The following is a 288358-nucleotide window of genomic DNA, read 5'->3' as shown; positions in this document are numbered from 1 at the left end:
TCTGCACCAGGTTCCCTTCTTAAGAGACCCAGAACCAACACTTCCAGTGGCCAACTATAGACAGAGAAGGACCCAACTAGCCTTACTAGCAGCATATTTGAACAGAGAGCTCATCAGGCACCAAACCTAGCTGAGGCATGTTCCACCTTCTGTGGTCAAAAATGCACAGCAGCTCACATGCATTGGACAAGGTAGAACTTCACAGTGAGTCAGCCCAAGTCCCTGATACCCTGCCCCACTGGGCTAAGTTCCACAAAGGGAAGGGAGAGAGGCTTAGAGCACAGACATACAAAGTGTGAGTTTCTTAGAATCTATTCTTGGGACTGGTCAAGGGGCTTAGCCACCTTCTGAGGGGTCACAATCATCCCCAGTGGAATATTCTTTCAATCTTCCTCCCTGATACTGGAGATCCTCAGCTGAAAGAACTTTTGCAGAGGGGACTGTTGGCCCTACCCAACCTTAACCTCCTGTTCACTTCATATAAGAGAAATAGGATTGGAGTATCCAGCAAGTGGCTGAGAAATTAGGCTCTGGAGAAGGGGGTCACATTCCCTGTACTGAGCCCCTGATCAAGAGACCCACCAAGTAGGGGCCCTACTAATGTTGTCATCCTGACCTCAGTTGCCCTAGCCCACCAAGCTTGCAACCTGTGATGAAGTTAGTGAGGTGAGGTCAGTCTGAGCTCACTCTACAGTCTTTCTAAAGAAGACTTTGCAGGAAGACAAGGAGGTGGAGCAGCTAAAAAGTGGAGGCAAATATTAAGGGACTTAGGTCCTTTAAGGGAGCTGCTGTTAGCTCCAAGCAAGAGGAAGTTGATCCTTATACACAGGTTAGCCCCTCCTACACACACTCAGGCACAGATAACTCAGACACAAACAGTGAACAGAGTGGGAGCTCCAGACAGGTAGCCCATAGTGGGTTACACACTATGTGTGACATCAACCCATACCCAAAATCCACCCAAGAGGACCCAGAAACAACACAACCAGTACTGAGTGGCAGACTGCAGCAATGCTAGACTCAACTACCCATACAAGTGACACATCCAAACAAGGAGTCCAGCAGGTACTAGACCCTGCTGAGAATAACTACATCTCATAGGACAGACACTACACAGCATCTAATACACAAGGTCGACCCTTACAGCCAGCTAGCCTGAAGGGTTAACTTTACCCATGAAAGCACCAACAGCATTCAAGACTCACATACAACAGTAGGGTAAACATAACCCTCAAAAATCATTCATAGAGCAAGGAACTCAGGAGGCCTGGAGGTTAGATAATTAAGCTTGCCTTCCTCAAAAATGCCACAATGAATATAGGAGTCAGAGAAGAACTACCTAATACACAGACAAAATGGGAAGACAAAGAAATATGACCCAAATGAATCAACAAAAGAAATACCCTGAAAAAGAATTAAATAAAATTGAAGCAACCAAACTACTAGACACAGAGTTTAAAATAATGGTTGTTAGGATGCTCAAGGATCTTAGAGTAAGAATGGATGATCACAATGAGAACTTATACAAAGAGATAGTAAGCATTAAAAAGGACATCATGCCCTGGCCGGTTGGCTCAGAGGTAGAGCATTGGCCTGGTGTGCGGGGGACCCAGGTTCGATTCCCGGCCAGGGCACACAGGAGAAGCGCCCATTTGCTTCACCACCCCCACCCCCCCTCCTTCCTCTCTGTCTCTCTCTTCCCCTCTTGCAGCCAAGGCTCCATTGGAGCAAAGATGGCCCGGGCGCTGGGGATGGCTCCTTGGCCTCTGCCCCAGGCGCTAGAGTGGCTCTGGTCACCACAGAGCGATGCCCCGGAGGGGCAGAGCATCGCCCCCTGGTGGGCAGAGCGTCGCCCCTGGTGGGCGTGCCGGGTGGATCCCGGTCGGGCGCATGCGGGAGTCTGTCTGACTGTCTCTCCCCGTTTCCAGCTTCAGAAAGAAAGCAAAAAAAAAAAAAAAAAAAAAAAAAAGGACATTACAACCATAAAAAAGAACCAGTCAGAAATGATGAATACAATATCTGAAATTAAGACTTCACTAGAAGGAATCAACAGCTGGTTATATGAAGCAGAAGATCAAATCAGTGATTTAGAGGAGAAGATAAATAGCAGCAAAAGGAAAAGAGACTCAAAAAGGCTGAGGAAATTCTAAGAGACCTCTGTGACAACATCAAGCAAAACAATGTCTGCATCATAGTGATACCTAAAGGAGAAGAGAATAAACAAGGGGTCATAGTTGAAAATTTCCCTAATTTGATTAAGGAAAAAGTCACACAAGTTCAAGAAGAATAGAGAGACTCATTAAAGATGAACCTAAAGAGGGTATTTAGAGACAAGATGGCGATGGAGTAGGCAGATGTACCAACTTCCACCTCCCAGAACCAAAGTGGATTACAAACTAATTTTAAGAACCATCATCTGGAAAAACCAACTTTGGACTAAACTAAGAGAACTCTTCAACCAAGGAACACTGAAGAAGCCACACTAAGACTGGTAGAAAAAGCAAAAATGCAGAGAGGGCTGCCCAGCTCCCCAGATCAAACGGCAGCCGGGAGAGACTCGCGTGGCGGGAAGTGAGTTTAGCAGAGAAGGGGAGAACCCTGAATCCCAGGGACAAAGCCCCAGCCTGCAGCCCCAGAGCCTAGAAGAAAAGTATGGACAGTATTTAGCTGGAAACAAGTCAGGATACTGTTTGTGAGAAAGAGACTGATTTCTCAGACCTAGGATTCTTCCTAAAGGGACCACGCAGAACACCTCTCTCACAACCACTCACCCGGGGCTCCGGGGGATGGGGAGAGAGGAGAGGACTGGAGTAGCAGGAAGAGTGTAATCTAGGAGGCACAGGGAGAAACATTTTGAGAGACAGCCACCCTAACCTCTGGGATGAGTCACTCCTCAAATCTGAAGTGAATATTTCCCCTGGAAACAGCAATACCAGCAAAGGGAAGCAGGACACCAGCCAAACAAGCTCTCCTACGGCACTCAGAGCAGAGTCGCTTAGAAGGAGGGAGCTTTTGGGACTACAGTAGTGAGTGTTAGGGTCTGAGCTGCAGCGCCCCCACCCACACATCTGAGGGCTTGCCCGAGGGTGGGTGGCAGCGGGATGTGGAAGCGCAGTTCTGTCAGCAAGGGTGGAAGCCAGCTGGCCACCACTGGGCCCAGGTGTGAGCTCAGCCTTGCACGGCTGGGGAGGAGGGGGCATGCAAAAGTCATCAAGCCCAGCTGCGGGCCATCTGTAATCTAGCTTCCTGGGGAAGGGCAGAAGCCCTGGAAGGGGCGAAGACCTGCCCATGAGCAATGGTGCAAGAGCACAGCCTTGCCCCACGCATGGAACTGAGGCTTATGGCCTGATGCGGGATCTGGCTCCTCCCGCAGGGGTGGAGTCAAAAGCTCAGAACAGGCCCAGTCCCACTGCTGAGTGTGGGCACGCAGTCCTGCCCAGTCTGTGGAGCCAAGGCTTGCAGCTGTCCCACGAGTGGGTTCCTCCTACAGGGGTGAGGTGAAAGCCCGAATCAGGTGGAGACCCGCAGCTGAGCAAAGGTGCTCACCCCTGCCCTCAGGGCCGAGCATAATGCCACCCGTGGGGGTGGGGTGAAGGTCAAGGCCACTGAGGCTTGTACACCTGAGCACATTATTACAGCCACTCCCATGAAGGAGAGGCAGAAACCACAGCAACAGCCCCAGTGGGCAGGCATTGGCAATGCCCATACCGAATGCCCTAGGCAGCAGCAGCAGAGGGAGTGGTGGGCCTGCAGACAGACCACACCTAGGGAACACAAAGGCCACACCTAGTGGACTCCAGTGGTCAAAACCTTCTTTTACACAAACAGAATAAGAAGGCAGAGAAATGCAACACAAATGAATCAAGAGAAATCCCCAGAAAAGGACCTGAATGAGTCAGATATAACCAAATATATAAAGTAGACTTTGATGGACATAAGGGCAAGATCAACAGCAATACTATAATAGTAGGGGATTTCAATAACACACTAACATCACTAGATAGATCCTCAAGAAAGAAAATTAACAAAGAAACAGCAGACTCAAAGGACATGCTAGATCAACTGGATTTAATAGATATCTTCAGAACCTTTCACACTAAATCAGCAGAATATACATTCTTTTCAAGTGATCATGGTACATTCTCTAGGATAGACAACATGTTAGGGCACAAAAGTGGTCTCAACAAATTTAAAATGATTGAAATCATATCGAGCACTTTCTCTGATCACAGTGGCAGGAAACTAGAAATCCACCACAACAGAAAAACTAAAAAAATACTCAAACACTTGGAAACTAAATAGCATGTTATTTAATATCTAATGGGTTAACAATGAGATCAAAGAAGAAATTAAAAAATTCCTAGAAATGAATGATAATGAGCATACATCAACTCAAAATATATGGGACACAGCAAAAGCAGTCCTGAGAGGGAAGTTTATAGCATTACAGGCATACCTCAAGAAGCTAGAAAAAGGTTAAATAAACAACTTGACCCTGCATCTAAAAGAACTAGAAAAAGAACAGCAAGTAAAGCCCAGAGGTAGTAGAAGGAAGGAAATAATAAAGATCAGAGCAGAAATAAGTGACATAGAGGCTAAAGAAACAATACAGAGGATCAATAAAAACAGGAGCTGGTTCTTTGAAAAGATAAACAAGATCAATGAACCTTCAACCAGACTCACCAAGAAAGAAAGAGAGAGGACTCAAATAAATAAAATTAGAAATGAGAATGGAGAAATAACTGACACAACAGAAATAGAAAATATTGTAAGAAAATACTATGAAGAACTATACGCTAAAAAACAAGACAACCTAGATGAAATGGACAAATTCCTTGAAACATATAATCTTCCAAAAATTAATCTGGAAGAATCAGAAAACCTAAGCAGACCAATTACAAAAACTGAGATTGAAACAGTTATCAAAAAACTCCCAAAAAAGAAAAGGCCTGGGACTGATGGCTTCACAACTGAATTTTACCCAATATTCAAAGAAGAACTAACTCCTATCTTTTTCAAGCTATTTCAAAAAATTCAAGAGGAAGGAAGACTTCCAAGCTCCTTTTATGGTGCGAGTATAATTCTGATTCCAAAACCAGGCAAAGACAATACAGAGAAAGAAAATTATAGGCCAATATCCTTGATGAATATAGATGCTAAAATACTCAACAAAATATTAGTAAACTGGATCCAGCAATATGTGAAAAAAATCATAAATCATGATCAAGTGGGATTTATTCTTGGGAGGCAAGGGTGGTACAATATTTGCAAATCAATCAATGTGATTCATCACATAAACAAAAGGAAGGAGAAAAACCACATGATAATTTCAGTAGATGCAGAAAAAGCATTTGATAAAATCCCGCACCCATTCATGATCAAAACTCTCAGAAAAGTGGGAATACAGGGAACATACCTCAACATGATAAAGGCTATCTATGACAAACCCACAGCCAACATCATACTCAATAAGCAAAAATTAAAAGCAATCCCCTTAAGATTAGGAACAAGACAGGGGTGCCCTCTTTCACCACTCTTATTCAACATAGTTCTGGAAGTCCTAGCCACAGCAATCAGATAAGAAAAAGAAATAAAAGGCATCCAAATTGGAAAAGAAGAAGTAAAACTATCATTATTTGTAGATGATATGATATTGTATATAGAAAATCCTAAAGTCTCAGTCAAAAACTACTAGACCTGATAAATGAATTCAGCAAGGTGGCAGGATATAAAATTAATACTCAGAAACCAGAGGCATTTTAATACACTAACAATGAACTGTCAGAAAGAGAAATTAAGGAAGCAATCCCCTTCACTATTACAACCAAAAAAAATAAAGTACCTAGGAGTAAACTCAACCAAGGAGACTAGAGACTTGTACTCGGAAAATTAGAAAGCATTGATAAAAGAAATCAGGAAAGATACAAACAAGTGGAAGCATATACTGTGCTCATGGTTAGGAAGAATAAACATCATTAAAATGTCTATATTACCCAAAGCAATCTATAAATTCAATGCAATACCGGTTAAAATACCAATGACTTACTTCAAAGATATAGAACGCATATTCCAAAAATTTATATGGAACCAAAGTGAACACGAATAGCCTCAGCAATCTTGAAAAGGAAGAATAAAGTGGGAGGTATCACACTTCCAGATATCAAGTTATACTACCAGGCCATTGTACTCAAAACAGCCTGGTACTGGAATAAGAACAGGCATATAGATCAATGGAACAGAACTGAAAACCCAGAAATAAACCCACACTTTTATGCACAACTGATATTTGAGAAAGGAGATAAGAGCATACATTGGAGTAAAGACAGCCTCTTCAACAAATGGTGTTGGGAAAATTGAACAGCTACCTCCAAAAAAATGAAACTAGACCTCCAACTTACACCATTCACAAAAATAAACTCAAAATGGATAAAAGACTTAAATGTAAGCCGTAAAACCATAAGCATCTTAGAAGAAAACATAGGCAGTAAGCTCTCTGACGTCTCTCACAGCAATATGTTTGCCGATTTATCTCCATGGGCAAGTGAAATAAAAGACAGGATAAACAGATGGGACTATATCAAAATAAAAAGCTTCTGCACAGCTAAAGACAATAAGAACAGAATAAAAAGACAAACTACACAATGGGAAAACATATTTGACAATACATCTGATAAGGGGTTAATAAACAAAATTTATAAAGTACTTGTAAAACTCAACACCAGGAAGACAAACAATCCAATCATAAAATGGGAAAAAGAAATGTATAGACACCTCGCCAAAGAGGACATACAGATGGCCAATAGGCATATGAAAAAATGTTCAACATAACTAATCATTAGAGAAATGCAAATTAAAACCACAATGAGATATCACCTCACACCAGTCAGAATGGCGCATATCAACAAAACAACACAGAATAAAGTGCTGGCAAGGATGTGGAGAAAAGGAAACCCTCCTGCACTGCTGGAATGCAGACTGGTATAGCCATTGTAGAAAAGAATTTAGAGATTCCTCAAGAAATTAAAAATCAAACTGCCTTTTGACCCAGCTATCCCACTGTTAGGAATATACCCCAAGAACACTATAGCACTGTTTGAAAAGAAGATAATGTACCCCCATGTTTATGACAGCATTGTTCACAATAGCAAAGATCTGGAAACAGCCCAAGGGTCCGTCAGTGGACGAGTGGGTTAAAAACTTTGGTACATATATACTATGGAATACCTCTCAGCCATAAGAAATGATGACATCAGATCATTTACAACAACATGGATGAACCTTGATAACATTATACAGAGCGAAATAAGTAAATCAGAAAAAACTAAGAACTATATGATTCCATACATAGGTGGGACATAAAAATGAGACTCAGAAACATGGACAAGAGTGTGGGGATTATGGTAAGGGGGGTAGGAGAGGGAGGGGGTTGGGGGAGGGGAGGGGTACAAAGAAAACCAGTTAGAAGGTGACGGAAGACAATTGGACTTTGGGTGATGGGTATGCTGCATAATCAAATGTCAAAATTACCAAGAGATATTTTCTCTGAACATATGTAGCCTGATTTATCAATGCCACCCCATTAAAATTAATTTAACAAAAAGATGAACCTGAAGAAGCCCATACCAAGACATATCATAATTAAATGTCAAAGAGACCAAAAAAACAAACAAACAAAAAAAAACACCAAAAACAAAAACAACTAAAAACTGCAAGAGGAATGAATATATAGAATACATTGAAAAGGGAAATGCCAGAGTAATGGCAGCATAAGAGGCAGCATAAGAAATACCTGTGATCTCACTCCTTGAAATTTCAACAAATTGAACAGCTATGACTAGTGAAGAAACCTCAGTTGGGCTCTCAGGTTTGCTTGAATCATGCACCCAATTGACTAAAGATGATAAGGGTAAAAAATGGGCGGCAGAAGATAAAGAGCACTCACAGTTAGGCTCCAGAGAGGTGAGAGGCCCAGAGTGACTAGGTCTTCTTCTTCCTGGAGGAGCAGAGTAATTGTGGAGGAATTTGTTGTAATACTGAACCAAAGTAGCAGAGCGTGAGGTCACTGTTAGTTCTCACAGTCTGCCAGCAGCCAGCACTCAGAAAGAAATATAAAAATACAGTGAAGCCCCCCAACCTCCCAGATCCTGCCTTCCTTGCCTCATGGGTACAGAGAGTGGCAGAGACATACCCCACAGCTGAAGAACAGAGGTGTTCTATATCTGGTCCCCTACTCTGTTGGGACACAAGGAGGAGTACCCAGAGGCCTGAGATCACCTTTGTTAAAGCTGTAAAACCCTCACAAGTCCCATTCATCATTGCAACTTCAGTCCTGCCTCCACCTTTGGAACAGCAGCTTCTCAGTAGAGTTCAGCCTGGGATTTTAGAGAGCTAAAACTTGTAATCCAGCATCACCTACTGAAAAAAGATTAAAAAGAAATTCTTAAAATTGTTTTCTTCTCAATTTTTCTTTAGTTTTTTTTTTTTTTTTGGCGTTGTTTCATTTGTTTTTGATTATTGTTTTTTATGATTTTCATCTTAAATTTTTATATTGAATTTATTTATATTTTTTGTTGTTTTTGCTTGATTTCTTAACCGTACTACTTTCAATAACCTCAAGGCAGAAAAAAAGAAATACTATGACTACCCAGGAAAGGGACAAAGTTCAGAAATAAAATGAAATATCTCCAGAAAGCTCAATAACATGGAAGTCTCTGAATTAAATGATAGAAAATTCAAAATTGAAGTTCTGAGAACACTCAACAAGATGTGAGAAAACACTGATAGGCAACTTAATGAGCTCAGAAAACTAAAAAATACCTCACCAAGAAGATTGAAACTTTAAAAACAGAGATGAACTCAATACATGAATTGAAAAATGAGCTAGCAAGTTTAGTTAATAGAGGAGACCAGAGAGAGAAGAGAATCAGTGACATTGAAGACAGTCAACTGAGATGAAACATGGGGAAAAAGGGAGAAACTCAAGAATTTAATAAGTGAGAGAGCTCTATGAGAACTGTCTGACTCCTTCAGAAAAAGCAATATAAGAATAATGGGTATTTTAGAAGAAGAAGAGAGGGAGAAGGGAATGGAGACCCTATTCAAAAAAATAATTGATGAGAACTTTCCAAGCCTCTGGAAAAAGTTAGACCTTCGAATCCAAAAGGAAAATAGAATGCCTAGTTACCTCAACCCAAATAGGCTTTCTCTGAGGCACATTGTAAGAAAGCTGTCAAAAATCAATGACAAAGAAAGAATCCTCAAGGCAGCTAGGGAAAACAAGAACATAACATATAAAGGAAGGTCCATTGGGTTATCATTAGTCTTCTCAGCAGAAACTCTACAAGCCAGAAGAGAGTATACCCAACATTCAAAGTACTTAAAGAGAGGAATTACCAACCAAGAATATCATATCAATCAAAGTTGTCCTTCAAATATAAAGGAGAAATGAAAACTTTGGAGATGTAAAGACACTGAGAGAATTTATCACCAGAAAAACCCCACAGCAGAAAATACTCAATGGGGTTATTCAACTAGACAGAAAGAACAAAACAAATCAAAACTACAAGTAAAAACCCCAACAAGGTTATCTCATTGTGGTTTAAATTTGCATTTCTCTAATGATTAGTGATGTTTAACATTTTTCATCTATTGGCCATCTGTATGTCCTCTTTGGAGAAGTGTCTATTCATTTCTTTTGCCCACTTTTTGATTAGATTGTTTGTCTCCCAGGTGTTGAGTTTTACAAGTTCTTTATAAATTTTGGTTATTAACCCCTTATCAGACATACTGTCGAATATGTTCTCCCATTGTGTGGTTTGTCTTTTTATTCTGTTCATATTGTCTTTAGCTGTACAAGATACCACCTCATACCAGTCAGAATGGCACTTATTAACAAAACAACACACGATAGGTGCTGGCGAGGAGGTGGAGAAAGGGGAACCCTCCTGCACTGCTGGTGGGAATGCAGATTAGTGCAGCCATGGTGGAAAACAGTATGGAGATTCCTCCAAAAATTAAAAATCGAACTGCCTTTTGACCCAGCCATCTCACTTTTAGGAAGATTTCCCAAGAACACCATATCACTGATTCAAAAAAAGAAATGCACCCCGATGTTTATGGCAGCATTGTTCACAATAGTGAAGATCTGAAAACAGCCCAAGTCCATCAGTAAACGAGTGGATTAAAAAGCTGTGGTACAGGGGGACTTGAAGATGGCAGCAGAGTAGGCGGACACACAGATGCCCAGCTCTTACCACCAAACTGGAATACAAATCAATTTAGGAAAAATCAGCATGAAAACCAATTCTGGACTACAAGAACAGCTCTCAAAAACCAAGGAGCAAAGAAGAAGCCACAACAAACCTGGTAGAGAGTGCCTGAATCTCCCCTGCTTGCAGGAATGGAGGAGGGGGGGTGAGGCTGAGAGCCCAGAGGGGATCTCACTCCAGGGAAAAGAGCAGAAAATACTGCTCACAGCCATTTGCCTGGCGACCAGGGAGCGAGGTGTGTTGAAAAGACCAGCTTATCACCCAAGTGGAAAAAAGAGAGAGAGGGACAGATTGTGAAGGGCTAAGGAATGCAGGAGACGACCTAAAAAAGCTGACTCATCCATGCTGGAGGTGGCCATAGTTGGGGGAAAGACTGATCCTTCCACAAAACAGTAATGAATTGCTTCTGGATCAGAGATCTCCAGACATCTCTCCAGCTCCAATCAGCACAACAAGACACAGCTGAAAACAAGAAGTGGGGAAGAGAAGCAGTAACTCAGGTCTCCATGGAGATCTGAGATACACCTCCCCCTACTAAAGCTGAGAAAACACCCTGCCCCCAGAGAGATTAGTTGGTGGAAGAGGCCTTCAGAGTCTCAGGTTACAGCCATCGCATTCCTGGATACAGTTTCAAGGGAGCCCCCTGCTGAGATCAGTAAACAAGACCATCACCTGTTAAGAAAACAAACAAATCAAGACTTCAAAGCTGCCCAAATACGAAAATGGATTACAAATAATAGCTGATACCAACCCAAGAAGACCTAGAAATAACACAATTGAAAACTGGAGGCAGACAACACCAAGCCTAGACTCAACCAACTCTACAAACAAAACACCCAAACACAGATAATGAGAAGGCAAAAAAGTGCAATTCAAATGAAACCACAAGAGAAACCTTCAGGAGACAAACTGAGTGATATGGAAATAATCAAACTTCCAGATGTGGAGTTCAAAATGATTGTAAGGATGCTTAGGGAACTTAGAACAACAATGGATGGTCATTATGAACACCTAAATAAAAAAGTAGCAAGTATAAAAAAGGATATTGAAATATCAAAAAAGAATCAGTCAGAGATGACAAATACAATATCAGAAATAAAGACCAAAATGGAAGGAATTAAAAACAGGATGAATAGAGCTGAGGATCGAATCAGTGACTTGGAGGACAACTTGAATGAAGGCAAGAAAGCAGGGAAGAAAAAAAAAAAGAGACTCAAAAAGTCTGAGGAAACTCTTAGAGAGCTCTGTGACAACATGAAGAGAAATAACATCCACATCATAGGGGTTCCTGAAGAAGAAGAAAAAGAACAGGAGATAGAAACTTTGTTCAATCATATCATAGCTGAAAACTTCCCTAAATTAATGTAGGAGAAACTCTCACAACTTCAAGAAGCACAGAGGACTCCATTAAAGAGAAACCCAAAGAAACCTATACCAAGACACATCATAATTAAAATACCAAAGCAAAGTGATAAAGAGAAAATATTAAAAGCTGCAAGAGAAAAAAAAACTATCACCTACAAAGGAGCCCCCATAAGGATGACATCTGACTTCTCAACAGAAACACTTGAGGCCAGAAGGGAATGGCAAGAAATATTCAAAGTAATGCAGAACAAGAGTCTACAACCAAGACTACTTTGTCCAGCAAGGCTATCATTTAAAATTGAAGGAAAAATAAAAAGCTTCCCAGACAAAAAAAACTCAAGGAATTCATTACAACCAAACCAATACTGCAGGAAATGTTAAGAGACCTGTTGTAAACAGATCAAAGTGGGAAAAGAATATAGCAAAAAAGGAATACAGCTTTAAAGAATAAAATGGCAATAAACTACTATATATCAATAATAACTATAAATGTAAATGGATTAAATGATCCAATCAAAAGACATAGGGTAGCTGCGTGGATAAAAAAACAGGACCCGTACATATGCTGTCTACAAGAGACACATCTTAAAACAAAAGATGCACATAGATTGAAGGTAAAATGATGGAAAAGAACATTCAATGTAAACGGAAATGAAAAAAAAGCTGGGGTAGCAATACTTATATCAGACAAATTGGACTTTAAAATAAAGGATATAGTAAGAGATAAAGAAGGCCACTACATAATGATAAAAAAGTAATCCAACAGGAAGATATAACTATTATAAATATCTATGCACCTAATATAGGAGCACCTAAATATATATAGCAACCTTTGATGGATTTAAAGGACGAGAACAACAGCAATACTCTAATAGTAGGGGATTTCAATACCCCATTAACATCACTAGATAGATCCTCCAGAAAGAAAATTAATAAAGAAACAGCAGACTTATTGGACATACTAGATCAACTCGATTTAATAGATATCTTCAGAACCTTTCACACTAAAGCAGCAGAATATACATTCTTTTCAAGTGCTCATGGTACATTCTCTAGGATAGACCAGATGTTAGGGCACAAAAGTGGTCTCAACAAATTTAAGAAGATTGAAATCATATCAAGCACATTCTCCGATCACAACGGCATGAAACTAGAAATGAACCACAACAAAAAAGCTCAAAAATTCTCAAACACATGGAAACTAAATAGCAGTTGTTAAATAACGAATGGATTAAGAATGAGATCAAAGAAGAAATAAAAAAAATTCGTAGAAACAAATGACAATGAGCATACAACAACTCAAAATTTATGGGACACAGCAAAAGCAGTACTGAGAGAGAAGTTCATAGCAATACAGGCACATTTTAAGAAGCTAGAAAAAGCTCAAATAAACAACTTAACCCTGCATCTAAAAGAACTAGAAAAAGAACAGCAAGTAAAGCCCAAATGTAGTAGAAGAAAAGAAATAATAAAGATCAGAGCAGAAATAAATCACATAGAGGCTAAAGAAACAATACAGAGGATCAATGAAACTAGGAGCTTGTTCTTTGAAAAGGTAAACAAGATAGATGAACCTTTAATTAGACTCACCAAGAAAAAGAGAGAGAGGACTCAAATAAATAAAATTAGAAATGAGAATGGAGAAATAATAACTGATACAACAGGAATACAAAATATTGTAAGAAAATACTATGAGGAACTGTATGCCAAAAAACAAGACAACCTAGATGAAATGGACAAATTCTTTGAAACATACAATCTTCCAAAAATCAATCTGGAAGAATCAGAAAACCTAAACAGACCGATTACACCAAATGAGATTGAAACAGTTAACAAAAAACTCCCAACAAAGAAAAGTCCTGGGCCTGATGGCTTCACAAGTGAATTCTACCAAATATTCAAAGAAGAACTAACTCCTATCCTTCTCAAGCTATTTCAAAAAATTCAAGGGGAAGGAAGACTTCCAAGCTCCTTTTATGAGGCGATCATAATTCTGATTCCAAAACCAGGCAAAGACAACACAAAGAAAGAAAATTATAGGCCAATATCTCTGATGAATATAGATGTTAAAATCCTCAACAAAATATTAGCAAACCAGATCCAACAATATATGGAAAAAATCAAACACCATGATCAAGTGGGATTTATTTTGGGGAGGCAAGGCTGGTACAATATTCATAAATCAATCAATGTGATTCATCACATAAACAAAAAGAAGGTGAAAAACCACATGATAATTTCAATAGATGCAGAAAAAGCATTTGATAACATCCAGCACCCATTCATGATCAAAACTCTCAGCAAAGTGGGAATACAGGGAACATACCTCAACATGATAAAAGCCATATATGAGAAACCCACAGCCAACATCATACTCAATGGGCAAACATTAAAAGCAATCCCCTTAAGTTCAGGAACAAGGCAGGTGTGCCCCCTTTCACCACTCTTATTTAACATAGTCCTGGAAGTCCTGACCACAGCAATCGGACAAGAAGAAGAAATAAAAGGCATTCAAGTTGGAAAAGAAGAAGTAAAACTATCATTATTTGCAGATGATATGATATTGTATATAGAAAACCCTAAAGTCTCAGTCAAAAAACTACTGGACTTGATAAATGAATTCAGCAAGGTGGCAACATATAAAATCAATACTCAGAAATCAGAGGCATTTTTATACACCAACAATAAACAGTCAGAAAGAGAAATTAAGGAAACAATCCCCATTCACTATTACAACCAAAAAAAAAAAAAAGTACCTAGGAGTAAACTTAACCAAGGGGACTAGAGACTTGTACTCGGAAAATTAGAAAGCATTGATAAAAGAAATCAAGGAAGATACAAACAAGTGGAAGAATATACCGTGCTCATGGTTAGGAAGAATAAACATCATTAAAATGTCTATATTACCCAAAGCAATTTATAAATTCAATGCAATACCAATTAAAATACCAATGATATACTTCAAAGATATAGATCACATATTCCAAAAATTTATATAGAACCAAAAAAAAACACGAATAGCCTCAGTAATCTTAAAAAAGAAGAATAAAGTGGGAGATATCACACTCTCTGATATCAAGTTATACTACAAGGCCATTGTACCCAAAACAGCCTGGTACTGGCATAAGAACAGGCATATAGATCAATGGAACAGAACAGAGAACCCAGAAATAAACCCACAGCTCTATGGACAACTGATATTTGACAAAGGAGGTAAGGAAATACAATGGAGTAAATACAGCCTCTTTAACAAATGGTGTTAAGAAAACTGGACAGCTACCTGCAAAAAAAGGAAACTAGATCATCAGCTTACACCACTCACAAAAATAAACTCAAAATGGATAAAAGACTTAAAAGTAAGCCGTGAAACCATAAGCATCTTAGAAGAAAACATGGGCAGTAAACTCTCCGACATCTCTCGGAGCAATATATTTGCTGATTTATCTCCACGGGGAAGTGAAATAATAGACAGGATAAAGAAATGGGACTATATCAAACTAAAAAGCTTTTGCACAGCTAAAGACAATAAGAACAGAATAAAAAGACAAACTACAGAATGGAAGAACATATTTGACAATACGTCTGATAAGGGGTTAATAAATAAAATGTATAAAGAACTTGTAAATCTCAACACCAGGAAGACAAACAATCCAATCATAAAATGGGCTAAAGAAATGAATAGCCACTTCTCCAAAGAGGACATGCAGATGGCCAATAATCATATGAAAAAATGCTCAACATCACTAATCATTAGAGAAATGCAAATTAAAACCACAATGAGATATCACCTCACACCAGTCAGAATGGCGCTCATCAACAAAACAACACAGAATAAGTGCTGGTGAGGATGTGTAGAAAAGGGAATCCTCCTGCACTGCTGGTGGGAATGTAGACTGGTGCAGCCACTGTGGAAAACAGTATGGAGATTCCTCAAAAAATTAAAAATGGAACTGCCTTTTGACCCAGCTATCCCGCTTTTAGGAATATACCCCAAGAACACCATAGAATGGCTCCAAAAGGAGAAATGCACCCCCATGTTTGTGGCAGCATTGTTCACAATAGCAAAGATCTGGAAACAGCCCAAGTGTCCATCAGAGGACAAGTGGATTAAAAAGCTTTGGTACATATATACTATGGAATACTACTCAGCCATAAGAAATGATGACATTGGATCATTTACAATAACATGGATGGACCTTGATAACTTTATACGGAGTGAAATAAGTAAATCAGAAAAAAACTAAGAACTATATGAATCCATGCCTAGAAGGGACATAAAAATGAGACTCAGAGACATGAACAAGAATGTGATGGCAACGGGTTTGGGGGTGGGGGGTGGGGAGGATGGAGCGAGGAAAGAGATAGGGGGTGGGGGAGGGGAGGGGTACAAAGAAAACCAGATAGAAGGTGACAGAAGACAATTTGACTTTGGGTGAGGGGTATACAGCATAATAAAATGTCAAAATAATCTGGAGATGTTTTCTCTCAACATATGTACCCTGATTTATCAATGTCACTGCATTAAATTTAATATAAAAATGGAAAAATAAATTAAAAAAAAGAGCTGTGGTACATATATACAATGCAATACTATGGGGCCATGAAAAAAGCAGAAATATTACCTTTTGCAACAACATGGATGAACCTGGAAACTATTATGTTAAGTGAAATAAGACAGGCAGAGAAAGAAAAATATCATATGACCTCACTCATTTGAGAAATTCAAGGAACAATGTAAACTGAAGAACAGGATTAAACCTGAAGGGAAGGGGGGAGGGATCTGTTAGGAGGGGGGGAAGAGAGATGTTGAGGGGAATATAGGGGAGGGGGGAATGCATTCAGGGTGACACTAGAATCTATGTAAACACAATAAGTTATATTAAAAAAAAAACCCAACAAGCTTACAGTAAAAACAAGAATAATCTGTGACAACAATATCATAAAATGAGAGAGAATAAAGATCTGCAGAAGTAGGATAGAGTTCAGAAGCACTCATAACACAAAGGACTCTTGTACACATGAACATTTTTTTCTTAGTAACATAATGACAATCATCCATAAAAAAAACCAATACTGAAACATATAACTTAAAAAAGAAGAAATAGGGGAAAGATGTATGAAATACCACCAAACAAAAACAACTGACAGAAACACAAAAGAGAAAAACCAAAGGAGACAAATAGCTACCAGAAAATAAATCATAAAATGACTATAGAAAATTCTCAAGCATCAACAATTACCCTAAATGTAAATGGACTGAACTCACCAATAAAGATGCACAGAATAGCAGACTGTATCAAAAAGCAAAACCCAACCACATGCTGCCTTCAACTGACACATCTAACCTGCAAGGAAAAATGTGTATTGTGATTCTAAGTGAAAGGTTAGCCTGACCAGGTGGTGTACCAGTGGATAGAGCATAGAACTGGGACGCGTAGGATCCAGGTTCGAGACCCTGATGTTGCCAGTTTGAGCACGGGCTCATCTGGTTTGAGCAAGGCTCACAAGCTTGAGCTCAAGGTTGCTGGCTCAAGCAAGGGGTCATTCAGTCTGCTGTAGCCTCCCAGTCAAGGCACATATAAGAAAGCAATCAATGAACAATTAAGGTGCTGCAACAAAGAATTGATGTTTCTCATCTCTCTCTCTTCCTGTCTGTCTGTCCCTATCTCTCCTATCTGTCCCTCTCTCTGACTCCTCTGTCTTTGCCATACACACACACACAAAAGTGAAAGATTGGAAGATGATTCTCCAAGCAAATGATACCCCCAAAAAAGCAGGTGTAGCCATACTAATATCTAACAATGCTGACTTGAAGACAATAAAGGTAACAAAAGAAAAAGATGGACATTTCATAATGATAAAGGGAACACTGTATCAGGAAGACATAATACTTCTTAATATATATGTACCTAATCAGGGAGCACCAAAATATATGACTTCTACTAACAGATCTAAAAATAGACAAAAATGCAACCATACTTGGAGATTTTAACATACCACTGACAGATTTAGATAGATCACCCAAATAGAAAATCAATAAAGAAATATCAGCCTGAAATGACATACTAGACCAAATGGACATAGTAAACATGTACAAAGACATTTCACTCCAAAATATCAGATTTTACTTCATTTCCAGTATGAATGGAACATTCTCAAAGATCATATTTTGAGCCACAAAACTAATATCAACAAATTCAGGGAGATTGAAATTATACCAAGTATATTCCCTGACCATGAGGCTTTGAAATTAGAATTCAACTGCAAAAAAGAAGTATAGTAACTCAATAAGATGTAAAAATTAAATAACATACTTCTAAAAAATGACTGGGTCAAAGAAGAAAAAAAAGCTGAGATAAAAAATAATACATACACACACACACACACACAAACGAGAAGAATGATAATACAACATATCAAAACTTCTGGGATCCAGCAAAAGCAGTAATAAGATGGAAATTTATATCATTACAGGTATATATCAAGAAACAAGAGATCCCAAGTAAACAACCTAACATTACATATTAAAGAACAAGAAAAAAAACAAAGGCAACCCAAAGTCAGCAGAAGAAAGAAAACAGTAAAAATTAGAGATTTAAATGAAATAAAGAAAAAAAATTACAGAAGAATTAGAACAAAGAGCTAGTTCTTTGAAAAGATCAATGAAATTGACAAACCCCTAGCTAGACTCACTAAAGAAAAAGGAGAAATGAAAGAGGATAAATTACCACAGATATCATAGATACTGTATAAAAGAATCATACTAGAATACTATGAAAGATTATATGCCACCCAATTTAACAATATAGAAGAAATGAGTAAATTCCTAGAACTATACAATCTTCCTAGCCTGAGTCATGGAGAAGTGGAAAACCTAAATAGACAGTTGAGGAAGGAGGAAATAAAAACAACTATCAAAATCCTCCCCCAAAATAAAAGTTTAGGCTAGATGTCTACACTAGTGAATTCTACAAAACGGTCAAAGATTTGGTAACTATCCTGCTCAAAGTTTTCCAAAAAATAGAAGAAGCAATATTCCCTAACACATTTTATAAGGTCAACATAATGATGATACCAAAACCTTGCAAGGGCAATGACAGACCAGTATCTCTAAGGAATAAAGATTCAAAAATCCTAAACAAAATACTAGCAAATCAAATACAATAATACATTAAAAAAATACATCACAATCAAATGGATTCATTTCAGGAGCATAAGGATAGCATAACACACATAAACTGATCAATGTAAAATACCACATCAACAAAATAAAGAACAAAAATTATATGATACTTTCAATAGATGCAAAAAAGGCATGCAATAAGATACAACATCCATTTATGTTTAAAACGCTCAAAATTTGTATGGAAGGAAAGTACCTCAACATAATTAAGGCCATATATGACAAACCATCAGCTAATATCATACTATATGGTGAAAAAAATTAAGGCTTTTCCTCTAAAATCAGTAATAAGACAAGGCTTTCTACTCTCTCTAGTCTTTTCAACATAGTTCTGTAAGTTTTAGCCAGAGCAATCAGGCAAGAGAAGGAAATAAAAGGCATCCATATTGAGAAAGAAGAAATAAAGGTATCATTTTTTTGCAGATGATATTATCCTGATTACAGAAAACCCCAAAAATTCCATTGAAAAACTATTAGAAACAATAAACCAATACAGTAAAATGCAGGATACAAAATCAGTAACAAATGTCTATTGGTCTCCTATACCCCAACAATAAAGCTTCAGAAAATGAACTAAAAAAATCATTTCAAAATTGCAACAACAAAAATAAAATACCAAGAATGTGAAAAACCTATTTACTGAAAACTGAAAAGCATTATTGAAAGAACACACAAAGAATTGGAAAAATATTCCATGTTCATGGATTGGAAGAATCTATGCATAGTTAAAATGGCTATATTATCCAAAGCAATATTCAAATTTAATGCAATCCCCATTAAATTCCCCCAAATCCATCTTTAAAGAAACAGGACAAAAAATCACCAGGTTTTTATGGAACCATAAAAAACCCCAAACTACAAAGCAGGAAAATCAAAACAGAATGGTATCAGCAGAAAAATAGGCAGACAAATGAAACAGAATCAAGAGCCCAGAAATAAAACCACATGGACAGTCTTTGACAAAGGAGCCAAAAACACACAAAGGAGAATGAAACCCTCTTCAATAAATGGTGCTGGGAAAATTGGAAAGCCATATGACAAAGATTGAATCTTGACTGCAGTTTGTCCCCATGAACAAAAATTAATTCAAAATGGATGAAAGATCTAAATATAAGATCTGAAACAAGAAATTACATAGAAGAAAACATAGGTTCTAAACTCATGGACTTTGGTCATAGAGAAAAATTTATGAATTTGGCCCCGAAGGCAAAGAATGTAAAGGCAACATTAAATGAAAGGGACTATATCAAACTATAGGCCAATATATCTGATAAACATAGATGCTAAAATTCTTAACAAGATATTAGCAAACCAGATCCAGCAATATACAGTGGTACCTTGAGATACGAACAGACCAACATACAAAAAAAATTTTTTTTAAGATATGAGCTGCAACTCAGTCCATATTTTTGTTCGAGATCTGAGCGAAATTCAGAGATATGAGTCATGATTCAGGAGGCTGCCACTAGTTGGTGTGTTGGTGCACAGGTCCAGTATCGGCAGTTTGATGACTGACTTACGAGCTCAGTTACAGAATGAATTAAATTCATATCTCAAGGTACCACTGTATTAAAAAGATCATACTTCATGATCCAGTCAGATTTATTCAGTGAAGGCAAGGCTGGTACAATATTCACAAATCAAAAAATGTGATTCATCATTGTTGGTCAAATAAGTTTGTAAATATGATATATAGGTTTGCTCGCTTATAGTTTGCATTGGGTGTGGGGACAGGCTGTAAGCAGGCAGGATAGCCTAAGGTTTAGTTTTAAAACTAAGCTTTTCCTCACACCCTTGACTGTTGCATGTTGGGGTTGTACACTCTCATGAGGAATCCCATTATGCCTCAATAAGTGACTTTGTATCAAAGACATCTTTGTTTGTATATTGGATTAAAGGTTTTGATTTCTACACTATAAAGTGAGGCAGAGGAGCTGAGCCCATGTGGGAGGACAGCAGAGAAAGGCCACAGGGAGGAGAGGAGAAGTAGCCAAGATGACGGAGTGCTGAAGGAGAAGCCAGTTTGTACAGAGTTTGTGCAGAAAGGAGATGGGGAACAGAGGTGAATAAGGCTGGTGAGGTACAAACCTTTGATCCTAGGAAACTCGGATAAGTCAGTGGCTTTGTCAGCCCTGAATGAAAAAGAAAGTGTTTTCCCACTGTGTATTTCTTGCCCGCCAGGTGCAAGCTAGGATTAAAGCTAATGGCCCATCAGTTCTTGGCTCCATTGTTTCAATACTGTCTGCCTGAATCAAATGCGAACCTGCATGGGCCAGGCGGCTGTGACAGTGGCCACAGCTACTGACTTTACATTTGGTGTAGTCTCTGGCAGGATTCAGAGATCAGTATGAAGCCGCCACCCTTGAGGTGCAAGGTAGAGGACTGGCTGCTGTTATGGTTCCCCATGGCTGTTCTTTTGGGTACTGTAGGCTGGCTGACTTTTACAGCCATGCAAGAGGAAACTGAGAGCTCTGTGGAAGAGGCTGCCTGGAACTGCAAACCAAGCAGTGGAAGGAGCTGGAGCAAACGTGGGAGAAAGAGATGCTGATCCTGGAGCTGGAGCAAGCACCAGAGAAGGAGGCTGACCAGGTTCATGAGTTTCGCTCAGAAATAGAGTAGCCGCTGGAGAAGGAATCACAGGTTCGTGAGTTGGAGATTGCCCTGGATGTTGTGGAGAGCCAGCAGTGGCAGGAGGCTGGGGCTGAGGCCGGAGCTGGGGCTGCAAGGCCTGTGGGGTGGCAGGCGGCAGAGAGCCGGGGCTCAAGCCTGGCAGCAGGAGCTGGTGTTTCCAGTTCCTCTTTGGAGGATGAGGAGAATCGAGCTGGAGTCGCAATCTGCAGTCTCCAGAAGATGAAAGCCCAGCAGCAAGGAGTACCTACTATGCCCCTGGTAGGTCTGCGATTTTGGGACATAGGGGTGACTGCCATCATGCTTTTTGGAGCAGAGATGGAAATGCTAACTGCCATTGCCATGTGCTCCTTTTTGGGACAGTGTAAGACCTGCCAGGACAGCAGGGATGACGGGGTGGCTGAGGCCCCATGTGCATGGACTGATTCCTGGACTATGACTGGAGTGGGCACTGACTCCTATGTTGGATGGACTTATGGATTTTGTACAATGTAAAATACTCTGATGGAGGTGGGGGGCGGCTTTGCTGGAAGCACTCCCTTGCCCCGGGAAGCTTTTCAAAGGGCTAGAAAGAAAAATTAAGAAAACAATCCCCTTCACTATTACAACAACTATAAGAAAAATAAAGTATCTAGAGATAAATTTAATCAGGAAGGTAAAAGACTTATACTTGGATAATTATAAGACATTGAAAAAAGAAATCAAGAAAGATACAAATAAGTAGAAGCACAAACTGTTCATGGATAGTAAGAATTAAAATCATTAAAATGTCCATATTAGCCAAAGCAATCTATTGATTTAATGCAATTCCTATTAAAATACCAAGGGCATACTTTACAGATCTAAAGAAATATTTCAAAAATTTACATAGAACAACAAAAAAACAAAATAACCAATAGCCTCAGCAATCTTGAAAATGAAGAATGATGTGGGAAGTATCCCACTTCCTAATATCAAGCTCTATGACAAGGCCATTGTACTCAAAACATCCTGGTACTGGCATAAAAACAGGCATACAGATCAGTGGAAACAGAGAACCCAGAAATAAACACACGCGTTTATGGTTAGTTAATATTTAACAAAGGAGGCAGGACTATACAACGGAGTAAAGACAGTCTTTTTAATAAATGGTGCTGGGAATTTTGGACAGGTACATGATCAGAAATGAAACTAGACTACCAGCTTACACCATTTATAAAAATAAACTCAAAATGGGTAAAAGACTTAAATGTAAGTCGTGAAACCATAAACATCTTGGAAGAAAACATCGGCAGTAAACTCTCCAGTATCTCTCGTAACAACATTTTTGCCAATATATCTCTATGGGCAAGTGAAATAAAGGACAAAATAAACAAATGGGACAATATCAAACTAAAAAGCTTTTGTACAGTGAAAGAAATCATTAACAAAATAAAAAGACAGCCCACTCAATGAGAGATGTCTGATGAAGGGTTAATAACTAAAATTTATAAAGAACTTCCTAAAAGTCAACACCAGGAAGGTAAACAATCCAATTAAAAAATGGGCAAAGAACGTGAATAGACATTCTCCATGAGGACATACAAATGGCCAACAGGCATATGAAAAAATGCTCAACATCACTAATCATTAGAGAAATGCAAATTACAACCATAATACGATACCATCTCACACTTGCCAGAATGTCTCTCATTAACAAATCAACAAACAAGTGCTGGTAAGGGTGTGGAGAAAAGGGAACCCTCCTGCACTGCTGGTAGGAATGCAGACTGGTGCAGCCACTGTGGAAAACAGTATGGCATTTCTTCAAAATATTAAAAATGGAACTGCCTTATGACCCAACTATCCCACTTGTAGGAATTTATTCTAAGAATCCCAAAACACTAATTCAAAAGAAAATATGCACCCCCATGTTCACTGCAGCATTGTATACAAAAGCCAAGATCTGGAAATAGCCCAAGTGATCATCAGTGGTCAAATGGATAAAATAGCTGTGCTATATTTAAACAATGGAATACTACACAGTCATAAAAAGAAGAAAATCTTACTCTTTGCAGTACCATGGATGGGCCTGGAGCTTATTATGCTAAGTGTTATAAGCCAGGGAGAGAAAGACAAATATTATATGATCTCAGTTATATGTGGAATCTAATGAACACAGTGAACTGAGGAACAAAATATAAACAAAGGCAGGGTCACATGGACAGCTGTCAGAGGGAAAGTGGATGAGAGAATAGTATCAAAGAAGGTGAAGGAATTAGCCAAAATTATATATACATAACACACAGATATAGTCAACAGGGTAGCAGTAGCCAGAGGAAAAGGAGTGGGGTTAGAGGGAGGGAGCAAAGGGGATCTAATTGGGGTGGCAGGAGACTTTGCATGGGGCATGGGGGGCATGATGCAGTGTGTAGAGGATGTTATAATGAGGGGGACACTTGAAACCACATCAAGATAATGGTAAAAATAAAAATTTTAAATAAATAAAAAAAGATTTGTTAGACTAGATCTAGATCAACTGATTCATTTAAATGTTAAAAAAAATGGAATAGTAAAGACCAAGGCAGGATTCAAATGACTAAACTTGTAATTTGTACACAGTTTCTGAAAGGGAAAAAAGAATAAAAAATGCACTATAGAAAGACATTTATGAAACCTTTCCTTTAGGATAAACTGGATGAAAATTCAAAGTAGCAAAAACAATAAAGAATAAACTATAGGAGAGTTTAAAACTAGATTTATATAAGCTTTAAATGGAAGTATGGGGTAGATATAACAGCTGAAGTAAATCAAGTCTCTTTTTGGTATATAAACTAGGGGACTTAGAAAAATAAACAGGAATAGGATAATGACAGTTTAGACTATCTTCAGCATGTGGTTGAACTTTTTCAAAAGCCCTAAAAAGTAATGATATAAAAATAAAAACAAACTTCTAGTTCTCCACATAAACGATCTGATTCCTCAATTAAAAACAACAGTGAAAGGTCTTTAGTTTTCTATGCCTATGCTTAGAGCAAGTGCAAGTAGAATGGCCAGTGGGCAATGCAATGTATCATATTGATTAAGAAATAGGACAATTACCCAAAATCTGTCAAGTGATGCTACTTAAAGGAAAACATAATCACTTAATCAACAACTTTTGAATAGACCTATCTGTAATATAGATGAACAAAATGGTTTCTTGTTGAGACAGAGCCCACTGTCTTTTTTATTATTATTAATCCTACTACTGTAGAAAATCAGATTGCTCAGAGTACTAAAACCATTGAAGTAGTGGACATTTCTAACAATCCCAAGTCCTTTTCCATGTCCCAACCTATAACTATTATTTTGAGGCCATTGTCAGAAATACTCCTTTCTTCTCTATACCACTTTCCTATAAACTTCATCATTAGAAATCTACTTTGGAAAAAGAATCATCAGACAAAATGTACTGCAGACAAATTATTTTTAGGAGTCACAAAATATTTTATTGAACATTATTAAATTATAGCTATAAATATTAGTATATTTATTTAGAACATAATAAATAGTTAGCCAGAGTATCAGCATCCCTGACGGAAAAGGGCAGAGTAATTGGAGTAAAACCTGAGACTTCAGACTGACTTTGTTGACACTGTTTCTTAAAATCATCTCAATGCTAAAGTTAAGAAAGATTTAAACCAATTATAACAATATAATACAAAGTAATTTTCCTTGCATTAGTCCAGGAAATAGGTCTGTTTAACCAGCTTTTTTTTAAAAAAAGAAAAGAAAACACAGCTTGACCAGGTAGTGGCACAGTGGATAGAGCCTGGGACACAGAGGACCCAGGTTCGAAAATCCAAGGTCACAGGCTTGAACATGAGCTCATCTGGCTTGAGTGCAGAGTCACTGGCTTGAGTGTGGGATCATAGACAGATTGCTGGCTTGAGCCAAAAGGTAACTGACTTGAAGCCCAAGGTCACTGGCTTGAGCAAGGCGTCACTCTACTATAGCCCACAGTCAAGGCACATATGAGAAAGCAATCAATAAACAACTAAGGTGCTGCAGTTATGAGTTGATGCTTCTCATCTCTCTCCCTTCTTGTCTGTCCTTATCTGTCCCTTTCTCTGTATCTCACACACAAAAAAAAGAAAGAAAAGAAAAAAAAAATGAGATGGCAAACGGCATAGATTTATCTAGTATCTGTGAGCTATTAACAAAAGAATTAGATTCCATTTACTAGTACTACCTGTTTGTTCCTATCTCTATTTATTATACTTTTGTGTCCTAGCTGATGAAGATAGCCAAAACTTACTGTTTTCACTAGAGAAAAGTCAATAATTTACCTGGAAAGTTATGCTTCAGGGATTTACTGAAGATCCATCTTACTCCTCTCAAGTCAAACCAAGATCTTTTAAATTGTTTTATTAAATTTAGTGGGGTGACAATGATTAATAAGATTATATAGGTTGCAAGTGTACAATTCTATAATACATAATCTGTATACAGTGTATCTCTATGATGTCTGTGGTAATTTCTCCTCTTTCATTTTGGATTTTATCTGAGTCCTTCCTCTTTTTTCCTTAGTGAGTCTAGTCAGTGGTTTGTTAATTTTATCAATCTTTTCAAAGAATCACCTCTTTGTTGTATTAATTTTTTCTATCCTTTTTTTTGTTCTCTATTTCATTTAGTTCTGCTCTAATTTTTACTATCTCCTTTCTTCTGCTGACTTTGGGTTGTCATTGTTCTTCTTTTTCTAGTTCCTTAAGCTGTGATGTTAGGTTGTTTAATGATAGAAACTTCCTTTTAATTACTGCTTTTGCTGCATCCCAAAAGCTTTGATATTGTATTTTCATTTCCATTTGTCCATATATATGATTTGATCTCTGCTTTTATTCCTTCTTTGACTCAGTCATTTTTTAGAAGTATGTTGTTTAATTTCCACATTTTAGTGGATTACTTTACTTCTTTTTTATAGTCAAATTCTAATTTCAAAGCCTTACGGTCAGGCAATATGTTTGGCATAATTTCAGTCTTCCTGAATTTGTTGGTGTTAGTTTTGTGGCCCAACATACGTCTATCCTTGAGAATGTTCCATTAACATTGGAGAAGAATGTGTAATCTGACGTTTTGGGATGAAATGTCCTGTAAATGTCTATTATGTCCATTTGGTCCAGTTTGTCATTTAAGGCCAATATTTCCTAATTTATTTTCTGTTTGGATGCTCTATCTAAATATAGTTGAAATCTCCAACTATACTTGCATTTTTGTCTGTTTCTATTTTTAGATCTGTTAGTAAATGTCTTTTATATGTTGGAGCTCCCTGATTTGGTCATATATATTAAAAAATGTTATGTCTTCTTGATATAATATCCCCTCTATCATTATGAAATGTCCATCTTTGTCTCTGACTACCTTTGTTGTTTTGAAGTCAACATTGTCAGATATGAGTGTGGCTACACCTGCTTTCCTTTGAATATTATTTTCTTGGAGAATCATTTTCCAACCTTTCACTTTGAGTCTACTTTTGTCCTTGCAGCTTAGATGTGTCCCTTGAAGGCAGCATGTGGTTAAGTTTTGCCTTTTGATCCAATTTGCTACTCTGCCTCTTTATTGTTGAGTTGATTTCATTTACATTTTGGGTAATTATTGACACTTGAGAATTTTCTATAGCCATTGTATGTTTTGTTTTCTGGTAGTTCTGTGTCTTGTTTGGTTCTTCTATTTTTTGTTTCTGTCAGTTGATTTTGTTTGGTAGTATTCCATACTTCTTTCTCCCATTTCTTCTTTTTTTAAGCTGCGTATTTCAGTAGTGACTTTTTCGTGGATGGTTACCATTAGGTTATTAAGAGGAAATGCCCATGGGTACAAGAGTCCTTTGTCTTATGAGTGCTTCTGCAGTCCATCCTCCTTTGCCTCTCCAGATCTTTAGCATCTTCCCTTTTGTGTTATGGTTGTCACAGATTATCCTTGTTTTTATTATGACCTTGTTGGAGATTTTACTTGTAGTTTTGATTTGCTCTTTGTGTCTGGTTGAATAACCCCTTTGAGTACTTTCTGCTGTGGGGGTTTTCTGGTGATCAATCCCCTCAGTATCTTTATGTCTGCAAACGTTTTTATTACTCCTTTATATTTGAAGGACAACTTAGATGGATATAGTATTCTTGGCTGGTAATTCCTCTCTTTCAGTATTTTGGATGTTTGGATCCACTCTCTTCTGACTTGTAGAGTTTCTGCTGAGAAGCCTGATGATAACCTAATGGGCTTTCCTTTATATGTTAAGTTCTTCTTTTCTCTAACTGCCTTGAGGATTTTTCCTTTGTCATTGATTTTTGACAATTTAGTTACAATGTGTGTTGGAGTTGGTCTGTTGAAGTTACTCAGTGTTCTGTTTGCTTCTTGGATTTGAGGCTCTCTTTCCATAGGCTTGGGAAGTTCTCATCAATTGTTTGAACAGGCTCTGCATTCCTTCTCCCTCTCTTATTCTTCTGATGTACTCATTCTTTTTATATTGCTCTTTCTGATGGAATCAGACAATTCTTGAAGAGCTGAACTGTTTTTTTTTTAATTTATGAGTGTCTCTCTGTAGCATCTCCAGGTGCCTATCTTCAATATCACTGATTCTCTCCTTTATCCGACCTGTTTTATTAACTAAACTTCTACCTCATTTTTCAGTTCATATATCGAGTTCTTCATCTCTGTTTTTAAAGGTTTAATCTCCATGGTAAAATATTTGTTTTGTTTTCTGAGGTCATTAAATTGTTTATCAGTGTCTTCTCACATCTCATTGAGCATTTTCAGAACTTCAATTTTGAATTCTATATTGTTTAACTTCAATTTTCCATGTTATTGAGATTGCTTTCTGGAGATTTTTCATTTTCTTTTTGAACTGTGTCTCTTCCTTGTGTAGCTATGGTATTCCATTTTTTTCTGCTTTAAAGGCATTTGAGAGTGGTATTGTTAAGAAATAAAGCAAAACAGCAACAAAATATAAAGATAAAAAATTTAAAAATTAAATTAAAAATTGAACGTTAAAAATTATAGAGAAAAAGCACAAAAAACAATAAAGACAATAATCAAATCAAATAGGATAACAACAACAAAAACTTAAGAACAGAAAGTTAGGAGAAAAAATTTCCAAGAAGTTTTTCTCTTTTTTCTAGTAGGTGGAGCTGGATGACAAGTTTTAGCTTTGTAGAATCCCTGGCTGAACTCTGTTGAGGAGCTTTTGTTGTAAAGGTGATAGAAGGGCTGCCGTTGTAATGAAGGGTGGGACTTGTGATGGTTTTATGGCTTTAGCAATGGAGGTCTTAGGCCTCTTTGTGCTCCTCCCTGCATCCTAACAGAAAAGGGGACCAGACACAGAACACCTCTGTTCTTCAGCTGTGGGGTATGTTGCTGCTACTCTACATACCTATGAGAGGAGGGTGGTAGGGTCTGAGAGGCTGGGTGGCAGCTATTTCTATTTTTGTCTATCTGAGTGCAGGTTGCAAGCAGACCTTGGGAACACTGGTGGTGACTCAATTCTGCCACTTTGGTTCAGTATCACACCAAGTGCTCCCAATCTCTCCATTCCTCCCAACAGAAGGAAACCCAGTCACTCTAGGTTTCTCTCCTCTCCAGAGACCTGGCAGATGAAAGCCTAGATAGTCCAAGTTTCTTCCCTCTCTAGAGCCCCAGAAGATGAAAGCCCAGACAGTTCAGGCCTCTCCCCTCTCCAGATCCTGACTGCAAGTGCTTCTTATCTTCTGCCCCCCCCCTCCATTTTTTACCCTCCCCACCTTTAGTCAATTGGCTGTGTGAATCTTTCAGGAAAGCCTGCAAGTCCAGCTGGGATTCCTTCACTGTGTTATTGCTATACAATCTGTTAAAATTTCAAGAGGAGAGATCAAGGGTATCTCTCATGCTGCTATTACTCTGACATCCTACATCTTCCTGTTTATTTTCAAAGTCAAAGTCTCAAATTAGTGTATCTGATTGGTTAAACCTAGTTTACATGAATTCCACCTACACATATGATAAGCTAAAATTTTTGTTTTTTTCATTTAAATTGAGAAGGCAAGCTTGACTTTTATCAAATGCAAATCTGACATTTTATTTTACTTACTTTAAAAAATCCATAAAGATCTTCACCTCTAACTTGTTATTTATATTAATACATTGTTATAATCTCCTTTCAAGATGTTTTCCCAGATTATTTTACTACCTATATCACCTCCTTTCTTTTTCACCTTCCCTCCCTTATCCTTTTCTCTCTCTCTCTCTCTCTCTCTCTCACACACACACACACACACACACACACACATCTCCTCTGGCTCCAGGATACGATAATCTCTGAAATACACCTCCAACATTGCCCATGGTTTCCCTTAGTAATGAACTTTCCTGAGCTGAAATAATACCTTTGCATAAATTATTCTCTATCTAACTCAGGTAGAAGTAGTCACGCTTACCTCAAAATTAAACTGTACATAACATTTTATGTTTTTACCACATCTTTATTAGCCTATACATCTCCTTCTTCCAGAATCCTCAATCCATCAATCAGATTGAGTTAGGAATTTTCCTTTATACTCCTCAGCAACCTGAAATTAACTACATTTTAGCTCTTATCACAATGTATTGCAATTACTTGCTTTATATAATAGCATGTGAACTTCATCAAGGCTGTATGTGTTTATTCACCATTGTAGTAGATATGTACATTACCCAATATGTACTCAAAAAATATTTGTTGAGTAGTAAGAAGATAGAATCAAGAATAAACATGTTTCCTATTCTGCCTCATCTATAATTGTGAGGTACTCAAAATGCCCAGAAAAATGTAATGTACATGGTAGGCACACTGTAAAAGTTTATGACATGCTTGATTGAAAAGGAATTAAATGGCAATAGTAAGATTATAAGTTTGTCTTCAGAATTTCTAGTGACTGTAGAAAGCAGTAATTAGATTGGTTTTATTATTGGAAAAGCCTTCTGCCAATGCCATAATCCTGTTACCATACTGAAATGAAATTGTGTATATGCTTGACTATCTTGATCTAAAGCCTTTATCTCCAGGAGCAGCACATGACCTTATACAGGAGAAGAACTCAATGTAGGATTGTTGCACTGGGAAATGTCTTACCCAATATTGTACAAACCATTTGCCAGCATACAGAGTTGACAAGAAATTCCAATAGAAGTAGGCACCACCTGTTAAGCTTTCATTTGGCCTGACTTCCTTGATATTGGTTGTTCTTCTCAGGTTATAGTCATGCATGAGAAAAGGCACACCATCAAAACTGCAGACCAAGGGGGAAAAGAGGGAAAGGGATGGATAGGCTGAACTCAATCACCTTGGCAGAGTTCTCATAAAGCCCATCAAAGTATCAAGTTTTACAAGGGTTCCTTATTCCCTCCCAAATCTCTTCAAAGGCTTAATTACCAGTCATTTATACTTTGATGTCCACATTTTTTTGCCCTAGGGATCAATATTTTCTTATGTATCATAACAGTGGTGGTGAAGGAGTAGCTTCCATTTCTAGGTTTTTTTTCTGGCTTCAAGGACACAGTAGGTACAGTAGTGAGTGGGATGGTAATGAGTCAAGGCTCTGAGATCACAGAACTACACAATACAAGCAAGCATTCATGCAATACGCCTGTGTTTTGCTGACCCATCCCCAAGCTAGGTCCCTGCTTTGAGTATTTCTGGTCCTAGATTTTTCACATCACATAGCAGCATTGGAAAACTTCCTAGTTCTGTTATCTGCTATTTGCCTTTATGAAAATCTCATTTCCTGTCCCATTAAAATATCTATGAAGAGAGAACTCTGTGATGATCATGAAAGAATAAAAGGGTTGAGACTTAGCTTACTCACCATAAACAACTAGAAAACTGGACAAAATGAGGGAAATAACATTCTCAGCTAGTGGACAACAAGAAGCACAGAGTGATGTAGTTGAATACCGAACTGTGGCACAGGGAAGGAGAACCTAAAAAGGACCCAGCTACTGCGCTGAAATGAGGAGAAAGAGATCACATGAAGGAGAGGTTAAGTCAACTAGAATTTGTGGGCTAGAGTCCTATAAAGAATGGACTTATGACACACACACACACACACACACACAGGTCTTTACTGATCTAGGTAAGTACGCACAGAGGTCCTGGAGTATATAGCTAAATATTAATGCACAGATGTGCAGAGTAAAACTCTATAAAGTTTTCCAAGAACAACTTTCAAGAAAAAATATTACCAGAAAATTCTAAGACAAACAATTAGCAGAGCTCATACAGAGGTATAAATCACTCAAATTCCATCCAATGAGCATGGAGAGACATTAATACATGGTACTCTTTAGAGACTCCAGAGTATCATACCTTAGAAATGGCTATAATTTAGAAATAGAATGACTTTTGAACCACCCATCAAAGAACTTAAAAATAGACCAACAAAGAATCTTCATTTGACTTAATTGCTTACTAGGAAATGTCCAAAATTCTTCAGAGTATAAAAATATATAGCACCCAGCATGATAAATGACAATGTCCAACATGTAAATAAAAATTACCAGACATGTTAAAAAGCAGGAAAATGTAACCCTGACCAGGAAAAATTACTCAATATAGACAAATTTGGAAATATAAAAGATGTCAGAATTAATTTAAAAAAAGGGTATTAAGTCACATAAAACAAAAATATAGACAATATGTAATAAATATAAAAGAAAATATTATTATAATGAAGATATGGCTGTGAGATATAAAAAATAAAAATTCTATAGCTGGAAAAATATAGCTACTGAAATGAAAATTTCACTGGATAAAATTAACAGCAGATTAGATATCACAGATCATGTAAAGATCAGTGACCTTGAAGATGTAGCAACAAAATCTACCCAAAAAACCTGTGAGACTATATCAAGTAGTTATTATACATGTGTAAATGGAGACAGAAACAGAGAAAACAGAAAAAAACTGAGAAAATAAAAATTTTTAAATCTTCAAAATTTGATAAAAATTATACACCAGCAGATCCAAGAATCTTAATAAATATGATGAAGGATAAATATAAGAATACACTTATACATGCACACATCCTACATTGTACATTAAGATTATTATAACCAACTGGTGAAAAACTGATGAGGAAAACTGTAAAAGTAGTCAGAGGGTGGAAATACCCACATATTTAGACAGAGATAAAGATAAGCATAGAGCAGACTTCTCATCAAAAGTATGAAAGACAGAAACCAATAAAACAACATATTTTAAGTGATGAAGGAAAACTATCATCTTTAAATTCTTTATAATGGAGATAAGGGAGAATGCTGGGAAGCACCAATAATTGTTTCTTCATCCATTCTAAAATTCATACAGACTCTCAAGGGACCATGAATAGCCAAAACAATTAAAACAAAACAAAACTAGAGTACTCATATTTCCCAATTTCAAAACTTACTAAAAGCTCTAGTAGTCAAAACAGTATGACACAAGTATAAAAACAGAAAAATATACTAGAATAGAATAGATACCAGAAATAAACTATAGCATATATAGTCAAATGATTTTTGACAAGGGTGTGAAGATCATTAAACAGGGAAAAGACTATCTTTTTAACAAATGAAGCTGGGAATACTGAATATTCACATAAAAAGACTGAAGTTGAAACTTCACTTAAAACCAGATATAAAAGTAAACACAAAGTAGATTAAAGACCTAAATGTAAAAACTAAAACAATAAAACTCATAAAGAAAACAGGAAAAAATCTTCATGAACTTGGATGTGGCAGTAATTTCTTGGATATCACAACAAAGGCACAGGCAACAAAAGGAAAACAAAACAAACAAATTGGCCTTCATGAAAATTTTTAAATTTTTATTTGAGGCCCTGGCCAGTTGGCTCAGTGGTGGAGCGTCGGCCTGGCGTGTGGGAGTCCCGGGTTCAATTCCCGAACAGGGCACACAGAGGAGGCGCTCATCTGCTTCTCCACCCCCCCTCTCCTTCCTCTCTGTCTCTCTCTTCCCCTCCTGCAGCCAGGGCTCCATTGGAGCAAAGTTGGCCCGGGCACTGAGGATGGCTCTGTGGCCTCTGCCTCAGGTGCTAGAACAGCTCTGGTTGCAACAGAGCTACGCCCCAGATGGGTGGAGCATCGCCCCCTGGTGGGCATGCTGGGTGGATCCCGGTTGGACGCATGCGGGAGTCTGTCTGACTGCCTCCCGTTTCCAACTTCAGAAAAAAAAAATTTATTTGAAGAAATAACGACTGAAAACTTCCCTAATCTGGGGAAGAAAACAGACACGTAAGTCCCGGAAGTGCAGACAGTCCCAAATGAGATAAATTCAAAGAGGTCCACACTAAGACACGTCATAAACAGCCAAACGTTAAAGACAAAGAGAATCTAAAAGCAGCAAAAGAAAAGCAGTTTGTTACCTACAAGATAACTCCCATAAGACTGTCAGCTGATTCCTCAACAGAAACTTTGCAGGCTAGAAGGGATTGGAGTGAAATGAAAAGCAAGAATCTGCAGCAAAGATTATTCTACCCAGCAAGGCTACCAGTTAGAATTGAAGGCGAAACAAAGATCTTCCAGGGCATTTCATAGAGCAATAGTTTTCATATTGATAAGGTCCCGTTTATCATCCTTGCCTTTTATGGATAATGCTTTTGGTAGAAAGCCTAAGAACAGTCTGGCTAGCCCTAGACCCCAAACAATTTCTTCTATGTTTTGTTTTCTAAAGATTTTAGAATTTTGCATGTTACATTTAAATTTACAATCATTTTGAGGTTCTTTTCCCCTCCTAAACCATGAGGTTTAGGTTGAGTGTCTTTTTTGTTGTTGTTTCCGGATGTCCAATTGCTTCAGGACTATTTATTGAAAAGGCTATCCTTCTTTCATTGTCTAGCTTTTTTCTCAATTGTTTATTTACTGTGGTAAAATATGTAAAATATATAGAAAAATCTGCCATTTTAAAATCACTTTTAATTCAATAGCATTAATTATATACAGTGGCCCCTTGTCTATCACGGGGGTTAGGTTCCAGAAACCACCGCGATAGGCAAAAATCTGCGAAGTAGCAACCTTATATTTATTTTATTATTTATATATATTTTAAGGCTTTATAAACCCTCCTCAAATTCTTATAAACCTTTTCCACACTGTTACTAACCTTTCCCACACTTATTTTACAGCAAAAATAATTAAAATAATAAATATATAAAATGCCGCAAAATCCTGTGATATAGCAAAAAAATCCATGATACAAAATTAGATATATACAATTTAAAAATCCGCAATACAGTGAGACTGCAAAAAAGTGAACCATGATATGGTGAAGGACGACTGTATACAAATACTATATGATTCCACTTATACAAGATATATAGAAAAGAAAAATTCACAGAAACAGTAGAATGGTTTACCAGGGGCTAAAGGGAGAGAAAAAAGGGAAGGTGTTAAATAGGTATAGAGTTTCAGGTTTGCACGATGAAAAAGTTGTAGAGATCTGTTTCACCACAGTGTGAATATACTTAACACTACTGAGCTGTACACTGAAAATTGTTAAGATAGTAAATTTTATGTTATGTGTTTTTCAATACAATAAAAAAAGGAAGGAAAATTTGACATATGCTATAATAAAGATAAACCTTGATATTATGCTAGGTAAGATGAGCCACATAATAAAAGAAATATTGTATGTTTCCACTTATATGAGATAACTAGTATACTCAAATTCATAGACAGAAAATAGAGCAGCAGATGCCAGAATCTGACTGAGGAGAGGAGACCAAAGAGTTATTATTTATATATGTACAGAGTTTCAGTTTGAGAAGATGAAAAGTTCTAGACATGGATGGTGGTAATGGTAACAAAATAAGGTGAATGTATTTAATGCCATTGAATTGTATAATTAAAAATGGTTAAATTGATAAATTTATGTTAAGTATATTTTTGCCACAATAAAGAGATCACTAGACAACTTCTTTCAATAATTTCCTCCTCTCTCTGTAGTTGGAACAACAAAAGGGGTCTCCCTCTTATTTCAGGGCAGGAATGGAAGATAGGGATCCGCCTATAATTTCACGGCCCCAGGCAGTGAGAGGGTGGGTTTAGGGTCTCTCTACAACTCAAGTCAGAATATATGAGGAAAAAACAAAATATAACAAAAACAGGTAACTTGGTAGTACCTTGAGTCATATTAACCTTTCCAGTCCGCCTTCACTTCTCCACCTTACAGTCTTGTGTCAGTTACTCTGTGCATTTCCCCCAGTTTCTGATGAATTAATTAACTTATAACTCTTGGAAAGGATAGGGTAGAATGTGCTTACTCCATTTCCTCTAGAACATAAGTTACAGTAATTGCACTTGCTACTTTATACTCATGGGATAGTCTTTAATTTCTTTTAAGTAGTGAAGCACATGTAGCAATTAGTAAATCTTGATACTACATTTTTCCTGTTCAAGTTACTGGTGTGATATTCATGTCCTAACTGATATGCAATTTTTGATAACAATGAAGCTTAGGGTATAACTCTCAATGTAAATGGTGGAGTATGTAGAGATGATCACTGGAAATTAAGATGTCATCAAGTAGAGAAACTGAGGTGTTAGAAGGATCATCTAAATCACAGATTGAAGTCACAGACACAAGAGGAGAGACCATGTACCAGGAGCTCATTGGCTCAGCACCTTTACCACATAATGCCATGATCAACAAGCACTTCTACAAATGAACCTAGGAGCTCTGATAGAACATCCTATTTCAAAACCCTAATTCAAATGTTCTGCTTTGAACAATTGTCATTGTTGGGTAATATCAAGAACTCCAGACTAGGGTCAGGAAATATAGTTCTAATCTTGGCTTTATCATATACATTCCAGCCTTGTTTCCTAAGCAATACATTTCCTTTCATTGGATCCAGATTCAAACCATAGTTCCTTATCTCTGAATTAGAATGTTCATTGTTGTTGTTTTTTGTCTTACAGAAAGGCTGTAAACAGAATCGGTGCATACCACATTAACATCTTTCTACTTTCAGCTGCTCAGGTACATAAAGTTTGCAGCAAGATGGTCTTGTTGTCCTCACCTCTGTTCTGATCCAATCTTTCTCTCTTTTCCTTTGGACACCGCTACAGCCCACTACTCATTTCCCTGAGTAGTCTCCCTCACAGGTCACCAGATGAATCTTCCTAAATCTTATCTTTTCAAACAATAATGTGTTACAATCTATAATGGCTGCCTATTACACATTTAGGAATCTAGTAGCCAAGGTGAGCCTTGCAGCCATACCTCCTCCTCACATGGTCATCTCCAGTCCCCAAGCATATCAATTTGGTATCCATACAGCTTAGCTCAATGATCTACCAAGTTTTGGTTTTTCACTTAAATGCCTTTGAATAAGTTGCTATCTCTGCTTGGAATATATTCTATCACCATATCTTCTTGGTAAAATAATATATATTTTTCCTTCAAGACTCAACCCAAACACAATTCTGAGTAGATAGATGTTTTTCACGCAATAGGAAATGGCTTTTTCTTCTACTGAAGTTCCAACTGCTTTTGACTTAACCTTCTCTGGAAGGCACACCCCACAAATGGTCTTATACTGTGGATATTTGTAAATATGCCATGCCTCCTTCACTATCTGGGCACATCTTTTAAGGAGGTGTTCATCTTACTCATGTGATTCTCCGCAGCACTCAGAAGAAGGCCTGGAATATAGCAGCAAGTGTCCAGGACTGTTAGGTAAACATATTGCTAAGTAGTGCATGGGTTAACTTCTAAACATAGTTGGCAATAGGGACAAATTTGAATTATGTGTGGAGTATGTATAAAGTGTATATGATTTATGAGTTTATAAGTAAGAATATAGTGGTACAGATGTATGATTTGTAAGGAAGAAGTGGCGAGAGAGAGAGAGAGAGAGAGCGCGCGCGCTACGTGCACATGTGGCATATGATCACAGCATAAACTACCCAGGGCTTGTCCTCGCTATGACTTGGGCCAGGCAGCTCATCTTCCATGGCATTGACCTTATCTCCTACCTACCCCACCGCTGCTTTCCTACCTTAAGTATACATCAGACTCCAGCCCAAAGGCCTCGTTTTCAACAGCTTTCTCAAAGGACATTATGGTGTTCTCAGGCCCCAGCTGTGGAAGAAAAGGACATCAGACCTCCTAGCTCAGAGTTTCTCTACCCAACTTCCCTTTTACAGTAGAAGGGAAGCCCAAAAGGAAAAGCACTTTAAAAAGTAGCTTTTGGCTCTCTTGGTCTTTGTCCAAAGAGCCTGCATACATCCTCCTTCACACAGTATGAGTCTGAGACTCTACTCATCTGAAGCAATGTCAGTGGGCACAGTAGAAAAATTGACTGAGAGTTGACCTGGGTTCAAGTCCAACCTCTACAATTAACTCTTTATTCTTCTCATGTAAAGCCAACCCTTTTACCTCCCAAAGATTCCTGTGGTTCTGAAGATCTCTTTTCTCATCCATAAACCCATTCACACCTGTACTCACACATGCCCATTATGCTAACACCTACCATAGGTGCACCTCGGTGTCCAAAAATGACCGGCTTGGGTGCCAATTTATCCTTCTCCATAAGGCAGGGAGAATACATCCCAAACGGCATCACAAACAGACATATAAGGATGAGGAAAAAAGGCAATCCAATAGCCACTTGTACAGCTGAAAAGTGTGAAGAGTGGAGAGTGAGAAAAAAAGATAAAGAAGAGCAGAGACCCAACCGCAGCAAGTAACTATGCCAAAGCAGCAGGGAGTCAATACCCAGTGTGGACTGCCAGACTCACTCTCTATTTCTGTCACAGCCCTGTTTATTTTTACTGATTTGAAAGTGCAGGGCTATCCAAATGTACGCATTATTATTAAGGCAATAGTTTTCAACGAAAAATTTACAGGAAATGAATTGCACAGAGGTGGGAAGGAAAGGAAGGAGAGGGCATGTTAAGGAATAATTCTCAAGAGTAGGAGTAGAATGGCTGGTGCTGAGAAAGCCCTGAAGCCTGTGAGACCAGCCTAAAATGCCCCTATACATAAGAAGGCAGTGCAGTACAGTGAAGGGGCGCTGGCTGACAGAAATATGAGTCCAAAACCAGACTACCACCATCTAACTGTGGGTCTAAAAATACACTGCTTAACCTCTCTGGGTCTCCATTTTCTTCATCCTGAAAAATGGGGCTATCTGGCTGCTAACATCTATTAAAATCTACCTAATAGAGTTTTATGGCTGTGTTTACTCATTATAGATACTCAGTATGTATAAGGTATTTGCTTCTCTCTCTCTCTCTCTCTCTCTCTCTCTCTCTCTCACACACACACACACACACACACACACACACACACACACACACAGTTTGGCCACAATACCTCTTATCACTGGCCATCCCCAACACTTATGATTGTAGACCTCTGAGGATTTTACCCATTTGTACATTTTTAAGTTACCACCTATACTTCAGTCACTTTCAAATCTCTTTCTCTAGCTCTAACCTCTCAGCTTTGTGACTCTATCACATCTCCGGCTTCTCTTTCTCTTATGTTGTATAATCTTGTCTCTTCTGTATCTAGCTAAAATTTCAGAAATGAAAAAGAAAAGAGTTCATTATTGTCCCCTTTAAGCTCTTCTCCCAAAACATTTCCTACCAACCACCCTCCACATACACACATACACACAGGTACAAACACATGATGGCAACACTACCAATCCAGTAGTTTTGTATCTATCTGCACCCAAGTCAGGAAGCACACACTCCTTGTTTAACCAACAGTAAAAAGAGATACATAAGATCCTACTGGCATCTCAGGAAGAGTGGTGAGAGATAACTCCATTCTCAAAACAATTTAATGTACAGCTCTGATTCTCTTTTGTCTTCATAATATTAGGCCAAAGAATGGAAAGGAAGCCAGTGGCAGAGGGAGACATTTCTGCTTCTGCTCTAAGTACCGGGTATGATGGACCCCCAGGGGCCTTCTTCGTTTTGCTAGAATGCAACCAGGGACATATGGACCTAGTATAAGTTCACTAGTTAAACTAGTAATGTTTGAATACGATCTAAAAGAACTGTGACTAGCACCACCATTCTATCGAATAAAATTAAAATGTTCTCAAACCCTCCTCTCCACAAACCCGTTCCATTTTCAGACAGTCAGTGTGTAACAACATGGAGACAATTCTTACCTTCCTAGAAAGAGAACTGCTCTTTAGAAGAAGGCCTGTTTGGTCAGGAAAACGTTCTGACAGGCCACATGAGGTTATGAGTTTGACCTCAAGGAGAATGCCTCAGTAATCAGCTAAATGAATTTCAAAGGGTCATAATGGTAGCTATCTACCAAGTTCGTGTTTTGCTGAGTAGGTATGCAATGCTAAAGCCAGATCTGGAAAAAAATCAGGCTCCACCCAAATGACATACCTTCTAGTTCCAAACTGACCAAGTAGGAGGCCAAAGGCCAGGAAGGAAGAACCATCACAGTTATGCAGCTCAGGTGTATGTAGGGAGCAAAGACCTGGGAGAAAGCCAAAAGTCAGGCTGACCACACTAGACAAACAGTGCTAGAACTACAGGATGATGCTTACCCTCAGTGAGAGCCCGAATGTCAGCCACCTGTCATTCCAGTAAATGCATAAAACTGATAGAAAAAATATGCATGTTCCAATCACTAGCAGAGTCAGGATCTGGAGAACAAACAAACAAGTAAAATCCCCTGACTTCCAGGCACTAGGCTTGAATCAGAACTGACCTTGGGAATTGTGCGCGTGTCCCCACTAAGTCAGGGACCTCATTTCTTCATCCTTTTAATCTTATCATCCTACAAACCCCAATATTGGATGGATCTGATCATTTACCTTCTTTGCTCCCAAGTCTTTGTTGTATAGCATGGTCGCCAAAAAAAAACTACACAGCTTCGTGGGCTGATGCCTTTACTAATTGTCATTGCCAGCCTCAGCTGGGCCCTCAGCTTGGCCTAACATCTCTCACTCAGTTTCAACATGGACCATTACAAATATTCACTACTTTTTTTATTCAATACAATCACAAGTAAAGAATATTTTGGAATTACCTTTTCAATGTATATTTTTTCCAACAGATTGTAAGCTTCATGAGATCAAGGAAAATATTTATAATTACATCCTCACTGCCTGGCATAATGTAGGCACATAGTAAGCGATCAATACTTTTTGAGAAGATGAAAAGAATCTACTACCCCAGAACACTATAAATAGTACTTCATAAAGAACATTGACACTAAGGAGACATAACTTTAATTTCTTCCCCTTGAAATATGTAGTCTTTTTATATCTGTCCTACCTGTAGAGTGCTTAGTTTCTTCCTTTCCATAATCTGTATATCTATTAAAGTAACTGAAATAATAATTAAGCCTTCTGACAAAATAACTCCAAGCCTTGCTGGCATTAATGGTTAATATAACAAAATACAGAGGTTGAAAAAAGTAGGTTTACAGTTGTGGGATGCAAAACACAGTTAATACAGCTATTGTAATAATTATAACTTACTTTTATGTCCTTTTCCTTACAAACAACTGTAACTTACTTTGGTCCACCTCTGTATTTAAGAAATATTTTTAATCTTTAAAAAACTCTTCCAGAGAATAGAAAGATATAATTAGGATTATTGCATCAATGTACATAGATAGAATCATGTGTTTTTTATCCTTCCTTTGGTTTTTGTAGTGTATCATGTTTATTGATTTGCACTGTTATGCCAGCCTTGCATCTCAGGAATAAATCCCACTTGATCACAGAATATGATTTTTGTAACATATTGCTAGATCCAGTTTGCTAATATTTTCTTGAGAATTTTTAGCATCTATATTCATCAGGAATATTAGCTTATAATTTTCTTTCTTTGTAGTGTCTTTTTCTGGTTTTGAATTAGGACAATGCTGGCCTCATAGAGTAAGCTTGGTAGTCTTTCCTCCTTTTAAATTTTCTGGAATAACTTGAGGATAAATGTTAGTTCTTCTTTGAGTATTTGGTAAAATTCTCCATTGAAGCCATTTGATCAAGATTTGCTTTACATACTTAGATGTTCCTTTGTTAGGTACATGGATATTTACAAGAGTATATCCTCTTGTTGGACTACTCCCTTTATCATTATGTAGAGTCCTTCTTTTTCTCTTATTATAGCCTTTGTTTTAGTCTATTTTGTGAGATGTAGGTATCGCTACCCCAGCTTTCTTTCATTTCTGTTTGCATGAAATATCTTTGTCAATACCTTTATTTTTTTTTCCTGAATCAAGGATAGTTCTATTTTTAATTTTTTGAGAAAAAACCATACTTTCTTCCATAATGGTTGCAATAATTTACATTCTCAGTGGAAGTGAATCAGGGTTCTTATTTCTTATAGCCTCTCCAATACTTGTTATTACTTGTCTTGATAATAGCCAATCTAACAAGAGTAAGGTGATATCACATTGAAGTTGCATTTCACCAACAGCTAGTGAAAAAGAACACCTTTTCATGAATATTGTTGACCATTTGTATGTCCTCTTGGCAGACATGTCTGTTCAGGGGCTCTCTCTATTTTTTTTTAACATTTTTTAAAATTAATTTTAATGGGGTGATATTGATAAATCAGGGTAAATATGTTCAGAGAAAACATCTCCAGATTATTTTGACATTTGATTATGTTGCACACCCCTCACCCAAAGTCAAATTGTCTTCCAAAACCTTCTATCTGGCTTTATTTGTGCCTCTCCCCTCCCCCCACTTCATCCCTCTCCTTCCTTCCCCCTTCCCCCCACCATGGTTACCATCACACTCTTGTCCATGTCTCTAAGTCTCATTTTTATGTCCCATCTATGTATGGAATCATACAGTTCTTAGTTTTTTCTGATTTACTTATTTCACTCCATATAATGTTACCAAGGTCCATGCATGTTATTGTAAATGAAATGATGTCATCATTTCTTATGGCTGAATAGTATTCCATAGTATATATCAGGGGTCCCCAAACTACAGCCTGCGGGCCACATGCAGACACCTGAGGCCATTTATCCGATTCCCGCCCCAATTCTGGAAGGGGCACCTCTTTCATTGATCGTCAGTGAGAGGAGCATAGTTTCCATTGAAATACTGGTCAGTTTGTTGATTTAAATTTACTTGTTCTTTATTTTTAATATTGTATTTGTTCCCATTTTGTTTTTTTACTTTAAAATACGATATGTGCGGTTGGTTCAGTGGTAGAGTATTAGCCTGGCGTGTGGGAGTCCTGGGTTCGATTCCCGGCCAGGGCACACAGCAGAAGCACCCATCTGCTTTTCCACACCTCCCCCTCTCCTTCCTCTCTGTCTCTCTCTTCCCCTACCACAGCCAAGGCTCCATTGGAGCCAAGTTGGCCCGGGCGCTGGGGATGGCTCTGTGGCCTCTGACTCAGGGGCTAGAATGACACTGGTTGCAGGAGAGCGTCGCCCCAGATGGGCAGAGCATCGCCCCCTGGTGGGCATGCCAGGTGGATCCCGGTCGGGAGCATGCGAGAGTCTGTTTGATTGCCTCCCCATTTCTAACTTCAGAAAAATACAAAAAAATAAAATAAAATAAAATAAAATATGTGCAGTATGCATAGGGATTTGTTCATAGTTTTTTTTATAGTCTGGCCCTCCAATGGTCTGAGGGACAGTGAACTGGCCCCCTGTGTAAAAAGTTTGGGGACCCCTGGTATATATGTACCAAAGCTTTTTAATCCATTCATCCACTGACAAACACTTGGGCTATTTTCAGATCTTCTCTATTGTGAACAATGCTGCCATAAACATGGGGGTGCATTTCTTCTTTTGAAACAGTGCTATGGTGTTCTTGGGGTATATTCCTAAAAGTGGGATAGCTGGGTCAAAAGGCAGTTCGATTTTTAATTTTTTGAGGAATCTCCATGCTGTTTTCCACAGTAGCTGCACCAGTCTGCATTTCCACCAGCAGTGCAGGAGAGTTCCCTTTTCTTCATATCCTCGCCAGCACTTATTCTGTGTCGTTTTGTTGATGAGCACCATTCTGACTGGTGTGAGGTGATATCTCATTGTGGTTTTAATTTGCATTTCTCAAATGATTAGTAATGTTGAGCATTTTTTCATATGCCTATTGGCCATCTGTATGTCCTCTTTGGAGAAGTGTCTATTCATTTCTTTCGCCCATTTTAATTGGATTGTTTCTTTTCCTGGTGTTGAGTTTTACAAGTTCTTTATACATTCTGGTTATCAACCCCTTATCAAACGTATTGTCAAATATGTTCTCCCATTGCGTAGTTTGTCTTTTTATTCTGTTCTTATTGCCTTTAGCTGTGAAGAAGCTTTTTAGTTTGATATAGTCCCATTTGTTTATCCTGTCTTTTATTTCACTACCCAGTGGAGATAAATCAGCAAATATATTGCTGAGAGAGATGTTGGAGAGTTTACTGCCTATGTTTTCTTCTAAGATGCTTATGGTTTCTTGACTTAGATTTAAGTCTTTCACATCCATTTTGAGTTTATTTTTGTGAATGGTGTAAGTTGGTGGTCTAGTTTCATTTTTTTTGCAGGTAGATGTCCAATTTTCCCAACACCATTTATTAAAGAGGCTGTCTTTACTCCATTGTATGCTCTTACCTCCTTTGTCAAATATCAGTTGTCCATAAAGGTGTGGGTTTATTTGTGGGTTCTCTGTTCTGTGCCATTGATCTATATGCCTATTCTTATGCCAGTACCAGGCTGTTTTGAGTACAATGGCCTTGTAGTATAACTTGATATCAGGAAGTGTGATGCCTCCAGTTTTATTCTTCCTTTTCAAGATTGCTGAGACTATTTGTGTTCATTTTTGGTTCCATATAAATTTTTGACATATGTTTTCTATATCTTTGAAGTATGTCATTGGTATTTTAATTGGTATTGCACTGAATTTATAAATTGCTTTGGGTAATATAGACATTTTAATGATGTTTATTCTTCCTAACCATGAGCATGGTATATGCTTCCATTTGTTTGTATCTTCCTTGATTTCTTTTATCAATGTTTTATAATTTTCCAAGTACAAATCTTTAATCTCCTTATTAAATTTACTTCTAAGTACTTTATATTTTGGTTGCAATAGTGAAGGGGATTGTTCCCTTAATTTCTCTTTCAGACAGTTCATTATTGGTGTATAAAAATGCCTCTGATTTCTGAGTATTAATTTTATATCCTGCCACCTTGCTGAATTCATTTATCAGGTCCAGTAGTTTTTTTGAGACTTTAGGGTTTTCTATATACAATATCATATCATCTGCAAATAATGATAGTTTTACTTCTTCTTTTCCAATTTGAATGCCTTTTATTTCTTCTTCTTGTCTGATTGCTGTGGCTAGGACTTCCAGGACTATGTTGAATAAAAGTGGTGAAAGGGGGGCACCCCTGCTTTGTTCCTGATCTTAAAGGGATTGCTTTTAATTTTTGCCCATTGAGTATGATGTTGGCTGTGAATCTGTCATAGATGGCCTTTATCATGTTGAGGTATGTTCCTTGTATTCCCACTTTGCTGTGAGTTTTGATCATGAATGGGTGCTGGATTTTATCAAATGCTTTTTCCGCATCTATTGAAATTGTCATGTGCTTTATCTCCTTCTTTTTGTTTATGTGATGAATCACATTGATTGATTTGCAAATATTGTACCAGCCTTGCCTCCCCAGAATAAATCCCACTTGATCATGGTGTTTGATTTTTTTTCAAATATTGTTGGAATAGTTTGCTAATATTTTGTTGAGGATTTTAGCATCTATATTCATCAAGGGTATTGGCCTATAATTTTCTTTCTTTGTGTTGTCTTTGCCTGGTTTTGGAATCAGAATTATGCTCGCCTCATAAAAGGAGCTTGGAAGTCTTCCTTTCCCTTGAATTTTCTGAAATAGCTTGAGAAATATAGGAGTTAGTTCTTATTTGATATTTGGTAGAACTCACTTGGTAGAAGCCATCAGACCCAGGACTTTTCTTTGTTGGGAGTTTTTTGATAACTGTTTCGATCTCATTTGTTGTAATTGGTCTGTTTAGGTTTTCTGATTCTTCCAGATTGATTTTTGGAAGATTGTATGTTTCAAGGAATTTGTCCATTTCATCTAGGTTGTCTAGTTTTTTGGCATATAGTTCTTCGTAGTATTTTCTTACAATATTTTTTATTTCTTTTCTGTCAGTTGTTATTTCTCCACTCTCATTTCTAATTTTATTTATTTGAGTCCTCTCTCTTTTTTTCTTGGTGAGTCTAGTTAAAGGTTCATCTATCTTGTTTACCTTTTCAACAAACCAGCTCCTGGTTTCATTGATCCTCTGTTTTATTTCTTTAGCCTCTATGTGATTTATTTCTGCTCTGATCTTTATAATTTCTTTCCTTCTACTACATTTGGGCTTTACTTGCTGTTCTTTTTCTAGTTCTTTTAGATGCAGGGTTAAGTTGTTTATTTGAGCTTTTCTAGCTTCTTAAAGTGTGCCTATAGTGCTATAAACTTCCTTCTCAGTACTGCTTTTGCTGCATTCCATAAATTTTGAGTTGTTGTATGCTCATTATTATTTGTTTCTAGGATTTTTTAATTTTTTCTTTGATCTCCTTCTGAATCCATTCATTATTTAACAACCTGCTATTTAGTTTCCATGTGTTTGAGAATTTTTGAGTTTTTCTGTTGTTGTTGATTTCTAGTTTTATGCCATTGTGATCAGAGAAAGTGCTTGATATGATTTTAATCTTCTTAAAATTGTTGAGACCACTTTTGTGCCCTATCATGTGGTCTATCCTAGAGAATGTACCATGAGCATTTGAAAAGAATGTATATTCTGCTGCTTTAGGGTGAATAGTTCTGAAGATATCTATTAAATCCAGTTGATCTAGTGTGTCTTTTAAGTGTGCTGTTTCTTTGTTAATTTTCTTTCTTGAGGATCTATCTAATGATGTTAATGGGGTATTGAAATCCCCTACTATTATAGTATTGCTGTTGATCTCCCACTTTATATCCATCAAAGTCTGCTTTATATATTTAGGTGCTCCTATATTTGGTGCATAGATATTTATAATAGTTATATCTTCCTGTTGGATTGCTCCTTTTATCATTATGTAGTAACCTTCTTTATCTCTTACTATAGCCTTTGTTTTAAAGTCCATTTTTTCTGATATAAGTATTGTTACCCTAGCTTTTTTTTTCATTTCCATTTGCATGAAATATTTTTTTCATCCTTTTACCTTCAATCTATGTGCATCTTTTGTTTTAAGGTGTGCCTCTTGTAGACAGTATATGTACCAGTCCTGTTTTCTTATCCATGCAGCTACCCTATATCTTTTGATTGGATCATTTAATCCATTTACATTTAAGGCTATTATTGATATGTAGTTGTTTATTGTCATTTTATTCGTTAAAGCTGTATTCCTCTTTTGCTATGTTCTTTTCCCACTTTGATCTGTTTACAACAGGCCCCTTAACATTTCCTGTAGTATTGGTTTGGTTGTAATGAATTCCTTGAACTTTTTTTTGTCTGGGAAGCTGTTTATTTCTCCTTCAATTTTAAATGATAGCCTTGCTGGATAAAGTAGTCTTGGTTGTAGGTTCTTGTTCTGCATTACTTTGAATATTTCTTGCCATTCCCTTCTAGCCTCCAGTGTTTCTGTTGAAAAGTCAGATTTCTTCCTTATGTGGGCTCCTTTGTAGGTGATAGCCTTTTTTTCTCTAGCAGCTTTTAATATTTTCTCTTCATCACTTAGCTTTGGTATTTTAATTATGATGTGTCTTGGTGTAGATTTCTTTGGGTTTCTCTTTAATGGAGTTCTCTGTGCTTCTTGAACTTATGAGACTTTTTCCTGCATTAATTTAGGGAAGTTTTCAGCTATGATATGATTGAACAAAGTCTCTATCCCTTGTTCTTTCTCTCCTTCTTCAGGAACCCCTATGATGCAAATGTTATTTCTCTTCATGTTGTCACAGAGCTCTCTTAGAGGTTCCTCAGACTTTTGAGTCTCTTTTCTTTTTTCTGCTCTGCTTCCATGCCTTCATTCAACTTGTCCTCCAACTCACTGATTCTATCCTCAGCTTCATCCATCCTGTTTTTAATTTCTTCCATTGTGTCCTTCATTTCTGATATTGTATTTGTCATCTCCAACTGACTCTTTTTAAATATTTCAATGTCCTTTTTTATACTTGCTATTTCTTCATTTAGGTTTTCATAATGACCATTTATTGTTGTTCTAAGATCACTAAGCATCCTTACAATTATTATTTTAAACTCTGCAATAGGAAGTTTGGTTGTTTCCATATCACTCAGTTCATTTCCTGGAGGTTTCTCTTGTGGTTTCATTTGGATTGCACTTCTCTGTCTTCTCATTATGTCTGTGTGTTTGGGTTTATTGTGTGTAAAGCTAGTTGAGTCTAGGTTTGGTGTTGTCTGCCTCCAGTTTTCAGTTGTCCATACTTTATTTATTTATTTATTTATTTATTTATTTATTTATTTATTTATGATAGAGACTGGCAGACAGGAAGGAAGAGAGATGAAAAGCATCAATTCTTCATTGCAGCACCTTAGTTGTTCACTGATTGCTTTCTAATATGTGCCTTGACCCGGGGCTACAGCAGACCGAGTGACCCCTTGCTCAAGCCAGTGACCTTAGGCTCAGGTTGGTGAGCCTTGCTCAAACCTGATGAGCCTGCACTCAAGCTGGCGTCCTTGGGGTTTTGCACCTGGGTTCTCTGCTTCCCAGTCTGATGCTCTATCCACTGAGCCACTGCATGGTCAGGCCATGCCTTTACTTTTAGTTTGTATTTTTCATTCTGAGGTATATCTCCTGTAGACACTGTATATATAGGTTTTGCTTTCTTATTCATTCAGCTACCCTATGTCTTTTTATTGGAGCACTTAAACCACTTACATTTAAAGTAATAATTGGTAAGTATATACTTATTGCTATTTTATTCTTTTAACCCTCTTCCTCCTGCTCCTCTTCCTTCTCCCTCTCTTCCTCTTCTGCTTTTTAAAGTAGACCTGTTAACATTTCTTGTAATACTGGTATGGTGGTAACAACTCTTTAGCTTTTTCTTGTCTGGGATGCTTTTTATTTCTCCTTCAATTTTAAAAGATAGCCTTCCTGGTTTGAACAGCCTTGGTTGTAGGTCCTTGGTTTTCATCACTTTGAATTTTTCATGCCAATCCTATCTGGCCTGCAAAGTTTCTGTTGAGAAATCAGCTGATAGTCTTATGGCAGCTCCCTTGTAGGTAACTTTCTTTTGTGGCTTTTAAAATTCTCTCCTTCTCTTTAACCTTTGTCATTTTAATTATGCAGCTGATTTCTAAACATTTATTTTTTAATATGTGTCTTGGTGTAAACCTCTTTGGGTGCATCTTGTTTGGGACTCTCTGTACTTCCTGAACTTGTGTGTCTTTTTCCTTTATCAGGTTTTCAAAATTTTTAGTCATCTCTTCAAATAGGTACTCAATCCCTTGCTCTCTTTCTTCTCCTTCTGGAACCCCTATGACTCTAATGTTGGTATGGTTTTTGTGGTCCCAAATGTCCCTTAAACTAGTCTCCATTTTAAATAATTTTTTCTTTTTGCTGCTCTGATTGCATGTTCTTTTCTATCTTGTCTTCCAACACGCTGATTTACTCCTCTGCTTCATCGAATTACTATTTATTCCTTTCATTATATTCTTGATGTCAGATATTGTATTCTTCATTTTGAGCGGTCCTTTTTTTAAGGTTTCTATGTCATTTTTCATGCTGCTGTAGTTTTCACTAAGTTTCTTGAGCATCCTTATTACCCTTACTTTGAACTTGGTATCTGATAAATTGCTCACCACCATTTCATTTAGCTCTTTTCCTGGTGATTTCTTCTGTTCTTTCAATTGGGGCCTATTACTTTGTCTCCCTATTTTGACTGCCTATTTGTGTTTGTTTCTATGTATTAGATAGATCTGCTATGACTCCTAATTTTGTGGGGTGGTCTTATGTAGTAGGTGTCCTGTGGGATCCAGTGGCACAGGCTATTTAATCACCTGCCCTGGATGCTCCAGGAATGTCCCTTCTTGGGTTATGGGGGTTTTCCTGTTATAATTAAGTCTTGGTTGCTATTGGCCCATTCATGCATGGGATTGACCCTCAGGCTGGAATTTGCCTCAGCTGGATTTGGTGCCTGCTGAGCTCTACCTTTGGATATGCTGCTTGTTAAGTTTATTGATTCTTGCACTAATGCTGAATTTGACCACAGAGTGTATTGGTTCTGGGCCTCTTGGGAGAGACTCTGGTGCTGCCAAATGTCAGACACTGTCTGTGGCAGGCCCTGGGCAACCTGTTTGGAGCTACAAGTGATAAACATATTTTAAGGCTGCCTCTGGAGGGCTTGGTTATGTGTGGAAAGAACATAACTGCACACCAAGGCCCTCTTTTACTGGCATCCAGCTCAGGGGCAGGTCAGCAAAAGTCCCAAGGCACCCTGAGATCTGCCTCCAGCTGCCTCTGCCTGCTGGCTGTGTGTTAGGCTCAGTCACTGAAAAAGCCTCTGGTGGAGATGGAGGATGGGACTAATGGATTTCCCTTGAGGGGGAAGTGCCAGTCAGGCTTCAGAGAAGGTGGTGGGTATGGCCCTGCTCCAGAGCCACAGAACTGAGTCTGTACCAGGTTTTGCCTCAATCTTGGCAAGGCAGAGCCACTAGGAATTGGGCGGATGGTGCCTCCAGAGCCTGGAGCATGGGTCTTCCAGAATCCATGAAGGTAGTTCTATTGGATCTCCCATGAGGGAGAAGTACCATTCATGCTCATGGGAAAGTGGGGGGAGTGGCTCCCACCTCACAGCCAGACAACTCAGTCACCAATAACACTTGAGTCTAGCCAAACTTAAACCATGGACAAGGCAGCTGACTCCTCATCAGGGCCTAATCCTCTCAGGATGGGGTGAGAGGGAGTCCAGATGGTGAAGCAACTGCTTTTTTCCAGGCTGATGCCACAGGGGGGAGAGTGTTCAACCCAAAAAAAGATGGTGTCTGCTATACTGGAGAATGATTCAGCACAGGGATCCTGGTAGCTGTACCTCCAGCTCTCTCCCCAGAGTAACAAGCCCCAGATTCCTCTCACCACTCTAGTCTGCTCTGCCCTCCTTCACCAGAAACCAGGGGGAGTGCATGTGATAAAAATTTTGTGTTGGCCCTTTAAGATGTTTCCTTTGTCTCTGCAGATTTGCATCTCTTTCTGACTGACTGAAACACCACTGCTTTTCACAGCCATATGTTATCCAAGTGCCTTTTCCAGGCACTGGTCCTCTGGGCCGAGTAGCTCAGCTTGGGGTTTAGGTCCCACATTACTTAGGGGAAACCCCCTGCAGTCAAAATACACCTCTGAACCCTCAGCCACCACCCATAAAAACCAGGCCAGTCTTTTTCTTGTTTCTGCTCTTCCTATCAGTCTCAACATGGCATCTTCTGTGAATCCTTGATTAAAGACTAATTTTCAGTTAGTCTTCAATTGATTACTTATGATCACTATTCTTAAATTTAGTTGTAATTCCAGTTTAATCCTGGGAGGAGGAGAGTGTAGCTTCCACCTACTCTGCCACCATCTTAGATGCTACCACCCCCTTCTCCTGCCCCAGGTAAAACATCTTCTTTGAAGAAATCTATCCTGTCAAATTCAGATACTCATAAAAAGTCCTATTTTCTCCTCCACTAAAATACATTCTGGTCTTAGACTTAAAATGTGTGGTGTCTTTCGAGCATATCATGTGGAAACACTGCTTCACAGAAGAAGCTTTGTGGTTATAGAGCATCTGTACCTTATATTCCATTAATTATCCAACTCCAGCCTGCCACATCTCCCACTATACAAATATTTGAATTCCAGGTTGCTTTACAATAAACAACTCTGGCATAATAGGTTATATCCTGCTATATATTTTGTAGATAAGGACTCACATTATGTTTGGTTAATAAGCATCTTTATATGTGTTTCCCAGGAAGTTGGGTTATCAATATGTTTACAAGGAGTTTTGATTGAGATCATTCTTTCTTCTTTGAACATCCTTAGGTGAAAGGGGAATAGGTTACAGGCTTGGTGCTAACCTTCACCTTTCAGATTTACTCAGAGTAAACTAAAATTAAAATAAGCCATACAGAATCTTCCTTGCCAACAGAAGCAGTCTCTCAAGTAAAAGCTTAGCATTTTGTTGGTTCAAAATTTATTGATATGAGTAAATCTATTAGAGCTTTTGAATTCATTGACCAGAATCCAGGTATTTATTTATTTATTTATTTATTTATTTATTTATTTATTTAGTGTTTTGGTTTTCTTTTTTTTAATTTTTAAATTTTATTTAGAAAATTAACTTTAACACAATGACATTGATCAATCAGAGTACATAGGTTTCAGGTAAACATTTCTATAGCATTTGAACTGTTGATTATGTTGTATACCCATCACCCAAAGTCAAATTATTGTCCATCACCTTATATTTGTCTCTCTTTATACCCTCGTCCCCCACATCTCCTTCCCCCTGGTAACCACTGCACTTTTATCTACATCCATGAGTCTCAGTTTTATATCCCACCTGTGTGTAAAATCATACAGTTCTTAGCTTTTTCTGATTTACTTATTTCACTCAGTATAATGTTCAAAAGGTCCATCCATGTTGTCATATATGTCACTGTATCATCATTTCTTATGTCTGAGTAGTAGTCCATTGTATATATGTATTATATCTTCTTTATCCAATCCTCTATTGAGGGACACTTTGATTGTTTCCATGTCTTGGCCACTGTGAATAATGCGGTGATGAACATGGGGGTGCATGTGTCTTTACATACCAATGTTTTTGAGTTTTGGCGGTTGATACCCAGTAGAAGGATTGCTGGGTCATATTGTAATTCTATTCTTAATTTTTTGAGGAATCACCATACTTTATTTCATAATGGTTGTACTACTTTACATTTCTACCAGCGGCAAATGAGCATTCCTTTTTCTCCACAGCCTCTCCAATACTTGTTATTACCTGTCTTGATGATAATAGTAAATCTAATAGGTGTGAAGTTTTGATTTGCATTTCTCGATTAGCTGGTGAAGATGAGCATCTTTTTTTTTTCATTTCTTTTTTTTTATTAAATTTAATGCAGTGACATTGATAAATCAGAGTACATATGTTGAGAGAAAATATCTCTAGATTATTTTGACATTTGTTTGTGCTGCATACCCCTCCCCCAAAGTTAAATTGTCTTCTGTCACCTTCTATCTGGTTTTCTTTGTGCCCCTCCCCTCCCCTAACCCCTCTCTCCTTCTTCACCCCATCCCCACTCCCCCAACCCCCCGCCCCTGTTGCCATCACATTCTTGTTCATGTCTCTGAGTCTCATTTTTATGTCCCTTCTATGTATGGATTCATCTTAGTTTTTTTCCTGCTTTACTTATTTCACTCCGTATAATGTTGTCAAGGTCCATCCATGTTATTGTAAATGATCCGATGTCATCATTTCTTATGGCTGAGTAGTATTCCATAGTATATATGTACCAAAGCTTTTTAATCCACTCGTCCTCTGACGGACACTTGGGCTGTTTCCAGATCTTCGCTATTGTGAACAATGCTGCCACAAACATGCGGGTGCATTTCTCCTTTTCGAGCCGTTCTATGGTGTCCTTGGGGTATATTCCTAAAAGTGGGATAGCTGGGTCAAAAGGCAGTTCGATTTTCAGTTTTTTGAGGAATCTCCATACTGTTTTCCACAGTGGCTGCACCAGTCTGCATTCCCACCAGCAGTGCAGGAGGGTTCCCTTTTCTCCACATCCTCGCCAGCACTTATTCTGTGTTGTTTTGTTGATAAGCGCCATTCTGACTGGTGTGAGGTGATATCTCATTGTGGTTTTAATTTGCATTTCTCTAATGATTAGTGATGTTGAGCATTTTTTCATATGCCTATTGGCCATCTGTATGTCCTCTTTGGAGAAGTGTCTATTCATCTCTTTTGCCCATTTTTGGATTGGGTTGTTTGTCTTCCTGGTGTTGAGTTTTACAAGTTCTTTATAAATTTTGGTTATTAACCCCTTATCAGACATATTATCAAATATGTTCTCCCATTGTGTAGTTTGTCTTTTTATTCTGTTCCTGTTGTCTTTAGCTGTGCAAAAGCTTTTTAGTTTGATATAGTCCCATTTGTTTATCCTGTCTTTTATTTCACTTCCCTGTGGAGATAAATCAGCAAATATATTGCTCCGAGAGATGTCGGAGAGCTTACTGCCTATGTTTTCTTCTAAGATGCTTATGGTTTCATGGCCGACATTTAAGTCTTTTATCCATTTTGAGTTTATTTTTGTGAGTGGTGTAAGCTGGTGTTCTAGTTTCATTTTTTTGCAGGTAGCTGTCCAATTTTCCCAACACCATTTGTTAAAGAGGCTGTCTTTACTCCATTGTATTTCCTTACCTCCTTAGTCAAATATCAGTTGTCCATAGAAATGTGGGTTTATTTCTGGGTTCTCTGTTCTGTTCCATTGATCTATATGCCTGTTCTTATGCCAGTACCAGGCTGTTTTGAGTACAATGGCCTTGTAGTATAACTTGATATCAGGAAGTGTGATACCTCCCACTTTATTCTTCTTTTTTAAGATTGCTGAGGCTATTCGTGTCCTCTTGTTTCCATATAAATTTTTGGAATATGTGTTCTATATCTTTGAAGTATGTCATTGGTATTTTAATTGGTATTGCATTGAATTTATAGATTGCTTTGGGTAATATAGACATTTTAATGATGTTTATTCTTCCTAACCATGAGCATGGAATATGCTTCCACTTGTTTGTATCTTCCTTGATTTCTTTTATCAATGCTTTGTAATTTTCCGAGTACAAGTCTTTAGTTTCCTTGGTTAAGTTTATTCCTAGGTACTTTATTTTTTTGGTTGTAATTGTGAAGGGGATTGTTTCCTTAATTTCTCTGACTGTTCATTGTTGGTGTATAAAAATGCTTCTGATTTCTGAGTATTGATTTTATATCCTGCCACTTTGCTGAATTTATTTATCAGGTCCAGTAGTTTTTTGACTGAGACTTTAGGGTTTTCTATATACAGTATCATATCATCTGCAAATAATGATAGTTTTACTTCTTCTTTTCCAACTTGGATGCCTTTTATTTCTTCTTCTTGTCTGATTGTGGCTAGGACTTCCAGGACTATGTTAAATAAGAGTGGTGAAAGGGGGCACCCCTGCCTTGTTCCTGATCTTAAGGGGATTGCTTTTAATTTTTGCCCATTGAGTATGATGTTGGCTGTGGGTTTCTCATAGATGGCTTTTATCACATTGAGATATGTTCCCTGTATTCCCACTTTGCTGAGAGTTTTGATCATGAATGGGTGCTGGATTTTATCAAATGCTTTTTCTGCATCTATTGAAATTATCATATGGTTTTTCTCCTTCTTTTTGTTTATGTAATGAATCACATTGATTGATTTATGAATATTGTACCAGCCTTGCCTCCCCAGAATAAATCCCACTTGATCATGGTGTTTGATTTTTTCCATATATTGTTGGATCCGGTTTGCTAATATTTTGTTGAGGATTTTAGCATCTATATTCATCAAGGATATTGGCCTATAATTTTCTTTCTTTGTGTTGTCTTTGCCTGGTTTTGGAATCAGAATTATGCTCGCCTCATAAAAGGAGCTTGGAAGTCTTCCTTCCTCTTGAATTTTTTGAAATAGTTTGAGAAGGATAGGAGTTAGTTCTTCTTTGAATATTTGGTAGAATTCCGTTATGAAGCCATCGGGTCCCGGACTTTTCTTTGTTGGGAGTTTTTTGATAACTGTTTCGATCTCATTTGTTGTAATTGGTCTGTTTAGGTTTTCTGATTCTTCCAGATTGATTTTTGGAAGAATGTATGTTTCAAGGAATTTGTCCATTTCATCTAGGTTGTCTAGTTTTTTGGCATACAGTTCTTCATAGTATTTTCTTACAATATTTTGTATTTCTGTTGTGTCAGTTATTTCTCCTCTCTCATTTCTAATTTTATTTATTTGAGTCCTCTCTCTCTTTTTCTTGGTGAGTCTACTTAAAGGTCCATCAATCTTGTTTACCTTTTCAAAGAACCAGCTCCTAGTTTCATTGATCCTCTGTATTGTTTCTTTAGCCTCTATGTCATTTATTTCTGCTCTGATTTTTATTATTTCCTTCCTTCTACTACATTTGGGCTTTACTTGCTGTTCTTTTTCTAATTCTTTTAGATGCAGGATTAAGTTGTTTATTTGAGCTTTTTCTAGCTTCTGCAAGTGTTCTTGTAGTGCTATGAACTTCCCTCTCAGCACTGCTTTCACTGTGTCCCATAAATTTTGAGTTGTTGTATGCTCATTGTCATTTGTTTCTAGGAATTTTTTATTTCTTCTTTGATCTCATTCTTAATCCATTCATTATTTAACACTCTGCTATTTAGTTTCCATGTGTTTGAGAATTTTTGAGCTTTTCTGCTGTGATTCATTTCTAGTTTCATGCTGTTGTGGTAGGAGAAAGTGCTTGATATGATTTCCGTCTTCTTAAATTTGTTGAGACCACTTTTGTGCCCTAACATGTGGTCTATCCTAGAGAATGTACCATGAGCACTTGAAAAGAATGTATATTCTGCTGCTTTAGGGTGAAAGGTTCTGAAGATATCTATTAAATCGAGTTGATCTAGTGTTTCCAATAAGTCTGCTGTTTCTTTGTTAATTTTCTTTCTTGAGGATCTATCTAGTGATGTTAGTGGGGTATTGAAATCCCCTACTATTATAGTATTGCTATTGATCTCGCCCTTTAAATCCATCAAAGTCTGTTTTATATATTTGGGTGCTCCTATATTAGGTGCATAGATATTTATAATAGTTATATCTTCCTGTTGGATTACTCCCTTTATCATTATGTAGTGGCCTTCTTTATCTCTTACTATATCCTTTGTTTTTAAGTCCAATTTGTCTGATATAAGTATTGCTACCCCAGCTTTTTTTTCATTTCCGTTTGCATGAAATGTTTTTTTCCATCCTTTTACCTTCAATCTATGTGTGTCTTTTGTTCTAAGGTGTGTCTCTTGTAGACAGCATATGTATGGGTCCTGTTTTCTTATCCACACAGCTACCCTATGTCTTTTGATTGGATCATTTAATCCATTTACATTTAAGGTTATTATTGATATGTAGTTGTTTATTGCCATTTTCTTCTTTAAAGGTGTATTCCTTTTTTTGCTATATTCTTTTCCCACTTTGATCTGTTTACAACAGGCCCCTTAACATTTCCTGCAGCATTGGTTTGGTTGTAATGAATTCCTTGAGTTGTTTTTTGTCTGGGAAGCTTTTTATTTCTCCTTCGATTTTAAACGATAGCCTTGCTGGATAAAGTAGTCTTGGTTGTAGGTTATTGTTCTGCATTACTTTGAATATTTCTTGCCATTCCCTTCTGGCCTCAAGTGTTTCTGTTGAGAAGTCAGATGTCATCCTTATGGGGGCTCCTTTGTAGGTGATAACTTTTTTTTCTCCTGCAGCTTTTAATATTTTCTCTTTATCGCTTAGCTTTGGTATTTTAATTATGATGTGTCTTGGTGTAGGTTTCTTTGGGTTTCTCTTTAATGGAGTCCTCTGTGCTTCTTGGATTTGTGAGAGTTTCTCTTGCATTAATTTAGGGAAGTTTTCAGTTATGATATGATTGAACAAAGTCTCTATCCCTTGTTCTTTTTCTTCTTCTTCAGGAACCCCTATGATGCGGATGTTATTTCTCTTCATGTTGTCACAGAGCTCTCTAAGAGTTTCCTCTGACTTTTTGAGTCTTTTTTCTTTCTTCTCTGCTTTCATGCCTTCATTCCAGTTGTCCTCTAACTCGCTGATTCGGTCCTCTGCTCTATCTGTCCTGTTTTTAATTCCTTCCATTGTGGTCTTTATTTCTGATATTGTATTTGTCGTCTCCAATTGATTCTTTTTTATACTTGCTATTTCTTTATTAAGGTTTTCAAACTGCCCCTCCATTGTTGTTCTAAGATCCCTAAGCATCCTTACAATCATTATTTTGAACTCCGCATCTGGAAGTTTGATTATTTCCATATCACTCAGTTCATCTCTCGAAGGTGTCTCTTGTGGTTTCATTTGGATTGCACTCCTTTGTCTTCTCATCCTCTTTTTTATTTTTTTATTTGTAGAGTTGGTTGAGTCTAGGTTTGGTGTTGTCTGCCTCCAGTTTTTAGTTGTGTTATTTCTATGTCTTCTTGGATTGGTATCAGCTGTTATCTGTAATCCACTTTTGGATTTGGGCAGCTTTGAAGTCTTGATTTGTTTGTTTTCTTAACAGGTGATAGTCTTGTTAACTGATCTCAGCAGGGGGCTTCCTTGAAACTGTAACCAGGAATGCTGTGGGTGTAACCTGAGAAGCTGAAGGTCTCTTCCACCAACTAATCTCACTGGGGGCAGGGTTTTTTCTCAGCTTCAGTAGGGGGAGGTGTATCTCAGATCTCCATGGAGACCTGAGTTACTACCCCTCCTCCCCACTTCTTGTTTTCAGCTGTGTCTTGTTGCGCTGATTGGAGCTGGATAGATGTCCAGAGATCTCTGATCCGGAAGCACTTCAGCTCTGTTTTGTGAAAGGTTCAGTCCCTCCCCCAGCTATGGCCGCCTCCAGCATGAATGAGTCAGCTTTTTTATTCCGTTTCTTGCATACCTTAGCCCCTCACAGTCTGTCCCTCTCCCTGTCCTTTTCACTTGGGAGATAAGCTGGTCTTTTCAACCCACCTTGCTCCCTGGTCGCCAGGTAAGTGGCTGTGATCAGTAGTTTCTGCTCTTTTTCCTCTGTGAAATCCTCTCTGGGCTCTCAGCCTCACCCTCCCCCCCTTCCGTTCCTGTAAGCAAAGGAGATTCAGGCACTCCTTACCAGGATTATTGTGGCTTCCTCTTTGCTCCTTGGTTTTTGAGAGCTGTTCTTGCAGTTCAGTGTTGGTTTTTCATGCTGATTTTTCCTAAATTGATTTGTATTCCAGTTTAGTGTGGAGAGCTGGGCGTCTGTGCGTCCGCCTACTCCGCTGCCATCTTGGAACTCAGAATCCAGGTATTTCTGACATTGAAGTGGTTCTAACTGTTTCTTTGGTTTTCTAAACCTTGGCTCAGCAGTGGCCTATGCTTAATGAAATTGGTGTTATATAAAAGAAAGTATGCAAAAATTTACTGAGAAAAGTTTGCTGGATTGGCATCACCCATGATAAGCTCATCTGATTGAGATCACTCCCTATCATGTTCTATGGGAGGTCTCAGAGAACACCAAAAAATACACTGGTAAGGAAGTGTCCGAATCCATGAAAAGCATTGCAGTGGCTCTCCTCTATGCCTGAATAAAGGCGAGAGATGCTGCCATTGAAACTGGCTTCCTGAATTCAAAGGCATTGATGAAAACCTTCTGTGGCAGACAATATGTAGCAACAGAGGCAAGGTAAGCATGATTTCAATAACAGGTATGGGAATGTGCTATGAAAATATGCAGTTAGGATAACAATTAGAGACAGTGAGGCACCTGACAAAAGGCCTGAGCAGATGAGAGTCCAGGGGCCTCTCTGACCCTGTACTGGAGACAGTATGTGCTGGAAACAGCAAAACAGCAGGTAAGATTCAGCAATAAAAAATTTTAGGCTCTCAGAACACAGATTAGAAGTCCACATGTTCCTTGCTCTTTATTTCACCCCCTGAAAACTTCTTCTTTATGCTTCCTTGAGTTATTTCTACTTGTTAATAAATATCTGAGTAAGTCTGGGGATGGGGCTTCAGTCCTTCGATCTGTTGACTGGGACTTTTGTCTACCCTTCACCTCTTGGTGCACTTCCTCTGGTCTCTGAGTAGTTTTTCTCATTTGTGACAAATAGGTATGAGCCTAGAATGTCACCAGAATGGCTTATCCCATAGGGATTCTTTGTAGTGACAAACTGATCATGGTGTCTCAACTCAAAAGCAGATAGTGATCACAAGAATCCAATTTTCTTCACTTCTCAATCTACATTCTTTCCCTATAAGACCTTATGACTTTAATTTCATCTGTTCTAATAACTCTTAAATCTAGATTTCCAGTTTATATATCTCATTATTGACTTAAAGGAAATTTAAGGAGACCACTCAAAGAGTGTGGCATGTTCCTGGATTTCAGGAAACACAAGAAAAGGTATCAAACTCATGCCTGAAACAGTCTATAAAAAAGCAAGAGGCTGTTAGTGGAGCTGCTCAAGCACATGATAGAGAAAAATAAGGGAGATATATTAGAAATGACGTGCATATCAAAGGTCACAGATGGTGGGTCAAAACCAAATATGCCTGCTTTCTGGGGATCAAATACAAATTCTGTGAGAGAAGCCATGCTGGTGTAATTTTAAATTTATTTATTTATTTTTTTAGAGAAGAGACAGAGAGAGAGAAGGGGGGAGGAGTTGGAAGCATCAACTCCCATATGTACCTTGACCAGGCAAGCCCAGGGTTTTGAACCAGTGACCTCAGCATTTCCAGGTCGACGCTTTATCCACTGCACCACCACAGGTCAGGCGCTGGTGTCATTTTAAATAGCTCATATGTAGGGACCTCACCAGACAAATTTCAGGAGGTATAGGAAGACAAGCATTGACTCCACCAAGAGAGTCGTAGTCAAGGTTCTCAGCAGAAGGATCTTTGCAAATACACAAAGAAGAAGCCCCTGGGATAAAGAGCCAACAACTGTGCATTTACCTGGTCCTGATGGATCAACCCCAAATGACGCTCTTGCCCTTCCTTGTGGGACTGTGCTCTTTTATTCCATCTCCTATTCCCCTGAGCCATCTCTTCTTTGGTGAAAAATAGGTAATAGGATCATCATGTTCTCTCCACCAGTGCAGGCTTCCACCAATAGGGGAAGGGGAAAGTCTTATAAAGTTGGAGGTTGGGTTATTACAATGAACTGATTTTTTGTGTGTGTATTTTTCTGAAGTTAGAAGTGGGAAGGCAGTCAGATAGGCTCCTGCATGCACCTGACTGGGATCCACCTGTCATGCCCACTAGGGGGCGAAGCTCGGCTCATCTGGGGCATTGCTCCACTGCAGCTGGAGCCATTCTAGCACCTGAGGTGGAGGCCATGGAGCCATCCTCAGCGCCTGGGCCAACTTTGCTCCAATGGAGCCTTGGCTGTGGGAGAGGAAGAGAGAGAGAGAGGAAGGAGGTGGGGAAGGTTGGAGAATCAGATAAACACTTTTGCTGTGTGCCCTGGTCTGGAATCGAACTCAGGACTTCCACACACCGAGCCAACACTCTTCTGCTGAGCCAACCAGCCAGGGCCTGAACTGAATTCTTAAATGACTGAAATGAGAATGTTCTTGTGACTACATAGGACTGGGAAAGTAATGGAGCTTGCCTAAGATCTTATTAGGATGGAAGAATAGAATTATAGAGTAAGTTTAATAAGGAATGGTAAGAAAAAATAAAGTTTGGGTTCAGATCCTTCCATAAATCAGTTACTGAAATTTCATTTAGTAAATCTATTAGAAATGTAATGATTTCAGTTAAAACAGAGTAAGTAGATCTCTTCTTTTAAAGGGGAACTCTGAAAAAAGTGCACCTCTATTCTGAACAGTAAGTGCCAAAGAGGTACATTCAGTCTTGGTCTAAGGTCTCCTATTAAGACTCAGCTGTCCTACCTTATGACACCAGTGCAGGTATGGTTTATATTCTTCCTTAATCAACAACAATCCAAGTACCTGAATAAGAAAAGAAGAAAAAGGGCATGATTTTGAAATCACCATCTTGTGGCCCACAGCACTGTTGTGTATTCAAATAACTCTCTCTACATTCGCTTCTTGCTATACCTGCACTTTTCAACCTCTGGGGGCTTGCCATGCTGTTCCTCTGCCTGAGAAGTGCTCCCTCCTCATGCCACTGACCTTCCAAAGCCAGTTCATATGTCACCTCCTATTTGTAACTTTTACCGGCACCCCAAGGAAGTACTTATTATTTTCTCTGGGATTTCATAACCACCACACAGCTATCCTTCCTGAGTACCCACCAATTTCTTTACCCTGTGATGGAACTTGTTCCTGGTATTACTTAGACTCATTTGTGAGAGAATAGAGGTCAGGGACCAGCCCTTCCCAAGGTCATTTAAAGGTTCTTATTCTTGAGGAACCAGTGTCGTCATTACAACTATTAACCACTGCTGTTAACACTGATATTTAGTGTTAGATTTGAATTTAAATGTTAGTTAGATTTGAATTTAAATCTAGCTAGGCATCAAGTCTTTGTGGAAATGCAACATAAAAACTTGAGTCCCCAGATGCTTAATGTACTACTAAAGTTGGAATATATGTGACACGTTTTATCAAAATAACTATTTCTTCACCATGGCCTACATAATACCATTTTATTTAATATTATTTTCATTTTCAATTGAAAGAAAAGAAAAGGAGACTCATAAGAATCATATGATATGATCAAGTTACAAAATAACCTAAAGATAAAACTGTAAATAGAACTCAGGTCTGTTTGTTCACTGTTGTTATTATTGTGTATATCCAAAAAGAGCTAGTGTAGAGTAGGACGTCTGTTAAAATATATGCCTCATTGGACAGTAGAGCTCATTCCCACCTTAGACGCTAACTACAGCATTTCATGTTTATTGTATATGAAAGCAGTACAATTCTGTGGCCAGAGTTGGCCCACAGGACATCATTCATCGGCATTTTCCCATTATGAAGAAAAGCGTCTAACTGGTTTCTCTGCCTATAGTCACCCTCCACACCACAACTTCTAGGATGATTTTCCTAAAATAAAAATCTGATCTGACTTATGCTAAATTTTTTAGACTTACTTTTCAGGCCTTTCAAAAGCTGTTGCAAGCTTATCTTTTTAGCCATGTTCCCCACTATTCTTCATTATGCCCTTTAGGCTGCCAGCACTAACCTCTCCCTCTTATTTTGCCACAGCCCATATTTTCCTATCTTGCCAACTCTATCATGATGTTCCCTCAGGCTGGAATGTTCTTCTTCATCCCCATATACTCTATACTCACATCCAAATCCAATATCCCTTCAAGATCCCACTCCAATGCCGACTATTCCAAGAAGCCTTACTTAAGCCTCTTGGCAGAAGTCATCTCTTCCTCTCAGAATCCCTACAGAACTTTATTGAGGTCTCTCTAATGACAATTATAATGTTCTGCTTGTGTTAGTTTTTTAATTCTTCTATGATTATGGTGCCCTACTCAATTCCAAACTCGTTGAATTAAGGGACTATAGTATGCTTACATTTCAGACCTATCTCTTTGAAGAGCCCTGCATGAAATCAGAAACTGCTTATGTTTTGTTGACCTCTGTATACTCAATACTTATCATTCACATCATGATCAATAAATTTTATTGAGAGAAAAAAATGAATTCAAATGGCAATTAATTTGCAGGCAACTGATTTTGTATCAAATAGTAAATCAGTGGGGACAAGAAATCATGAAGTCAGGGAAAGATGTGTATGTCCTACGTACAAATGAGAACTGAAAAACTCCCATTTCCTAAAAATTGTGAAACAATACATCAATCAGATTGATAATCTTAGAAACAGATCTGCTTCCTTAAATCAGACTGGCAATTAATACAATCTTTGAGTTATTTTAAAGAGACAGTGCTGCACCTGTGCTGCCCATCTCTCAAGGTTGAGGAGTGTTTTAAGGACAGGGAGGACTGAAACTAGACACTAACAAAGATTTTGTGATTTACATGGAGACCAGATAAGACTGGACTGAAACCAGACACTAAGAAATTGGACACTAATTAACATTTCAAAAGTATATTACAGAAAAAAGCAGGAAGCTCCCGCCCCTCTGCAGGACCAGACGGAACTGGTGGACACTAGCTGAGACGAGTTGAGCTCATCTGAGTCTGCTCAAAGAACTCTTGAAACTTCCACCTTTCTTTTCCACAAAACTCTGCCAGATTGGAAATTCTTTGTTCTTTCCTTTACCTCTGTCATATCCCTTACCCTATATGCCTAAATCTCAAAATTATCCAATCACAGGCTTCCAAGAATGAACTATTAACCCGATCCTTTAAAACTTGTCTCAGGCCTTTCCTCCAGGACACTGATTTGAGGCTTGCCTCCGGTCTCCTTGTGCAACTGCCTTACCTCACAATAAATTCTCTCTCTCTGCAAAAGACCGCTGCTTCTGTGTGGTATGATGCATCCTCTAATAGCACAGGACCATTTTTCTCCATCTATCTCTTGTGCCTAAAATTCAAGCAGCTGTTGTAAACCCCAACTCTGCTAAGACAAAAGTGACCTTGGCTTCTGAATGCTTCACAGCACCACTGGGCACCAAACCATTGACCGGAGCACCTCAAGAGGCTACTCAGGAAGGGAGTGGGTGAAATGGGGAACATTACTCACCAATAGCAACAAACTGTAAAAAGTCAGGAGAGCAAATAAAATCAGCAAAAGACGGGCCCAGAAGAACCAGTGTCCTGTAAGTAGATAAACAACCCTGCAAAAACATGTTTTAATCCTTAAAATATAGCAGAAATTAGTAGCATCTGTGGCAAAGATGGGGACAAGATTAAACTAGATAAGGCATATGAAAACTGAGGGAGATATGAAGGGAAGTATTTGGGGAACAGATCTGTGAAGAGCTTTGGGTATATTCTGTTAGGAGTTTTCACTTTGTCCTATAGGCAATGGGGTACTTTAATAAGGGTCATATAAGTGGTATGGTTTTTAAATGTGATTCAGAATATATAATAAAAATGTATGTCCTCTTTAGAAGCTATATAATAATACAGGAATTCTGAAACACCAAAAGAGAAAAAGTTCTACATAATTTACCACCTCAATAAAATGAATCCTCTCCATTTTGGCAGGTCCCTTGTCCATGTGCCTTATGTTTTCTTACATAACTGTAGTCATGGCCACCACATCAATTGTCCTATTCTAAGAGATTGGGGCCATTAAAATAGTCCTGATGTGTTTTTTTTCCCAAAAGTAGTTTATGAGAGAAATATACTGATGATTTTCTAAGAGAAACAGTGTGATATTTGGCCTAGACATCATATGTCAAAAAAAAATTTAGATTCTTCATTTCAAGATAACATAAATTATCTCCTGTCCATATAAAACCCAGAGAAATTACGTTTTAATGATATAACATATAAACTAGTAAAGATACAATCACATCAAAAATAAAGAAGAAAATTCTTTTTGGTCAAGGGTATAAGACATACCACAAGAAAGAAACAGACAAGCAGCCATGATAGCAAGAGCTATCCCAGATCAAGACACTGGCAAGAGAGATTCCAAGATGGCAACAGCATAGGCAAACATTCCAGCTGTCATCTCCCAGGACCAAATTAGATTACAACTTAACTTAAGAACATTCATCTTGAAAAACCAACTTTGGACTAAATGAAGAAGAGTCTATAACCAAGGATCACAGAAGAAGCCACAATGGTAGGAAGGGTGGAGAGGTAGAAAGGACTGCCTCGCTCCCAGGAGCATGCAGATGCTGAGGGTCCGGAGGGACTCTCACTACTGGAAGGGTCTCCATGAGGGGTGTGGTTCTTCAGCTTTAGGCCCAGAGCCTCACCCTAGAGCCCCAGAACCTAGAAGAGGTGCCCACACAGCATTTGGAGGTGAAAAGAGCCGGGTTTTCTGTCTGCAAGAAATAGATGGAGCTCTTAGAGATGCAGGCTCCATCTGAAAGGGCCCATACAGAAAATCTTATTCACAGCCACTTACCCAGGGCTCCAGTGGAGAGAGGGCTGAGAGGACCAGAGTTGCATGAGGAGAGTGTAAAGTTGGAGGCCCAGGGAGAGACACTGTGGGGGAGGGCCACTGGAACCCCTGTGCTGAGTCATTCTCCAATACTGCAGTCACCATCTTTCTTGGGTGGAACAATCCCCTCTGAGTGGCATCAGCCTGGGGAAAAGCAACTGCTCTGCACTCAGGAGTCTCTCCAGCACTAGTCATAGTGACTGGGTTGTGCTGAGAAGACAGGAAGCAGGGGGTGCGTCAGTGACTCAGTTTTCTGGTAATGAGGCCAGAACTTTCCACCACACACTCCTGAGTCTAAGACTGATAATTCCACCTCATGGGAACTCAGTAGAAACTGTCCAGAGTGTGGGCAGACCACACCTCTGGGTCTCAGAGGCCACACCCACCAGACTCCTGGGGCCACACCCTACTGAGATCTATGAAAAAAGTCTGGACAGAATGACACCTGGGACTGAGGGACAGAACCACACCCACCACCCATCCTAATCCCTGTATTGGCCTAGGTCCTAGACTCTACCAGAGGTTTTTTTTAGTGGCAGAGCCCAGCAAGCAGTCAGCAGACAGAGGCTGCAGGAGGCAAGACTCAGGGAACCTTGGCCTTTTAAGATGACCTTCCCCCAGGCCCAGTGTGAGTAAAAGCCAGCCTAGGAGTGCAGCTTGGTATTTCTATGTGCACCTGGGTCCAGCAGAGGTAGCCACAAACTCTGTATTGCTTGTAGCTCCAAGAAGGTTTGCTGAGGGCCAGTCATGGGCAGTGTCTCCCACTGGTCTGTGCCAGGTTCCTGCCAGGGAGGCCCAGGGCTGGCACATCCAGGGGCCAGCTGCAGAGAGCATCAGTTCAGGACCTTACAACCCTTGCTAGAGTGGTATCCTAAGGAAAAGCTCCTCACACCTGGCCCAGCTGAGGTGAGTTCTGCTCTCTGTGATCAGCACTGGCACAGCAGCTCATGTGCATTAGATAGGGTGGAGCTTTACAATCAGCCGGCCTAGGTGCTGGATATCCTGCCTGCTGGGCTAGATTCCACAGGAGTAAGAGAGAAAGGCTTGGAGCATGGACATTTAAGGTGTGGGTCCCTTTGAGCCTATTGTTGGATCTGGTTGAGGGGCTTAGCCACTTTATGGAAGAACACAGTCAGCCCCAGGAGAGGACTCTCTCAGTCTTCCTCCCTGAGACCAAGGTCTCACAAGCTGTAAGAACTTCTGCAGAGGGGACTGTAGGCCCCACTCAATATGAGCCTGCTAGTCACCTTGTTGGGGAGAAATAAAATGTGAGTATCCAGGAGTGGATGAGGGATTATACTCTGGAGTAGGGGCCACATTCCCCATACTGAACTACTGATCAAGAGATCCCTGAAGGAGGGGGTCCCACTAATGTTGTATTCCCAACCTCAGCTGCCCTAACTCAATAAGCTTGCAACCTGCAGAGGAGTTAGGTAGGTGAGGCCAGTCAAGGCCCACACTATAGTCTTTCTACAGAAGACTCTGTGGCAAGACCAGGAAGCTGCAAGAGAAGGTAAAGAAGCTGAAAAGTGAAGGCAAATCTTACAAAGCTTAGGGCTTTTATGGAGCTGCTGTCATCTCTAAGAAGGAAGAAGCTGATCCTTATACACACGGCCCCTCCCACACTACCCAGGCACAGAAAAAGTAGACATAAATAGTGAAAAGAGTAGTAGTTGCAGACAAGTAGACCACAGTGGGTTACAAACAATGGCTGATGCCAACCAACAAATATCTACAACCAACACACACTGGTGGTGGGTGACAGACAGCACCAAACCTAGATTCAGCTAGCTACACAAGCAGCACCCCTAAAGGAGGAGTCTAGCAGGCATCAGACACTGTGGAGAATAAATAGGCCCAATAGGACAGACAATGCACATGATCAAGGTGGACCCTTAGTGCCAGCCAACCTGAAGGAATAATCATACCCACAAAAGGACCAACTGCATTCAATACTCACATACAACAGCAGAGAAATAATACCCTCAAGAAGCATTCCTAAAGCAAAAAAAAAAACAGGTGGCTTGAAGATCAGTACCACCAAGCCCACCTTCCCCATAAAGACACAACAAAAATTTCAAAGTCAGACAGCGCTATCTAATGCACAGAAAAATGGGCAAAGAAATATCCAAATGAATCAACAAAAGAAATCCCCAGAAAAAGAACTAAATGAAGTGACATCAGAGAAATGGTGCCATGAGGAGCGCGACTGACAAATCTCCCCAAAATTTCAACAAGTTCATCAACCAGAGACAGAAAAATCTATCCTTGGAGCATCCGGGAGTTCCACACACTGAAGGTGAAGGTAGGGTTGAGCGAAAAATTGACTAAATATATAATCAACCCTGAAGGAAATAAGTCGGACAAAGGAACACTCTGCCTTTCTCACTAACCTGAGCAAAGGCTGCTTTCACTTGGAACTGAGAGTCGGGGTGGCTAAGGGTGTGGAGGAGGCTAGGCTGCGGCACGGACATTCATTCAAGCCAAGGAAAGAGTGTGCCTGTGGTGAATCAGCCTACGTGAGCAAACACGCACGCCGCTTGCAGCGGCTGCCAGCGGTACGTGGGGAGTGCACCAAAGCGAACTTCTCTACACCCGAGCTTCTCTGGGCAGGTGGGGTGCCTCTCCCAGACAATCAAGTGTCGGAGGAGGGGTGCGCGGGCAGCTTGCAGTCCTTTCTGTAGCAGATTGGCGGATCCAATCGCTGAAATGAGCTTAACCCACAGTCTGCTCACCTCCCAACTGACCTATGCAGCTCTAATTGACAAGATCTCTCAAAGTTCAGCTATCAAAGACAAGAGGCCTGTAATTTTTTAGTGCCTCTTGCTAAAAGGGTGTGGGCAACTTCTGATTGACAGAACTTTCATACTCAGGGATATATGCTACAAAGAGGGACTTTGCAGATGTTAAGACCTCCTGTACTGCAGACAGCGACTAGTTCATCTTCTTCCCAGCCAAAACAGGTTACAAAGTGCAGAAAGCCTAGGGAGAGTGGTACCACAGAGTGCTAGGCGAGCTGAACAGGCCTGGAGGCTCATAGAAAGTCAGCTTGAGAGCAATTGGCTCCCAGCCGTGCCTGATTATGCTGGCGGCTCTGACTGCCAGAGCCTTGCCCAGAGCCCTGCGTTGAGTGGGGATAGAGTGGGGATTTGCCAGCTCTTTGAGCCTCTTACTCCCTAGGCAGAGGCAGCAGCAGCCTCATAGCTGGATCATCAGGCTGCTAACTCAGGAAGGAGAGACTAGGAGAGAGGCTCCAGGAAAATGGACTCTCTCATTGTCAGAGCCTGCAAACACTAACAAACCTTGACTACCAATGAGACTGAAGCCTAATATATGACATCGCCATAGAGTCTCATCAACTGCAAATCTCTACCTAAGTGTGCCACAGGGGCAGGGCCTGGGGTATAGAGTCACCAAGCAGGAAGAGGGAGAGGAAAGAAAAAGGAAGAAGTTAACCCTTCAAAATCAAGAAAAATCCAGACTTTATAACTTGTTCCACTATTTTTTGTTTCTTTCATCTTCTTGCCTTTATTATTATTATTTCTATTTCCTCCACCTTGGTCCTTTTATTCTCTGCCTGTCTTATTCTGTCCTCTTCTTGAACTACACTACCCATAAGTGTTACATTTTATTTCTTTTCTTCTTCCTTACTCTCCATGAAGGTTACGCTCCAAAACCCTTAACTCTTTCTCTCTCCCTCTTTTTGTTTTTTTCTTCTTTTCTTTTTCCCCTTTTTCTTATTTCTCCCTCTCTATTAGTTTCTCCTTTTCTCCTTTTACTTTTCCTCTCATTCAATCTTCAATCATGAACAAATTATTTAATTTGGGATTCAAGTTGATTTTTTTTTGTGGCATTTTGGGTGCTTTTTACCTCACTTTTTAACTCATTGCATTCCTCTCAAGCCAGGATCTCCATTCTATATAGTTTTTGCTCCACTTAATACAAGAGATTTTTTTTCCTTTTTCCTGTTTCCCTCTTATCCCTCTCATTATATCTCTTAGTTGACCATCACTTACAAGCAAATCATTTTATACTTGACCCAAATTTTTTCCTTTTTTGTATTTTCTGGGTCCCTACTTCCTTTTTTTGCCCCTTGAAAACTTCCACCCAACTCAGGCCCTTCATTATAGGCATGTTCCATTTAGCATAATATAATTCCCAGTTCATCACGATATTTTTCTAAGGAGGAGGGGAGAGGAGGGAAAGAGAAGAAAAAAAGGGGGGGATAATAAATTATTATTGGGGCTTTTTTGTGTTTTTTTTCCTCCAAAATTTTTTGCATTTTTTTACTTTTTATTCTTTATTAATTTCCATTAGTACTATTAACAAGACCACCCTCAGATGCCATTAAGAAAAAGGAAATCAAATATCATAAATACAAAAGATAGAGAAGTAGCACAGATAAATGTGGAAAAATCTATGGAGAAAAAATTTAATATATTGGAAACCTTGGAGCTAAATGACAGAGAATTTAAAATAGAAATCCTAAAAATACTCAGAGATATACAAGAAAACACAAAAAGGCAATTTAGGGAGCTCAGAAAACAACTCAATGAACACAAAGAATATATTACCAAGGAAATTGAAACTATAAAAACAAATCAAACAGAGATGAAAAACTCAATTAAAGAACTGAAAACCGAGGTAATAAGCTTAGCTGATAGAACAGGCCACATAGAAGGTAGGATTAGTGACATAGAAGACAAGCAACTTCAGGCACAACAGAGAAAAGAAGAGAGAGACTCAAAAATTTTTTAAAAAATAAGAAAACCCTACAGGAATTGTCTGACTCCATCAAAAAGAATAACATAAGAATAATAGGTATATCAGAGGGAGAAGAGAGAGAAAATGGAATATAGAATATATTCAAACAAATATTAGACAAGAACTTCCCAAGCCTGTGGAAAGAACTAAAGCCTCAAATTCAAGAAGCAAACAGAACACTGAGTTTTCTTAACCACAACAAACCTACTCCAAGGCACATAATAATGAAATTGGCACAAACCAATGGCAAAGAAAAAATTCTCAAGGCAGCCAGGGAAAATAAGAATACAACATATAGAGGAAAGCCTATTAGATTATCATCAGATGTCTCAGCAAAAACTCTACAAGCTAGAAGAGAGTGGACCCCAATATTTAAAGCCCTAAAAGAGAGGAACTTTCAGCCAAGAATACTATACCCATCAAAGTTATCCTTCAAATACAAAGGAGAAATAAAAACATTCACAAATACAGAAAAGATGAGGAAATTTATCATCAGAAAACCCCCACTCCAGGAAATACTAAAGGGGGTTTTCCAACAAGATTCAAAGAACAAAACAAAACAAAACCACAAGTAAAAGCTCCCCCAAGAACACAATAAAACCAAATTTAAACTGTGAAAAGAAAAGGAGAGAGGAGGGAGATTAACAGTAGCAAAGGACAATGAAGGGCAGAAACACTCCTAAGATAGGGTACTACCAATGAATATGGTAGGTACCCTTTTCATTACTTAATGGTAACCACCCTTGAAAAAACCACCATGGAAGCACATGACTTAAAAAAGGTAGCAACAGAGGAAAGAAGTATGGAATACAAACAAACAAAAACAAATGAGAGAAAAACAAAAGAGAATAATCAAACAAGATACAAAACTAACAGAAAGCAATTTATAAAATGACAATAGGGAACCCACAAGTGTGAATAATTACACTAAATGCAAATGGATTAAACTCACCAATCAAAAGACACAGAGTAGCAGAATGGATTAAAAAATAAAATCCAACTGTATGCTGCCTACAAGAAACACATCTAAGCAACAAGGATAAAAACAAATTCAAAGTGAAAGGCTAGAAAACAATACTCCAAGCAAATGACATCCAAAAAAAAAAAAACAGGTGTAGCAACACTCATATCTAATAATGCTGACTGCAAGACAGAAAAAGTACTCAGAGACCAAAATGGTCATTTCATAATGATTAAGGGGATACTGAATCAAGAAGACATAACAATCCTTAATATATATGCACCAAACCAAGGAGCACCAAAATATATAAGACAGCTACCTAAAAACAAAAACTGACAAAAATACAATCATAATTGAAGACCTCAATACACCACTGATGGCTCTAGATCGGTCATCCAAACAGAAAATCAATAAAGATATACTGGCCTTAAACAAAACACTAGAGCACCCGGATATGATAGACATCTACAGGACACTTCATCTCAAAGCGACAGAGTATACATTTTTCTTTAGTGTACATAGAACATTCTCAAGAATTGACCATATGTTGGGCCACAAAAATAACATCAGCAAATTCAGAAAAAATAAAATTGTACCAAGCATATTTTCTGATCATCAAGCCTTGAAACTAGAATTCAACTGCAAAAAAGAGGAAAAAAACCCACAAAAATGTGGAAACTAAACAACATACTTTTAAAAAATGAATGGGTCAAAGAAGAAATAAGTGCAGAGATCAAAAGATATATACAGACTAATGAAAATGACAATACCACATATCAGAATCTCTAGGATGCAGCAAAAGCAGTAATAAGAGGGAAGTTCATATCACTTCAGGCCTATATGAACAAACAAGAGAGAGCCCAAGTGAACCACTTAACTTCACACCTTAAGCAACTAGAAAAAGAAGAACAAAGACAACCCAAAACCAGCTGAAGAAAGGAAATAGTAAAGATCAGAGCAGAAATAAATAAAATAGAGAACAGAAAATCTATAGAAAAAATTAATAAAACAAGGAGCTGGTTCTTTGAAAAGATCAACAAAATTGACAAACCCTTGGCAAGACTCACCAAGGAAAAAAGAGAAAGAACTCATATAAACAAAATCCAAGGTGACGTCACGGAAATGGCGCCGTGAGAAGCGCGACCGACAGCTCTCCCCTAAATCACAACAAATTTATCAACTAGAAACAGAAAAATTTATCCTCGGAGCATTCCGGAGTTCCACACAAACTGAAAGCAAAAGGACTGTTATCACTTGAATCTGAGAGACGAGGGTGTGGAGGAAGCTACCGCAGCGACGCTCATTCAAGCCGCCAGGGAGTGCGCCTGCGGTGAGTCAGCCCATATACTTGGGAACCACAAGCCGCCGCGAGCGGCCGACCGCGAGCTGCCGCGAACCCCCGCGAACCGCCACCGCGAGCGGCCGCCACGAGCCCCCGCGCGCGCGCGCCCGGTCCGGTTGAGCACCGCTGACGTTCCCAGCGGCCCGCACACTGCAAGTGGGGGTCGCCGGCCACCAGTGCCCGGAGCGCGCCATTCGCGCGCGTGCCTTGGGCATTCCACCCGCCCAGGGTGCCCTACTGGCCCGCACACCCAGGGGGCTCCATTATCCTGCGCCTGGTGCGGTCCAGCCGCCAGCGGCGGGGCGAGCGGGAGAGGCTTGGGAGATTCTCTCTGTGGGCGGGGCACCTCACCCAGCCATTCAAGCTAACAATCAAGCGTTGGGGGAGGGGCGCGTGCAGGCAGCCTAAAATACCTTCGGAAACACAGCTGCGACCCAATCACTGAAATTAGCTTAACCCATAAAATCTGCGCACCCTCGGTTCTAATTGATAAGATCTCTCTCAGTTCAGCGATCCAAGACAAGAGGCGTGATATTTTTTAGTGCCTCTCGCTAAAGGGGCGGGGGCAACTTCTGATTGATAGAGCCTCCATATTCAGGGATAAACGCTAACAAGAAGGACTTGGCAGATAATAAGGTCTATACTACACTAGTCGTAAGCAGAGACTAGTGCCTCTTCTTCCCTGCAAAAACAGGCTACAAAGTGTGGAAAGCCTGGGTTGAGAGGTCCAACTAAATGATAGGCGCTGAACAGTCACCTTGACAACAATTGACTCCCACCCCTGCCTGATTACACTGGAGGCCCTGACTCTCAGAGCCTTTCCCAAAGCCTTGCACTGAGTGGGGATAGAGTGGGGATTTCCCAGCTCTTTGAGCCTCTTACTCCCCAGGCAGAAGCAGTTGCAGCCTTATAGCTGGATCACCAGGCTGCTAATTCAGAAAGGGGGGACTAGGAGAGAGAATCCAGGAAAGCAAACTCTCTCATCGTTGGACCCTGCAAACGCCAACAAGCCTTTACTTCCAGCAAGACTAAAGCCAATTATATGACATTGCCATAGAATCCCATCAACTGCAAATCCCTACCTAAGAGTGACACAGGGGCAGAGCCTGGGGTACAGAGTCACCGACTAGGAAGAGGGAGAGAAAAGAAAAAGGAAGAAGTTAACCTCTCAAAATCAAGAAAAACCCACAGACTTTACAACTTGATCCATTAATTTTTTTTTGTTGTTGTTGTTGTTTGTTTCTTCTATCTTTTTGCCTTTATTTCCTCCACCTCGGTCCTTCTATTCTCTGCCCATCTTATGCTTCCCCTTTCTTGAACTACACTACCCATGAGTATTGCATTTTATTTTTCTTCTTCATCCTCACCCTCCTTTAAGGTTATACTCCAAAACACTTAACTCTCACTCTCTCCTCTTTTGTTTTTTTTTGTCTTGCTTTATTTTGTTTTTTTCTCCTCCTATTTTATTTCTTCCTTCGTTTTTCTCTTTTTCTTATTTTTTCCTTTCTATTCGTTTTTTCTTTTCTCATTTTACTTTCCTCCCATATAATCCTCAATCACGAACAAATTAGTTAATTTGGGACTCAAGGCTTTTTTTTGGCTTTATTTCTCTTTTTTGCTTTTGTTTTTATTTTTTTTTCTCTTGTTTGTTTATTTTTGTGGCATTTTGGGTCCTCCCAACCCAAGGTCTCCATTGTATTTAGTTTTCGCTCCACTTAATACAACAGATTTTTACTTATTAATTTTATTTTTTCTTCTTTATTATTCTTTTTTGGTCCTTTTTTCTGATTCCCTCTTATCCCTCTCATTATATCTCTTAGTTGACCATCACTTACAAGCAAATCATCTTATGCTTGTCTAAGATTTTCTTTTTTTTTTTTTTTTTTTTTTTTTTTTTTTTGCATTTAGTAGATCCCTACTCCCTTTTTTTGCCCCTTGAACTCTTCACCCCAAATCAGGCCCTCCATTATAGGCACGATATTTCCCTGAGGAGGGGAGAGGAGGGAAAGAGAAGAGAGAAAAAAAGGGGGAAATAATTATTACTGTTTTTTTTTTGTGGGGTGTTTTACCCTTATTTTTTTTTTCTTTTTACTCTTTATTAACTCTAATTAGTGCTATCAATAAGACCAACCTCAGATGCCGATAAGAAAGAGGAAATCGAATATTATGGATACAAAAGAAAGAGAGGTAACACAAATAGATGTGGAAAAATCTATGGAGAAAAGACTTAACATATTGGAAGCCTTGGAGCTAAATGACAGAGAATTTAAAATAGAAATCTTAAAAATACTCAGAGATATACAAGAAAACACAGAAAGGCAATATAGGGAGATCAGAAAACAGCTCAATGAACACAAAGAATATATTACCAAGGAAATTGAAACTATAAAAACAAATCAAACAGAAATGAAAAACTCAATTCACGAGCTGAAAAATGAGATAACAAGCTTAGCTAACAGAACAGCCCAGATTGAAGATAGGATTAGTGAAATAGAAGACAAACAACTTGAGGCACAACAGAGAGAAGAAGAAAGAGACTCAAAAATAATAAAAAATGAGAAAGCCCTACAGGAATTGTCTGACTCCATCAGAAAGAATAACATAAGAATAATAGGTATATCAGAGGGAGAAGAGAAAGAAAATGGAATGGAGAATATACTCAAACAAATAATAGACGAGAACTTCCCAAGCCTGTGGAAGGAACTAAAGCCTCAAATTCAAGAAGCAAACAGAACACCAAGTTTTCTTAACCCCAACAAACCTACTCCAAGGCACATCATAATAAAGATGACACAAACCAATGACAAAGAAAAAATTCTCAAGGCAGCCAGGGAAAAGAAGAGTACAACATATAAAGGAAGGCCTATTAGATTATCATCAGATTTCTCAGCAGAAACTCTACAAGCTAGAAGAGAGTGGACCCCAATATTTAAAGCCCTGAAAGAGAGGAACTTTCAGCCAAGAATACTATACCCATCAAAGCTACCCTTCAAGTATGAAGGAGATATAAAAACATTCACAAATACAGAAAAGATGAGAGAATTTATCAACAGAAAGCCCCCACTCCAGGAAATACTAAGGGGGGTTTTCCAACCAGATTCAAAGAACAAAAGGAAACAACACCACAAGTAACAGCTCCACCAAGAACACAATAAAACCAAACTTAAACTGTGACAACAAAGGAAAAAAAGGGGGGAGAGGATGGAGATTAACAGTAGCAAAGGATGATGAAGTGCAGAAATACTTATAAGATAGGGTACTACAATGAATATGGTAGGTACCCTTTTCATTACTTAATGGTAACCACCCTTAAAAAAACCACCACAAAAACACTTGACTTAAAAAAGGTAGCAACAGAGGAAAGAAGTATGGAACACAAACAAACAAAAACAAATGATAGAAAAACAAAAGAGAAGAATCAAACTAGATACAAAACTAACAGAAAGCAATTTATAAAATGGCAGTAGGGAACCCACAAGTGTCAATAATTACACTAAATGTAAATGGATTAAACTTACCAATAAAAAGACACAGAGTAGCAGAATGGATTAAAAAAGAAAATCCAACTATATGCTGCCTACAAGAAACACATCTAAGCAACAAGGATAAAAACAAATTCAAAGTGAAAGGCTGGAAAACAATACTCCAAGCAAACAACACCCAAAAAAAAGCAGGCGTAGCAATACTCATATCTAATAATGCTGACTACAAGACAGAAAAAGTACTCAGAGACAAAAATGGTCATTTCATAATGATTTAGGGGAAGTTGAATCAAGAAGACATAACAATCCTTAATATATATGCACCAAACCAAGGAGCACCAAAATATATAAGACAGCTACTTATTGACCTTAAAACAAAAACTGACAAAAATACAATCATACTTGGAGACCTCAATACACCGCTGACGGCTCTAGATCGGTCATCCAAACAGAGAATCAATAAAGATATAGTGGCCTTAAACGAAATACTAGAACACCTGGATATGATAGACATCTACAGGACACTTCATCCCAAAGCGACAGAGTATACATTTTTCTCTAGTGTACATGGAACATTCTCAAGAATTGACCATATGTTGGGCCACAAAGACAATATCAGCAAATTTAGAAAAATTGAAATTGTACCAAGCATATTTTCTGATCATAAAGCCTTGAAACTAGAATTCAACTGCAAAAAAGAGGGGGAAAAACCCACAAAAATGTGGAAACTAAACAACATACTTCTAAAAAATGAATGGGTCAAAGAAGAAATAAGCGCAGAAATCAAAAGATATATACAGACAAATGAAAATGAAAATACGACATATCAGAATATCTGGGATGCAGAAAAAGCAGTAATAAGAGGAAAGTTCATATCACTTCAGGCCTATATGAACAAACAAGAGAGAGCCGAAGTAAACCACTTAACTTCACACCTTAAGGAACTAGAAAAAGAAGAACAAAGACAACCCAAAACCAGCCGAAGAAAGGAGATAATAAAAATCAGAGCAGAAATAAATGAAATAGAGAACAGAAAAACTATAGAAAAAATCAATAAAACAAGGAGCTGGTTCTTTGAAAAGATCAACAAAATTGACAAACCCTTGGCAAGACTCACCAAGGAAAAAAGACACAGGACTCAAATAAATAAAATCCAAAATGAAAGAGGAGAGATCACCACAGACATCATAGAAATACAAAGAATTATTGTAGAATACTATGAAAAATTATATGCCACCAAATACAACAATCTAGAAGAAATGGATAAATTCCTAGAACAATACAACCTTCCTAGACTGAGTCATGAAGAAGCAGAAAGCCTAAACAGACCAATCAGCAGGGAGGAAATAGAAAAAACTATTAAAAATCTCCCCAAAAATAAAAGTCCAGGCCCAGACGGTTATACTAGTGAATTCTATCAAACATTCAAAGAAGACTTGGTTCCTATTCTACTCAAAGTCTTCCAAAAAATTGAAGAAGAAGCAATACTTCCAAACACATTTTATGAGGCCAACATAACCCTCATACCAAAACCTGGCAAGGATGGCACAAAGAAAGAAAACTACAGACCAATATCTCTAATGAATACAGATGCTAAAATACTAAACAAAATCCTGGCAAACCGAATACAACAACATATTAAAAAAATAATACATCATGATCAAGTGGGATTCATCCCAGAATCTCAAGGATGGTTCAACATACGCAAAACGGTTAACGTAATACACCATATCAACAAAACAAAGAACAAAAACCACATGATCTTATCTATAGATGCAGAAAAGGCTTTTGATAAAATACAACACAATTTTATGTTTAAGACTCTCAACAAAATGGGTATAGAAGGAAAATATCTCAACATGATAAAGGCCATATATGATAAACCATCAGCCAACATCCTATTAAACGGCATAAAACTGAGGACTTTCTACCTTAAATCAGGAACAAGACAGGGTTGTCCACTCTCTCCACTCTTATTCAACGTGGTGCTAGAAGTTCTGGCCAGAGCAATCAGACAAGACAAAGAAATAAAAGGCATCCATATCGGAAAAGAAGAAGTAAAGCTATCACTTTTTGCTGATGATATGATCCTATACATCGAAAACCCGAAGGACTCCACAAAAAGATTATTAGAAACAATAAACCAATACAGTAAGGTCGCAGGATACAAAATTAACATACAAAAGTCCATAGCCTTTCTATATGCCAACAATGAAATATTAGAAAACGAACTCAAAAAAATAATCCCCTTCACGATTGCAACAAAAAAAATAAAATACCTAGGAATAAACATAACAAAGAACGTAAAGGACCTATATAATGAAAATTACAAAGCATTGTTAAGGGAAATCGAAAAAGATACAATGAGATGGAAAAATATTCCTTGTTCTTGGATAGGAAGAATAAATATAATCAAAATGGCCATATTACCCAAAGCAATATACAAATTTAATGCAATTCCCATCAAAATCCCTATGAGATTTTTTAAAGAAATGGAACAAAAAATCATCAGATTTATATGGAACTATAAAAAACCCCGAATAGCCAAAACAATCCTAAGGAAAAAGAATGAAGCTGGGGGCATTACAATACCTGACTTTAAACTATATTATAGGACCACGATAATCAAAACAGCATGGTATTGGCAGAAAAATAGACACTCAGACCAATGGAACAGAATAGAAAGCCCAGAAATAAAACCACATATATATGGTCAAATAATCTTTGATAAAGGGGCCAACAACACACAATGGAGAAAAGAAAGCCTCTTCAACAAATGGTGTTGGGAAAACTGGAAAGCCACATGCAAAAGAATGAAACTCGACTACAGCCTGTCCCCGTGTACTAAAATTAATTCAAAATGGATCAAAGACCTAAATATAAGACCTGAAACAATAAAGTACATAGAAGAAGACATAGGTACTAAAATCATGGACCTGGGTTTTAAAGAACATTTTATGAACTTGACTCCAATGGCAAGAGAAGTGAAGGCAAAGATAAATGAATGGGACTACATCAGAATTAAAAGTTTTTGCTCAGCAAGAGAAACTGATATCAAAATAAACAGACAGCCAACTATATGGGAACTGATATTTTCAAACGACAGCTCAGATAAGGGCCTAATATCCAAAATTTACAAAGAACTCATAAAACTCAACAACAAACAAACAAACAATCCAATAAAAAAATGGGAAGAGGACATGAACAGACACTTCTCCCAGGAAGAGATACAAATGGCCAACAGATATATGAAAAGATGCTCAGCTTCATTAGTTATTAGAGAAATGCAAATCAAAACTACAATGAGATACCACCTCACTCCTGTTAGATTAGCTATTATCAACAAGACGGGTAATAGCAAATGTTGGAGAGGCTGTGGAGAAAAAGGAACCCTCATTCACTGTTGGTGGGACTGTAAAGTAGTACAACCATTATGGAGGAAAGTATGGTGGTTCCTCAAAAAACTGCAAATAGAACTACCTTATGACCCAGCAATCCCTCTACTGGGTATATACCCCAAAACCTCAGAAACATTGATACGTGAAGACACATGTAGCCCCATGTTCATTGCAGCACCGTTCACAGTGGCCAAGACATGGAAACAACCAAAAAGCCCTTCAATAGAAGACTGGATAAAGAAGATGTGGCACATATACACTATGGAATACTACTCAGCCATAAGAAATGATGACATCAGATCATTTACAGCAAAATGGTGGGATCTTGATAACATTATAAGGAGTGAAATAAGCAAATCAGAAAAAAAACAAGAACTACATGATTCCATACATTGGTGGAACATAAAAATGAGACTAAGAGACATGGACAAGAGTGTGGTGGTTACCAAGGGTGGGGGGGAGGGAGGACATGGGAGGGAGGGAGGGAGAGAGTTAGGGTGAGGGTGAGGGGCACAGAGAACTAGATAGAGGGTGACGGAGGACAATCTGACTTTGGGCGAGGGGTTTGCAACATAATTTGATGACAAAATAACCTAGACATGTTTTCTTTGAATATATGTACCCTGATTTATTAATGTCATCCCATTACCATTAATAAAAATTTATTTAAAAAAAAAAAAAAAACAAAATCCAAAATGAAAAAGAAGAAATCACCACAGACATCATAGATATACAAAGAATTATTGTAGAATACTACAAAAAACTATATGCCACCAAATTCAACAATCTAGAAGAAATGGATAAATTCCTAGAACAATACAACCTTCCTAGACTGAGTCATGAAGAAGGAGAAAGCCTAAACAGACCAATTAGCAGGGAGGAAATAGAAAAAACTATTAAAAACCTCCCCAAAAATAAAAGTCCAGGCCCAGACGGTTATACTAGTGAATTCTATCAAACATCCAAAGAAGACTTGGTTCCAATTCTACTCAAAGTCTTCCAAATAATTAAAAAAGAAACAATACTTCCAAACACATTTTATGAGGCCAACATAACCCTCATACCGAAACCTGGCAAGGATGGCACAAAAAAAAGAAAACTACAGATCATTATCTCTAATGAATACAGATGCTAAAATACTAAACAAAATACTGTCAATTCGAATACAACAACATATTAAAAAAATAATACATCATGATCAAGTGGGATTTATCCCAGAATCTCAAGGATGGTTCAATATACGTAAAACGGTTAACATAATACAGTATATCAACAAAACAAAGAACAAAAACCACATGATCTTATCAATAGATGCAGAAAAAGCTTTCAATAAAATACAACACAACTTTATGTTTAAGACACTCAACAAAATGAGTATAGAAGGAAATTTCTCAACATGATAAAGGCCATATATGATAAACCATCAGCTAACATATTACATGGCATAAAACTGGCATTTAACATCATATTAAATGGCATAAAACTGAGGACTTTCCACCTTAAATCAGGAACAAGACAGGGTTGTCCTCTCTCTCCACTCTTATTTAACGTGGTGCTAGAAGTTCTGGCCTGAACAATCAGACAAGAGAAAGAAATAAAAGGCATCCATATCGAAAAAGAAGAAATAAAGATATCACTTTTTGCAGATGATATGATCCTATACATTGAAAACCCCAAAGACTCCCCAAAAAGATTACTAGAAACAATAAACCAATACAGTAAGGTCACGGGATACAAAATTAACATATAAAAGTCCATAGCCTTTCTATATACCAATAATAAAATATTAGAAAACGAGCACAAAAAATAATCCCCTTCATGATTGCAACAAAAAAATAAAATACCTAAGAATAAACATAACAAAGAATGTAAAGGACCTATATAACAAAAATTACAAAGCATTATTAAAGGAAATTGGAAAAGATACAATGAGATGGAAAAATATTCCTTGTTCTTGGATAGGAAGAATAAATATAATCAAAATGGCCATATTACCCAAAGCAATTTATAAATTTAATGCAATTCCCATCAAAATTCCTATGACATTCTTTAAAGAAATGGAGCAAAAAACCATCAGATTTATATGGAACTATAAAAAAACCCCGAATAGCCAAAGCAATCCTAAGGAAAAAGAATGAAGCTGGGGGCATTACAATACCTAACTTCAAACTATTCAATATATTATAGGGCCACGACAATCAAAACAGCATGGTATTGTCAGAAAAATAGACACTCAGACCAATGGGACAGAATAGAAAGCCCAGAAATAAAACCACATATATATGGTCAAATAATTTTTGATAAAGGGGCCAACAACACACAGTGAAGGAAAGAAAGCCTCTTCAACAAATGGTGCTGAGAAAACTGGAAAGCCACATGCAAAAGAATGAGACTCGACTACAGCTTGTCCCCTTGTACTAAAATTAATTCAAAATGGATCAAAGACCTAAATATAAGACCGGAAACAATAAAGTACATAGAAGAAGACATAGGTACTAAACTCAAGGACCTGGGTTTTAAAGAACATATTATGAATTTGACTCCAAAGGCAAGAAAGTGAAGGCAAAGATAAATGAATGGGACTACATCAGACTCAAAAGTTTTTGCTCAGCAAGAGAAACTGACAACAAAATAAACAGACAGCCAACTAAATGGAAAATGATATTTTCAAACAACAGCTCAGATAAGGGCCTAATATCCAAAATTTACAAAGAACTTATAAAACTCAACAACAAACAAACAATCAATCCAATAAAAAAATGGGAAGAGGACATGAACAGACACTTCTCCCAGGAAGAAATACAAATGGCCAACAGATATATGAAAAGATGCTCATCTTCATTAGTTATTAGAGAAATGCAAATCAAAACTACAATGAGAGGTCCTGGCCGGTTGGCTCAGAGGTAGATCGTCGGCCTGGCGTGCGGGGGACCCGGGTTCTATTCCCGGCCAGGGCACATAGGAGAAGCGCCCATTTGCTTCTCCACCCCCCCTCCTTCCTCTCTGTCTCTCTCTTCCCCTCCCGCAGCCAAGGCTCCATTGGAGCGAAGATGGTCCGGGCGCTGGGGATGGCTCCTTGGCCTCTGCCCCAGGCGCTAGAGTGGCTCTGGTCGCAGCAAAGCGATGTCCCGGAGGGGCAGAGCATCGCCCCCTGGTGGGCAGAGTGTTGCCCCTGGTGGGCGTTCGGGTGGATCCCGGTCGGGCGCATGCGGGAGTCTGTCTGACTGTCTCTCCCTGTTTCCAGCTTCAGAAAAATAAATTAAAAAAAAACTACAATGAGATACCACCTCACACCTGTTAGATTAGTAATAGCAAATGTTGGAGAGGCTGTGGAGAAAAAAGAACCCTCATTCACTGTTGGTGGGAATGTAAAGTAGTACAACCATTATGGAAGAAAGTATGGTGGTTCCTCAAAAAACTGAAAATAGAACTACTTTATGACCCAGCAATCCCTCTACTGGGTATATACCCCCAAAACTCAGAAACATTGATACGGAAAGACACATGCAGCCCCATGTTCATTGCAGCATTGTTCACAGTGGCCAGGACATGGAAACAACCAAAAACCCCGTCAATAGATGACTGGATAAAGAAGATGTGGCACATATACACTATGGAATACTACTCAGCTATAAGAAATGATGACCTCGAATCATTTACAGCAAAATTGTGGGATCTTAATAACATTATACGAAGTGAAATAAGTAAATCAGAAAAAAACAGGAACTGCATTATTCCATACGTAGGTGGGACATAAAAGTGAGACCAAGAGACATTGATAAGAGTGTTGTGGTTATGGGGGGAGGGGGGAGAGGGAGAGGGAAGGGGGGGAGGGGGAGGGGCACAAAGAGAACTAGATAGAAGGTGACAGAGGACAATCTGACTTTGGGTGATGGGTATGCAACATAATTGAATGACAAGATAAACTGGACATGTTATCTTTGAATATATGTATCCTGATTTACTGATGTCACCCCATTAAAAAATTTTTTTAAAAAAAGCTGTGGGATGTATACACAATGGAATACTACGCAGTCATGAAAAAGAAGGAAATCTTACCTTTTGTGATGGCATAGATGGACCTGGAGATTATTATGCTATTGTACAGTCATCAGCAATTGTGTGTTCCCAGTTTAAAGAAGGGATCATTGAAGATGACCCTTTTTCAATTCCCCCTGATTTAATTTACTTAACCAAACTCATTCTTTTTCTTCTCATTCCTTTTTGTTCCTCATCACTGCACCAAGAGTTAGTACAGATGAATGGGACAGGAAGAAGGAGATAGAGAAATCACAGTTCTTCCTTTGCCTGTAGTACACAGCAGATGGGTGAACACCTCATTTGATTTTGGTGAGCAAGTTTTTGAGCTGATCTATACTAATAGTATTTTTATGTAATTGAATATACAAAAGAAGACCTTTTAGATTGAAAGAGTGAAAAGAAAATTTAATGTGGCCAGGGAAATAATTAGAAAAGATAGAGGTACTATTAAATGGCAAACCTTACTTTCCTTTACCACTTGGAAAGCAAAGTCAATATAACTACTTGCTTAAACTATTTGGTTATTTTTGGGGCTGTATCTAGACTACTATTATGTTATCTTTCATGTTCTTTTTCAAGATATTTACTTTATTGTTTTGATAAGCACCATGGTAGTGCTAAAAGTTGTCTTTCCTTTATTCCTCTGAATACCTTAAATATTTTTATTCTGTAGTTCTTTTCTGATGGTTCTATTAATAATATTAAGTTGGGTGAAGTTGTTCTATATATTGACTTTATTCAGTTCATTTATTGACATCCTTTAGGTATTTTCTGATTCCTGGTTATAGACTCATCTTGTACAGAGTACTCTTGCCAGTGTCTTTTTTTCTGCCTTTATTTTAAATACTATATTTCCTTTTTTAAAATTTTTATTAATTTTAATTTATTGTTCTAACATGGATTCAAGTGTCCCACTAAATATAACACTCTCACCACCCACCCCCGTGTCCCTATTTATACTCCTTTGCCCCTCCCCCTAACTCCCTCACCTCTTCCTTCTGGGATTTGCTGTCCTATTATCTTTATCTATGTGTTATATATATATAATTTCACGAATCCCTTTGCCTTCTCTGATCCTGTCCCCTCATCCCCCTTCCCTCTGACAGCTTCCTGGTCTCTGTGACCCTGCCTCTGTATCAATTGTAGTGAAAATTCAACTACAACATATCCACATAAGGGACACTACTGGAGTACCCAGCTCAGGTAACTGGAGAGATTGTGCCACTGGGCCCCAGAGGACACATACTACATAAGGCCACCCTACCAGAACTAGCATATGTACCTCATACACAGAAACAAACACAGAGAGGCAGCCAAAATGAAGAGACAAAGAAATATTCCCAATATTCAGCCAATATACAGGCGTGTGCGTGCAAGCGCGCACGCACACACACACACACACCTCCAGAAAAAGAACTAAGTGAAATAAAGGCAAGCAATCTACCAGATATGGAGTTCAGAAACAATGGCCAAAAAGATGCTCAAAGAACTTAGTGAGAACTTTAATAGCATAAAAGAGGACATAAAACCATAAAGTAGAATGAGTCAGAAATGAAGAAAAACAATAACTAAAATAAAGATTATACCAGGAAGAATCAATTGCATATTAGATGAAGCAGAGAACTGAATAAGTAATTTAGAAGACAAAGTAGGAGACAACACCTAATCAGAACAGCAATCATAATAATAATAATATATTTGTTTTAAATGAGGATAGCTTAAGGAGACTCTGAACAATATCAAGCACAATATCCACATCATAGGGGTTCCAGAAGGAGAAAAAGGGGAGCAAGGGATGGAGAACCTATTTGAAGAAATGCCTGGAAACTTTCCTTAACTTGATGAAAGAATAAGACACATAAGCCCAGGAAGCACAAAGGGTCCCCCCAAAAATAAAAAGAGGCCCACACCAAGACATGTAATAATTAAAATGGCAAAGGTTAAAGACAAAGAAAGAATCTTAAAAGTAGCAAGAGAGATAGTTAGATACCCAAAATAAAGCTCCCATAAGAATGTTAGTTGATTTCTCAGTAGAAATTTTGCAGGCCAGAAGGGATTGGCACAAAATATTTAAAATGATGAAAAGCAAGGACCTACAACCAAGACTACTCTACCCAACAAGGCTATCATTTAAAATAGAAGGAGCTTCCCAAATAAAAAAAGAAAAAAAGAGCTAAGTTCATCACCACCAAAGGAGATGTTAAAGGGACTTTTCTTTAAGAAGCTGTAAAGGGATGAATCCAACAAAAGAGTATAACCCTTGTAAAAATTAATGTGCCCAAATAGGAGCACCTAAATAATTAAGCAAGTATTGATAAACATAAAGGGAGAAAAAGACAGTAATACAGTCATAGTAGTGGATTCAATACTCCATTGACATCAATGAAAAGATCTTCCAGATAAAAATTAACAAAGAAACAGCGGCCTCACATGACACATTAAACCAGGCAGATTTAATTGATATTTTTAGGGCATTTCACAGTAAGGCAGCAGGATATATATTCTTTTCTTTTCTAAAAATTTTTTAGATTTTATTTATTCATTTTTAGAGAGAGAGAGAGAGAAAGGGGGAGGAGCAGAAAGCATCAATTCCCATATTTGCCTTGACTAGGCAAGACTAGGGTTTTGAACCAGCGACCTCAGTGTTCCAGGTCAGCACTTTATCCACTGCGCCACCACAGATCAGGCATATACAGTCTTTTCAAGCACACACATTTTCTGGGATAGATTACATATTAGGCAACAAAACAAGTCTCCATAAATTTAAGAAAATGAGTGCTGGAAAGGATGTGGAAAAAAGGGAGCTGTTGTACACTATTGGTGGGAATGTAACATGGCACATCCACTATAAAAAACAGTATGGAAGTTCCTCAGAAATTGAAAATACAATTAAGATATTATCCAGCAATTCCATTTCTGGGTATATATCTGAAGGAAAGGAAATCACTCTGCTGCAGAGGTATATGTAGCTCCATGTTCACTGCAGCTCTATTTATAACAGTCAAGACATAAAAACAATTTAAGTGTTCATTGATGGATGAATGAATAAAAAACTGTAATACAGACACACACACACAGAAATATTTCAGCCATTTAAAGAAGGAAACCTTGCCATTTGCAACAACATATTGTAGTTGAATCTTGTGGGAAATATGCTAAATGAAAGGTCAGACTACATAATATCACTTATATCTATATCACTGATATCACTTCAAATATAAAAAAACAAACTCAGAAACATAAAACACATTAGTGGTTGCCAGAGGTAGGGGTAGGGTGTTGGGGAACTGGGTGAAGGTGGTCAAAAGGTACCAATTCCAGTTATAAAATAAATAAGTTCTAGGGATATAGCATACAGCATGATGGCTATAGTTAACAATACTGTATTGTATATATGAATGTTTCTAAGAAAGTAGAGCTGAAAAGTTATTACAAGAAAAAAATTTTGGAGCTATGTAAGGTGATAGATGTTAATTAAATTTATTGTGATCATTTTGTAACATATACATATATAAAACCATTATGCTATATATCTTAAATTTATATAATGTTATATGTCAATTACATTTCAATAAAACTGGAGATAAACCCTCAACTAGCTTACTCGATGGTGAAGAGATAATAGTTTTTCCTCTAAGACCATGAATAGGACAATTATGCCCACTCTTGCCACTTTTATTCAACATAGTATTAAAAGTTCTAGCCAGAGCAATTATTCATGAAAGAGAAGTGTAAAAGGCATCCAAATTGAAAAGGAAGAGCTAAAACTGTCACTATTTGCAGATGACATAATACTATATAAGAAAATCCTAATAATTCCATTAAAAAAAACCCTGTTAGAACTAATAAATGAATTCAGTAACATGTTAGAAACCCAGATTCTTGGCTCTCACTGCAGACTTGCTGAATCATAGATCCTAGGTGTGAGGTCAGCAGTTTATGCTGTACGAGCTGTCCAGGGAAGTCTAAGGCTTGTTCATATATGAGAACTACTGGCCTGGATTGAACTCCTGTCACTGACTATCTCTGGGGCCTTTCTGTGCCTCACTTTCTACATGTGTACAAAGGGGATAATAATGGTACACCTGCTTCAAAGGTTGGTTGTATGTTTTCAAAAGTTGAAAAGTGATGCATAGCCACTATTAATATATACTGCAGCTACCAGTCTTTGTTTTCTGACTTTCTCCTCTCATCTGCTGGCTGTGCCTACAGAGGCTGATGGAGGTAAGGAAGAAACGTTAAGGTTCACTGAAAGAGATCATGAAGGACAACTAGCATAGACATCAGTAATCCAGACAAAAAGACAAAGAAACGAGGTATCAGGGAGTCATCCAATAGGATTGTGGACTCTGGAAACACAGAGAAACTTCCCACTGAGCCAGATTTGGTCTAAATGTGAGATTAAGCACAGGTGGATGGGAAGTACACTAGGTGAGGGTGCCCAGCATCCTTACCCCAACCCATGGTCAGGTCTCTCCCATCATGTGTGGAAAGCTCTCTTTTGTCCACCTTCTCTTTTATGCCACTGGATCATTTCAACTTGAGGTAGGATCTAGCTGGCTATCAGACCAAAAAGCCCTTTAACAAATAAAATACAAAATGTGAAACTCACCAGTCAAAGCCAGCATATTCATTTGAGGATTCTATCCATACGAACAGCAAAACCATAGACATGCAAACTGAAGTCAACACAAATGAGCAAAATAATTTCTCTAGCTGGGAAGAGAAAAAAAAGTTGAGTTTAGCTCCATTTATCCATGCTACTTCAGCAAAATCCGTACACACTTGCCAAAGGTCTGTATAGTCACAGTGCCATGCATTACTTTCCCCAGTGAACACTGTATTCTTTTGACCCTTATGGAATTTTTTATAAACCTATTATAGCATTTAGTACACTGTAATAAAATTATGTGTTTATATGTTTGTATCTGTTGTGACAGTTTCTACTCTGAGGAAAAGAAACTTCTGTTACACATCTCTGTACTGTCAATATCTAATATAGCTCCTTAAATGCAGCTGGTTCTCAACAATTATCTGATGAATTCATCCACCTCTCCATTTACGAAATATACGACTACTCATTCATTGAGCACTTAATTCATTCCTTGTTCATCAGTTCATTTAATCATTTAATCTATTCATTTTTTTTTTCCTGAAGTTGGAAACGGGGAGGCAGATAGACTCCTGATGTGCCCGACTGGGATCTACCCGGCATGCCCACCAGGGGGCGATGCTTTGCCCCTCTGGGGCGTTGCTCTGTTGCAACCAGAGCCATTCTAGCACCTGAGGTAGAGGCTACAGAGCCATCCTCAGTGCCTGGGCCAACTTTGCTCCAATGGAGCCTCGCTGCGGGAGGGGAAGAGAGAGACAGAGAGGAAGGAGAGGGGGAGGGGTGGAGAAGCAGATGGGCGCTTCTCCTGTGTGCCCTGGCCAGGAATCAAACCCGGGACTCCTGCATGCCAGGCCGATGCTCTACCACTGAACCAACCGGCCAGGGCTAATCTATTCATATTTGGAGGGGGCATAAGCAGGTTAAGGAATAGACTTTTTTTTTAGTAGCCACTTTGTGCTAGTACAATGCTAGAGACTTCACAAACTACTTTCATTTTATTTATTTCTCAATATAGCCACTTATATTAGGTATTGTTAACCTTATTTTTCAGAAGAAAGAACTAAAGCTCAGCAAGGTAAAATAATTAAGTAGCAGAGATATTGACCAGATCTGTGAGCCTAAAGCTGGAATAAAGGATGTCACTGCAGAGGAAGATATCCAAACTGAGCCTTGAATGCAATTTTCTACACTAAATAAACACCATGTCACAAACCAGCCATGCTAGAGGTTGCCAAACGCTTCCTGAAAACATTAGGTTAGGGTTGCTGAGTTATTATCCTAACAGCTTCTCTATTGTAGAAATAAGAAATCTATCTCTTAGGGAGACTGCTTTTACTCTGTTAAAAAATGGATAGAATCCCTACCCTGCCTAAATCATGGGGTTATTGTGAAGAAGAATAAAGAAATACAATAAAAACCATAGAAAGGGTATTCCAAAAAGATGAGAGACATTATAGGAACTAAGGCACTAAACTACCACTTCTGAGTGTAGGAGGATGAAGAGCACAGGACTGAAATTTGGCTGGACTTTCAAAAACATCTATCAGACAATGTCCCTCACCTGCTCACAACCCTCCCAGAGCTTCCTATTTTACTAGAGTATCACCCAGTGCCTGCCGTAACCCACAAGGTTCCACATGATCAACACTAGCCCACCCTTGACCTCAACCCAATCTACACACTGAACTCCATTTCTGAACTCCAGCCACACTGACCTTCTTTCTGTTTCTAGAACATAGCCAAATTTGCTCCTACCACAAGAGCTTCATACTTCCTGGGTCTTCTGCTGGAAGACTTTTGCCCCCAGATGTATACATGGCTGGCTCAACCTCTTCATTTACGGAACAGTTCTCATGACCCTTGTTGAAAGGTCTTCTCTAACCACTCTCCCATCCCAGTTTCTAACACATTTTTCTCTTTATTACCTTCAAAGTTTTCACCACTCTCTGAAATAATTTATTCTTCATTTATTGTTTATTACCTAACTTAGCCCTCTAGAATGTAAGATACAATAGGGGCAGATGCCTTAGTTGTCTTATTCACTGTGGAACATAGTAAGTGGTCAATAAAATTGTTTTTGTTAAAGTAAGTCCTATTCCTTATTTTGCTTTTCATTATTACCACTCTTGTTCAAAAATCTTTAAAGGCTCCATTTACAGGATAAATCCAAATATTTTAGCTTGACATAAAGACGCTTTATAATTTGATCAAAATATTCTTTTCCAACGTTCTACCCCTTACATGTCACTAAATTCAACACTGAACATTTGATTTTCCCTAACTATACCACTGCGCTTTTTCTATCCCTGGACTTCTGATCACCTTATTTCCTCTACCCAGAAACTCCTGCACCACTATTTATTTATGTGGAAGATCACTGCCACAAGTTGACTCCAAAATCAGTCATAACTAATATTTATTGAGTGCTAATAGTGTGCTGGACCCAATTCTAAGTGCTTTCCACATATTACCTCTTCTATCCTCAAAACAAATCTTGTTGGTGAATACTTTTATTATTATCCCCATTATTCTAATGAGGAATCTGAAGCCCTGGGATGATAAGTAGCTTCTCCAAGGTCTCACAGTGGTAAAGTTCTAATTTGGTAATAGTAAGTATAGCCATAAATTGAATCCAGGCAGTCTTTTCCAGACCCAAGATTTTAGTTCTTATGTTATACGCCATACTCCTTCCCCTGAGCAGAAATGGGACCTTGAGAATTATCTATTTCAATTCCCTTGCTATAGAGAGGCTCAGAGATCACATAATCAGCCCAAAGGCAGAGTTGGAATTAGGACCCAAATATACTACCAATCTCTTCCAGGGATTTTTCAATTATATCACATTGTCTTGAATGTCATCATTCCCATGAAGCCTCCCTTTATCTTTTCCCTTTATATACTACTTTATAGCTTTCATGTGACTTACAACCTCATCCCTACATAATAAATAGCCATTGAATCAATTAATTCATCTTCATCTTAATTATCACTACTCTAATCAAGACCACTAATATCTTTTACCTTGAACTGTTATTGCTTCCTCTTTGAAGGCATAAATATCTCCTGGTATTAGCTTTGTCCCTTCCAATGAATCCTCCACATGATCAAATAATCATTTCAAAGTATAGCTCTGGCAGCATCACTAGCTTAAAATCTTTTGGCATGGCAGAGGTCAAATTCTAAAATCCACCCATCTGTCCCATCTCTCATTCTGCTTCCTTTCCCAACACTTCTGCATTCATATCCTCTACTCCACCTAAAATAAATCTCACACCAATGCCCTTTGACTCCTCTTACAATACCATTTCATGTTTCATTCCCTATTATTTACCTATATAAGCCTTAATCATCTTTCCCCTTCTAAATAAAGTTATTTTCAACCCTTCCCTTGACATATGGGTGCATGTGTGCATGTACAAACACAGAGAGAATTATAGCATATCTCTCATCATATTGACTTAGTGTATGTACCTCTCTTTCCATTCAATAGACTGTGAATTCCTTGAAAGTAAAAACCATGCCTGAGGCACTTCTGTTATTCTGAGGCTCTAGAATAGAAGCCAAATATCTGGGCAGGAAAGATACAGGGGACATAAGAACAGTCTTACCCAAACCGGGAGAAACTTTCCATTTCCACCCCTTTCCTTGTGCTCCACATCTCAGCCATTACAAGTTAGATATCCAACGGGTCAGAATCTCAGACAGTAGCTGGACCATGTTTGCAAGTGAAAGTCCATGAGATGGCCACCCCATTCTCGCTTCAGCATGCTCATCATTTCATCACTTATATTACATAGCCCACCAGAGGGTCCCAACATATGGCCTATGGCCCTCAATGAGGTTAGGCCACATGCCACCCCTCCGCCTTAGTTCTTCTTTAGGAAAAATCAGGCATTAGCCTGATCAATAATAAAGGAACACCTTGTTTCCCTGTGGCTCTTTTTTCCTCATAAGTATAGCTCCTTTGGGAAACTCACAATGAAGAGAAAATTAAATATTCAAGGAATTCTGTAGTCCCTAGATAAAAACATTTAATTGGCCCTGGCAAGATATCTCAGTCAGTTAAAGAATTATCTTGATACATAAAGGTTTGATCCCCAGTCAGGGCACATATAGAAACAAATTAATGTTTCTTTCTTTCATTCTCTCTCTCTCTCCAAAACCAATAAATTATAAAAAACAAACAAACAAAAACATTTAATTGTATTTAAACTTCACTTTTGTTCAAGGTTCACTCAGAATAAAAACAAAAGGGAGTGAATAAAAGCAAAAGGGAATGAATGAATGATGTAAAAGAGGTAGTAAGGAAAAGAAGTGAAGAATAAAAGTAAAAGCAAATGAAGAAAACAAGCACATGTTTCAGCAAGGTTAACTGTTTCTCCAGAATTGCAGCAGACCTTCTGTGAAAGATCTAGAGCCCTGGCATACCCAGTCCTGGAGACTCGTGAGCCCTCGTGGGTGCAGGGACCAGCCCATGTTCCCCATATCTCAGCAAGTATGGCCACATCCTCCCCATCTCTCTATACCAAAGAGCAGCAGCAGAAATGATGTCTAGGTTTTTTTTCTAGTTCGCCTTCCCACTTGCAGCTGTATATGCCAGTAATGTATGTGACATAGCATTCGTGGTTGCAGTTGTCTGCTATCCATGGACCACACATTCCACATTTTCTTGTTGTCCTCTTGTCCTCCTCTTGCATGGTTCACACTTTTGCTGGAATGACAAGTGAAATAATGAGGATCTAGTGACTTCTTTAAATGTTTCCTCCCCCAAAATTCTACAGAAAATTCCATGAAAAATAAATGAATTTGACAGAAAATGATTTGACTTTGGGTGATGGGCATACAACATAACAGTTCATATGCTAGAGAAACGTTTTTCTGAAACCTGTGTACTCTTACTGATCAGTGTCAAACTATTAAATTTAATTTTCTAAATAAAAATTTTAAAAACAAATTCTTTTAAAATTTGTAATCTAAGATAATAGACTGGAGCTTCATCCCACCTTTCCCACTAACTGGTTGAGTGTTTATTGCTATCATTGCACCACTTCATTTTCTCACCTCTAAAATGGGACCAACTCTGTACTAGCAACTAGTTGATGCTGAAAGCATCACATTAGATTGTGTGTGTGTGTCTGTGTATGCATGTGTGTGTTTTAAACTGTTACATGCCTTTAGAATAACTTAAGAACTTATAGGCATAGGTGAGGTGTATGAAAAATATAATCCTTGAGTAATACGGGACTCACACACATACATACGGTTTCCTGCTCCTTCCTTTTCTCTCTCCTCCCATACAGAGTCAGTGAGGGTTAGTCTCAATTAACATTGATGGAATATGTAAAATAGCAATGGCTGAAATAAGGCAGATGAATTGTTTCTTTTGTCAACAAAAATTTTCAGTGGTAGAAAGACCAAATTATGTGGTATGTGGCTTTACAATGTCATTAAGAACCAGACACTGTCCATCTTGCTGTTCCACTGCAGCATAGGGCTTACTTCTCAAGGTCCAAAATGGCCGCTCAAGTGTGTCCATTACTCCACATTCTAACTAGTAGAAAGGAAGGAGGAATGAAGAAGGGGGCTCCCCATTATTTGAAAGACATTTACAGAAACTGAACACAACATTTCACCGACAGAGACTTTCTTTTTTTTTTTTTTTTTCATTTTTCTGAAGCTGGAAACAGGGAGAGACAGTCAGACTCCCGCATGCGCCCGACCAGGATCCACCCGGCACGCCCACCATGGGGCAACGCTCTGCCCACCAGGGGGCGATGCTCTGCCCCTCTGGGGCGTCTCCATGTTGCGACCAGAGCCACTCTAGCGCCTGAGGCAGAGGCCACAGAGCCATCCCCAGCGCCCGGGCCATCTTTGCTCCAATGGAGCCTTAGCTGCGGGAGGGGAAGAGAGAGACAGAGAGGAAAGTGCGGCGGAGGAGTGGAGAAGCAAATGGGCGCTTCTCCTGTGTGCACTGGCCGGGAATCGTACCCGGGAGACTTTCTTACTAGTAAAAAAAGGAAAAACAGATATTGAAAAACAGTGCCAGCCATCTAGCTGGCACTACTGCATTTTCTCAACCCATTGTGATAGAATGTTGTTCTCATACATAGACTCTTTCAGGGAATGTGTGGAATTTGGGGGGGAGGAGAACAATTTATTTAAAAACAAACAAGGACAGTTTTAAAGGACCTAACTCCAAGTAATAGTTTCTGCTCCTGAAAACTTTCTGTTGTGCTTCATTTGCTTTTGGCGACGAATTAACAGTACATAGTCTGAATGTCCACTTCTGGCCAAAGAGAGTAACAGGGATTGCAGTGCCCTCCCACTTTAAGTGACTATAGATCTGGAGAAAATATGAAGCAATAGTTTCCAGGGAGTGACAACAGGCAGTGAAGGACAGCAATCCATCAAAGAGGGGAAACAAAGGAAGTCAGTACAGGCATGTCTTGGAGCTACTACAAGTTCGGTACCAGATCACCACACTAAAGTAAATATTGCAATACAGTGAGTCATGTTAATTTTTGGCTTTCCCAGTGCATATGGATATTATACTTACACTATACTGTAGTCTATTAAATATGCAAAAGCATTATGTTTAAAAATCAATGTCTATACCTTAATTAAAAATATTTTATTTCTAAAAAATTCTAACCGTTATTGAGACTTCAGCAAGTCATAATCTTTTTGCTGGTGAAGAGTCTTGCCTTGATGTCGATAGCTGCTGATTGATGAAGGTGGTGGTTAGGGAAGATTAAAGTGGCTGAGGCAATTTCATAAACTAAGACAACAATGAAGTTTGCCCCATTGATTGACTCTTCCCTTCACAAATAATTTCTTTGTAGCATGTGATGCTATTTGGTAATATTTTACCCACAGTAGAACTAAATTTACATAATTTATATAACTCAGTCTATATAATCTTCTAAATCCTGTGTTTCATTTCAACAATCTTCACAGCATCTTCACCAAGAGTAGAGTTCATCTCAAGATACCAATTTCATTGCTCATCCATAAGAAGCAACTCCTCATCCACTGAAGTTTTATGTTATTACAGCAACTCAGCCAAATCTTTAGACTCCACTTCTGATTCTAGTTTTCTATTTCCACCACATCTACAGTTACTCTTCCACTGAAGTCCTGAACCATTCAAAGTCATCCATGAACATTGGAAATAATTTCTTTCAAATTCCTATTAATGTTGATATTTCAATCTTTTCCCATTACTCATGAATGTTCTTAATGACATCTAGATTGGTAAATTCTTTACAGAATTTACTTTGCCCAGATCCAATAAAAAAATCACTATCTATGGCAGTTATGGCCTCGTGAAATGTATTTCTCAAATAATAAAACTTGAAAATCAAAATTACTCCCTGATCCACAGACTGACAAACAGATGTTTTGTTAGCAGGCATGAAAACAACATTAATTTACATTAGAGCTCTTGGGTGCTCAGGTACACTGCCAATGAGCAGTAATAGTTTCAAAGGCATATTTTTTATGTCTGAGAAGATATCAACATTAGGATTAAGATATTTAGTAAACCATTTACAAACAGATGTGCTGTCATCTAGGTTTTGTTGTTTAGTTTATAGAGCATAGATAGAGTAGATTTAGCATAATTCTTAAGGGTCCTAGGGTTTGGGGATGGTAAATGAGCGTTGGCTTCATCTTAAAGTCGATGGCTACCTTAGTCACTAACAAGAGTGTCACTCTGCCCTCTGAAGCTTTGAGACCAGGCATGGATTTTTCCTCCCCAGCTATAAAAGTCCTAGATGACATCTTCTTCCAATACGGTGCTGTTCATTTACATTTAAAATCTGTTGCTAGGTGTAGCCACCTTCATTAATGATCACAACTAGATCTTCTGGACAACTAGCTGCAGCATCCACATCAGCATTGGCTGCTTCACCTTGCACTTTTATGTTATGGAGACAGCTTTTATCCTTCAGCCTCATGGACCAACCTCTGCTAGCTTCAAACATTTCTTCTGCAGCTTCCTCACCTCTCTTAGCCCACATGAAATTGAAAAGAGGGCATAACCTGGATTAGGCTTAAATGGAATGTTGTGGCTGGTTTGACCTTTTATCCAAACCATTAAAACTCTCCCTACCTTTTTTCTTTTTTCTTTCTTTTTTTTTAGTGAGTAAGAGAGAGAGAGAAGGAAAGAGGGAAGGAGAGAGGAAGGGAGGAAAGGAGGGAGGAAGGGAGGGAGGGAGGGAAAAAGAGAAAGAGGGAAACAGAAAGGGAGAAAGGTGAGAAGCATCAACTTGTAGTTGCATCACTTCAGTCGTTCATTGATTGCTTCTCATATGTGCCTTGACTGGGGGAGGGGGCGGCTCCAGCCAAGACAGTGACCCCTTGCTCAACCTAGAAACCTTGGGCTTCAAGCCAGTTACCTTTAGGCTAAAGCCTGCAACCATGAAATCACAGCAATGATCCCAAGCTCAAGCCAGTGACCTTGGGTTTTTTTTTTTTTCTTTCTTTCTTTCTTTTTTTTTTTCATTTTTCTGAAGCTGGAAACAGGGAGAGACAGTCAGACAGACTCCCGCATGCGCCCAACCGGGATCCACCTGGCACGCCCACCATGGGGCGACGCTCTGCCCACCAGGGGGCGATGCTCTGCCCATCCTGGGCATCGCCATATTGCGACCAGAGCCACTCTAGCGCCTGAGGCAGAGGCCACAGAGCCATCCCCAGCGCCCGGGCCATCTTTGCTCCAATGGAGCCTCAGCTGCGGGAGGGGAAGAGAGAGACAGAGAGGAAAGCGCGGCGGAGGAGTGGAGAAGCAAATGGGCACTTCTCCTGTGTGCCCTGGCTGGGAATCGAACCCAGGTCCTCCGCACGCTAGGCCGACGCTCTACCGCTGAGCCAACCGGCCAAGGCCAACCTCGGGGTTTTGAACCTAGACCTTCAGCATCCCAGGTCAATACTCTATATGCTGCGCTACCACCAGTCAGGTGATAATAAGGCTGTTTTATGTTATTATCATTTGTTCACTGGAGTAGCACTTTTAATTTCCTCCAAGTACATTTCCTTTACATTCACAACTTGACTATTTTGTGCAATAGGCCTAGCTTTCAGCCTAATTTGACTCTCAACATATCTTCCTCACTAAGCCTAAATATTCCTAGCTTTTGAATTAAAGTGAGACATCTGACTCTGCCTTTCACTTGAACACTTAGAGGACATTGTTGGGTTATTAAATGGCCTAATTTCAATAGTGTTATATCTCAGGGAACAGGAAAGCCCAAGAAGGAGAGAGATAAAGAAAAGGCTGGTCAGAGGAGAAGTCAGAATACACACAACATTTATTGATTAAGATTGCCATGTTATATGGGTACAGTTCTTGGCACCCAAAATCAATTACAATAGTAACATCAAAGATCACAGATACCATAACATATACAATAAAAATGACAAAGTTTAAAACATTGTGAAAATTACCAAATTGTAAGCTAGAGACACAAAGTGACCAAATGCTGTTGATAAACTGATGCAGGATTGCCAAAATGAGAATTTGTAAAAAGAGAGATATGTAAAGTGCAATAAAGCAAAGAGCAATAAAACAAGGTATGCCATATTGTTAATGGCCTATTTACAATCTGGATAGAGTTTCTAGGAAGTAAGAAGGCAAGTAAATTCTGTCAGTATCCCTGAACTGAGCAGATAGAAATAAGAGTTTAGGGAGGCAAGTGTTCTCACTGTGTCTTCCTCTGAGTCTCCATATTGATCAGTATATGCTTGTGGGGAAGTTACCCGAGGCTAGAAAAACAACCACATTAAAAGAGGTGGTGAGAGGGGTGGACGTACCAACTGCCATCTCCCAGAACCAAAGTGGATTACAACTTAATTTTAAGAACCATCATCTGGAAAATCCAACTTTGGACTAAACTAAGAGGACTCTTTAACTAAGGAACACTGAAGAAGCCACACTGAGACTGGTAGGAAAAGCAGAAACACAGAGAGAGTTGCCCAGCTCCTGGGAGCAAATGGCAGCCCAGAGGGACTCATGTGGTGGGCAGTGAGTTTAGTGGAGAGGGGAGGGTCCTGGGCCCCAGGAACAAAGCCCTAGCCTGCAGCCCCAGAGCCTAGAAAAGACATATGGACAGTATTTCGCTGCAAAAAAAGTCAGGATACTGTTTGTGAGAAAGAGAGATATTTCTCAGACCCAGGATTCTTCTTAAAGAGACCACGCAGAAAACCTCTTCCACAACCACTAACCCGGGACTCTGGGAGACTGGGAGAGTTGAGAGGACCAGATAGCAGAAAGAGTGTGTAATCTAGGAGGCACAGGGAGAAATACTTTGAGGGACAGCCACCCTAACCCCTGAGCTGAGTCACACTCCAAATCTAAAGTGAATATTTCCCCTGGAACCAGCAATACCAGCAAAGAGAAGCAGGACACCAGCCACACAAGCTCTCCTGAAGCACTCAGAACAGAGTTGCTTAGAAAGAGGGAGCTATCAGGAATACAGTATTGAGTGCTGAGGCCTGAGCAGCAGCGCCCCCACCCACACTGCTGAGGGTGGGCGGCAGCAGGACACATAAGCGTGGTCCCATCAGTGGGGGCAGAAGCCGGGCTGGCCATGACTGAGGCCTGGCATGAGCTCAGTCTGCCCCCCAAGGGTGGAAAGGGCTCAGAAAGCGGTCCAACCTGGCTGTGGGCTGGGTGAGCAAGAACAGTCCTGCCTGCAATCCCACCCACAGGGGAAAGGCGAAAGCTGGGGCACTGCAGAGAACTGAAGCTGAGCGCGGGCATACAACCCTGCCTGGCCTGTGGAGCCCAGGCTTGCAGCCAAGGTGCAAGCACAGCTCTGCCCATGGGGGCAAGGTGAAAGCCAGGACACAGGCGTAGACCCGCAGCTGAGCATAGGTGTGCAGCCCCACCTGCGGTGCTGAGGATTGTAGCCCTGGTGCAGGGAGCAGCCCCACCTGCAGGGGCAGGGTGAAGGCCGAGGCCAGCTAGAGCTTGTAGATCCAGCATGTGAACACAGCCCCTCCCAGGAAGGAGATGTGAAAACTACAGCAACGGCCACAGCAGGCCCACGCCAGTAACATCCATACCCAAATGACTGAGGCAGTGGCAAAAGGGATGGTGGGCCTGCAGACAGACCACACCTAGGGTACACAGAGGCCACACCAATTGGGCTACAGTGGCCAAACCCTTTTTATACACAAATAAAATGGGAAGGCAGAGAAATGCAACCAAAATGAATCAAGAGAAATCCCCAGAAAAGGACTTGAATGAGTCAGATATAACCAAATTACCAGATGTAGAGTATAAAATAATGATTGTTAGAATGCTCAAAGATCTTAGAATAACAATAGGACATAACGAACAACTAAATACAGAGATAGCAAGTATAAAAAAGGACATTGAAATAATAAAAAAGAATCAGTCAGAAATGACAAATACAATATCGGAAATGAAGACCACAATGGAAGGTATTAAAAGCAGGATGGATGAAGCTGAGGATCAAGTCAGTGAGTTAGAGAACAAGACAAATGAAGGCATGGAGCAGAGCAGCAGAAAGAAAAGAGACTCAAAAAGTATAAGGAAACTCTAAAAGAGCTTTGTGACAACATGAAGAGAAATAACATCCACATCACAGGGGTTCCTGAAGAAGAAGAGAAAGAACAAGGGATAGAGACTTTGTTCAATCAAATAATATCTAAAAACTTCCCAACTTCTCAATAGAAAAACTTGAGTCCAGAAGGGAATGGCAAGAAATTTCAAGGTAATGCAGAACAAGAGCCTATAACCAAGACTACTTTATCCAGCAAGGCTATTGTTTAAAATTGAAGGAGAAATAAAAAGCTTCCCAGAAAAAAAAAAAAAAACCACCTCAAGGAATTCATTACAACCAAACCTATGCTGCAAGAAATGTTAAGGGCCTGTTGTAAACAGATCAAAGGGGGAAAGAATATAGCAAAAGAGGAATACAGCTTTAAAGACTAAAATGACAATAAATAACTACATATCAATAATAACCTTAAATGTAAATGGACTAAATGATCCAATCAAAAGACATAGGGTAGCTGTGTGGATAAGAAAACAGGACCCATACATATGCTGTCTACAAGAGACACACCTAAAAAGAAAAGATGCATATAGAAGATAAAAGGATCAAAAAAAAATATTTCATGCAAATGGAAATGTAAAAAAAGCTGAGGTAGCAAAATGGATATTTATATTAGACAAAATGGATATTTATATTAGACAAAATGGATGTTAAAACAAAAGCTATAGTAAGAGATAAAAAAGGTCACTACATAATGATAAAGGGAGCAATCCAACAGGAAGATATAACCATTATAAATACCTATGCACCTTAATATAGAAGCACCTAAATATATAAAGCAGATTATGACAGACATAAAGGGCGAGATCAACAGCAATACTATCATAGTAGGGGATTTCAATACCCATTAAAATCACTAGATTTTATTCATGAGGATTCAAGAATAAAATTAACAAAGAAACATCAGGCTTAAAAGACACACTAGATCAACTGAATTTAACAGATATCTTTAGAACCTTTCACCCTAAAGCAGCAGAATATACATTCTTTTTAAGTGCTAATGGTACATTCTCTAGGATAGACCACATGTTAGGGCACAAAAGTGGTCTCAACAAATTTAAGAAGATTGAAATCATATCAGGCATTTTCTCTGATCATAGTGGCATAAAACTAGAAATCAACCACAACAGAAAAACTGAAAAATACTCAAACACTTGGACTAAATAGCATGTTATTAAATAACAATTGGGTTAACAATGAGATCAAAAAAGAAAAAAAAATTCCTAGAAACGAATAATAATGAGCATACAACCCAAAATTTATGGGACACAGCAAAAGCAGAACTGAGAGGGAAGTTCATAGCATTACAGGCATACCTTCAGAACTTGGCTCAAATAAATAACTTAACCCTGAATCTAAGAGAACTAGAAACAGAACAGAAAGTAAAGCCTAGGGGTAGTAGAAGAAAAGAAATAATAAAGGTCAGAGCATAAATAAATGACATAGAGGCTAAAGAAACAATATAGAGGATCAATTAAACCAGGAAATTGTTCTTTGAAAAGGTAAATAAAATTCAAGGAACCTTTAACCAGACTCACAAAAAAAAAAAAAAAAAAGAGGACTCAAATAAATAAAATTAGAAATGAGAGTGGAGAAATAACAACTGACACAATGGAAATACAAAGGATTGTGAGAAAATACTATGAAGAATTGTATGCCAAAAAAATTAGACAACCTAGATGAAATGGACAAATATCTTGAAACATATAATCTTTTAAAAATCAATCTGGAAGAATCAGAAAACCTAAACAGACCAACAACAAAAAATGAGATCAAAGCAGTTATTAAAAATCTCCCAACAAACAAAAGCCCTGGGCCAGATGGCTTCACAAGTGAATTCTACCAAATATTCAAAGAACTAACTCCTATCCTTCTCAAGCTATTTCAAAAAATTTAAGGGGAAGGAAGACTTCCAAGTTCCTTTTATGAGGCGAACATTATTCTGATTCCAAAACCAGGCAAAGATAAAACAAAGAGAAAAAATGATAGGCCAATATCCCTGAGGAATTTAGATGCTAAAATTCTCAACAAAATATTAGCAAACCAGATTCAGCAATATATGAAAAAGATCAAACACCACGATCAAGTGAGATTTATTCTGGGGAGGCAAGGCTGGTACAATATTTGCAAATCAATCAATATGATTCATCACATAAACAAAAGGAAGGAGAAAAACCACATATAATTTCAATAGATGCAGAAAAAGCATTTGATAAAATCCAGCATCCATTCATGATCAAAACTCTCAGCAAGGTGGGAATACAGGGAACATACCTCAACATGATAAAGGCTATCTATGACAAACCCATAGCCAACATCATACTCAATGGGTAAAAATTAAAAGTAATCCCCTTAAGGTCAGGAACAAGGCAGGGGTGCCCCCTTTCACCACTCTTATTCAACATAGTTCTGGAAGTCCTAGCCACAGCAATCGGACAAGAAGAAGAAATAAAAGGCATCCAAATTGGAAAAGAAGAAGTAAAACTATCATTATTTGCAGATGATATGATATTGTATATAGAAAACCCTAAAGTCTCAGTCAAAAAACAACTGGACCTGATAAATGAATTCAGCAAGGTGGCAGGATATAAAATCAATACTCAGAAATCAGAGGCATTTTTATATACTAACAATAAACTGTCAGAAAGAGAAATTAAGGAAGCAATCCCCTTTACCATTGCAACCAAAAAAATAAAATACCTAGGAATAAATTTAACCAGGGAGATTAAAGACTTGTACTCGGAAAATTATAAAACATTGATAAAAGAAATCAGGGAAGATACAAACAAGTGGAAGCATATTCCATGCTCATGGTTAGGAAGAATAAACATCATTAAAATGTCTATATTACCCAAAGCAAATTATAAATTCAATGCAATACCAATTAAAATATCAATGACTTACTTCAAAGATATAGAACACATATTCCAAAAATTTATATGGAACCAAAAGAGAACACGAATAGCCTCAGCTATTGAAAAGGAAGAGTAAAGTGGGAGGTATCAAACTTCCAGATATCAAGTTATACTACAAGGTCACTGTACTCAAAACAGCCTGGTGCTAGCATAAGAACAGGCATATAGATCAATGGAAAAGTACAGAGAACCCAGATATAAACCCACACCTTTATGGACAACTGATATTTGACAAAGGAGGTAAGAGCATACAATGAAGTAAAGACAGCTTCTTCAACAAATGGTGTTGGGAAAATTGGACAGCTACCTGCATAAAATGAAACTAGACCAGCAACTTACACCATTCACAAAAGTAAACTCAAAATGGATAAAAGACTTAAATGTAAGCCATGAAACCATAAGCATCTTAGAAGAAAACATAGGCAGTAAGCTCTCTGACATCTCTCACAGCAATACATTTGCCGATTTATCTCCACGGGCAAGTGAAATAAAAGACAGGAAAAACTAATGGGACTACATCAAACTAAAAAGCTTTTGCACAGCTAAAGACAATAAGAACAGAATAAAAAGACAAACTACACAATGGGAGAACATATTTGACAATATGTCTGATAAGGGGTTAATAACCAAAATTTATAAAGAACTTGTAAAACTCAACACCAGGAAGAGAAACAATCCAATAGAAAAATGGGCTAAAGAAATGAATAGACACTTCTCCAAAGAGGACATACAGATGGTCAATAAACATATGAAAAAATGCTCAACATCACTAATCATTAGAGAAATGCAAATATCAGAATGGTGCTCATCAACAAAGCAACACAGAATAAGTGCTGGCGAGGATGTGGAGAAAAGGGAACCTTCCTGCACTGCTGGTGGGAATGCAGACTGGTGCAGCCACTGTGGAAAACAGTGTGGAGATTCCTCAAAAAATTAAAAATGGAACTCCTTTTGACCCAGCCATCCCACTTTTAGGAATATATCCCGAGGACACCATATACATGTTTCAAAAGGAGAAATGCACCCCCCATGTTTATGTCAGCATTGTTCACAATAGCAAAGATCTGGAAACAGCCCAAGTGTCCATCAGTGGGCAAGTGGATTCAAAAGCTTTGGTACATATATACAATGGAATACTATAGGGCCATGAAAAAGAAGAAAATCTTACGCGACAACATAGATGGACCTGGAAACTATTACATTAAGTGAAATAAGCCAGGCAGAAAAAGAAAATATCATATGACCTCACTCATTTGAGGAATCCAATGAACAATGTGAACTATGAACAAAATTGAGACAGAAGAGAGATCAAAGGACCAAAGGAAAAGAGGACAGAGGGAAAGGGGATGATAGGATGGGATAAGCCTGGGTGGGGGAGAGCGCTGTGTGGAAGGGAGTATGGGGGGGGGGATGCACATGGGGCAACACTGGAATCTATGTAAACACAATAAATTAAAATCAATATAAAAAAAGAAAATGACCAAAAAAAAGAAGCAATATGGAAATAACAATTTTGCTGGTTTTTTTCAGGTATTATTTAATATTTTTCACTAATATTTTAAATTTTTTTTAATTTTTTAAAATTTATTCATTTTAGAGAGGAGAGGGAGAAAGAGAGAGGAGAGACAGAGAGAAAGAAGGGGGGGAGGAGCTGGAAGCATCAACTCCCATATGTGCCTTGACCAGGCAAGCCTAGGGTTTCGAACCGGCGACCTCAGCATTTCCAGGTTGATGCTTTATCCACTGTGCCACCACAGGTCAGGCCTAAAATTCTTATAATCTAGTTTTGTATACCTCTTTTATTGTTTTTATTTAAGTATTAAATGCATGAAATAAGCTAAAAAATAAGAGGTAGTGAGATCATCTTCAAAGGTAATACATAGAGCACTAGGTAGCATATTCAGAATGTTATTGTCTCAGTAGTTGAAAAATAAATTAGACCTACAATATTGGCTCCTATGGCTGGTCTAACGAAGCTTTAAGGTGAGCATCAAAAGAGCCAAGATCTTTCCAAATCACAACAATCAAGAATATTTTCTTTAAGATGAGAAGGAGCAAACAAAGTGAAAAACACAATACTTCACATCCAATTAAATAAAAAAGTCATGTATTTCAAATACCAATAGATAAACTCCAAAAGATTTATATTTATGTGCTTGAACTTAAATGGCCTTGAACCTGTTTCATCTTTAACAACAGAAGTTTACCTGGGCAATACTGCCCATTCCGGTGTAACTAAAGTGACCTTAGTGCTTACCAGCTGCTGTTGAAGCTAATATTCTTATTCAGTTCTATAGGTAGAATTCTTTTTTTGTGATAAAGATATGAATGAAGTACACATGTGTATCAACCGTTGAAATCATTTTTGTGCCATTTTTGTAAATAGCATAGTTTTGTACAACCTATAAAAATAAAAATAAAGAAACCAATTTTAAGAAAAATAAATTACCAAACACATAAAAGAGCAAGAAAACGCAACACATATGTAGAGGGGAAAAAAATCAATCAGCAACAATTCAGAAATGTCTCAGATGATAGACTCAGTAGTCAAGAACATTAAAAGATATTTACAACTATATTCTATATGTTTAAAACACTAGGGAAAAACAAGCATGTTAAAGAGAGACATGGCAATATTTTAAAAGATGCAAGCTGGACTTCTAGAGATGAAAGATATGTCTGAGATGAAAAATATGCTGTTGGCATTAAGAGCCAATTAGAGACTAAAGAAGAAAAGATGAAAGGATCTGAGCATTTAAAAAAATAAAGAGAACAACTGTGAGCTGCTGAACAACTATAAGTAGTCTAATATAAACATGACTGGAATCTCTGAAAGAGAGGAGAAAGAAAAAAAAGGACAAAATCAATACTTGAAGAATGGCTGAAATTTTTTGAATTTAATAAAAACTATAAACCCACAGTTCTAAGAAGTACATCAACTCCCAAGAAAAAAGGCATATAAAGAAACTTACAAGACATATAGCCCTGGCCGGTTGGCTCAGCGGTAGAGAATCGGCCTAGTGTGCGGAGGACCCGGGTTCGATTCCCGGCCAGGACACACAGGAGAAGCGCCCATTTGCTTCTCAACCCCTCTGCCGCGCCTTCCTCTCTGTCTCTCTCTTCCCCTCCCGCAGCCAAGGCTCCATTGGAGCAAAGATGGCCCAGGCGCTGGGGATGGCTCCTTTGCCTCTGCCCCAGGCGCTAGAGTGGCTCTGGTCGCAACAGGGCGACACCCAGGATGGGCAGAGCATCGCCCCCTGGTGGGCAGAGCTTCGCCCCTGGTGGGCGTGCCAGGTGGATCCAGGTCGGGCGCATGCGGGAGTCTGTCTGACTGTCTCTCCCTGTTTCCAGCTTCAGAAAAATGTGAAAAAAAAAAAAAGACATATCAAAAGCAAAATGCTTAAAAACACTGGGAAAGAGAAAATTCTCAAAACCAACCCAAAAGAAAAGAGCTAGCAGAAGAACAATGACAAAAATGACTTCCTGATTATTATTTTTTTTAATTTTATTTTTTTAATGGGGTGACATCAATAAATCAGGATACATATATTCAAAAATAACAAGTCCAGGGTATCTTGTCGTTCAATTATGTTGCATACCCATCACCCAAAGTCAGATTGTCCTCCGTCACCTTCTATCTAGTTTTCTTTCTGCCCCTCCCCCTCCTCCTTTCCCTCTCCCTTTCCCCCCTCACCCCCTAACTACCACACTCTTATCAATGTCTCTTAGTTTCACTTTTATGTCCCATCTACGTATGGAATAATGCAGTTCCTGTTTTTTTCTGATTTACTTATTTCACTTCGTATAATGTTATCAAGATCCCACCATTTTGCTGTAAATGATCTGATGTCATCATTTCTTATGGCTGAGTAGTATTCCATAGTGTATATGTGCCACATCTTCTTTATCCAGTCATCTATTGACAGGCTTTTTGGTTGTTTCCATGTTCTGGCCACTGTGAACAATGCTGCAATGAACATGGGGCTGCATGTGTCTTTACGTATCAATGTTTCTGAGTTTTTGGGGTATATACCCAGTAGAGGGATTGCTGGGTCATTAGGTATTTCTATTTTCAGGTTTTTGAGGAACCACCATACTTTCTTCCATAATGGTTGTACTACTTTACATTCCCACCAACAGTGTATGAGGGTTCCTTTTTCTCCACAGCCTCTCCAACATTTGCTATTACCTGTCTTGTTAATAATAGCTAATCTAACAGGTGTGAGGTGGTATCTCATTGCAGTTTTGATTTGCATTTATCTAATAACTAACGAAGAGGAGCATCTTTTCATATATCTGTTGGCCATTTGTACTTCCTCCTGAGAGAAGTGTCTGTTCATGTCCTCTTCCCATTTTTTTATTGGATTGTTTGTTTGTTTGTTGTTGAGTTTTATGAGTTCTTTGTATATTTTGGATATTAGGCCCTTATCTGAGCTGTTGTTTGAAAATATCATTTCCCATTTAGTTGGCTTTCTGTTTATTTTGTTATCAGTTTCTCTTGCTGAGCAAAAACTTCTTAGTCTGATGTAGTCCCATTCATTAATTTTTGCCTTCACTTCTCTTGCCATTGGAGTCAAATTCATAAAATGCTCTTAAAAACCCAGGTCCATGAGTTGAGTACCTATGTCTTCTATGTACTTTATTGTTTCAGGTCTTATGTTTAGATCTTTGATCCATTTTGAGTTAATTTTAGTACAGGGGGACAAACTGTAGTCCAGTTTTATTCTTTTGCATGTGGCTTTCCAGTTTCCCCAGCACCATTTGTTGAAGAGGCTTTCTTTTCTCCATTGTATGTTCTTGGCCCCTTTATCAAAAATTATTTGACTATATATATGTGGTTTTATTTCTGGGTTTTCTATTCTGTTCCATTGGTCTGACTGTCTACTTTTCTGCCAATACCATGCTGTTTTGATTGTCGTGGCCCTATAATATAGTTTGAAGTCAGGTATTGTAATGCCCCCAGCTTCATTCTTTTCCTTTAGGATTGCTTTGGCTATTCGGGTTTTTTTTATAGTTCCATATAAATCTGATGATTTTTTGCTCTATTTCTTTAAAAAATCTCATTGGAATTTTGATGGGAATTGCATTAAATTTGTATATTGCTTTGCGTAATATGGCCATCTTGATTATATTTATTCTTCCTAACCAAGAACAAGAAATATTCTTCCATCTCATTATATCTTTTTTGATTTCTCTTAACAATGGTTTATAGTTTTCATTATATAAGTCCTTTACATTCTTTGTTATGTTTATTCCTAAGTATTTTATTGTTTTTGTTGCAATTGTGAAGGGGATTATTGTTTTGAGTTCCTTCTCAGTTGTTTCATTGTTGGCATATAGAAAGGCTATTGACTTCTGTATGTTAATTTTGTATCCTGTGACCTTACTGTATTGGCTTATTGTTTCTAGTAGTCTTTTTGTGGATTCTTTGGGGTTTTCGATGTATAGGATCACATCATCTGCAAAAAGTGATACCTTTACTTCTTCTTTTCCAATATGGATGCCTTTTATTTCTTTGTCTTGTCTGATTGCTCTGGCTAGAACCTCTAGTACCACATTAAATAAGAGTGGAGAGAGTGCACAACCCTGTCTTGTTCCTGATTTAAGAGGGAAAGCCTTCAGTTTAGTGCCATTTAATATGATGTTAGCTGATGGTTTATCATATATGGCCTTTATCATGTTGAGATATTTTCCTTCTATACCCATTTTGTTGAGAGTCTTAAACATAAAATTGTGTTGTATTTTATCAAAAGCCTTTTCTGCGTCTATTGATAAGATCATGTGGTTTTTGTTCTTTGTTTTGTTGATATGGTGTATTACGTTAACCGTTTTACGTATGTTGAACCATCCTTGAGTTTCTGGGATGAATCCCACTTGATCATGATGTATTATTTTTTTAATATATTGTTGTATTCGATTTGCTAGTATTTTGTTTAGTATTTTAGCATCTGTATTCATTAGAGATATTGGTCTGTAGTTTTCTTTTTTTGTGCCATCCTTGCCTGGTTTTGGTATGAGGGTTATGTTGGCCTCATGAAATGTGTTTGGAAGTATTGCTTCTTCTTCAATTTTTTGGAAGACTTTCAGTAGAATAGGAACCAAGTCTTCTTTGAATGTTTGATAAAATTCGCTGGTATAGCCGTCAGGGTCTGGACTTTTATTTTTGGTGAGGTTTTTAACGGTTTTTTCTATTTCTTCTCTACTAATAGGTCTGTTTAGGCTTTCTGCTTCTTCTTGACTCAGTCTAGGAAGGTGTATTGTTCTAGAAATTTATCCATTTCTTCTAGATTGTTGAATTTAGTGGCATAAAGTTTTTCATAGTATTCTACAATAATTCTTTGTATATCTATGGTGTTCGTGGTGATTTCTCCTCTTTCATTTTGGATTTGTTTATATGAGTTCTTTCTCTTTTTTCCTTGGTAAGTCTTGCCAAGGGTTTGTCAATTTTGTTGATCTTTTCAAAGAACCAGCTCCTTGTTCTATTAATTTTTTCTATAGCTTTTCTGTTCTCTATTTCATTTATTTCTGTTCTGATTTTTATTATCTCCTTTCTTCGGCTGGTTTTGGGTTGTCCTTGTTCTTCTTTTTCTAGTTGCTTAAGGTGTGAAGTTAAGTGGTTCACTTGAGCTCTCTCTTGTTTGTTCATATAGGCCTGAAGTGATATGAACTTCCCTCTTATCACTGCTTTTGCTGCATCCCATAGATTCTGCTATGTTGTACTGTCATTTTCATTAGTCTGTATATATCTTTTGATCTCTGCACTTATTTCTTCTTTGACCCATTCATTTTTTAAAAGTATGTTGTTTAGTTTCCCCATTTTTGTGGGATTTTTTTCCTCTTTTTTGCAGTTGAATTCTAGTTTCAAGGCTTTATGATCAGAAAATATGCTTAGTACAACTTCAATTTTTCTGAATTTGCTGATGTTGTTTTTGTGGCCCAACATATGGTCAATTCTTGAGAATGATCCATGTACTCTGGAGAAAAATGTATACTCAGTCACTTTGGAATGAAATGTCCTGTAGATATCTATCATATCCAGGTGCTCTAGTGTTTTGTTTAAGGCCACTATATCTTTATTGATTCTCTGTTTGGATGACCGATCTAGAGCCATCAGCGGTGTATTGAGGTCTCCAAGTATGTTTGTATTTTTGTCAGTTTTTGTCTTAAGGTCAATAAGTAGCTGTCTTATATATTTTGGTGCTCCTTGGTTTGGTGCATATATATTAAGAATTGTTATGTCTTCTTGATTCAGTGTCCCCTTAGCCATTATGAAATGGCCTTTTTTGTCTCTGAGTACTTTTGCTGTCTTGTAGTCAGCATTATCAGATATGAGTATTGCTACACCTGCTTTTTTTTTGGATGTTATTTGCTTGGAGTATTGTTTTCCAGCCTTTCACTTTGAATTTATTTTTATCCTTGTTACTTAGATGAGTTTCCTGTAGGCAGCATACAGTTGGATTTTCTTTTTTAATCCATTCTGCTACTCTGTGTCTTTTTATTGGTGAGTTTAATCCATTTACATTTAGTGTAATTATTGACACTTGTGAGTTCCCTATAGCCATTTTATATCTTGCTTTCTGTTAGTTTTGTGTCTTGTTTGATCCTTCTCTTTCGTTTTGCTATCTTTTGTTTTTATTTGGTTGTATTCCATACATCTTTCCTCTGTTGCTATCTTTTTTATCTCATGTGCTTCTGTGGTGGTTTTTTCAATGGTGGTTACCTTTAAGTAATGAAAAGGGTTCCTACCCTGTTCATTGTAGCGCACTATTTTGTGAGTACTTTTGCACTCCATTGTCCTTTGCTACTGTTAATCTCCATTCTCTCCCCCCTTTCTTTTTGTTGTTGTCACAGTTTAAATTTGGTTTTATTGTGTTCTTCTTGGGGCTTTTACTTGTGGCTTTATTTTTTTTGTTGTTCTTTGTATCTGATTGGAGAACCCCCTTTAGTAATTCCTGGAGTGGGGCTTTTCTGATGATAAATTCCCTCATCTTTTCTGTATCTGTGAATGTTTTTATTTCTCCTTCATATTTGAAGGATAGCTTTTATGGGTATAGTATTTGTGGCTGAAAGTTCCTCTCTTTCAGGATTTTAAATATTGGGGTCCACGCTCTTCTAGCTTGTAGAGTTTCTGCTGAGAAATCTGATGATAATCTAATGGGCCTTCCTTTATATGTTGTATTCTTCTTTTCTCTTGGTGCCTTGAGAATTTTTTCTTTGCCATTGGTTTGTGCCAATTTCATTATGATGTGCCTTGGAGTAGGTTTGTTGGGGTTAAGAAAACTCGGAGTTCTGTTTGCTTCATGAATTTGAGGCTTTAGTTCTTTCCACAGGCTTGGGAAGTTCTCATCTATTATTTGTTTGAGTATGTTCTCCATTCCATTTTCTCTCTCTTCTCCCTCTGATATACCTATTATTCTTATGTTATTCTTTCTGATGGAGTCAGATAATTCTTGTAGGGCTATCTCATTTTTTTTAATTTTTGAGTCTTTTTCTTCTTCTCTCTGTTGTGCCTCAAGTTGCTTGTCTTCTATTTCACTAATCCTCTCTTCTATCTGGCATGTTTTATTAGCTAAGCTAGTTACCTCGTTTTTCAGCTCGTGAATTGAGTTTTTAATCTGTTTGATTTGTTTTTATACTTTCAATTTCCTTGGAAATATATTCTTTGTGTTCATTGAGTTGTTTTCTGAGCTCCCTAAATTGCCTTTCTGTGTTTTCTTGTATATCTCTGAGTATTTTTAGGATTTCTATCTTGAATTCTCTGTGATTTAACTCCAAGGTTTCCAATATATTAAATTTTTTCTCCATAGATTTTTCCTCATCTATCTGTGTTACCTCTCTTTTGTATCCATGATACTCGATTTTCTCTTCCTTAATGGCATCTGAGGGTGGTTTTGTTGATAGTATTAATGAGATTTAATAAAGAATAAAAAGTTAAAAATATAAAAAATTGAAAGAAGTTGTTTTTTTAAATTAATAATGAAATAAAGAAAAATAAAATAATATAAAAATTTAAATAAAAATTAAAAAAAAAAGAAAATTATTACCTCCCTCCTTTTTTCCTCTCCTCTCCTCTCCCCTCTTTCTTGAGAAAATCTTGTGGTGAACTGTGAATTATATTGTATTTAATAGAACAAACAATGCCTGTAATGGAGGGCCTGAATTGGGGAAAAGTAATAAAGGGGCAAAAAATAAATAAATAAATAAAAATTTAAAAAAGGGGGGGTATGGACCCACAAAAAGCAAGTAATGAAAAAATTTGGCTCAAGAATAAAATGATTTGCGTTTAGGTGTTGGTTGACTAAGTGTTATGATGAGAGGAATAAGAGGAAAACAGGAAAATGGGGGGACAAATTAAAAAATTACTGTTGTATTTAGTGGAACAAGAGCTTGATAAAATGGAGAGCTAGGGATGGGAGCACTGCTCGTGAGGTAAAAAGGTGAAGTAAAAACCCCCCAAAATGCCACAAACATAAGTTTGAGTCCCAGATACGATAATTTGTTCGTTATTGAGGTTTCAATGAGAGGAGACGTAAAGGAGAAAGGAAGAAACTAGTATAGAGGGAGAAAAGAAAGAGAGAGAGAGAAAAAAAAAGAGGGAACCACTAAAAGAAGAAAAAAGAAAAAAGAGGAGAGAGAGAGAGAGTTAAGGGTTTTGCAGTACAACCCTCATAGAGAGAAAGGAAGAGGAAAGAAAAGATAATGGGAGATGTAACACTTATGGGTAGTGTAGTTCAAGGACAGGAGAGCATAAGACCGGTAGAGAGTTAAACGACCAAATTGGAGGAGGAAAAAAAAAATCAAGAATGAAGATAAGAGAAACAAACAAACAAATATAATAAAATGGGATAGGTTATAAAGTCTGCGTATTATTCTTGATTTTGAGAGGTTATCTTCTTGCCTTTTCTTTTCTCTCCCTCTTCTTGGTCGGTGACTCTGTACCCTGGGTTCTGCCCCTTTGGCACGCTCAGGTAGAGGTTTGCAGTTGATAAGTCTCTATGGCTATGTCATGTATTGTGCTTTAGTCTCGTTGGCAGTCGAGGCTCATTAGCATTTATAGGCTCTGACAGTGAGAGAGTCTGTGTTCCTGGAGCCTCACTCCTAGTCTTTCCTTCCTCAATCAGTAGCCTGATAATCCAGCTATGGGGTTGCTGCTGCCTCTGCCTGGATAGTAAGAGGCTCAAAGAGCTGGCCACTCCCCACTCTATCCCCACTCAGCACAGGGCTCTGGGTAAGGCTCAGTCAGTCAGAGCTGCTAGCATAATCAGCCAGGGCTTCTGCCCACTCAAAGACCTCTGGCTCTGCCACTCTGTCCGGTAACACAGGCAGGCACCCACTCCTGGGGCGCTTGGAGGAAACTCTTGTTCACTATCTGTGCGCGCAGACCAGGATGTCAGACCGGAAGTCTCGCCCTCTGAGTGAAACGCCCCGCCCGCACTGAAAAGTTCCCGCGTTGGAATTGGCTCTCGCTCCCTTCCCGTGCGCGGCTCCCTCAGGGCGCTGGGGCGGCCTGAGATTCCTCTTTTTGGTCCACACAAAGGCCCCTGACTCTGCCCCTCTGTGGGATAACACGGGCAGGCACTGCCAAGGCACTCAGAGGAGTCTCTCGCTCACTATCTGCACGCACCAACCAGGATATCAGACCAGCGGCCTCACCCTCTGTGTGAAACCCCCTCCCGCATGGAAAAGTTCCAGTGTTGAAATTAGTTCTCGCTCCCTCCCCATGTGTGGCTCCCCCAGGGCGCTGGGGCGGCCTGGAGATTCCACTTTCTGCCCACACAAAGGCCTCTGACTCTGCCTCTCTGTGGTACAACACGGGCGCACACTCCCGGGGCTTTGGAAGGAATCTCTCGCCCCCTATCTGCATGCGCTGACCAGGAGATCGGGTAAAATGGCTCCCCCGCTTGTCTTTCTTTGTCTGGGTTTGGTACGAGTGTTAGCTGTATTGCCCGGGTTGTCACAGGAAAAGTTTTTCCTCGGCTTGGATCTCCATGCCGCAGCCTGGTTCGGCCGTTTGTGCCGCAGCCTGGATCTATTCACCCCCTTTGCCCACCTTAGTTTCTATATTCTCAGTTTCCAGTGAAAGCCGCCCTGTTTAGGTTAGTGAGGAAGGCGGAGCATTTCTTACTCCCTATTTCCTTCAGGGTTTGGATATATATTTAGCCAATTTTTCGCTCAGTCATACCTTTGGGTGTATTGCGAAACATCTGAAGGCTCCAAGGATAGGTTTTTCTGTTTCTGGTTGAAGATCTTGTTGAGTTTTGGGGGAGATTTATCGGTATCACTTCCTACCCTGCCATTACTCTCGATTATTTCTTCAACAATAATAATTTCTTGTTGAAAACAATGCAAGGCAGAAAGTTAAGTGACATCAGAAGAATGGTGGCATCAGGGATCTCCTTGATTTCTCCCTTTGAAATTTTACCAATCTGAATAGCTATAACTCAGCAAAGGAACCCCAGTTTGACACACAGTGTGCCTGAAAAATCTGCAGGTGGAAGAAAAAAAAAAGGTGAGTAGACAGAAGTGTGTGAGTGTGTGGGGGGGCAGCACACTGCTGGAAGGAGAAGAGAGATTCAGCAGGCACGAACTACAGTAGCAGCAGAGTGGAGGGACTGGGGCAGAGGATACGGGTCTGGGAAACTGTGATTCTCACATGGTCTGCCCACAGTCTGCACTCTAGGCAGAGAAATGGAGATGTAAAGCCCCACAATTCTCCAGCCTCCGAGAGCTTGCCTCTTTGCCCTTGGTGTCAAGGTGCATAGTTTATCAGCACCATACCCAAGAACTGACACCCAAAAAATACACTGTTACTCCTAAGCAAAGGGTTTACTGGTAAGGGCACAGAGGAGAACATGTGGAGGCACAAGGTCACCATTGCTGGGAGGAAGAACAAAGATGGTAGCTAGGTTCTTCCAGCCCAGCCCATCCTCAGCATCACGGATATACAGACAATAGCCAGCATCAGGGTGGAGGTCAGCATGGGGTTTTCACAAAGCTAAAACTGGCAATTCAGTGACACCTACTGGAAAAAAATAAAAGAGCTCTTGGAAGTAATCTGAAAAAAAAAAAGTAAATAAATAAAGAGCCACTCACACTAATGCTTAAGACAGAGAAAGAGTCGATTGAACACCAAGAATAACCAAGAGGGAGACGCAGTTCAGAAAGAAAATGAAAAATATCCAGAAAGCAAACTTAAACACATGGAAACTTGGAATACAATTGACAGAGAATTCAAAATTGAAGTTCTGAAAATACTCAACAAGATGCAAGAAAACACAAATAGACAATTGAATGCATGCAGAAAAATTAATGAACAAACTGAGTATTTTTCCAAAGAGACTGAAACTTTAAAAAAATAACCAAAGAAATTCTGAAGATAAATAATTCAATAAATGAGATCAAGAATGAACTAACAAGCCTAACTATGGTAGCACAGTAGATAGAGCATTTACCTGGGATGCTAAGGTCCCAGGTTTGAAATCCCAAGGTCACCATATTGAGCATGGGATCATAGACATGATCTCATGGTCACTGGCTTAATCCCAAGGTTGCTGGCTTGAGCAAGGGGTCACTGGCTTGCTGGAACCCCTACCCCTCCACCCTATTCAAGTCACATATGAGAAGCAATCAATTAACAACTGAAGTGATGCAACTACTAGTTGATGCTTCTCATCTCTCTCCCTTCCTGTCTGTCTCTCCCTACCTCTTCCTCCCTCTCTCTTTTCATCTCTCCCTCTGTCTCTCTCTCTCCCTCTCTCTCTCTCTCACACACACAAACACACACACACACAAATTAAAAAATATATAAATACTAGCATGTATAATAAATAGAGCTGACCAAATGGAGGAAAGAATTGGTGATATCAAAGATATAACTCTAGAGTTGATGCAGAGAGAAGAAACTTAAGAATACAAAAAATGGCCTGACCAGGCAGTGGCTTTGTGGATAGAGCGTCAGACTGGGAGGCAGAGGACCCAGGTTCGAAACCCCGAGGTCACCAGCTTGAGCGCGGGCTCATCTGGTTTGAGAAAAAAGCTCACCAGCCTGGACCCAAGGTCGCTGGCTGGAACAAGGGGTTACTTAGTCTGCTGTAGCCCCACGGTCAAGGCACATATGAGAAAGCAATCAATGAACAACTAAGGTGTCGTAACGAAAAACTAATGATTGATGCTTCTCATCTGTCTCCATTCCTGTCTGTCTGTCCCTATCTATCCCTCTCTCTGACTCTCTCTCTCTGTAAAAAAAATTTTTTTTAAATGATACAACTCAATGAGAACTATCTGACTTCATCAGAAAGAGCAATATAAGAATAATAAACATACCAGATGAAGAAGAGAGAAAAGGAATGGAGAGCCTATTCAAGCAAATAATTGATGAGAATTTTCCAAACTCATTGAAATAGCTAAGTTCTTGAAACCAAGAAGCAAACAAAACATCTAGTTACCTGATACCAAAGAGGCCTTCTCCAAGGCACATTGTATTAAAACTGTCAAAAATTAATGACAAAGAATTGTCAAGGCAGCCAAGGGAAAGAAGAAAGTAATATATAAAGAAAAGCCCATTAGGTTATCATTGGACTTCTCATCAGAAACTTTACAGGCCAGAAGAGAGTGAAACAAAATACTCAAAGAAATAAAAGAGAGGAATTATCAGCCAAGAATAATATAGTCAAGAAAGTTAGCCTAAAGACTTTTCCAGGGAAAAGCTGAGAGAATTTATCACCAGAAAAAACCCCACTGTAGGAAATATTCAAGGGGGTTATTCTACCTGAAACAAAGAACTAAATATCACAAAACTACAAGTAAGATCACCAACAAACTTAAAGCATAAAGCATTATGTTTTTGTGACAACAAAAACATAAATGGGAGAGGATAAAGGTCTGAAGTAGAAAAGAGGATGAAGAGAAGAAAAGCATTCATAAGACAAAGGACTACTGTAGATATGAAACTTTCTTTTTCAATAACTTTTTTTTTTTTTCCCATTTTTCTGAAGCTGGAAACAGGGAGAGACAGACAGACTCCCGCATGCGCCCGACCGGGATCCACCCGGCACGCCCACCAGGAGCGATGCTCTGCCCACCAGGGGGCGATGCTCTGCCCATCCTGGGCGTCGCCATATTGCGACCAGAGCCACTCTAGCGCCTGAGGCAGAGGCCACAGAGCCATCCCCAGCGCCCGGGCCATCTTTGCTCCAATGGAGCCTTGGCTGCGGGAGGGGAAGAGAGAGACAGAGAGGAAAGCGCGGCGGAGGGGTGGAGAAGCAAATGGACGCTTCTCCTGTGTGCCCTGGCCGGAAATCGAACCCGGGTCCTCCGCACACTAGGCCGACGCTCTACCACTGAGCCAACCAGCCAGGGCCCTTTTTCAATAACTTAATGGTAACCATCCACAAAAAACTCCAAACTAAAATCAATAGCTTAGAAAAAACACAGAGGAAAGAAGTGTGTAATGCCACCAAACAAAAGCAACAGAAACATAAAAGAAAAGAACAAATGGAGTCACAGAGCTACCATAAAACAAAAGATAAAATGGCTATAGGAAATCTTCATGCATCAATAATTACCCTAAATATAAACTGACTGAATCACCAATAATGAGGCACAGAGTAGCAGACTGAATAAAAAACAAACAAACCCCAAAACCATATGCTGCCTTCAGGAGACACCTCTAAGCTGCAAAGATAAAGTTAGGCTCAAAGTGAAAGGATGGAAAATGATTGTCCAAGGCAATAATATCCAAAAAAATCAGGTGTAGTCATACTTATATCTGACAAAACAGATTTCAAGACAACAAAAATAACAAGTAACAAGAGAAATACATGGACATTTCATAATAATAAAGAGACTGCTACAGCAAGAAGACATAACACTTCTTAATATATATGCACCGAATCATGGAGCACAAAAATATATTTAAAAACTACTAATGTAACTACAAGGAGAAACAGACAAAACACAATCATAGTTGGAAATCTTAATACTCCATTGACAGCTCTAGACACATCACCCAAACAGAGAATCAGTAAAGAAATATCAGCCTTAAATGACATATTAAACTAAATGAACATAATTGACATTTACAGAATACTTCATCCGAGAGCATTAATTATACATTCTTCTTCAGTGCACCTGGAAAATTTTCAAGGGTAGACCATATTTTGAGTCACAAACTAGCCTAAACAAATTCAAGAGGATTGAAATTATACAAAGCATATTCTCTGATTATAATACTCTGAAATTAGAAATAAACATCAAAGAGGAAGTAAAAAAACTCCACAAAATGTGGAAATTAAACGACATACAACTAAAAAATGGCTGGGTCAAAGAAGAAATAAAAGTAGAGATCAAAAGATATATAGAGATAAATGAGAAAAATAACAAATCAAAACTTCTGTGATGCAGTGAAAGCAGTAATAAAAGGAAAGTTTATATTATTACAGGATTAACTCAATAAACACCAGCAATCCCAAGTAAACAATGTAACTTCACATCTAAAGAACTAGAAAAGGAAGAACAAAGGCAACCCAAGGAAGAACAAAGGCAATTCCAAAGAATAAAGGAAATAATAAAAATTACAGCAGAGGCCCTGGCTGGTTGGCTCAGTGGTAGAGCGTTGGCCTGGTGTGCAGAAGTCCCGGGTTCCATTCCCGGCCAGGGCACACAGGAGAAGCGCCCATCTGCTTCTCCACCCCTCCCCCTCTCCTTCCTCTCTGTCTCTCTCTTCCCCTCCCGCAGCAAGGCTCCATTGGAGCAAAGATGGCCCAGGCGCTGGGGATGGCTCCTTGGCCTCTGCCTCAGGCGCTAGAGTGGCTCCGGTCACAACAGAGTGACGCCCCGGAGGGGCAGAGCATCACCCCCTGGTGGGCAGAGCGTCGCCCCCTGGTGGGCGTGCCAGGTGGATCCTGGTCGGGCGCATGCAGGAGTCTGTCTGACTATCTCTTCCCGTTTCCAGCTTCAGAAAAAAAAAAAAATTACAGCAGAACTGAATGAAGTAGAAAACAGAATAACTATACAAAAAATACATATTCAAAGAGCTGGTTCTTTGAAAAGATTAATAAAATTGACAAACCCCTGGCTAGACTCACTAAGGAAAAAAGAGAAATGACTCATATAAACAAAATCAGAAATGAAAGAGTTACCACAAACATCACAGATATACAAAGGATAATACTAGAATACTATGGAAGACTATATGCCACCAAATTCAATAACCTAGAAGAAATGGATAACTTCCTAGAACTAGACAATCTTCTTAGACTGAATTATGAAAAAGTGGAAAGCCAATAAATAGTGAGGATATTGAAATAACTATCAAAAACCTCCCCCAAAATAAAAGCCCAGGAACAGTTGGCTTCACTAGTGAATTTTATCAAACACTCAAAAAAGATTTGGTACCTATACTTCTCAAACTCTTCCAAAAAATTGATGAAGAGGTACTACTCCCTAACACATTTTATGAGATCACTATCACCCTGATACCAAAACCTGGCAAGCACAACACAAAAAAAGAAAATTACAGACCAATATCTCTGATGAATACAGATGCAAAAATCCTGAACAAAATACTAGCAAATTGAATACAACTATATATATATATATATTACAGTCAAGAATAGTTTATTATAGGGGCACAAGGATGGTTCAATATACACAAATCAATTAATATAATATACCACTTTAACAAAACAAAGGACAAAAATCATATGATCCTATCAATAGATGCAGAAAAGGCATTTGAAAAGATACAGCATCCATTTATGATTAAAACATGCAATAAAATACCATGACCTGTGGTGGTGCAGTTGATAAAACACTGACCTGGGATGCTGAGGTCACCAGCTCAAAACTCCGGGCTTGCCCGGTCAAGGCACGAATGAGAAGCAACTACTACAAGGTGATGCTTCCTGCTCCTCTCCCACAGCCGCCACCCCCCTCAAGTCAATAAATAAAATCTTAAATGAACACATATCACCAAAAAAATAAAAAGACATACAATAAAACAGGCTTAGAAGGAAAGTACCTCAACATCATAAAGGCCTTATGGCAAACCATCAGCAAATACACTCAATAGTGAAAAACTGAAACCTCTCTTCTAAAATCAGGAACAAGACAAAGATGCCCACTGTCATCACTCTTATTCAATATAGTTCTGCAAGTCCTTACCAGGACAATCAGTCAAGAGAAGGAGCTAAAAGGCATCTAAATTGGGAAAGAGGAAGTAAAAGTGTCACCTTTTGCAGATGACATGATTCTGTAAATAAAAAACCCCAAAGGTTCCATCAAAAAGCTAATAGAAACAGTAAGCAAATACAGTAAAGTTGCAGGAGACAAAATTAACATACAAAAATCTACTGCTTTCCTATACACTAACAATGAAACTTTAGGAAAAGAAATGAAAAAAAAATTCCTTTTACAATTGCAGCAAAAATAAATAAAATACCTAGGAATAAACCTAACAAAGGATGTGAAGGACCTATATACTGAAAACTACAAAGCATTATTTTAAAAGATTTAAAATATGCAATGATGTGGAAAGATATTTTGTGTTTGTGGACTGGAAAAATCAACATAGTTAAAACAGCCACATTACCCAAAGCAATATAGAGATTTAATGCAATCCCATTAAAATCCCAATGTCATTTTTAAAAGAAATATAGCAAACAAAAAATCATCAGATTTGTATGGAACCACAAAAGATTCCAAATAGACAAAGCAATCCTGAGGAAAAACAGAACAAAGCTGGTGGTATCACACTAAAGGGCTTCAAATTATACTACAGGGCTATGATAATCAAAATAGCATGCATTGACAGAAAAACAGACTCACAGAACAGAATACAGGGCCCAGAAACAAAACCACATATATGTGGGCAAATAATTTTTGACAAAGGAGCCAAAATATATATATCAAAAACTCATAAAACTCAACACCAAATAAACAAATAATCCAATTTAAAAATGGGCAGATGGTCTGAACAGATACCTCTCCCATGAAGACATACAAACAACAAATAGATGTATGAAAAGATGCTCACCTTCACTAGCTGATGGGAAATGCAGATCAAAACTACAATGAGATACCACTTCACACCTGTTAAACTGGCTATCATCATCAGCAAGACAGGCAGTAAGTGTTGGAGGGGTTGTAGAGAAAAAGGAATCTTCATTCACAGCTGATGAGAATGTAAACTGGTACAGCCACTATAGAAAACAGTATAGGATTCCTCAAAAAATTAAGAATAGAGTTACCATATGACCCAGGGAAGCATCTCTACCTCTCCTGGGTATCTGCCTGAAATACTCAAAAGCATTTGTTCATAAAGACATATGCACCCCATGTTCATTGCAGCCATATTTATAGTGGCTACAACATAGACAACATGAAGACAACCATAGTGTACTTTGATAGAGAATTGGGTAAAGATGTGGTACATATACAAAATGGACTACTACTACTCAGACATAAGAAAGCGTGAAATACTGCCATTTGTGACAACATGGATGGACCTTGAGAATATTATGCCAAGTGAAATACTGTAAATCAGTCAGACAAAGCTAAGAGCTATATTATTTCATTCATATGTGGGATATAAAAATGAGACTCATGGTCATAGACAACAATATTGTGGTTACCAGAGGGAGGCCAAATATATGTGACAGAAGATGGTTTGACTTTGGGTGATGTACATACAATGTAATATACATATCATGTACCATAGAGATGTACACCTGAAACCTAGATGATTCTATTAACCAATGTCACCCCATTAAATTTAATTTTAAAATGAATAAATTTTAAAAAGATTGGCCAAGAGTTTGCTTAAAGGCTTTTTTTTTTTTTTTTTTTGTATTTTTCTGAAGCTGGAAACGGGGAGAGACAGTCAGACAGACTCCCGCATGCGCCCGACCGGGATCCACCCGGCACGCCCATCAGGGGCGATGCTCTGCCCACCAGGGGGCGACGCTCTGCCCACCAGGGGGCGATGCTCTGCCCCTCTGGGGCGTCGCTCTGCCGCTACCAGAGCCACTCTAGCGCCTGGGGCAGAGGCCAAGGAGCCATCCCCAGCGCCTGGGCCATCTTTGCTCCAATGGAGCCTTGGCTGCGGGAGGGGAAGAGAGAGACAGAGAGGAAGGAGGGGGGGGGGGTGGAGAAACAAATGGGTGCCTCTCCTATTTGCCCTGGCCGGGAATCGAACCCAGGTCCCCCGCACGCCAGGCCGACGCTCTACCGCTGAGCCAACCGGCCAGGGCCAAGGCTTTTAATCACTGTAAAAAAAAAAAAAAAAGGACTGGATGAAGAAGATGGGGCACATATACAACATGGTATACTATTCAGCTAGGAGAAATGATGACATCGGATCACTTGCAGCGGAATGGTGGAGTCTTGGTAGCAATGTGTGGGGTGAAATGGGCGAATCAGAAAAAAACAGGAACTGCAGGATTCCATACATTGGTGGGACATAGAAGTGAGACTAAGAGGCATGGACAGGATTGTGGTGGTTGCGGGGGTGGGGGGAGGGAAGGAGGGAGAGGGGGAGGGGGAGGGGGAGGGGTACAGAGAGAACTGGATGGAGGGGGGCAGAGGACGCTCTCTCTTCGGGTGATGGTTATACAACAGAACTAAATGACAAGATAACCTGGAAATGTTTTCTTTGAATGTATGTACCCTGATTTATTGATGTCACTCCATTAAAATAAAAATTTATTTTAAAAAAATTTAAAAAAGAAAACAAGGCAAGTCAGAAGACATTGGGACAATATCTTTAAAGAATCTAAGTTAACAAAACAAAACATGTTAACCTAGAATTCAGCGCTTTGCAAAAAACAAGGGCGTGCCTGCCGGGATGGAGGAACTAGAACAAGACTTAGCCTCCCACCATAAACAACCAGAAAACTGGACAGAATTCATTAAACAAGTTTTCAGATGTTGAACAACACCAAACGTTGGGCTGTGATGTGCAGACAGAAGAAACAAAGGAGTCAAGCCCTTCACACCTGCGGGGACTTCCGGTAAGCCCACCACAGGCCACCCTGGGTCTGCGGGGCTTGGTGACCTTGTCCCACGGGGACTGACCCGCACAGGTGCAAGCCCCTCGGTCTCGGCTTCCTCCTATGAGCCCTGCAGGGAATGGCAGCTCCAGGTTCAACCGACACGGTGAGCCGGCTGGATCCAAGGGCCTCGGGTTTGGCTGCCAACTTGATATTAAATATAGCTCCTATTTCAGGAGACGCTTAAGTGGGAAGCAGGAAGCTGGACACATTACTTACGGTGACTTCGCAGCCCAAGCCCAAGTCCGGATCCTGCACTGGCGCAGACCAGCGCCTGTCAAGATGGAAGCCGGTTGAACGACGCACCTGAGTGGGTGGGAGTGGGCGTGGCCTCGATGCTCCCTCAGGTTCTGGGAGAATGAATTTAAAGCCCACCGCACCCTTAGCTTGGAGCAGCACATTTGAAATGCTCCTTCCAGGGTATGCTCCCTAGAACATGACTACCCACCATGAATGAACTGATTTTCTCCCTGTATTTATTATTGTATCATTGAAAATGTCCTTCTTGAACCATCCTTGTGTCCTTGGAAAGAACCCTACTTGATTGTAATATATTATCTTTTTGATGGTTTATTTTATTTTATTTGTTAGTATTTTGTTTAGGATTTTTGTATCTGTAACCATCAGAGATATTGATCTGTAGGTCTTTTCTTTTGTGCTGTCCATGCTAGGTTTTCATATCAGGGTAATGTTGATGACATAAAATGTGTTAGGAAGTACCACCTCTTCTTCAAATTTTCAAAAGCATTTGAAAAAGATAGGTATTACATCACCTTTGATGATCATGGGGACTAAAATATTGTAATACTTGAGTTTAAAAGTTTGAATTGAACTTCCTGGAAGTCAAGGTAACAAGATAATTTATGTAATTTGCATTATCAGAAAAGAGAGATGGCATCTAGTTACTTGTGAGTCTAGACCAGCACTGTCCAATACACGCTCTGCAATAATGGATTCCATACCTACATTGCTTCTGCTTTAAAGCCAGGAGTGAGAAGATCAAGCCTGTATTTGCTCAGATATGGAACCAACCTCCACGGCTTATTTCTCTGTTAATAAGAGAAAAGGTCTCTAAAGAAGTCAAAATGGAGTTTCAGAAACTGTTCATTATCACAAAAAATTGCATAATCTTCTTATTGCTACTGTGGATGAAAAAAAATAATAAAAGACAGGGCCACAAACTGAACCTGACAAGCTCAGAGTAGGCCTGCATGGAGGCCTTGCAAACTCAGACATAAAGTAACCACACAGGATGGTCTAAAATTAAAACTTTCTAACTAAAAGCAGTTCGTGGTGGGTAGTCATGTTCTAGGGAGGTATTTTTCTCTAACAAAGGTCAATGCTTACATTAATCTAGCCTGTCTGCAGAGGCGGATTAAGGAAGAAAATATTGGGCCCCTTAAAAAAGAGAGACAGGGAAAATAAAAATACATGTTAACCATATTTTTAAATAAATAAAAAATATTATGTACTATTAATGTTAAAATTGCCCATATGAAACCAAACTCTGTCATTAGAAAAAAGTGTTGTTTGGGTTTTGCAGGGCCCTTCAGAAGTCAGGACCCAGGGTGCGCTTACATTAAATCCACCTCTACCTGTCTGTTGTCTTTTGCATTGACAATAATGTACCTGATAACATACAGGTAATCTCTTTTTCCTGCCCCCTCAAGGCAGCATTCCACCAGAGCAGGAACCAACAAACCCCTTCATTGTTATTGTCATCATACTAATTGCGGTTAACTATCTTATTCCCGCCTATGTAAAAGAAATTTCTTACTTTTTATCCAATCCCAGAGATTTCCCTGCTTTGCCTTCTTCTGCCTCCCTAATCTACTACCAATGGGTTTCCTGTAACCCCCTTACGTCTTCCCCATTGATTCTGATGTATAAAATAAGTGGCAAAATGGCCATTTTCCAGAGCACTTTCTCAATCCATTGAGACTTTGCTTCCTGGCAATTGTCGACAGTTTGGCTCAGATAAACTCATTAAAAATTCTCACAGGTTTGGGACTTTTTTACGTTGACACTACCTAATCTTTGTGAGTGCCAACCAGTTTAGTACTGCTACATCAAAGGTTAAAATAGGTCCAAGAATGGAAGCTAGGTGGGAAAGGGAATTCATCTCAAGGATCAGTCTACTTATCTTCCTCTACACTACCCACCATCCTAATTCGAGCCACCATTGTACCTTTGACATTTGTGTTAAATACTCCCAACTGGTTAGTGGGAGGTACTCTCTAGGGAATTCAGCAGGGTCAGAATTAAAACAACAACAAAATGCAGCCAACTGCCTTATTCAGTTTGAGGGTTGATGGGTCTTCAGCTTCTAACTAGTTATTTAACCAATTGTGCCAAGTATTATAGTAAGTACTGGGAGCAAGAGATCAGTTAGATATGCCCTCACCCTTAAATAGATTACAAGTAGATGGAGAAAGCATAAATTAAAACCTCAGCAAAACAAATGGGTAATTAAAATCGATGTGGCTAATATAGTAGTAAGAGGTTTATTTGAAGGGACATATAAAACAGGAGGAAGAAGTACTTAAACCAATGTGGAGGCGATGACCAAAACAAAGGCCTCCTATACTGCCCCTTACACCAACAAAAGGATTTAGCCAGGCAGATATTGGGGGTGGGAAGCAGCTAAGCCTGGCATTAGGGACATGAATAAAGATACATAAGGGTATAGGGAAGCAGTAAAACTGGTTTGGTTTTTCTGGAGTTACAATATTAACGGAGCTGAAGAAGAGTGGTGGGAAGATGAAGCCAGAGAGAAAGGCCAGATCCAATTTAAAGAGCTTAAACATTCACCTTAAACAATAATAAAATTCCAATTAAAAAAATGGGAAGAGGATCTAAACAGATACTTCTCCCATGAAGACATACAGATGGCCAACATATATATGAAAAGATGCTCAATTTCACTAGCTAAGAGGGAAATGCGAATCAAAACTACAATGAGATAAAAACCTCACACCTGTTAGAATGGCTATTATCAACAATGCATGTAATAACAAATGTTGGAGAGACTGTGGAGAAAAAGGGATCTTCATTAACTGCTGGTGGGAATGCAAACTGGTACAGCTGCTCTGGAAAACAGTATGAAGGTTCCTCAAAAAATTAAGGATAGAATTACCATATGACCCATCAAACCCTCTTCTGGATTGTTGGGCAGATAAAATATATTATGCTCACTTTGTTAAAGATGACGTTGCCCATGTGAGGCCATCGCCCAGGTGATATTAATGTGTGTTGAGAATCCTTGTAGCCTGGGGCTTGGTTTTGGGATTAAGCCTTTCCCACCCTTTTTGATGTAGGGTGGTACAATCCTATCATGCCTCAGAAAGTGACTTTGTATTAGAGACTTCCCTATTTTGTATATTGGATTAAGAGTTTGGATTTCTACACTATAAAATGGGGACGGAGCGAGAGCTTGTGCTCTTGGTTCCTGAGATTATCATTAGAAGAGAGAGCAGAGGAGAGCAGAGAAAGGCCACGTGGAGGAGGCCAGGAGAAGCAGCCAAGATGGTGGAGTGCTGAGTGAGATGCCAGTTTGTGTAGAGTTTGTATTTGGGATAAGGAAGGAGATGGGGAACAGAGGTGAATAAGTCTGGTGAGCTAGAAACTTTGATTCTAGGAAACTCAGATAAGTCAGTGGCTTTGTGAGCACTGAATGTGACTGGGTTTTGGAGCCCAGTGTGTATTTTTACTTGCCTGCTGGGTGCAAGCTAGAATTAAAGACTATGGCCCATCAGTTTTTGGCTCCGCTGTTTCTTTACCAACTGTCCGAATCCAATGCGAACCTGCATGGGCCAGAAGGCTGCTGTGATAGTGGCCCTGGCCCTGCCTACTGGCTCTACATTTGGCATAGTCTGTGGCAGGATTCGATACAGATCGGCAAGGAGCCTTTGAGTGGTGGAGCAGAGGACTGGCTAGTGTTAGGGTTCCCCATGGCTGTCCTTTGGGGATCGTAGGCTGGCTGACTTTTACAGCCATGCGTGAGGAAACCGAGAGCTCTGTGAAAGAGGCTGCCTGGGACCTGCAAACCGAGCAGCAGAAGGAGCTGGAGCAAATGCAGGAGAAACCGATGCTGACCCTGGAGCTGGAGGAAATGCTGGAGGAGGAGGCCAACCAGGTGTTCGAGATTCGCCTGGAAATGGAGCAAACGCTGGAGAAGGATTCACAGGTTCGTGAGTTGCAGATTGCCCTGGATGTTGTGGAGAGCCAGCAGCGGCAGAAAGCCGGGGCCGGGGCTGAGGTTGAAGCTGAGGCCGGGTCCGGAGCTGCAAGGTCTTCAGAGCAGAAGGCGGCGGCAGCCCGGGGCTTGAGCCTGGCAGAGGGAGCTGGTGTTTTCAGTTCCTCTTTGGAGGATGAGGAGAATCAGGCTGGAGTTGCAATCCGCAGTCTCCATAAAATGAGAGCCCAGCTAGAAGGAGCACCTACTACAGCCCTGGTAGGTCTGCAATTTGGGGTCATAGGGCTGGACGCCATGTGCCCCTCTTTGGGACAGTGTAAGACCTGCGAGGATGGCAGGGATGAGGGGGGTGCCTGACGCCCTATGTGCATGGACTGATTTCCTGGACTACGACAGGAGTGGGCATTGACTCCTTTGTTGGATAAATTTACGGATTATGGATTTTGGACAATGTGAAATACCCTGATGGGGGTGGGGGGTGGCTTTGCTGGAAGCACTCCCCTGCCCCGGGAAGTTTTTCCCGTGGCTAGAAAGAAGGCCGAGGACATTTTGCGCTAAATGCTGAGAGACTGGTGAAATGTACTTTTGTAATTGTTGAAACTGTATGATTTTTGCTGTTGTAATCTGTGTAATGTTCTAATTTCCTTGCACAGGAATGCTGGTGATGTAAATTGTGGGTAGTAAAGTGAGCATAGGGGTGGATTGTTGGGCAGATAAAATATATTATGCTCACTTTGTTAAAGATGACGTTGCCCATGTGAGGCCATCGCCCAGGTGATATTAATGTGTGTTGAGAATCCTTGTAGCCTGGGGCTTGGTTTTGGGATTAAGCCTTTCCCACCCTTTTTGATGTAGGGTGGTACAATCCTATCATGCCTCAGAAAGTGACTTTGTATTAGAGACTTCCCTATTTTGTATATTGGATTAGGAGTTTGGATTTCTACACTATAAAATGGGGATGGAGCGAGAGCTTGTGCTCTTGGTTCCTGAGATTATCATTAGAAGAGAGAGCAGAGGAGAGCAGAGAAAGGCCACATGGAGGAGGCCAGGAGAAGCAGCCAAGATGGTGGAGTGCTGAGTGAGATGCCAGTTTGTGTAGAGTTTGTATTTGGGATAAGGAAGGAGATGGGGAACAGAGGTGAATAAGTCTGGTGAGCTAGAAACCTTTGATTCTAGGAAACTCGAATAAGTCAGTGGCTTTGTGAGCACTGAATGTGACTGGGTTTTGGAGCCCAGTGTGTATTTTTACTTGCCTGCCGGGTGCAAGCTAGAATTAAAGACTATGGCCCATCAGTTTTTGGCTCTGCTGTTTCTTTACCGACTGTCCGAATCCAATGCGAACCTGCATGGGCCAGAAGGCTGCTGTGATAGTGGCCCTGGCCATGCCTCCTGGCTTTACATGGATATCTACCCAAATAATTTGAAAACATTTATTTCTAAAGATATGTATACTCTTGTGTTCATTGTAGAATTGATCACAGTGGCCAAGACATGGAAACAACTGAAGTGTTCTTTTGTTAGGCAGGATAGACAAATTACCAGGGCAGGAGAAAGGGAAAGGGGAATAAGGAGGATTAATCTCATCCACTGAACAAGAGTCAGAAGTCTTAAGATCTGCCAAAATAGAATTACCAAATGTTCTGATGGCCTTTGTTGGGTCTGAGTTTGGCAAGGCTGTGAGGTACTGGGAGCTAAAGAAGATGTGCAGAGCCATAGATGATGTAGGCAGATAGGACATGCTTTATTGGGCGGCAGCAGCAACAATAGCAACCATAGCAGTAGCAGCAGCCCCAGGTATCAGGCAGGCTGCTGACCCTGCACTTGGGCTTTTATGGCCAATTAGACAATAGTGGCACTTAGTCGCAACCGTGTCTACGGTTGGTTACATAAGATACTTACATTAAGGCAGTGCTCAAGGTCCTATGTCCTTGGTTACGTTAGGTGTTATGGCTACACAGCTGAAAAAGAAGCGAGCAAGCCTAACTAACCATTTTCCCAACAGCCTTGAAACTCTGTATGTTAGTCTTGATATCCGGGATGAGCAGCCTTGAAATTTACAGCTGAAAGTACATAACCCTTAAAACCCCAATGGCTGGGGCACTCAGCCTAGCTGAGTTGCCTACTTGTACTTTATGCCAAATGTATTCCTCTAATAAATTGCCTGCTTTGCTTAAACACTGCACCCTGTCTCTCACCTGAATTTTTTCTTGCAAGCATGACAAGAACTGAGGAAGGGAAGCCTCCTTGGAATTGGGTCATCTCCAGGGACACTTTGATAGATGATTGGATAAAGAAGATGTGGTACATATCGACAATGGAATACTACTCAGTCATAAGAAAATATAAAATACTTTTACTTGTGACAACTTGGATGGATCTTGAGAATATCGTGCTAAGTGAAATAAATCAAGTGGAAAAAGTCAAGAACAATATGATTTCACTCATATGTGAAATATAAAACTGAAAGCAATAAATGAACAAATGAGACAACCAAAAACTCATAGATACAGACAACAGTGTGGTGCTTACCAGAAGGAAAGAAGATGGGTAAGGTAGTGAAGGATAAAGAGGGGGACAAATGGTGACAGAAGATCTGACTTTGGGTGGAAATTACACGGAGCAGTGTACAGATGATGTATCATAGAATTGTACACTTAAAATCTATATAACTTTATTAACCAATATCATCCCAATAAATTTAATTAAAAATAAGAAAATGTGATCCTGGCAATTTATCTCAGTTGGTTGGAGTGTCACCCCCCACATGCCAAGGCTGCAAGTTCAATTCCTAGTCAGAGCACATGCAAAAATCCACCTATGATGGCATGAATAAGTGGAACAAGTTTCTCTTTCTGGGGCTATTTCTCGCCCTTTCTCTTTCTCTCATAAAAAAATATCAATAAAATAAAAATAAGAAAATGTTTCTTTTTGCAGATTTTCTTAAATGATTTGTTGAAAAAGGTGAGATATAAATATAAACAAATTAAAATCAGGACAGGTACTTTGTAATCTAAAAGGCTTTACAAACATGACTTACTAATATTCATGTCAGAATGACATTTCCCAGACCATTCATTAGGAAAGAGAAGCTTTGCCTGAGGAGCAATCAGAATGATTCATCCTGACCTGTTGTAACTAGAGATTACAGGCCTGAGGACATAAAGTAGAAAGACAAACTCACAACCTCACACATTTTGACTTTATCTCTATCTTTGGCCTGTAGGTCATTTGGCTTTCTGATAACATGAAAAATAAGGCTGACACTGCAAAATCCCATTTGCTGTACAGCCATCCAGATTTCAGCACAAATCATTGGCCTTATTTTTTTAAAAGATTCATTGGTTCAACTGAACTAATCTGAGCTTAACTCAATAAAATGCTCCAAACTTGAAAAAATAAACACTGACGTAATCCAGTTTTATATTTTATTTTGCTAAACTCTCCAAGTGTGCAGAATTCCTCTTCTGTTGTGAAAATGCAGCCAGGAAAAGATTCCAAACAAAACAACTGCAGGACTTCCTAGACTAATCCAAAGGCTCCAGATCCTAACCGCAGGATCCAGGCTTTCCCACACAGAATTCTGCAGCTCAGCACCACCTCTTCCAGGCCCTCGATGACACCTTCTTCCCATCATGGTGCATCACCAGGGCGCACACTGAAGCCTGCAGGGGGTCAGCCCACAGACATCCGCCCCATTGCCAACTCAAATCTCAGTCACCGTCACAGCCCACAGAGAACTCTACTTCCAGATCTCCTTAGAATCCTAAAGCTACCCCTCTGGAAATTCTGGATCCAAAAGTCTGGGTGAAACCCAGGTACCTGTAGTTTTTAAGAGCACCATGAGTGAGTCAGGTGTGCGCCCTGGGTTGAGAACAGCTGACGGGGATAATATGCTAGGAGCAGTGGTGGGATTAAATAATTTAACAACTAGTTCTCTGCCCTAATGACTGTTTTAAGTATAAAAAAATGATACAGGGGGTTCTTGGGTTACAGTCTCGACCATACAATGTTTCGAGTTTACGACACTCACTCCTATAAAAACTTAAAAGAATTGAGACGTGTTTCAGCTTACACTTTTAGCTTCGTATTTACAGACTATGTGGGCAAACTAGTTTGGTTGCGTGCAATGGAAGAATACACAGTAATGAGGAAGTTGGCATCCACCAGTATGCTTACCTATGCCATTTTGGACTGTTAAAAGTGAAAGTCCTTCATTTGTGTTAGGCTAGGGTCTGTTTCGACCTATGCCAAAATTTGGGTTACATCACTGTCCTAAGAATGGAACTTTGTCCTAAGAATGGAACTTTGTGGCACAGTGGATAGAGCATCGGACTGGGATGCGGAGGACCCAGGTTCGAGACATCAAGGTCACCAGCTTGAGAGTGGGCTCATCTAGTTTGAGCAAAAAGCTCACCAGCTTGGACCCAAGGTTGCTGGCTTGAGCAAGGGGTTACTCGGTCTGCTGAAGGCTCACGGTCAAGGCACATATGAGAAAGCAATCAATGAACAACTAATGTGTCACAACAAAAAACTGACGATTGATACTTCTCATCTCTCTCTGTTCCTGTCTGTCCCTATCTATCTGTCTCTCTCTTCTGTCTCTGTAAAAAAAAAATATATATATATATATATATGAATGAAACTTTGTCATAACCCAAGGACCCCTGTATATGAAAAGGAAGTTTATTATTTCATGCATTTAATACTTAAATAACAACAATAAAAGAGGTACACAAGACTAGATTACAAGCAAGAGTTTAAAAATATTAATGAAAACATTAAATAATACCAGACAAAAATAATAAAACTGTTATTTAAGATATTTCCATATTGCTTCTTGATTGGCATCCTCACTTGCAATTTTTTTCACCTATGGATGGAATGAACATTACTACAGGCACTTAGAATACACTGTTCTGCAGAAGAACATTATAAAAGAGTAAAGAATGTAAATCTGTTATTTCCACATTGGGTGGCTGCCCAGGCACCCACCTTAGAGAGAACCCTGATTACAAGTGCCATTTTAACAACCAGTTCGCTGAATTCAACAAAAAATTAGGTGTCCGTTCTGCCAAACGGTGTGAATCAACTGAATCCCACGTACTTTAGGGAGATTATTTCCACACTCATCCCTCCTATTTCTCAGCTGGGAGACCTTGCACAATTTACTTTTCTCTAATCATCAGACTCCCAGCTGAAAATGAGTTGTTGTAGGTATCAGATAAAACAAGAAATGACATTTTTAGTTAAAAATTAAAAAAATAAAAGAAAAAGGGAAAAGAAAGACCACTTCACATTTGTATGCTATTTTACCGCTTAGAAAATGCTTTTACACCCACAATGTTAAATGACAAAAGCCTATTTGAGTTATGGGTGAATGGATATTATGATTATCTCCACTTTACAGGATATGAGATTAAAATAAATAGGTAAGAAAAAATGTCACAGTTAGTAAATGTCAGAGGGAGGACTAAATCTAGGCTGTTCCTCTTTGAAGCTGATATAAATTCTCAAATGCTTTACGAAGGGCATACCACCTCTATGACCTATGTATCTTGCTAGGGCTAAGTTGAACACAAAGCAGTAGGCCAACAAATGCTTATTGGTTGAATGGCATTATCAACATGCACAAAATCAAGCTCATTAAAGCTCCAAACAAACAAACAAACAAAAAAAACCCCTCACTTTTCAAAAAAGTTTCATTTTGTTGTACACATGAATTACAGACACCTAGAATCTTAAACCTATGTGTTCAGGCATGTATGGAAAACCAACAACTCGGGGCTGAAAGAGAGGTTACTAGATCATCTCACAAGACCTTCTTGTAACTCTATGCTTTCTAACTCTGTGCTTTGAATTTACAGAGATGCAGCATTAATCTTGAGGTAAGAGATGTACTTTCAGACCAGATTTGGCCTAAGGTCACTCAGCAAGGACTTCCAGAAGAACCTCCTACAGCTTTTTCATGATCCAAGTACTTTACAATGGCCTGGATTCTTTTCATCTTCGTATAACTCGGTCCGACTTCATCTTACAATATAACATTTACTAATTACAGGATTGCAAAGGTATAAGAGTATATATGTCCACTGGATTGATTTTAATATTTTAGATGAAGTCTACAGAAAAGTAATTGACTCAAACCAGGCAGCCAACTTATGGGAGAACCAAGACTACAACCCAGATATCCAGACCCCCACCTCCCTACTCAGTACATAAGGTCATTCCCTCAGTTCCCAATGCTGTCTGAAGGCTGTGTTTCCATCTGCTATTTTAGGCAGGAATCTTCTTCTTCTTTTTTTTAAGAGTTTTGTTGATATTTAATTCACACATCACACAATTCACCCATATAGCATACAGTTTAGTGGCTTTTAGTATATTGAGAGAGCTGGGTGACTTCCCCACAATCAGTTTTAAAAGAATTTCATCAGCCACAAATGAAATCCAATATCTCTTAGCTATAACCCCTAAATCCCACTGTCTCCCTCACAGCCCTAGATAACCACTGGTCTACTTTTTGTCTATGGATTTGCCCATTCTGGATATTTCATATAAATGGAATCATACAGTATGTGGTCCCTTGTGAATGGCTTTGTTCACTAACAATGTTTTCAAGGTTCACCCATGTTGTAGCGTAAACCAGGATTTCATATCTTTTTGATACCAAATATTTTTTGTATAGATATACCACAATTATCCATTCATCAGATGATGAATATTTGGGTTGTTTCATTTTCTGACTGTTATGACTAATACTGCTATAACCATTAAAGTATAAGTTTTTGGTTGGATATATTTTCTTTTTTTAAGATTTTTATTTATTCATTTTTTAGAGAGGGGAGAGAGAGTGAGAAAGAGAGAGAAGGGGGGAGGAGCAGGAAGCATTAACTCCCATATGTGCCTTGACCAGGAAAGCCCATGGTTTCAAACTGGCGACCTCAGTGTTCCAGGTCAACACTTTATCCACTGTGCCACCACAGGCCAGGCTGGACATGTTTTCATTTATGGTTCATACGGTAAGTCTATGTTTAACCTTTTGAGGAACTGCAGACTTTTCCACCGCTGACTACACCATTTTACATTCCCACCATGAGTGTATGAGGGTTCCAATTTCTCCATATTTTTGTGAATACTTATTATCTGTATTTTTATTAAAGCCATCCTACTGGGTGTGAAGTGGTATCTCACTATAATTCTGGTTTTTATTTCCCTGAAGGCTGAGTTTGAACATCATTTATTGACCATTTGTATATATTATTCGGAGAGATGTCTATTTAGATTCTTTACCCAGTTTTTAAAAACATTTTTATTTATTGATTTAAGAGAGAGAGAGAGAAACATCAATTTGTCGTCCCACTTATTCAAACAATTCATTGGTTGATTCTTGTATGTACCCTGATTGGGGATCAAACCCACAATCTTGGTGTAGCAGGGCAATGGTCTAACCAACTGAACTACCTGGCCAAGGCCCTTGTGTCCATTTTTTAATTGGGTTTTCCTTTTATTGTTTAGTTATAACAGATTCTTATACTTTTTTGATATAAATCCCTTATCATATATGTAATTTGGGAAAATTTTCTCCAATTTTGTGGATTATTGTTTTACTTTCTTTTTTTTTATTTTAGTGAGAGTAGGGAAGGCAGAGACAGACTCTGGCATGCACTCTGACCAGGATCCACCCAGCAAGCCTACTAGGGGGCAATGCTCTGTCCATCTGGGACCATTGCTCCATTGGAACCTGAGCCATTTTTAGCGCCTAAGGCGGAGGCCATAGAGACATCCTTAACATCTCAGGCCAACTCAATCAAGCCATGGCTGTAGGAGGAGGAGAAGAGAGAGAAAGAAGGGGAAGGGGTGAAAAAGCAGATGGTCACTTTTCCTGTGTGCTCTGACCAGGAATAGAACCTGAAACATCCACACGCTGGTCCAATGCTCTACCACTGAGCCAACTGGCCAGGGCTTGTTTTACTTTCTTGATACTGTCCTTTGAAACATAAAGGTTTTAAATTTTGATGATGCCTATTGTTCATAAATCTTATTATCTTACTAGTTTGTCAGCAAGAACAATTCTAACTTGTTAATATTTTAATTTTAAAAGTCCTCTTTACTACACATAGAAACTTGGGCTGGAGGCCTATTTACTCATAGAGAACTTATAATGGTTATGGTTGATAAAAGCATGATATTAAAAATAATCACACACCTAAATTGAAAAATAAATTAAGTGGTTATTTATGTGGGGGAATGTGCCAGGGGAGGATAACACCTAGATCATAGCCCTTGTACCTAAGAACTTGGCAACTACTATATAAAGAAACTAGCCAGAAAATGCAAGTTAAGCAACTTACCCATATCTCTTTTATGTATAACAGAAAAGAGCTCACAAGGCAGGTAAAGGGGGAAGTTCCCCAACATGTCCTGCACTTTCAGGATTCCATACCTTTGCACGTGCTGCCCCCACCCCTCTAGTGTCCTCCAGCATTGGAACAAAAACCGCCTCCTCCATGAAGCCTTATCAGGAAGGGGAATTAAGCCATCTCTCCTTTGTGCCCCCAAAGTACCAGCTCACCCTGTGTGAGGGTTTCATTTCTTGCTTTGTGGGTTTGAACTGCAGATCAGGTACAGTCCCACCTTTGCTCCTCATCTGCTGTGTGGCCTTGGCTGCTCTAGGCCTTTGTCTGGGGCTGGGGAAATGCAGAGCAGGGCTGGCCCCCCACGGGCACTGCCAATGCTGATGCTGTTGGCTCTGGGCCTGGCAGCTGTTCAACTGGCACCTGCCAGCAACATCTTCTTGGCTCAACAAGAAACCTCCAAGAACCCCAAGAAAAATGCTGCCTTGGTTTAAGTCCAATGGGCACCAATAAAACATTGCTTTAGTGACCGAGATGGAAAAACCAAGATGGCCATGACCTGATCAGGTCTAGGGGTGGAGGCTTCAGACAGGAAGGTGTGATTTGGGGCTGTGACTGGGATGAGTGCCAAGAGAAGTGGAAGTGGGGAGTCCACTTGAAGTGGGCATGTTTGTGATCAGCCTCAGTGTCCCCTTGATACTTCAGCAGAACCCAGTCCTGCTGCCCTCACACACCCATGTGTCTGGGGTCATCATCATCTAGGTGCCCAACTGCCCCCCATGGAGTACTCCTCCTGTTCTCCTCAACGGTCAGTGGGAGGTGGAGGGGCTGGTTGTAGAAATAGAGGCCCCAACTGGACAGCCCTGCTCTCTGGGATGATCATGTTGCTGTCAGAGACTACCCTGTCCCCCCAATGGTTATGTGACTCCACAGTCAGCCCAAGGAGCCAGGAGGACCGGGCTGTGCTGGTCGGCCCCTACACCGTTACCATATGGCTGGGGATACTGAGGCCCAGAGAAGAAGTGTGAATAGGTGAAGGTCCCTAGTGGAACTCAATTCACTGCTTCTAATACTGGGCTCCCAGGTAGAAGGGGCTCCAGATGCTTGCTCTGAGCTCTAGTTTTCCTTCAAGGACAAAGGGCCCTGGGTGCACATGGATTATGCCATCATCCCCATTGGGGAATCAGCCATCGACAACCTATTAGGAAGCACCCCATAGCAAACTAGATCACAGAATGTATGTCTGGGGTGAGATCTTTGCCCCGGCTCACACCCATGCCACTTCTCATTTCCTGACTCAGGATGGCATCACTTTTGCACTCATCCCTTAGTCTTTGTTAGTTTGAGTCATCACAAAAGGGTCCTAAGAATACACCATTTACCTTCTGCATTCCTGAAAGGCTGCCTTTATTTGCACACTGATGTTCACCATAGCCGCACCATTAGCAGGGAGTACCATGAAGGATTAAGATGAGACAAACCCTGCATCAACCAGGGAACAATGAGCTTCAGCTCTAGGACACAACTGTTTTTCCCTTTCCCATACTCCAGCGATGCATCTTTTATAGAAAGGCTAAACCAGAAATTTCTTCTGAGAGACTCAACTGCTCTTATGTACTCCTTTTTTGACAACTCCACACCATCACCACCCTTAGATACAAAGAGGAAGAAGAAGGAGAAGGTAAAGTGGGGCTGAATATACAAGGATATCCTGTAGGAGAATGAAGACATGGTAGAGCAAGGATATAGTATTAAAAGGATTCTTGGGGGTCTCTTGGGGTTGAGTTTCAGGATGGAGACCTCTTTGGTGTACACTTTGCATTCTGAGTTCTCTATGGTAGGGGAAGGTCAATGTGGTTCAAGAAGAAGGTCTGATGACACCTTAAGTGGGAACTCTGGTGGTATGACATCCTCCTCAGGGGGCACTGGTGGTCTGACATCCTCCGTGGGGGGCACTGGTAATTTAATATTCTTGACAGTCACTGGTAGAAAAATGGTATCATTGGGGAAGAGCTGGTGGTTGGAGGGCTTCCTCATTGGGGGCTGCTGTGACACAGAGGATCTTAGGTACCTGAGGGTTTTTTTGGTCCAGATTTAATGGCATATGGCCAGAGTCCAAGAATTTTCATAACTCTTCTTCAGTGTCAAAGGCTGTTCCCTGAGTCCCTATGGGAGGCAGAAAAGACATAAACACAGATTCCTTAAGTGTCATAAACCTAATCTATGCTTGCAATGCAGTGGGCTCACAGTAATCTCTTAAATATGAGGGCCATTCTCACCCCCTCAGGATCATTTTTTTAAGCTGTCTCCCCCAGGATTTGGGGCAAACTTACATGGTCCTCCAATTCTATCTGAAGCAGAAAAGTCCATTAGGTGAGGGTAAGGCTCACCAAGGAAGCTCTCAGAAAGTAGGGAACAGCATTTCCTTAAAGGTTATGTATTTTGCAATACAGGTATACAGTTAACCCTTGAACAACACATATTTGAACTGCATAGGTTCACTTATACAGGTACTCTTTTTCAATAAATATTTTCTCTTCCTTATGATTTTTAAAATAACATTTTCTTTCCTTTAGCTTACTCTACTATAATATATATAACAAAAATATGTTAATTAACACATAATATGTATTTATGTTTTTGGGAAGGCTTCTCATCAATTGTAGGCTAATATTAAGTTTTTGGGGAGTCAAATGTTATTATACATAGATTTTCAACTGCATGGTTGGTCAGGACCCCTAGCCCCTGTGTTCAATGGTCAACTGACTAGTTAAATTCAGAATAATCCAATGTTGTAGTGTTAATTGCCTATAAATCTAGTATAAAGGTTAAGAAACAAAAGTAGAAAAATACAACTACACTAATTTGTGAATGGATAAGCAATATAAAAATCTAAATTCTAACATCAAAAACATAAAATACAGTGGGGGGTGATGTACAACTTTAGAATGCATTTTAATTAAGTTGTTATCAACTTAAAACAGACTATTATAAATATCTTTTATGTAAGCCTCAAAGTAACCACAGAGTAAAAAGTATCTGTAGATACATACAAGATAAAGAAATCTAAGCATGCCTCTGCAGAAAATCACAAAGGACAATAGCAAGAAAAGAAGGGAAAAAAGGAATTATAAAATATTGAGAAAACAATTAACAAAATGACAATCATCCATACCTACAGATAATTACTTTAAATATACATGGAATAAAATCTCTAGTCAAAAGACAAAGTGGCTGAATAAATTTTTAAAAGCCATAAGACTATATGCTGCTGCCTACACAAGATTCACTTCAACTTTAAGGACACAGACTTACACTTCACTTTCAGTTGAAAGTGAAGGTATGGAAAAAGATATTGTGTATTGGAATAATCTATTGCATGGCCTTGGATGGGAACATAGCCAACAAGAAAATAATGTTTTGTTAAGAAAATTGTTTTGTGACTCGAAGGTGGGTTACTGAAACAGGTCTATGTGACTGAAGGCGGTTGCTGGACTTTTTTTTCAGTTAAACATTCTTATAAGATTTCTGTTTCTTTCAAGGCTATTTCTTGAGATAAAAGAAAGGAATGTTGTGGGAACCATAGAAGCAATAACAGTTAATGTCTTTTGATATTGTATTGTTATTAAACTATTATGCAGATGTATTCCATGTATCTTTAAGTAAAGGTTATGCTTAATGCTATGCCAATTTCTAAGTAAAAGAGCTTTTTGAAATCTTGTGAATAAAAATAGGACACAACACAAACTCGGTGCCATTTGCCTGAGCGAGCGGTGGTCCTTTGCTAGTTCACAATGATATCATCTGCTGATCTCTCTCTCTGCGCCCCCGACTCACAACAACAATATTGCATGCAAATAAAAACCAGAAGAGCCTGACCAGGCAGTGGCACAGTGGATAGAGCGTTGAACTGGGATGCAGAGGACCCAAGTTCAAAACCCCGAGGTCGCCAGCTTGAGCACAGGCTCATTGGACTTGAACACAGGCTCACTAGCTTGAGCGTGGGGTTGCTGGATTGAGCTTGGGATCCTAGACATGACCCCATGGTCACTGGCTTGAGCCCAAAGGTCACTGGCTTGAAGCCCAAGGTCTCTGGCTTGAGCAAGGGGTCACTTGCTCTGCTGGAGCCCCCCAATCAAGGCACATAAGAGAAAGCAATCAATGAACAATTAAGGAATTGCAACAAAAAGCTGATGCTTCTCATCTCTTTCCCTTCCTATCTGTCTGTCCCTCTCTCTGTCTCTGTCGCTAAAAAAAAGAATAAAATAAAAAAATAAGAAAACTCCACTGTATGTATGTGTGTGTATAGCCCATATTCTTTTTTTAATAGACTTTATTTGTTCATTTTAGAGAGAAGAGAAAGAGAGAGAGGGAAGAAGAGAGGAAGGAGAGAGGAGCAGAAAGCATCAACTCCCATGTGCCTTGACCAGGCAAGCCAGGGTTTCAAACCGGCAACCTCAGCATTCCAGGTTGATACTTTATCCACTACAGGTCAGGTGTAGCTCATATCCTTATTCACTCATTCATTGACAGACATTTAGGTTATTTCTGTATCTTGGCTGTTGGGAATAATGTTGCAGTGAACATGGGAGCGCAGATATCTCTTCAAAGTAGTGATTTGATTTCTTTTGGATGTATACTCAGAAGTGGGATTTCTAGATCATATGGTAGTTCACTTTTTAATTTTTTGAGGAACCTCAATGGTTCCTCAAAATAAACTCATTACTGTTTTCTGTTATGGTCTTACCAACTTACAGTCCCAACAACAGTGTACAGAGTTGTTGTTTTTCTCACAATATTTAACACGTACTACCTTTTGTCTTTTTTACAGTAGCCGTTCTGACAAATGTGAGGTGATTTCTCTTTGTGGTTTGCATTTCCCTGATAATTAGTGATGTTGAACACTTTTTCATGTACATGTTGGTCATCTGCATGTCTTCTTTTAAGAAATGTCTATTCGGGTCCCATTCCCATCTTTTATTTGGTTGTGGATATATGTATGTATTTACAATTGAGTTGTATGAGTTCCTTATATATTTTGGATATTAACCTGATATTAGAGATATGATTTGAAAATATTTTCCCTCATTCTGTAGGTTGCTATTTCACTCTATTGATTGTTTCCTTTGCTGTGCCAAAATGTTTTTGACTATTTGTCTATTTCTGCTTTTGCCACCTGTGCTTTGGGTGTCATGTCCAAAAAAATCATTCCCCAGAGCAGTGTCAGGAAGGCTTTCCCTGTGTTTTCTTCTGGTAATTTTATGGTTTCAAGTTTTTCATTTGAGTATTTAATCCATCTGTAGCAGGAATCAAGGGGGACTGAGACTACCAGAAGTAGGATTTTAATAGCCGGCAAAGCAGTGTGACCCTAAAAGAGGCAATAAACCACAGCTCCCTGAAGTTTAGATTCCTTACATCTTATATACCTTTTACAGAATACATATGTTCATGCAAGGGGCTCCTGATCCCTTTGTCTTATACATCACTCTTATGACTTCAGGAGGGGAGGGTAAGTTTTGATGGGGGAAAGAGTTTCCAGACCACTAGTCTCAGCTATGAACAAGTCCTGTTCTTGCTTTGTTTTACAACCAGCTCCAGGCAACCTTTCAGAGAATTGGCTCAGTTCTTGCAGATGCTGTATGATGCACATTTTTATAGGATGTAGGCTTTTAAAAGTAATTATTTTTGCTGTACGGCTTACAGACTCCTGAAACACACTGGGCATGCTCTTTTCTTTCTGTTCGATAACAAGTGTAAACTGAAGAATCTATATATTAAAAAAAGTAAATTTTTCAAGCTGCTGTGGACTAAATACTTGGCTTGCCAAAGTTCTGGACTTTTTTACTTTTCATGTCCATTTTTGAGTGTCTAGAAATCCGTTACGGAATCATTTGAAAAACTATTATATAATGTATTTCTTTAAAAGCCTAATACTTTATTTTGTGTTATAAACTATTGTAAAGTGTGGCCTCAGATGTTTTTTTATTTTATTTTATTTTATTTTTTTTATTTTTTAATAAATTTTTATTAATGTTAATGGGATGACATTAATAATTCAGGGTACATATATTCAAAGAAAACATGTCTAGGTTATCTTCTCATTAAATTATGTTGCATACCCCTCGCCCAGAGTCAGATTGTCCTCTGTCACCCTCTATCTGGTTTTCTCTGTGCCCCTCCCCCTCCCCCTAAATCTCTCCCTCCCTCCCTCCTGCATCCTCCCTCCCCCCACCCCTGGTAACTACCACACTCTTGTCCATGTCTCTTAGTCTCATTTTTATGTTCCACCAATGTATGGAATCATGTAGTTCTTGGTTTTTTCTGATTTACTTATTTCACTCCGTATAATGTTATCAAGATCCCACCATTTTGCTATAAATGATCTAATGTCATCATTTCTTATGGCTGAGTAGTATTCCATAGTGTATATGTGCCACATCTTCTTTATCCAATCTTCTATTGAAGGGCTTTTTGGTTGTTTCCATGTCTTGGCTACTGTGAACAGTGCTGCTATGAACATGGGGCTACATATGTCTTTACGTATCAATGATTCTGAGGTTTTGGGGTATATACCCAGTAGAGGGATTGCTGGGTCATAAGGTAGTTCTATTTGCAGTTTTTTGAGGAACCACCATACTTTCCTCCATAGTGGTTGTACTACTTTACATTCCCACCAACAGTGTATGAGGGTTCCTTTTTCTCCACAGCCTCTCCAACATTTGTTATTACCCGTCTTGTTGATAATAGCTAATCTAACAGGGGTGAGGTGGTATCTCATTGTAGTCTTGATCTGCATTTCTCTAATAACTAATGAAGCTGAGCAACTTTTCATATATCTGTTGGCCATTTGTATTTCTTCCTGGGAGAAGTGTCTGTTCATGTCCTCTTCCCATTTTTTTATTGGATTGTTTGTTTGTTTGTTTGTTGTTGAGTTTTATGAGTTCTTTGTAAATTTTGGATATTAGGCCCTTATCTGAGCTGTCGTTTGAAAATATCATTTCCCATTTAGTTGGCTGTCTGTTTATTTTGATATCAGTTTCTCTTGCTGAGCAAAAACTTTTTATTCTGATGTAGTCCCATTCATTTATCTTTGCCTTCACTTCTCTTGCCATTGGAGTCAAGTTCATAAAATGTTCTTTAAAACCCAGATCCATGAGTTTAGTACCTATGTCTTCTTCTATGTACTTTATTGTTTCAGGTCTTATATTTAGGTCTTTGATCCATTTTGAATTAATTTTAGTACACGGGGACAAGCTGCAGTCGAGTTTCATTCTTTTGCATGTGGCTTTCCAGTTTTCCCAACACCATTTGTTGAAGAGGCTTTCTTTTCTCCATTTTGTGTTGTTGGCCCCTTTATCAAAGATTATTTGACCATATATATGTGGTTTTATTTCTGGGCTTTCTATTCTGTTCCATTGGTCTGAGTGTCTATTTTTCTGCCAATACCATGCAGTTTTGATTATTGTGGCCCTATAATATAGTTTAAAGTCAGGTATTGTAATGCCCCCAGCTTCATTCTTTTTCCTTAGGATTGCTTTGGCTATTCGGGGTTTTTTATAGTTCCATATAAATCTGATGATTTTTTGTTCCATTTCTTTAAAAAATGTCATAGGAATTTTGATGGGAATTGCATTAAATTTATATATTACTTTGGGTAATATGGCCATTTTAATTATATTTATTCTTCCTATCCAAGAACAAGGAATATTTTTCCATCTCATTGTGTCTTTTTCTATTTCTCTTAGCAATGCCTTGTAGTTTTCTTTATATAGGTCCTTTACATTCTTTGTTATGTTTATTCTTAGGTATTTTTTTTGTTACAATCGTGAAGGGGATTATTTTTTTGAGTTCATTTTCTAATATTTCATTGTTGGCATATAGAAAGGCTATGGACTTCTGTATGTTAATTTTGTATCCTGCGACCTTACTGTATTGGTTTATTGTTTCTAATAATCTTTTTGTGGAGTCCTTTGGGTTTTCGATGTACAGGATCATATCATCAGCAAAAAGTGATACCTTTACTTCTTCTTTTCCGATATGGATGCCTTTTATTTCTTTGTCTTGTCTGATTGCTCTGGCCAGAACTTCTAGCACCACGTTAAATAAGAGTGGAGAGAGTGGACACTCCTGTCGTGTTCCTGATTTAAGGTGGAAAGTCCTCAGTTTTACGCAATTTAATATGATGTTGGCTGATGGTTTATCATATATGGCCTTTATTATTTTGAGATATTTTCCTTCTATACCCATTTTGTTGAGAGTCTTAAACATAAAATTGTGTTGTATTTTATCAAAAGCCTTTTCTGCGTCTATTGATAAGATCATGTGGTTTTTGTTCTTTGTTTTGTTGATATGGTGTATTACGTTAACTGTTTTACGTATGTTGAACCATCCTTGAGATTCTGGGATGAATCCCACTTGATCATGATGTATTATTTTTTTAATATGTTGTTGTATTCGATTTGCCAGTATTTTGTTTAGTATTTTAGCATCTGTATTCATTAGAGATATTGGTCTGTAGTTTTCTTTCTTTGTGCTATCCTTGCCAGGTTTTGGTATGAGGGTTATGTTGGCTTCATAAAATGTGTTTGGAAGTATTGCTTCTTCTTCAATTTTTTGGAAGACTTTCAGTAGAATAGGAACCAAGTCTTCTTTGAATGTTTGATAGAATTCACTAGTATAACCGTCTGGGCCTGGACTTTTATTTTTGGGGAGGTTTTTAATAGTTTTTTCTATTTCCTCCCTGCTGCTTGGTCTGTTTAGGCTTTCTGCTTCTTCATGACTCAGTCTAGGAAGGTTGTATTGTTCTAGGAATTTATCCATTTCTTCTAGATTATTGTATTTGGTGGCATATAGTTATTCATAGTATTCTACAATAATTCTTTGTATATCTATGATGTCTGTGGTGATCTCTCCTCTTTCATTTTGGATTTTATTTATTTGAGTCCTGTGTCTTTTTTCCTTGGTGAGTCTTGCCAAGGGTTTGTCGATTTTGTTGATCTTTTCAAAGAACCAGCACCTTGTTTTATTGATTTTTTCTATAGTTTTTCTGTTCTCTATTTCATTTATTTCTGCTCTGATTTTTATTATCTCCTTTCTTCGGCTGGTTTTGGGTTGTCTTTGTTCTTCTTTTTCTAGTTCCTTAAGGTGTGAAGTTAAGTGGTTTACTTCGGCTCTCTCTTGCTTGTTCATCTAGGCCTGAAGTGATATGAACTTTCCTCTTATTACTGCTTTTGCTGCATCCCAGAGATTCTGCTATGTCGTATTTTCATTTTCATTTGTCTGTATATATCTTTTGATCTCTGCGCTTATTTCTTCTTTGACCCATTCATTTTTTAGAAGTATGTTGTTTAGTTTCCACAATTTTGTGGGTTTTTCCCCCTCTTTTTTACAGTTGAATTCTAGTTTCAAGGCTTTATGATCAGAGAATATGCTTGGCACAATTTCAATTTTTTTAAATTTGCTGATATTGTCTTTGTGGCCCAACATATGGTCAATTCTTGAGAATGTTCCATGTACACTAGAGAAAAATGTATACTCTGTCGCTTTGGGATGAAGTGTCCTGTAGATGTCTATCATATCCAGTTGTTCTAGTATTTCATGTAAGGCCACTATATCTTTATTGATTCTCTGTTTGGATGACCGATCTAGAGCCGTCAGCGGTGTATTGAGGTCTCCAAGTATGATTGTATTTTTGTCAGTTTTTGTTTTAAGGTCAATAAGTAGCTGTCTTATATATTTTGGTGCTCCTTGGTTTGGTGCATATATATTAAGGATTGTTATGTCTTCTTGATTCAGTGTCCCCTTAATCATTATGAAATGGCCATTTTTGTCTCTGAGTACTTTTTCTGTCTTGTAGTCAGCATTATTAGATATGAGTATTGCTACACCTGCTTTTTTTTGGGTGTTGTTTGCTTGGAGTATTGTTTTCCAGCCTTTCACTTTGAATTTGTTTTTATCCTTGTTGCTTAGATGAGTTTCTTGTAGGCAGCATATAGTTGGATTTTCTTTTTTAATCCATTCTGCTACTCTGTGTCTTTTTATTGGTAAGTTTAATCCATTTACATTTAGTGTAATTATTGACACTTGTGGGTTCCCTATTGCCATTTTATAAATTGCTTTCTGTTAGTTTTGTATCTTGTTTGATTCTTCTCTTTTGTTTTTCTATTGTTTGTTTTTGTTTGTTTGTATTCCATACTTCTTTCCTCTGTTGCTACCTTTTTTAAGTCAAGTGTTTTTGTGGTGGGTTTTTCAAGGGTGGTTACCATTAAGTAATGAAAAGGGTACCTACCATATTCATTGTAGTACCCTTTCTTGTGAGTATTTCTGTGCTTCATCGTTCTTTGCTACTGTTAATCTTCATTCTCTTTTTTTTTTCTTTTGTTGTCACAGTTTAAGTTTGGTTTTATTGTTTTCTTGGTGGAGCTGTTACTTGTGGTGTTGTTTTCTTTTGTTCTTTGAATCTGGTTGGAAAACCCCCTTTAGTATTTCCTGGAGTGGGGGTTTTCTGATGATAAATTCTCTCATCTTTTCTGTATTTGTGAATATTTTTATATCTCCTTCGTACTTGAAGGATAGCTTTGATGGGTATAGTATTCTTGGCTGAAAGTTCCTCTCTTTCAAGGCTTTAAATATTGGGGTCCACTCTCTTCTAGCTTGTAGAGTTTCTGCTGAGAAATCTGATGATAATCTAATAGGCCTTCCTTTATATGTTGTATTCTTCTTTTCCCTGGCTGCCTTGAGAATTTTTTCTTTGTCACTGGTTTGTTTCATCTTCATTATGATGTGCCTTGGAGTAGGTTTGTTGTGGTTAAGAAAACTTGGTGTTCTGTTTGCTTCTTGAATTTGAGGCTTTAATTCTTTCCACAGGCTTGGGAAGTTCTCATCTATTATTTGTTTGAGTATATTCTCCATTCCATTTTCTTTCTCTTCTCCCTCTGATATACCTATTATTCTTATGTTATTCTTTCTGATGGAGTCAGACAATTCCTGTAGGGCTTTCTTGTTTTTTATTATTTTTGAGTCTCTTTCTTCTTCTCTCTGTTGTGCCTCAAGTTGCTTGTCTTCTATTTCACTGATCCTGTCTTCTATCTGGGTTGTTCTATTAGCTAAGCTTGTTACCTCATTTTTCAGCTCTTGAATTGAGTTTTTCATTTCTGTTTGATTTGTTTTTATAGTTTCAATTTCCTTGGTAATATATTCTTTGTGATCGTTGAGTTGTTTTCTGATTTCCCTAAATTGCCTTTCTGTGTTTTCTTGTATATCTCTATTTTTAAGATTTCTATTTTAAATTCTCTGTCATTTGGCTCCAAGGCTTCCAATATGTTAAATCTTTTCTCCATAGATTTTTCCACATCTATTTGTGTTACCTCTCTGTCTTTTGTATCCATAATGTTCGATTTCCTTTTTCTTATTGGCATCTGAAGGTGGTCTTGATGATAGTGTTAATTGGAATAAAAAATAAAAAGGAAAAAAAAAAGAAAAAAGGAAAACACTCCACAAAAAAAAGTAATAATTTATTATTTCCCCCTTTTTTCTTTCTTCTCTTCCCCTCCTCTCACCTCCTTAGGGAAATATTTTGATGACCTGTGAATTATATTATGCTAAATGGAACAAAAACTGCCTATAATGGAGGGCCTGATTTGGGGTGAAGAGTCAAGGGGCAAAAAAGGGAGTAGGGACCTACTAAATACAAAAAAAAAGGGGGGTGAAAATCTTAGACAAGCATAAAATGATTTGCTTGTAAGTGATGGTCGACTAAGAGATATAATGAGAGGGATGAGAGGGAAACAGAAAAAAGGAGAGAAAAAACAATAATTAAAAAAAAATAAAAATAATAAGTAAAAATCTGTTGTATTAAGTGGAGCGAAGACTAAATACAATGGAGACTTTGGGTTGGGAGGAATGCTAGTGAGTTAAAAAGCAATGTAAAAAGTGCCCAAAATGCCACAAAAACAAACAAATAGAGGAAAACGAAGAACAAAAGCAGAAGAAAAAAAAAAGAACAACAACAACAAAAAACCTCACAAAAACTTGAGTCCCAAATTAAATAATTTGTTCGTGATTGAGGCTTAAATGGGAGGAAAAGTAAAAGCAGAAAAGAAGAAATGAATAGAAAGAAAAAAATAAGAGTAAGAGAGAAACGAAGGAAGAAAAAAAGGAAAGGAAAAAAAAACAAACGGGGAGAGAGTGAGAGTTAAGGGTTTTGGAGTGTAACCCTAAAGGAGAGTTAGGATGAAGAAAAGAAATAAAATGTAACACTCATGGGTAGTGTAGTTCAAGAAAAGGGTAGCATAAGATGGGCAGAGAGTAAAAGGACCGAGGTGGAAGAAATAGAAATAATAATAAAGGCAATAAGATAGAAGAAAGAAACAACAACAACAAAGAATTAGTGGAACAAGTTATAAAGTCTGTGGATTTTTCTTGATTTTGAGAGGTTAACTTCTTCCTTTTTTCTTTTCTCCCCCTCTTCCTGGTCGGTGACTCTGTACCCCAGGTTCTGCCCCTGTGTCACTCTTAGGTAGGAATTTGCAGTTGATGGTATTCTATGGCAATGTCATATAATTGGCTTTAGTCTCGCTGGTAGTCAAGGCTTGTTGGCGTTTGCAAAGTCCAACAATGAGAGAGTTTGCTTTCCTGGAGTCTCTTTTCTAGTCTCCCCTTCCTGAATTAGCAGCCTGGTGATCCAGCTATGAGGCTGCCACTGCTTCTGTCTGGGGAGTAAGAGGCTCAAAGAGCTGGGAAATCCCCACTCTATCCTCACTCAGCGAAAGGCTCTGGGTAAGGCTCTGGCAGTCAGAGCCTCCAGCGTAATCAGGTGGGGCTGGGAGTCAATTGTTGTCAAGGTGACTGTTCAGCGCCTATCATTCAGTTGGACCACTCAACCCAGGCTTTCCACACTTGGTAGCCTGTTTTGGCTGGGAAGAAGAAGCACTAGTCGCTGTTTGCTTTATGGATCTTAATATCTGCCAAGTCCCTCTTGTTAGGTATATCCCTGAATATGGAGGCTCTGTCAATCAGAAGTTGCCCCCGCCCCTTTAGCGAAAGGCACTGAAAAATATCCCGCCTCTTGTCTTGGATCGCTGAACTGGGAGAGATCTTATCAATTAGAGCCCCGTGGGTGCGTAGATTTCGTGGGTTAAGCTAATTTCAGTGATTGGATCCGCAGCTGTGCTCCAGAAAGTATTTCAGGCTGTCTGCGCGCCCCTCCCCCCAGCGCTTGATTGTTAGCTTGAATGGCTGGGTGAGGTGCCCCGCCCACGGAGAGAATCTCCTGACTAGGAAAGACAGCCTTGGCGCCCCTCCCGGAACTTGGCTCGGGGCGTGCGCGCGTGGTTTCTTGGCACGCCAGTGGCCGGGGACCGCGGCATGGGCGCGCGCGGGGTTTCTCCGCACTCCGGTGTCCGGGGACCGCGGCACGGGGCACGAGCGCGGTTTCTCAGCATGCCAGTGGACAGGGACCGCGGCACGGGGCACGCGCGCAGTTTCTCAGGGTATGCTGGGGCGGCCGCCAGTGCCCAGGCTGCCGTCCCCGAGTGTGGGTGGGCAGCTGCACGTGTGGGTTGACTCACCACAGGTGTACTCTCTCCTCAGCAACAGTCCTTTTGCTTTCAGTGTGTGTGTGGAACTCCGGAATGCTCCGAGGATAAATTTTTCTGTTTCTAGTTGATAAATTTGTTGAGATTTTGGGGAGATCTGTCGGATGCGCTGCTCATGGCACCATTTCCATGACATCACTCCTCAGATGTTTAAGGACACTTTGAATTCCTTCTCTGAATTGTCAAGTTATTAATGATCTCATTTATAAACACTAAATGCTGTCACCTCCTGTCATTTTATCTTTTATTCATTTAAATGTGTTTTTTCTTATGTGTATTATAAAGCTGTATTTTATGGTCTCTCATCTAAATAAACACTTGCAAACGGAAAAAAAAATCTATAACTGGCTGACTCAGTTACCCCTCCAGGTTCCTTTCCGTTGCATTCTTTTCTTTTCTTCCTTCTTAGGGAAGGGGAGGCTGCCCCTACTTCCTCACATCAAAGTTTCTGTTTTGTAAAATGACAAATTTCTGGAGATGGAAGGGGGTGATAAATACACAACAGTATGAAAGTACATAATGCCACTGAACTGTACACTGAAAAGTGGTTACAATGATAAATTTTGTTATGCATATTTTATCACAATTTTTAAAGGAAAAATTAAAAAGTTAAGATTGTTTTGTTTTGTTTTGTTTGTATTTTTCTGAAGCTGGAAACGGGGAGGCAGTCAGACAGACTCCTGCATGCGCCCAACCGGGATCCACCCAGCACGCCCACCAGGGGGCGATGCTCTGCCCATCTGGAGCGTCACTCTGTCACGACCAGAGCCACTCTAGTGCCTGGGGCAGAGGCCAAGGAGCCATCCCCAGTGCCCGGGCCATCTTTTGCTCCAATGGAACTTTGGCTGCGGGAGGGGAAGAGAGAGACAGAGAGGAAGGAGAGGGGGAGGGGTGGAGAAGCAGATGGGCACCTCTCCTGTGTGCCCTGGCCAGGAATCGAACCCAGGACTTCCGCATGCCAGGCCGACGCTCTACCCCTGAGCCAACTGGCCAGGGCAAGATTGGTTTTAAAGTTTTGTTTGACTAATGCTGTCTAGACTACTTAATATGCAATCTCTGATCTTCTCTTTTCTAACTCCTACCCACATCCTGAAATTCCAGCTTTAATTCCTCCCAGGTTTCTTCCAATCTCAAAATAATGTCACTTTATTCTCTGAATTCCAAGAAGTATTGCTCTCTTAATGAGTTCATTTGGCAAATAATGATTTTCTGACTAGTAATAATTCTTCCATTGCTACCTTGAAAAATTATTTAAATTGTTATATTTATCTTGACTCATTCACTAGATTGAATATTTTCTGAGGGAAGGTGACAATGTCCTATTCTTAATGTCAGGGAAGAAGACAAGGCTCTAAAGGTTGTGCCTGAGGCTTGATTAATGAAATATTATAAAATATTCCATTTTTATCTCATTGCAGTGCTTCTTTCACTTGGTAGACTCCAGGCCATCCTTCCTTGAGATTCTCCATATTGAGCTATAGATATTTGCTGTGGATCTGGTTTTTACTCAAGTCCTAGGGCCACTGGGTACACATGTGATTGTCCCTGTCATTTCATTGAGGAATCAGCCAACAGCAAGCTATTAGGAAGCATACTACTTTACACTAGATCACAAAGAGTGCATGTGGGGTAAAATCTTTGCTTCCAGCTCATGCCCATGCCACCTCTCATTTTCTGACTCAGGATGACATCACTTTTGCACTCATCCCTTAGTCTTTGTTAGAGTCATCACAAAAGCGTCCTAAGAATACACCATTTACCTTCTGCACTCCTGAAAGGCTGCCTTTATTTACATGATGATGTTCACCACAGCTGCGCCATTAGCAGGGAGTACCATGAAGGGTTAGGATGAGACAAACCCTGCATCAACCAGGGAACAACCAGTTCCAGTTCCAAGACCACAACAGCTGTTTTTCCCTTCCCCATCCCCTGGAGATGCAATCTTTAGAGAAAGGCTAGACCAGAATGTTATCCTGGAACCTCAATGGCTCTTCTGCACTCCTTTCTTGATCAATCTCAGCATCACCAACCTTAGCACAGAGAGGAGGAGATATAAGGGGACAAGATATGGCTAATTCATCTTTGAAGACAGCCCAAAGGAGGAAGAGGAGATGCTGGATATGGCAGAAAATATCATAAGAGGATTCTTAGGAAGATTCAATAGTGGAGGCCCTGGCTGGTTGGCTCAGTAGTAGAGCATTGGCCTGGCATGTGGATATTCCGGGTTCAAGTCCTGGTCAGGGTATTCCTTCCCCCTCTCCTTTATCTCTATCTCTCTCTTCCCTCCCACCAAGGCCCCATTGGAACAGCTGGCCCAGGTGCTGAGCCTGGCTCCATGGCCTCCACCTCAGGTGCTAAAATGGCTCCGGTTGCAACAGGGCAACAACCCAGATGGGCAAAGCATTGCCCCCTAGTGGGCTTGCTGGGTGGATCCTGGTCGGGCGCATGTGGGAGCCTATCTCTCTGCCTCCATATGCTCACTTCAGAAAAATACAAAAAAAAAAAAAGATTCAAGAGTGGAGGTGCTTTGGGGTTGTGTTTCAGCCTGAAGGACCTCTAGGGAAGAAATTGTTGTTTCATTCACCTTTAATGCAAGCAATGCCATTTGGTGGGTGGCCTCTCTGATGGTCTCCTAGTTGGGTGTCTGGATGGGATCAAACGCCTTAGAGGGTATCAGTTGTCTGATGTTATCCTTGCAGGCATCAGTGGTTTGGTGGTTTACTTGGCTTTGGTTGCTGTCTTTCTACTAGAAACTGGCAAGAGCCTGGGTACTTACTTGTGCTGTTGGTTAAAGCTGGGTAGAGGTGTCGTAGAGTCCAAGGTATTTCTGAGACTCGGGAGGGTAACTCTGTTTTTAAATTTGAAGCTTCTTGATTCTTACTTTTTCCCTCTTGGAGGCTATTACTCTCAGTATCTGTGGGATAGAAAAGAAAAAGAGAGCACTCTCTCCCTCTTGGGAGCATGTTCACGCTTTTCTTTCCTCTCAGGCATGCATCACCTAAGCTCTAAGGTTCCCCAGGTGACTTGCAACCAGGGGAGCAGTGGGCAGCAGCAGCTCATCCGGGCTTACCCTCTGAACCTGTGTCCAAGCCCCCCTTTCTCTGACTTCCCAGTGAGCCAAAGCAGCCCCATGTGGTCTCTCTTCTGTTGATTCTTCTAGCCTAAGCTCATCCTTGTTTCATCATCCCCAGCTTTAATAAACATATTCTCAAAATCAAAGAGAGAGAGAGAAGAGAAAAACCCAGATGCCTCATATGTCACTTCTCTAATCTGTGCTGATCAGGTGGTGAAATCCTAGTCCTATCTAAATGTTAGTCCCTCACTTAACATCTCAGGTTCTTTCCCCCTAGTTCTTGCCCTACCCCAGACTTTGTGAAGATTTTATCATAGTTCTCCAATTCAGCATGGTGCTAAAGTTTAATAGTCTATTATGTGAGGCTCTAGCTCCCTGTGGAATCCTTCAGAAGACAGAGACTGACATTTGTTTAAAGTTTATGCATTTCACAACTACTGCTTCAAAATCAGTCTGAGTAGAAAAATGAACACATCCTCTATTAGAATGAGAACTTATTCAGTTCAAGACTTTGTCTTGTTTGTCATAGTATACACAGTGCCCAAAGTGTCTGTCACACAGTAACTGCTCAAGAAATAATTTTTATCTAACTGACTGATAGATAAAGAATAGATGGTGGAAATGTCTTCTAGTAATGAAGCTAGAAAATTGGCTCTTTCCAAAGAAAAATTAAAAACTGAATAATATAAAAAACCAAGAGAACACCTTAAAATATATAAGAATTTGCAATAACAGGAAGATATGTGAGGCCAAAATCTAAAAGAAAGTGAGAATCTAAAGAATTAAGCCCAGAACTTAGTACTTTCGCCCTGAATGTAATTTCAATCTTGAAAAAGCAGCTGCACACGAGCTTCATCTTTTGTCAGCTTCACAAGAGGAAGGAGATTTTTTTATTGCTCTTCTTTTATAATTAAAATTTTTTTATTGCTCTTGAGTTGAATTTGTAGGTCAGTTCCTTGACTAATAATATCTGATAGTTTTTCTAATTCGTGAATGTGGTATACTACTACATTTATTTGAATCTTCTTTCTCTCAGTAAACCTTTGTCATTTTGAGTAAACTGTATCATGTATCTTCTTTGAAACAGCTTGCAAAATTTCTCTTAAATTTATTTCGGTTTTGAGTTTTTATGCTGTTCTAAATGATGCTATTTAAAATCTTTTTAAGTTTCCAACTATTCACTTTATATATTATATTATATAAAGACATACAATTGATTTTTCTGTATCTGAAAACTGCTTAACTCACATATGAATTGCAATAGATTTGTTTGTTGTTGGACTCCTTAGAATTTTAATGTGTACACAGTTGTATCTGTAAATCAGAAGTTTTATTTCTTCCTTATGTCTGTCATTTATCTTATTAAGCTAGATAAGATCTCTAGCATGGTGCTGAATAAAAGTGGTAAGAGAAGGTATCTTTGCCTTATTTCTGATCTTACAGAGAAAATATTCATTCCTTCACCATTAAAAATGATATAGGATTTTTAGTAAATGTATTTATAAGTATCTTTGATCAGATTGAAGAAGTTTCATCCTTATTCCTAGTTTGCCAAGTGCTGTCTGTCATCAAATGTACTTTTTCTACTTTATTTTGTTATTTGGTAAATTATTCTGAGCAATTATAAAGTGATATATTCATCTTGTATTACTGGGATAAATCCCACTTGCTCATGATACATCATCCCATTTAAACTCAAAGATTCAATATTTTGTTAAAGATTTTTATGTCTAAGTTCTGAATGCGGTGACGTCAGAGAATTGGCGCCGTGAGGAGCGTGACCGACAAATCTCCCCCTAATTTCAACAAGTTCATCAACCAGAGACAGAAAAATCTATCCTTGGAGCATATGGAAGTTTCACACACTGAAGGCGAAGTGCTATCAACAATACCATCCTCAGATGCCATTAAGAAAAAGGAAATCGAATATCATGGATACAAAAGATAGAGAAGTAACACAGATAGATGTGGAAAAAATCTATGGAGAAAAAATTTAATAAATTGAAAACCCTGGAGCTAAATGACAAAGAATTTAAAATAGAAATCCTAAAAATACTCAAGAGATATACAAGAAAACACAGAAAGGCAATTTAGGGAGCTCAGAAAACAACTCAACGAGCACAAAGAATAAATTACCAAGGAAATTGAAACTATATAAACAAATCAAACAGAGATGAAAACTCAACTCATGAACGGAAAAACGAGGTAACAAGCTTAGCTAATAGAACAGGCCAGATAGAAGGTAGGATTAGTGACATAGAAGACAACTTCAGGCACAACAGAGAAAAGAAGAGACACTCAAAAATTAAAAAAAAGAGAAAGCCCTATAAGAATTGTCTGACTCCATCAAAAAGAATAACATAAAAATAATAGGTATATCAGAGGGAGAAGAGAGAGAAAATGGAATGGAAAATATATTCAAACAAATAATAGACGAGAACTTCCCAAGCCTGTGGAAAGAACTAAAGCCTCAAATTCAAGAAGCAAACAGAACACCGAGTTTTCTTAACCACAACAAACCTACTCCAAGGCACATAATAATGAAAATGGCACAAACCAATGACAAAGAAAAAATTCTCAAGGCAGCCAGGGCAAAGAAGAATACAACATATAAAGGAAGGCCTATTAGATTATCATCAGCTTTCTCAGCAAGAACTCTACAAGCTAGAAGAGAGTGGACCCCAATATTTAAAGCCCTGAAAGAGAGGAACTTTCAGCCAAGAATACTATACCCATCAAAGCTATCCTTCAAGTATGAAGGAGAAATAAAAACATTCACAAATACAGAAAAGATGAGGAAATTTATCATCAGAAAACCCCCACTCCAGGAAATACTAAAGGGGGTTTTCCAACCAGATTCAAAGAACAAAACAAAACAAAACCACAAGTAAAAGCTCCACCAAAAACACAATAAAACCAAATTGAAACTGACAATAAAAGCAAAAAAAAAAACAAAAACAAAAAAAAACGGGGAGAGGACGAAGACTAACAGAAGCAAAGGATGATGAAGTGCAGAAACACTCATCAAATAGGGTGCTACAATGAATATGGTAGGTACCCTTTTCATTATTAATGGTAACCACCCTTGAAAAACCACCACAGAAGCACATGACTTGAAAAAGGTAGCAACAGAGGAAAGAAGTATGGAATACAAAAAACAAAAACAAATGATAGAAAAACAAAAGAGAAGAATCAAACAAGACATAAAAGTAACAGAAAGCAATTTATTATATACAATATAAAATAGCAATAGGGAACCCACAAGTGTCAATAATTACACTAAATGTAAATGGATTAAACTATCAATAAAAAGAAACAGAGTAGCAAAATGGATTTAAAAAGAAAATACAACTGTATGCTGCCTACAAGAAACACATCTAAGCAACAAGGATAAAAACAAATTAAAAGTAAAAGGCTGGAGAACAATACTCCAAGCAAATAACATCCAAAAAAAAGCAAGCATAGCAATCCTCATATCTAATAATGCTGACCACAAGACAGCAAAAGTACACAGAGACAAAAATGGTCATTTCATAATGAATAAGGGGACGCTGAATCAAGAAGACATGACAATCCTTAATATATATGCACCAAACCAAGAAGCACCAAAATATATAAGACAGCTACTTATTGACCTAAAAACAAAAACTGACAAAAGTACAATCATACTTGGAGACCTCAATACACTGCTGACGGCTCTAGATTGGTCATCCAAACAGAAAATCAATAAAGATATATTGGCCTTAAACGAAACACTAGAGCACCTGGATATGACAGACATCTACAGGACACTTCATCCCAAAGTGACAGAGTATACATTTTTGTCTAGTGTACATGGAACATTCTCAAGAATTGACCATATGTTGGGCCACAAAAATAACATCAGCAAATTCAGAAAAATCGAAGTTGTACCAAGCATATTTTCTGATCATCAAGCCTTGAAACTAGAATTCAACTGCAAAAAAGAGGAAAAACCCCCACAAAAATGTGGAAACTAAACAACATACTTTTAAAAAATGAATGGGTCAAAGAAGAAATAAGCGCAGAGATAAAAAAATATATACAGACAAATGAAAATGACAATACGACATATCAGAATCTATGGGATGCAGCAAAAGCAGTGATAAGAGGGAAGTTCATATCACTTCAGGCCTATATGAACAAAAAAGAGAGAGCCGAAGTAAACCACTTAACTTCACACCTTAAGGAACTAGAAAAAGAAGAACAAAGACAACCCAAAACCAACTGAAGAAAGGAAATGATAAAATCAGAGCAGAAATAAATGAAATAGAGAACAAAAAAACTATAGAAAAAATTAATAAAACAAGGAGCTGGTTCTTTGAAAAATTAAACAAAATTGACAAACCCTTGGCAAGACTCATCAAGGAAAAAAGAGAAAAGACTCATATAAACAAAATCCAAAATGAAAGAGGAGTAATCACCACAGACATCATAGATATACAAAGAATTATTGTAGAATACTATGAATAAATATATGCCACCAAATTCAACAATCTAGAAGAAATGGATAAATTCCTAGAACAATACAACCTTCCTAGACTGAGTCATGAAGAAGCAGAAAGCCTAAACAGACCAATTAGCAGGGAGGAAATAGAAAAAACTATAAAAAACCTCCCCAAAAAGAAAAGTCCAGGCCCAGACAGTTACACTAGTGAATTCTATCAAACATTCAAAGAAGACTTGGTTCCTATTCTACTCAAAGTCTTCCAAGAAATTGAAGAAGAAGCAATACTTCCAAACACATTTTATGAGGCCAACATAACCCTCATACTAAAACCTGGCAAGGACAGCACACAAAAAGAAAACTAGAGACCAATATCTCTAATGAAAACAGATGCTAAAATACTAAAACTACTGGCAAATCAAATACAACAACATATTAAAAAAATAATACATCATGATCAAGTGGGATTCATCCCAGAATCTCAAGGATGGTTCAACATACGTAAAATGGTTAATGTAATACACCATATCAACAAAACAAAGAACAAAAACCACATGATCTTATCAATAGATGCAGAAAAGGCATTCGATAAAATACAACACAATTTTATGTTTAAGACTCTCAACAAAATGGGTATAGAAGGAAAATATCTCAACATGATAAAGGCCATATATGATAAACCATCAGCCAACATCATATTAAATGGCATAAAACTGAGGACTTTCCACCTTAAATCAGGAACAAGAAAGGGTTGTCCACTCTATCCACTCTTATTTAACGTGGTGCTAGAAGTTCTGGCCAGAGCAATCAGACAAGACAAAGAAATAAAAGGCATCCATATTGGAAAAGAAGAAGTAAAGGTATCACTTTTTGCAGATGATATGATCCTATACATTGAAAACCCCAAAGACTCCACAAAAAGATTACTAGAAACAATACCAATACAGTAAGGTCGCAGGATACAAAATTAACATACAAAAGTCCATAGCCTTTCTATATGCCAACAATGAAACTTTTGAGAACTCAAAAAAATAATCCCCTTCACAATTGCAACAAAAAAAATAAATACCTAGGAATCAACATAACAAAAAATGTAAAGGACCTATATAATGAAAACTACAAAGCATTGTTAAGGGAAATCAAAAAAGATACAATGAGATGGAAAAATATTCCTTGTTCTTGGATAGGAAGAATAAATATAATCAAAATGGCCATATTACCCAAAGCAGTTTATAAATTTAATGCAATTCCCATCAAAATTCCTATGACATTCTTTAAAGAAATGGAACAAAAAATCATCACATTTATATGGAACTATAAAAAACCCCGAGTAGCCAAAGCAATCCTAAGGAGAAAGAGTGAAGCTGGGGGCATTACAATACCTGACTTCAAACTATAGTATAGGGCCACGAAAATCAAAACAGCATGGTATTGGCAGAAAAATAGACACTCAGACCAATGGAACAGAATAGAAAGTCCAGAAATAAAACCACATATATATGGTCAAATAATTTTTGATAAAGGGGCCAACAACACACAATGGAGAAAAGAAAGCCTCTTCAACAAATGGTGCTGGGAAAACTGGAAAGTCACATGCAAAAGAATGAAACTTGACTACAGCTTGTCCCCTTGTACGAAAATTAATTCAAAATGGATTATAGGCCTAAATATAAGACTGGAAACAATAAAGTACATAGAAGAAGACATAGGTACTAAACTCATGGACCTGGGTTTTAAAGAGCATTTTATAAATTTGACTCCAAAGGCAAGAGAAGTGAGGCAAAGATAAATGAATGGGACTACATCAGACTAAAACGTTTTTGCTCAGCAAGAGAAACTGACAACAAAATAAACAGACAGCCAACTAAATGGGAACTGATATTTTCAAACAACAGCTCAGATAGGGGCCTAATATTCAAAATTTACAAAGAACTTATAAAACTCAACAACAAACAAACAATCCAATTAAAAAATGGGAAGAGGACATAAACAGACACTTCTCCCAGGAAGAAATACAAATGGCCAACAGATATATGAAAAGATGCTCATCTTCATTAGTTATTAGAGAAATACAAATCAAAACTACAATGAGATACTATCTCACACTTGTTAGATTAGCTATTATCAACAAGACAGGTAATAGCAAATGCTGGAGAGGCTGTGGAGAAAAAGGAACCCTCATTCACTGTTGGTGGGAATGTAAAGTAGTACAACCATTATGGAAGAAAGTATGGTGGTTCCTCAAAAAACTGAAAATAGAACTACCTTATGACCCAGCAATCCCTCTACTGGGTTTCTGCTTCATGTGTTTTGAAGCTATATTATTAAGTGCATACACAGTTATAACACCTTTCTGATACATTGACCTCTTATCACTATGAAATCTTTATTTTCCAATAATGCTCCATGTTTTCAAGTGTATTTTTTTCAGATACTTCTTATGCTGAATTCAGTGTGGTACAAGATGCACTTAGTGTTGGGGGCTCTAGTCCCCCCAACCTGAGTGGATCTGGACCCAGGTTCTGGTTTCTGTCCAGTCTTCCTTGTTCCTTCCCTGATTCTGAATGTAGTCCTGCACCTTCTAGGTGTTTCATGGAAGTACTCAAATAGCCTTCTGATACATTTTCTTTTTTATTAAATCAGGCAAAACTGGTTTCTGTAAAAGCAAACTAAAAACTCTTAAAAACAGGAAAACTTAATATTTATTTTCTACCCTCCTTATTTTTTCTTTTTCTTTTAAGAGAGGAGGTAAGATTGAGACAGACTGCCGCATATGCTCCAACAAGGATCCACCCACGAACTCCCCCCTCCCTTTTACTCCTCCCCACCCCCATCTGGGTCCTACGCTCAGCTCAATCAATAGAGCAATTTTTAGCACCTAAGGCTGACACACTTGAACCAACCCAGCTATTCTCAGTGCTCCAGGCTGATGCTGGAACCAATCCAGCCACTAGTTGTGGAGGGGAAGAGGGAGAGGAGAGGGAGAGGAAAGGGATGAGAAGCAGATACTTCTCCTGTGTGCCCTGACGAGGGATCAAGCTGGGGACAGTCGCATACCAGGCCAATGCTCTATCCACCGAGCAAACTGGCCAGGGGCCTTATTTTCTTATCATTTCAACATGGTGGGGAATTGAAATTAAGTTAACTGAGTACTTTTTCTAAAGCACTATAGCCACTTCCTTCTTTCAAATTTTCCTTCAAAACTTCTCTCCCACCCATGATTTTCTCACCAGTTTCATGTTATTTTCAATTCTTAGCTGGATTATTCTTATGGGTTGAATTGTCTGCCTCCAAAATTCACATGGTGAAGCAGTAACCTCAAGATCTAACTGATTTTGGAGATAGAGCCTTTTACACTTTCTTTTTTATTATTATTTCTCTGAAGCTGGAAACAGGGATAGACAGCCAGACAGACTCCCGCATGCGCCCGACCGGGATCCACCCAGCACGCCCACCAGGGACCACGCTCTGCCCACCAGGGGGTGATGCTCTGCCCTTCCGGGGGGCCGCTCTGCCGCGACCAGAGCCACTCCAGCGCCTGAGGCAGAGGCCAAGGAGCCATCCCCAGCGCCCGGGCCATCCCCGCTCCAATGGAGCCCCGGCTATGGGAGGGGAAGAGAGAGACAGAGAGGAAGGAGGGGGGGCGGAGAAGCAATGTGCCCTGGCCGGGAATCGAACCCGGGTCCCCCGCACACCAGGCCGACGCTCCACTGCTGAGCCAACCGGCCAGGGCCGGAGATAGAACCTTTTAAAAGCTGATTAAAATGAGGCCATGAGGGTGGGCCCGAATCCAATCTGACTGCAGAAGAGAAAATGTGGACACACACAGAGGCAGGGAGGATGCATGTGCACAGAGGAGAGGGGGTGAGGACGCAGCAAGCAGGTGGCCACCTGCAAGCCAAGAGCAGAGCGCTCAGAAGAGGCCAAACCTGCTAACGCACTGATCTTGAATTCCCAGCCTCCAGAACTGTGAGAAAATTAATTTCTGTTGTTTAACTGGCCCCATCTGTGCTAGTTGTTATGGCAGTCTTCGTTTATTCATACAACCACTGAATACCGCTAGAGATCTGGAATACAGCCAGGACAGTGATATTGAAATCCATGAAACTCAGAGTTACTTGGCAACACTCTGCCTCTCAAGAGAGTTAAGGCATCTTTGTTTAAACCTTCAATTTCACAATACCAAAGACCACTGTCTTCTATTTAATTTATTCAAGTTTCTGAACTTATTCTCCTCATGGTCCCTGTGGTTCCATTCCTAAGTATTATAGTAGTTCAACACTCTGCAAGCTGGTACACAGTATCTCAGGATAGTCACCACTGTCCACAAGAAATGAAATGAAGACATGAATTTGCAGCTTTACTTAAGGCTTAGAGGGAGTATGGAAAGAGACTGTATCATGTACTGCACAGTCGTCTGCCTTCTAATTGGTTTTTCCTTTGACAGTGAACTGGCTTCCCAAACCAATAACTAGTGATTCTCACCACAATCTTTTAAAAATGAAATCTAGCTAGATGGCAATAGAGTAGGTGGACATTACAACTCCCACCTCCCAGAACCAAAGTGGATTACAACTTAACTTGGGAACAATCTTGAAAAGCCAACTTTGGGCTAAACTAAGAGGAATCTATAACCAAGGATCACCAAGGAAACTACACTGAGACTGAGGAAGGGTGGAGATGTGGAAAGGGCAAAGGTGGGATGTGGAAAGGGCTGTGCCACCCCAGGAGTGAGAGGCACCCCAAGGATCTCTCATGGCAGGATGGGTTGCCCGGAGAGTTGTGGGTCTTCAGCCCCAGGACCGGAGCCTAAGCCTAGAGACCCAGAGACTAAAGATGCTTACGGACAGCATTATGCTGAAAGAAGAGCTGGGTTCCTGATTGTGAGAGGGAGACAGAACTCTCAGACCCAGGCTCAATCACAAAGGGACTGCACAGAAAACTTCATTCACAGCCACTTACCTGGCGCTCTGGGAGCGGGGAGCACCAAGAGGTATGTAATTGTGAGAAAAGAGTGTAGACTCAGAGGCACAGGGAGAGACTGTGGGGGACAGCCACCCTGACCTTTGTACTGGGTTACTCCCCAAATCTAAAGTGGCCATTTTTCCTGGGAGAAGTAAATCCAGCAAAGGGGAGCAATTAACCCACCTACCAGAGGCGCTCCTGCTCCAGTCAGAGCAAAGCTTAGAAGCAGGGGGCACATCAGGGACACAGGTTTTGAGAGCTGAGGTTTGGGCTACACTACACGCCCATGCTGCTGAGTTCCCTCTGAAGGGCAGAAAGGCCTGGCTACAGTGGTGGCGGCAGGTCTCTGCACTCTCAGATGGGGCAGAACCCAGTGAGGCGGCCCGTGTGGTGGCGGAGGTGAAACCAGGCAGGGCAGCCAGTGCACCCAAGTGGGGCAGCCGGTACGCCCGTTGGGGGAAGCGCCGAATGGGGCGGCCCGAGCTGCAGCCCATGAGCCTGTGTATCTGGTGTTGCCTGTTTGTGAGTGCCTGAGGAGGCTGCAGCAGCAGGCCAGCGAACGGAACACACCTCAGGAATAGAGAGGCCACACATACTGGCCAAAAGTAGATAAAAGCCAGCTCAGAGTGCAGCTGATATTTACAATGACATCTTGGTTCAGCAGAGGTAACCACAAATTCTGGATCACCTGTAGCTCCAAGCAGGTTGTTAAGGGCCAGTCATAAGCAGTGACACCCACTGGTCTGCACCAGGTTCCAGCCAGGGAAGTCCAGGGCTGGCACATCCAGTGGCCAGATATGGAGAGCATCAGCTCAGGACCTAACAACCCTAGTTAGAGTGGTATCTTAAAATAGGGCCCCTCACACGTGACCCAGCTAAGGCATAGAAAACACAGACACAAATAACAAAAAGAGCAGTAGCAGCAGACAAGTAGCCTACAGTGGATTACAAACAATAGCTGAGGCCAACCCAAAAAGATCTAGAAACAACACAACTGGAAGCTGGAGGCAGTAAACACCAACTCTATACTCAGCTAGTTACACAAACAACACACCATGAGGAGCAGTCTATAAACAGACAAAATGTGAAAACAGAGAAATGGAATCCAAATGAATCAACAAAAGAAATCCCCAGAAAAGGAACTGAATGAGATGGAAATAACCAAGATACTGGATGGAGAGTTTAAAATAATGATTGTTAGGATGCTCAAGGATCTTAGAGCAACAATGGACAGACATAATTAATACCTAATAAAAAGATAGCAAGCATCAAAAAAGACATTAAAATCATAAAAAGGAATCAGACAGAAATGACAAACACAATATCAGAAATGAAGATTACACTTGAAGGAATTAAAAGCAGGCTGGATGAAGCAGAGGATCAAATCAGCGATTTAGAGGACAAGATGAAAAAAACATAGAAATAGAAAAGCAAAAAGAAAAAAAAGATAAAAAAGTCTGAGGAGATACCTGAATGCCCTAGGCAGCAGCAGCAGAAAGGATGGCAGGCCTGCATACAGATCACACCTAGGGAACACAGAGGCCACACCCTGTGGACTCCAGTGGCCAAAACCTTCTTATACACAGACAAAATGGGAAGGCAGAGAAATGCAACCCAAATGAATCAAGAGAAATCTCCAAAAAAGGACCAGAATGAGTCAGATATAACCAAATTGCCGGATGCAGAGTTTAAAGTAACAATTGTTAGAATGCTCAAAGATCTCAGAACAACAATAGATGGTCATTATGAACACCTAAATAAAGAGATAGCAAATATAAAAAAGGACATTGAAATAATAAAAAAGAATCAGTCAGAAATGACAAATACAATATCAGAAATGAAGACCACAATGGAAGGAATTAAAAGCAGGATAGATGAAGCTGAGGATCAAATCAGCGAGTTAGAGGACAAGATAAATAAAGGCACAGAAGCAGAGCAGAAAAAAGAAAAGAGACTCAAAAAGTCTGAGGAAACTAAAAGAGATCTCTGTGACAACATGAAGAGAAATAACATCCACATCATAGGGGTCCCTGAAGAAGAAGAGAAAAAACAAGGGATAGAGACTTTGTTCAATCATATCATAGGTGAAACTTCCTTAAATTAATGCAGAAAAAGTCTCACAAGTTCAAGAAGCACAGAAAACTCCATTAAAGAGAAACCCAAAGCTAAGTAATAAAGAGAAAATATTAAAAGCTGCTAGAGAACAAAAGGCTATCACCTACAAAGGAGCCCCCATAAGGATGACATCTGACTTCTCAACAGAAACACTTGAGGCCAGAAGGGAATGGCAAGAAATATTCAAAGTAATGCAGAACAAGAGCCTACAACCAAGACAACTTTATCCAGCAAGGCTATCATTTAAAATTGAATGAGAAATAAAAAGCTTCCCAGACCAAAAAAAAAAAAAAACCCCAAAAAACAACAAACCACCTCAAGGAATTCATTACAACCAAACCAATGTTGCAAGAAATGTTAAGGGGCCTGTTGTAAACAGAACATAGGGGGAAAAATCTAGTAAAAGAGGAATGTAGATTTAAAGAACAAAATGGCAATAAACAACTATATATCTATAGTAATCTGAAACATAAATGGATTAAATGCTCCAGTCAAAAGACAGGGTAGCTGTGTGGATAAGAAAACAGAACCAGTACATATGCAGTCTACAAGAACTCACCTCAAAACAAAAAAGACACCTAGACTGAAAGTGAAGGGATGGGAAACAATATTTCATGCAAATGGAAATTTAAAAAAGCTGAGGTAGCAATACTTATATCTGACAAAATAGACCTTAAAACAAAGGCTATAGTAAGGGATAAAGAAGGTCACTACATAATGATAAAGGGAGCAATCCAACAGGAAGATATAACCATTATAAATACCTATGCACCTAATATAGGAGCACTTAAATATATACAGCAGATTATGATGGACATAAAGGGAGAGATCAACAGCAATACTATAATTGTAGGAGATTCCAATACCCCACTAACAGCATTGGAAAGATCTTTAAAAAAATTAGCAAAGAAACAGCAGTTTTAAAGGACACACTAGAGCAACTGGACTTAATAGATATTTTCAGAACCTTTCACCCTAAAGCCACAGAATATACATTGTTTTCAAATGCTCATGGTGCATTCTCTAGGATAGACCACATGTAAGGACACAAAATGAGTTTTAATAAATTTAAGAAGATTGAAATCATATCAAGTGTCTTCTCAGATCATAATGTCATAAAACTAGAAATCAACTACAATAGAAACACTGAAAAACATCCAAACACTTGGAAACTAAATAGCATGTTATTAAATAATGAATGCGTTAACAATGAGATCAAGGAAGAAATCAAAAGTTTCCTTGAAACAAATGAAAATGAACATACAACAACTCAAAATTTATGGGACACAGCAAAAGCAGAACTGAGAGAGAAGTTCATAGCATTACAGGCATACATAAAGAAGCAAGAAAAAGCTCAAATAAACAACTTAATTCTGCACCTAAAAGAACTAGAAAAAGAACAGCAAGTAAAGCCCAGAAGAAGTACAAGGAAAAAAATAATAAAGATCAGAGCAGAAATAAATGACATAGAGGCTAAAAAAACAATACAGAAGATCTATGAAACCAAGAGCTGGTTCTTTGAAAAGGTAAACATGATTGATGAATCTTTAACCAGACACACCAAGAAAAAAAGTGAGAGGACTCAAATAAATAAAATTAGAAATGATAGTGAAGAAGTAACAACTGACACAGCAGAAATACAAAGGATTGTAAGAAAATACTATAAAAAACTGTATGCCAAAAAATTAGACAACCTAGTTGAAATGGACAAATTCCTTGAAACATATAATCATTCAAAAATCAATCTGGAAAATCAGAAAACCTAAACAGACTGATTACAACAAACAAGATTGAAACAGATATAAAAAAACTACCAACAAACAAAAGCCATGGGCCTGATAGCTTCACAGGTGAATTCTACCAAATATTCAAAGAAGAACTAATTCCTATCCTCAAGTTATTTCAAAAAATTCAAGAGGAGAGAAGATTTCCAAGCTCCTTTTATGAGGCGAGCATAATCTGCATTCCAAAACCAGGCAAAGACACTACAAAGAAAGAAAACTATAGACCAACATCTCTGATGAATTTAGATGTTAAAATTTTCAATAATAATCAAAATATTAGCAAACTGGATCCAGCAATACATGAAAAAATAATACATCATCATCAAGTGGGGTTTATTCTGGGGAGGCAAGGCTGATACAATATTTGCAAATCAGTAAGTATGATTCATCACATAAACAAAAGGAAGAAGAAAAATCACATGATAATTTCAATAGATGCAGAAAAAGCATTTGATAAAATCCAGCAGCCATTTATGATAAAAAAAACTCTCAGCAAAGTGGGAATACAGGGAACATACCTCAATATGATAAAGGCCATCTATGACAAACCCACAGCTAACATCATACTCAATGGGCAAAAATTAAAAGCAATCCCCTTAAGATCAGGAACAAGGCAGGGGTGCCCTCTTTCACCACTGTTATTCCTCATAGTTCTGGAAGTCTTAGCCACAGCAATCAGATAAGAAGAAGAAATAAAAGGCATCCAAATTGGAAAAGAAGAAGTAAAACTATCATTATTTGCTGATGATAAGATACTGTACATAGAAAACCCTAAAGTCTCAGTCAAAAAACTACTGGACCTGATTATTGAATTCAGCAAGGTGGCAGGATATAAAATTAATATTCAGAAGTCAGAGACATTTTTATATACCAACAATGAACTGTCTGAAAGAGAAACTAAGAAAACAATGTCCTTCACTATTGCAACAAAAAGAAATAAAGTACCTAGGAGTAATTTTAACCAAAGAAGTTAAAGATTTATACTCGGAAAATTAGAAAACATTGATAAAAAAAAATCAAGGAAGATACAAACAAGTGGAAGCATATACTGTGTTCATGAATAGGAAATATAAACATCATTAAAATGTCTATATTACCTATAGCAATTTATACATTTAATGCAATTCCTATTAAAAACCAATAGCATACTTCAAAGATATAGAATGAATATACCAAAAATTTATATGGAACCCAAAAAGAATATGAATAGCCTCAGCAATGTTGAAAAAGAAGAATAAAGTGGGTGATATCACACTTCCTGATATCAAGTTTTACTACAAAGCCATTGTACTAAAAATAGCTTGGTACTGGCATAAGAACAGGCATATAGATTAATGGAAAAGAACAGAGAACCCAGAAATAAACCCACAGCTTTATGGACAATTGATATTTGACAAAGGAGGTAAGAGCATACAATGAAGTAATGACAGTCTCTTTAACAACTGGTGTGGGAAAATTGGACAGGTACTTGCAAAAAAATAAAACTGGATCATCAACTTACACTATTCACAAAAATAAACTCAAAATGGATAAAAGATTTAAATGTAAGTCATGAAACCATAATCATTCTGGAAGAAAACATAGGCAGTAAGCTCTCCGACATCTCTCAGAGCAATATATTTACTGACTTATCTCCACAGGCAAGTGAAATAAAGGACAGGATGAACAAATGGGACTATATCAAGCTAAAAAGCTTCTGCACAGCTAAAGACAATAAGAACAAAATAAAAAGACAAACCACACAATGGGAGAACATATTTGACAATACATCTGATAAGGGGTTAATAACCAAAATTTATAAAGAACTTGTAAAACTCAACACCAGGAAGGTGAACAATCCAATAAAAGATGGGCAAAAGAAATTAATTGACATTTCTCCAAAGAGTACATACAGATGGCCAATATGCAGATGAAAAAATGTTCAACATCACTAATCATTAGAGAAATGCAAATTAAAACCACAATGAGATATCACCTCACACCAGTCAGAATGGCGCTCACTAACAAAACAACACAGAATAAGTGCTGGTGAGGCTGTGGAGAAATGGGAACCCTCCTGCACTGCTGGTGGGAATGCAGACTGGTGCAGCCACCGTGGAAAACGGTATGAAGATTCCTCAAAAAATTAAAAATCGAACTGCCTTTTGACCAGCCATCCCACTCTTAGGAATATATCCCAAAAACACCAAATCACTGACTCAAAAGAAGAAATGTATTCCCATGTTTATGACAGCATTGTTTACAATAGCCAACATCTGGAAACAGCCCAAGTATCCATCAGTGGATGAGTGGATAAAAACGCTGTGGTACATATACACAATGGAATACTACGTGGCAGTGAAGCAGACGGAAATCTTACCTTTTGCGACAATATGTATGGACCTGGAGACTATTATGCTAAGTGAAATAAGCCAGGCAGAGAAGGAAAAATAATCATATGACATCATTCATTTGAGGAATCCAATGAACAATGTGAAGTGAGGAATGGAATAGAGGCAGAGGCAGGATCAAAGAGACCAGAGGGAAAGCGATCAGAAGGAAAGGGGATGAAAGGATGGGATTGGAGAAGGGAAAGAGATTAGTGAAATTATATATATACATAACACAGTGTTAGAGAACAGGACAGCAAATCCTGGACAGAAGGGGGTGAGGGCGACAGGGGAAGGTGGCAAGGAAGATGTCGAGGGGAACATGGCGGTGGAGAGATATATTCGGTGGGACACTTGAATCTAAGTAAACACAATAAATTAAAATCAATTTAAAAAAAGAAAATGTGATCTATCCATTGAATGGAATATTATTCAGTAATAAGAAGAAAATACTGGCATAGGCTACAACATGGATGAACCTTGAAAACATCATGCTAAGGAAAAGAAGCCAGTCACAAAAGCTTACATGTTATATGATTCCATTTATATCAAATGTCCACAATAGACAAATCTTTAGAGACAGAAAGTAGATTAGTAGTTACTTAGGGATGAGAGGTTTAGGGAAAACTGGGAGTATGACTGTAAAAGGGCGAAGGTTTTTGGGGGGGATGATGAAAATGTTCTTAAAAAAACCCAAAAATGTTCTAAAATTTGATAGTGGTGATAGATGCATAATTCTTTGTATATATTAAAATTATACACTTTGAGTAGAGTTTATGGTATTGGATCTCAATAAACCTTACCCAAAAAAAGTAAAAAAATAAAATAAATCTAGCTTCCTTTATCCACCCCACCCTGAATTCTTCTGCTAAATAATGTTATTCTGTCAGTCCATCCTTTTTCACAGAAATCTAAGCATACTGCTCCCTTGTTTGAAATCCATTTGCCATCTCCTGATTGTTTATATGCAGAGCCTAGGCTCTCATCCAGCATTTCAGGATCTCTGCAGTGTTCTCCCCCACCCTCCAACACACAGCACCCACAGTTGAAGCCCCATAAAGCAGTGGGTCCCCAACGATTTTTGGGCTACAGACCGGTTTAATGTCAGAAAATATTTTCACGAACCGGCCTTTAGGGTGGGACGAATAAATGTATCACGTGACCAAGACAAGCGTCAAGAGTGAGTCTTAGACGGATGTAACAGAGGGAATCTGGTCATTTTTAAAAAATAAAACATCGTTCAGATTTAAATATAAATAAAACGGAAATAATGTAAGTTATTTATTCTTTCTCTGTGGACCGGTACCAAGTGGGCCACGGACCGGTACTGGTCCGCAGCCCGGGGGTTGGGGACCACTGCCATAAGCACACTCAGCCATCTGTCCAGGGCCTAGGTGCCCAACCCAATGATGTCAATTGCTATCCTTTTGTCGGCTTCCTCACTGTTCTGTGTGGACCAACCCTCCACTCTCTTGGGCCTTCCTCTATAGACAATTTTTAGTTGTCAGCCCTTCTTAAGAGTGCCTGGTACAAGTTTGATGGAAGAATACATGAATAAATTAACAAATAAACACATGTTCAAAATCTTCCTAAGGGTCTCATTGCTTAGAGAATGAAGTCCAAAATGAAACCTGATGTCAAGGGACCTCCAGAAACTGTGGCCACCCTACACTTCTCAATTTTTCCCTGGTCCCAGCTTCCCAATTTCCCAGACTCCCTCAGTTCTTGTCAGAGACATGAGAAGGAGCCCCTGTAATCTGCAGGCAATGGGTAAAAGTGGGGTAGGCCTCCGACTATACCTGTGGAACTGCCGGTGCTTTCCGTGACTTCTATTTTTTTATTCTCTCTGCACCTGGAAGGAAACAGAATATCCATGAGTTTACAGACCTTTTCTAAATAACAGTAATCCCCTGAGTGATGGGCATGTACACAAGGTAGAGATCACATGCTCTGGAGATGTGCACTGGATACCTGTGTGATCCTGGGGACCAAGTTCACCCCATTTAATTTAATTTCTAAATTAAAAAAATAATAATACAAGGCTATAGCCAGAAAAGGAACATTATCCAGTAAAATTCTCACATAAGCAGAGAGGGCTTGTTCTTTCCCCCTTTAGAGGATAACTCACAAATGAAGAAAGGATGGCATGATGAGGTCTACACAGCCATGGTCTCATCTAGCTAAAATTATTCTACCAGGATGTCTCCTCTCCCACCTTGAACCTTGCAATCCTGTAGGATTTGCCCCGCAAGGATTCTCAAATGTCATTTGCTTGAACAGATAAAGACCAGTGGTGGGATTCAGCCGGTTCGCACTGGTTTGGCAGAACCAATACCTAATTTTTTGTTGAGTTTGGTGAACCAGTTGTTAAAATGGCAATTGTATCAGGGTTCTCTCTAAGGTGGGTGCCTGGGCAGCTAACCAATGTGGAGATCACAAATTTACATTCTTTACTCTTTTTTAACGTTCAGCTGCACAACAGTGTATTCTAAGTGCCCACAGTAATGTTAATTCTATCCATAGGTGGAAAAAATTGCAAGTGAGGATGCCAATCAAGAAGCAATATGAAATATCTTAAATAACAGTTTTATTGTTTTTATCTGGTATTATTTAATATTTTTTCATTAGTATTTTAAAACTCATTCTTATACCAGGGGTCCTCGGGTTATGGCAGAGTTCTGTTCCCACGACAGTGATGTAACCCGAATTTTGGTGTAAAGTGAAACGTACCATAGCCTAAGTCATTTCTCTATCCTAACACAGTTGTAAAATCATAATCTTGAACATAAAAACACAACTAAGCCTGGCGCAGTGGATAGAGCATTGGACTAGGATGCAGAGGGCCCAGGTCGATATCCCGAGGTCGCCAGCTTGAGTGTGGGCTCATCTGGTTTGAGCAAAAAGCTCACCGGCTTGGACCCAAGGTCACTGGCTTGAGCAAGGAGTCACTCGGTCTGCTGTAGCCCCACAGTCAAGGCACATATGAGAAAGCAATCAATAAACAACTAAGGTGTCGCAATGAAAAACTGATGATTGATGCTTCTCATCTCTCTCTGTTCCTGTCTGTCTGTCCCTGTCTATCCCTCTCTCTGACTCACTCTCTTTCTCTGTAAAAAAACAAAACCCAAAAACAAAACAAAAACAAAAGAACAAACAACTAAGTCACAAAAAAAAGGAAAAGGACATAAATACACTGTACTAAATACACTGTACTGTAGTAACAGAAAAAATGAGTGTAAAAAAATTCCTTACCTTTATTCCTGTGGTTGGCTTGCACACTGGAAGGGGCATTGCAAGGTGAGAGATAGTAACCTATTGGGAGGAGGAAGCTGGAGAGGCAGGAGAACCTGCAGAAGATGCTGGAGATATGGATCAGGTGAATCAGGATTGCCAAGGAACATGCAGGAGACACTGGAGATGATTCTAGCTGTACCACAGGTGTGTCATCTCCAAAAGCAGCTGATGTAAAGGGTACAGGATCTATTGCCGGCCTCTCTACCTCTTAATGAATTGTTCCAGGTTAGTCTAGAAAGTTAATGACTTCTTCTCTTCCAAAATCTGCCTATAGCATTGCCAGGCATCCATAACAGCTGAGACACTCACACCTCAATTTTTTAAAGTATTTTTGGGAGTAAGCGTCATAAACTTGAAATGTCATATGTCAAGGCTGTTGTAACCCAAGGATCCCCTGTAACATAATCTAGTTTTGTGTACCTTTTTTATTGTTTTTATTTAAGTATTAAATGCATGAAATAATAAACTACCTTTTGGTATATATAATTTTTATACTTAAAATAGTCATTAGGGCAGAGAACCAGTTGTTAAATTATTTGAATCCCATCACTGATAATGACTATTGCTTGAAAAGGGGCAATGATTTTCCGAGGATCACCAAACAACTAAGGGGCAAAGTCAGGGCTAAAACCCAGGCTTCCAGGTTGGTGAGCTTGCTGTTTACACAGCACCCTGCCCTGTACAGTTCTGTGGACAGTGGGAAGATGGCGGCACTTGTTCTGGACAACCGTCAACCTCTGTCCCCTCGCAACTGATCCACATTGAGTCTGTGCTAACAGGCTTAACTGAGCTTCAGTGACAGTCCTTATCCTCAGAGTACCTGTGCTGAGGAGGTGGGAGGGTGTGAGGAGCTGCAGGCAGCATGAGGAGTAACGAAGGGTTCAGATGATTAACCCTGTCTTCCTGAGATCTTCCCATAAGAGATCACAAGGAAGAGTGTGCTACTGTTTTTACTCAACATAAGAAGCACTTTACTTTTATTTTGAAGAAAAAAAATTAATTGTAAAAATAAAACAGTATGGACATTCCTCAAAATAGATATACCATACAATGCAGAAATTATATTCTTGTGTATTTAAACAAAGAAAATGAAAACACTAATTTGAAAAGATACATGCACTCCTATTTTCTTTGTAGCTTTATTTATGATAGCAAAGATATGGAAGCAACCCAGGTAGATGGATCTAAAGGGTATTTTGCTAAGTGAGATGTAAAGGAGAGAAAGACAAATACCATACAGTTTCACTTATATGTGGAATCTAAAAATAAACAAAACAAAACAAAAACAGGCCCACAGAAACAGAGACCAAAGGAATGGTTACCAGAAGGGAGAGATGGGAGGATGAGTGAAAACAGGAAGAAGAATATAGTTCATATTGTGGTAAGTTTACACAGTTGCAGATGATTACTAGAATTAGTAGGGTGACCATGTTATAAAGTATAAAAATGTTAAATCACTACATTGTACACCTGAAACTAATATAATAAATACAAGATTGTATACCAACTATATTTAATTTAAAAAATAAGTTTTAATAAATTACAAATCTATACTTACCAATGAAAATAACATATGGCAAAAATGAACATTCCAGAAATAATATCCATGATAAACCATATGAATATATAATAACTGGGTGTCTACAAAATACAAACAAATCACAGTCAAAGAACTTTATAGTTGGAAGGGATTTCAGATCATATGGCTGCATCCCTTGCTCACTGCAGGGTTGGTTTGGAGGGGCAGCAGATCAGGTGGAGGAAGCTCGTTTGAGGTGGTGGTCTTACACACGATACCAGCTGCTGTCCTAACAATCACCCCTTCCATGTGTGGGGGCTGTACAAGGGACAAAAGTCCACGCCCTTCATCTCCCTTGACCCTCGACACAGAGGCCTGAGGGAGTCCCAGAGAAGTCACATAGCAAGTCTGCTCTGCACCCAGGGCTGTAGCCCAAGTTCCTGGAGTTCCACTGCTCTGTGCCGTCAGCTGTCATGGCTTCCCAAACCTGCCTGTGCATCCAAGTCTGCCTGGGCAGCTTTAGTAATGCAGGCTCCTGGGTCTCTCTACAGACCTCAGGCCTTAGAATTCCTGCATTTCAACAAGCTCCCCAGGCGATACTAAAGCAACCAGCCGTGAGCCAGTGTTTAGAAATCCTTGTTCTATATCACGATGCTTCATGTAAGTAGGTTGAAATTATAATTCTCCCCTCCATACTCTTTGCCTGAATCACCCACATCCCTGAGCTCCATCTCCTGGGGCCTCTTGTGTGAGTTTTCTAAGTCCCTGGTTTGATCCCCCTTTTCCTCCTCCACTGCCCCCCCTCCAATTTTACTTGATGTTACTGGGGCTGCACTTTTCATTCTTTCTTAGTCCATTCTCTACCCTATCTTAAGGTTTTTCCTTGGACTGAGTAATAATAACAATAATTGACACTAATGATCATGATCATAATATAACAACTAACAATTAATGAGCATTTATAGGAGCTAAGAAAGTGTTCTAAGTGCTTTATCACATCTAATCCTCACAACAACCCTACTAGGCAGGTATAGTAGAACCTCTTAACCAACTTCCACTAAACTGAGGCTCCTAATCCCCTCTGGGAGCATACTGACTGATGCCCAGCCGGCTCCAGGATGTACACCAGGTGAGCATCCCCAAGCAACACCAAGAATAAGTTGTTCTTGCTCCCCAAATGGTTAGAACAGTTGTATTTTTGTTATAACTGTGCAATGTAATTAAACGTTACTTAAATCTGAGCGAAACAAAGTATGTCATTTTCAAGAAAACAAAGCCAATGATTTGAAAAACCCAATGAAGACTGAGTAGGTTATTAAAAAATAAACTGGATTTGAATTAGGTGTGAGTAAAATGCTATCATATAAGAGACTGGAGTAGTATGGAGTAGTATGATTATGAAAATCTGGGTGCAATCATCATTCAGATTGCTCCTCTCCATGACTAAATTCTTGTTCTGCTTTAATGAAATATAATCTTAGAAATCAGAGCTGGTTCATCTGGATGTTTAAATAAGCAAGAGAATACAGAATTTAATCAGCTAAATTGACCTCAAAGAATTTGACTCTATGTCAAAAGGTGAATGGATATTGTAAATTAGGCCTGACCAGGTGGTAGCAGAGTGGATAAAGCATCTGACTGGGATGCAGAAGACCCAGGTTTGAAACCCTGAGGTTGCCAGCATGAGCACGGGCTCATTGGCTTGAGCACAGGGTTGCCAGCTTGAGTGTGGGATCATAGACATGATTCCATGGTCACTGGCTTACGTCGAAAGGTCGCTGGCTTGAAGCCCAAGGTGGCTGGCCTGAGCAAGGGGTCACTGGCTCAGCTATAGCCTCCCAGTCAAGGCACATAGGAGAAAGTAATCAATGAACAACTAAGGTGCTGCAACAAAGAATTGATGCCTCTCATCTCTCTTCCTTCCTGTCTGTCTGTCCCTATCTGTTGCTCTTTCTGTCTCTCTCTCTGACTCTGTTACACACAAAAATATAAAAAATAAAATAAAATGTGTAAGGTATGTGTGTGATAGATTATAAAATAACCACAATATTCCTCCAAAATGCAAGCCTATGTACAATGAGACTTTGCTGTTCAACCCCATCAAGAAGTGGAGTGTGTTTCTCCCCTGCCTTACCTTGAACCTGGACTTGAACATGTGATTCTCTTTGGCCATTGGAACATTAGCAAAAACACACCAGGAGAAAAACCTTGAAAAGTACTTGTGCATTGGGGCCTGACCTCTTTTGCTTGGGGAACCAACTGCCACCAGGTGAACATGCTTAAGCTGACCTCTGTAGGGATGACTAACCATATGAAGAGAGACCCCAGTCATCCCAGGTAAGACTCTAAACTACGAATAAGGCCATCCTAGATGATACAGCCTAGCTAAGTTGGCTCAGACCATCAAGCTAGATGACTGGATACTGGCTCTCTTCTTCAAAACATTTTGTTTAGGACACACAGTTTTCATTTTGGAGTCAAGTATACTTGTTTTTCTGCCCACACCCCATGCCACTGTCACTGCTACCATGCCTCTAGGAAGCAGTACAAGGCTGCAATAACAAATGCTACACTCAAACCTCACTCTGAATCTTGCATCATGCAACTATGTGCAAGAATCTTAATATCTTCAACCTTCAGTTTCCTTATGGGAAAAATAATAGTGGCTAACTCAGAGGTCTAAATTCCAGAATGCATGAAAGAACACTGTAAGGATTCAATAAATAGCAGCTATTAGAACAATATTAATTTCTACTTGAAAATCACACAAAGAATGTGGCTGAGAAAAGGGAGAATGCTTCATCTCCAATATAATAGAAACCTTTGCTCTTAAGTAGTGCCTCAGGGGACTGCACAGTGGGCAATGTGCAGGTGGGGTAGGGAACATAAACTCCTATTATACAGACTTGGAAGGACAGTCTGAACAGTCAGCTCACCATGAAGTAGTAAGGGTGATTTATCTGTCTCAGGAGCTGAATGTTGTCTGTGGTCACTGAGTGAATCTTGGAGCACCAGGCCAGTGAGAAGAGCCAAGGCTCATTGACGAGGTATAAGTTGATGGTGATGTTAGCCACTTTATAATCTCTGGAATAAAAACAGAACCCATAGGGGATTTAGACTTAATCTCACTCTCATCATCTAAAAAGGGAACAGCCACCATATTTGTGAATGGTGGTTGCTTAAATCAGTGTTTTTCAACCAGTGTGCCGCGGCACACTAGTGTGCCATGAGACATGGTCAGGTGTGCCACAGGGAAATTAAACATGGGTCCCCAAACTACGGTTCATGTGCCAGATACGGCCCACAGAGGCTATTTATCCAGCCTGCCGCCAGCCACCTCCATCCGAGCATAAACATTCCCCTCACAATCCCTCCAGCTATCAGCGACAGGAAGAGTGGAGGCACAGGGAATGCTCACTGACCAATCACCTTCTAGGATTCATCCCAACCACTAGTGATGAACCAATAGTAGGCCGCCTCTCATCCACACCCAGGAAGGTCCCTGCTCGGGCTGCTGCGCACTTGTTATTGTGTGGCCAAGGCGAGTAGTTGAAGCTGCTACTCCTCCCCATGGTCCCGATTTCTAATCCTGGTAGGGACTGGAGGTAAATGTTGCCACCACTAGATGAAGCCTCAGCCTCAGCTGGTTATGTAATCCTGATGGTGTATATAGATATTTAACCTTTTTCTTTTTAAAAGAGGCCCCCGCAGAGGATGATATACAATGCATTACAATGTTATCTAACTTTAAAGCTAAAGTTTGCTGATCTTCCTTTGGACAGTTTTCGGTTATCTGTTGCCAAGGAGTTCCCCATTCTGGCCAACAAAGCTATTTTGACATTGCTCCCATTTTCAACCACATATCTATGTGAGCTGAGCTTCTCAAGCTTGACTGCGATAAAAACTAAAAACAGAGAGAAACTGAGAACCGTTGAGGAAGGGCTTTGTGTGTGTCTTTCTGCCATTCCTGCCAGGATATCCCTTTTGTGTTCATCGAAACAGGCCCAGGTTTCACACTAAGTGAGTATAAATACATTTAGAAACTATATTATTAACTATGTATAATGTGTACTGTGTTAGAGTGTCAATTTTGTGTCATTTTGGTAGGTGGTGTGTCCCAGGATTTTGTAAATGTAAAAAATGTGCTGTGGCTCAGAAAAGGTTGAAAATCACTGGCTTAAATCACCAGAAGCAGCTGGTCCTGAAACAACTTATAATATGACATGCAGAATGGGCTCATGTTGCAATGAGATAAAGGACTGGATTTTATAGCTCCTGTACTGATAGTGGTATGTTAGTAAACTGGATGTGCTAAGGGGAAAAAATGGAGAGAGAGAGAGAAAAGGAAAAAGGGGAGAGGGAGAGAGGGAAAAGGAGGGAGAAGGAAAGGAAAGGAAAACCTTATTTGTAGTACTTGCTAATGTCCATGGTGTAAATACTCTGACCATGGCCAGTTTCAAGGTATCACTGGTAAAACAGTTTTTCAGAGTTTCTGAATTTTAATACTTAGCTCCCACAAGCTAGTATGAATAAACTCCAGCACAAAATTGGGTAGCAGCTATACTTACTTCCATCAAAGCACTTGACAACACACTATCTGCTTTCTTATTGGTCTTTGCTTGAATGTAAGCAAATTAAAGGCAGAGACAGTGTCTTATTTATCTTTGTATACTCTGTACCCAGCGTGATACCTGCCTTCTTAAATACAGCATGTCCGTAAATTCATGGTGCACTTTTTTAATGGTCACAGGAAAGCAACAAAAGACGATAGAAATGTGAAATCTGCACCAAATAAAAGGGAAACCCTCCCAGTTTCTGTAGGATAATGTGGCAGCATGTGCGCATGCACAGATGATGACGTAACACCGTGTATACAGCGGAGCAGCCCACGGCCATGCCAGTCGAGATATGGACGGTACAGAGGAAAGTTCAGTGTCTTCTGTGGCTCGCTAAATTCGAATTCATGACCAAAGTGCAACGTGAATATTGGCGTATTTATAATGAAGCGCCACCACATAGGAATAACATTACTTCGTGGGATAAGCAGTTAAAGGAAACTGGCAGTTTAGTGGAGAAACCCCGTTCTGGTAGGCCATCAGTCAGTGACGAGTCTGTAGACGCTATACAGGATAGCTACCTAAAGAGCCCTAAAAAATCTGTGCGTGAGCCCACATCGAACTGCACTGAATAGGTATGAAACTGAGAGAGTTTTCCTTTTATTTGGTGAAGATTTCACATTTCTATCATCTTCTGTTGTTTTCCTGTGACCAGTCAAAAGTGCACCATGACTTTACGAACACACTGTAGTAATTGAAGAAATAAAAAAATAATTATCAATCTGGTGAATATTTAAATTTCAAATATAAAGAATTTTCACAAGCACTGAGTAAGGGATATGCAACCAAACTTTTTCCAATGTACTAAATGTCAGTAGATACTTCTGTACTGTTTAAAGAGACAGGAAGAAGATAAATAGAGAAATACTTAGTAATTTAAGTTGTCATTTTCAAGGATTAAATTTCTCAGAAAATACACCTTGTAAGTGCCTTCAAAAGTTTTTTTTTGAAAATTGAGTTGGAATAGCATATTGGAAACAGCTCTGTACAAATCTGTGGTTCAGTCACTGCTCTGTCATATACTGGTAAGGCAAGTTCTGACACTCAGCATATAAACTAAGATAAAAGTAATAATACTACCTTTGCAGGAATGTGTTCAATTATAGGTAGTTACCCAATATATCTCTAAGACAATTCTGCTGATTACCAAAAGATAAATTAAAAATCAAAATAAGAAAACAGTAATAAAAAGCTACTTTAAAAAAATTTTAAACCAATGCACAAGGAATAATCACATATTAATAATAAACATATAGAGAATAAAATTAAAAACACAATACCATTAAAATCACCCCAAAGAAAATTTAAAACTTAGGTATAAACTTACAAACTAAGTATAAGAACTGGAAGTTGAAAACTAAAAACTATTGATGAAAGCCATCAAAAATTATTTAAATAAATGGAGAGACATATGTGTTCATGGATTGGAAGACTCAACATTGTAAAGATGTTCATTTTCCTCAAACTGACTTGCAGGCTCACTGCAATTCCAGCAAAATGTTTTATATTAATAGACCAGCTGATTCTAAAATTGAAATGGAAACATACAATCCCAAAGAAACTAAAATGGTCTTAAAAAGAAAGAATAAATTGCTAGTGAACCACCCTACTCAATATCAAGGCTTTCATGGATAGTTACAATAATCAAAACAGTATGGTATTAGAAAGCATAGATACACAGATCAGCAGTATATAGTTTAATACCCAGAAATAGGCCTACACAAACATGCTCAAATGAATTTTGACAAAGGTGCAAAAGCAATTCAATGGAATAAAGATAATTTGTTTTCAACAAATAGTGCAGGAACAATTGGACAGGCAACTGAAAGGGTGGGGGAAAGAGCTAGAAGGGAACACAGTTTTACATGTTATTGAAGTTAAGCTGGTATAAATTCAAAATGTTGTAACTTTAAGTTAAATGTAATTCCCATAGTAACCATAAAGAAAACAGGTATAAAATATACACAAAAGAAAGTGAGCAAAGGATTTAAACATTTCACTATAAAAAAAATCAGCTATACATAAAAGCAAATAGTAATGCAGTAAATATGGTACAAATAAGCTATATGGCATATAGAAAACAAAATAAAATATCACATTATGGAAACTAACAAATATTTACAGAAATAACTAAAGAAATAAAGTGTTAAAAGTCCCTCCCTATCAGTAATAATTTTAAATGTAAAAGGATTAAACTCTTCCAAAGACAGAGGTGAACAGAATGAATAAAAACATGATCCAAATTTATGTAGTCTATAAGAGACACACTTTACATTCTAACACACAGATAGATTGAAAGTAAAAGGATGAAAATAATCCCATCCAAAGAGTAACCAGAAACAGCAGGGGTGCCTCTACTAATATTGGACAAAATAGCTTTATAAGCAAAAATGTTACAAGAGACAAAGGACATTTTATATTAATAAAAATTCAATTCATCAAGAAGATATAAGAATTATATAAACATTTACACATGTATTGAAAGATAAGCCAAATTTATAAAGCAAAACTGACAGAACTGAAGAAAGAAATAGACAGCTGTACAATAATAGTTGGAGACTTCAATATCCATTCTCAATAATGGAAAGAACAAGCAGACCAAAATTAAGGAAGCAAATAGAGGATTTAATCAACACAAGAAACTAACTATACCTAACAGGTATATACAGAACATTAAACACAAAATTAACAGCATACACATTCTACTCTAGTGCACAGGGCCTATTTTTCAGAATAGACCATATATTAGATCACAAATTAAATGTCAATAAATGTAAAAAGATAGATACCATACAATGTATCTTCTTTAATCATAACAAGATAAAGTTAGAAGTCAATAAGAAAAGGAAAACTGGACAATTCACATATTTGTGGACACTAAACAACACACTTTTAAGCAACCAAAGGATCAATAAAAAAATCACAAAGGAAATTAGAAAATACTGTACATAAACAAATGAAGATAAAAACAGTATACCAAAACTCATGGGATGCATCAAAAGTGGTTCTAGGGGAAAATCATGACATATATATATATATATATACACACACACACACACACACACACACACACACACACACAAGAAAGATCTCCTCTTAAGATCAGGAACTAGATAGGGGTGTCCCCTCTCATCACCCTTATTCACCATAGTTCTGGAAGTCCTAGCCACAGCAATCAGATAAGAAAAAGAAATGAAAGTCATTCAAATTGGAAAAGAAGAAATAAAACTGTTATTATTTGCTGATGACACAGTACTGAACATGGAAAACCCTAAAGTCTTAGCCAAAAAACTACTAGACCTGATAAATGAATTTGGCAAGGTGGCAGGATATAAAATTAATATTCAGAAATCAGTGGCATTTTTATATACCAATAATAAACTGTCAAAAAGAGAAGGTAAAGTAATAACCCCCTTCACTACTGCAACAACAAAAATAAAGTACCTATGAATAAATTTAACTAAGGAGGTAAAAGATTTGTACTCAGAAAATTACAAGACATTGAGAAAAGAAATCCAGAAAGATACAAACTAGTGGAAGTACATACTGTGTTCATGGATAGGAAAAATTAACATCATTAAAATGTCCATTCTACCCAAAGCAATCTATAGATTCATTGCAATTCCTAGTAAAATATCATACCAATGGCTTACTTAACAGATCTAGGACAAGTATTCCAAAAAGTTGTATGGAACAAAAAAAGAACCTTAATAGCCTCAGGAATCTTGAAGATAAAGAACAAAGTGAGAGTTCTCACACTTCCTGATATCAAGTTATACTACAAGGCCACTGTAATCAAAACAGCTTGATGCTTGCAAAAAAAAACAGGCATATAGATCAACAGAACAGAGAACCCAGACATAAACTTATGCTTTTATGGTCAATTAATATTTAACAAAGGCAGCAAGAATATACAATGGAGAAAAGACAATCTCTTTAATAAATGGTATTGGGAAAATTGAACATGTACATGCAAAAAAATATGAAACTAGAGTATCAAAGTACACTATTCACAAAAATAAGCTCAAAATGGATAAAAGACTTAAGTGTAAGGAGTGAAACCATAAAAATCTTGGAAGAAAACATAGGTAGTAAACTCTCCGATATCTCTTGTAGCAATATTTTTGCCAATATATCTCTGTGGGCAAGAAAAATAAAGGACAAAATAAACAAATGGGACTGTGTCAAACTAAAAAGCTTTTGCACAGCAAAAGAAATCATTAACAAAATAAAAAAAAAAAACCCACTCAATGGGAGAACATATTTGCTGATACATCTGATAAGGGGTTAATAACCAAAATTTATAAAGAACTTTTAAAACTCAACAGCAGGAAAGTAAACAATACAATTTAAAAATGCGCAAAATGGCCCTGGCCAGTTGGCTCAGTGGTAGAGCATTAGCCTGGCATGTGAATGCCCAAAGTTCAATTTCTATTTAGGTAACACAGGAGAAGTGACCATCTGCTTCTCCATCCTTCCCCCTTCCCTTTCTTCTTCTCTCTCCCCCTCCCCACAGCCATGGCTTTATTTATTCGAGCAAGTTGGCCCCAGGTACTGAGAATGGCTCCATGGCCCCTAACTCAGGCATTAAAAATAGCTCAGTTGCAGAGCAACAAAGTAAAAGACCCCAGGTGGGCAGAGCATCACCCCCTAGGGGGCTTGCTGGGTGGATCCCCATCAGAGCACATGCAGGAATCTTTATCTCTGTCTCCCCACCCCAATTAGAAAAAAAAAAAAGGCAAAGGACCTGAATAGATACTTTTCCAAAGAGGACATACAGATGGCCAATAGGCATATCAAAAAATGCTCAATATGACATCAGAGTAATGGCAGGGTAGGAAGCGATACTGATAAATCTCCCCCAAAACTCAACAAGATCTTCAACCAGAAACAGAAAAACCTATCCTTGGAGCCTCCAGATGTTTCGCAATACACCCGAAGGTATGGTCGAGTGAAAAATTGGCTAAATATATAAACAAACCCCGAAGGAAATAGGGAGTAAGAAATGCTCCGCCTTCCCTCACTAACCTAAAGAGGGCGGCTTTCTCTGGGAACTGTGAATATAGAAACTGAGGCGGGCAAAGGGGGTGAATAGATCTAGGCCGTGGCACAAACGGCCAAACCAGGCTGTGGCACAAAGATCCAAGCCGAGGAAAAACTGTTCCTGTGGCAACCCGGCAATACAAGCTAATACTTGCGCCAAACCCAGACAAAGAAAGACAAGCGGGGCAGCCATTTTCCCCAATCCCCTGGTCGGCACGTGCAGATAGTGGGCGAGAGATTCCTTCCAAAGCCCTGGGAGTGGGCACCCATGTTGTCCCACAGAGAGGCAGAGTCAGAGGCCTTTGTGTGGGCCGAAAGCGGAATCTCTGGGCAGCCCCAGCACCCTGGGAAAGCTGCGCACAGGAGGGAGCGAGAACTAATACCAACGATGGAACTTTTCCGTGCTGGTGGGGGTTTCACTCAGATGGAAACGCGGCCGGCCTGATATCCTGGTCTGCGCGCACAAATAGTGAGTGAGAGATTCCTCCGAGTGCCTCGGCATTGCGCGCCCGTGTTATCGCACAGAGGGGCAGAGTCAGGGGCCTTTGTATGGGCCAAAGCGGAATCTCGGGCCGCCCCAGCGCCTTGCAAAAACCGAGCACGGGGACGGAGCGAGAGCCAATTCCAATGCTGGAACTTTTCCATGCGGTTGGGGGTTTCACTCAGAGCGTGAGACTGCCGGCCTGATATCCTGGTCTGCGCGCGCAGATAGTGAGCGAGAGTTTCCTCCAAGCGCCCCAGAAGTGGGCGCCCGCCTGTGTTACCGGACAGAGTGGCAGAGCCAGAGGTCTTTGAGTGGGCAGAAGCCCCGCCTGATTATGCTAGCAGCTCTGACTGAGTGAGCCTTACCCAGAGCCCTGTGCTGAGTGGAAATAGAGTGGGGAGTTGCCAGCTCTTTGAGACTCTTACTATCCAGACAGAGGCAGCAGCAACCCCATAGCTGGATTATCAGGCTACTAATTGAGGAAGGAAAGACGAGGAGAAAGGCTCCAGGAACACGGACTATCTCACTGTCGGAGTCTATAAATGCTAATGAGCCTCGACTGCCAACGAGACTAAAGCACAATACATGACATCACCATAGAGACTTATCAACTGCAAACCTCTACCTGAGCGTGCCAAAGGGACAGAACCTGGGGTACAGAGTCACCGACCAGGAAGAGGGAGAGAAAAGAAAAAGCAAGAAGATAACCTCTCAAAATCAACAATAATCTGCAGACTTTATAACCTATCCCATTTTATTATATTTGTTCATTTGTTTCTCTTATCTTCATTCTTGATATTTTTTTTTCCTCCTCCAATTTGGCCGATTAACTCTCTGCCGGTCTTACTCTCTCCTCTCCTTGAACTATACTACCCATAAGTGTTACATCTCAAATTATCTTTTCTTTCCTCTTCCTTTCTCTCTATGAGGGTTGCACTCCAAAACCCGTAACTCTCTCTCTCTCTCTCTCTCCTCTTTTTTCTTTTTTCTTCTTTTAGTGGTTCCCTTTTTTTTTTCTCTCTCTCTTTCTTTTCTCCCTCTATATTAGTTTCTTCCTTTCTCCTTTACATCTCCTCTCATTCAAACCTCAATAACAAACAAATTATCTTATCTGGGACTCAAATTAATGTTTGTGGCATTTTGGGGGAGTTTTACTTCACATTTTTAACTCACTAGCAGTGCTCCCATCCCTGGCTCTCCATTTTATCTAGTTCTTGTTCCACTAAATACAATAGTAATTTTTTAATTTGTCCCCCCATTTTTCTGTTTCCCTCTTATTCCTCTCATCATAACTCTTAGTCAACCAACACCTAAAAGCAAATCATTTTATTCTTGACCCAAATTTTTTCCTTATTTGCTTTTTGTGGGTCCATACCCCCTCTTTTTTCTTTCTTTTTCTTTTTTTTTTTTTTGCCCCTTTATTACTTTTCCCCAATTCAGGCCCTCCATTACAGGCATTGTTTGTTATAATTCACAGTTCACCACAAGATTTTCTCAAGAAAGAGGGGAGAGGAGAGGAGAGGAAAAAAGGAGGGGGGGGATTAATTTCCTTTTTTAAAAAATTTTATTTTATTTTATTTTTCTTTATTTCATTATTAATTTTTTTTAAAAAAACAACTCTTTTCGATTTTTTATTTTTTTAACTTTTTATTCTGTATTAAATCTCATTAATACTATCAACAAAACCAGATGCCATTAAGGAAGAGAAAATCAAATATCATGGATACAAAAGAAAGAGAGGTAACACAGCTAGATGAGAAAAAATCTATGGAGAAAAAATTTAATATATTGGAAACCTTGGAGCTAAATGACAGAGAATTCAAGATAGAAATCCTAAAAAGCCTCCAAGATATACAAGAAAACACAGAAAGGCAATTTAGGGAGCTCAGAAAACAACTCAATGAACACAAAGAATATATTTCCAAAAAAATTGAAACTATAAAAACAAATCAAACAGAGCTGAAAAACTCAATTCACGAGTTGAAAAACGAAGTAACAAGCTTAGCTAATAGAACAGGTCCGATAGAAGAGAGGATTAGTGAAATAGAAGACAAGCAACTTGAGGCACAACAGAGAGAAGAAAGAGACTCAAAAATTAAAAAAAAAATGAGATAGCCCTACAAGAATTATCTGACTCCATCAAAAAGAATAACATAAGAATAATAGGTATATCAGAGGGAGAAGAGAGAGTAAATGGAATGGAGAACATACTCAAACAAATAATAGATGAGAACTTCCCAAGCCTGTGGAAAGAACTAAAGCCTCAAGTTCAAGAAACAAACAGATCTCCGAGCTTTCTTAACCCAACAAACCTACTCCAAGGCATATCATAATGAAATTGGCACAAACCAACGGCAAAGAAAAAATTCTCAAGGCAGCCAGGGAAAAGAAGAATACAACATATAAAGGAAGGCCCATTAGATTATCATCAGATTTCTCAGCAGAAACTCTACAAGCTAGAAGACAGTGGACCCCAATATTTAAAGTCTTGAAAGAGAGGAACTTTCAGCCACAAATACTATACCCATCAAAGCTATCCTTCAAATATGAAGGAGAAATAAAAACATTCACAGATACAGAAAAGATGAGGGAATTTATCATCAGAAAACCCCCACTCCAGGAATTACTAAAGGGGGTTCTCCAATCAGATACAAAGAAAAAAAAAAAAACAAAACAAAACCACAAGTAAAAGCTCCACCAAGAACACAATAAAACCAAATTTAAACTGTGACAACAACAAAAAGAAAGGGGGGGGGGAGAAGATGGAGATGAACAGTAGCAAAGGACGATGGAGTGCAAAAGTACTCACAAAATAGTGCGCTACAATGAACAGGGTAGGAACCCTTTTCATTACTTAAAGGTAACCACCATTGAAAAAACCACCACAGAAGCACAAGAGATAAAAAAGATAGCAACAGAGGAAAGATGTATGGAATACAACCAAATAAAAACAAAAGATAGAAAAATGAAAGATAAGGATCAAACAAGACACAAAACTAACAGAAAGCAAGATATAAAATGGCAATAGGGAACTCACAAGTGTCAATAATTACACTAAATGTAAACGGATTAAACTCACCAATAAAAAGGCACAGAGTAGCAGAATGGATTAAAAAAAATCCAACAGTATACTGCCTACAGGAAACTCATCTAAGTAACAAGGATAAAAACAAATTCTAAGTGAAAGGCTGGAAAACAATACTCCAAGCAAATAACATCCAAAAAAAAAGCAGGCATAGCAATACTCATATCTCATAATGCTGACTACAAGACAGCAAAAGTACTCAGAGACAAAGGGGACACTGAATCAAGAAGACATAACAATACTTAATATATATGCACCAAACCAAGGAGCACCAAAATATGTAAGACAGCTACTTACTGACCTTAAAACAAAAACTGACAAAAATACAATCATACTTGGAGACCTCAATACACCGCTGACGGCTCTAGATCGGTCATCCAAACAGAGAATCAACAAAGATATAGTGGCCTTAAACAAAACACTAGAGCACCTGGATATGATAGACATCTACAGGACATTTCATCCCAAAGTGACTGAGTATACATTTTTCTCCAGTGTACATGGATCATTCTCAAGAATTGACCATATGTTGGGACACAAAAACAACATCAGCAAATTCAGAAAAGTCGAAGTTGTACCCAGCATATTTTCTGATCATAAAGCCTTGAAACTAGAATTCAACTGCAAAAAAGAGGAAAAAAATCCCACAAAAATGTGGAAACTAAACAACATACTTTTAAAAAATGAATGGGTCAAAAAAGAAATAAGTGCAGAGATCAAAAGATATATACAGACTAATGAAAATGACAGTACAACATAGCAGAATCTATGGGATGCAGCAAAAGCAGTGATAAGAGGGAAGTTCATATCACTTCAGGCATATATGAACAAACAAGAGAGAGCCCAAGTGAACCACTTAACTTCACACCTTAAGGAACTAGAAAAATAAGAACAAAGAAAACCCAAAACCAGCCGAAGAAAGGAGATAATAAAAATCAGAGCAGAAATAAATGAAATAGAGAACAGAAAAACTATAGAAAAAATTAATAGAACAAGGAGCTGGTTCTTTGAAAAGATCAACAAAATTGACAAACCCTTGGCAAGACTTACCAAGGAAAAAAGAGAAAGAACTCACATAAACAAAATCCAAAATGAAAGAGGAGAAATCACCACAGACACCGTAGATATACAAAGAATTATTGTAGAATACTATGAAAAACTTTATGCCACTAAATTCAACAATCTAGAAGAAATGGATAAATTCCTAGAACAATATAACCTTCCTAGACTGAGTCAAGAAGAAGCAGAAAGCCTAAACAGACCTATTAGTAGAGAAGAAATAGAAAAAACCATTAAAAACCTCCCCAAAAATAAAAGTCCAGGCCCTGACGGCTATACCAGCAAATTTTATCAAACATTCAAAGAAGACTTGGTTCCTATTCTACTCAAAGTCTTCCAAAAAATTGAAGAAGAAGCAATACTTCCAAACACATTTTATGAGGCCAACATAACCCTCATACCAAAACCAGGCAAGGATGGCACAAAAAAAGAAAACTACAGACCAATATCTCTAATGAATACAGATGCTAAAATACTAAACAAAATACTAGCAAATCGAATACAACAACATATTAAAAAAATAATACATCATGATCAAGTGGGATTCATCCCAGAATCTCAAGGATGGTTCAACATACGTAAAACGGTTAACGTAATACACCATATCAACAAAACAAAGAACAAAAACCACATGACCTTATCAATAGACGCAGAAAAGGCTTTCGATAAAATACAACACAATTTTATGTTTAAGACTCTCAACAAAATGGGTATAGAAGGAAAATATCTCAACATGATAAAGGCCATATATGATAAACCATCAGCTAACATCATATTAAATGGCACTAAACTGAAGGCTTTCCCCCTTAAATCAGGAACAAGACAGGGTTATCCACTCTCTCCACTCTTATTTAATGTGGTACTAGAGGTTCTTGCCACAGCAATCAGACAAGACAAAGAAATAAAAGGCATCCGTATAGGAAAAGAAGAAGTAAAGGTATCACTTTTTGCAGATGATATGATCCTATACATCGAAAACCCCAAAGAATCCACAAAAAGACTACTAGAAACAATAAGCCAATATAGTAAGGTCTCAGGATACAAAATTAACATACAGAAGTCAATAGCCTTTCTACATGCCAACAATGAAACAATTGAGAACGAACTCAAAAGAATAATCCCCTTCACGATTGCAACAAAAAAAATAAAATACTTAGGAATAAACATAACAAAGAATGTAAAGGACTTATATAATGAAAACTATAAACCATTGTTAAGAAAAATCAAAAAAGATATAATGAGATGGAAGAATATACCTTGTTCTTGGTTAGGAAGAATAAATATAATCAAGATGGCTATATTATCCAAAGCAATATACAAATTTAATGCAATTCCCATCAAAATTCCAATGACATTTTTTAAAGAAATGGAGCAAAAAATCATCAGATTTATATGGAACTATAAAAAACCCCGAATAGCCAAAGCAACCCTAAAGAAAAAGAATGAAGCTGGGGGATTACAATACCTGACTTCAAACTCTATTATAGGGCCACGACAATCAAAACAGCATGGTATTGGCAGAAAAATACCAGACCAATGGAACAGAATAGAAAACCCAGAAATAAAACCACATATATATAGTCAAATAATTTTTGATAAAGGGGCCAAGAACACACAATGGAGAAAAGAAAGCCTCTTCAATAAATGGTGCTGGGAAAACTGGAAAGCCACATGCAAAAGAATGAAACTGGACTACAGTTTGTCCCCCTGTACTAAAATTAACTCAAAATGGATCAAAGATCTAAACATAAGACCTGAAACAATTAAGTACATAGAAGAAGACATAGGTACTCAACTCATAGACCTGGGTTTTAAAGAGCATTTTACAAATTTGACTCCAAAGGCAAGAGAAGTGAAGGCAAAAATTAATGAATGGGACTACATCAGACTAAGAAGTTTTTGCTCAGCAAGAGAAACTGATAACAAAATAAACAGAAAGCCAACTAAATGGGAAATGATATTTTCAAACAACAGCTCAGATAAGGGCCTAATATCCAAAATATACAAAGAACTCATAAAACTCAACAACAAACAAACAAACAATCCAATAAAAAAATGGGAAGAGGATATGAACAGACACTTCTCCCGGGAAGAAATACAAATGGCCAACAGATATATGAAAAGATGTTCATCTTCTTTAGCTATTAGAGAAATGCAAATCAAAACTGCAATGAGATACCACCTCACACCTGTTTGATTAGCTATTATTAACAAGACAGGTAATAGCAAATGTTGGAGAGGCTGTGGAGAAAAAGGAACCCTCATACACTGTTGGTGGGAATGTAAAGTAGTACAACCATTATGGAAGAAAGTATGGTGGTTCCTCAAAAAACTGAAAATAGAACTACCTTATGACCCAGCATTCCCTCTACTGGGTATATACCCCAAAAACTCAGAAACATTGATACGTAAAGACACATGCAACCCCATGTTTATTGCTACATTGTTCACAGTGGCCAGGACATGGAAACAACCAAAAAGCCCATCAATAGATGACTGGATAAAGAAGATGTGGCACATATACAGTATGGAATACTACTCAGCCATAAGAAATGATGACATCGTATTATTTACAGCAAAATGGTGGGATCTTGATAACATGATACGAAGCGAAATAAGTAAATCAGAAAAATCCAGGAACTGCATTATTCCATACGTAGGTGGGACATAAAAGTGAAACTAAGAGACATTGATAATAATGTGGTGGTTATGGGGGGGGGGAAGGGAGAGGAAAAGGGGGAAGGGGAGGGGCACAAAGAAAACTAGATAGAAGGTGACAGAGGACAATCTTACTTTGGGTGATGGGTATGCAACATAATTGAACAACAAGATAACCTGGACTTGTTATCTTTGAATATATGTATCCTGATTTATGGATGTCACTCCATTAAAAAAATAAAATTATTTAAAATTCACAAATAACAAGTGTTGGCAAGGGTGCGGAGAACAGAAACTCTTGTCTGTTGTTGGTGGGAATGAAGATTGGTGCAGTCACTGTGGAAAGCAGTATGAAATTACCTCAAATAATTAAAAATAAAACTGCCTTATGACTCGGCAATTCCACTTCTGAGAATATATCCAAAGAAACCTGAAACACTAATTCAAAATAATATATACATACCTATGTTCATTTCAATGTTATTTACAATAGCCAAGATGTGGAAGCAGCCCAAGTGCCCATCAGTAGATGAGTCGATAAAAAAGCTGTGGTATGTTTACACAATGGAATACTTCTTGGCCATAAAAACTAAGGTAATCTTACCTTTTACAACAGTATGGATGGACTTGGACAGCATTATGCTAAGTGAAGTAAGCCAGTCAGAGAAAGATAAGTACTATATTATTTCACTTATATGTGAAATCTAACAAATAAAATGAATTAACAAGCAAAATAGAGACAGACTCATAGATAGCAGACTGACAGCTGTCTGGTGAGTGGGAGTGGTGTTAGGCGAGTGGGATGGAAGGATTGAGCAATTAAAAAGAGAGACACTGATGGAGACAGCCAACAGTGTGGTGACTGCTGTGGTCAGGAGTAAAGGGGGATAGAGATGATGGATGCGGATTTGACTTGGAGTGGTGAACACACAATCCAGTATACAGAAGATAAGTTGTAGAGTTGAGTGCCTGAAACCTGCAAAATTTTGTTAACAAGTCTCACCCCAATAAGTTTAATTTACAAAGTGGGGAAAAATAAATATATTTTTTTAAAAAGTAAAATGGTGGTTGCCAAGGCCTGAAGTTGGAGTGGGAGAATGCAGGGTCATTGTTTAATGAGTATAGAATTTGAGTTTCCAAAATTAAAAGACTTAAGTAGATGGATGGTGTGACAGTTAAAAAATGTTATAAATGTGCATCAAAACCACTGAACTGTACATTTAAAAATGATTAAAATAGTGAATTTTGTTATTTGTATTTTACCACAATTCAAGCATGTTTTAAAAGAAGGAAATTTGACCATAGACTTTTAGTTTAAAAAATTATGTTCACATGAAAACCTGTACATAAATGTTTATAACTTATTTATAATAGCTCATAAATGGAAAGAATCAGATATCATCAAGTTGGTGAATTACTGAAAAACTTCATTATACACATACAATGAAATAATACTCAGCAACAAAAAAGAACATACTATTATTACATACAACAACCTGGATGGATCAAAAGGGAATTATCTGTAAAAAATACAATCACAACAGGTTCTATATGATTCTACTTATGCAATGTTCTTGAAATGACAAAATTATAGAAAAGGAGAACAGATTGGTCATTGTGAGGAGTGAGGATCTGAGGAGAAGGAAGGGGATGAAGGCAATTTCCAGGGCACAATATGTAAGGATGATTATGATAAATAAAGCAGTTAACATTTGTTGTGTTCTTAAATTTGCCCAGTGTTTTTGTTATGTGTATATATGGATGTGTATATCATCTCATTTAATCTTTTAATCATTCCATCATGTTATTGCTGTCATTAATTTACAAATGAGAAAATTGACAATTAGAAATTTGTCCAAAGTTCTATGTGTAGCTGATAGGTAGGCCAGGATTTGAAAAAGGGCCTGCGATCTACCAATCACAGACCTTAACACATAATAAAGGCTCGATAAATAAAAGCTATTAAAATTCTTTCTACCAGATTAATCTAAATTATAATTGAAAGGAAAGAAAATAACCTTAGAGCCTCTTTCTTTCTTTCTTCCTTCCTTCCTTTTATTTTTTTATTAAGTGAGAAGCAGGGAGGCAGAGAGACAGACTCTGGCATGCATCAGACTGGGATCCACCTGGCAAGCCCTCTACTGGGTGATGTTCTGCTCATCTGGGTTGCTGCTCCATTGCTCAGCAACCAAGCTATTTTAGTGCCTGAGGAGAGGCCATGGAGCCATCCTCAGCACCAGGGGCCAGCTTGCTTGAACCATGGCTGTGGGAAGGGAAGAGAGAGAGAGAGAGAGAGAGAGAGAGAGATAAGGAAGGGGAAAGGGGTGGAGAAGCAGATGGTCACTTCTCCTGTGTGCCCTGACCGGGAATCAAACTGGGGACCTCCACATGCCGGGTCAACATTCTACTGCTGAGCCTACCAGCCAGGGCTTACAGCCATTTTCTGTTTGAAAAAAAAAGTAAAATAAATAGAAATACAATCATAATAGAGGTGTAGTTGGATAAAAAGAAATCTGATTGGAAAACAGATGTAATACAATGAAAAAGACATGTTGTGATCACCCACCCTAGAGTAAAAAAGACAGGGAAAACAGGAACAGGAACATCCAATGGCTTAGTTTATGACTTGAGATGCAGAAAGTTATCTACATATACTTTTATTAAACCAAAGGGAATTTTGGATATATATATTTCCAAGGAAGACTTTGTCTCTGAGGCATTTAAATTATCTGAAGAAATTATTTTTAAATCTAACAGAAAGGGGATATGGGTTAAATTAGGCAGAGATTAATAATAATTAAGTTTGAAAAAATTACCATTTAATCCCAGGTGTTTTTAATTCTGAAAAATATCTATAATAATATATTTATAAATGTGGTTGTTAATAATTTCAGTTTCTTTTCATGCTAGGCTTTTTTAAGTCTTTTAAATAATGCTTTAGTAATATTCTTAATAATGCCTATTAGAAATCTGGCTATCTGGGTCACAAAGATATTTATGGGGTACTGCAATCCATCTGGTAATGGCAGCAGGAAATAGACACCTTTTTGGGCTCTGACTTTCAACGATCACCTTACATGAAAACAAAACGCCAAGCATACAAAACACGTGTTGAACAAGAAACTGAAGCACAAAGGAGAAGGGGCTGAAGACTATGTTCAGAGACACAACCTATACTTGATAAATGTTTGTTAGTGGAGGGAGGAAGAAAGGGAAGGAAGGAATGGCAAAAAGGAAAGAATAGGGGATTCCAAAAAGATGGGCACACACAGAGATCCTGAGATGAGAAGGGAAGCTAAGTAGCTTGGTTAGAATGCAGATTTTCTGCATTAAAGGAATATATACCAAGAGAGGTGTGGTCAAATACTTACTTTAACTTGATGTGGAACAACCTCTTGTAGTTAACATTTATTATTCTGATGTTATTTTTTCTAAGTTCTTCAACGGTGTGTAACCGGTCCACTTGCTGAAAACCAGGTGCTGTTTCTTGGACATATTTCCTATCAAAAGCTGGCAACCAATAAATCTGTAAGAAGAAACAGGAAATCTTTCAGTGGATAATCAGCTATCTAGCTACACATAGCCCCATGTAGACTAGATGGAGCCCCATTCCAGCACAGCTAACAGTCTATATGGAGTAGAGAGAGATTCTACCCTTCGGCCCAATATTGTCTAATAAACTCTCACAATGGGGCTTTCGCCAAGGTTGTTCTGCAGCTGAGTTTTCTCAGATAACATCATGGATCAAGGGCCCATTGTGTGCAGAGAGCCTCACACTAGCAGAAGTGGATGATGGATTGGCAGATGAGGATGAAAGGTGGGAATCAGAAATTTCTCCTCTGGCTGATGATGCTAAACATCATCTTTGAGAGGGCCCATTTCCTGCCAATGGAGAATGTTATGATGACACATCTGTGCAAATAGTTCCACTGATAAAAAAAAAGACACATTTTTCACTCACAGCACTCTTCTATATTCAGAGAATTTAAAAGATTTGGAATGACTGACTATCCCAATGCAGAGAGGTGCTTCTGAAAAACATGATGAATAAATCTCTGTTCAAATAAGTACATACCAGCTTATCCATCATTAATTGAAACCAAGTCCTCAAAGCCTTTGTGTTCTTCAGGCCCTTTCTAATAGCTCTGCATTGGTGATGGCACAGGTCACATCATATAGTCATCACACACATTCCCTTTCAACAGAGTGCTGATATTACATTTGGGTTGGAATAGCAAAGAGCCTCAATGTTTTTCCCACTGAGACAAATATGAGTGGGTCATTCTTAGATTGCTAATCGCCATTTCTACAGGGAGCACATATATTTAAGGATCCCAGGGAAGATCTATAAGATAGGCTAGGTTGAACTGCTATACTCCTGGGACATGCTATCCACCTCCCAATTGCTAACATAAATACTGATATAGACATACCAGATGATGCTCAATTTTAGAGTCAAGGGTCACATTTACTACTTTGCGTACAAATGTGTTTCTGAAAGGATGTTTTGCTGGAGGGGTATTAAGATGAAATATCACATATTTTCTCTCCTTCCGTGCAATTTCCAATAAATCACTTAGTTTTGGAATCATCTGCTTTCTTGCTTTTTCTCTGTCAGCATTTGATAAAGGTTTCATATTGTAAAATGGTCTGAGCTTAAAGAATAAATACAAAAGAGAATACAGTGGCTTCTATTAGGCATTTTACAACCTTCCTGCTATATAGCTCTACATCTGGTCCTACCTGTGTGTTACTCTATTACCATTCAACCTACCAGGCCACCTGAAATACTGGTCTTGAGATAAGAGTTACCAAGGAGAGAAATTAAATGTCATTTCCATAGGTAATTATGGTATTTGGAACGATGTAGGCTATATCCAAGAACTTGTGTTTGCACAGAAAGACCTTCATGTTCCATCTTGACCTTCCTTTTCAGCCTGTTTTTCTATAACTCAAGGTAAAACAATTCCCCTTTAGTTGCACTGGCTTCCAATATTTGCTCTCACTGTCCTAGAAATAGCCTTTGGCTTCAGACCGAATTGGATTCAATCCCAGTTCTATCACTCATTTGCCTTTTTGCCATATCCACCTGTTAAAATCCTACCCTTAACCTGCGAAGTCCAGCCCAAATGCTACCTCCTTTTTGAAGCCTTTCTTAAATATTCCTGAACTAAAGTGACTTTGATGGTGTTAAACTCCAGTGGCCCATTTTTGTGCCTCTGTAATTGTGTCTCATACTGGCTTCTATTGTAATTTATGGAAGTCTTAGACCAGATTCAATTCTGGCTTCATATGCTTCTTGCTGTGTAACCTTGGTAAAACCATTTAAATTCCCAAAGTCTTCACTGCCCAAACTATAAAGTGAGGGAAGGGGGGGGAGGGGTACACATGTGTTTCCCAAGGTTATTTTAAAGATTGAATATGATAAAATATGTACAGGGTCTAGGAGCATGTCCAGTACCTAGAAAAGTGCACAATTCACTTAGTTCCCTCACTCTCTACTGCTTCAACTGGAGTATAACTCCCTCACAGGAGGAACTGTCAGCTTGTCTTTGCACTTCATCTTACAAATCAGTCCATACATGTGTTAGCTACATTAAATGTAATAGATAGTTGTTTTAATAATCATTTACCAATTGCAGATCATCTGTTGGTGAAGTCTGTGAAGCAAGAAGTAGGCACTCATATTTTCTTAACTCAAATATTCTCCTTCTCACTGCACAACTCTATCTTCATTCTCATTCTCACCCTATTTCTTCTCCTTCCCTTGACCTCCTAAACAAGCTGCTCTTTCTCATCTTTTTCTCAGGAAAGAAACAATCACATTGTACAGGATCCCCAATGAAGCCTGGAAGGCAGATCACAGAAACTAAATTAAATCATAGTCTACATCTGAGTTCAGGTCTATCATGAGGATTTTTTTTCATCCTCAGGAAAATAGAAATTTGCTTTAGGATTCAAGATTTTGTTTGACTCTATACCAGATCTAGACCAACTGATTCATTTAACTGTTAGTCCTTTATGTGAGAAAACTGTTAAAAGAACAAGATGGAAAAAGCCTAGAGAGGATCTAAATGACTAAGCTGTGCATAATTCCTGAAATGTCCATGAATTGGTAAAAAAGAATAGGAAATGCACTATAGAAAGACATTTATTAAGCCTTTACTTTAAGGATAAATTGGATGAAAAATTCAATATAGTAAAAACAGTAAAGACTAATTAATGATAGAATTTAAAACCAAACTCCAGGTCCTGGCCGGTTGGCTCAGCGGTAGAGCGTTGGCCTGGCGTGCGGGGGACCCAGGTTCGATTCCCGGCCAGGGCACACAGGAGAAGCGCCCATCTGCTTCTCCACCCCTCCCCCTCTCCTTCCTCTCTGTCTCTCTTTTCCCCTCCCGCAGCCGAGGCTCCATTGGAGCAAAGATGGCCCGGGCGCTGGGGATGGCTCCTTGGCCTCTGCCCCTGGCGCAAGAATGGCTCTGGTCTCAACAGAGCGACGCCCGGGAGGGGCAAAGCATCGCCCCCTGGTGGGCGTGCCGGGTGGATCCCGGTGGGGCGCATGCGGGAGTCTGTCTGACTGTCTCTCCCCATTTCCGGCTTCAGAAAAATAAGGAAAAAAAAGAAGCACTCCTTTCTTCTCTATGGCACTCTCCTATAAACTTCATCATGAGGAATCTTTGCAAAAACAATCTGTAGTGAAATGTACAGCAGACAAATTATAAATATTTTTAGAAACCACAGAAAATTCTACTGCACATTATTAAATTATAGTGATATTAGTATATTGATTCAAAAAATAACCAAATAATTGGCCAAGGTACCAAAACCCGTGAGGGAAAAAGAAACAGAATAATGAGAATCAAACCCTAAGAATTCAGATTGACTTTGTTCACACTGTTGCCTAAAATCCTCTTAACGCTGACATTAAGGGAGATAGATCTAAGCCAACTAGAACAGACTTAATATAATAAGGGTTAATTTTCCCTTTCATTAGTCTAAGCAATATATCCCTTTATCTGCTTTAAAAAAAACTGAGATGGTGGCAGATAAAGAATCATCCAGTATCTGTGAGCTATTAACCAAACTATCCCTCAATTTCTAATACTGCCTAACCCAATTATACTCTCTTTGGTCTAATTTCTACTTTCTTTGTGTCCCAGTGGATGAAGATAGCCAATATTTATTGCTTTTGCTAGGAAATACTAATAATTTACCTGGAAAGTTATGTTTCAGGCATTTATTGAAGGCTCATCCTTCTCTTCTCAAGCCAAAGCAAGATCTTAAGGATATGTAGCACTCATCTTGAAATTCTAAGATTGATTCTATAACTCCAGTCAAAAAACTTTTTTTTTGACATAGACAGAGACAGAGAGAGGAACAGATAGGGATAGGCAGACAGGAAAGGAGAGATGAGAAGCATCAATTCTTTGTTGCAGCTCCTTAGTTGTTCATTGACTGCTTTCTCATATGTGCCTTGACCAGGGGAGCTACAGCACAGCAAGTAACCCCTTGCTCAAGCCAGCGACCTTTGGGTTCAGGCCAGTGACCAGGGCATCATATCTATGATCCCAAGCTCAAGCCAGTGACCCCGTGCTCAAGCTGGTGAGCTCACACTCAAGCCAGATGAGCCTGTGCTCAAGCTGGTGACCTTGGGGTTTCGAACCTGGGTCCTCTGCATCCCAGTCCCATGCCCTATCCACTGTGCTACCACTTGGTCAGGCTAGTCACAAAACTTCTAAGGAAAAAAATTTAATTCTACAACATAACAGTTCATTATCCAGGGTTCAGCAAACTTATTCTGTGATGGGCCACATACTAAATATTTTTGATTGTGAGACAAGACAGTCCTTCTCACAACTATTCAACTCTGCCATTATACTGGAAAAACAGCCATAGACAGACAATTCATAAGTGAATAAGACTGTCTATGTTCCAATAAACACTATTTATGGACAATATAAAATTTAAGTTTTATATATTTTTGCACATCATGAAACATTATTCTTTTGATTTTTCTCTCCATCATTTAAAAATGTAAAAACAAGTTTTAGCTCAGAGGTTGTCGAAAAACAGTCAGTGGGCTGGATTTGGACATCAGGCCATAGTTTGTCAACCCTTGGCTGTGCTATACTAGCTAAGGAAGGACATAATCTAATGAAAGATTACAAATTATACAAAATTACCCAAAGCCAACCACTAACACAGTTAAGACTAACTGGATGTCGTAAAGTAGAGATAGCAAACTTTTTGGAAATAGACAGGCCTCTATGTGATTTGACTCAAACAACTTAAATCAATCTCACAAAACAGAAACCAAAGACCTTTTCAGCCCTTTGAGTAGTTTTTTTCATGCTCACTGACCCCCAGGAGTGAGTTCTTTTTCAAAAATAAAATTAGTTATGGTTACAGTTTTACTAACTTAAAATCATGTTTGTTTGGTAACTAATTTATGGAAACAAGAAGAACATACATTTGCCTTTTTTAAATGTTGCCTTACACATTTTTAAAATAAATCGATCATACTCTGGATGGTCAGGAGGCATGAGGACATTCATGAACATTCATACTACTCAAAGGGTTAATGATCTCAAAATATTTCTTCAACAATCATCTTTGCTGATCTTCCAGATCATCATGGACCTTTCTATTGACAGTATGCAAAAGGGGAGACCATGGTCTAAGGACATTAACTCATCCACCCGGCTCGCCCACCAGGGGCGACGCTCTGCCCACCAGGGGGCGATGCTCTGCCCCTCTGGGGCGTCACTCTGCCGCGACCAGAGCCACTCTAGCGCCTGGGGCAGAGGCCAAGGAGCCATCCCCAGCGCCCGGGCCATCCTTGCTCCAGTGGAGCCTTGGCTGCAGGAGGGGAAGAGAGAGACAGAGAGAAAGGAGGGGGTGGGGGTGGAAAAGCAAATGGGCGCTTCTCCTATGTGCCCTGGCTGGGAATCGAACCCGGGTCCCCCGCACGCCAGGCCGACGCTCTACCGCTGAGCCAACTGGCCAGGGCCCCTAATATTTTTATGTTAGTTGATTAATTACCATAGTTACATTCTCTTTATCACATGACCATTTACCAATGTAACACTCTTAACACAACTGTATTATCCTCACCAGTGAAGGAAACTCCCATGACTTCTATAATTTGATAACTGTCCATGCATGGAACAGTTCTTTTGGATGCTCCTATATTTAATATTGTTTATTGATAAGTTTTCTTTAAAAAAAATTTTCTTTTTCTTTTTTTGTATTTCTCTGAAGTTGGAAATGAGGAGGCAGTCAGACAGACTTCCACATGCGCCTGACCGGGATCCACCCGGCACGCCCACCAGGGGGTGATGCTCTGCCCATCTTGGGGCGTCGCTCTGCCACAATCAGAGCCATTCCAGTGCCTCAGGCAGAGGCCACAGAGCCATCCTCAGTGCCCGGGCAATCGCTGTTCCAATGGAGCCTCAGCTGCAGGAGGAGAAGAGAGAGACAAAGAGGAAGGAGAGGGGGAGGGATTGAGAAGCAGATGGGCGCTTCTCCTGTGTGCCCTGGCCGGGGATCGAACCCGGGACTCCTGCACGCCAGGCCAACGCTCTACCACTGAGCCAACCGGCCAGGGCCTTGATAGGTTTTCTTTAAAAATTAAAAAAGACAGTAATAAGCTGATTAGGCAGTAATTTATTTAAATTCTCTTATAGAATCTCAAATCTATTACCAGATTATCAAATTGGTTCAGTGGCCAAAATATGGCCCTCCCTAAGAGATGTGAGATTGCTAAAAATAAAAGGGTAACTACATACACTGATTGCTTGTTTGCTTTTGAAGTAGTTCACAACTTCAGGGGAAAAAAAGAGAATTTTAACCTCTTCAGTTATCTGTATTAAAAATAAACAACAAATACACAAATTACACATGCCTTGAAGCTTCCCAAATAAATTGTGCTCCTGAAGGTAGAGATCCCCAGTGAAAAAGGCATTAGAGGAAATGCTTCCGATCATCACCCTGAATAGAATGCTCTGATGAAAGTCCTTAGACAAGGAAGGGTCTCTCATAGAGAAGAAAGACCAATCTATGGAGTTCAAGAATTGAATAATTAATGCACAAAATATGACCCCAATTCTGAAAAGAAACACTAGAACTAATTGGGTTAGCAGATTCACGAGGACCACCTGGTATCACCAGTTAACCTCAAATAAATACTTCCCAAAATCCGCATTACAATACCTGACTTTAAACTATATTATAGGGCCACGATAATTAAAACAGCATGGTATTGGCAGAAAAATAGACACTCTGACCAATGGAACAGAATAGAAAGCCCAGAAATAAAACCACATATATATGGTCAAATAATCTTTGATAAAGGGGCCAACAACACACAATGGAGAAAAGAAAGCCTCTTCAACAAATGGTGTTGGGAAAACTGGAAAGCCACATGCAAAAGAATGAAACTCGACTACAGCCTGTCCCCGTGTACTAAAATTAATTCAAAATGGATCAAAGACCTAAATATAAGACCTGAAACAATAAAGTACATAGAAGAAGACATAGGTACTAAAATCATGGACCTGGGTTTTAAAGAACATTTTATGAACTTGACTCCAATGGCAAGAGAAGTGAAGGCAAAGATAAATGAATGGGACTACATCAGAATTAAAAGTTTTTGCTCAGCAAGAGAAACTGATATCAAAATAAACAGACAGCCAACTATATGGGAACTGATATTTTCAAATGACAGCTCAGATAAGGGCCTAATATCCAAAATTTACAAAGAACTCATAAAACTCAACAACAAACAAACAAGCAATCCAATAAAAAAATGGGAAGAGGACATGAACAGACACTTCTCCCAGGAAGAGATACAAATGGCCAACAGATATATGAAAAGATGCTCAGCTTCATTAGTTATTAGAGAAATGCAAATCAAAACTACAATGAGATACCACCTCACCCCTGTTAGATTAGCTATTATCAACAAGACGGGTAATAGCAAATGTTGGAGAGGCTGTGGAGAAAAAGGAACCCTCATTCACTGTTGGTGGGACTGTAAAGTAGTACAACCATTATGGAGGAAAGTATGGTGGTTCCTCAAAAAACTGCAAATAGAACTACCTTATGACCCAGCAATCCCTCTACTGGGTATATACCCCAAAACCTCAGAAACATTGATACGTGAAGACACATGTAGCCCCATGTTCATTGCAGCACTGTTCACAGTGGCCAAGACATGGAAACAACCAAAAAGCCCTTCAATAGAAGACTGGATAAAGAAGATGTGGCACATATACACTATGGAATACTACTCAGCCATAAGAAATGATGACATCAGATCATTTACAGCAAAATGGTGGGATCTTGATAACATTATAAGGAGTGAAATAAGCAAAGCAGAAAAAAACAAGAACTACATGATTCCATACATTGGTGGAACATAAAAATGAGACTAAGAGACATGGACAAGAGTGTGGTGGTTACCAAGGGTGGGGGGGGAGGGAGGACATGGGAGGGAGGGAGGGAGAGTTAGGGGGAGGGGGAGGGGCACAGAGAACTAGATAGAGGGTGACGGAGGACAATCTGACTTTGGGCGAGGGGTTTGCAACATAATTTGATGACAAAATAACCTAGACATGTTTTCTTTGAATATATGTACCCTGATTTATTAATGTCATCCCATTACCATTAATAAAAATTTATTAAAAAAAAAAAAAAAATACTTCCCAAAATCCTCCATGACATAACTCATCACAGAAGGGATCAACTGACTGTAGTATTAAACAAAGACTGATGGAGCAACCTTTTTTTTTTTTTTTTTTGTATTTTTCTGAAGCTGGAAACAGGGAGAGACAGTCAGACAGACTCCCGCATGCGCCCGACCGGGATCCACCCGGCACGCCCACTAGGGGGCAACGCTCTGCCCACCAGGGGGCGATGTTCTGCCCCTCCGGGGCATCGCTCCACTGCTACCAGAGTCACTCTAGCACCTGGGGCAGAGGCCAAGGAGCCATCCCCAGGGCCCGGGCCATCTTTGCTCCAATGGAGCCTTGGCTATGGGAGGGGAAGAGAGAGACAGAGAGGAAGGAGGGGGTGGGGGTGGAGAAGCAAATGGGTGCTTGTCCTATGTGCCCTGGCCGGGAATCAAACCCGGGTCCCCCGCACGCCAGGCCGACGCTCTACCGCTGAGCCAACCGGCCAGGGCGCAACTTTTCTAAGATATCAGAAAATGTGATGAGTTTTTTCTTCATCTTGTAACTAACATAATCTTGAAAAAATTATACAAGTGAGACATGGATTAGAACCGTACCCAAAGGGACCCTCCTGAAACAAATTTTGTATAGTTTCTTCCCTTTGTGAGTAATAAATTTGTACTAGTAATTAGGTGTTTATTTTATTAATAAAAGCATTTCCCCCATTAAATAGTAACTGCAGCTTAAAATGGCTTAAAAATATTATATGTCTGTGTTCTCTACGTAAGGCATTCTAACTTACTATTCTGTGGCAGGGGAAAACATTGGATATTTATTTTAAATTATACAAAATACTGCTCCTTACTAAAACATCTCCTGTCCTTCTACATGCCACATTCTTGAAAAGTGGGAAGAAAACTCAAATTAGCCAAACTATGAAATACCCTTGAAATTCCATGCCCTCAAGGACTGCCCTTTTTCTGACGCTCTGTGTTCTTTCCCATCAAGGAATCCTTGATTATCTCCCTGTCAACAGGTACTTGTAGCCGCATGTTTTGAAAATATCTCCACTCAAACTTCATTATGTCACTTATAAAAGTTTTTTTAGGCCCTGACTGATTAGCTCAGTCTGTTAGGAGCTTAGGAGCATCGTCCTGAAATGACAGGTTGTAAATTCAATCCCCAGTCAGGACACACACAGGAAGCAAACAATGAATACATGACTGAATGAACAACGAATGAATGCTTTCCTTCCCATTCCTTCTCCCTCCCTTCCTCTCCTGTCTCTCTAAAAATCAATAAATTTTTAAAAAGCCCCAGACAGATAGCTCAGTTGGTTGGAGCATCACCCCAGAGCATGGAGGTTGCCCATTCAATTCCCTGGTCAGAACACATACAGGAGCAGCTTGGTGTTCCTGTCCTTCTTTATAAAAAAATAAAATAAAAATATTTTAGCTACATATTATAAAGGATTAACCAATATATCTTAGTCCTGTCAGGAATAGGCTGGAAAATAGCTCACAGAAAGACTAACCTTGAACATCACTGGAAGGACCATATCAGATACTCTGAACTCCAGTAGAGCAATTAAAGTAGAAGGAATTGATAATTGGATATACATTTCCTAACTAAAATGACATCACTCACCTACAAGAATTGAAAAGGTACAGCCATTAGAGATCATATACCTAGGTTCTTCTGAGAACCACTAGAAGTCAACAGCTAACCCAAGATCCTTGTAACCAGCCAACAACTACGTGATGTAGAGCAGCTGTCAAAAAAAGCAATAGGAAAAGATTCTCCTGATAAACACCAAACTCACCTTTGAATGTTTTTTTTTTTATCTTATGGTCATATTTTTGTTTTCATTGACTTCAGGTTATACACCACTGATTTGGCCTATTATGTTTCTCTTACTTAAAACAATAATTTGCCCAACTCTGGGATTTTCTAGACAACCATCACCATAACTATAATTCAGTTCCACTAACCTATTACTAATGTGGACAACTTGAAAATATACTGAACAAGCAATTCCACTTCTGGGTACATACCCAAAGAAACCCAAAACACTAATTCAAAAGAATACATGACCCTTATGTTCACTGCAATGTTATTTACAATAGCCAAGCTGTGCTGACCAGACAGTGGTGCAATGGATACAATAGCCAAGCTATGGAACCAACCCAAGTGCCCATTAATACATGAGTGAATAAAAAAGTTGTGGTACATATATACAATGGAATATTACTCTGCCATAAAAAGAATATCTTACCATTTACAAAAGCATGGATGAACCTAGAGGGTATTATGCTAAGTGAAATAAGTCAATCAGAGAAAAACAAATTCCATATGATTTCACTTATATGTGGAATCTAAAGAGAATAAATGAACAATCTTGAAACAGATGCATAGATACAGAAAAGAAACTGATGGTGGCCAGAGAAAGAGGGTTTGAGAAATTAGGTGAAAGAGGTAAGGAATTAAGAAGTACAGATTGGTAGTTACAAAATACTCATGGAGATGTAAAGTACAGCATAGGGAAAACAGTCAATAATATAATAACTATGTACGATGTCAGGAGGGTACGGGAAATATTGGGGGGGGAATACTATGTAAAGTATATGATTGCCTAACCATAATCTGTGCACCTAAACTAATACAAATTATTGAGTGTAAACTTTAATTGAAAAATAAGCCCTGGCTGGTTCGCTTAGTGGTACAGCATCAGCCTGGCATGTGGAAATCCCAGGTTTGATTTCTGGTCAGGGCACACAGGAGAAGCGACTATTTGCTTTTCCACCCCTCCTCCTCTTCTCTCTCCACCTCCCACAGCCACAGCTCAGATGGTTTGAGCAAGTTGACCCTGGGCACTGAGGATGGCTCCATGCTCCATGGCCTTGCCTCAGGCACTGAAATAGCTCTGTTGCTGAGCACCAAAGCAGCAGCCCCAGATGGGCAGAGCATTGCCTGGTAGGGGACTTCCTGGGTGGATCCCAGTTGGGGTACATGTGGGAGTCTGTTTCTCTTCTTTCCTGCCTCCCACCTCTCACTTAATTTAAAAAAAAATAAAAAAATGTTAAAAAGTAATAAAAAAAATTAAAGAAAATATGCTGAACATACCATCCCTTGCCAACTTCTAGCATGTATGAAATGCTTCTAAAGAAAATTTGATCAAAAAATATCCTAATCAATAGCCTTAAAAGATGTTAGACTGCTATCAATTGGTATAGATGAGTGTATGGATGGATGGATGGATGGACACACATGCAGACAGTCAGTGGAGGATTGCCACAATTATACTTAAATATTATGATTCAACTTGATTATAAATCAATCTAATTCCCAATCATTTCCCTATTTATAGGTTACACTAGCTACTACATTACAGCATATAAAATTTCTAAAAATTGAAAGCAATGAGTTATTCCTATGACTAGAAGAAAAATTCAAATTGTTTAGGTATAGAAATAACTGAATGTAATATAAGGATGTGTCATCCTGACTGTATTGGTTTGCAAAAGCTGCTGTAACAAATTACTACAAACTTGGTAAGTTATAAAACAGAAATGAGTAACCTGAAATTAACTCTAGTTTAGCACTTATCACAATGTATAATTGATTATTTCATATTCTAGCCAGTGAGCTCCATTAAGGCTGGGTGTATGTTTATTCATCATAATATTCTTTCTGTCTAATACTCAACAGGTACTCAATAAATATTTTTTGAATGGTAATAAGAGATAATGAAGAAAAAAATATTTCTAATCTTCCTTAGCCATCATTGTGAGCTACTTAAAATGCCCAGGAAAATGTAATGTAAATGGTAGGCACATTGTAAAAGTTTATGAAATGTTTGGATGAAAAAGAATTAAATGGCAATAGGAAGATTATAAGTTGTCTTCAAAATTTCCAGTGACTGTAGAAAGCAGTAATTAGACTGACTGTATTGCTGGAAAAGCCAGCCTGGCAATGCTATAATCCTGCTACCAAATTGGAACAAAATTGTGTGTAAGCTTGACTATCTTGATCTAAAACCTTTATCTCCAGGAGCAGGACTTGACCGTGTACAGGAGAGAAGATCAATGCAGGATTGTTGAGCTGGAGAACGTGTCTTACCTGTGGTTGTACAAACCATTGGCCAGCATTCAGAGTCGACAGAAAATTCCAATAGAATAAGGAGCCTCCTCTGAAGGAGGCATTTGGCTTGACCTCCTTGATATTGGTTGTTCTTCTCAGATCATGGTCATGCATGAGAAAAGGCACCCCATCAAAACTGCAGGCCGAGGGAGAAAAGAAGAAAAAGGGTGGATAGGCTGAACTCAACCACCCTGGCAGATAGGGTTCTCAAAAAACTCATCAAGATCATGTCTTACTAGGGTCCATACTCCCTCTCAAATCTCAGCAAAGGCATAAGTACTAGTTGGTATACTTTGATGTCCATATTTTTTCTGTCCTAGATATTAATCTTTTGTGACATATAATAATCATCCCAGTGATGGTAAAAGATTAGCTTCCCTATCTAGGGGCTTTCTGACTTTACAAAAACAATAATAGATACAGTAGGAACCTGAGATGAGTGGGGTAATTATGAGGTGAGGCCTGGAGGTCCCAGAACTGTACTAAGCAGGATCCATACAATCCCCATATTTTTCTGAACCATTTCCCAGCAAGGCACCTGCCCTGAGTATTTCTGATCCTAGACCCTTCACATCGATGGTATCATTAGAAAATTTCCTGATTCTTGTTCTGTTATCTGCTATTTGCCTTGAAAAATTTATACTATTATGAAAATCTCTCTTCTTTTCCCATTAAAATATGTATGAAGAGAACTCTGTAATGACCAGAAGGGACTAATAGGGTAGAGATTTAGCCTCCTCCCTATGAACAACTAAAAAACTAGAAAAAATAAAGGAAATAACTTTTCAGCCAATTGACAACAGCACAGTATGATGATCTCAGAAAAGACAAATAAATGAACTAAACTCTACCTAATTACCCAAGTTTCCTTTTTGCAGGTGAATATAAGACGGCGGCCCAGGGAAGGGAAACCTAAAACACACCCAGCTGCCATGCTGAAATGAGGAGAAAGGGATGAGATCAAGGAAAAGACAAGACAGAATTTGCATATTGGAGTCCCATAGAAGATGGAGCTATACTAAATAAATACATCAAAGAGTTCTAGAGAAACATGTATAAACATACCTTCAGTGTATGGCTTAATATCAACCTGTACATATGCAAAGTAAAACTCTATGAATCTTGTAATGTCTCTCATGTTACCAAAATTTACCAGACATATAAAGAAGCAGGAAAATATAACCATAACCAAGAGAAATTACTCAATAAAGAAAACTTGGAAGTGAAAGAGATAACAGAAGCAGTAAATAAGCATATTAAATTATGTAAAATAGAAATATACATGACATATAATAGATATAAAGAACATGAATATGATAATATAACCATAAGAGTAAAAAATGGAAATTATAGAGCTGAAAAATATAATAACATGTAAATTTTACTGGAAGAAATGAACAGATTAGATATTATAGATCATGTAAAGATCAATGAATTTGAAGATAGAGGAGTAGAATCTCTCTAAATGACCTGTAAGAAATATCAAGCAGTTTCAAATTATGTGTAATTAGATCCTAAAAAAATCTCCAAAATTTGATGAAAATTATGCAATAGGAGATCCAAGAATCTTAATAAATACCAAGAAAGATAAATATGGAAGTATACCTACATATCCCACATTAAGAAATATTATAACAGAATTGGTGAAAACTGATGAAGAAAACAAAAATGTGAAAGTAGCCAGTGGGAGGAAAAAGACATATTTTGACAGAAATAAAGATAAGCACAGAACAGACTTATTATCAACAAATATAAAAGATATAAAACAATGAAACAACATATTTTAAATGCTGAAGAAAATCAACTGTCAACTTAAAATTCTTCAAAATGAATGGGAGATGAGAAATGCAGGAAGATAGCAAAGTAGGAAGTCCCAGTAATCTGTCTCCCAACCTAGACAACAACTGCACTGGCTGGTTTTGATGTAACTATGTATTTTGGAAGTATGGAGTCTACCGAAGGCTTGCAATTTTCAGGGAATATCATGGAAGTAAACTGGGGTTAATTTCAGTCCATTTTAGCACCTAGCCCAGTAGTAGCTACCCATCCCACTACTCCAGCCACATGAAGAACAAATGTGTTCAGATTCCTGGAACAGCTTGTACAGCAGCTAGTGACAGCTGGAGTGGCAAAAAAGTACTACTCTGTACTCCAAATATAAGGGATCCGCACGCTGGTCGATGATTGCTGCTTCTTGTCACAGAAAGGCAGACAGAGTGGCAGGCAACCACTGTTGTTGAACCTTTCCACACTATTGCAAAGCCCTCACCTTCTGGCTGAAGTGCCTTCCAAGGTATTTAATGGGCCACCATCCTTTTTACTCCTCATCATTTTTTTTCCTTTTTCTGCTTTTGAAAGCCATCTTTTCAAGACCAACAGATGAAACACAGCTGAATATATGGGGGAAACTGGAAAGTAACTATGCATGCCAAAAGGATGGATCAGGAAAACCTCAAGTTTACATCTCAATGTGATCCATGTCTCAGAGACATGCTACAATCATTAAAAAAAATAATAAAAACAAAAAATAACAAACTCTGGCAAAGGAGAAGAATCTGATTTCCAGTGTCACAACATTATAAGACTCAAATGTCCACTTTTCTACCAAATAAAAAAAGAATACAAAAATTAGGGTAGTATGTCCCATTATAAGTCAAAAAATAAATCAACAAAAACTATCCCTATAAAAAAGAGCTGGTGGCAGATATATTAGACAGACTTTAAAACAAATGTCTTAAAGGCACTCAAAGAAGTAAAGAAAAATAGGGATAAAGTCAAGAAAACAATATATGAGAAAAATTGAAATATCAACAAAGAGATTTTAAAAACTCTAAAAAGAAACCAAAAAGAAATTATGAAACTAAAAAGTCGAATAATTGAAATGAAAAACTGGCCAGAACAGTGGTCTTCAAACTGCGGCTCGCGAGCCACATGCGGCTCTTTGGCCCCTTGAGTGTGGTTCTTCCACAAAATACAACATGCGGACGCTACCTCAATAAGGAATGTACCTACCTATATAGTTTAAGTTTAAAAAATTTGGCTCTCAAAAGAAATTTCAATCATTGTACTGTTGATATTTGGCTCTGTTGACTAATGAGTTTGCTGACCACTGGGCTAAAGAAATTTAAAGGCAGATTTAAGCAGTCAGAAGAAAGAATCAGTAGACTTCAAGATAGAACAATAAACATTATTGAGTCTGAGGAAAGACTGTAGAACATGAACAGAGTCTAAGAGATACTGTGACACCAAATTCAGACAAACTTCACTGCAAGAAAATAAAACTACAAACCAAAATACTTTGTAAACAATGATGCAAAAATCCTCAACCAAATACAAACAGAATTCAGTATTGTATTAAAAGTATTATATGCCATGACCAAGTGGGATTAATTCCTAAAATGAAAAGATGGTTTAACATACCAAAACCCATCAATTTAACATACCACATTAACACCATGGAGGGGAAAGAAAATACATGATTACCATTAATAAACCCACATCATACTGTTAAATGATTTATAACAAAGGTACCAAGATCATTCAACAGAGAAAAGACAATCTTTTCATCAATGGTGCTGAAAAAACTGGGTATTCACATGAAGAAATAAATTGGACCTTTACCTAATACCACATATAAAAATGAACTCAAAATGAATCCAAGACCCTAAATGTAAAAATTAAAACAATAAAACTCTTAGAAGAAAACATGAGAAAATCTCCATGACACTGGATTTGGCAATGATTTTTTTTTTATATGACAACAAAAGAAAAATCAGACAAATTTGGCTTCATGAATATTTCTGTGCATGAAAAGTCATTATCAACACTGTAAAAAGTCAAACACACAGAATGGGAGAAAGTATTTGAAAATCATATATCTGAAATCCTAAATTTCAAAAGAAAAAAAAGATCCTGATTCAAAATTTGGCAGAGGGCTTGAATAAACGTTTCTCAAAAAAAATTATAAATGCACCTGTTAGACTGGCTATTAGCAACAAAACAGGTAATAAGTGTTGAAGAGGCTGTGGAGAAAAAGGAATTGTCACTCACTGCTGGTGAGAATGAAAACGGGTACAGCCATTATGGAAAAAGTATGGTGATTCTTCAAAAAATTAAGAATAGAACTACCATATGACCCAGCAATCCCTCTACTGAGTATCTACCCAAAACATTAAAAAACATTGGTATGTAAAGACACATGCACCCCCATGTTCATCACAGCATTATTCACAGTGGCCAAGACATGGAAACAACCAAAATGTCTCTCGATAGAGGACTGGATAAAGAAGATGTGGTACAAATATACACTGGAATACCACTCAGCCATAAGAAATAATGACACATTGCCATTTACGACAACATGGATGGACCTTGAGAACATTATACTGAGTGAAATAAGTAAATTAGAGAAAGCTAAGAACTGTATGATTTTACACATGGTGGAATACAAAATTGAGACTCATGGACATAGATAAAAGTGAAGTGGTTACCAAGCGGAGGAGTGTGTGGGGGTAGGGGGAGTAAAGAGGGACAAATATATTGTGACAGAAAATCATTTGACTTTGGCTGATGGTACATAACACAATCAACAGTTCAAATGCTATAGAAATGTTTGTCTGAAACCTATGTACTTTATTGATCAATATCACCCTATTAAATTTAATTTTCTAAATAAAATTTTTAAAAAGAAAAAAATTGTGAATGGTCAAAAGCACATGAAAAGATGCTCAACATCACTGATCACTAAGGAAATGCAAATCAAAACTATAAAGGGATACCACCTCACAACCAGTAGCATGGCTACTAACAACAACAAAAGAACAGAAAAGAACAAAAGGGCTGGCCAAAATGTGGAGGATTTGGAACTCTTGTGCAGTGGTGGTGGGAACATAAGATGGTACAGCTACTGTGGAACATAAAAATTATTATATATATTGTACCTTATATCAATAAATTAAAAATAGAATTATCATATGATCCAGCAATCCCACTTATATATCTAAAAGAACGAAAAGCAGAGTCTCAAAGAGATACTTATACAACCATGTTGATAATAACATCATTCACTGTATTTAAAATGCAAAAACAACACGTGTCCATCAACTGATCAAACAGAATAGCAAAGTGTGACATATATATAAAAAATAGACACACATACACACACACGAGTATTATAAAACAGGCTACTTTGAGGACTTTATGCTAAGTGACATGAGCCAGTCACAAAAAAACAAATACTGTATGATTCTACTTATATTAGTACCTAGTCAAAATTATATATAGAAAAAATAGAATAGGGTTGCCAGGGTTTTAGGGGAGGGTGGAATGGCAAGTTATTGTTTAATGGGTATACAGTCTCAGTTTCACAAGATGAAAAGAGCTATAGAGAATGATGGTTGAAGGATGCATATTATAAATATATATAATACCACTGAGTTATACACATAAAAGTTATTAAGATGGTAAATATTATGTTTTTAATTTTACACAATTTTTTAAAATTAAAAAAAAAAAAACCTGGCTGGTTGGCTCAATAGTAGAGTGTTGACCTGGTGTGTGGAAGTCCCAGATCGGTTCCCAGTCAGGGCACACAGGAGAGGTGACCATCTGCTTCTCCATCCCCCTTCTCGCTTCCTCTCTCTCTATTCCACTCCCGTAGCCATGGCTCGATTGACTGGAGCACGTTGGCCGGGCACTAAGGATTGCTACATGGATCCTCCCAGTTGGGGCATAGGCAGGAGTCAGTCTCTGCACCTCCTCTACCTTCACTTAAAAAAAAGCGCCATCACAAAATATACACATGGGATAGCAACCCAGATGACAATGATTTTCTCGACGAATAAGTGCATTTCAAAGTGGAAAGATGAAGAATTAAATATAAGTTTAAAACAATTATACCTATGTTATTAATATTTGTGCTTGAGGAATGCATGGGTATTTGGTAATTTTAAGTATGTTAAAGAGAATCTGGCCTAGGTTACCTCTGTAATTTCAATATGAAATATGAAGTTGAGTAACTGATCTAGACTTGTGATTTTAAGTTCAAATCTAACTACATTTATTAAAAATTTTTAAATATAAAAACATTGAAGGTTTATGTAGTTACAGATTTAACATATTAGACCTTGAGAACATTATACTGAGTGAAATAAGTTAATTAGAAAAAACTAAGAACTATGTCATTTCACACATAGGTGGGATATAAAACTGAGACTTATGGACATAGATAAAAGTGAAGTGGTTACCAGGGGGAGGGAAGTAAGGGGGAGGAGTGAGGGAAGGGAGTGAAAAGAAACAAATATACAATGATGGAAAATAATTTGACTTTGGATGATGGGTACACAACATAATCAATAATTTAAATTCTATAAAAATATTTCCTTGAACCCTATGTACTTGTATTGATCAAATTTAAAGTTAATCTTCTAAATAAAAATTTAAAGATATTAGATTTATAGGAATTACGTAAGAATTCTGGAAAAATTTAAGTTAGAAAACAGCTGTACCAAAAAAAAAAACCTTATTAAATGCATAATTGCAGTTTAAACTTCTAAAGTACTTACTTAACTAAAATAGAGTTAAATATTATTAAAAAGCCCTCAAAAATGATGGCTATTGGCCCTGGCCGGTTGGCTCAGTGGTAGAGCATTGGCCTGGCGTGCGGAAGTCCCAGGTTCGATTCCTGACCAGGGCACACAGGAGAGGCGCCCATCTGCTTCTCCATCCCCCCTCCTTCCTCTCTGTCTCTCTCTTCCCCTCCCGCAGCTGAGGCTACATTGGAGCAAAAAGATGGCCCGGGCGCTGGGGATGGCTCTTTGGCCTCTGCCCCAGGCGCTAGAGTGGCTCTGGTCATGGCAGAGCGATGCCCTGGAGGGGCAGAGCATCGCCCCCTGGTGGGCGTACGGGATGGATCCCAGTCGGGGCGCATGCGGGAGTCTGTCTGACTGCCTCCCCGTTTCCAGTTTCAGAAAAATACAAATAAATAAATAAATAAATAAATAAAATAAAAAAGGCTAAAATGTTAGACTTACAAATGCAATAAGGTTTATAAGTAAAAGCTTAAGTAAGAGCTAATGTTCTAAATTTAACAGATTAAGCACTTGTTTTTATTTCAACCAAAGTAAAATGTTTCTGGCACACAAAAATGACCTCAAAGCATTAAATAAAGTTATATTTAACAAAAAAAGAAAAGGATAATGAAAATGTTTTCATACAAACTAAAGACAGGCTAATTCATTTCTAGCAAAGCTGCATTATAAGAAAAATTAAAAGACATTCTTAGGTAAAAAGTAGATACAAATTGAAAACTTGCACCTACACAGAATGAAGAGTATGAGATATGATAAACATATAAGTAAATATATAAAACTTTTTCTCATTTTTTATTTTTAAAAAGACTGTTAAAAGCAAATATTAATAACAATGTATTGAGATACCAGACTGTAATAGGTCAAATAATAGGTAAAATAGAAATATACTGTTAAAAGATTTGCATTTTACACAAAAAAATGTATAATATTTAAAGGAGAAAGCATTAGCTTAAAAAACATATTGTAATTCCAGTGCAACCACTAAGTTAAAAAAGTACAGCTAATAAGCTAATAGTGAAGATAAAGTTCTAAAAACACTTAAGCTAAAAAAGGCAGGAATGAAAAAACAAACAGCAAAATAGTGGTGTATTCACCTCAGGTGTAACATTTAAGAGTGGTCCCCCCCAAAATTAATAATCAAGATTGACGTTATTTTAATGCAGTATTTTAACAATCGATGTAAAAATTCACGATAAACAAAATATTAAAATTTAAATATAGACAGAATTAGTATTACTGATTTTTCATTTTGCCTCAGGCTCTCATCTGGCTTGGCATGTCACGTCTTTATTGAAATATCTGACATTTTGTTCATCATGGAGGTTAAAGAGTGGGCCAATACTGAGAGAAATTACTGCGCTCTCTCTCCCACCTTCTGCCTACCTCCCACACATATACTTCTTAGGTACAATATTTACAATTTCTCTTAAAACACTATGTAAACACTGAGTTGGTGGGGAAGCAATGAGGCAAGAGGCCCACGAAGCTTGCTGTGATCTTTCAGTCCCTCTGCATCAGCTTGCATTGACGACCAGAGACTGCTGGCAAGATTTCTTCCTCTGGCCCATAGGAGGAGCTCCATGGTGCTTCAGAAAACAAGACTCAGGCTACTCCAGAGAGGTGCTGCTCCATGCTCAGTGAAGGTACAGCTGGCTGGGCTTTTATGCCAAAACTCAGCAGCCAAAAGTCTTCACAAAGAATCTTAGCAGGGCCCCCCCAGGCTTTCTCTCAGATGCTAAATAACTGTTTACATTACTTGCTTTTGCATTTTGTAATATAGACATGCCACCTCCTTTATAAATGTCTCTCAAAAATATATTCAAATGAAAGTTTCATATAAATGTTTGACATTTCTTAAGAACAACATGTTTGCAATTTTACAAAGTGGGGTGAACACTGTCAAAAAATAGTTTACAGCAGTGGTTCTCAACCTTTCTAATGCCGTGACCCCACAATACAGTTCCTCATGTTGCGGTGACCCCAAACCAAAAAATAATTTTGGTGGCTACTTCATAACTGTAATTTTGCTACAGTTATGATTCGAAATGTAAATACCTGATATGCATTATGTATTTTCCGATGGCTTTAGGCGACCCCGCTGGGGTCGCGACCCACAGGTTGAGAACCGCTGCTTTACAGTGTACAGATGATGCATGGTGAAAAATTACACCTGAAACCTATCTAATTTTATTAACCAAAGTCACCCAAATAGTCTATTTTTAAAAAGTTCACTTTGGCTGTGGGCAGGGATGAGAATTTCTTTAAAAATATGTTATCCCAAGTCTCAAAAATTTTAACATTTTGAGAGGAAGAAGAGATGGTAGGAGTGAGCAAAGAAAACTACATAGGAAACAGCCAGGAAGGAGGGAAATCAGGAGAATATGATACTCTGGAAGACAAATATGCAAATGTCTTTAAAAATGTGGAAGTATTTAAATGCTGAGCAGTTAAGATGAAAACAGAAATTTTACCATCATGTTTGGAAAGTCTGAGGTCACTGATAACTTAGTGAGAGCCCAGTAAAGTATGGAAAAGGCTGGTAGGGATGGGCTCAAAAAGGACTGGAGAGGCAGAAGGAAGAGAGGGAGTAGAAGGTACCCTTTGAAGGAATGTTGCCTTTAAGAAAGTAAAGATACAGGGCATAAACTGGAACACAACACGGAGTCCTGAAAAGCTTTAAAATGTCAGGATGAATCATCTCCATCAACATACAACATGATATAACTCATTAATAATGTATGTGTATATGTATCTATATATATGCATACTACTACAAATGTTATCATACATATAGATTTGTGTGACCACCACAACTGGGACACAGATCTGTTCCACTGTCACAAAGAAATTCCTTCACTAACCACTGGTAACCACTAATATGTCCTCTGTCACTATAATTTTCTCATTTTGAGAGTGACATATAGCCCTAGCCAGTTGGCTCAGGGGATAGAGCATCAGCCAGGAATATAGATGTTCTGGGTTCAATTCCTGGTCAGGGCACAAAAGAGAAGTGACCATCTCACCTCTCTCCCCCCCTTCTCTCCCTTTTCCCTTCATGCAGCCATTGGCTCGATTGGTTTGAGTGTTGGCCCTGGGCTCTGTGGATAGTTCAATTGGTCAGAGCATCAGCCTCAGGCACTAAAACTGGCTCGGTTGATTTGAGGATCAGCTCCAGACAAGGGTTGCCAGGTCCCATTCAGAGTGTATGCAGGAGCCTGTCTCACTATCTCCCCTCCTCTCCTTTCACTTAAAAATAAATAAATACAAGTACATACATACATACATTACATACAAACATACATTACACACATATATACATATATACATAGTGATAAAGCTATATTGTACTTAGGAGTAGAACTGTTAGTTCATATGGTAATTCTATGCCAAACTTTTTGAAGAAGTGAAAACTAGTTTTCACAGTGTCTCCATCATGTTACACCTCCACCAGCAATGTACAAGGTTTTCAATTTCCCCACACCCTTATCAATATTTATTATTTTCCATTTTTTAATAATAGCCGTTCTAGTATGAAAAGATATCTCATTACTCTTTTGACTTATATTTTCCTAATGACTAATGATATTGAGCATTATTTCATGTGTTTATTGACCATCTATATAACTTCTCTGAAAAGATGTTTCAAGTTCTTTGTCCATTCTTTAATTGAATTGTCTTTCTATTGGAGGAGTTCTTTATATTCTGTATATAAACTTGATCATATTTTCTCCCACTCTGTAACTTATCTTCTAACTTTCTTGATCATGTCCTTTGATACACAAAGGATTTTAATTTTGAAGTCCAGTTTACCTATTTTTTTCCTTTGTTGTTCATTCTTTTAATGTCATATCTAAAAATCTAATGCCAAATCCAATGTCATGAAGATTTATTCTTGTGTTTTCTTGTAAGAGTTTTATGGTATTAGCTATTATATTTATGTAATTGATCCATTTTGAGTTAATTTTAATAGATGGTGTGAGGCAAGAGTCATTGAATTTCTTTGCATCTTTGTGAAAATCAGTTGGTATCAAGGTAATGAAAGACAACTAGCACAAAGAAAGAAAATCTTTGCAAATCACACATCATATAAAAAAGACTTCCTCTTTAACTCATGTATTATTTTCCTAAATTTGTTTGTTTAATTTGAGTCAATTTGTTTAATTTCCAAATGTTTGGAGATGTTCTTTTCTTTTTTTTATTTATTTACTTATTTTTATTTATTTATTTTTAATGGGGTGACATCAGTAAATTAAGATACATATATTCAAAGATAACATGTCCAAGTTATCTTGTCGTTCAATTATGTTGCATACCCATCACCCAAAGTCAGATTGTCCTCTGTCACCCTCTATCTAGTTCTCTTTGTGCCCCTCCCCCTCCCCCCTTCCCTCTCCCTCTCCCCCCTCCCCCCGTAACCACCACACTCTTATCAATGTCTCTTGGTCTCACTTTTATGTCCCATCTACGTATGGAATAATGCAGTCCCTGGTTTTTTCTGATTTACTTATTTCACTCCGTATAATGTTGTCAAGATCCCACCATTTTGCTATAAATGATCTGATGTCATCATTTCTTATGGCTGAGTAGTATTCCATACTGTATATGTGCCACATCTTCTTTATCCAGTCATCTATTGATGGGCTTTTTGGTTGTTTCCATGTCCTGGCCACTGTGAACAATGCTGCAATGAACATGGGGCTGCATGTGTCTTTACGAGTCAATGTTTCTGAGTTTTGGGGGTATATACCCAGTAGAGGGATTGCTGGGTCATAAGGTAGTTCTATTTTCAGTTTTTTGAGGAACCACCATACTTTCTTCCATAATGGTTGTACTACTTTACATTCCCACCAACAGTGGATGAGGGTTCCTTTTTCTCCACAACCTCTCCAACATTTGCTATTACCTGTCTTATTAATAATAGCTAATCTAACAGGTGTGAGGTGGTATCTCATTGCAGTTTTGATTTGCATTTCTCTAATAACTAAAGAAGATGAGCATCTTTTCATATATCTGTTGGCCATTTGTATTTCTTCCTGGGAGAAGTGTCTGTTCATATCCTCTTCCCATTTTTTTATTGGATTGTTTGTTTGTTTGTTGTTGAGTTTTATGAGTTCTTTGTATATTTTGGAATTAGGCCCTTATCTGAGCAGGTGTTTAAAAATATCATTTCCCAATTAGTTGGCTGTCTGTTTATCTTGTTATCAGTTTCTCTTGCTGAGCAAAAACTTCTTAGTCTGATGTAGTCCCATTCATTAATTTTTGCTTTCACTTCTCTTGCCTGCGGAGTCAAATTCATAAAATGCTCTTTAAAGCCCAGGTCCATGAGTTTAGTACCTATGTCTTCTTCTATGTACTTTATTGTTTCAGGTCTTATGTTTAGATCTTTGATCCATTTTGAGTTAATTTTAGTACAGGGGGACAAACTGTAGTCCAGCTTCATTCTTTTGCATGTGGCTTTCCAGTTTTCCCAGCACCATTTGTTGAAGAGGCTTTCTTTTCTCCATTGTGTGTTGTTGGCCCCTTTATCAAAAATTATTTGACTATATATATGTGGTTTTATTTCTGGACTTTCTATTCTGTTCCATTGGTCTGAGTGTCTATTTTTCTGCCAATACCATGCTGTTTTGATTGTCGTGGCCCTATAATAGAGTTTGAAGTCAGGTATTGTAATCACCCAGCTTCATTCCTTTTCTTTAGGATTGCTTTGGCTATTCGGGACTTTTTATAGTTCCATATAAATCTGATTATTTTTTGCTCCATTTCTTTAAAAAATGTCATTGGAATTTTGATGGGAATTGCATTAAATTTGTATATTGCTTTAGATAATATGGCCATCTTGATTATATTTATTCTACCTAACCAAGAACAAGGAAAATTCTTCCATCTCATAATATCTTTTTCGATTTGCCTTAACAATGGTTTATAGTTTTCATTGTATAAGTCCTTTACATTCTTTGTTATGTTTATTCCTAGGTATTTTATTTTTTTTGTTGTTGCAATTGTGAAGGGGATTATTCTTTTGAGTTCATTCTCAAATGTTTCATTGTTGGCATATAGAAAGGCTATTGACTTCTGTATGTTAATTTTATATCCTGCGACCTTACTGTATTGGCTTATTGTTTCTAGTAGTCTTTTTGTGGATTCTTTGGGGTTTTCGATGTATAGGATCATATCATCTGCAAAAAGTGATACCTTTACTTCTTCTTTTCCAATATGGATGCCTTTTATTTCTTTGTCTTGTCTGATTGCTGTGGCAAGAACCTCTAGTACCACATTAAATAAGAGTGGAGAGAGTGGACAACCCTGTCTTGTTCCTGATTTAAGGGGGAAAGCCTTCAGTTTAGTGCCATTTAATATGATGTTAGCTGATGGTTTATCATATATGGCCTTTATCGTGTTGAGATATTTTCCTTCTATACTCATTTTGTTGAGAGTCTTAAACATAAAATTGTGTTGTATTTTATCAAAAGCCTTTTTTGCATCTATTGATAATATCATGTGGTTCTTGTTCTTTGTTTTGTTGATATGGTGTATTATGTTAACCGTTTTACGTATGTTGAACCATCCTTGAGATTCTGGGATGAATCCCACTTGATCATGATGTATTATTTTTTTAATATGTTGTTGTATTCGATTTGCTAGTATTTTGTTTAGTATTTTAGCATCTGTATTCATTAGAGATATTGGTCTGTAGTTTTCTTTTTTTGTGCCATCCTTGCCTGGTTTTGGTATAAGGGTTATATTTGCCTCACAAAATGTGTTTGGAAGTATTGCTTCTTCTTCAATTTTTTGGAAGACTTTCTGTAGAATAGGAACCAAGTCTTCTTTGAAGGTTTGATAAAATTCGCTGGTATAGCCGTCAGGGCCTGGACTTTTATTTTTGGGGAGGTTTTTAATAGTTTTTTCTATTTCTTCTCTACTAATAGGTCTGTTTAGGCTTTCTACTTCTTCTTGACTCAGTCTAGGAAGGTTGTATTGTTCTAGGAATTTATCCATTTCTTCTAGGTTGTTGAATTTAGTGGCATAAAGTTTTTCATAGTATTCTACAATAATTCTTTGTATATCTACGATGTCTGTGGTGATTTCTCCTCTTTCATTTTGGATTTTGTTTATATGAGTTCTTTCTCTTTTTTCCTTGGTAAGTCTTGCCAAGGGTTTGTCAATTTTGTTGATCTTTTCAAAGAACCAGCTCCTTGTTCTATTAATTTTTTCTATAGTTTTTCTGTTCTCTATTTCATTTATTTCTGCTCTGATTTTTATTATCTCCTTTCTTCAGCTGGTTTTGGGTTGTCTTTGTTCTTCTTTTTCTAGTTCCTTCAGGTGTGAAGTTAAGTGGTTCATTTGGGCTCTCTCTTGTTTGTTCATATATGCCTGAAGTGATATGAACTTCCCTCTTATCACTGCTTTTGCTGCATCCCATAGATTCTGATATGTCATATTGTCATTTTCATTTGTCTGTATATATCTTTTGATCTCTGCACTTATTTCTTCCTTGACCCATTCATTCTTTAAAAGTATATTGTTTAGTTTCCCCATTTTTGTGGGATTTTTTCCCTCTTTTTTGCAGTTGAATTCTAGTTTCAAGGCTTTATGATCAGAAAATATGCTTGGAACAACTTCGATTTTTCTGAATTTTCTGATGTTGTTTTTGTGGCCCAACATATGGTCAATTCTTGAGAATGATCCATGTACATTGGAGAAAAATGTATAGTCAGTCATTCTGGGATGAAATGTCCTGTAGATGTCTATCATATCCAGGTGCTCTAGTATTTTGTTTAAGGCCGCTATATCTTTGTTGATTCTCTGTTTGGATGACCTATCTAGAGCCGTCAGCGGTGTATTGAGGTCTCCAAGTATGATTGTATTTTTGTCAGTTTTTGTTTTAAGGTCAATAAGTAGCTGTCTTATATATTTTGGTGCTCCTTGGTTTGGTGCATATATATTAAGAATTGTTATGTCTTCTTGATTCAGTGTCCCCTTAGCCATTATGAAATGGCCAATTTTGTCTCTGAGTACTTTTGCTGTCTTGTAGTCAGCATTATCAGATATGAGTATTGCTATACCTGCTTTTTTTTGGATGTTATTTGCTTGGAGTATTGTTTTCCAGCCTTTCACTTTGAATTTGTTTTTATCCTTGTTACTTAGATGAGTTTCTTGTAGGCAGCATACAATTGGATTTTCTTTTTTGATCCATTCGGCTACTCTGTGCCTTTTTATTGGTGAGTTTAATCCGTTTACATTTAGTGTAATTATTGACACTTGTGAGTTCCCTATTGCCATTTTATAGATTGCTTTCTGTTAGTTTTGTGCCTTGTTTGATTCTTCTCTTTCGTTTTTCTATCTTTTGTTTTTATTTGGTTGTGTTCCATACATCTTTCCTCTGTTGCTATCTTTTTTAAATCATGTGCTTCTGTGGTGGTTTTTTCAATGGTGGTTACCATTAAGTAATGAAAAGGGTTCCTACCCTGTTCATTGTAGTGCACTATTTTGTGAGTACTTTTGCACTCCATCGCCCTTTGCTACTGTTAATCTCCATCCTCTCCCCCCCTTTTTTATTGTTGTCACAGTTTAAAGTTGGTTTTGTTATGTTCTTCTTGGAGCTTTTACTTGTGGCTTTGTTGGGTTTTTTTTATTCTTTGTATCTGATTGGAGAACCCCCTTTAGTATTTCTTGGAGTGGGGGTTTTCTGGTGATAAATTCTCTCATCTTTTCTGTATCTGTGAATGTTTTTATTTCTCCTTCATATTTGAAGGATAGCTTTGATGGGTATAGTATTCATGGCTGAAAGTTCCTCTCTTTCAGGACTTTAAATATTGGGGTCCACTCTCTTCTAGCTTGTAGAGTTTCTGTTGAGAAATCTGATGATAATCTAATGGGCCTTCCTTTATATGTTGTATTCTTCTTTTCCCTGGCTGCCTCGAGAATTTTTTCTTTGCAGTTGGTTTGTGCCAATTTTATTATGATGTGCCTTGAAGTAGGTTTGCTGGGGTTAAGAAAACTTGGAGTTCTGTTTGCTTCTAGAATTTGAGGTTTTAGTTCTTTCCACAAGCTTGGGAAGTTCTCATCTATTATTTGTTTGAGTATGTTCTCCATTCCATTTTCTCTCTCTTCTCCCTCTGATATACCTATTATTTTTATGTTATTCTTTTTGATGGAGTCAGATAATTCTTGTAGGGCTATCTCATTTTTTTATTTTAATTTTTGAATCTCTTTCTTCTTCTCTTTGTTGAGCCTCAAGTTGCTTGTCTTCTATTTCACTAATCCTCTCTTCTATCTGGCCTGTTCTATTAGCTAAGCTTGTTACCTCGTTTTTCAGCTCGTGAATTGAGTTTTTCATCTCTGTTTGATTTGTTTTTATAGTTTCAATTTCCTTGGAGATATACTCTTTGTGTTCATCGAGTTGTTTTCTGAACTCCCTAAATTGTCTTTCTGTGTTTTCTTGTATATCTCTGAGTATTTTTAGGATTTCTATTTTAAATTCTCTGTCATTTAACTCCAAGGTTTCCAATATCTTAAATTTTTTCTCCATAGATTTTTCCTCATCTCTCTGTGTTACCTCTCTTTCTTTTGTATCCATGATATTCAATTTTCTCTTCTTTAGTGGCATCTGAGGGTGGTTTTCTTGATAGTATTAATGAGATTTTATAAGAAATAAAAAGATTAAAAAAATAAAAATAAAAAATTGTGTTTTTTAAAAAAATTAATCATTAAATAAAGAAAAATAAAATAAGATAAAAATTTGAGAAAAAAAGGGAATTATTCCTTCCCCTTTTTTTTCCCTCTCCTCTCCTCTCCCCTCTTTCTTGAGAAAATCTTGTGATGAACTGTGAATTATATTGTACTAAATAGAACAAACAATACCTGTACTGAAGGGCCTGAATTGGGGAGAAGTAATAAAGGGGTAAAGGAAAAAGAAAAAAAAGAAAAAGAAATAAATAAAAGAAAAAATATATATATAAAAAAGGGGGGCAGTATAGACCCACAAAAAGCAAATAAGGAAAAAATTTGGGTCAAGAATAAAATGATTTGCTTTTAGGTGTTGGCTGACTCAGAGTTATGATGAGAGGAATAAGAGGAAAACAGGAAAAAGGGGTGGAAAATTAAAAAATTACTATTGTATTTAGTGGAACGAGAACTAGATAAAATGGAGAGCCAGGGATGGGAGCACCGCTAATGTGTTAAAAAGGTGAAGTAAAAACCCTCCAAAATGCCACAAATTTAAGTTTGAGTCCCAGATAAGATAATTTGTTCATTATTGAGGTTTGAATGAGAGAAGACGTAAAGGAGAAAGGAAGAGACTAATATAGAGGGAGAAAAGAGAAAGAGAGAGAGAAAAGATGGAACCACTAAAAGAAGAAAAAAGAAAAAGGAGGAGAGAGAAAGAGAGAGTTAGGGGTTTTGGATTGCAACCCTCATAGAGAGAAAGGAGGAGGAAAGAAAAGGTAATGGGAGATGTAACACTTATGGGTAGTGTAGTTCAAAGAGAGGCAAGAGTAAGACTGAGAGAGAATTAAATGACCAAATTGGAATAGAAAAAAAAAATCAAGAATGAAGAAAAGAGACACAGACGAACAAATATAATAAAATGGGATAGGTTATAAAGTCTGCAGATTATTCTTGATTTTGAGAGGTTATCGTCTTGCTTTTTCTTTTCTGTCTCTCTTCCTGGTCGGTGACTTTGTACCCCGGGTTCTGCCCCTGTGGCATGCTCTGAAAGAGGTTTGCCGTTGATAATTCTCTATGGCGATGTCATGTATTGGGCTTCAGTCTCGTTGGCAGTCAAGGCTCATTAGTGTTTATAGGCTCCAACAGTGAGAGGGTCTCTCACTGTGAGAGTGTTCCTGGAGCCTCTCTCCTAGTCTTTCCTTCCACAATTAGAAGCCTGATAATCCAGCTATGGGGTTGCTGCTGCCTCTGCCTGGATAGTAAGAGGCTCAAAGAGCTGGCAACTCCCCACTCTATTCCCACTCAGCACAAGGCTCTGAGTAAGGCTCAGTCAGTCAGAGCTGCTAGCATAATCAGGTGGGGCTCCCGCCCACTCAAAGACCTCTGGCTCTGCCCCTCTGTGGGATAACACGGGTGCCCACTCCTGAGGCATTCGGAGGAATCTCTTGCCCACTCTCCGTGCGCGCCCACCAGGATGTCAGACCAGCCGTGTCACACTTCGAGTGAAATCCCTATCTGCACGGAAAAGATCGAGCGTTGGAATTGGCTCTCACTCTATCCCTGTGCGTGGCCCCCTCAGGGTGCTGGGGCAGCTCAGAGATTCCTCTCCTGACCCGCTCACAGGCCTCTGGCTCTGCTCCTCTGTGGGAAAACACGGGCGCTCACCCCTGAGGAGTTCGGGAGAATCTCTTGCCCACTCTCCGTGCGCGCCGACCCAGATATCAGGCCAGTTGGAATCAGGCTTTCTCTCACTCCAAGAAAGCCCTCTGCCACATGGAAAAGTTACGGCGTTGGAATTGGCTTTCGCTCTGTCCCCGTGCGGCTTTTCCAGGGCCCTGGGGCTTTGGCTCCTGGCCCGCTCACAGGCCTCTGACTCTGCTCCTCTGTGGGAAAACACGGGCGCCCACCCCTGAGGAGTTCGGAGGAATCTCCTGCCCACTATCCACGCGCGCGCCGACCAGGAGATGCGGAAAATGGCTGCCCCACTTGTCTTTCTTTGTCTGAGTTTGGCGCGCGTGTTAGCTTGAATTGCCCAGGTTTTTCCACGGCTTGGATCTCCGTGCCACAGCCTGGTTTGGCTGTTTATACCGTGGCCTGGATCTATTCACTCCCTATGCCCGCCTTAAGTTTCTATATTCTCAGTTCTCAGTGAAAGCCGTCCTGTTTGGATTAGAGAGGAAGGCGGAGCATTTCCTACTCCCTATTTCCCCCGGGGTTTGACCATATATCTAGCCAATCTTTCGCTCGACCCTACCTTCGGGTGTGTTGTGAAGCATCTGAAGACTCCAAGGATAGGTTTTTCTGTTTCTGGTTGAAGAACTTGTTGAGTTTATGGGGAGATTTTCGGTATCGCTTCCTACTGCGCCATCACTCTGACGTCATCCCAGCTGGAGACGTTCTTTTCAACAGTATTACTTATTTCTAGTGTGATTCCATTGTGGTCATTCTGTATAATTTCAGTTTTTAAATTGGTTGAAGTTTGTTTTATGGCCCAGGATATGATCTATGTTGATATATGTTCTATAGAAACTTGTTCTGCAGTTCTTGGTTTAAGTATTTTATTAATGTCACTTAGATCTTGTTCGTTGATTGTGTTATTTAACTGTTATGCATGCTTAATGGTTTTCTGTTCACTAATTATAACAATGTGTAAGAGAAGCGTGTTGTATTCCTCAATTATAGTTATAGATTTGTCTATTTCTCCTTTTAGTTTTGTCAGTTTTTGCTTCATGTATTTTGAAGCTCTGTTCTTGGGTTCATACGTATTTAGAATTATGTACTATTGAGTTATTTTTTAATTATTATATACTATCTCTCTTTGTCATCATTGCTCTAAAGTTTACTTTGTCTAATATTAATATACCCTTCCAGCTTTGATTAGAATTGGCATAGTATATTTTTTTATACTTTTATTTTTAAGCTACCTATATCATTACATTTACAATTAATTTCTTGTAAATAGCATATGGTTGTCACACTTTAAAAATCTATTCTGGTCCTGGTCGGTTGGTTCAGTGGTAGAGTATAGGCCCAGCATGTGAAAGTCCAGGGTTTGATTCCTGGTCAGGGCACACAGGAGAAGCACCCATCTGCTTCTCTACCCTTTTCCTTCTCCTTTCTCTCTATTTCTCTCTTCCCCTTCCTCAACCAAGGCTCCATTGGAGCAAAGTTGGCCCAGTTGCTGAGGATGGCTCCATGGCCTCTGCCTCAGGTACTAGAATGGCTCTGGTTTCAGCAGAGCAACGTCCCAGATAGGCCAAGCATCATCCCCTGGTGGGCATGCTGGGTGGATCCCAGTTGGGTGCATGTGGGAGTCTGTCTGCCCCACTTCTCACTTCAGAAATATACAAAAAATAAATAAATAAAAATAAAAATCTATTCTGCCAGTCTCTATCTTTTAATTGGCATATTCAGATCATTTACATTTAATATATCTACTGATATGTTAGGATTAAGTCTTCTGTTTTAATATTAGTTTTATATTTGTTCCCTCTGATACTGCTCCCCTGTTTCCTCTTACTGGCTTTCCTGTTGGTTATTTTAACTTCCTTATCTACAGTGTTTTTAAGTATATCTCTTTGCATAAATTTTTTGTGTGGTTACCCTAGAGATTACAGTCTAGTTATGCATTGCACAATGGCATTTCGGTCAATGATGGATCACATACACAATGTTGGTCCCATATAATTATAGTAGATTATATGCAAAAAGTTTGTTAGTGATGCAGAAAGAAAAAGGCTGGACCTAATGAGGATGCTGAATTTGCTGCCTGTTCTAGGTGGTTTAAATAGACAAGGCGGTTCAGCATGCTCTCCACAAGCCCTGCCCCCATCTGTGGCTGGGTCCTGGAGTTGACCAGATCTGGGAAGAAGTGGAGCCTGTTAGCCCTGTTGCCTATCTACACTTGCAGCTGTACACATGCATGCACACACACTCATGCACAAATCATTCCCCTTCTGAGTTTCTATTTATCAACTCTTTTCTTCCAGTCCTGTTCTCCTTCTCTCCCTGACTTTCTTCTCCCTCTCTTCCCCCCTATCCATTGTATTATTTCTCATCTCAAGCTTTATATCTCTCTGGGTCTCTTGATTTGTTATCCTCGTCTCACTCCTCTTCCTTCCCTTTCTTCCTTCTTGCCTTCCTCCCTCCTCCTGACATTTACTCTCTGTCCAATAGCATCCCCCTCCACAGCCCTTCCCCTGTCGCTCCAATGCATGAGTGTATATGCACACATACACTTTATCTTTCACATCATATTCTGGTGTACCTCTTCTATTTTTAGATATGTTTAGATACACAAATACTTACCATTGTGTTACAATTGCCTACATTATGCAGAGCAGTAATGCTGTACAGGTAGGAACAATAAGTTACCACATAGCCTAGTGAGTAGTAGGTTACCATCTTGTTTTGTGTATGTGCACTCTGTGATGTCTACACAACTATGAAATCATCTAACGACATTTCTTAGAATGTATTCCTATCATCAAGTGACATATGACTGTATAGGTAACACTTCATCACATTTTACAAATGTCAAAATTCTACCACTTCAAGTATGATATATTGTAGAAATAGAAACACTTGCTAGGTCCCTTTACCTTACTACTTTTATTTATTTATGATTTAGTTGTCTTAAATACAGGGTGGGGCAAAGGTAGATTTACAGTCTGATTATATGAAACAGAGTTTATTCTAGTGTTATTACTTATAAATTATTGTATTATTTTCCATACAAACAACTTTAAACCTATTTTGCCCAACCCTGTATATAAAAATGTATTTAACATATTAAATATAACAAAATATATCAGACAATGTTTTTTTTTATTTTAACCATCAAACATAATTTTTAAACTCTGGAAAAAGAAAACTGTCTATTGTATTTATTTATACATTACCCTTTCCATTGTTCTTTCTTTATTCCTGATGTTCCAAGTTGACTTTTTCACCCATTTTACTGAGATATAATTGACATGTAATATTATATTAGTGTTAGATATACAATATGATTTGATATATGTATACAATTGAAATTTTTAATCATTTATTTTTCTCTAAACTTTTATTTCCATTTGGTTCTTATTCATTCCTTCTATTTCTATTTTTTTGTTTAATGAGTGTTCATAATTTTGTGGGAGACAGTTTAAGATAGCTACTTAAAAATTTTTAGCTAATTCCTGGCTCAGTAGCTCAGTTGGTTAGAGCATTGTCCTGATACCACTAAGGTTATGGGTTCAATCCCTGGTCAGGACAAGTACAAGAATTAAACGATGAATGCATGGATAAATGGAACAACAGACCAATGTTCTCTCTCTCTCTCTCTCTCTCTCTCTCTCCCTTCCTCTTTCTCTAAAATCAATTTAAAAATTCTAAATTCTTAGAGAATTCTAATATCTGTTTATTTGGTGTTAACATCTATTGATTACCTGTTCTCATTTAATTGAGATTTTTGTATATTTTGGTATAATAAAAGTTTTGGATTGTATTCTAGGCAGTATAAATATTATGAGATTCTAGTTCCTAGTTAAATCTGTTAGCAGAGTAACCATTTTTACATTCAGAACACATGTCCTGTCCCATGTTTATAGGCTGTGATTCAAATGCCAATTTAGTTTTCAAAGGCTTTGCAGTATTTTTCTGGCCATTTGCATTAAGTGCTACTGAGAATTCAATCTAAAAACTGAATGGTATTCAAGATCAATGTTCAGGTATCAAATCTTCTACTGTGTTGCTTCCATGTGGGCTCATGAATGGGTTATACAATGGTCGACCCAAGACTTTAAATACAAGATTTGTTTTTCCTTTCCAAGTGAGAGGAGGTGAGATAGTGAGACAGACTCCAATATGCATCCCAACTAGGATCCACCCAGCAACCTTGTCTGAGGCTAATGTTTAAATCAACTGAGCTATTTTTAGCACCTGACCCAATGCACTAAGATTAATTGAGCTATCCTCAGTGCCCAGCCCCAGTGCAGCAGTTGAGCCACTGCTGCAGGAGGGAAATGAGAAAGAAGGTGGAGAGGGAGGTGTGGAGAAGCAAATGGCCACTTCTCTTGTGTGCTCTGACCAGGAATCAAACCCAGGACATCCATAATGCTGGGCCAATGCTCTACCCACTGAGCCACCAGCAAAGGTATATACAGGTTTAAAAATTCCCTTTCCTCAGCATTGTAGTTCTTCATAAAATGAAACATAGAATTACCATATAATCTAGCAGTTCCATGACTGGGCATACATGCAAAAGAAATGAAAGCAGGGTATCGAAAAAATATTTGAACTTTGTTCATATCAACATTATTCCAAGTAGCCAAGAGATGAATGCAATCAAAATATCCATTGGTAGATGAATGGATTAAAAAAAAGTAAGATATACATATAGAAGAGAGACAAAATGACCACAGAGTAGGCAGACCTGCCAACTCCCATATCCCAGAACCAAAGTGGATTACAACTTAATTTTGAGAACAGTCATCTTGAAAGACCAACTTTTGATTAAACTAAGAGGATTCTATAGCCAAGGACCACCAAAGAGGCCACACTGAGACTGGTAGAAAAGGCAGAGATGCAGAAAGGTCTGCCCTGCTCCCAGGAGCGAGTGGCGGCCAGGAGAGACTCTAGCAGCGGGGAAGGTTGGCTGGTGAGTTGTGGGTCCTCAGCCCCAGAACTGGAGTCCCAGTCTAGAGCCCTGGAGCCTCGAAGGGACATACAGACTGTATTTGGCTGAGAAAGGAGTTTAGATACTGTTTGAGAGGAGACAGAACTCTCGGACCCAGGCTCCATCTTAATGGGACTGCACGGAGAGCCTCACTCACAGCCACCTGCCCAGGGCTCTGGGTGTGGGGAGTGCTGGGAGGACTAGAGTTGCCAGGGGAGAGTATGGTCTCGGAGGCACAGGAAGACAATTTGAGGGACAGCCACCCTAACACCTGGGCTGAGTCATTCCCCAAATCTAAAGTGAACATTTTTCCTAGAAGCAGCAACACCAGCAAAGGGAAGAAATTACCCTGCCCACCAGAGGCCCTCCTGCTCCAGTCAGAACCAAGAGACGTTTAGAGGCAGGCAGAATGTTAGGGACACAGGTAGTGAGTATTGAGGTCTGAGCTGCACCGCCCCTCCCCATGCTGCTGAGTGCTCCTCAACAGTGGGAGGGCCAGTGGCTGCAGGGACCAGGGCAGTCTGAGTGAGCTTGTACAGGCCCATCCTTGGCAGCGGCAGAGGTCCGGGTGACCACAGATGTGGTCCAAGCAGGTGCATGCGTGCGCCTGTGGAGGCAGCAACTATGGTAACTGCTGTGGAGGTCTGAGCTGGCACATGAGCCCACCCATAATATGGGCCGCCCTCGGCAGCAGCGGAGGCCAGGACAGCCTTGGAAGCAGTTCGAGAGGTCCTGTGTAAGCCCACCCACGGCAATGGAAGACAGGGCAATCACAGAGGCGGTCCGAGTGGGCGTGCGCGAGCCTACTCAGGGCAGCAGGCTGACACTGGAAGCACCTGAGCCCAAACACCTGAGGCAGCAGCAGAGGGCCAGTGGACAGACCACACTTCAGGAGCACAGAAGCCACACCCTCTGCACCCCTTTGGCCACATCCTTCTGAGTGCTGAAAAAGAAGAAAAAAAACAAAATAAAATAAAATAAATAAAAAGTTTGGATAGAATGACACCTGAGGCTAAGGGGCAAGCCACATCCAGTACCATACCTAATCACTGAATTACACTATTGAGCCCAACAAGTAGCCAGCAATAAGAGGCAGCAGAAAGCAGATCTCAGGGGAACTTGAACTTTTAAAGGAACTTCCCCCAGGCCAAGAGTAGATAAAAGCTAGCCTAAGAGTGCAGCTGATATTTACAATGACACCTGGGCCCAGCAGAGGCAGCCACAAGATCTGGATCGCCTGTAGCTCCAAAAAGGTTGATAAGAGCCAGTCATAGGCAGTGACCAACACTGATCTGTGCCAGGCTCCAGCCAGGGAGGTACAGGGCAGGCACATCCAGCAGCCAGATATGAACGGAGAGCATCAGTTCAGGACCTAACAACCTTTGTTAGAGAGGTAGCTTAAGGAAAGGCTCTTCACACCTGACTTAGATAAGACATAGAAAATGCTGACACAAAAAGCAAGAAGAACAGTGATAGCAGATAAGTAGCCCACAGTGGCTTACAAACGACAGCTGATGCCAATCCAAGAAGACCTAGAAACAACACAACTGAAAATTGGAGGCAGACAATATCAACCCTAGACTCAGCTAGCTACACAAACAACACACCCAAAGGAGGAGTCTATACACAGACAAAATGGGAAGACAGAGAAATGCAATCCCAATTAATCAATAAGAGAAATCCCCAGGAAAAAAAAAACTGAATGAGATGGAAATAACCAAATTACCAGATGCAGAGTTTAAAATAATAACTGTTAGGATGCTCAAAGACTTTAGAGCAACAATGGATGGACATAATGAGCACCTAATAAAGAGATAGCAAGCATCAAAAAAGACATGAAATCATAAAAAGAAATCAGACAGAAATGACAAATGCAATATCAGAAATGAGGACTACACTTAAAGGAATTAAAAGCAGGCTGGATGAAGCAGAGGATCAAGTCAGCAATTTAGAAGACAAGATAAACAAAAGCACAGAAGCAGAGCAGCAAAAAGAAAAGAGGCTCAAAAACTCTGAGGAAACTCTAAGAGAGCTCTGTGACAGCATGAAGAGAAACAACATCCACATCATAGGGGTCCCTGAAGAAAAAGAGAAAGAACAAGGGATAGAGAACCTGTTTGAAAAAAATCATAGCTGAAAACTTCCCTAAATTGATGAAGGAAAAAGTCACACAAATTCAAGAAGCACAGAGAATCCTATTAAAGAGAAGCCCAAAGAAATCCACACCAAAACACATCTTAATTAAAATACCAAAGCTAAGAGATAAAGAAAGAATACTAAGAGCTACAAGGGAAAAGCAGTCAGTCATCTATAAAGGAGCCCCCACAGGGACGACATAGGACTTCTCAACAGAAACACTTGAGGTCAGAAGGGAATGGCAAGAAATATTCAAAGTAATGCCTACAACCAAGAGTTCTTTATCCAGCAAGGCTATTGTTTAAAATTGAAGGAGAAATAAAAATCTTCCCAGACAAAAAAAAACAACTCAATGAATTCATTACATCCAAACCAATGCTGCAAGAAATGTTAAGGGGTCTGTTGTAAACAGAACAACGGGGGGGGGGGGGGAGAATCTAGTAAAAGAGGAATGTAGATTTAAAGAAAAAAATGGCAATAAATAACTATATCAATAATAACCTAAAATGTAAATGGATTAAATGCTCCAATCAAAAGACATAAGGTATCTGCATGGATAAGAAAACAGAACCTGTACATATGCTGTCTATGAGAGACCCACCTCAAAACAAAAGAGACACATAGAATGAAAGTGAAGGGATAGAAAAAAATATTTCATGTATATGGAAATGAAAAAAAAAGCTGGAGTAGCAATACTTATATCTGACAAAATAGACTTTAAAACAAAGGCTATAGTAAGGGATAAAGAAGGCCACTATATAATGATTAAAAGAGAAATCCAACAGGAAGATATAACCATTATAAATATCTATGCACCTAATATAGGAGCACCTAAATATATAAAGCAGATTTTGATGGACATAAAGGCAAGATCAACAGCAATGCTATAATAGTAGGGGATTTCAATATCCCACTAACAACACTGGACAGATCCTAAGAAAGAAAATTAATAAAAAAAACCACAGACTTAAAAAACACACTAGATCAACTGGATATAATAGATATATTCAGAACCATTCACCCTAAAGCAGAAGAATATATATTCTTTTCAAGTGCTCATGATACATTCTCTAGGATAGACGTGTTAGGACACAAAACGAGTCTCAATAAACTTAAGAAAATTGAAATCATATCAAGCATCTTCTCGGATCATAATGGCATGAAACTAGAAATCAACTACAATAGAAAAACTCTAAAACACTCAAACACTTGGAAACTAAATAGCATGTTATTAAATAACGAGTGGGTTAACAATGAGATCAAGGAAGAAATCCAAACCTTCCTTGAATCAAAATGAAAATGAACATACAACAACTCAAAATTTATGGGACACAGTAAAAACAGTCCTGAGAGGGAAGTTCATAGTGTTACAGGCATACCTTAAGAAGCTAGAAAAAGCTCAAATAAACAATTTAACCCTGCATGTAAAAGGACTAGAAAAAGAACAGCAACTAAAGCCCAGAGGAAATAGAAGGAAGGAAATAGAGATCAGAGTGGAAATAAATGACACAGAGGCTAAAAAAAACAATATAGAAGATCAATGAAACCAACAGCTGGTTCTTTGAAACAGTAAACAAAATTGATAAATCTTTAACCAGACTCACAAAAAAAAAAAAAAGAGGACTCAAATAAATAAAATTAGAAATGATAGTGGAGAAGTAACAACTGACACAGCAGAAATACAAAGGATTGTAAGAAAATACTATGAAAAAATGTATGCCAAAAAATTAGACAACCTAGATGAAATGGACAAATTCCTTGAAACATACAATCTTTCAAAAATCAATCTGGAAGAATCAGAAAACCTACACAGACCGATTACAACAAATGAGATAGAAATAGTTATCAAAAAACTCCCAACAAACAAAAGCCCTGGGCCAGATGGCTTCACTGGTGAATTCTACCAAATATTTAAAGAAGAACTAACTCCTACCCTTCTCAAACTATTTCAAAAAATTCAAGAGGAAGGAAGACTTCCAAGCTCCTTTTATGAGGGAGCATAATTCTGATTCCAAAACCAGGCAAAGCAACACAAAGAAAGAAAATTATAGGCTAATTTCCCTGATGGATTTAGATGCTAAAATCCTCAGCAAAATATTAGAAAACCAGATCCAGTAATGCATGAAAAAAAATCATACATCATGATCAAGTGGGATTTATTCTGGAGAGGCAAGGCTGGTACAATATTCATAAATCAATCAATGTGATTCATTACAGAAACAAAAGGAAGGAGAAAAACCACATGATAATTTCAGTAGATGCAGACAAAACATTTGATAAAATCAAGCACCCATTTGTGATCAAAACTCTTAGCAAAGTGGGAATACAGGGAACATACCTCAACATGATAAAGGCCATCTATGAAAAACCCACAGCCAAAATCATAATTAATGGGCAAAAATTAAAAGCAATTCCCCTAAGATCAGAAACAAGACAGGGGTGCCCCTTTTCACCACTATTATTCAAAATAATACTGGAAGTCCTAGCTACAGCAATCAGATAAGAAGAAGAAATAAAAGGCATCCAAATTGGAAAAGAAGAAATAAAACATTTTTTGCAGATGATATAATACTGTATATAGAAAACCGTAAAGTCTCAGTCAAAAAACTACTGGACCTGATAAATGAATTCAGCAAGGTGGCAGGGTATAAAATTAATACACAGAAATCAGAGGCGGCCCTGGCCGGTTGGCTCAGCGGTAGAGCGTCGGCCTGGCGTGTGGGGGACCCAGGTTCGATTCCCGGCCAGGGCACATAGGAGAAGCGCCCATTTGCTTCTACACCCCCCACCCCCCCTCCTTCCTCTCTGTCTCTCTCTTCCCCTCCCGCAGCCAAGGTTCCATTGGAGCAAAGATGGCCCGGGCGCTGGGGATGGCTCCTTGGCCTCTGCCCCAGGTGCTAGAGTGGCTCTCTGGTCACGGCAGAGCAACGCCCCGGAGGGGCAGAGCATCGCCCCCTGGTGGGCAGAGCATCGCCCCTGGTGGGCGTGCTGGGTGGATCCCGGTCGGGCGCATGCGGGGAGTCTGTCTGACTGTCTCTCCCCGTTTCCAGCTTCAGAAAAAAAAAAAAAGAAAAAAAAAAGGAATCAGAGGCATTTTTATACACCAACAATGAACTGTCAGAAAGAGAAATTAAGAAAACAATCCCCTTCACTAATGCAACAAAAAAGGTAAAGTACCTATGAGTAAATTTAACCAAGGAGATTAAAGACTTACACTTGGAAAATAATAAAACATTGATAAAAGAAATCAAGGGCCCTGGCCAGTTGGCTCAGTGGTAGAGCGTCGGCCTGGCTTGTAGAAGTCCCGGGTTCGATTCCCAGCCAGGGCACACAGGAGAAGCACCCATCTGCTTCTCCACCCCTCCCCCTCTCCTTCCTCTCTGTCTCTCTCTTCCTCTCCCGCAGCTGAGGCTCCATTGGAGCAAAGATGGCCCGGGCGCTGGGGATGGCTCCTTGGCCTCTTCCCCAGGCATTAGAGTGGCTCTGGTCACGGCAGAGCGATGCCCTGGTGGGGCAGATCATCGCCCCCTGGTGGGCAGAGCGTCGCCCCCTGGTGGGCGTGCCGGGTGGATCCTGGTCGGGCACATGCGGGTGTCTGTCTGTCTCTCCCCGTTTCTAGCTTCAGAGGAATACAAGAAAGAAAAAAAAAAAGAAAGAAATCAAGGAAGATACAAACAAGTGGAAGCATATACTGTGTTCGTGGATAGGAAGAATAAACATCATTAAAATGTCTATATTACCCAAAGCAATTTATAAATTCAATGTAATTCCTATTAAAATACCAATGACATATTTCAAAGATATAGAACAAATATTCCAAAAATTTATATGGAACCAAGAAAGAATCCGAATAGCCTCAGGAATCTTGAAAAAGAAGAATAAAGTGGGTGGTATCACACTTCCTGTTATCTAGTTATACTACAAGGCCATTGTTCACAAAACAGCTTGGTACTGGCATAAGAACAGGCATATAGATCAATGGAACAGAACCGAGAACCCAGAAATAAACCCACAGCTTTATGGACAGTTGATATTTGACAAAGAAGGTAAGAGCATACAATGTAGTAAAGACAGCCTCTTTAACAAATGGTGTTGGGAAAATTGAACAGCTACCTGCAAAAAAATGAAACTAGACCACCAACTTACACCATTCACAAAAATAAACTCAAAATGGATGAAATATTTAAATGTAAGTCATGATACCATAAGCATCTTAGAAGAAAACCTAGGTAGTAAGCTCTCCAACATCTCTTGCATCAATATATTTGCTGACTTATCTCCACGGGCAAGTAAAATGAAGGACAGAATGATCATATGGGACTATATCAAACTAAAAAGCTTTTGCACAGCTAAAGACAATAAGAACAAAATAAAAAGGCAAACCACACAATGGGAGAACATATTCGACAATACGCCTGATAAGGGGTTAATAACCAAAATTTATAAAGAACTTGTAAAACTCAACACCAGGAAGATAAACAATCCAATCAAAAAATGGGTGAAAGAAATGAATAAACACTTTTCCAAAGAGGACATACAGCCTGACCAGGCGGTGGCACAGTGGATAGAGTGTCGGACTGGGATGCGGAGGACCCAGGTTTGAGACCCCGAGATCGCCAGCTTGAGCGCAGGTTCATCTGGCTTGAGAAAAAAGCTCATTAGCTTAGACCCAAGGTCGCTAGCTTGAGCAAGGGGATTGATTACTCAGTCTGCTGAAGGCCCACGGTCAAGGCACATATGAGAAAGCAGTCAATGAACAACTAAGGTGTCGCAACGAAAAACTGATGATTGATGCCTCTCATCTCTCTCCATTCCTGTCTGTCTGTCCCTATCTATCTCTCTGACTCTCTCTGTCCCTGTAAAAAAAAAAAAAAGAAAAAAAAAGAGGACATACAGATGGCCAATAGGCAGATGAAAACATGTTCAACATAACTAGTCATTAGAGAAATGCAAATTAAAACCACAATGAGATATCACCTCACACCAATCAGAATGGCGCTCATCAACAAAACAACACAGAATAATAAGAGCTGGCAAGGATGTGGAGAAAAGGGAACCCTTCTGCACTGCTGGAATGCAGACTGGTATAGCCATTGTAGAAAAGAATTTAGAGATTCCTCAAAAAATTAAAAATGGAACTGCCAACTGACCAGGCAGTGGCGCAGTGGATAGAGTGTCGGACTGGGATGTGGAGGACCCAGGTTCAAGACCCCAAGGTTGCCAACTTGAGCATGCGCTCATCTGGTTTGAGAAAAAAAGCTCACCAGCTTGGACCTAAGGTCACTGGCTTAAGCAAGGTGTTACTCGCTCTGCTGTAGCCCCATGGTCAAGGGACATATGAGAAAGCAATCAATGAACAACTAAGGTGTTGCAACAAAAAACTGATGATTGATGCTTCTCATCTCTCTCCGTTCTTGTCTGTCTGTCCCTGTCTATCCCTCTCTCTGACTCTCTCTCTGTCTCTGTAAAAAAAAAAAAAAAAAAAATGGAACTGCTTTTTGACCCAGCCATCCCACTTTTAGGAATATATCCTAAGAAAACCAAATCACTGATTCAAAATAAGAAATGCACCCTCGTGCTTACAGCAGCATTGTTAACAATATCCAAGATCTGGAAACAGTCCAAGTGTCTGTCAGTGGATGAGTGGATAAAAACGCAGTGGTACATATACACAATGGAATACTATGGGGCCATGAAAAAGAAAGAAATCTTACCTTTTGCGACAACATGGATGGACCTGGAAACTATTATGTTAAGTGAAATAAGCCAGGCAGAGAAAAAAAAATATCATATGACCTCACTCATTTGAGGAATCTAATGAACAGTATAAACTGAGGAACAGAATAGAGGCAGAGGCGGGATCAAAGGGACCAGAGGGAAAGCTGACAGAGGGAAAGGGGATGAGAGGATGGGATCTAGAAGGGAAAGAGATTGGTGAAATTATATATACATAGCACAGCGTTAAAGAGAGCAGAAAAGCAAATCCTGGAGGGAAGAGGGGAGAACATTGGGGAGAGGGGGACAAGGAGGATGTGGAGGAAACATGGGGGTGGGGGGATATATTTGGTGGGACACTTGAATCTATGTACACACAATAAATTTAAATCAATTAAAAAATATATATACATACATTGGAATATTATTTAGTCTGAGAAAGGAAGGAAATCCTGTGACATACTACAATATGGATGAACCTAGAGGACATGTGCTAAGTGAAAATAGAGAAAAATAGAAATTCCAAATTATTCCACTTATATAAGATATCTAAATTTATATAAACAGAAAGTAGAATGGTAGTTACCAGGGGCTAGGGGGAGAGGGATGGCAAGAGGGAGTTGTTGTATAATGATTATAGAGATTCAGATTTCTGAGATGAAAAAGTTACAGAGATCTGTTTCACAACAATCTGAATATAGTTAACACTTCTGAACTTATACCTAAAAATGGTAAAGATGGTGCATTTTGTTTTTTGTTTTTTAACATAAAAAGGAAGAACATTTTGACAGATGCTACAATATAGATGGACCTTGACTAAGTAAAATGAGCCAGAAATTAAAGGACGAATACTGGATGATTCCAGTGGTATGAGATAACCACAGTAGACCACTTCATAGAGAGAGAAAATAGGACAGTGGTTGCAAGGGCCTGAGGGAAGGGGAGATCAAGGAATCTGTATTTAATAGGTACAGAGCTTCATTTTGAGAAGATGAAAAAGTTTTAGAGATGGATGATGATGATGGCAGCAAAATAAGGTGAATGAATACATTTAATGCCACTGTACTATACACCTAAATATGAATAAAATGGTAAATTTTATGATCAGCATATTTTACCCCAATTAAAAAATTACTTTCTCGAGAGGATGGAGATGGCAGCGGAGTAGGCGGACGCACAGACGCCCAGCTCTCAACACCAAACTGGAATACAAATCAATTTAGAAAAAATCAGCATGAAAAACCAACACTGAACTGCAAGAACAGCTCTCAAAAACCAAGGAGCAAAGAGGAAGCCACAATAATCCTGGTAAGGAGTGCCTGAATCTCCTCTGCTTACAGGAACGGAAGGGGGGGGGGTGAGGCTGAGAGCCCAGAGAGGATTTCACAGAGGAAAAAGAGCAGAAACTACTGCTCACAGCCACTTACCTGGCAACCAGGGAGCAAGGTGGGTTGAAAAGACCAGCTTATCTCCCAAGTGGAAAGGACAGGGAGAGGGACAGACTGTGAGGGGCTAAGGTATGCAAGAAACAAAATTAAAAAGCTGACTCATTCGTGCTGGAGGCGGCCATAGCTGGGGGAGGGACTGAACCTTTCACAAAACAGAGCTGAAGTGCTTCCGGATCAGAGATCTCTGGACATCTATCCAGCTCCAATCAGCACAACAAGACACAGCTGAAAACAAGAAGTGGGGAGGAGGGGCAGTAACTCAGGTCTCCATGGAGATCTGAGATACACCTCCCCCTACTGAAGCTGAGAAAAAACCCTGCCCCCAGTGAGATTAGCTGGAGGAAGAGACCTTCAGCTTCTCAGGTTACACCCACAGCATTCCTGGTTACAGTTTCAAGGAAGCCCCCTGCTGAGATCAGTTAACAAGACTATCACCTGTTAAGAAAACAAACAAATCAAGACTTCAAAGCTGCCCAAATCCGAAAGTGGATTACAAGTAATAGCTGATACCAACCCACGAAGACCTAAAAATAACACAACTGAAAACTGGAGGCAGACAACACCAAGCCTAGACTCAACCAACTCTACAAATAAAATAAAAAAATAAAAAATAAAAAAAAAGAAAATGAGAAGACAAAGGAGTGCAATCCAAATGAAACCACAAGAGACACCTTCGAGAGATGAACTGAGTGATATGGAAATAATCAAACTTCCAGATGCGGAGTTCAAAATAATGATTGTAAGGATGCTTAGGGATCTTAGAACAACAATGGAGGGACAGTTTGAAAACCTAAACAAAGAAATAGCAAGTATAAAAAAGAATCAGTTGGAGACGACAAATACAATATCAGAAATAAAGACCACAATGGAAGGAATTAAAAACAGGATAGATAGAGCAGAGGACCGAATCAGCGAGTTAGAGGACAACTGGAATGAAGGCATGAAAGCAGAGAAGAAAAGAGAAAAAAGACTCAAAAAGTCAGAGGAAACTCTTAGAGAGCTCTGTGACAACATGAAGAGAAATAACATCCGCATCATAGGGGTTCCTGAAGAAGAAGAAAAAGAACAAGGGATAGAGACTTTGTTCAATCATATCATAGCTGAAAACTTCCCTAAATTAATGCAAGAGAAACTCTCACAAATCCAAGAAGCACAGAGGACTCCATTAAAGAGAAACCCAAAGAAACCTACACCAAGACACATCATAATTAAAATACCAAAGCTAAGCGATAAAGAGAAAATATTAAAAGCTGCAAGAGAAAAAAAAGTTATCACCTACAAAGGAGCCCCCATAAGGATGACATCTGACTTCTCAACAGAAACACTTGAGGCCAGAAGGGAATGGCAAGAAATATTCAAAGTAATGCAGAACAAGAACCTACAACCAAGACTACTTTATCCAGCAAGGCTATCGTTTAAATTCGAAGGAGAAATAAAAAGCTTCCCAGACAAAAAACAACTCAAGGAATTCATTACAACCAAACCAATGCTGCAGGAAATATTAAGGGGCCTGGTGTAAACAGATAAAGAGGGAAAAGAATACAGAAAAAAAAAAAAAAAGGAATACACCTTTAAAGAAGAAAATGGCAATAAACAACTACATATCAATAATAACCTTAAATGTAAATGGATTAAATGATCCAATCAAAAGACATAGGGTAGCTGCGTGGATAAGAAAACAGGACCCATACATATGTTGTCTACAAGAGACACACCTTAGAATAAAAGACACACACAGATTGAAGGTAAAAGGATGGAAAAAAACGTTTCATGCAAACGGAAATGAAAAAAAAAGCTGGGGTAGCAATACTTATATCAGACAAATTGGACTTTAAAACAAAGGATATAGTAAGAGATAAAGAAGGCCACTACATAATGATAAAGGGAGTAATCCAACAGGAAGATATAACTATTATAAATATCTATGCACCAAATATAGGAGCACCCAAATATATAAAACAGACTTTGATGGATTTAAAGGGCGATATCAACAGCAATACTATAATAGTAGGGGATTTCAATACCCCACTAACATCACTAGATAGATCCTCAAGAAAGAAAATTAACAAAGAAACAGCAGACTTATTGGAAACACTAGATCAACTCGATTTAATAGATATCTTCAGAACCTTTCACCCTAAAGCAGCAGAATATACATTCTTTTCAAGTGCTCATGGTACATTCTCTAGGATAGACCACATGTTAGGGCACAAAAATGCTCTCAACAAATTTAAGAAGACTGAAATCATATCAAGCACTTTCTCCGATCACAACGGCATGAAACTAGAAATGAATCACAGCAGAAAAGCTCAAAAATTCTCAAACACATGGAAACTAAATAGCAGGCTGTTAAATAATGAATGGATTAAGAATGAGATCAAAGAAGAAATAAAAAAATTCCTAGAAACGAATGACAATGAGCATACAACAACTCAAAATTTATGGGACACAGCGAAAGCAGTGCTGAGAGGGAAGTTCATAGCACTACAGGCACACTTTCAGAAGCTAGAAAAAGCTCAAATAAACAACTTAACCCTGCATCTAAAAGAATTAGAAAAAGAACAGCAAGTAAAGCCCAAATGTAGTAGAAGGAAGGAAATAATAAAGATCAGAGCAGAAATAAATGACATAGAGGCTAAAGAAACAATACAGAGGATCAATGAAACTAGGAGCTGGTTCTTTGAAAAGGTAAACAAGATTGATGAACCTTTAAGTAGACTCACCAAGAAAAAGAGAGAGAGGACTCAAATAAATAAAATTAGAAATGAGAGAGGAGAAATAACAACTGACACAACAGAAATACAAAATATTGTAAGAAAATACTATGAAGAACTGTATGCCAAAAAACTAGACAACCTAGATGAAATGGACAAATTCCTTGAAACATACAATCTTCCAAAAATCAATCTGGAAGAATCAGAAAACCTAAACAGACCGATTACACCAAAGGAGATCGAAACAGTTATCAAAAAACTCCCAACAAAGAAAAGTCCGGGGCCCGATGGCTTCACAACGGAATTCTACCAAATATTCAAAGAAGAACTAACTCCTATCCTTCTCAAACTATTTCAAAAAATTCAAGAGGAAGGAAGACTTCCAAGCTCCTTTTATGAGGCGAGCATAATTCTGATTCCAAAACCAGGCAAAGACAACACAAAGAAAGAAAATTATAGGCCAATATCTCTGATGAATATAGATGCTAAAATCCTCAACAAAATATTAGCAAACCGGATCCAACAATATATGGAAAAAATCATACACCATGACCAAGTGGGATTTATTCTGGGGAGGCAAGGCTGGTACAATATTCGTAAATCAATCAATGTGATTCATCACATAAACAAAAAGAAGGAGAAAAACCATATGATAATTTCAATAGATGCAGAAAAAGCATTTGATAAAATCCAGCACTCATTCATGATCAAAACTCTCAGCAAAGTGGGAATACAGGGAACATACCTCAACATGATAAAAGCCATATATGAGAAACCCACAGCCAACATCATACTCAATGGGCAAAAATTAAAAGCAATACCCTTAAGATCAGGAACAAGGCAGGGGTGCCCCCTTTCACCACTCTTATTTAACATAGTCCTGGAAGTCCTCGCCACAGCAATCAGACAAGAAGAAGAAATAAAAGGCATTCAAGTTGGAAAAGAAGAAGTAAAACTATCATTATTTGCAGATGATATGATATTGTATATAGAAAACCCTAAAGTCTCAGTCAAAAAACTACTGGACCTGATAAATAAATTCAGCAAAGTGGCAGGATATAAAATCAATACTCAGAAATCAGAAGCATTTTTATACACTAACAATGAACAGTCAGAGAGAGAAATTAAGGAAACAATCCCCTTCACAATTACAACCAAAAAAATAAAGTACCTAGGAGTAAACTTAACCAAGGAGACTAAAGACTTGTACTCGGAAAATTACAAAACATTGATAAAAGAAATCAAGGAAGATACAAACAAGTGGAAGCATATACCGTGCTCATGGTTAGGAAGAATAAACATCATTAAAATGTCTATATTACCCAAAGCAATTTATAAATTCAATGCAATACCAATTAAAATACCAATGACATACTTCAAAGATATAGAACACATATTCCAAAAATTTATATGGAACCAAAAAAGGACACGAATAGCCTCAGCAATCTTAAAAAAGAAGAATAAAGTGGGAGGTATCACACTTCCTGATATCAAGTTATACTACAAGGCCATTGTACTCAAAACAGCCTGGTAGTGGCATAAGAACAGGCATATAGATCAATGGAACAGAACAGAGAACCCAGAAATAAACCCACATTTCTATGGACAACTGATATTTGACAAAGGAGGTAAGGAAATACAATGGAGTAAAGACAGCCTCTTTAACAAATGGTGTTGGGAAAATTGGACAGCTACCTGCAAAAAAATGAAACTAGATCACCAACTTACACCACTCACAAAAATAAACTCAAAATGGATAAAAGACTTGAATGTAGGCCGTGAAACCATAAGCATCTTAGAAGAAAACATAGGCAGTAAGCTCTCCGACATCTCTCGGAGCAATATATTTGCTGATTTATCTCCACGGGGAAGTGAAATAAAAAGACAGGATAAACAAATGGGACTATATCAAACTAAAAAGCTTTTGCACAGCTAAAGACAACAAGAACAGAATAAAAAGACAAACTACACAATGGGAGAACATATTTGACAATACGTCTGATAAGGGGTTAATAACCAAAATTTATAAAGAACTTGTAAAACTCAACACCAGGAAGACAAACAACCCAATCCAAAAATGGGCAAAAGAGATGAATAGACACTTCTCCAAAGAGGACATACAGATGGCCAATAGGCATATGAAAAAATGCTCAACATCACTAATCATTAGAGAAATGCAAATTAAAACCACAATGAGATATCACCTTACACCAGTCAGAATGGCGCTTATCAACAAAACAACACAGAATAAGTGCTGGCGAGGATGTGGAGAAAAGAGAACCCTCCTGCACTGCTGGTGGGAATGCAGACTGGTGCAGCCACTGTGGAAAACAGTATGGAGATTCCTCAAAAAACTGAAAATCGAACTGCCTTTTGACCCAGCTATCCCACTTTTAGGAATATACCCCAAGGACACCATAGAACGGCTCGAAAAGGAGAAATGCACCCGCATGTTTGTGGCAGCATTGTTCACAATAGCGAAGATCTGGAAACAGCCCAAGTGTCCGTCAGAGGACGAGTGGATTAAAAAACTTTGGTACATATATACTATGGAATACTACTCAGCCATAAGAAATGATGACATCGGATCATTTACAATAACATGGATGGACCTTGACAACATTATATGGAGTGAAATAAGTAAATCAGAAAAAAAACTAAGATGAATCCATACATAGAAGGGACATAAAAATGAGACTCAGAGACATGAACAAGAATGTGATGGCAACAGGGGCGGGGGGTTGGGAGAGGGGGATGGGGTGAAGAAGGAGAGAGGGGTTAGGGGAGGGGAGGGGCACAAAGAAAACCAGATAGAAGGTGACAGAAGACAATTTAACTTTGTGGGAGGGGTATATAGCACAATCAAATGTCAAAATAATCTAGAGATATTTTCTCTCAACATATGTACCCTGATTTATCAATGTCACTGCATTAAATTTAATAATAATAATAAAAAAAAGAATAACACACCTGGCCATGGCCAGTTTGCTCAGTGAAAAAAAAAAATTACTTTCTCTAGATAACTACTCTCAATAAATGTCTGCTTACCCTCTAGTCAGGGGAACAAGTAAAGGGGAACCCCTCTCACGCAGGGAGAGAATGGAAGATGGGGATCTGCCTATAGTCTCTAGGGCGAGAGCCCCAGGCAGTGAGAGGGTGGGGAATAGCTTTATTTTGATGTTCACTTGAGCTGGGCTGGTATAGTCAACATTTTATATTCTACTGGGCTACACTTCTCCCAGTCTTTTGCTAAAAGAATATAGCCTTTGAGGGAGAGGGCATATTTTTATCACCTGCAGCTATAGGTGTTTTCTGGGATTCAGGTCTCTTCAGAACTCAAATCAGAATATATGAGGGGAAAAAAACAAAGTATAACAATAATAACAGGGAACTCACTATCTACTTGGTAGTTCATTGAGTATTATGAACCCTAGCCAGTCCATCTTCACTTCTTCACCTTTCAAAGTCTTGTGTCAGTTGCTTTATTTATTTTTTGCTTGTTTTATAATTCTTGAAAAGAATAGGGCAATATATGCTTACTATATTTCATCTGGTACAAAAGTTCCACTAGCTACACTTGCTAGTTTGTTTTCCTTTTCATTTAATTTATTGGAGTGGAGACTGGTTAACAAAATTGTCACTGGTTCCAAGGTATTATTCTGGGTTCCTTGACTCTTGTCTTCTCAAGAGAAGATTTCAGATGAGAGATGCCAACAGCAAAGCAGGTAACATGGTTTATTTAGCAAAGAGAAAGTACACTTGGAAAATTTCCAAGTGAGTAACTCAGACCATCTCTGTTACCCATTTTGTTACAGTTAGGTCTTTTATGCTTGACTGAGCACCTCCCCTGCTTCCTGGCTCCTCCCAGCCAGTTCGTTCCTGCCCATCACATGTACATATCTCTGCCTGTAGTGGGCAGTCATACACCTGCATGTTTGTATTTTTATGCCACATACATGCTGCTTTCTATCATTTTGCTCTTTTATGTCGTGTCCCCAGTGGACAGTCCTATATCAGTCACTGCCTTGTGTGTCAGTCCCACTGCAAATGTCCTCCATGGGTGTGTAGCTGCCCTGGGTCATAGCACAGTCTGGAGAATCGCAGTCAGCCATCTGGTTATCAGGTGATGATTACGTTTAAGGTTGATACTCTTTTCTGTTTTCTGTCACTCTATCCTGTCTGATTGACTACCTACTCTTAACAAAATTACACAGGCTTCAGGTGCATAATTCTACAACACATCATCTGTACACTAAACTGTGTGTTCACCACCCCAAGCAAGTCTCCATCCCTCACCATTTATCCCCCATACCTTCCTCAATCTCCTCCCACTGCCCCTCCCCCCAGCAATCACCATACTGTTTCCCATTACTTAAGGTTTTTCTTTCTTTTTCTTTTTTTGCTCTATTCCTCCACCTCTCTTACTATCTTCCCCCTAACAAAAGCTGTCAGCCTGCTCTCTATCTAAGTCTCTCTCTATTCTGCTTGTTAGTTCATTTTGTTCATTAGATTCCACATACAAGGGAAATTATATGGTATTTGTCTTTTCTGACTGGCTTATTTTACTTAGCATAATGCTCTCCAGTTCCATCCATCCTGTCGCAAAGGGTAAGATTATATTTTTTATGGCTGAGTAGTATTCCATTGTGTAAATGTATCACTGCTTTTTTATCCACACATACACTGAGAGACACTCGAGCTGCTTCCAAATGTTGGCTGTTATAAATAAAGCTGCAATAAACATAGGGGTGCATATATTCTTTTGAATTAGTGCTTTGGGTTTCTTTGGACAAATTCCCAGAAGTGGAGTTGTTGAGCCTAAAGCAGTTCGATTTTTAATTTTTTGAGGTAACTCCATACTGCTTTCCACAGTGGCTGCACCAATCTGTATTCCCACCAATACTGCATAAGGGTTCCCTTCTTTCCAGATTCTCAGCAACTAATATTTAATTTATTGATAGCAATTCTGACAGACGTGAGGTGATACTCATTTTGGTTTTAATTTACATTTCTCTGATGATGAGTGACATTGACCACTTTTTCATATGTCTACTGGTAGTCTGTACATTGGAGAAGTGTCTATTCAAGACCTTAGCCCATTTCTTTTAATTGAATTGTTTGTCTTCCTGGTATTGAGTTGTATAAGTTCTTCCTGTATTTTGAAAATTAACCCCTTATCAGATATAACATTAGCAAATATGTCCTCCCATTCAGTAGGTTTCCTATTCATTTTGTTGATAGTTAGTTTAACTGTACAAAAGCTTTTCAATTTAATATAGTCCCATTTGTCTTTCTCCTCTGTTACTCTTGCTCAAGGAGATATATCAACAAATATATTGCTGCAACAGATGTTTGAGATTTTACTGCCTGTCTTCCTCAGGGATTTTTGTGATTTCAGTCTAAGATTTAAGTCTTCAATCCATTTTGAGTTTATTCTTGTGGATGATGGAAGAAGGTGCTCTTGTTTCATTTCTTTACACATATTTCTCCAATTTTCCCATCTCCATTTATTGAATAGACTGTCTTTACCCCATTATATGTTTTTGCCTCCTTGTCAAATATTGACTATAAAGGCATGAGTTTATTTCTGGGCTTTCTATTCTGTTCCATTGATCTACATATCTGTTTTTATGCTAGTACCATGCTCTTTTGATTACTATGGCCCTGTGGTATAGTTTAATATCAAATAATGTGATCCCTCCAACTTTGTTCTTCTTTCTCAAGATTGCTGTGGCCATCTTAAATTTTGGAATATTTGTTGTAGATCTGTTAAATATGCCATTGGTATCTTGATAAGAATACTTATCCATGAACACGGTATATACTTCCGCATATTGGTATCTTCTTCAATTTCTTCAATGTCTTATAATTTACAGGCCTTTTTGTGTGTGTGTGTGTGTGTGTGACAGAGACAGAGAGAGGGACAGATAGGAACAGACAGACAGGAAGGGAGAGAAATGAGAAGCATCAATTCTTTGTTGCAACTCCTTAGTTGTTCATTGATTGCTTTCTCATCTGTGCCTTGACTGAGGGGTTATAGTAGAGCAAATGACCTTGCTCAAGCTGGTGACATTGGGCTCAAGCTAGTGACCTTGGGTTTCAAGCCAGTGACCTTTGGGCTCAAGCCTGTGACCACTGGGTCATGTCCATGATCCCGCACTCAAGTCAGCAACACTGCGTTCAAGCTGGTGAACCCACACTCAAGCTAGATGAGCCCGCACTCAAGCTGGCAGCCTTGGGGTTTAAACTTGGGTCCTCTGCATCCCAGTCCAATGCTCTATCTACTATGCCACTGCCTAGTCAGGCTTATGGGCCTTTTATATCCATGGTATTACCATCCTAAGTATTTTATTTTTTTTGAAGCAATTATAAATGGGAATGTGTTCTTAGTTTCCCTTTTTGGTGTATAAAAATGCAACTAACTTTCAGATACTTATTTTGTATCCCATATTTTACTGAATTTATCAGTTCTAGTAAATTTTTGGTGGAAACTTTAGGGTTCTCTATATACAGTATCATGTCATCTGCAAATAATGACAGTTTTACCTATTCCTTTCCCATCTGGATGCTTCTTGTTCTTCTCTGATTACTATGGCTAAGCCTTCTATTACTATGTTAAATAAAAACAGTAAAAGCAGACAGTCCTGTCTTGTTCCCAATAATGCTTTCAGTTTTTGCCTATTGAGTATCATGTTTTCTGTGGGTTTGTCATATATGGCCTTTATTATGTTGAGTTATGTTCCCTCTATTCCCACTTTACTAAAGTTTTGATCATAATAGATGTTGAATTTTTATCAAATGCTCTTTTTTCACCAAATGATATGATCATGTCATTTTTATTCTTCCTTTTGTTTATATAGTATATCACATTTATTAATTTACAGATATTGTGCTAACCTTGCATCCCTGGAATAAATCCTACTTGATCATGGTATATGATCTTTTTAATGTATTGCTGGATCTAGTTTACTAATATTTTGTTAAGGATTTTAGCATCTGTGTTCATTAGGAATATTGGTCTGTAACTTTATTTCTTTGTAGTTAGTATCTTTACCTGGCTTTGGAATTAGGATAATGTTGGCCTCATTGAATTGGGAGTCTTCCCTCTTGTTGAATACTTTGGAAAAGTCTGAGAAGAATAGGTGTTAATTCTCTGAATATTTGGTAGAAGTCAACTGTGAAGCCATCTAGTCTAAGACTTTGTGTTTGTTGGAAGTTGTTTTGTTTTGTTTACTGCTTCAATTTTGCTACTTAGAATCTGTCTATTCAGATTCTCTAATTCTTCCTGATTCAGTTTTGGAAGATTGTATGCTTCTAGAAATTTATCCATTTCATTCAGATTGTCCAATTTGTTGGCATATCGTTGTTCGTAATATTTTCTTACACTCCCTTGTATTTATTTCGTGTCAGTTGTTACTTCTGTTTCATTTCTGGGTTCTTCTTTTTTTCTTGATGAGTCTGGTTAAAGGTTTGTCAATCTTGCTTATCTTTTCAAAGACCTAACTCTTGGTTTCATTCATCTTATGTATCTTTTTTAACATTGATTTCACCTGTTTTTGCTCTGGTCTTTATTATTTCCTCCCTCCTACCAATATTTGGCTTTGTTTGTGGTTCTTTTCTGAGTTCCTTTAAGTGAAAAAGTTAGATTGTTAATCCATTCATTGTTTAGTAACATGTTATTTAACCTCCATGTCTTTGTGTCTTTTCAATATTTTTCCTGTGATTGATTTCTAGTTTTATACCACTATTATCAGAGAAGATGCTTGATATTATTTCAATCTTCTTAAATTTATTAAGACTCGCTTTGTAGTTTAAAATGTGGTCTATCCAAGAAAATGTTTTTATGTACACTTGGAAAAAATGTCTATTCTGCTGCTTTGGCATGAAATTCTCTAAAGATATAATTAAATCCAACTGATCTACTGTGTCATTTAAGGCCACTGTTTCCTTGTAAATTTTCTTCTGGAAGATATCTCTATTGATTCAATGGTGTATTAAAATTGCTACTAGGACTGCATCACTGTCAATCTCTCCTTTTATGTTCATCAAGATTTGTTTTACATATCTAAGTGCTCCTATGTTGGGTGCATAAATGTTTATAAGGGTTATATGCTCTTGTTAGATTGCTCCATTTATCATTATATAGTGTCCTTCCTACTGTTTATTCTTTCCAGTATATTTTTCATTTCAGATATTGCATTCATTATTTCTGACTGCTCCCTTTTTATGGATTCTATGTGCTTCCTCATGCTGTTGTAGGTCTCACTATGTTTCTTGAGCATCTTTATAACTATTACTTTGAACTTTATATCTGATAAATTACTTGCCTCCATTCCATTCAGATCTTTTTCTGGAGGTTTCTCCTGTTCATTCATTTGTGGACTGTTTCTTTGTCTCCCTGGTTCAGTTGTTTCTTTGTATTAGGTAAATCTTGTCTGATACCCAACCTTGGATGGTGGCCTTATTTGGCTGGGATCCAGTGGTGCAGTCTCCTTGATCACCTGAGGTGTGTACTCTAGGCATATTCTTAGTGTGGGTTGTGTGGGCCTGCCTGCTATAATTGAGTCTTCATTGCTGTTGGTCCATTCATGCATAAGATTGACTTACAGGCTGGCTGACGGTGAGGCTTGACCCCAACCAAGGGATATGAGCCACTGGGCAGGTGCTGACTACATGAAACAGAATTCACTAGGTGGGTTTGGTGCTGTCAAGATCCCCCTTTGAATATACTGCTTGTGAAGCTTAATGGAGTCTGTTCTGATGTTGTCTGAAGGTAGCCACTGGTTGTACTGGTACTGGGCCTCTTGGGAAAGTCTCTGGTGCTGTCTAATGTAAGATGCTGCCTGTGACTGGCCCTCAGCAACCTATTTGGAGCTACAAGCATTCCACAGTTTATATGGCCTCTGCTGAGCCTGGGTGAATGTGGAATTACCAAGCTCTGCACTAAGGCCAGCTTTTACCAGCACTAGGCCTGGAACAGGCTGTCAAACGTCCTAAGGCACCCTAATAACTGCCTCCACCTGCCAGCGGCCTGTTAGGCTCATTCACCAAAAGCTTCTAGCTGTACTCCTCAGAAAGGCCTGAACTCCACAGGGTGGGGTGAGAGCGAGTTCAAAAGTGAGGCTATTGCTTTTCCCCAGGCTGATGCCGCATGGAGAAAAGCATTCCACCAAAGTAAGATGGCCTCTGTGGTATGAAAGAATGACTTGGCACAGAGATCCTGACAGCTGTCCCTTCAGCTATCTCCCCAGAGCCACAAACCCCAGACTCTCCTTATGTGACTCTAGTTCATTCCTCCCTCCATCCACTGGAACCAACAGTAAGTGACTGCAAATGAAATTTTGTGCATTGGCCCTTTAATAAGGTGGATGCATTGCTGTGGACTATCATCATTCCTTGGTGGAGTGAAACTTCACTGCTTTTCACAGCCAGATGCTATGGGAGTGCCTCCTCCCAGCTCTGGTGCTCTGGGCTGGAATCCTGGCTTGGGTTTTAGGCCCTATACTTCTAGAGGGAACCATCCCCCAACTAAGATATCCATCTGGAACCTTGGCTGCTGCTTGTGGAAGCAGAGCCAGCCTTTTTCAGGTCTCTGCTCTTCCTACTAATCTCAATATAGTTTCTTCCATAAATACTTGGTTATACCTCACACCTGTTAGATTGGCTGTTATCAACAAGACAGGTAATAACAAGTGTTGGAGAGGCTGTGGAGAAAAAGGAACCCTCACTCATTGCTGGTGGGTAGTACAACCATTATCAAAGAAAGTATAGTGGTTCCTCAAAAAATGAAGAATAGAATTACCATATTACCCAGCAATCCCTCTACTGAGTATCTACCCCCAAAACTCTGAAAATATTGGTACATAAAGTCACATGTACCCCATATTCATCACAGCATTATTCACAGTGGCCAAGACATGGAAACAACCAAAATGTCCCTCAATAGAGGATTGGATAAAGAAGATGTGGTACAATAGAATACTACTCAGCCATAAGAAATGATGGCATAGTGCCATTTACAACATGGATGGACCTTGAGAACATTATATTGAATGAAATAAGTAAATCAGAAAAAGCTAAGAATGGTATGATTTCACAAATAGGTAGGATATAAAACTGAAACTTATGGACATAGATAAAAGTGGTTACCAGGGGGAAGGGAACATGGGGGAGGGGGAAGGGGACACATGGGATTGGGGAGGAGGTGGGGCAAAGGATGTAAAAAGGGACAAATATAAGGTGACAGGAAATAATTTGAGTTTGGGTAACATGTATACAACATAATGAACATTTCAAATGCTATAGAAATGTTCACCTGAAACCTATGTACTCTTGATCAATGTAACCCTGTTAAAGTTACTTTTCTAAATAAAATTTAAAAATTTTTAAAAATCCTTGATTATAAGACTTCTCTTCTGAATTGGTTATTCAGGATAACTGATCTATAATTTAGTTGTAATTTCAGTTTAGTCCTGGGAGGAGGTGAGTGCAGCTTCTACCTAGTCTGCCACCATTTTAATCTCTCTACACTTGCTACTTTTATACTGCCTGAGTCTTCTTTACCTCTTTAAGTAGTTCACCATGTTTTACCACTTAGTAATTATTAATATTACATTTTTTTATATTCAAGTTATTAATGTGTTATTTGTGTCCTGACTGATACAGAAATTTTGGTAATGATGAAGCTTAAGGTATGACCATCAATGTGGATGGTGAAGTATGTAAAAATAATTACTAGAAATTAAGATGTCATCAAGTAGTGAAACTGAAGTATTAGAAGGATCATCTAAATGACAGTTAAAGTCACAGACACAAGAGAAGAGAGAGACCATGTACCAGTAGCTCATTGGCTCAGCACCTTTACCACATTATGCTGTGACCAACAAGTACTTCCACAAATAAACCCAGGGGCTCTGATAGAACATCCTATTTCAAAAGCCTAATTCAAATGTTCTGCATTGAACAACTGTCATTGTTGGGTAATGTCAAGAACCTGTCTGGGGTCAGGAAATCTAGTTCCAATCTTGGTTTTATCATGTACATTCCAGCCTTATTTCCTTAGGAATACATTTCCCTTCATTGAATTCAGGTTCAAACCACACTTCCTTATCTTTGAATTAGAATGCTCATATTTTTCTGTTTGCCTTACAGAAAATCTGTGAACAAAGTTTGTACACACCACATTCACTAATATACAGATATTAGACATTAAGCCTCTCTACTTCCAGCTGTTCAGGTACATAGATTTTACAGCACAGGTCTTGTTGGCCATACCCTTGACCTTATTCAAGTATTCCTTTGTTTTCCTTTGTATGTATACATTTTTTTTATCCCACAACCCATTTCCCTGAGTAGTCTCCCTGATAGATTTCCAGATTAGTCTTTCTAAAACACATCTCTTAAAATAATATGATAATCTTTTAAAACCTACAAAGGCAGCCCATTACACATTTAAGGATCTCCATGGTCCAGTCTCAGTAAACCATACAGCCATTCTTCCTCCTCACATAGCCCCTTCCTCTTCTCAAAGCATATCAATTTGGCATCCATACCGGCTAGCTCACTGATATACAAACTTCTTATTTCTGATCTATATGTCTTTGAATAAGCTACAGCCTCTTCCCGGACCTTTCCCCATATCTGCTTGGTGAAATAATACTTTTTATTCAAGGCTCAACCCAGACACAATTCTGAGTACATAAGGTCTTTTTCACAAACTAGGAGTTGGCTTTTTCCTCCATTGAGGTTTCATTGCATTTGACTTATCTTATCTGGAAGATATTCCCCACCAATGGTCTTATACTGTGATAAATATGCCATGTCTCCTTCACTAGCTGGGAACATGTCTAAGGCAGAAGTCTATAGTACTCCTGTGCCTCTCAACAGCATTTAGAAGAAGGTCTGGAATATATTATGTGTCCAGAGACTGCTAAGTAAACATATTACTGAGTAGTGCATGCGGTTAATTTTTAAACATGGTTTACAATGGGGGCAAATTTGAATTATGTGTGGAGTCTGTATAAAGCGTGTATGACTTATGAGTTTACGAGTAAGAATGTTGTGGTACAGATATATGATTTGTAAGGCAGAAGTGGTTCAAGAATGTGTATGTGTGTGTGTCTCTGTGTGTGCTACGTGCAAATGTGGCATATGATCAAGGCAGAAACTCCCCAGGGCTTCTCCTCACTATGACTTTGGCCAGGCAGCTCATCTTCCATGGCATTGACTTGATCTCCTACCCACCCAGCCCCTGCTTTTTTACCTTAAATGCACATCAGGCTCCAGCCCAAAAGCTCCATTTTCAACAGCTTTCTCAAAGGACATTATGGTGTTCTCAGGCCCCAGCTGTGGAAGAAAAGGACATCAGACCCTCTACCTCAGAGTTACTCCCCCACCCCCAACATCTCTTTTATGGTAGAGGGGAAGTCCAGTACTAAAAGTGCTTTAAAAAGCATATTTTGGCTCCCTCTGCTCTTTTTCAAAAGAGCCTGAATATATTCTCCTCCATCCAATACAATTCTAGAACTCTACTCATCTAAGGCATGTCACTGGGCATAGTAAAGAAAAATGGACTGAGAGGTGACCTGGGTTCAAGTCCAACCTCTACAATTAACTCTTATTCTTTTCATCTATAGCCAACACCTTTTCCTCCCAAAGATTCCTGTGATTCTGAAGTCCTCTTCACTCACCCATAAGCCCTACGCACACTGCTACTCACCCATGCCCATCATGTCCAGACCTACCATAGGTGCACCTCGACGTCCAAAGATGACCGGCTTGGGTCCCAATTCATCCTTCTTCTGAAGGCAGGGTGAATACATCCCAAACGGCATCACAAACAGACATATAAGGATGAGGAAAAAAGGCAATCCAATAGCCACTTGTACAGCTGAAAAGTGTGAAGAGTGGAGAGTGAGAAAAAAAGATAAAGAGGAGCGGAGACCCATCCGCAGCAAGTAACTATGCCAAAGCAGCAGGGAGTCAATACCCAGTGTGGACTGCCTGACTCACTCTCTATTTCTGTCACAGCCTTGTTTATTTTTACTGATTTGAAAGTGCAGGGCTATCCAAATGTCCGCATTATTATTAAGGCAATAGTTTTCAATGGAAAATTTACAGGAAATGAATTGTGCAGAGGTGGGAAAAAAAAGGAAGGAGAGGGCACATTAAGGAATAATTCTCAGGAGTAGGAGTAGAATGGCTGGTGCTGAGAAAGCCCTGAAGCCTGTAAGACCAGCCTAAAACGCCCCTATATATAAGGCAGTGCAGTACAGTGAAGGGGCACTGGCTGACAGAAATCTGAGTTTAAAACCAGACTACCACCATCTAATTGTGGGACTAAGAACACACTGCTTAACCTCTCTGGGTCTCTGTTTTCTTCATCCTGAAAAATGGGGCTATCTGGCTGCTAACATCTACTAAAATCTACCTAATAGAGTTTTATGGCTGAGTTTACTCATAACAAATACTCAGTAAATATAAGATATTTGCTTCTCTCTCTCTCTCTCTCTCTCTCTCTCTCTCTCTCTCACACACACACACACACACACACACACACACACACACACACACAATTTGGCCACAATACCTCTTATCACTGGCCATCCCCAACACTTATGATTGTAGACCTCTGAGGATTTTACCCATTTGTACATTTTTAAATTACCACCTATACTTCAGTCACTTTCAAATCTCTTTCTCCAGCTCTAACCTCTCAGCTTTGTGACTCTATCACATCTCTGGCTTCTCTTTCTCTTATGTTGTATAATCTTGTCTCTTCTGTACCTAGCTAAAATTTCAGAAATGAAAGAGAAAAGAGTTCATTAATTGTCCCCTTTAAGCTCTTGCCCCAAAACATTTCCTACCAACCACCCTCCACATATACACATACACACAGGTACAATACACGATGGCAACACTACCAATCCAGAACTGTTTTGTTTCTATCGGCGCCCAAGTCAGGAAGCACACACTCCTGGTTTAACCAACAGTAAAGAGAGATACTTAAGATCCTACTGGCATCTCAGAAAGAGTGGTGAGAGATAACTCCATTCTCAAAAAATTTAATGTAAAGCTCTGATTCTCTTTTGTCTTCATAATATTAGGCCAAAGAATGGAAAGGAAGCCAGTGGCAGAGGGAGACATTTCTGCTTCTGCTCTAAGTACCAGGTATGATGGACCCCCAGGGGCCTTCTTCGTTTTGCTAGAATGCAACCAGGGACATATGGACCTAGTATAAGTTCACTAGTTAAACTAGTAATGTTTGAATACGATCTAAAAGAACTGTGACTAGCATCACCACTCTATCGAATAAAATTAAAATGTTCTCAAACCCTCCTCTCCACAAACCCGTTCCATTTTCAGACAGTCACTGTGTAACAAGAAGAGATAATTCTTACTTTTCTGGAAGGAGAATCCCTCTTTAGAAGAAGGCCATATGAGGTTATGAGTTTGACCTCAAGGAGAATGCCTGAGTAATCAGCTAAATGAATTTCAAAGGGTCATAATGGTAGCTATCTACCAAGTTCTTCTTTTGCTGAGTTGAATATGCATGTGAAAGGCAGAGCTGAAAAAAAAATCAGGCTCCACCCATATGACATACCTTCTAGTTCCAAATTGACCAAGGAGGAGGCCACAGGCCAGGAAAGGAGAACCATCACAGTTACACAGCTCAGGTGTATGTAGGGAGCAAAGACCTGGGAGAAAGCCAAAAGTCAGGCTGACCACACTAGACAAACAGTGCTAGACCTACAGGATGATGCTTACCCTCAGTGAGAGCCCAAATGACAGCCACTCGTTATTCCAGTAAATGCGTGAAATGATCAGAAAAAACGTGCATATTCCAATCACTAGCAGAGTTAGGATCTGGGGAATGAAAAAAAATTTTTTGACCTCCAGGCACAAGGCTTGGATTAGAACTGTCCTTGGGAATTGTATGTGTGTCCCCACTATGTCAGAGACCTCATTTCCTCATCTTTTTAATCTGACCATCCTGTAAACCCCCAATATTGGATGGATTCAATCGTTTACCTTCTTTGCTCCCAAGTCTTTGTTATATAGCATGGCTGAAAAAATAATTATACAACTTCATGGGCTGATGCCTTTACTAATTATCATCACCAGCCTCAGCTGGGCCCTCAGCTTGGCCTAGCATCTCTCACTCAGTTTCAAGAAGGACTATTACAATATTCCTAAATATTCACTAATTGCTTTTTGTTTGTTTGTTTTTTTAACTAAGTGAATGGCAGGGAGGAAGGGAAGCAGGGAGGCAGAGACAGACTCCTGCATGCACCCAGACCGGGATCCACCTGGCAAGCCCCTTACAGGGCAATGCTCTGCTCATCTGGGCCACTGCTCTGTTGCTCAGCAGCCAAGCTATTTCAGCGCCTGAGGCACGGCCATGGAGCCATCCTCAGGGCCTGGGCCAAATTGTTCCACCATTTGAGCCATGGCTGCAGATGAGGAAGAGAGAGAGAGTGAGAGAGAGAGAAGAGAGAGGGGAGGGGTGGAGAAGCAGATGGTCACTTCTCCTGTGTGCCCTGACCGAGAATCAAACCTGGGACTTCCACAAGCCATGCTGATGCTCTACCGCTGAGCCAACCAGCCAGGGCACTACTTTTTATTTTATCCAACTCAATACAATCAAAAGTAAAGAATATTCTGTAATTACCTTTTCCTGTATAATTTCCCCAACAGACTGTAAGATTCATGAGGGCTAGGATAATATTTATGGTTATATCTTCACTGCCTTGCAGAATGTCTAATACATTTAAAGCATTCAATAAATAGTTGTTGAACAGATGAAAATATCTGCCTGCCAGAACACTATATACTTCATAGAGAAAAATCATTGAGGCTAAGTGTATATAATTTTAACTTCTTCCCCTTGAAATGTAGTCTTGCTATATCTGTGCTGTCTTCTAGAGAGAGCTTTGTTCCTTTCCATAATCTCTGTATTTATTAAAGTAATTATATCCATAATTGATTTGTCTCTCACACAATAACTCCAGGCCTTGCTGACATGAATGCTTAATTTTACTAAAACTTTAAGGAAGGACTATTCTACTGAAAGTCTTCCAAAAAATTGAAGAAGAAGCAATACTTCCAAACATATTTTATGAGGCCAACATAACCCTCATACCAAAACCAGGCAAGGATGGCACAAAAAAAGAAAACTACAGACCAATATCTCTAATGAATACAGATGCTAAAATACTAAATAAAATACTAGCAAATCGAATACAACAACATATTAAAAAAATAATTCATCATGATCAAGTGGGATTCATCCCAGAATCTCAAGGATGGTTCAACATACGTAAAACGGTTAACGTAATACACCATATCAACAAAACAAAGAACAAAAACCACATGATCTTATCAATAGACGCAGAAAAGGCTTTCGATAAAATACAAAACAATTTTATGTTTAAGACTCTCAACAAAATAGGTATAGAAGGGGCCCTGGCCGGTTGGCTCAGCGGTAGAGCGTCGGCCTAGCGTGCGGAGGACCCGGGTTCGATTCCCGGCCAGGGCACACAGGAGAAGCGCCCATTTGCTTCTCCACCCCTCCGCCGCGCTTTCCTCTCTGTCTCTCTCTTCCCCTCCCGCAGCCGAGGCTCCATTGGAGCAAAGATGGCCCGGGCGCTGGGGATGGCTCTGTGGCCTCTGCCCCAGGCGCTAGAGTGGCTCTGGTCGCAACATGGCGACGCCCAGGATGGGCAGATTATCGCCCCCTGGTGGGCAGAGCGTCGCCCCTGGTGGGCGTGCCGGGTGGATCCCGGTCGGGCGCATGCGGGAGTCTGTCTGACTGTCTCTCCCCATTTCCAGCTTCAGAAAAAATGAAAAAAAAAAAAATGGGTATAGAAGGAAAATATCTCAACATGATAAAGGCCATATATGATAAACCATCAGCTAATATCATATTAAATGGCACTAAACTGAAGGCTTTCCCCCTTAAATCAGGAACAAGACAGGATTGTCCACTCTCTCCACTCTTATTTAATGTGGTACTAGAGGTTCTAGCCAGAGCAATCAGACAAGACAAAGAAATAAAAGGCATCCATATTGGAAAAGAAGAAGTAAAGGTATCACTTTTTGCAGATGATATGATCCTATACATCGAAAACCCCAAAGAATCCACAAAAAGACTACTAGAAACAATAAGCCAATACAGTAAGGTCACAGGATACAAAATTAACATACAGAAGTCAATAGCCTTTCTATATGCCAACAATGAAACATTTGAGAACGAACTCAAAAGAATAATCCCCGTCACAATTGCAACAACAACAACAAAAATACTTAGGAATAAACATAACAAAGAATGTAAAGGACCTATATAATGAAAACTATAAACCATTGTTAAGGGAAATCCAAAAAGATATAATGAGATGGAAGAATATTCCTTGTTCTTGGTTAGGAAGAATAAATATAATCAAAATGTCCATATTACCCAAAGCAATATACAAATTTAATGCAATTCCCATCAAAATTCCAATGACATTGTTTAAAGAAATGGAGCAAAAAATCATCAGATTTATATGGAACTATAAAAAACCCCGAATAGCCAAAGCAATCCTAAAGAAAAAGAATGAAGCTGGGGGCATTAAAATACCTGACTTAAAACTATATTATAGGGCCATGACAATCAAAACAGCATGGTATTGGCAGAAAAATAGACACTCAGACCAATGGAACAGAATAGAAAACCCAGAAATAAAACCACATATATATAGTCAAATAATTTTTGATAAAGGGGCCAACAACACACAATGGAGAAAAGAAAGCCTCTTCAATAAATGGTGCTGGGAAAACTGGAAAGCCACATGCAAAAGAATGAAACTGGACTACAGTCTGTCCCCTTGTACTAAAATTAACTCAAAATGGATCAAAGATCTAAACATAAGACCTGAAACAATAAAGTACATAGAAGAAGACATAGGTATTCAACTCATGGACCTGGGTTTTAAAGAGCATTTTATGAATTTGACTCTAAAGGCAAGAGAAGTGAAGGCAAAAATTAATGAATGGGACTACATCAGACTAAGAAGTTTTTGCTCAGCAAGAGAAACTGATAACAAAATAAACAGACAGCCAACTAAATGGGACATGATATTTTCAAACAACAGCTCAGATAAGGGCTTAATATCCAAAATATACAAAGAACTCATAAAACTCAACAACAAACAAACAATCCAATAAAAAAATGGGAAGAGGACATGAACAGACACTTCTCCCAGGAAGAAATACAAATGGCCAACAGATATATGAAAAGATGCTCCTCTTCATTAGTTATTAGAGAAATGCAAATCAAAACTGCAATGAGATACCACCTCACACCTGTTAGATTAGCTATTATTAACAAGACAGGTAATAGCAAATGTTGGAGAGGCTGTGGAGAAAAAGGAACCCTCATTCACTGTTGGTGGAAGAAAGTATGGTGGTTCCTAAAAAAACTGAAAATAGAACTACCTTATGACCTAGCAATCTCTCTACTGGGTATATCCCCCAAAACTCAGAAACATTGATACATAAAGACACATGCAGCTCCATGTTCATTGCAGCATTGTTCACAGTGGCCAAGACATGGAAACAACAAAAAAGCCCGTCAATAGATGACTGGATAAAGAAGATGTGGCACATATACACTATGGAATACTACTCAGCCATAAGAAATGATGACATCGAATCATTTACAGCAAAATGGTGGGATCTTGATAACATTATACGAAGTGAAATAAGTAAATCAGAAAAAAACAGGAACTGCATTATTCCATATGTAGGTGGGACATAAAAGTGAAACTAAGAGACACTGATAAGAGTGTGGTGGTTACGGGGGGAGGGGGGAGAGGGAGAGGGAAAAGGGGGGGGGCACAAAGAAAAGTAGATAGAAGGTGACAGAGGACAATCTGACTTTGGGTGATGGTTATGCAACATAATTGAACGACAAGATAACCTGGACTTGTTATCTTTGAATATATGTATCCTGATTTATTGATGTTGCCCCATTAAAAAAATAAAATTATTTAAAAAAAATTTAAGGAAGGAATATTTTCTAATTTTTAACAAACTTTTCCAGAAAATAGAAAAAGAGGTAACACTTTCTAACTTCACATATGAAACCAGCAAAACCTTAATACCCAAACTCTACAAGGACATTACAAGAAAAAAACAGTACAGTCATGTGCCACAATAATGTTTCAGTCAACAACAAACCACATGTATGATGGTGGTCCCATAAGAATTAAAATGAAGCCAATAATTTTCTGTTGCTTGGGGTAGTCATTGCACAATGCATTAGTCAAGGGCTTATGGTAATACTAGTGTAAACAAACCTACTGTACTGCCAGTAAAAAAGTACAGTACCTTTTTTATATATGTTTAGATACACAAATACTTACCGATGTGTTATAACTGCCTACAGTGTATACAGGTTTGTAGCTGAGGAACAATATGCTATACACATAGCACCGGTGTATAGTATGCTATATACTCTTTTTTTTTTTTAACAGGGACAGAGAAGAGTTAGAGAGAGGAATAGACAGACAGAACGGAGAGAGATGAGAAGCATCAATCATTAGTTTTTCATTGTGACACCTTAGTTGTTCATTGATTGCTTTCTCATATGTGCCTTGACTGCGGGCTTTCAGCAGACCGAGTAACCCTTTGCTTGAGCCAGTGACCTTGGGTCCAAGCTGGTGAGCTTTTTTTTGCTCAAGCCAGTTGAGCCCGCGCTCAAGCTGGCGACCTCGGGGTCTCGAACCTGTGTCCTTCTGCATCCCAGTCCGATGCTCTATCCACTGAGCCACCACCTGGTCAGGCAGTATGCTATACTCTTTAGGGTTGAGGAAGTACACTCTATGATGTTCACACCATGACAAAATTGCCCAAGGATGCATTTCTCAAAATGTATCCCTGTTGTTAAACAGCACATGAATATATAGGCCAGGGGTCCCCAAACTTTTTACACAGGGGGCCAGTTCACTGTCCCTTAGACCGTTGGAGGGCCGGACTATAAAAAAAACTATGAACAAATCCCTATGCACACTGTACATATCTTATTTTAAAGTAAAAAAACAAAACTGGAACAAATACAATATTTAAAATAAAGAACAAGTAAATTTAAATCAACAAACTGACCAGTATTTCAATGGGAACTATGGGCCTGCTTTTGGCTAATAGGATGGTCAATGTACAGTTCCATATTTGTCACTGCTAGCTGTAACAAGTGATATGACGCGCTTCTGGAGCCGTGACACGTGCGTCCCGTGTCACTGGAAGTAGTACTGTACGTGAGCGATGCCGCCACATACAGGACTCCAGGAGCACAGGATGCGGATGACCACTAATGAAAGAGGTGCCCCTTCCGGAAGTGCGGCGGGGGCCAGATAAATGGTCTCAGGGGGCCGCCTGCGGCCCGTGGGCCGTAGTTTGGGGACCCCTGGTATAGGCCAATCTCTCCTATGCACACACATGCAAAAATCTTAAATTTTCCATTAGCAAACTACATGCATCACAATGGTTTAATTGTCAAATTAGACTCATATAAATCTTGTGATTCGGTGATCTTAACCAACACCAAACTTAACTAAAGGGTGCAGTCAATTAATTCTAAAGTTCAAATAAAATATCTTCCCTTGGAAAAATATGATCCTGTCAAATGCAGACACTCATAAAAAGTTCTTTTTTTTTTTTGTATTTTTCTGAAGCTGGAAATGGAGAGAGACAGTCAGACAGACTCCCGCATGTGCCCGACCGGGATCCACCCGGCACGCCCACCAGGGGCGATGCTCTGCCCACCAGGGGACGATGCTCTGCCCCTCTGGGGCATCGCTCTGCCGCGACCAGAGCCACTCTAGTGCCTGGGGCAGAGGCCAAGGAGCCATCCCAGCGCCCGGGCCATCTTTGCTCCAATGGAGCCTTGGCTGCGGGAGGGGCTGCCGGAGGGGAAGAGAGAGACAGAAAGGAAGGGGAGGTGGAGAAGCAAATGGGCACTTCTCCTATGTGCCCTGGCCAGGAATTGAACCCGGGTTCCTCTCACGCCAGGCCGACGCTCTACCGCTGAGCCAACCGGCCAGGGCCATAAAAAGTTCTTTCTTGTCCTGCACTAGGATATATTCTGTTTGATACTGGACTTTAAAAGTAACCTGTGTTTTGAGCAAAGTATGTGGAAACACTGCTTCACCAAAGCCACCTTTGTGGTTATGCAGCATTCTTATCTTGTCTCCCATTAATTATACAACTCCAGCCCACCATGTCTCCAACCCTACAAATCTATAAATTCCAGTTTATTTATAATTAGCAACTCAGATGTACCAGATTATATCCTGCTAGAAATTTTCACAGATAAGGATTTTCTGTTATCTTTTGGCTACTAAATGTTTTTAGTGTGTGTGTTTCCCAGAAAGTTGAGCTATGAGCATGCTTACAAGGAGTTTTGACTAAGGTCATTCATTCCTCTCTGAGCATCCCTAAGTAAAAGAGGAATGGGGTTACCTTGCCAATAGAACCAATCTCTCCTCCCAAATCTGAAAAGCTTAGTCTTCACAGTTTGAAGGCCTAACCAAGGTAGTTACCTTCCAAGGAAATGCCAACCCTTCTCATACTCCATCTCTATTTCGTCTCATTGCCTGCAGACTCAAACCTAGAATTAGATCCTAGAATGCCTCAAGAGATAAAGGCGTTGTCTATTTATATTGACAGAAACCCTACAGAATATGTGTGAAAAGGAATCCTAAAGGAGATAGGCAAGGAGAAACGAACATACTTTTAGATCAGGCTAAATTCATTGATATGTGTGTACTGACTAAAAAGCTTCTGAATACAGTTTACCAGAATCCAGGTACTATGTATCTCAAATTGATTCTAATTGTTTCTTTGGTTGTCTAAACCTTGGTTCAGTGGTGGCCTATGCTTAATGAAATTGGGATGCCAACAATTTCTTGGTGTTATATAGAAGAAAGAATCTAAAGATTTAATGAGAAAAGTTTGCTGGATTGGTATCACCCATGATAAGCTAACTCACTCCCTATCACATTCTATGGGAGGTCTCAGAGAACACCGAAAAATACACACTGGTCAGGAAGTGTCAGAATCCATGAAAAGCATTACAGTGGCTCTCCTCTATGCCTGAATAAAGGCAAGAGATGCTGCCATTGAAACTGGCTTTCTGACTTCAAGGCAATGATGAGATCCTGCTGTGGGAGACGACATGTAGCAGCAGAGGCAAGGTAAGCATGATTTCTATAACAGGCGCAAGGCTGTTATAGAATGTCATCAGAATGGCTTATCCTATAGGGATTCTTTGTAGTGCCTAACTGGTCATGGTGTCCCAACTCAAAAGTAGATAGGGATCTCAAGAAGACCTATTTTCTTCACTTCTCAATCTATATAAGGTCTCTATGAGACCTCATGAGTTCAATTTTCATCTGTTCTAATAACTCTTAAATTTCTATTTCTGGTTTGTGTGTCTCATTAGAGCTCAAGGAAATTTAAGAGGACCCACTCAGAGAGTTTGACATGTTCCTGGATTTCAGGAAACACAAGACCAGGTATCAAACCCATGCCTTGAAACAGTCTATAAAAAAGCAAGAGACTGTTGTTGGAGCTGCTCCACCAACACAAGGCAGAACAAAAGGAGGAAGGTATGCTGGAAATGACGTGCATGTCCACAGATGGTGGAGCAAAAGGTGCCTGCTTTCTGGGAATCCCTTGAGAGAAGCCATACTGATGTCATTTTTTAAAAGCTTCATAATAAGCCCTGGCCAGATAGCTTGGTGGTTAGAGCGTTGTCCCACAGCACAGAGGTTGCTGGTTCGATCCTCGGTCAGGGCACATATAGAAACAGATGGATGTTCGTGTGTGTGTGTGTGTGTGTGTGTGTGTGTGTGTGTTCCTCCCTTCCACTCTCATTAAAATCGGTGTTTTGTTTTTTTTTTAAAAAAGCTCCATATGAAGGGACCTCACCAAATTTTAGGAGGTATAGGAAGACAAGCATTGACTCCACCAAGAGACTCGTAGTCAAGGTTCTCAGCAGAAGAATCTCTGCAAATACACATAGAAGAAGCCCCTGGGATAAAGAGCCAACAACTGTGCCTTTATCTGGTCCTGATGGATCAACCCCCAATGACGCTCTTGCCTTTCCTTGTCAGACTGTGCTCTTTTATTCCATCTCCTATTCCCCTGAGCCCTCTCTCCTTTGGTGAAAAAGAAGTGATAGGATCATCATGGTCTCTCCACCAGTGCAGGCTTCCACCAATAGGGGAAGGGGAAAGTCTTATAAAGCTGGAGGTTGGGTTATTGCAATGAACTGAATTCTTAAATGTTCTTGTGACTATACAGGACTGGGAGCATAATGGAGCTTGCCTAACATCTTATTAGGATGGAAGAATAGAATTACAGAGTAAGTTTAATAAAGAATGGTGAGAAAAAACAAAGTTTGGGATCAGATCCTTCAGTAAATCAGTTACATCTGTTAGAAATTTAATGATTTCAGTTAAAACAGAGTAAGTAGATCTCTTCTTTTTAAGGGGAACTCCGAAGAAAGTGTGACTCTGCACTTAACACTGAGTGCCAGAGAGGCACATTCAGTTCTGGTCTAAGGTCTCCTATGAAGATTCAGCTGTCCTACCTTATGACCCCAGTGCAGGTATGGTTCATTCCCTTTCCAAAGCAACAAATATCTTAGTACCTGAATAAGAAGAAAAAAATGGTGTTTTAGAAATCAAGTTGTGGCCCATAGCACTGTTGTGTATTCAAATAACTCTCACTACATTCGCTTCTTGCTATACCTGCACTTTTCAGCCTCTGGGGGCTTGCCATGCTGTTCCTCTGCCTGAGAAGCGCTCCCTCCCCATGCCACTGACCTTCATATGTCACCTCCTATTTGTAACTTTTACCAGCACCCCTAGGAAGAAGTACCTATTATTTCCTGGGATTTCATAACAACCACCACACAGCTATCCTTCCTGAGTTCCCACCAATTTCTTTTTCCTGTGAAGGACCTTGTTCCTGGTATTACTTAGACCCATTAGTGAGAGAACAGAGGTCAGGGACCAGCCCTTCTCAAGGTCATTTAAAAGCTCTTTCTTGAGGAACTGGTGTCATTGTTACAATTGTTAACCACAGCTGTTAACACTGGTTTTTAGTCAATAAATTTTAGATTTCTGTGTAAATCTAACCAGTCATCAAGTCAGTGTAGACACAGAAACTAAAAACTGGAGTCCTCAGATGCTTAGTATATTACTAAGAGTTGGAGTGTACATAGCACTTACATTTATCAAAATAATTTTACACATAAGATTTCATTTCTTCATTACCCAGACCTATAAAATACCATTGTATTAAATATTATCATTCTAATTTCAAACAAAAGAAACTGAGTCTCAGAAGAGTTATACGACTTGATTGAGGTTATAAAGTAACCCAAAGATAGATATGGAAACAGAACCTAGGGCTCCCTCTTTTTATTTATTTTTTTATTTTTAAAATTTATTTATTTACTTATTTTAGTGAGGAGGTAGAGAGAGAGAAGGGGGGAGGAGCAGGAAGCATCAACTCCCATATGTGCCTTGACCAGGCAAGCCCAAGGTTTCAAACCATGGACCTCAGCATTTCCAGGTCAACACTTTATCCACTGCGCCACCACAGATCAGGCTGGCTCCCTCTTTTTAAACAGTTGTGTACATTGTATGTATCCAAAAAAAGTAGGGTAAAGTAGGATTTGTTAAAATATACTAGTTATTACACAGAACTCATTCCCACCTTAGAAGCTAACTTCAGCATTACACATTGATTGTGTATGAAAGCAGTACAATTCAGTGGCCAAAGCACATCATTCATCGGCATTTTCCCATTATGAAGGAAAGTGTCTACTGGTTTCTGCCATAGTCACCCTCCACACCAGCATGATTTGCCTAAAATAGAAATCTATGTATGCCAAATGTCTTAGACTTACTTTCCAGGTTTTCCAAAAGCTGTCACAAGCCCTTTTTTTTTAAAGCTTTGTTCCCCACTATTCTTCATTATGCCCTTTAGCCTGACAGCACTGACCTCTCCCTCTTATTTTGCCACAGCCCATATTTTCCTATCTTGCCAACTCTGTCATGATGTTCCCTCAGGCTGGAATGTTCTCCTCCATTCTCATATACTCACATCCAAATCCAACGTCCCTTCAAGATCCCACTCCAGTGCCGACTATTCCAAGAAGCCTTACTTAATCCTTTTAGCAGAAGTCACCTCTTCCATCTCAGAATCCCTGCAGAACTTTATTTAGGACTTTCTAATGAGTTACGATGTTCTGCCTGTGTTGGTTATTTTTGTCTATGATTTAGTGACCATACTAGATTCTAAACTCATTGGATTAAGGAACTATTATTACTTTTTATCTCATACATAGCTCTTTGAAATATCCTCCCTAAAAACAGAAACTGCTTATGTTTTTTTATCTCTGTATACTCAGTACTTATCAGTCATAATGATTAATACATTTTGTTGAAAAAAATTAATGCAAATGGCACCTGATGGGAGTTGGGTTTTTCTGTGTCAAGTAGGAAATCAGTGGGGACAAGAAATCATGATGTAGATGTATATACCCTGTGCATAAGTGGACACTAAAAACTCTAATTACCTGAAAGTTACTCTCCCAGGAGCTTTCCAGTCCACTTCGTAGGTAGATCTTTCTCTTGCCTGACCTGAATATTCCCCCCGACATGACACTACTGTGTAACAACAGAAGCAGGGTCACTACTGCCAAAAGACTTTGCTAAAACGTACTTTGTACCTGGACTAGGGGACTAGCTTTGCACATTAGAACAGGTTTTAAAAACTAGTTAATTTGTAAGACCCAGAAAGACTGATTCTCAGAAGAAAGGATATGAAACGAGGTAATTTAAGGTGTAAAGTTGCTGCTAATTTGAAGCTGTGGTGCCTAATAAACAATATTGAGTGAACCATAAAGTGGGCTTTGAAATGGGATGGGTTTTTTTTTGTTTGTTTGTATTTTAAATAACAGAAATTTATTATCTCACAGTTTTGGAGGCTAGAAGTACAAAATTAAGGTATTGGCTGGGCCATGCTCTCTCTGACAGTTTCAGGAGAGAATCCTTCCTTGCCTCTTTTAGCTGTTGGTGTTTGTCAGCAATTCTTTTTTTTTTTAATAAATAAATTTTTATTTTAATGAGGTGACATCAATAAATCAGGGTACATATATTCAAAGGAAACATGTCCAGGTTATCTTGTCATTCAATTCTGTTGCATACCCATCACCCAGAGATTGTCCTCCGTCACCTTCTATCTAGTTTTCTTTGTACCACACCCCTCCCCCTCCCTCTCTCCCTCCTTCCCTCCCCCCGCCCCCCCCCATAACCACCACACTCTTGTACATGTCTCTTAGTCTCGTTTTTATGTCCCACCAATGTATGGAATCCTGCAGTTCTTGTTTTTTTCTGATTTACTTATTTCACTCTGTATAATATTATCAAGGTCCCACCATTTTGTTGTAAGTGATCTGATGTCATCATTTCTTATGGCTGAATAGTATATCATGGTGTAGATGAGCCACATCTTCTTTATCTAGTCTTCTATTTTTTTTTACAATGATTAAAGCCTTTAAGCAAACTCTTGGCCAATACATGAAATGGGATGTTTTGCTACCCTTCCAAAAGGTCAAAGTGGTAAGATGCATCCGCTAATACAGGGGTTGGGAACCTATGGCTCATGAGCCAGATGTGGCTCTTTTGATGGCTGCATCTGGCTCGCAGACAAATCTTTAATAAAAAAAAATTACGTTAAAAATATAAAACATTCTCATGTATTACAATTCATTCATTTCCTACTGCTCATGTTCGTGGTTGCAGGTGGCTGGAGCCAATCACAGCTGTCCTCCAGGACAACACCAAATTTTTATTGGATAATGAGTAATGTACACGGGTCGTTGTATGGTTCTCATGGAATTACATTTTAAAATATGTGGCATTCATGGTTCTCTCAGCCAAAAAGTTTCCCAACCCCTGCTCTAATAGCACAAGTCCATTTTTCTCCATCTATCTCTTGTGCCTAAAATTCAAGCAGCTGTTATAAACCCCAACTCTGCCAAGACAAAAGTGACCTTGGCTTCTGAGTGCTTCCAGCACCACTGGGCACCAAACCATTGACAGGAGCACCTCAAGAGGCTACTCAGGAAGGGAGTGGGTGAAATGGGGAACATTACTCACCAATAGCAACAAAGTGTAGGCAGTCATGATTCCAAATAAACTCAGCAAAAGAATGGACCAGAAGAACCAGCCTCTTGTAATTTGATAAACAGCCCTGCAAAAATGAGTTTCAATCCTCAAAATACAGCAGAAAGCAGTGTGTCTGTATCAAAAATGGGGGACAACACTGGACAAAATGAGGCATTAGAAAACTGAGGGAGATAGGAAGGGATGTATTTTCAGGACAGATCTGTGAAGAGTTTTGGGGATATTTAATTAGACATTTTAAATTTGTCCTATGGGCAATGGGATACCTTAATGAGGATCAGTATAAGTGGTATGATTTAACGTTATTTGGAATATATAATAAAAATTATGTCCTCTTTAGAAAGCAATAGAATAATACAAAAGAGAAAAAAATCATTCATAAGTTCACCTCCTTAATAAAATGAATACTCTCCATTTTAGCAGGTTCCGTGTCCATGCACCTTATGTTTTCTTCAATAATTGTAATCATGGTCACCACATTAATTGCTCTATTCTTTTTTCTTTTTAGTTAGTTAATTTTCTTAAGCCCTTTACTTTTTACACCCAGCCTCCAGCCCCTCCCTGTTGACAGCTATTAGTCTATACTCTGTACCTATGAGTCATTTTTATTTTGTTAGTTTACTTTGTTCATTAGATTCCACATATGAGTGAAATCATATGGTACTTGTTTTCTTCTGACTTATTACACTTAGCATAATATTCTCTAGGTCCATTCGTGCTGTCACAAAGAGTAAGATTTCCTTCTTTTTTACAGATGAATAATATCCCATTGTGTAAATGTACCATGGCATTTTTATCCACTCATCCACTGATGAAAATGTTGGCTGCTTCCAAATGTTGGCTGTTGTCAATAACACTGCAATGAACATAAGGATGCATATATTTTTTTTGAATTAGTGTTTTAGGTTTCTTTAGATATATTCTCATAAGAGGAACTGCTGTGCTAAGGCATTTCCATTTTTAATTTTTTTGAGGTAATTCTATACTGTTTTCCACAGTGGCTACACCAATCTGCATTCCCACCAATGGTTCACAAAGGTTCCCTTTTCTCCACATCCTCGCCAACACTTGTTTGTTGATTTATTAAGAAGAGCTATTCTGACAGCTATGAGGTGATATCTCATTCTGAGGGGATTTTTTTATTTTGTTTAAAAAATTAAATTTAATGGGGATACACTGATCAATAGAGTACATTTGCATTTCTCCGATGATTAGTGGTGGTGAGCAACTTTTCATATGTCTCTATAGGCCATCTGTATATCCACTTTGGAGAAGTGTCTAGTCAGGTCCTTTGCCCATTTTAAAATTGGACTTTTTTTTAATGGTGATGAGTTTTATAAATTTTGGATATTAAGCACTTATCAGATGTATCACTGGCAAATATGTTCTCCTATTCAGTGGGTTGTCTTTTCATTTTGTTGATGGTTTCCTTTGCTGTGCAAAAACTTTTCAGTTTGATGTAGTCCCTTTATTTTTTCTTTTGTTTCCCTTGCCTAATGAACTATCAGAGAAAACATTGTTACAAGAAATGTCCAAGCTTTTACTGCCTATGTTTTCTTCTAGGATTTTTATGGTTTTGAGTCTAACATTTAAGTCTTTAATCCATTTTGAGTTTATTATTGTGTATGATGTAAGAAGATGCTCTGCTTTTATTTTTATACACTTATTTGACCAATTTTCCCAACATCATTTATTGAGTAAACTGCCTTTACCCTATTGTATGTTTTTGCCTCTTTGTCAAATATTAATTGACTATAAAGGCATGGGTTTATTTATGGGCTTTCTACGCTGTTCCATTAATCTATATATCTGATTTTATGCCAGTACCATGTTCTTTTGGTTATTCTAGTCCTGTAATATAGTTCAATATCAGGTAATCTGATTCCTCCAACTTTGGTCTTCTTTCTCAAGATTGCTGTAGGTATTTTGGGTCTTTAGTGTTTCCATATAAATTTTTGGAATATTTATTGTAGTTCTGTGAAATATGCAATTGGTATCTTGACAAGAATGCATTGAATCAATAGATAACTTTGGGTAGTATGTATACTTTAATGATATTACTTTTTCTTATCCATGAACATGGTATATGCTTCTACTTATTTGTACCTTCTTCAATTTCTTTCTTCAGTGTCTTATAATCTTCTGGGTACAGGTCTTTTACATCTTTGGTTAAATTTATTCTTAGGTATTTTATCTTATTGTTTTGAAGCAATGTTTGATCAGAGATGTATCTTGCTGGATGGCTGCTTACCTCTTTCTTTCTTCTTGATGTGTCTTATAGCCCCTGACCAAAAAGAATTTCCTTTCTTATTTTTCATGTGGTTATATGTTCACTAATTTATGCATTATATTATTAATATATAATTTCTCCAGGTTTTATATTGAGAGAAGTTACTTTCTATTATCTTGAAATGAGGAGTCTAAATTTTTCTGATATATCATACCTAGACCAAATATAACACTTGTTTCTCTTAGCAAATCATCAGTATTTTTTTTTTATATTTTTCCGAAGCTGGAAATGGGGAGAGACAGTCAGACAGACTCCCGCATGCGCCCGGCCGGGATCCACCCGCACACCCACCAGGGGGCGAAGCTCTGCCCACCAGGGGGCGATGCTCTGGCCCTCCCAGGCGTCGCTCTGTCGCGACCAGAGCCACTCTAGCGCCTGGGGCAGAGGCCAAGGAGCCATCCCCAGCGCCCGGGCCATTTTTGCTCCAATGGAGCCTCAGCTGCAGGAGGGGAAGAGAGAGACAGAGAGGAAGGAGAGGGGGAGGGGTGGAGAAGCAGATGGGCACTTCTCCTGTGTGCCCTGGCCGGGAATCGAACCCAGGACCCCTTGCACGCCAGGCCGACGCTCTACCATTGAGCCAATCAGCCAGGGCCTTAAAAGAGTATATCTTAAAAGCTCTCATCATAAAAAAATTTGCAATTATGTAAAGAGATGAAGAATGAATGTTTACTAAATTTATTGTGGTAATCATTATATAATATATACTATATCAAATCATTGTTATATACCTAAATTTATATGTGTTATATTAATTACATCCAATAAAACTGGGGCAAGCCCACAGCTAATATATACTGCTCACAAAAATTAGGGGATATTTTATTGATTCATATTCATTTTTGAAATATCCCTTAATTTTTGTGAGCAGTGTACTAAATGGTGGAAAGCTGAAAATGTTTCCTCTAAGGAACGAGACAAGGATGCCCACATTCACCATTTTTATTCAACATATTATTGGCACTCCTAGCCAGAGCAATTAAGCAATATAAAGAAATAAAAGGCATAGAAATTGAAAATGAAGAATTAAAACTGTCACTATTTGCAGATGACATTATATTATATATAGAAAATCCTAAAGACTGTATCCAAAAACTATTAGAACTAATAAATAATTCAGTAAAGTTTAGGATGCAAAATCAATATATAAACCTCTGTTGCATTTCTATACACTAATAATGAGCTATGAGAAATAAAACTTAAGAAAACAATCCCATTCACTATTGCATCAAAAAGTATAAAATATCTAAGAATAAATTTAACCAAAGAGTAGAGGACCTGAACAGACATTTCTCCTAAGAGGACAAATGGCCAACAGATATATGAAAAGATGCTCATCTTCACTGGCTATTTGAGAAATGCAAATTAAAACTACAGTGAGATACCACCTCACACCTGTTAGGTTGACTATTATTAACAAGACAGGTGTTGGAGGGGCTGTGGAGAAAAATAAACCCTCATCAAGACCCCAAATGGTCAAACAATCTGAGAAGGAAGAACAAAGCTGAAAATGGTACAGTTCTTGATTTCAAACAATATTACAAAGCTATAGTAATCAAAATAATATGATACTGGCAAAACAAAAACCCCAAAACCAGACATATAGATCATTGGAACAGAATGAAGAACCCAGATATAAACCCATACATATATGGTCAATTAATTTATGACAAAATAGCCAAGAATATACAATGGGGAAAAGACAGTCTCTAATAAATGGTGTTGGGAAAACTGGACAGCCACATACAAAAAAATGAAACTGGACCACTATCTTAAACTTTATACAAAAATCAACTCAAAATGGATTAAAAATTTGAACACAAAACCTGAAACTAAAGCTCTTGGAAGAAAACATAGGCAGTAACTCTTTGACATCAGTCTTGGCAATGATTTTTTGGATTAAACACAAAAAAACAAAGGTAACAAAAGCAAAAATAAACAGACTACATAAAACAAAAATGCTTCTGTATATCAAATAAAACCATCCATAAACTTAAAGGCAACCCACCATATGTGAGAAAATATTTGCTAATTATATATCTGATTAGGGGTTAATATCCAAAATAAATAAAAAACTCATAAAACTCAAAAGAAAAAATAATCCAATTACAACATAAGCAGAGGATCTCAATAGACATTTTTCAAAAGAAGACACTCAAATGGCCAACAGGTACATGAAAAAGAGCTCAACATCATTAATTACCAGAGAAATGCAAATCAAAACCACAATGACATACCACCTCACATGTGCTAGAATGTTACTAGAAAAAAAAGAAATAACAAGTGTTGAGGATGTGGAGAAAGAAAACCCTTGCACATTGTTGGTGGGATTGTAAATTGGTGGAAAACCATTATGGAAAACAGTATGGAGGTTCCTCAAAAAATTAAAAATAGAACTACCACATAATCCAGCATTTCTGTTTCTGGGCATTTAGCTAAAGGAAACAAAAACACTAACTTGAAAAAATACAGGTACTGTGAAATTTATTGCAGCATTATTTACAATGGCCTAGACACAGAAACAACCTAAGTGCCCATCAATGGGTAAATGGATAAAGAAAATTAAGTGTAGACCCAGCTGAGTAGTTCAGTTGGTTAGAGTTTCACACCAATATACCAAGATTGTGGGTTAAATCCCGGGTCAGGGCACATACAAGAATCAACCAATGAATGCATAAGTAAGTGGAACAAATTGATGTTTCTCTCTTTCTCACTTTTTTCCTTTCTCTCTTTCAAATCAATAAATAAAAATTTTTTAAAGAAAATTAAGTGTATTATAGCATCTTCATGACATGAAATATTCTAAAATCATTTTAAATTCTGTTTATTAAGAGTTTGAATAATTAACCAAAATATTTGTAATTATTTTAAAGGAAAAGGAAAAGCAAAATTACAAAGATGGTGTAGACATGATATAAAAATAAGCACAGAAAAAATTCTGGGAATGATGTCAGCAAGTGATTGTAACAATGTGTACACACAAGCATGTGCGCACACACATACAATGGATTCTTATTCAGCCATAGAAAAGAATAAATTTCAGCCTGGCCTGTTGGCTTAGCAGTAGAGCATCAGCCTGGCATGTGGAAGTCCCAGGTTCGATTCCTGGCCAGGGCACACAGAAGAAGCACCCATCTGCTTCTCTCCCCTCTCCCTTCTCCTCCCTCTCTATCTTTCTCTTTCCCTCCCACAGCCAAGGCTCCATTGGAACAAAAGTTGGCCCAGGCACTGAGGATTGCTCCATAGCCTCCACCTCAGGCCCTAGAATGGCTCCGGTTGCAGTGGAGTGACGCCCCAGATGGGCAGATCATTGCCCCCTGGTGGGCACGCCGTGTGGATCCTGGTCAGGCCCATGCAGGAGTCTGTCTCTCTGCCTCCTTGCTTCTAACTTCAGAAAAATACAAAAATAAATAAATAAATAAATTTCTGTCATTTGCAACAACATGGATAGAACCTGAAGGCATTATGTAAAATAAAACAAATCAGGCAGAGAAAGACAAATATTGTATAATCTCATTTCTATGTAGAACCTAAGAAAACCAAACTAATAAAAACAGAAAATAGATTGGTGGTTGCTAGACACAGAGGCTAAGTGATAGACAAAATGGATAAAGGCAGAAAAAAAGGTACACACTTTCAGTTATTTATTTTATAAGTCATGGAAATATAAGTACAACATGGTGATTATAGTTATTAATATATTATACACTTGAAAGTAGCTAAGAGCAGATCTTAAAAAGTTTTCATCACAAGCCCTGGCCGGTTGGCTCAGTGGTAGAGCGTCGGCCTGGCATGCAGAAGTCCTGGGTTTGATTCCTGGCCAGGGCACACAGGAGAAGTGCCCATCTGCTTCTCCAACCCTCCCCTTCTCCTTCCTCTCTCTCTCTTCCCCTCCCGCAGCGAGGCTCCATTGGAGCAAAGATGGCCCGGGCGCTAGGGATGGCTCCTTGGCCTCTGCCCCAGGCACTGGAGTGCCTCTGGTCGCAAAAAGAGCGACGCCCCGGAGGGGCAGAGCATCTCCCCCTGGTGGGCAGAGCGTCGCCCCCTGGTGGGCGTGCCGGGTGGATCCGGGCGCATGTGGGAGTCTGTCTGACTGTCTCTCCCCGTTTCCAGCTTCAGAAAAATACAAAAAAAAAAAAAAAGTTTTCATCACAAGAAAAAAATTGTAACGAAATTGTGTAATGATAAATGTTAACTGGATGTTTTGTGATGATCATTTTACAAAATATATGCAAATATCAAATCATTATCTTGTACACCTGAAATTAATATAATACTATATGCCAGTTATATCTTAATGAAAAAATTTTAAACTGGGGGAAAATTTTATAAATATAAATAAATGAAAAATGTTTTATTTCAAGTGTTATAGAATAAGAACGGATCCATAAATAAAGAATACATATTAACTGATAAGAATACTTACTAAAGCCTGACCAGGTGATGGTGCAGTGGATAGAGTGTCAACCTGGGACACTGAGAACCCAGGTTCAAAACCCCAAGGTCACCTGCTTAAGCACATGCTCACCAGTTTGAACACGGGGTTGCTGGCTTAAGCATGGGGTCATGGGTATGACCCCATGGTCACTGGCTTGAGCCCAAAGTTCGCTCACTTGAAGTCCAAGGTTGCTGGCTTGAGCAAGGGTCACTGGCTCAGCTGGAGCCCCCCGGCCAAGGCACGTATGAGAAAGCAATCAATGAACAACTAAGGTGCCACAACAACAAACTGATGCTTCTCATCTCTCTCCCTTCCTGTCTGTTTGTGCCTGTCTCTCTCTCTCTCAATTGCTTTAAAAAAAAAAAAAAAAAAAACTTACTAAAGATTTATTAAAAATAAATGGGCAAAGGGAAGAAAAACTAAAGAGAAAATAAATTAGTTAAGTAAACTAGTCATTGAAAATGATAAAATTTTAATTTTAACACTCTACCCTGAAAATTAAAAATTTTCAAAAGTAGAATAAATAATGCTGTCAATAGAAGCTTAAAATAAAAACTCTCATATACTTCTGTTGTGAACAAACATCGCTACAACCTTTTGAGAAAGTACTTTGGCAACAGACATAATGACTTTTATGACTTTTTAGTCTTCTTAACTCAATAATGCCACTTGTGGGAAACTATTCTAAGAGTTTTAGTCAGAAAAGAAATTTTTTCCTGCACTCTTATTTTATGAAAACAAGAAAATTGGAAACATTCATAATGCCTAACAATAAAAAGTGATTAAGTGTATTCTAGCATCTTCATGTCATGAAATATTATGAAATTATTTTAAGTGCTGTTCATTAAGAGTTTTAATGATTCACCAAAATGTCTATAATTATTTCAAGTGAAATGGAAAAGCAAAATTACATATACAACATGAACATATTAATATAAAATAAACAGGAAAAAGGGCAGAGAATGAAGCCAACAGATGGCTGTCACTATGAATTAAGACTAAGTGAATTTTATATTTTCTGATTTTCTGGACTTTTTACATTTAAAATAACAAACTGCTTTTCACTTCTGTAAAGGGAAAATAAACTATATTCCATTTAAAAAGCCTCATACTCAAATAAGCACCTTTCATCCCTACATACTAAATACAACAATCAGAGAAACTGGAAGGGCTGGGTGTAGTCCAGGAGTAGGAGTACAGTCATGAAAAGGTGCTGATAAAGAATACCCATTCTGATTCAGAGTCCTAGGAAGCCTCCTAAAGAAGAAAAAAAAAGAAGCAGAGGATAGAAGTGAGACAGACACATTGGGGGTTCATGCATAGAGACCATAAAGACCAACCAGTATAGGCATCAGTTATACAGACAAAAAGATTGAGGAACAAGGTGTCAGGGAGTCATCAAAATAAAAGGACTGCAAGCATTGGAAGCACAGAGAAACTTCCTACTGAGCCAGATTTGGTCTAAATGTGAGAGTAAGAAAGCACAGGTGAATGGGAAGTATACTAGGTGAGGGTGCCCAGAATCCTTACCCCACCCCAGGGTCACACCTCTCATCCACCAAGTTTGGAAAGCCCAATTTTGTTCACCTTCCCTCTTATGCCATGGGATCATTTCAACCTGAGGTAGGATCCAGCTGGCTTTCAGACCAAAAACCCCTTTCACAAATAAAATACAAAACATGAAACTCACCAGTCAAAGTCAGGGTATTCATTTGAGGCTTCTATCCACAGGAACAGCAAAATCACAGACATGCAAAATGCAATAAGCAAAAATAGGGAAAATAACCCCTCTGTCTGGGAAGAAAAAAAAGGAAGTTGAATTTAGCTCCATTTATCCACGTTACCTCAGCAATATCTATATATAGTTGTCAAAGGTCTGCAGAGTTACAGTGCCGTGCATTACTTTCCACAAGCTGCAGTGAACCTGTATTCTTTTGATCCCTGTGGAATTTTGTATAAGCCTATTATAGCATTTAGTACACTGACGTGAGATGCGTTTATATGTTTGTACCTATTGTGACAGTTTCTACTCCGAGAAAAAGAAATTTCTGTTACACATCTCTGTACTGTCAATATCTAATATAGCTCCTTAAATGCAGCTGGTTCTCAACAATTATCTGATTAATTCATCCACCTCTCCATCTTCCAAATGTTTGTTCAATGACTCATTCATTGAGTAGTTCATTCATTCATTGTTCATTTAGTCATTTGTCTACCAACATTTGGAGGGATGTGAGTTGGAGAATGAACCTATTTTTAAGTAGTTATTTTCTGCCAGTACAATGCTAGTGACTTCACAAGCTACATTCATTCCTCAAAATAGTCATAGAAGTATTGTTAACCTTATTTTGCAAAAGAACTAAAGCTCAGAGAGGGAAAGTAACTGATCAAGGTCACACAGACAAGAAATGACAGTGATACTGCCTAGATCTGTGAACCCAAGTCAGGATGTAGGATGTCATTGCAAAAGAGGTATTCAAACTGAACCTTGAAGGCAATCCCCTAACTGAAAATAATGTCACAAATCAGCCGTGCCAGAGGTTGCCAAACCCTTCTTGAGAACATTAGGTTTGTGTTGCTGAATTATAATCCTAACACTTCTCTATTGTAGAAATAAGAAATCCCTCTCTTAGGGACACTGCACTTTTACTCTGTTAAAGATGGATAGATTGCCTCCTACCCTACCTAAATCATGTGGTTATTATGAAGAAATAAAATGGAAAACATAGAAAGGGCATCCCAAAAAGATGAGAGGATTTTGATTACAGGAACTAAACTACCACTTCTGAGTGTAGGAGGATGAAGAGCATAGGACTGAAACTTGGCTGGACTTTCAAAAACATGTATCAGACAATGTTCCTCTACTGCTCACAACCCTCCCAGAGCTTCCTATATTACTAGAGTTTCATCCAGTGCCTTTTGTGGTCCACAAGTTCCTACATGATCAACACTAGCTCACCCTTCACCTAAACCCAATCTATACACTAAACTCCATTTCTGAAATCCAGCCACGCTGACCTTCTTTCTGTTTCTAGAACATAGCCAAATTTGCTCCCACCACAAGAGCTTTGTACTTCCTGGTTCCTCTGCTGAAATACTTTTGCCCCCAGATGTACACATGGCTAGCTCAACCTCTTCATTTACAGAACAGCTCTAATGACCTTTATTTAAAGAGGTCTTCTCTAACCATAATCCCATCCAGTTTCTAACACATTTTTATTTTTATTACCTTCAAAGTTCTTAATAACTAGCTGAAATCATCTTACTTTATTTACTGATTATTACCTAACACATCCAAATAGAATGTAAGATGAAGGAGGGCTAGAGGTCTCAGTTGTGCTAATCACTGTGGCACATAGTAAGCACTCAATAAAATTGTTTTTATTGAACAAATCCATTTCCATATTTTGATTCTTATTGTTGCTATTCTTGTTCAAAATTTTCAAAGACTCCCCACTGTTTACAAGATAAAGTTCAAATGTTTTAGTGTGACATAAAAGTGCTTCATAGTTTAGACATTCCTTTCCAACCCCACCACTTATTTATTATCTTACATGTCATTAAATTCCACATTGAAAAATTTGGTTTTTGGATGACATCAGAGTAATGGCAGTGTGAAAGATACTCCTAATCTCCCCCTTTGAAATTTCAACAAATTGAACTACTATAACACAGCGAAGAAACACCAGCTGAATCCACAGGAGTGCCTAAAAGATTGGCGCACTGAATGAACAAAAGGTTTGACAAGATGAAAAGGGGGCAGAAGATAAAAGGCATTCAAGGTAAGCACTGAGGAGGAGACAAACCCAGACTGTGTTGAGGGAAGCTCAGGCTGTTTGGATTTTGTCTGAGGGGTACGGAGAGCAGAACTTGGAGTGACTGGGTTTCCTTCTGTCAGGAGGAGCAGTGAGATAGAGGGGCAGAGGGGGAGGTAAACCAAAGTGGCCAGAGGATGGGTCATGGGCAGTGTTCCTGCAGTCTGCCTGCAACTTGCACTCAGCAGAGACAGAAAAAACTAAAGTACAGTCCCCCAGCCTCCCAGATCCCACCTCCCTCACCTCATTGTTTGGAGAGTGGCAGATACGAACCCCAGAGCTAGCTCTCCAGAGCTACTCTCTCCTCTGAAGAACAGAGGTGCTCTGCATCTGGTTCCTGGGTCTACTTAGACATAGGAAGGAGTGCCCTTAAGCCTGAGATAGCCATTGCTAGAGCCGTAAAGCTAGAAAGCCAAAGCCATAAAGCCAAAGTCTAAAGCCCTCACTACACACCCGACCTACCCACCATGACTACAGCCCCACCTACATCATCTAGACAGCAACATCTCAGTGAAGGACAGACCAGGAACTTCACAGATAAAATTTGTAACACAGCGACACCTACTGGAAGAAACATCTCAAAACCAAACTTTATTTTTCCTTTTTTTCCATCATTTTTTACTTTTTCTTTCTTTCTTTTTTTTTTTTTTTTTTTTGCTCATTATTCTTTTATTCTTTCTCCCTCTTTTGAATTTATTTTCCTTAATTTTTATATATTTTTCTCTTATTTTCTTTCTAGGTGTTTTATTTATTTATTTATTTTTGGTTTTGTATTTTTCCTGTGGTTTTTCTTCCTTACTCGGTATAATTTTTTTTTCAATTTTTACATTTTTTATTGTATTTTTAAATTTTTCACTCCTTTAGTTGGTTTTCTTTTTTGTGAGGGTTCTTAACAACATTACTCTCAAATGTCATCAAGGAAGAAGAAATCAAATACCATGGCTACACAAGACAGAGATGTAGTTCACAAAGAAAATGAAAAATCTTCAGATAAAAAGTTTCAATCACGTGGAATACTTGGGAGTTAAATGATAGATAATTCAAAATTGAAATTCCAAAAATACTCAGTGAAATGTGAGAAGACACCAATAGGTAACAAAATGAGCTCAGAAAACAAAACAAATACCTCACCAAGGAGACTGAAACTTTAAAAACAGAGATGAAGAACTCAATAATGAACTGAAAACTGAGGTAACAAGTTTGGCTAATAGAATAAGCCAGACAAAGAATCAATGACATTGAAGACAGGCAGCTAGAGATACTATAGACAGAAAAGGAGACTCACAAATTAAAAAAACTGAGAGAGGTCTACATTAATTGTCTGACTCCATCAGAAAGAGCAATATAAGAATAATGGGTATATCAAAAGAAGAGAGGGCAAAAGGAATGGAGAGCCTATTCAAACAAATATTTGATGATAATTTCCCAAGCCTATAGAAAGAGTTAGAGCCTGGAATACAAGAAGCAAATGAATACCAAGTTACCTCACCCCCAACAGACCTACTCCAAGCACAACATAATAAAATTGTCAAAAATTAATGACAAGGAAAGAATCTTCAAGGCATCTAGGGGAAAAAAAAAGAACAGAACATATAAGGGAAAGGCTATTAGGTTATCATCAGATTTCTCAGCAGAAACTCTATAAGCCAGAAGAGAGTGGACCCAAACATTCAAAGTACTAAAAGAGAGTAATTAGCATCCAAGAATACTATATTCATCAAAGTTATCCTTAAAATATGAAGAAGAAATAAAACTTTTTCAGACACACAGAAGCTGAGGAAATTTATCACCAGAAAACACCCACTGCAGGAAATATTCAAGGGGTTTATTCAACCTGACACACAAAAAAACAATACAAATCAAAACTACAAGTAAAAGCTCCAACAAGGTCACAATAAAAAAAAAGGATAATCTATGACAACAATAACAGAAGAGGGGAGAGGACAAAGATCTGCAGTAGCAAAGGAGGATGGAGTGCAGGAGCATTTATAAGACAAAGACTTGTACATATGAACATTTTTCTTTTAATAACCTAATGATAAACAGCCACCAAAAAAAACCACTTCTGAAACACACAGCTTAAAAAAATAAGAAATGGGGGAAAGCAGTATGGAATGACACCAAACAAAAACAACTGACAGAATCAAAAATTAGAAGAACCAAATAAGACACAGAGCTACCAGAAAACAACACATACAATGGCTATAGGAAATCTTCAAATATCAATAATTACACTACATGTAAATGGACTGAACTCACAAATAAAGAGGCACAGAGTAGCAAATTGGATTAAAAAGCAAAACACAACTATATGCTGCCTTCAAGAGACCCATCTAAGCTGCAAGGACAAAAGTAGACTCAAAGTGAAAGGTTGGAAAACAATTCTCCAAGCAAATAATATCCAAAGAAAAGCAGGTGTAGCCATACTCCTATCTGACAATGTTGACTTCAAGACAACAAAGGTAACCAGAGACAAAAATGGAAATTTAATAATGATAAAGGGGGCATTGTATCAAGAGGACATAACACTCCTTGATATATATGCACCAAATCAAGGAGCACCAAAATATATAACATCTATTAACAGACATAAAAAAAGAAGCAGATAAAAACACAATCACACATGGAGATTTCAACACACTATTGATAGCTTTAGACGGATCATCCAAATGGAACATCAATAAAGAAATATTGACCTTAAACAACACATTGGTCCAAATGGATATAATAGACATTTACAGGACATATCATCCCAAAATATCAGATTATACATTCTTTTCCAGTGTGCTTGGAACATTCTCAAGGATAGACCATATGTTGGGCCACAAAACTAACATCAACAAATTCAGAAAGACTGAAATTATACCAAGAATATTTTCTAATCATAAGTCTTTGAAATTAGAATTCAACTGTAAAAAAGAAGTAAAGAAACTCACAAAAATGTGGAAATTAAACAACATACTTCTAAAAAATGACTGGGTCAAAGAAAAAATAAAAGCAGACATCAAAAGATATACACAGGCAAATGAAAATGACAACACAACATATCAAAATTTCTGGGAGGCAGAAAAAGCAGTACTAAGAGGAAGGTTTCTATCATTACAGGCTTATATCAAGAAACAAGAGAAATCCCAAGTTAACAACCTAACCTCACATCTTAAAGAACTAGAAAAAAGATAAACAAAGGCAACCCAAAGTCAACAGAAGAAAGAAAATAGTAAAAATTAGAGCAGAACTAGATGAAATAGATAACAAAAAAAAAAAAAAACCTAGGAAAACATTAATACAACAAAGAGCTGTTCTTTGAAAAGATCGATAAAATCAACAAACCACTGGCTAGCCTGACCAGCCAGTGGTGCAGTGGATAGAGTGTTGTACTGGGATGTGGAAGACCCAGGTTCGAGATCCCAAGGTTGCCAGCTTGAGCGTGGGCTCATCTGGTTTGAGCAAAGCTTACCAGCTTGGACCCAAGGTTGCTGGCTCAAACAAGGGGTTACTCAGTCTGCTGAAGGCCCACAGTCAAGGCATATATATGAGAAAGCAATCAATGAACAACTAAGGGGTCGCAACAAAAAACTGATGATTGATGCTTCTTATCTCTCTCTGTTCCTGTCTGTCCCTACCTATCCCTCTCTCTGACTCTCTCTGTCTCTGTAAACTAACAAATAAACAAAAACACTGGCTAGACTCACTAAGGAAAAAAGAAAAAGGACTCAGATAAACAAAATCCTAAATGAAAAAGGAGAAATTACCACAGACATCATAGATATACAAAGGGTCAGAGGAGAATATTATGAAAGATTATATGCCACCAAATTCAACAACCTAGAGGAAATGGATAAATTCCTAGAACTATACAATGTACCTAGACTGAGTCACAAAGATGTGGAAAACCTAAATAGATCTATAATCGGGGAGAAAATGGAAACAACTATCAAAAACCTCCTCAAAAACAAAAGTCCAAACCAGATGGCTACACTGGTGAATTCTACCAAACATTTTAAAGAAGATTTGGTGCTTTTCTTTCTAAAGTCTTCCAAAAAATTAAAGAAGAAATATTTCTCAACACATTTTATGAGGCCAACATAACCCTCATACCAAAACTTGGCAAGGACAACACAGAAAACTACAGAGCAATATCTCTAATGAATCAGATGCAAAAATCCTAAACAAAATACTAGTAAATAGAATACAACAACACATTAATAATACATCACAATTAAGTGGGATTCAATCCAGGAGCACAAGGATAGTTCAACATACAGAAATCTATCAACATAATATACCACATCAACAAAACAAAGAACAAAAACCATATGATCCTATTAATAGATGCGGAAAAGGCATTTGATAAGATACAACATCCCTTTATGTTTAAAACACTGAATAAAATCAGAATAGAAGGAAAGTATCTTAACATAACAAAGGCCATACATGACATACCATTAGCTAATATTATACTACATGGTAAAAAACTGAAGTCTTTTCCTCTAAAATTAAGAATAAGACAAGGCTGCCCACTCTCTCCACACTTATTCAACATAGTCCTGGAAGTTTTAGCCAGAGCAATAGGGCAAGAGAAAGAAATAGAAGGCATCCATATCAGGAAAGAAGAAGTAAAGGTATCACTTTCTGCAGATGACATGATCCTATATATGGAGAACCCCAAAGACTCCACCAAAAAACTATTAGAAACAATAAACCAATACAGTCAGGTCACAGAATACAAAATCAATATACAAATATCTATTGCTTTTCTATATGCCAATGATGAAACTTCAAAAATAAACTCAAAAAAACAATTCCTTTTACAATTGCAACAACAACAAATACCTGGGAATAAACTTAACAAAGGATGTGAAGGACCTATATACTAAAAACTACAAAACAATATTGAAATAAATTTAAAAAGACACAATGAAATGAAACAATATTCCATGTTCATGGGTTGCAAGAATCAACATAGTTAAAATGGCCATATTACCCAAAGCAATAAATATACAAATTTAATGCAATTCCATCAAAATCCCTATACCATTTTTCAAAAAAATAGAACAAAAGATTACCAGGTTTGTATGGAACCATAAAAAACTCCAAATAGCCAAAGAGCAATCCTGAGGAAAAAGAAGGAAACTAGAGATATTACTCTACTCAAATTATACTATTGAGCCACAATAATCAAAACAGCACTGTATTGGCAGAAAAACATACATTCCATTGGACATACAGACCAATGGAACAGAATTGAGAGCCCAGAGATAAAACCACATATATATGGGCAAATCATCTTCAACAAAGAAGCCAAAAACACACAATGGAGAAAAAAAGCCCCTTCAATAAATGGTGCTGGGAAAACTGGAAAAGCCACATGCAAAAAAAATAAAACTTGACTACCGTTCATTCTCCTGCACAAAAATTAATTCAAAATGGATTAAAGACCTAAATATAAGATCTGAAACAATAAATTACATACAAGAAAAGATAGGTACTAAACTCATAGACCTTGGCCATAGAGAACAATTTATGAATTTGACCCCAAAGGCAAGGAAAATAAAGGCAAAACTAAATAAATAGGACTATATCAAACTAAAATGCTTCTGCACAGCAAAATAACCAAACAACAACAAAAAAACGGACAACAAAACAAATACACAGCTAACTAAATAGGAGATGATATTTGCAAACAACAGCTCTGATAAGGGGTTAATATCCAAAATATATAAAGAACTCACAAAGCTCAGCAACAAACAAGCAAATTATCTAATTTAAAAATGGGGAGAGGACCTGAACAGACACTTCTCCTAAGAGGACATACAAATGGCCAACAGATATATGAAAAGATGCTCATCTTCACTAGCTATTTGAGAAATACAAATCAAAACTACAATGAGATACCACCTCACACCTGTTAGATTGGCTATTATTAACAAGACAGGTGTTGGAGAGGCTGTGGAGAAAAAGGAACCCTCATTCAGTGCTGGTGGGAATGCAAATTAGTACAACCATTATGGAAGAAAGTATGGTGGTTTCTCAAAACATTAAGAATAGAACTATGGGCCTGACCTATGGTGGCTCAGTGGATAAAGCGTCAACCTGGAACGCTGAGGTCGCTGGTTCAAAGCCCTGGGCTTGCCTGGTCAAGGCACATATGGGAGTTAATGCTTCCTGCTCCTCCCCCTTCTCTCTGTCTCTCTCTCTCTCTCTCCTTTCTCTCTAAAAATGAATAAATAAAATCTAAAATAAAATAGAAAAAAGTGAATTAAAAAAAGATATAAAAAAAGACTAGAACTACCATATGACCCAGCAATCTCTCTACTGGGTATCTACCCCCAAAACTTGAAAACATTGGTACCTAAAGACACATGCACCCTGACGTTCATCACAGCATTATTCACAGTGGCCAAGACATGGAAACAACCAAAGTGTTCCTTGATAAAGAATTGCATAAAGAAGATGTGGTACATATATATAATGGAATACTACTCAGCCATAAGAAATAATGACCCATTGCCATTTATGACAACATGGATGGACCTTGAGAACATTATACTGAGTGAAATAAGTAAATCAGAAAAAGCTAAGAACTATATGATTTCACACATAGGTGGGATATAAAACTGAGACTCATGGACATAGATAAAAGTGAAGTGGTTATCAGGGGAGGGGGTGGGGGAAATAAAGGAGGGAGAGAGGGGTTGGGGAAGGGTGTAAAGAGGGACAAGTAAGGTGATGGAAAATGATTTGACTTTGGGTGATGGATATACAACATAATCAAGAGTTCATATGCTAGAAATATGCATAGAAATGTTTACCTGAAACCTATGTACTCTTATTGATCAATATCATCCTGTCAAATATCATTTTCTAAATAAATTTTTTTAAAATAAAATTTTTAAAAATTTGTTTTTCCCTAAATACACAACTGTACTTCTCCATCTCTGGACATTTTTTAATTAAATTTATTGAGTTGACACTGGTAAACAAAATTATACAGGTTTCATGTGCACAATTCTACATCTTCTGTATATTGTACCGTGTGTTCACCTGCTCAAGTCAAATCTCCATTCATCACCACTGTTCTCCCTTATAGCCTCTTCCATCAGCCCTCTTCCCAGCAATCACCACTCCATTACCCGTGACTATCTCTAGACTTCTGACCACCTTATTTCTACTGTTCAGAATTCCCTGCACCATCATTTATATATGTGGGAGATCTCTTCCACAAGTCAAGGACTATAAGACATTAATAAAAAAGTTAATACTTATTGAGTGCTAAATGTGTGCCTAACCCTATTCTCTTGTTTTCCACATATTCTCTTTTCTAGCCTCACAACAAATCCTACTGGTGGGTGCTATTTTTATCATCTCCATGATTTCTGTTGGGGAATCTAAAGCCCAGAATGTTAACTAACCTCCCCAAGGTCCCACAGTGGTAAAGCTATAATTTGGTAATAGGCAGTGAAGCTATAAATGGAATCCAAGCAGTCTTTCTCGGACCCAAGATCGTTGTTCTTATGCTATATCCTATTCTCCTTCCCCTGAGAAGAAACAGGGAGAATTATCTATCAATACTTCAATTCACTCGCTGTAAGAGAGGCTTGGAGATCACACAGCCATCCCAAGGGCAGAGTTGGAATTAGGACTCAAATGCACCTGGGCTCTGGTCCAGGGATTTTTCAGTTATACCACATTACCTTGAATGTCAGCATTCCCAGGAAGCCTCCCTGTATCTTTCCATGTCCTACTTTATAGCTCTGTGTGACTTCATCCCTACAGAATAAATATCTGTCAGATCAATTCACTCTTCTCCATCTTTACCATCACTACTCTAATCAAGGCCACCATCTCTTACCTTGAATACTACCATTGCAATGAGGCTAGGACACATGCCACCAGCCTTACCAGAGTTCCTCACTAGGAAAAATCATGCGTTAGCCTGACCAATAATAAAGGAACACCTTATTTCCCACTGGCTTTTTTTTTTTTTTCCTCACAAGCATAGCTCCTTTAAAGGCATAGATGTTTCCCTGCATTAGTTTTGTTCCTTTTGATGCATCCTCCACATAATCAAATAATCATTCTAAAACATAGTTCAGACAACATCACTAGCTTAGAATTTTGGGGGACTGTTTACTCCTTACATGGTAGGTGTCAAATTCTAAAAACCACATAACACCTGTTCTATCTCCCGCTCTGGCTTCATTTCCCATCATTTCTCCATTCATATCCCCTGCTCCATCTAAAATAAACCTCACACTATTGCCCTTTGATCCTTCCTTCAATATCATGTCTTCTTCCACCCCCTATTCTTTACCACAATTTTTAATCACCTTTCCCCTTCTAAACAGTTATTTTCAACCCCTCCTTTGACAGGGGTGCATGTGTGCATGTACACACACACAGTTATAGCACTTCTCTCACCATAGTGACATAGTGTGTGTACCTCTTATCCTTCAGTAGACCAAATTTCTTGAAAGCAGGAACAATGCCTGAAGTACTTCTTTATTTTCTTCCTTTTTTAAATTTTATTTTATTGAGAGGCAGGGAGGCAGAGAGAAAGACTCCTGCATGCACCTCAACCGAGATGCACCCAGCAACCCCATCTGGGGCCACTGCTCCATTGTTCAGCAATCAAGCTATTTTAGTGCCTGAGGCGAGGCCATGGAGCTATCCTCAGTGCCTAGGGTCAACTTGCTTGAGCCAATTAAGCCATGACTGTGGGTTGGGGGGCGAGATAGAGAAGAAGGAAGGGAGGGGTGGAGGAGATGGTTGCTCCTCCTCTGTGCCCTGACAAGGAATTGAACGCAGGACTTCCACACACTGGGCTGACGCTCTACTGCTGAGCCATCCAGCCAGGGCCAGGCACCTCTGTTATCCCCAGGCACTAGAATAGAAGCTAACTATCTGGGCAGGAAAGATACAGGGGACAGAAGGACAGTCCTGACCAAACCGGGAGAACTTTCCATTTCCACTCCTTTCCTTGTGCTCCATATCTCAGCCATTACAAGTTAGATATCCAATTGGTCAGAATCTCAGACAGTAGCTGGGCCATGTTTGCAAGTGAAAGTCCACGATATGGCCACCCCCTTCTTGCTTCAGTATGCTCATCATTTCATCACTTATATTACATAGCCCACCAGAGGGTCCCAACATATGACCTATGGCCTATGGCCCTCAATGAGGTTAGGCCACATGCCACTCCTCCGCCTTACCAGAGTTCTTCTTTAGGAAAAATCAGGCATTAGCCTGATTAATAATAAAGGAACATCTTGTTTCCCTGTGGCTCTTTTTTCCTCATAAGTATAGCTCCTTTGGGAAACTCACCATGAAGAGAAAATTAAATATTCAGGCATTCCTGTAATCCCTAGATAAAAACATCTAATTGTACCCAACCCTCACTTTTCTTAATGGTTCACTGAACAAATAAAAGCAAAAGTGAGTGAATGAATAATATATAAAGAAAGAGCTAGTAAGGAAAAGGAGAAGTGAAGAATAAAAGAAAATAAGCAAGTTTCAGCAAGGTTAACTTTGGCTCCCAGATTGTGGCAGACCTTTCATGGGAGGGTTAGAGCCCTGACATGCCCAGTCCTGGAGACTAATGAGCCCTTGTGGGGGTCAGGGACCAGCCTATGTTCCCCCTATTTCAGGAGGAGTGGTCCAGATCCTTCCCGTCTCTCTGTACCCCAGAGTAGCAGCAGAGTTTCCATCTTGATTTCTTCTCCAGCTTGGTTTTCCATCGGCAGCTGTAGCAGGCAGTAATGTAGGTGATGACACATTTGTGGTTGAAGATACGAAAAAGCCATAACTTAGGCTTTTTATTTTTCTTTTGACCCTTTACCTCAATCCTGTTGACCTTCTTAAACATGGTACACCCTTTTGCTGAAATGACAAATAAAACAGTGAGGATCTAGTAGCACCTTTAAATGTTTCCTACCCCACTATTCTACAGAAAATTCCATCAAAAATAAATTTGAATTTTTAAAAAAATTTTATAATCTAAGATATTGCATTGGATTCGATGCTGAAAACTGGAGCTTCATCCCACCTTTCCCACTAACTGGTTGAGTGTTTATTGCAGTCATTGCACCACTTCATTTTCTCACCTCTAAAATGGGCCATATTCTCTGTACTAGCCAACTAAGCGATGCTGAAAGCATCACGTTAGATAATATATATCAGTGGTCCCCAATTTTTTTTGGCCACGGACCAGTTTAATGTCAGAAAATATTTTCACGGACCGGCCTTTAGGGTGGGACAGGTAAATGTATCACATGACCGAGACAAGCATCAAGAGTGAGTCTTAGACAGATATAACAGAGGGAATCTGGTCATTTTTTAAAAATAAAACATCGTTCAGACTTAAATATAAATAAAATGGAAATAATGTAAGTTATTTATTCTTTCTGTGCGGACTGGTACCGGGGGTTGGGCACCACTGATATATATAAATGTGTTTTTTAAACTGTTACATGCTCTTGAAATAACTTCAGAACTTCAATGCATGGGTGAGATATATGAAAAATAAATCCTTGATTAATATGTCTCTCTCACACACACACACCTGCCTGACCCTTCCCTTTCTCTCTTCTCCCATATGGAGTCAGTGAGAGTTAGTCTCAATTAACACTGATTGAATATTCAAAATAGCAATGGCTGAAAAAAGACAAGTTTATTGTTTCTTTTGCCAACAAAAATTTTCAATGGGGAGATGACATCAGAGTAATGGCGCGGTAGGAAGCGATACCGATAAATCTCCCCCAAAACTCAACAAGATCTTCAACCAGAAACAGAAAAACCTATCCTTGGAGCCTCCAGATGTTTCGCAATACACCCGAAGGTATGGTTGAGCGAAAAGTTGGCTAAATATATCATCAAACCCCGAAGGAATTAGGGAGTAAGAAATGCTCCGCCTTCCTCACTAACCTA

At 38.7% G+C, this 288358-nt stretch overlaps 2 protein-coding genes and 1 pseudogene across 2 annotated transcripts in view; all 3 read right to left on the bottom strand.

The window, feature by feature from the left end:
* GDPD4 (glycerophosphodiester phosphodiesterase domain containing 4) overlaps window positions 1-92390 on the bottom strand; it is a 137097-nt gene extending 44707 nt beyond the window's left edge. Inside the window, exons 1-10 of the mRNA XM_066249654.1 lie at window positions 92220-92390; window positions 87694-87797; window positions 63717-63810; window positions 60983-61042; window positions 39963-40061; window positions 39799-39892; window positions 38879-38956; window positions 37911-38056; window positions 37437-37519; window positions 30515-30671 (exon numbers count right to left, since the gene is read on the bottom strand). Of these exons, the coding sequence (XP_066105751.1) occupies window positions 30515-30671; window positions 37437-37519; window positions 37911-38056; window positions 38879-38956; window positions 39799-39892; window positions 39963-40061; window positions 60983-61042; window positions 63717-63810; window positions 87694-87797; window positions 92220-92390 (1086 nt within the window). The remainder of the gene's footprint in view (window positions 1-30514; window positions 30672-37436; window positions 37520-37910; window positions 38057-38878; window positions 38957-39798; window positions 39893-39962; window positions 40062-60982; window positions 61043-63716; window positions 63811-87693; window positions 87798-92219) is intronic.
* Window positions 92391-94444: 2054 nt separating this feature from the next.
* LOC136319574 (tigger transposable element-derived protein 1-like) lies at window positions 94445-96885 on the bottom strand (annotated as a pseudogene).
* A 25296-nt stretch (window positions 96886-122181) lies between these two features.
* On the bottom strand, window positions 122182-287297 carry LOC136319573 (glycerophosphodiester phosphodiesterase domain-containing protein 4-like). The gene is made up of 17 exons (XM_066252771.1): window positions 287115-287297; window positions 275308-275411; window positions 266866-266959; window positions 263283-263342; window positions 254417-254515; window positions 254253-254346; window positions 253362-253439; window positions 252394-252539; window positions 251913-251995; window positions 204703-204859; window positions 193345-193566; window positions 192283-192437; window positions 174903-175050; window positions 172006-172088; window positions 168953-169005; window positions 151159-151296; window positions 122182-122423 (listed from the first exon to the last, which is right to left on the bottom strand). The coding sequence occupies exons 1-17, from the start codon at window positions 287295-287297 to the stop codon at window positions 122182-122184; spliced, it is 2139 nt and encodes a 712-aa protein (XP_066108868.1).
* Between the last annotated feature and the right edge of the window lie 1061 nt (window positions 287298-288358).

This window comes from Saccopteryx bilineata, chromosome 1 (genome assembly GCF_036850765.1).
Source record: "Saccopteryx bilineata isolate mSacBil1 chromosome 1, mSacBil1_pri_phased_curated, whole genome shotgun sequence".
Taxonomy (NCBI): Eukaryota; Metazoa; Chordata; class Mammalia; order Chiroptera; family Emballonuridae; genus Saccopteryx; species Saccopteryx bilineata.
The sequence above is the reverse complement of the archived record's forward strand: the minus strand, read 5'-3'. Positions and strand labels throughout refer to the sequence as shown.

Coding starts and splice junctions, on each gene's coding strand:
- LOC136319573 (XM_066252771.1), bottom strand. CDS start 287,297: ATGTTTAAGAAGGTCAACAGGATTGAGGTAAAGGGTCAAAAGAAAAAT. Junction 275,412..287,114: donor AACTCTGCTGCTACTCTGGG/GTACAGAGAGAC, acceptor TTTTCTTCCCAG/ACAGAGGGGTTATTTTCCCT. Junction 252,540..253,361: donor TAGAGTCACAAAGCTGAGAG/GTTAGAGCTGGA, acceptor CACACTTTTCAG/CTGTACAAGTGGCTATTGGA.